The sequence below is a fragment of the Microcaecilia unicolor genome, chromosome 4 (genome assembly GCF_901765095.1).
Source record: "Microcaecilia unicolor chromosome 4, aMicUni1.1, whole genome shotgun sequence".
Classification (NCBI taxonomy): Eukaryota; Metazoa; Chordata; class Amphibia; order Gymnophiona; family Siphonopidae; genus Microcaecilia; species Microcaecilia unicolor.
The window spans coordinates 361,468,264-361,730,974 of NC_044034.1; the positions used below are offsets into that span (position 1 = coordinate 361,468,264).

Here is a 262,711-nt window from a genome sequence, read left to right on the forward strand (position 1 = left end):
CAAATAAATGTATTGAAAAATTACCTGACTCAGTCAAGCTTCGTCACTCATTTGTTCGTCAGGGCTCTGTAAACATACATAAAACAAGAAATGATCACAATGAGGGCGTACAGAGTTTTAACAAATTTAAAACATAGCAAAACATAAAACAGAACATCACCAATACAGACAAATCTACATTGACACATAAAAAGCATAAATATATGTGCTTCCTAAAAATAAACTTAATGGCTGTATATATATATTAGAAAATGTATAAAAACATTAATATACAAATATGCTAAACAGGTAGGAGCAAAACATATAAAACGCATATGTATAAAAATTAACTGGATGGCATTTAAAAATCCTCACATATGTAAATACCAAAAACACATACAAAAAAAGAATGAATAAAACTATAAAAATCAAAAACCATATTAATGAAAAATTTTAAAATAGGATTTTCCTAAGGTTATAAGAAGAGACAGTGGGGAAAGCAGGATTTCTCTGGTTCACAGCCTGCTGCTCCAGACCACTCCTTTCGACGTCCTACTTTTAAATATATGTATCATGAGGCCAATTTTCAAACACCATTTACCCAGGCATATGGGCTAACTGAAAAGTGCCCACCCCCTGCATGTGAAAGTACACATTGATAGCTCTCTGACTTTGCACAGCTGTCAAGACCTATTATTTTACTTTGAATGCAGCTGTTCTTTGCTGCCCTAGGCAACCGCTTAGTGTTTCTAATGGTTCGACAAGCCCTGCCTGTGATCCAGGGAGAGATGCAGGTATCTAATTTCCTCCCCACTCCCCCATGTCAAAAAATGTTGGTCTCAGACCTTACTGCCACCTATTGACCTAGTGGTAAAGTCTCACGTGTTAACCGGGTGGTAATCGTCAGTGTGCGTACAATGCTGATTACTGCCTGGTTAGCTCTGCGCACCAGAAATTTTCTGGGGCGCGTAGTGGCCACACATAGAAAATGAAATTACCACCTGGGCCATGTGGTAGCCGGGTGGTAGTTCAAAATTGATGCATGTAGGATGCACGTACTTGCCTATGCGACTTAGTAGAAGAGCCCCCAAAAGAAAAGTCCATGAGCCGTTATTAAGATGGACTTGGGGAAAATCCACTGCTTATTCCTGGGATAAGCAGCATAAAATGTATTGTACTGTTTTGGGATCTTGCCAGGTACGTTTGACCTGGATTGGCCACTGTTGGAAACAGGATGCTGGGCTTGATAGACCTTCGGTCTGTCCCAGTATGGCAACACTTATGTACTTGGGATTCTGAATGAAATATTGCTACTCTTTAGGGTTCTACATGGAATGTTGCTACACTTTGAAATTCTGCATGGAATCTTGTTATTCTTTAGAATTCTAGAATCTTGCTACTCTTTGGGGTTCTGCATGGAATGTTGCTACTCTTTGGGGTTCTACATGGAATGCTGCTGCACTTTGAAATTCTGCATGGAATCTTGTTATTCTTTAGAATTCTAGAATCTTGCTACTTTTTGGGGTTCTATATAGAATGTTGCTACTCTTTGGGTTTCTGTCAGGTACCTGTGACCTGGATTGGCCACTGTTGGAAACAGGATGCTGGGCTTGATGGACCTTCAGTCTATTGTAGTATGGCAACGCTTATATAGTAACATAGTAGATGACGGCAGAAAAAGACCTGCACGGTCCATCCAGTCTGCCCAACAAGACTGCTTATGTTCTTATACAGAAGCCAGTGATCAGTGCATGAATGCCAGTCCACTGGGACCTGGGTGGAGACTGTCAGCTTGTTTCACATAGTCTGATTAATTTACAGCTATGATCTTGTCTGTTCTTTTTCTCAAGGCAATATATAACAGCTTGAAATTTATACTAGCATTAATAATTATTACAAAACAGATTGAAAAGACCCTAGAGTCCAGCTTGTTACCGCTATCCACTGCTATGTAATTTATTTCATTATTGATCCTGTCCTTCCATAAAATCATTAATAGAACATAAATAAAAGCATCGAGATGCATCCTATGCAATTGGAATGCGGAAATTGAAAATGAATTGAGGTCTCTACAGAAGAGATACATTAGGATAAGTGGTGTCCCTGCAAAGGGGATGAGCAGACGCTATGACAAAGTGTTTCCTTGTGGTTGGGAAACAAGCGGAGTAAGTGCACCTAACGTTTTGTTATGCCAGTAGATGGCAAAGCCCGTGGCTATTAAAGAGTCTGCACAGGTTTTCAGGACTCAGCAGTGTTGGTTCAACTAGTTGAGTACAAATAAAAATAAAAGTATGTTTTAATACTCAAGTAAAAGTAAAATTACAGTGAAGAACACATTTAAAAATGTAGCTAAGTGAAAGGGAAAAAGTTATTGCCTAATAGAGGGACCCTTTTACAAAGCAGCGGTAAGCCACTCATTAAAAGGGAAGTACCACCGGGCTACCCTCCCTCACCTGCAAAAATATGTACATTTTTATAGCACCGGTGTGTACCCAGCAGTAATGTTACCGCTGGGTTATCACGGGAGCCCTTACTACCACCTCAGTGGGTGGTCGTAAGTGCTTCCCCCCAAAGAAATGGCCATGCTTGCCGCATGAAAACAGCACCACGGGCCTTTAAAAATGGCTCATCCATTTGGATACAGAAAGTGAAAGTGCCTTGGTGCTTTGTAGCTTTTACTATATGAGACGTGGGGTAAGGAATAATATATTGTAGAGGAATATATTCGAGTTATTCCCCAAGTTTTCCACGTCATCACTGTGACCCCTGACGCAGGTGCTAGTCACCGAAACACGGCCCGTGTCGGGTCTTTTTGTCAAGGCTCATTCATTAAAGAACTGTGTTCCATTTTTAAAGGCCCGGGGTGCTGTTTTTTTGTTTGGACTTTAGTTTGTACTTCGTTCCCTCTCTTTTGTTATATCCATGCTTGCTGCATGGCCATTTCTTTACCAAAAAAAAAGACCAAAGACCTGCCTTTTACCCGCTGCGGTAAAAGGGGGCCTCAGCATGCATCAAAAACGTTCCAGTGGCAGCGCAGGCCCCCTTTCGCCACAGCTTCGTAAAAGGACCCCGTAATACTTTTTGAGTAAACCGTAAAAGTATGACAACTACAATTAACTCAACTCTTAACATTTTTATCCCAACAATATAGAATTGGACTCAACCACTAAATTAGATATAAGTGTAACTTCGATACAAAAAGTGGCTACTGTTATCTTATTTCTAATGGAGGAAAAGCCTCTGTGTACCCGATCTAGAAGACTTTATTCTATCCCCCCCCCCCCCCAAAAAAAAAAAAACAGAAGAAAAAAAAAGTCTTCTAGATCGGGTACACAGAGGCTTTTCCTCCATTAGAAATAAGATAACAGTAGCCATTCTATTCATAGCAACATTTTTATCCCAACAACTTTGTTGCTCTACAATTCAGTTTACTTTGATTGTAGTAAAACTACATTTTTTTAAATAATGGTCACTCATGCGACTGCGCTTGTGAGTCATTAATCCACCACAGCTTAAAAGGTTCAACAACTGCAATGGTACAAAGTGGATTGTTCAGTCTGATCAAAAAAAAGTTCCAAAGAAATCTCTGAAACACTCGACTTCCATATAGCATCACTTTGCATCTTCATCTTCGTTATCATCGTCATGCTGTCCAATTACAACGAAGGCTTTCACAACGTTGGAATCGTTGTCTGTTGTTCTAATTTTTGTCTGATGGCAAAACTGTTTGAATATCTTTGAAAATTGATGCAAGAACGTGAAATGTGTGGGAACCCTTAAGGCCAAACAAGCAGATTTCCTTCCTAAAGACTTATCAATCCAGTGGACAGTTACCCCGATGTAAAATTTTCCATGGGATTTATTTATTTATTTGTTGCATTTGTATCCCACCTTATCCCACCTCTTTGCAGGCTCAAAGTGGCTTACAATACATCATGAATAGTGGAAGAATGTTAGTAGATAAATATTTGGTATTGCAGGATCTTGGTCAGCATGATGTTAATAAAACAAACAGAATAAATTAAGTCATAGTATACAAGCAGATATTATGAAACAGTTCTCAATATGGATGTGCACGTTGTACATGTTTACATTTGTTGATCTTTGCAGATCACCTCAGACACAGAAACAGGAGCCTGTGTGGCCACGTTGCTGATCTGCAAGGGCAGGCTTCTACATGGAATGTTGTTAGTGGAATAGCAACATTCCATCTAGAATCTCCAATAGTAGCAACAGAATCTCAATAGTAGCAACATTCCACCTAGAATCTCCAATAGTAGCAACAGAATCTCAATAGTAGCAACATTCCACCTAGAATCTCCAATAGTAGCAACAGCAATATTCCATGTAGAATCTCAAATAGGGAAAGGGAAATGGGACTTGATATACCGCCTTTCTGAGGTTTTTGCAACTACATTCAAAGCGGTTTACATATATTCAGGTACTTATTTGTACCAGGGGCAATGGAGGGTTAAGTGACTTGCCCAGAGTCACAAGGAGCTGCAGTGGGAATCGAACTCAGTTCCCCAGGATCAAAGTCCACTGCACTAACCACTAGGCTGCTACTCCTCCACTCATTCCACCAATAAGAGCCAACTTCATCAGTGATGTCACAATGGCTTGATTGCCCAATACTTGGCTCACTTCTGATATTGTGATGTCATAAGGGAAAGGGTGGAAAGGGAAATGGGACTTGATATACCGTCTTTCTGAGGTTTTTGCAACTACATTCAAAGCGGTTTCCATATATTTAGGTACTTATTTGTACCTGGGGTAATGGAGGGTTAAGTGACTTGCCCAGAGTCACAAGGAGCTGCAGTGGGAATCAAACCCAGATCCCCAGGATCAAAGTCCGCTGCGCTAACCACTAGGCTACTCCTCCACACAGGAACACAATTTTACTCCTCTGTTCTCATAGGCTATATTCACTGAACAGCAAAATGTAGGATGAGATGATCCACTGTTTGTGTGACAAGGTTTGCAATAGCAAAACCCTGTTGCCAGTTTTGCTGTTTCATTTGGTTTACTGAGGAATCGTCATGTACATCTCCCTTCTGTTTTGACTTTTAACTGCAAGCGTCAGACATAACTGAGTAAAAGTAGTAAAAATTGGCAAAATTATGACTTCAGTAAAAGTAGCAAATGTTATCCTGTACTTCTTTACAAGCAAAAGTGACAACATTTTAAAGTACAGTAACTAGCTACATTTACTTAGTTACTATAGAACTCTGGGACACAGTTGTATACGGAAAGCAGAGTAAGAGAGAAAACAAAGGCTCGGAGAAAAAAAATCCTGTATAAGGGAATGAGGAAATCCTAATGCATCAAGACTTACTCATCTTCCGTTGCACCTAGCAACAGAATTTGCAAAGCAAGAGAAAAAAAACCCTTGAAAGCATTCGATTAGCAAACAAGGCTTCGACTGAGTGTTGGCAGGGATGCGGACTCAAGGGGACGTTCATGCATATCTGGTTGGACTGCCCAAGGACACAGGACTGCTGGAGATCAGTGACAGGTCAAATCCTCCAACAGCCTTTTCCCTGCAAAGCGGAACATTGTTTACTTAACTTCAAGCCGGGGGACACTAGCGGTGGAGCTGTATAGACTTGCATGTCAATACCTTACAGCTGCAAAAATAGCGATAGCAAGAGAGTGGAAACAGCAAAAGCCGCCAGATATGCAGAGGATCATGCATAAAGTGGACTATCTTTACTTAAATTCAAAACTAACAGCAATGATCAAAAGACTTGGCAGCCATATGAACAATTCCAGTCTCAAAGTATAGCCAAACCATGATATGGTCAAGGGAGGGAGGGGGTACTAGGTTAACAAGGGGGGCGGGGTTTGGATAGGGTATGGAGCAAGGGGATGCTATGGTGGCGGGGGGAATTTGGTACATTTGTACCCCGAGCTTTCCCACTCATGGCAGGCTGAATACTGCTTACGTGGGGCAATGGAGGGTTAAGTGACTTGTCCAGAGTCACAAGGAGCTGCCTGTGCCTGAAGTGGGAATCCAACTCAGTTCCTCAGGACCAAAGTCCACCACCCTAACCACTAGGCCACTCCTCCACTGTTGCTACTATTTGAGATTCTACATGGAATGTTGCTATTCCACTAGAAGTCGGCCCTTGCAGATCACCAATGTGGCCGCGCAGGCTTCTACATGGAATGTTGCTAGTGGAATAGCAACATTCCATGTAGAATCTCCAATAGTAGCAACATTCCATGTAGAATCTCCAATAGTATCTATTTTATTTTTGTTACATTTGTACCCTGCGCTTCCCCACTCATGGCAGGCTCAATGCGGCTTACATGGGGCAATGGAGGGTTAAGTGACTTGCCCAGAGTCACAAGGAGCTGCCTGTGCCTGAAGTGGGAATCCAACTCAGTTCCTCAAGTCCAACCACTAGGCCACTCCTCCATTATGTTGTGCTTGGTATTTCTAAAATTGCAATAAACAAAATAAAAAAAAAAAAAGATTTGTAAACAAGGAAAAGCAAATGGTAAATGTATAATGCAGTAGGAAATATAAGTGCATTGATCAGAACTGGACACACGTATGGTTAAAGAGAGGTAAACTGAAACCCAGGGCCGCCAAGAGACACAGCCTGGCCCGGGGCAGGACTGCAGACCGCCCCACCCCCACCCTCAACCTGGGTCACTGCACCGTGCCCCCCTAGGGCCACCCCCACCACATTCAGGTCGCTGTCCCTCCCTTGGTCTGTTGCCGCCTGATCCAGTGTGCCAGCCGGGACCCGGATGATTGCATTAACGCGCTAGCCCATCCTGGCACACAGGGGCATGAGAGAGACAGACCTGGAAGCAGGCCGGAAGACGTTCGCTGGTGCCGGGCTCCCCCTTGGAGGCCTGGCCCAGGGAATTTTGCCTCCCCTGCCCCCCCCCCTCTCAACGGCCCTGCTGAAACCTGAGGCCGAGAGATTGAGAGTTGCAGCCCACCTAGTACAGTGGATTTCAGATGAGATGGTTCACAACAAATATAGGGGAAAATATGGTTAATCAAGACATGTAGATTCTGGATGAAAGAGCTGGAAATGGTTACTCATTTCACAGCTGGCTGTGAAGTTCTGATGGCAGAACATTTTCTATACAGAAAGGCACATTAAAGTGTCACGTCTCATCCAATGGAAACTTGGTAAACTCTACAACGATGCCCTACCATGACCCGGCATAAAAGTGTGAGGGGTATAATTCCCCCTCTTGTAAGCCGGGAGATTTTTATGTATTTATTTTATTTATTTATTTATTGCATTTGTATCCCACATTTTCCCACCTATTTGCGGGCTCAGTGTGGCTTACAATACATTGTGAGTCATGGAATTACATTGGTTACAGAATGGTTATGGGTTATATTGAGAAGAGTTATGGGAAGACAGTCGAAGTCAAACATAGTTTGGGAATGGAACAGTAGAATGTAACAATGGGGAAGTGATCGGCGATAGAACAATGGCGAGAGAACATTAGGGTATAACAGTTCCATCTGTGGGTAGAGTTTTAAGTGTGGTGAGAATAAGGGGAAGAGAGATCAGAAGAGAGTGCATTGCCCTATCTCTGTTAGTGTGTAAGGACTTCATATGTTTTGGTTCTTGCCATAGCTTTTCTCGAAGAGGTGAGTTTTCAATAGTTTGCGGAAGTGGGTTAATTCATAAATCATTTTCAGGTTGCGTGGTAGTGTATTCCAGAATTTCGTGCTTGTGTAAGAGAAGGTTGAGGCATGCAGGGCTTTGTATTTTATGCCTTTGCACTTAGGGAAGTGGAGATTGAGGAAAGTTCGGGATGATCTTTTGGCATTTCTGGGTGGCAGGTCTATTAAGTCAGACATGTATGCAGGGGCCTCACCATGAATGATCTTGTGGACCAAGGTACATACTTTAAAGGTGATACGTTCCCTAAGTGGGAGCCAGTGCAGTTTCTCACGTAAGAGATTTTCATTCCAGTTGTACTATTTAAACATCTGTGCTCTAGATCAGCTTCTGTGGGGTTTGCTCTTTGCAGGGATTTATTCCGTCAGGGATGCTGCTATCTCAAGAACAGATTCAAACCCTTGCAGATGGCAAAATTCCTTTGTATCAGTATTTGCAATTAAGAACATGCATCAGTGTAAACCAAATCCGAGTACAACATCAGACAAATCCATAAACATCAGGAAAACACAGGAACAAAAGATCCCCAACCCCCACCCCCATCCCAATCTCCCCATACTCCCTCTCATTCTACAGTCAGAGCAACACAGTACTGAAGGCAGCCACCCCCCTAGAAACTGTGGGGAGAGGGGGGTGGAAGGTTATTCCCAGTAAACCAGGGCAAATACTCCAAGCCAGGAACAATAAAACATGTCAGAGACAGTTCTCAAAATCTATAAAGTGTTACAGACTGGAAGACCCAGAATGCCCTGACAATAACTAGAGGGCCTGGAACGACTGGCTTGGAGAGGAATTAGCTGTGGAAGATGGGACTAGTATATACTCTTGTAAACATACTTTCTCCCCTATCACAAATTTTAAACAGGTTCAATTCAATTTAGTCCATAGTCTCTACTGGACACCTGATAGGGTTGTAGAGTGGATTTCACAGTCACTCTGTTTAAGACAATGTGGGTGATGATAGGTATCACGGAACACATGAGGTAGGATTGCCCAGTCGTAAAACACTTTTGGTACCAGATCTGTTTGAAAATAGAACAGTGGACGGGTGTCAACTGGAGTTCAGCTTCTTTGACCTTATCTTCAAAGAGATTGTCTTTCTTGCAGTGCGTTCCAGCGAGCTTGTCCTACACATTGTATCTCAGGTCAGTTGCCCATAGCCATGAAAGTTTGTGGTCACTACCTACAGTATGGCAAACCCTTGATGCCATCACAAAAATATTATAGGTTGACACCATTGTATGGTTTTCATATTCTTACCCTTGTCCACCAGTGCCCTACATAAGTACTACTACTACTATTTAACATTTCTAAAGCGCTACCAGGGTTGCGCAGCGCTGTACAATTAACAAAGAAGGACAGTCCCTGCTCAAAGGAGCTTACAATCTAAAGGACAAAAAGTGCAGTCAATCAAGATTGAGGCAGTCTAGATTTCCATCAAGCCCAGCATCCTGTCTCTGACAGCGGCCAATCCAGGCTTCAAGAACCCGGCAACCCCCCACCCCCCCCTCAAAAATAAATTAATAATGTTCAATGGACTTTTCCCTCAGGAATCTGTCCAAACCCCCTTTAAATTCCGTAAGGCCAACTGCTGTCACTACATTCTCCGGCAACGAGTTCCAGAGTCTAACTACACGCTGAGTAAAGAAAATCTTTCTCCTATTTGTCTTAAATCTACCATATTCTAGCTTCATCTTGTGTCCCCTGGTTTTGTTGTTGTTTGAAAGTGTAAACAAACGCTTCACATCTGTCCGCTGTATTCCACTCCTTATCTTGTAGACTTCTATCATGTCACCCCTCGGCCACCTTTTCTCCCTAAGACCATTATTTTATTTATTTATTTATTTATTGTATTTGTACCCCACATTATCCCACCTTTTTGCAGGCTCAATGTGGCTTACAGAGTATTGTTATGCAGTCATTACATGATCTTAAATACAATCGATAATATGCTGGAGGTAGGTGATTGAGAGGTGTTTGATGCACCTGAGTACTTTGAGGACTGATTTATTAAGGATGCTTTAGTAGGCTTTGTTGAAGAGATGTGTCTTCAAAGATTTGCGAAAGCTGGTAAGATTGTCCATATTTTTCAGGGCCGTGGGTAATGCGCTCCAGATCTGTCTGCTTTTATACGCAAAAGTAGTAGCGTATGCCTGTTTGTATTTAATTCCTTTGCAGCTGGGGAAGTTCAGATTGAGGAATTTGCGGGCCGATCTTCTGGCGTTTCTAGGTGGTAGGTCCACTAGGTTTAACATATAGAGTGGGGCGTCTGCGTGGATGATTTTGTGGACGGTTGTGCATATTTTGAACTCAATTCGTTCCTCAAGTGGTAGCCAATGTAGTTTCTCTCTTTCTCCTGAGAAAGAAACTGTGCCAAGACTTCTATGTGTTGAATGTATTGACTCGTGAATGGCTGGTTCAAAGCTATTGAGGATGTGAGTTTAGTATTCTAGTAAATCGTCCTCCCAAGATCATCCAGAATATGAGCTCCTACCCCCCCCCCCCCCCAGGATACTGAGGAGTAAGTAGTTGAGAGTGGATTCAACTAACACTGGCTGGTGCTGTAAAGGTGCCTCTCAAATCCAGGAGCCTTCTGGATTCTGGACACTGTTTTTTTGTTTGTTTGTTCATAAGAGGTGCAGAGATGGAGTTTCTGCCACATTCTCATCTCTGCCTCTTGAATGATATTGTGTGTGGATAGTCTGGGTACTATTATAGCTTCCTTAGGAGGTTTGAGAAGTTTAATTATGGCCACAATATGCGCCCTAGGCTCATCCTTCGTCTGTAATGGAAATTGAATGGTCTCTGTGATTTCCCTAATCAAATCTGTGTAGACATCAAAGGGACCTGAGGGGACACCTGCCTATTCCTCCTAAGCAGAACAGTCTTCACATCCATAATCATACTCCCAAAATTGCTCAGACTCTCCCAGTCAGACAAATATTTGGTTGAGATAACCAAGTATGGGCCTGGCTAGCAGTCAAGGCCTCAGTGAGAGCTCCTCTTGTCTGTTGAGGCCTAGACGCCAATGCAGACTGAGATCTCAGTGGAAATGTGCTCCCTGATATACCGAAGATGGCCATTGGAACTACTTGTACCAATATTGTTGTTCTTCAATGCACTGACATGGACGCAAATATGACCATGGTTTCAGGGTTGGTTGAGCCTTATCCTGCATCAGTATCAACTTAGTGATGTTTGCTAAATAATGGTCCACCATTTCCTGGATTCTCCTATCGGGCTCCTCCTCAAACACTATTGCTGAAGTTGTTTGAGGTGCAGGAAGTGAGGTGACATTTTCAACTAAGATATATCGGTGACTAGGACCTGGGGCCCACACACTATTGCAGTCCCTCACATGTTGTGAAGATGGACAATCCACTCTTTTGGGATGGTTGGGAAGTAGTCATCTGCCCGTGAGATATTCCAGCGCCCAGCATAATACCCTGAAAAGGACAAAGCTGGTCCTGTCACAAGGTGAACCAGGCATCCACCTAGAACAGAAGCATTTGGGGGGACAGCAGCATAGCAGGAAATCATCGTAAGTACATAAGTAATGCCACACTGGGAAAAGACCAAAGGTCCATTGAGCCCAGCATCCTGTCCATGACAGCGGCCAATCCAGGCCAAGGGCACCTGGCAAGCTTTCCAAACGTACAAACATTCTATACATGTTATTCCTGGAATTGTGGATTTTTCCCAAGTCCATTTAGTAGCGGTTTATGGACTTTCCTTTAGGAAACCGTCTAACCCCTTTTTAAACTCTGCCAAGCTAACCGCCTTCACCACGTTCTCCGGCAACGAATTCCAGAGTTTAATTACGCGTTGGGTGAAGAAAACCTTTCTCTGATTTGTTTTAAATTGACCACACTGTAGTTTCATCGCATGCCCCCTAGTCCTAGTATTTTTGGAAAGCGTGAACAGATGCTTCACATCCACCTGTTCCACTCCACTCATTATTTTATATACCTCTATCATGTTTCCCCTCAGCCGTCTCTTCTCCAAGCTGAAAAGCCCTAGCCTCCTTAGTCTGTCTTAATAGGGAAGTCGTCCCATCCCCGCTATCATTTTAGTCGCCCTTCGCTGCACCTTTCCAATTCTACTACATCTTTCTTGAGATGCGGCGACCAGAATTGAACACAATACTCAAGGAGCGGTCGCACCACGGAGCGATACAATGGCATTATAACATCCTCACGCCTGTTTTCCATACCTTTCCTAATAATACCCAACATTCTATTCGCTTTCCTAGCTGCAGCAGCACACTCAGGCCCGTGCCAAGGGTCTGTGCCGCCCCCCCCGCAGATGAACAGTTGGCGCGCGCGCGCGCGCCCCCTCCCCCCCATGAAGATGATCACGGCGCGCCCTGAGGGCTTTAAATCTTTTACTTGCAGTCGCAGCAGCGTCTGTGAAAGCGGAGCGCTGCCGACGTCTCCCTTCCCTTCGCGCTGTTGGTTCCCTCAGTGTCCCGCCTTCTGACGTCAGAAGAAGGCGGGACACTGAGGGAACCAACAGTGCGAAGGGAAGGGAGACGTCAGCAGCGCTCCGCTTTCACAGACGCTGCTGCGACTGCAAGTAAAAGATTTAAAGGCCTCGACGGCGCGAGGCGAGGGTAAGCACCGCGGCGGCGCCCTCCAGAGGTGGGCGCCCTCCTGCGGTGCTTACCCCGCTTACCGCATCGGCACGGCCCTGAGCACACTGAGCAGAAGGTTTCAGTGTATTATCGACGACAACACCCAGATCCCTTTCTTGGTTTGTAACTCCTAATGCGGAACCTTGCATGACATAGCTATAATTTGGGTTCTTTTTTTCCCACATGCATCACCTTGCACTTGCTCACATTAAATGTCATCTGCCATTTAGCTGCCCAGTCTCCCAGTCTCGTAAGATCCTTCTGTAATTTTTCACAATCCTCTCGCGAGTTAACGACTTTGAATAACTTTGTGTCATCAGCAAATTTAATTACCTCACTAGTTACTCCCATCTCTAAATCATTTATAAATATATTAAAAAGCAGCGGTCCTAGCACAGACCCCTGAGGAACCTCACTAACCACTCTTCTCCATTGTGAATACTGTCCATTTAACCCCACTCTCTGTTTCCTATCCTTCAACCAGTTTTTAATCCACAATAGGACATTTCCTCCTATCCCATGACCCTCCAATTTCCTCTATAGCCTTTCATGAGGTACCTTGTCAAACACCTTTTGAAAATCCAGATACACAATATCAACTGGCTCCCCTTTGTCCACATGTTTGTTTACTCCTTCAAAGAATTGAAGTAAATTGGTCAGGCAAGATTTCCCCACACAAAAGCCGTGCTGGCTTGGTCTCAGTAATCCATGTCCTCGGATGTGCTCTGTAATTTTGTTTTTAATAATAGCCTCTACCATTTTCCCCGGCACCGACGTCAGACTCACCGGTCTATAATTTCCCGGATCTCCCCTGGAACCTTTTAAAAAAATTGGCATTACATTGGCCACCCTCCAATATTCCGGTACCACGCTCGATTTTAAGGATAAATTGCATATCACTAGCAGTAGCTCCGCAAGCTCATTTTTCAGTTCTATCAGTACTCTAGGATGAATACCATCCGGTCCAGGAGATTTGCTACTCTTCAGTTTGCTGAACTGCCTCATTACGTCCTCCAGGTTTACCGTGAAGTCAGTACGTTTCTCCGACTCGTCCGCTTGAAATACCATTTCCGACACCGGTATCCCACCCAAATCTTCCTCGGCGAAGACTGAAGCAAAGAATTCATTCAGTCTCTCCGCTACGTCTTTATCTTCCTTGATCGCCCCTTTTACCCCTTTTATCATCTCATCTTTCCTTCCCTACTCCATACTCTTTTCACTAACAAGCGTTATTTTATTATTAATTCTACTACTACTACTAGTACTTATATGGCAGTACCAGATGTACTCAGCGCTGTACATAAAACACATTTGAGACAGTCCCTGCTCGGAAACGTTTTCTCTATGTTTGTCTTAACCTTGGAAGCAGATAGCAGAGTTGCTAAATGTAGTTTCTACAAGTCTTAAGAGTACATCAGATCTCTTTATTCCATTTCCTTTGAGCATTCTTCTCTTGTCTGACCTATTGCCCAGGTCCAGGGCTCCTTAAATGCAGGTACAATAAAGTGACAAATGCATCATTTTCTGCCCCCCCCCCCCCCACCTCCTTTTCCTATGTTCCTACTGCTATTTTCTTTATTTGGAAGCCATACCCTTTGTGCACTGGATCAGGCTCCAGCCTGTCTATCCCTCCTCAAGCCAAAGAGACAGGCACTGGGACTTCCAGCCATGAGGAGTCAGATGGAGCAATTCTAGCCCCATAGCAAAGTAACTGGAGAATTTCTACAAGAAAGAGATTTCATTTAATCCCTCACCCACTCAATTTTTAGGACGGTTTTTCTTGGATTTAGCTGTTTTTTTTTGTGGCAGATATTGTACACTCCTGTCACTGACATCTGAGACTCCTACACCCCTCATCTTGCTCTTCAGCAAACTCTTCATCCTGTTATGGGCTCTCTGTCCCATTTCCTCTGCAAAATTAATGTTCAAATGATAACTACTCTCCAGTGAGAAGCTTATGGGGGGCAGTTGCAAAAATACTTGCAAAATCTGGATACTTCGACCTGCAGACTTTGCACCCGCTGTCAATGAGAGCATGTGCCCATACTTTCCCTTTGAGAATCACTTAAAAGAAAAAGCACTGAAAGACATTGGCACTGCTTTTTGTAAGGATATTTTCCTCCCTTTCCAAGAAAATGTAGCATCTGCTGCCCCCCCCCCCCCCCCCCCAGGAGCACTTCCGCAGAATGTAGGTTGGAAGAACGCTGTTGTGGATGATGCACTGTCACTCTCAGAAAGGGTGGGCAATTCTTTTCCTGTGATTTAGGCAAGTACAATTCCATTTGCCCATGTAAATGGCTTTTGCAAATTCCCCTAACAATTTGCAAGCAGAAATGATCAGCAGGGCAGCTCACTCCCACAATATTCAATTATTCATTCTCTTGCAGAAATGCTTCCAAGAAAAAAAAAGCATGGAAAAGTCAAGCTGCTGAAGACTCCGTTTAGTTTTTCACAGTATCTATTAAAGATAAGAGATAACAACCAAAATAGTTTATCCTGTAATTTACCAAAATGTGTCCTGTTCACACTAGGGTCTAAAAAACTTCCTGGCGCCCTAGTTGCAAGCATTCTCCAGTGAGAACCAGTAAAGCACCAGTACTGCGAAACCGATTTGCAGGCTTGTCTATAATAGGAAAGTAAGCAGCAGGCAGAGCAAACGGTTAAAGAAGGGTCTTAATTAGTCCTGGCAAAGGATGACAGGCTTGTAGCTTTTAGTTTTCATTCAAGCAGGATGTTTCTGTGCCAGGATGAGGCCCCTGAGCAGTGCTTGGTTATCTGCCATGCTTCCAGGGAACAGACAAGCAGCAGATCCAGCTTCAGGGTCAAAACCAGACTGAGCTTTCTTGTGGAAGAGGAGAATTAACCCCAGGTGGTCCTGACACTAGGGTACCCTAAGGCAAACAGACTGAAGCAGAGGCGGACAGAAGATCCTGTAGGGCTGGTGTCAGCAGTTGTTCTCATGTTTACCATGTCTTTGCGCCTTATTTGTGAAATTGCTTACCAATGGCTACCACAGGTCTGCAGCACCCACCCCTGCCCCCACCCGCAATGGCCCAATGCTAACTAAGAGCAAGGGAGTGCAACGGGCACTTTTACAGGCCCAGGACTTCTCTAACCAACTCTATCTGTCCATGAGGTTCACCGCTCAGATCATCTGTTTGAACTGTGCAGCGTTTTAATAGATTTCAATATAAACATATCATACTGGGTCAGATCAATGGTCCATCTAGCCCAGTGGTGTAGCTACCAGGCAGGCCCACCCATTCTTGGCTCAGACCCACCCAGCGGCAGCCCCCCCACATCAACATCTGTCCTCCTCCGTGGTGTCCTGGCATCTGCCCGTCGCTGAACCCCCATCCCTCCCTGGTATACCGTAAAGGCATCCCCGGCACCTGCAGTGGTTCAATTATTGCTGCCTGTGCCGGCCCTACAGGCTTCCATCAGCCAGGTCCCGCCCTCGCTTTCATCATTTCCTGTCTGGCGGGACCTGGCCTCAATTGGCCTAATGGTAGGGCCACCACTGGTCACATCTAAAGTTGAGCACATTCTGTGGACTTACGCTAGTGTTCTAGAACAGATTTGGTGCACCAATCTGCCACTATAGAATACTAGCTCAGTGCACAGTTTTCGGGGTATAACTTTTAGCACCTTTTGTTGAATTGAGCCCCATATGCTCAAATGGCTGTAAAGCAATGCAGGAGAAGCAGCCTATTGGGTGGGCTTTGGGACCCCTCCCAGATTTCTGTCCTGGGCCCTAGTGTGTTAATACCAGCTCTGGGTGTGGGGGGTGCACAATTTGGGTGTGCAGATTTGACCACAAAGAGAATAGACTTATATGGAGAACAATATCCCCAGCTCAGAGCTATGTACAGATTTTTAACATTGCTTGTTTCAGTCAGGGGTTTAAAAGAGGGATTAAGGGATTGTTTATTTCAGTCTTAAAAATTAAACGACATTAAAACTGCGTACCTCACTTCTTCATTGGCAGTCCTTACATGTGTAGGTTTGTCAAATACACTCATTCTGCACCTGGACTAGCTTGCTACATACACTGTAAGTTATCAGTTCCTTTTCTCTTGCTTAACTCTCAGTGGCGTACCAAGGGGGGGGGGGGGTGGGGGCGGTCCGCCCCGGGTGCACGCCGCTAGGGGTTGCCGCGGCGCGTGCCTGTTGGCTCTGAGTTCGCTAACTTCGCTCGTTCGCTGCAGCTCCCTCTGCCCCGGAACAGGTTACTTCCTGTTCCGGGGCAGAGGGAGCTGCAGCGAACGAGCGAAGTTAGCGAACTTGGAGCTGACAGGCACGCGCCGCGGCCCCCCCCCAGCGGCGTGCACCCAGGGGGGGTGTCATTTCACCAGGGGGGGCGCTGCACCCGGGGGGGGGGCGCATCGGCGATCCGCCCCAGGTGCCATCCAGGCTAGGAATGCCGTTAACTATACAGTGCAAGAAACTTGCCTTGAGTTTAACTAACCATCAAATTATCCCAACTGACTCTGTACCGGGCATCTTGTTCCCATCATACATCTGCTCTTGGTCCCTCAGCTATATGGTAAGCTGTATTGCAGAAAATCTTTACACGTCCTTCTAATGCATGCTTATTAGGTGTATCATTAGCATTATGCTAACTACTACTACTACTTGACATTTCTAAAGCGCTATTAGGGTTACGCAGTGCTGTACAATCAATATATATAAATGGCGAGTGTCATACTCACTCGCAAATGCGCAGTAGAGACCCTCTCTGCCCCGCCCCGCGTCAATACGTGATGACAAGGGCGGAACAGAGAGGGTCTCTACTGCGCATTTGCGAGGGACACCGCCGTCGCTAACGCTCCCCCCACCCGGAGTCGCCGCCGCCGCCACCCACCTTCCACCCGGTCGGGCCCTCGCTCCGCTATTGAAACAGTGAGGGCACGCAGCACACAGCTCTGCTGAGCTGCCGTCGGCCTTCCTGCTTCTTCTCTGCCTGTGTCCCGCCCTCGACGACGTTATGTCACACGAGGGCGGGACACAGGCAGAGAAGAAGAAGGAAGGCCACGGCAGCTCAGCAGTACAGTTGTGTGCTGCGTGCCCTCGCTGTTTCAATAGCGGAGCGATGGCCCGACCGGGTGGAAGGTGGGTGGCAACGGCTCCGGGGGGGGGGGGGGACAAACTCGGAGGGGGAGCAGCAGCGGCGAACTCGGCGGCGGGGTGGGGGGCCTTTCAACCCCCCCCCCCCATATTAGCCCATTTTTACGGGCTGAACGGCTAGTTTAACATAGAAGGACAGTCCCTGCTCAAAGGAGCTTACAACACTGTATTATATCTCTGGTATTTGAATTCCAGTGCTGTTAAATATGTATATTTTTAAATACTGTTTCACTGTAGTTCTATTATTAGGTTTCAATTTACTGTTTTCAAGTTTATCTCATTTATTGTAGTTATTCTTGGTTATTTTACGCTTCACATCTACCCGTTCCACTCCACTCATTATTTTATAGACCTCTATCATATCTCCCCTCAGCCGCCTTTTCTCCAAGCTGAAGAGCCTGAATATCCGCTGTTAAGCGCTTAAATGCTACTTAAACGGCCAGGAGCCATTCCTGGCCGGTTATATAGTTTTGAATATCGGGGGGGGGGGGGGGGGGGGGGGCTCTAACCACATTGTTTCTGCACTGACCTGATGCAGAGAGAATAACTCTTGAAAGCATACCACAGAAAATATTTAGCCCAATAAAAAGGTATCGCCTACCACTACCTTTTAGATGCCTGTTTCAGTTTCACCAAAGAGCACTCAGAGGACCTACTGGCTTCTGGAATAATGTTCTTTAGACAGATGAATACCAAATTGAAATATTGGTCACAATAACTGATGTCTTGCGTGTACAAACCCAAACACTGTCTTGCAAAATAAGCACCTCAGCCTGCGTGTCGAGCACGATGGTGAATGTATCATGACGTGGAGCTGCCTCATTGCATTAGGACCTGGACCACCTACCAGCATAAATGGTGCTATGAATTCTGCTTCCTACCAGAAAATTCGGAACGTCAGGCCATCTGTCTGTGAGCTGAAAGCGGGTTATGCAGCAAGACAATGACCTTAAACATTCAAGTAAATCTGCTACAGAAGAGAATTTGTGTTTTGTATTGTCTAAGTCAAACTTCTAATCTAAACCCTATTGAAATGTCATGCAAGACCTGAAGCTAGCTGTTCATGCAAAGATGCCCTGAAATGCCACAGAATTAAAAGCAGCTCGGTGAGAAAGAATGAGCCAAAATGCCTCAAGGGCAGCGTGAGAGAGTGATCACCAGTTCATGGATATGTTTAGTTGAAGTTACTGCAGCTCAAGGGGATAACATCTGCTGCTGAATGAAGAGCTCACTTACTTTTTGCACAAAGGGAAACCTATTGCTGAATCTTTTCGTTGAATAATCAAAATATATCCTTTGGGGCTGATATTTAGCTTCTGGTTGCCAGTGGTTTTTAAGGTGCTGACAACCGTGGGCAGGATTAATCCCAGATATTCAGTGCCAGATCATGTCTGGACAGGGCCGGTCTTAGGCAGAGGCGACCAAGGCGACCGCATAGGGCCCCGCGCCTAAGGGGGCCCCGCGCAGCACCTCAACTCTGCCTCGCTCGTGCCTCCACTCCGACCTCCGCCGCTGCTCGCCTTAGTCACCTCAGATGATCCCCATTCCCGCGGCTTGGCCACTCCGCTCCCGCCACCACCGGCGCGGCATCCACCCCACGGCTTGGGCCCGCTACTAATTGTAGTGGACTTGAACTGAATAATTTCTGGGGAGGTGAGGTTTCATGATAGCATTGTGCTTATTATTTCAGTTTTTTTTGTACAAGTTTAGCTTCATTTGTCTTTATTTGAAATTTCGTAAAAAAAATGTTCTAAAAATGGAATAATCTTATCAATGGGGTGGAGCTAGGGTGGGGGCGGAGCTAGGGTAGGCGGGGCTAGGATGGGGCCCCACCAAATTGGTCTGCATAGGGCCCCGCACTTGCTAAGACCGGCCCTGTGTCTGGACACAGGTACTGATTATCTGGGGTCAGTCACTGACCTGGAAGTAATGTGGGATGCTGGCTGATATTCAGCAGTTCACTCACCCCCCCCCTGTTTACTATGCACACGATGTCACTGAGAATGAGACCAATTGTGGAGGAGTGGCCTAGTGGTTAGGGTGGTGGACTTTGGTCCTGGGGAACTGAGTATGATTCCCACTTCAGGCACAGGCAGCTCCTTGTGACTCTGGGCAAGTCACTTAACCCTCCATGTAAGCCGCATTGAGCCTGCCATGAGTGGGAAAGCGCAGGGTACAATTGTAACAAAAATAATAGATACTATTGGAGATTCTACATGGAATGTTGCTATTCCACTAGCAACATTCCATGTAGAAGGCTGCGCAGGCTTCTGTTTCTGTGAGTCTGACTGCGCAGGCTTCTGCTTCTGTGAGTCTGACGTCCTGCACGATCTGCAAGGGCCGACTTCTACATGGAATGTTGCTAGTGGAATAGCAACATTCCATGTAGAATCTCAAATAGTAGCAACAGTGGAGGAGTGGCCTAGTGGTTAGGGTGGTGGACTTTGGTCCTGAGGAACTGAGTTCCATTCCCACTTCAGGCACAGGCATGACTCTGGGCAAGTCACTTAACCCTCCATTGCCCCATATAAGCCGCATTGAGCCTGCCATGAGTGGGAAAGCGCGGGGTACAAACATAACAAAAATAAAATTGAGGACTTCCCCTGAAGAAGTGGATATGAAACGGGCTCTCGTTGGGATAGTCCGTTAACAAGAAAAGTCTCTCTCATGCTCACATTCACTTTCATTAGACCTACTCTATTTGAATGTAACTCATCTCCAGTTACTAATGAAAAGGCATAACATAAAATAAATCTGTTCTATTACCATCTAACCTCAGTCTGTCTGGTTGGCTCCTACATGCCACGGGCATATTTTGGCACAGTTTTCTGGCAGGCTTGTGTCAATTGCATTTCTTGTCCTCCAACTGAAGACTATTACATGTGGACACAGTGAAATCACTTGAATTTGATGCTGTGCTATAGTTAGAAATCTTGGGGGGGCTCCTCAGTTCAGATGCTGATTCTATCCCAACAGTCAACAGAAATGGACTCCAAACAATTTAGGCACACTCTTATCAGGACAGTATGTACATGTTCACTTCTCAATTAATGTCTACTTTATTTGAATTCCTGAAAGCATCAGAATTAAATACATTATATAAATGTTATTTATAGCTTTACACTGGCATCAAGCTGTAGCTCCTGCTGAGAATCACTTAGAAATGGCAGAATGTTTCAATCCGTATGTTCACATAAAAAAATATATTTTGTACACTATTACAACACTGAACAGTTAAGACCACAACACTCAAGAGTTTATTCAATATACAGGCTGCTCTCACGTACTAAACTTACCAATAGGAATAAAATGCAAATATAATTTTACAATTGCAAAAACCAAAGGAAAAGGTCATTGACTTTTAAGAGTCCAGAAACGCATTTCTGAAATAATTGTCTTAAGTATAAAGTGCAAAGTCAGTTTTGCATGTTACGATATATGTACACCCTCTCTCAAAGCAGGACACACGTTGTGGACTTTGATTTTCTGGCCTCGTTAGATTGCTCCACTGCCGTGACCTGCTCCTTAGTTGGTGAGATTTCTTTACAGTTTCCCCTCGAGTGGTTTTGGTTTTCATCTTTATTCTCTTTGCTGGCACGATCTCTATCTCCTTTGTCACCCGCAGCTTTCCTTTCTGGTTTTGTATCTTCACCAGTAGTTTTAGGGCTTGTCAATGACTTTTTCTTAAACAGTGAAATCTAGATGTCCAAAGAAAGAAAAGAAGCTTTGATGATAAAATAGATGCAAGACTTCACCCCTGTATGATTATGTCGCCGAGAATTTGACAGCTTGCTTTTTTGAACTCTACATCATATGAACAGTGTTTCTTCGTTAAAGCAGAAACACACCCTAAGGTGCTTATATTAAATTCCACTGTATGAACTCCAGAAGCAAGTTCTCTGACACAATGCAACTATTAAGGCAAGCACTAGAAATAAATCTGAGACATTGAAATCATAGCCAACACAGCCCAGGGCTTCAGAGATTCATTACCATCATTGTGTGAGCAATATTAACCCATTTGGAGATAGTGTCCCTGACAGAAATATAGATTGTAGGCGATATTCTTTATTGACTAGTGATGGATTTTCAAGTGTGAGACATCTTTCATCAGTATAAAAATGACACATAAGCAATGCTCATTCCACACTAACTCCATAAAACAAGGCCTGCAGGTCAATGGCCCTCCCCCCCCCCCATCATTCTTTTTTTTTGTTGCCTTTTTGCCACTGGATGCAGGCCGCAAGCTTTGCACTGGAGAACACGGTCAGTTAATTTCTTCCACTGAATGGCATGCTGCAGGAACAAGTGTAGCTGCAGGCCAGTCCCGTTCTCTGCTCCACCTGCAAAAATCATGCGTTGCTGCTTTGCAGAGACAGTACCTGCCTGGTATGAGTATGTGCACTGCATGCTGGGCCTGAAAGTCCTCCTGTGAAGCATTCTTTCTCCCTGCTCTTCTTTTCCCCTCCTTCCTACTACAGGTCTGACATCTTTCCCTACTGCTCCCCTCAGGTCCTCCAAACTTCCATGTCTTTGCTAGCAGCAATTAACTCAGGCTACCTCTGGCTGAAACAAGGGTCTTCCCTCTGGCATGTCCCACCTTCACCTTTATTCATTTCTTGACTGACGTTTTGAGAGCTACCCTCCCCTCATCAGTCCTCTTGTGTCAAATCAAATGAAGGAGGAGTGGCCTAGTGGTTAGGGTGGTGGACTTTGGTCCTGAGGAACTGAGTTAGATTCCCACTTCAGGCACAGGCAGCTCCTTGTGACTCTGGGCAAGTCACTTAATCCTCCATTGCCCCATGTAAGCTGCATTGAGCCTGCCATGAGTGGGAAAGCGCAGGGTACAAATGTAACAAAAATAAAATAGATACTATTGGAGATTCTACATGGAATGTTGCTACTATTGGAGATTCTACATGGAATGTTGCTATTCCACTAGCAACATTCCATGTAGAAGGCTGCGCAGGCTTCTGTTTCTGTGAGTCTGACGTCCTGCACATAGACTTACAGAAGCCGAAGCCTGCCCGGCCACATTGGTGATCTGCAAGGGCCGACTTCTACATGGAATGTTGCTAGTGGAATAGCAACATTCCATGTAGAATCTCAAATAGTAGCAACAGTGGAGGAGTGGCCTAGTGGTTAGGGTGGTGGACTTTGGTCCTGAGGAACTGAGTTCGATTCCCACTTCAGGCACAGGCAGCTCCTTGTGACTCTGGGCAAGTCACTTAACCCTCCATTGCCCCATGTAAGCCGCATTGAGCCTGCCATGAGTGGGAAAGCGCGGGGTACAAATGTAACAAAAAAAAAAATCTACCCTCCCCCCCCCCCCCCCCCCCCCCATCTTTTGACCTATGATTTACACAAAGGGAAAGTCAGTATAGAAAATCAAGAAAGAAAAAACATTTGTTTTTTTCTAGAATGACAATGCTGTCTCACTTCCTACTCTGGAAAGAGGGCGGGGAGATAGTTTGACCCATATAGAACAACTATGAAATCCAATATGCTTACTCTGTAGATAGAAACATGGGAGGGGGGGGGGGAGGGTGCTTCAATATTCAGCCACAGCAATCAGCATTAAGCTGCTGCGGTTATTTTGTACCTGGATAGTTAGGGCCTGTGAGGTCCAAACGAGAGACCCAAGAGTCCAACAGCTGAACACCTGGAATAGTCGATTTTATTGATTAAAAATCCAAGGTTAAAACACTTATGCCGAAACACAGCTGTGTAGAGTCGTGCTTCTCCAACTTCACTAGGGGATGTTTTAACCCTGGATTCTGAATAAATAGAATTGACTAGTTCAACTCTTGGCTCTCTGTTTCGGACCTTACTTTACTCTTGCTGTTTGGTGCCTGCGAGGATCTCGTTTTCCTTGGTCTTTCCTTTATTCAGTGCCGGTATATCAGGATACCCACTGGTGCTGAATATTCAGGTATACCTTGGGCACTAGCGCTTATCCGGGTAGTGGCCTGAATATCACCAATCCCAGGATAAGTAACTGGATAAAGCCTTTATCTGGAAGGTTACCCAGTTAGAGCAGTAAAAAAAAAAAGCACTGGAACCCAGGTAAGTGGAAACCACCCAGACTCTGTTCCGGCACTACACTAGCCTAATGGTTAGCACAGTGGCCTGCAAACCTGGGTTCAGTTCCCACTGCAACTCCTTGTGACTTTGGGCAAGTCACTTAACCTTCTGTTGCCTCAGGTACAAAACTAAGTACCTGTATGTAACATGTAAACCACTTTGATTGTAATCACAGATCAATTGCCATCCCCTACCCTCCTAGAGCAGAGGTAGTCGTTTGCAGTTATCTGAATAATAGGAACCACTGCTACCCGGATAGTCCCACTGAATATCAGCCCCAAGGGTTTTCTTAATTTTTTTTAAAAATAATGATAAACTTGTAATATCTAGTAGTGCTGGAAATAATTACTACTACTACTTATCATTTCTATAGCGCTACTAGACGTATGCAGCGCTGTACATTAGTGAGTTGAATGTACTATTATAAATTTCTAGATTTTTTCTAGCTTTTGTGATCTGCACTGGACTTTGTAGGAGAGTAGTGGAATATATATTGTGAACTTAAGAATCCTTCTTAGGTTGCTTTTTGTTTTGACAGGGCAGTTTCTTATTATTTCCAGCTTAGTCAAAGCCTTGAGCCCTAGGGCTTGTCCATTTACGTTTCTTATTGTTTGCAGGGTGAAGAGGACCATCATATGCACTCATTCTTACCAAAAGTCCAGCAGGATCTTATACCATTTGTTATCACATCTGAAATGACGCATGCCCTCGACTACATCGTTCTATTTGCAATTCACTTGGGGTATGAAACTAGAAAATAGTTGTTTAATTTTATTTTTTAGCACGCACTGTTACAAAACAATGCAAAACTACACATCTCTACAATTCAATATCTATGACTGAACCTGCGTAAAATTTTTTAGTTCTGTCCCCCAAACCCAAACAACCTCCAGGAGCTGCTTCTATCATCTATGACAATTACAAAGTCTCTCTCCATAAGCAAGTCTTGCCATAATAACGTCAAGATTGGATTACTGTAATGCACTCTATACTGGTCTGAATACCAAAGACTTGCACCAGCTCCAATTGATTCAGGATGCTGCAAACAAGACTGATAGGTCGTAAGAAATTTCACTGGCTGATAGTATAATACAGGACTATACTTAAAACTCTGTGTGTGATCTTCAAGGCCATTAAATGGGTAAGGGTACTTTAAGAACAGGATCTCCCCCTACACACCTTTGAGGACTCTAAGGTCCTCCCAAGGTATATACCTAACCACACCCTCTCCAAAGGATATCACACGAGCACGATGTGACACTCACCAACGAGCTTTCTCTAGAGTAGCTCCCATCTTCCGGAACACACTCCCTGAAAGGGTTCACTCAACGCCAAGACTACCTCTACATAGTAACATAGTAAATGAGGGCAGATAAAGACCTGAACGGTCCATCGAATCTGCCCAACAAGATAAATTAATTTTACACGGTATGTAATACTTTATATGTATAACCGAGTTTGATTTGTCCCTGCCTTTCTCAGGGCACAGACCGTATAAGTCCAATCTGCACCGGTTTTGTTCTCCAAATACCGGCGTCGCCACCCAATGTCCGCTAAGATTCCATAGATCCATTCCGTCTAACCAGGATTCCTTTATCTTTATCCCACGCATGTTTGAATTCCATTATCTTTTTCATCTCCAGAAAAGGGTCCAATGGGAAGTTAAAGTCACCTGCTATCAAGTTAGTGGTATGATGACAACTAGAATCCAATAAATTGAGATTATTGAAAACATCTGTGTCATTATTTGACTTGCCATTCCTTTTTCAGTCATCAGGGAGCAGATGAAAATTTGGCTCTTCTTCCAAGTGTTTAGTGGAAGAAGCAACTAACTAGCTAGTCACACACACACACAAGGACTAAAACCAGCTGCACATCCTGTAGCAGGACTTGCTTATCAGCTCCTACCCTAGCTGAGATCAATCTCATGCACCTTTCTGACTTTATATGCAATTTTCTTAAGTTTCCTTATCTATCTATGTTCCACCTCTTTTAACACTCCTATGCTGTCTATTAAGATGTTGTTATTGTCTATTCTGTTAACATTGGGCCCTTTTACTACATTGCGTAAGCGCCTATGCGCATCCAACGTGTATCAGTTCTGAGTTACCGCCCGACTACCGTGTGGCCCGTGCGGTATTTTCATTTTTTACGCGCGCCCACTATGCACACCGGAAAATATGTGTAGTTTCTGGCGTGCGGGTGGTAATCAGCATTTGAATGCACGTTGACCATTACTGCCCGGTTAACGTGCATGAGACCTTACCACTAAGTCAATGGCTGGCGGTAAGGTCTCGGACCCAAAATGGACGCGTGCCAATTTTCATTTGGCCGCATGTCCATTTTTGCACCCCCCCCCCCCCCAAAAAAGGAATTTTTTACAGGTGAAATGAAAAATGATTCTGCGTGCGGCTAAAACACACGCCTACACTACCACAGGCCATTTTTCAGTGCACCTTAGTAAAAGGACCCCATTGTAAGCAGTGGCGTAGCTACGTGGGGCCTGGGGGGGCCTGGGCTCCCGTAGATTTGGCCCTGGACCCCCCTGCCAACGACCCGCCTGACCCCCCCTCCCGCCACCAACCCACCATCGCAGTCGCCAGCCTTTGCTGGCGGGGGACCCCAACCCCAGCCAGCCGAGGTCCTCTTCTTCTTGCAAAAGGCGAGAACAAGAGGACGTCTGGCGGGGGTTGGGGTCCCCCGCCAGCAAAGGTGGGCAATGGCGGGTTGGCGGCGGGAGGGGGGGGTCGAGAGGGGTGGTGCTGGGGGGGGGGGGGGCTAAAATGTGCCCTCTCACCTCGGGCTCTGGACCCCCCTCCCACCGAAGTCTGGATACGCCCCTGATTGTAAGTAGAATACTATGCCATGTGTACTGTTACTTGAAATTCGTTTTTTTCCTGCTGAAATTATGTTGCCCATGTCCAGATCGTTTTTGCTGTACACTGTCTTTGGGTGAATTTCTTAAAACAATAAAAAAAAGGTAAAGAAATCCTAATAAATAAAAATGCATATATATATGTCAGTGCTAGCAGAGTGCAATAAAAATAGCAGTATCTTAATGTCCACTTCCAGAAAAGATTCCATTCCCAACATTTACCTAATGGAAGTAATTTATTAAGCATTAGAACAAACCACGTGTAATCTGAAGACCAGGAACACTTAATTCTGCTCACCCTTTTGGTCCTCTCAAGTATGCTCCCTGTAGATCTGATGGCATTCTCGGCACTTTCCTCTGGAGAATGTGTCTCTGCAGGGGGTTTTGAGAATTCTTTCTCTAAAGCACAATGGAAAGAACATACTGGCTACTGAAGATTTAAAAATACATAGAAAATCAGCCCACACAATCTTCCCACTGCAAAGGTAGTGGTGAATGCAGTATTTAACCCAGTTATTGAGGTTGGTTGGAGCCATTTCAATTTGGATTTAGGCAAAACCCTAGCACCAAGACTTTGTTAATATCAAGTCTTAATGTAATCTACCAGGAGTAGCCTAGTGGTTAGTGCAGCGGACTCTGATTCTGGGGAACTGGGTTCAATTTCCACTGCAGCTCCTTGTGACTCTGGGCAAGTCACTTAACCCTCCATTGCCCCAGGTAGAAAATAAGTGCCTGAATATATGTAAACCGCTTCGAATGTAGTTGCAAAAACCTCAGAAAGGTGGTATATCAAGTCCCATTTCCCTTTCCCCCTTTCCCTTATGACATCACAATATCAGAAGTGAGCGAAGTATAGGGCAATCAAGCCATTGTGACATCACTGATGAGATTGGCTCTTATTGGTGGAATGAGTGGAGGAGTAGCCTAGTGGTTAGTGCAGTGGACTTTGATCCTGGGGAACTGGGTTTGATTCCCACTGCAGCTCCTTGTGACTCTGGGCAAGTCACTTAACCCTCCATTGCCCCTGGTACAAAATAAGTACCTGAATATATGTAAACCGCTTCGAATGTAGTTGCAAAAACCTCAGAAAGGTGGTATATCAAGTCCCATTTCCCTTTCCCCTTCACTTAAAAAAATGTCATATGGTAGAAAATAAGGATATGCAAAGAGCAAAATTTTCAGTTTGGCTGGCCTTTTTTCCCCCCATTTTTTTTGTTTGTTTCACACGGTTGTTTTATGTTTCAACAATTTTTATTGATGACTTGTACAACATACAATATGCTGCCATTTTCACTTCTTACAAAACAGATAGTGCATCTATAACCTTGGCAAACCCAATAACGATTTTTAAGAGTAAACGTCATCAGTGTTTTGTTCAACTACCCTCCTACTTCCCCCCCCCCCCCCCACCTTATCCCTTTTCACCCTGAAAAAACCCCAACAACAAACAAAAAAAGGGGGAGGGGGGGAGGGGATCCCACCCGGCCAGCATTTCCACTGCTATAATTCGTTACCTTATTCCATCCTCTGTCTGCAACGGAGCACCCCCACCCCCAACTTTCCATGTCTTAAAGAGAATTCAAAAGGAGACTCCTGGCCCATGCGGAAGAGAGTCGATATACCTGTCCCACACTGCCCGAAATTGTTTTAATCTCTTGGGATTTGACGTAGCATGTTGTCGTTCCAACAACATCAGCGCATGTAATCTATTTCTCCACGTCCAAAAAGAAGGCGCCTCTTCCCCCACCCAAAACACCCAGGATCACTTTTTTCCCCAATATGCTAGCCTTCCTAATAAACAAGGCATGTGAACCCCTTGGCCTCAGGAAAGCTTCATACTTGTCCTGTAACAACGCTGTCGGGACAAGCGGGATCACACGGTTGTTTTAATACAGATTTAATGTGTCTTAAAACTTTTTAACACGTGCTAATTAATTTACAAATTAACAAGCATTAAGTTAATATGTGTTAAATCAATTTTGTGTGCATTAATGAGCTGAATGCATATTCCTACAGGTAGTGGAAATCTATGCTCACATTCCCTCACTGGCCAAGCCAGCTGAACGGAATAAGCTGCTACAGGAATTGAGAATGATGGAAAATATTATAGGATTCAGGAAATGCACAAATAAAAGAACTGTTTCCAGTTGGATATATAAAAACAGGCACAGGCAGCTCCTTGTGACTCTGGGCAAGTCACTTAACCCTCCATTGCCCCATGTAAGCCGCATTGAGCCTGCCATGAGTGGGAAAGCGCAGGGTACAAATGTAACAAAAATAAAATAGATACTATTGGAGATTCTGCATGGAATGTTGCTACTATTGGAGATTCTACATGGAATGTTGCTATTCCACTAGCAACATTCCATGTAGAAGGCTGCGCAGGCTTCTGTTTCTGTGAGTCTGACATCCTGCACATATGTGCAGGACGTCAGACTCACAGAAGCAGAAGCCTGTGCGGCCACATTGGTGATCTGCAAGGGCCGACTTCTACATGGAATGTTGCTAGTGGAATAGCAACATTCCATGTAGAATCTCAAATAGTAGCAACAGCGCAGGGTACAAATGTAACAGGAATAAAATAGATACTATTGGAGATTCTACATGGAATGTTGCTAGTGGAATCTCAAATAGTAGCAACAGTGAAGGAGTGGCCTAGTGATTAGGGTGGTGGACTTTGGTCCTGGGGAACTGAGTTCGATTCCCACTTCAGGCACAGGCAGCTCTTTGTGACTCTGGGCAAGTCACTTAACCCTCCATTGCCCCATGTAAGCTGCATTGAGCTTGCCATGAGTGGGAAAGCGCAGGGTACAAATGTAACAAAAATAAAATAGATACTATTGGAGATTCTACATGGAATGTTGCTACTATTGCAGATTCTACATGGAATGTTGCTATTCCACTAGCAACATTCCATGTAGAAGGTTGCGCAGGCCTCTGTTTCTGTGCAGGACGTCAGACTCACAGAAGCAGAAGCCTGCGCGGCCACATTGGTGATCTGCAAGGGCTGACTTCTACATGGAATGTTGCTAGTGGAATAGCAACATTCCATGTAGAATCTGCAATAGTAGCAACATTCCATGTAGAATCTCAAATAGTAGCAACGGTGGAGGAGTGGCCTAGTGGTTAGGGTGGTGGACTTTGGTTCTGGGGAACTGAGTTCGATTCCCACTTCAGGCACAGGCAGCTCTTTGTGACTCTGGGCAAGTCACTTAACCCTCCATTGCCCCATGTAAGCTGCATTGAGCCTGCCATGAGTGGGAAAGCGCAGGGTACAAATGTAACAAAAATAAAATAGATACTATTGGAGATTCTACATGGAATGTTGGAGATTCTACATGGAATGTTGCTACTATTTGAGATTCTACATGGAATGTTGCTATTCCACGTCAGACTCACAGAAGCAGAAGCCTGCGCGGCCACATTGGTGATCTGCAAGGGCCGACTTCTACATGGAATGTTGCTAGTGGAATAGCAACATTCCATGTAGAATCTCAAATAGTAGCAACAGCGCAGGGTACAAATGTAACAAAAATAAAATAGATACTATTGGAGATTCTACATGGAATGTTGCTACTATTGGAGATTCTACATGGAATGTTGCTATTCCACTAGCAACATTCCATGTAGAAGGTTGCGCAGGCTTCTGTTTCTGTGCAGGACGTCAGACTCACAGAAGCAGAAGCCTGCGCGGCCACATTGGTGATCTGCAAGGGCCGACTTCTACATGGAATGTTGCTAGTGGAATGGCAACATTCCATGTAGAATCTCAAATAGTAGCAACAGTGGAGGAGTGGCCTAGTGGTTAGGGTGGTGGACTTTGGTTCTGAGGAACTGAGGAACCGAGTTCAATTCCCACTTCAGGCACAGGCAGCTCCTTGTGACTCTGGGCAAGTCACTTAACCCTCCATTGCCCCATGTAAGCCGCATTGAGCCTGCCACGAGTGGGAAAGCGCAGGGTACAAATGTAACAAAAATAAAATAGATACTATTGGAGATTCTACATGGAATGTTGCTACTATTGCAGATTCTACACGGAATGTTGCTATTCCACTAGCAGCATTCCATGTAGAAGGCTGCGCAGGCTTCTGTTTCTGTGAGTCTGACGTCCTGCACGTACGTGCAGGACGTCAGACTCACAGAAGCAGAAGCCTGCGCGGCCATGAGGAACTGAGTTTGATTCCCACTTCAGGCACAGGCAGCTCCTTGTGACTCTGGGCAAGTCACTTAACCCTCCATTGCCCCGTGTAAGCTGCATTGAGCCTGCCATGAGTGGGAAAGCGCGGGGTACAAATGTAACAAAAAAAATAAAATAAGGTGCAAATTGGATAATGATGTCAGATTTCAATCAGCCTCAAACTGGGGGATCAGCACTAAAAACAAAAATATGGCTAAGTGGGAGGCCAGTAAGGAGTAGGTTGCAGTAGTCAAGGCGAGAGGTAATGAGAGCGTGGACGAGAGTACGGGTGGTGTGCTCAGAGAGGAAAGGGCGGGTTTTGCTGATGTTAAAGAGAAAGAAGCAACATTTTCCCACCTCTTTGCAGGATGTGGCTTACAATACATCATGAGTAGTGGAAATACATGAGAAAGTATACATTTAGTGATAATAGAAGTCACATGCTCCTTCTCTTTCAACCTTCCTCAAGTCCCCCAGGAATCACATACACATTCTTTCCTCATCATCATTCCCAGCAGTTGCATGATCTCTCCCTCTTTCTTAATCCACCTCCCTACTACCACCTCCTCCTCCTCCTCCTCCTCTTTACCCTTCACTGGCTCCCTATCCGTTTTCGCATCCTGTTCAAACTTCTTCTACTAACCTATAAATGTATTCACTCTGCTGCTCCCCAGTATCTCTCCACACTCGTCCTTCCCTACACCCCTTCTCGTGCACTCCGCTCCATGGATAAATCCTTCTTATCTGTTCCCTTCTCCACTACTGCCAACTCCAGACTTCGCGCCTTCTGTCTCGCTGCACCCTACGCCTGGAATAAACTTTCTGAGCCCCTACGTCTTGCCCCATCCTTGGCCACCTTTAAATCTAGACTGAAAGCCCACCTCTTTAACATTGCTTTAGACTCGTAACCACTCGCCTCCACCTACCCTCCTCTCTTCCTTCCCGTTCACATTAATTGATTTGATTTGCTTACTTTATTTATTTTTTGTCTATTAGATTGTAAGCTCTTTGAGCAGGGACTGTCTTTCTTCTATGTTTGTACAGCGCTGCGTATGCCTTGTAGCGCTATAGAAATGCTAAATAGTAGTAGTAGTAGTAGTGTGCAGTTGAGGAAGAGAGGTTATAGGTGAGGAAGGAGGGAAGGTCAACTCAGTCTCACACAAATTCTCTCCTAATGCCACGACACTTATCCCCTTGCCTGAGCTGTACCCAGCAATTTCCAATCTCTGTTCCCAGTACACATTGCCTAATGCATGCACCCTTTCCCTAGCATTCTTCCCTTTCACCTTCCTGACCTCAGCACAGTTTCTCGCTCCCATTCTAGACTCCAGCATGCTCTTTCTTCCCCTCTTTGATCCCAGTATACTCTTCCTTCTCCCATTATGGCAGTATACCCTTTGCCTTCCCCCATTTTCCCTTCAAAGCCGTCTCAGTCTCTTTTCTACCTGTACAGACTATTACCTCCGCCTATCATGTCCTACTATCCGTACGAAGCATAACAGGAAGGGAGGAGAGACGCGGAATGAGAAGGTGCCAGTGGCCGCCTCTCTGGTTGGAACAATACAGGAACGTAAGACCTTTGAAATAAGAATGACTGAATATTTTGACACCCAACAAACAGGACTTAATAAGGATCTGGGTTTTCTGTACTTCTCTGTTTATTTCTCTGTTTATTACCCTCCTCTCACCTACCAACACCCATCCTGTTAGAATATCAATGAAATGCTTTGATGTCCCCATGCATACCCCCACCCTCCCACTCTGTCAGACTGTCAAAGTAATGCTTTGATGTTTCTCTTATATATACTACCTGCTACCACATTTGCTTATTTCCAATCTGACGAAGAAGGGCAACCTTCGAAAGCTAATCAAGAAATGTATTGTTATGTCCAATAAAAAAGGTATCATCTTATTTTCTTTTCCATGTTTTATTTTGTTTGATTTCTATTGATAACCTTTAAGAGTGGACTAACACGGCTACCACACCTCTCTACTGGTTGGAACAAGAAATGCCACGGAGGTGGGGATATAAGTAACATAGTAACATAGTAGATGACGGCAGAAAAAGACCTGCATGGTCCATCTAGTCTGCCCAAGATAAACTCATATCTTGAATTTGTACCTGTCTTTTTCAGGGCACAGACCGTATAAGTCTGCCCAGCAGTATTTCCCGCCTCCCAACCACCAGTCCCGTCTCCCATCACCGGCTCTGGTACAGACTGTATAAGTCTGCCCTCCCCTATCCTAGCCTCCCAACCACCAACCCCTCTTCCCCCCACCTGCTCCGCCACCCAATTTCAGCTAAGCTTCTGAGGATCCATTCCTGCTGCACAGGATTCCTTTATGCATATCCCACGCATGTTTGAATTCCGTTACCGTTTTCATCTCCACCACCTCCCGCGGGAGGGCATTCCAAGCATCCACCACCCTCTCCGTGAAAAAATATTTCCTGACATCTTTTTTGAGTCTGCCCCCCTTCAATCTCATTTCATGTCCTCTCGTTCTACCGCCTTCCCATCTCCGGAAAAGATTTTTTTGCGGATTAATACCTTTCAAGTATTTGAACGTCTGTATCATATCACCCCTGTTCCTCCTTTCCTCCAGGGTATACATGTTCAGGTCAGCAAGTCTTTGGTCATACGTCTTGGAACGCAAATCCCATACCATTCTCGTAGCTTTTCTTTGCACCGCTTCCATTTTTTTAACATCCTTCGCAAGGTACGGCCTCCAAAACTGAACACAATACTCCAGGTGGGGCCTCACCAACGACTTGTACAGGGGCATCAACACTTCCTTTCTTCTGCTGATCACACATCTCTCTATACGGCCTAGCAACCTTCTCGCTACGACCACCGCCTTGTCATACTGTTTTGTCGCCTTCAGATCTTCGGATACTATCACCCCAAGATCCCTCTCCCCCTCAGTACCTATCAGACTTTCCCCGCCTAACACATACGTCTCTCGTGGGTTTCTACTCCACTGCTGCCATCTTCCTCCTCCCAGGGCCTTGGCAGTCAAGGATAATGTCTCCTCCTTCCCTGACCCTTCAACTCTCCCCAGCAGGAAAAGAAGATCTTGCCCCCAATGATGTCATCCAGCCACAACAGGGGCAGCCGAATGTCATAATTGGATTACGGCAATAAGAATGAATCTGTTATTTAGTCATAACTAAATATCAAAAGCCCTAGATATAAAGTATCCCCCCCCCTCCAATATGACTAATCTGAATTCCATGAAGTGGAGGAAGGAAGCAGATGCCTCATAGAGGTACTGATGATGCTTTAAAAGTTTAACGTTTTAGTGGTTCCACTTCATTAAGCTTATCTTCCTCTCACAATTTTTTTTGGCATATCTGACATTAGAATTCCATTTACTACTTTTAATATACTGTTGAAATCACACGAGAAAACAGTAATTAAAACAAAAAAGGATCGTTACCTTGTTGCACGTTCCTCTTTTCTTCAGTAACCGTTTTCTCCTGAAAATTAGAAGGATGTCGTAATTAGATATAGTACGAAATCACAAGCTATTTCAGAATCACCTTGAAACAATAAATGACCCTATACTGAACAAAGGGTATATAATCTGATGAATTCTGTGGCAGAGAAGTTACATAGTATATGAGGGCAGATAAGGACCTGTACGTGAAAACTATTCCCAAATTACACCCTAATAAACACTCCAATCAGGCTGCGTTTCATTTACAGCTCTGAGGATATCATATACCCTGTGGCGTTCCTAGGGGGGCTGACACCCGGGGCGGATCGCCTATGCGCCCCGCCGGGTGCGGCGCCCCCCCCCAGAACAACGCGACACCCCCCAATCCCCGGCGAAAGACCCCCCCCGGTGCACGCCGCTGGGGGGGGGGGGGGGGGTGCCGCGCGCCTGCCGGCTCTTTGTTTTCATGCTCCCTCTGCCCCGGAACAGGAAGTAACCTGTTCCGGGGAAAAGGGAGCATGAAAACAAAGAGCCGACAGGCGCACGGCACCCCCCCAGCAGCGTGCACCCGGGGCGGACCGCCCCCACCGCCCCCCCCCTTGGTACGCCACTGCATATATACCTTCTCTCATATGTGATGCAAACAGGTAGAATTTAATTATATCAAGTGCCTTAAATATAAAATGGGTAAAACGGGGGCAAAATAATACAGTTAAATGCATGTTAGAAATATATTTTGAGAAAGGAGAAGGGGACTAAAGGGGGTGGGAATTGTAGGGAAGGGTTAGGGGTGATTTGTTTTTGTATTCTATGGTCACGTAGCCATGTGCTGAATAGGGGGGGGGGGTGGTTGGATACAGTGGCGTACCTAGGGTAGCTGACACCCGGGCCTGGTCATTTTCTAACACCACCCTCCAAAATCCAGTACTAGGCATACCGAGAATACAAAACATTCAGGACCTATAGAGCAATTCTACCATACCATAAGCAGTCATTTCTACGAAACACAAAGAAAAGGAAAACATCTTAAACACTACAGTGAGCACTAGAACATCAATTCACCTATTGTAAAACGAAACCAGACAGAATAGTACAGATCGTCGATCCTGCACAGTCAATGCCAACTGAAAGCCATGTCTTTTTCAGAAACACAGATACACCCTAATCCACTATAGGATAAGTAATCATAAACTTTCTATTTAGACAAAAATTAAACTGAACCCCCAAGATGCCAGACTCTGCATACAATTCAACACCACAGAAACAGAAAATGACCCCTAGTACTGTGCAAAATATAAAGACAGCAGATGTAAATTTGAAAAAACTAACAAATACCAATCACCACTTTACAAATTAACAAATAGAAATAAAACAAATAATATCATTTTATTGGACTAATACATTTAGCTTTCAGAGGCCAAAACCTCCTTCCTCAGGTCAGGATAGGATACTGTAACAGCACTATACTGTATTGACCCGAGGAAGGGGGTTTTGTTCTCTAAATGTTAAGTCAAAATGTATTAAAATTAGTCCAATAAAAAGATTACCGTATTTACATGTTCTATTTATAGACATTTATTAACATGTACAATACTACTTTATCCTAAAGCAAAAAAAAAAAAAATATATATATATATTTTATTTACAGTTTGTTGTCTCAGGTTTCTCCTTTCCTCATCTTCTTTTCACTGTCTTCCTTCCATCCAGCATCTGTCTTCACTCTCTCTCTGCCATCCAGTGTCTGCCCTCTCTGCTGTCCCCTCCATCCAATGTCTGCCCTCTCTTCCTTGTCCTTTCCATCCAAATCTGCCCTCTATCTCTGCCCCTTCCATCCACTGTCTGCCCTTTCTCTCTACCCCTTCAATCCACCATTTGCCCTTCCTTTCCCTTCCATCCAGGATCTGTCCCCTCTCTTTCTGCCCCCTTTTTTCGGTCCCCAGTTCCAGCCCCATTATCCCACTTGCCCCTAGTTCCAATCCCAGCCTACATCTCCCACCTGCCCCCCCCTTTTTAGCCCCTAGTTTCAGCCCCAGCCCTTTTCTCCCTCCAGTCCTGAGCTTCAGCCCCCAGCCACTTCTCCGTCTCCTTTTCAGCCCCCAGTTTCAACCCCAGCCCTTTTTGCCCACCAGTCCCGAGTTTCAGCCCCTGCCCCTTTTCAGCCCCCAGTTCCAGTCCCCTTCATCCACATGCCTTGCATTAGGGCCCCCCTTTTCAGCCCCAGACCCATTCTCCCACCTGCCCCCTTCTTAGACTCCAGTTCCAGCTCCAGGCCCCTTCTCCCATCTGAGCCCCCCCTAGTCCCCTTCTCCCCGACCCAGTCCCCACCTGCCTACCAGCTCCGTCGACAGATGACCCTCTTCTCCTGCCACCCGGCACCCAGCCTTAAAAAAAAAATCTGTGAAGCGGCGGCCCAGCGCAGCACCTCACGTCTGCTCTGCATGTAAAAGAAGCAAATCACCTCGTCGCATCGGCTGTTCCCTCACTGTGTCCCGCCCTCAGAGGGCAAGACACAGTGAGGGAAGGGCCGACACGGTACTATGTAAGCTACATTGAGCCTGCAAATAGGTGGGAAAATGTGGGGTACAAATGTAACAAATAAATAAATAAATAAAATGAAAGCATGCAAAGGTATTTGTTTGTGAGGGGAAGCGGCGAGGTGAGGCGGGCTCTGGCCCCCCTCCCACTGTGAGGTCTGGCTACGCCCCTGCTTTGTACTGATGTTTGGTAAAAGGGCCTGATAGTGCGCATTTGTAAGGAGAGAGTACAAAGGGAGAGAGTACAAAGGGAGAGAGTACAAAGGGGCAGAGTATGGGTAGGACATTGGCAGGGCTCCCACTTATATGTGTAACTCACAGAATATTGTAAGTTACATGTGTTCCTGCCACACACGCTTACACCAGTTCTATGACTGGTGTAAGTGCATATGTTTACATTTTAGGTGTGCAGATAGCGAGTTATGCTTCTGTAACTAAACCTATGCACTTAGGAAAAGGTGCAGCGAAGGGCGACTAAAATGATAGCGGGGATGGGATGACTTCCCTACGAAGAAAGACTAAGGCTAGGGCTTTTCAGCTTGGAGAAGAGGCGGCTGAGGGGAGACATGATAGAGGTATATAAAATAATGAGTGGAGTGGAACAGGTGGATGTGAAGCGTCTGTTCACGCTTTCCAAAAATACTAGGACTAGGGGGCATGCGATGAAACTACAGTGTAGTAAATTTAAAACAAATCGGAGAAAAGTTTTCTTCACCCAACGCATAATTAAACTCTGGAATTTGTTGCCGGAGAACGTGGTGAAGGTGGTTATCTTGGCAGAGTTTAAAAAGGGGTTAAACGGTTTCCTAAAGGACAAGTCCATAAACCGCTACTAAATGGACTTAGGAAAAATCCACAATTCCAGGAAAAACGTGTATAGAATGTTTGTATGTTTGGGAAGCTTGCCAGGTGCCCTTGGTCTGGATTGGCCGCTGTCATGGACAGGATGCTGGGCTCGATGGACCCTTGGTCTTTTCCCAGTGTGGCATTACTTATGTACTTATGTAATAGGCTCCTACCATGCACATTCCAGGTACCTCACCGGAGGTGCCAAGATATAAAACCGCTCCCTTTATGTGGTGTAGGACTTCTGGAGCACTGAGGAATGAAGTGTAGTAACAGGCAACGCCTGCTCTTACCTTGTTTATGTTATCCGTAGTACAGTTACTGTTTTCTTCTCCAGTGTTACATTGTGTTACAGTGTCCTGTTTTTCTCTCTCTTCTTCCTGAATACTACTATCTCCCTCTTCTTGTTCATCTTCCTCCTCTTCACTTTCCGTCTCCTCCTCTTCCTCCTCTTCCTCCTCCTCCTCCTCCTCCTCAGATTGTTCTTCAGTCTCTGAGAGCTTTGGTTCCTGTGAGACAATTGAAGGAATAAACACACGTCCTTTTAGCTCTGAATTTTAACACAGTGGCTTATCAATGAAACTTCCTAATGTAACTGCTGTAAACTATGAATCTGGAATTATGCTCCTAGCAAGCAATAATAGTTTATTCAACAAAACACAAGGGGTACGAAGAAAACATCACATGAAGAACTGAATCTGTTGTAGAAGTTTGGGGAAAGAGATGACACTTATTTTCATGCCAAAGGCTAGTGCTGGTCCTGCACACGTTAACATTAATTCTGGTCGTTAACATTAAGGACTTGATTTACGAAGGCCTTCTGAACTGATTCAGTCAATGGATAGATATTCAGGTTTACATTTGTGTGGATGATGTGCAACTACTTATAACCACTGTATTTACAGCACTGAATAAACTGACTAGGCCATGGGCGTAGTTTGACTGTTTCATTTGGGGGGGGGGGGGGGGATGGGGCGGAGCATATTAGCATATTCATTTGCATATATATATATATATATATATATATATATATATATATGCAAATGAATATGCTAATATGTTTCTATCCATCCCCTTCCCCAGTGGAGGAGTGGCCTAGTGGTTAGGGTGGTGGTCTTTGGTCCTGGGGAACTGAGGAACTGAGTTCAATTCCCACTTCAGGCACAGGCAGCTCCTTGTGACTCTGGGCAAGTCACTTAATCCTCCATTGCCCCATGTAAGCCGCATTGAGCCTGCCATGAGTGGGAAAGCGCGGGGTACAAATGTAACAAAAATAAAATAGATACTATTGGAGATTCTACATGGAATGTTGCTACTTTTGGAGATTCTGCATGGAATGTTGCTATTCCACTAACAACATTCCATGTAGAAGGCTGCGCAGGCTTCTGATTCTGTGAGTCTGACGTCCTGCAGAGGAGAAGCAGAAGCCTGTGCGGCCACATTGGTGATCTGCAAGGGCCGACTTCTACATGGAATGTTGCTAGTGGAATCTCAAATAGTAGCAACAGTGGAGGAGTGGCCTAGTGGTTAGGGTGGTGGACTTTGGTCCTGAGGAACTGAGTTCAATTCCCACTTCAGGCACAGGCAGCTGCCTGTGACTCTGAGCAAGTCACTTAACCCTCCATTGCCCCTTGGTAAGCCACATTGAGCCTGCCATGAGTGGGAAAGCGCGGGGTACAAATGAGACAAAAAAAAAATTCTATCCAGCGTCTCTCCCCCCCCTTCCCAGCAACTGTCTCCCATAAAGAACACGTGGATGCAGCAGCTCACAGGTTTGAGTGAATGGCGACGGCTGCGGGGGGGAGTGGAAGCAGAGATTTACCAAATGGCTTCCTACCTTCCAGTGGACTAGGCAGGAGCGAGGAGCCAGCATTTCCCAGCGGCGAACAGGTGGGTCGGCGAGCGAGCGAGCGAGCGGAGGTTGTAAAAGCAGCAAGCAGGCATGCTCGTCTCCGTCCGCTTCCTTGCCCTCTCTGAGTCTGTGTCCCGCCTTCCTCTGAGGTCATTTCCTTTCGGGTGGGACGCTGAGCGGGCAGGGAAGCGGACAGAGACAAGTGTGCTTGCTTGTTGCTTTTACTCAGTGGTGCCCCGCCCGCCAGTTCGCCGAAGCGACGTCAGGTAAGTCGCTCATCGTTTGGGGGGGCACTGCCCCCCCCCCCCCAGTCTACGCCCATGGACTAGGCTAAAAACAGCAAACCTTGCCTCAGCTCAAGCAAAACAGAGCTCCTCCGGGTTCCTAACCCAAGTAGTCAAAATCTCTTCTGGGACATACTGACTCCCACTTAAATCACAAGTCAGGAACCCTGGGGTACAGCTAGACTCAACACCGATCCTCCAAATCCAAGCAGTCTTCAGGAGCTGCTTCTATCATCTATGACAACTATGCTGTCTCTCTCCATACATCTATTTTTTTGCCACAGTGGTGCACACCATGATAAGTTTGGATTACTGTAATGCACTCTACAGTGGTCTGACTACAAAGAGTTTGCGATGTGTACACAGAAAAATAAAAACCCTTGCAATGACACAGGGAACAACAAAGGTGACTCAAAGAGGAGTGGTGAATGCTCTTGAATATAGAGTTTACTGATCAATCTACAGACTCGACACAGCCGTGTTTCGGCCAAGGGGCCTGCATCAGGAGTCTTTAATTGCTGTAAGTGTAGCCTATGTTACATAGAGGCTTATTTTCAAAGCACTTAGCCTCCCAAAGTTCCATAGAAACCTATGGAACTTAGCCTCCCAAAGTGCTTTGAAAATATGCCTCATTGTAACATAGTAGATGACGGCAGAAAAAGACCTGCACGGTCCATCCAGTCTGCCCAACAAGATAAACTCACATGTGCCACTTTTTGTGTATACCTTACCTTGATTTGTACCTGTCCTTTTCAGGGCACAGACAGTATAAGTCTGCCCAGCACTATCCCCGCCCCCCAACCACCAGCCCCGCCTCCCACCACCGGCTCTGGCACAGACTGTATAAGTCTGCCCAGCACTATCCCCGCCTCCCAACCACCAGCCCCGCCTCCCACCACCGGCTCTGGCACAGACCGTATAAGTCTGCCCAGCACTATCCCCGCCCCCCAACCACCCGCCCTGCCTCCCACCACCGGCTCTGGCACAGACCGTATAAGTCTGCCCAGCACTATCCCCGCCTCCCACCACCGGCTCTGGCACAGACCGTATAAGTCTGCCCAGCACTATCCCCGCCCCCCAACCACCATCCCCGCCTCCCACCACCGGCTCTGGCACAGACCGTATAAGTCTGCCCAGCACTATCCCCGCCTCCCAACCACCAGCCCTGCCTCCCACCACCAGCTCTGGCACAGACCATATATATCTGCCCACACCAGCCCTGCCTCCCAACCACCAGCTCTGCCACCCATTCTAGGCTAAGCTCCTGAGGATCCCTTTCTTCTGCACAGGATTCCTTTATGTTTATCCCACACATGTTTGAATTCCGTTACCGTTTTCCTCTCCACCATCTCCCGCGGGAGGGCATTCCAAGCATCCACCACTCTCTCCGTGAAAAAATGTCATCTCTGGCTAGTTATGTTGGAATCAGTTAGTGCTGGTAGCGGGTCTTGGCAGGAAGATTAGAAAGCTGCCATTACTAATTGGACTGTAGTACTCAGAAGTAACTGACTAACAAATCGCTGGACTGGTGCTAATAGCGTTTCTGCTTCAGGAAGCAGGTGAAATCTTGACTCTTCTCCCAGGTCTTTAATGGAAGAAGCAACTAACTAGCTAGTCACACAGACATCAGCAATAATACCAGCTGCACACACCAGGCCTTGCTTATCCACTCCTACCCTGAGATCATTTTCATGACCCGACTACATTTGCAATTTTCTTAGTCCCGACTTCACGTGCAACTTTCTTTATGCTAAATCTGTTTTATTGATGACAAATATACAACAATCAAATATAAACAAAGAATTCCAGTCGTCCCAGTTCTCCAATTTTCTCCTCAAACCCAAGTACTCAACCTCTATCCCAACCCAAAAATCACTGTCCCAGATTCCACGGGATCTAACACGTGAACACCCCTGCCCACTCCCACCTACCTTAACCAACACCTAGTAACCATAAAAACAATATAATAAGCCATATAGTAACATAGTAACATAGTAGATGATGACACAGAAAGACCTGCACGGTCCATCCAGTCTGTCCAACAAGATAAACTCATATGTGCTACTTTATGTGTATACCTGACCTTGATTTGTATCTGCCATTTCAGGGCACAGACCGTAGAAGTCTGCCCAGCACTATCCCCGCCTCCCACCACCGGCTCTGGCACCCAATCTCTGCTAAGCTTCTGAGGATCCATTCCTTCTCAACAGGATTCCTTTATGTTTATCCCACGCATTTTTGAATTCCATTACCGTTTTCATCTCCACCACCTCCCGCGGGAGGGCATTCCAAGTATCCGCCACTCCGTGAAAAAATACTTCCTGACATTTTTCTTGAGTCTGCCCCCCTTCAATCTCATTTCATGTCCTGTAGTTCTACCGCCTTCCCATCTCCGGAAAAGGTTAATTTGCGGACTAATACCTTTCAAATATTTGAACGTCTGTATCATATCACCCCTGTTTCTCCTTTCCTCCAGGGTATACATGTTCAGGTCAGCAAGCCTCTCCTCATATGTGTTGTAACGCAAATCCCATACCATTCTCGTAGCTTTTCTTTGCACCGCTTCAATTCTTTTTACATTCAAAAGATGTCAAATTCAAAGGTTGTGGAATCCAAGTCTCTAAAATCTTCACCAGATCTGCATCCTTCAGGGACTGCGCGAATTACTGCGTCGGGCTCTGCTCTCCATAGCTTCCACTTTGCGTTCCATCTGCTGGAGGTGAAGGTGAAGTTGATCCATAGCACATGATGCATTCTGTGCCCAAGCCTCCAGTACTCCCCACATGATGTTGCTGAGCATCAAACTCCAGATCAATTTTATCCGAGCGTTCATGATCGGCCTCAAATCGGTAATGCATTTGCTGTAATTTAACATCCAGGGCAGCTTTCCCTTCCATCACAATTTCCTTAGTCCATTCGGAACAAACCAAAGGACTCAGAGAGGGTGATTGAGCCGCCAGCTTGGTTTCAACTCCCCTCGTTTTCTCCAAGGCCCTATGGGTCAGTCTCAACACGATAATAAGATCAAATGCTTCAAACTCTGCACCACTCCAATCCAGCTAGTACAACTAAAGCAGAAAAACATTATTACCCGTTTCTTGCCAAAAAAAAAAAACTATACAGTATATATGGCCGATTTGGTTTGGAGACGGAGGAGCCGAGCAGGCAGTCTCTGCTCCAGCTCTAGGCATCATGTACTCTGTCAAGTGCAACTTTCTTTAAATTAATCCCTTTATTTTCTAACTCCTGTTACTCTGTCTATCTGTGTTCCACCTTTGCTCATACACCCTGTGCTGTTTATTAAAATCTTTTATTGCGTATTGTCTTGACATTGTAATGCAGCACACTGCCATACTGGGGGGGGGGGGGGGGGGGGGGAGGGGGGGTTGGCACCACATATAGAATTTTGTCCTCTGTATGTCTGAATAATATCAGACTCATAGCTGTGGAAATTCTACTTTTATTTCTAACATAGGTAGAGCACTACAGCAAGTCACCCCACACTGCCATCAGAAAGCGTTACTACTTTGTTTTAAAGAGAGTAAAGGGTAGGTTCAATCCACAGATTATAATGTCTCAATGAATTAGTTTTTTTTTTTTTTTTTTTAGCAATATGGGTATCTGTCAACCTATGCACTTGAGATTTTTCATGAGAGACAGGTGGGAGACAGTAAGGAAGGATTTATAGGGAAAATAGGAAACATTCAAAGTAACCAAAGAAAATGGAACATTGTACAATGCAAATTCTTTTGTAATAAGCATATTATCTAAGGCTTATATTGAGACATTTCAACTAAATAGTTTTAGTCTTATCTTTGTTAATTATATGAGAAACAAAATGTTTTCAAACCTTTTGCTGTGCACACATACACTATGTTAGTAGTATATCTCACTGGCATTTGTCAAACTAATTGACTTTGACAGGTGACGCCCACTTATGCGGCCTCAGCCAATCAGATGCAAGGACATACCCAAATCATGCCCACCAGATATGTCATAGCTCCCTTTGCATAACCACACCCTTGCCCCGCCTTAATTGCAAAGCTCTGCCCAAAACCCTGACCCTTTTTGCATAACCCTGCCCAAAACCCCACCACTTTTGGTGATGACACAGTGATTTCACAGCGAGAATACTGAAAGGTAACTTTAAAACCATACAAGAACGTAAGACCTTTGAAGTCAGAATGATTGAATATTTTAACACCCAACAGAAAGGACTTAACAAGGACATGGGGTTCCTAGCCCATTATAAACCATAAAGCTGTATGTCTCTGTTGATCACCCCACCCCTCACCTATCCACAGCCATCCTGTTAGAATATCAATGATATGCTTTGATGTCCCCATACATACCTCCGACCCACCCCCATCCTCCCACCCTGTCAGACTGTCATAGTAATGCTTGAATGTTTTCACTTATATACACTGTCAGCTAGCACATTTGCTTATTTCCGATCTGACGAAGAAGGGCAACCTTCGAAAGCTAATCAAGAAATGTATTAAGTTATGTCCAATAAAAAAGGTATCGTCTTATTTTCTTTTCCATGTTTTATTTTGTTTGATTTCTGGTGATGACACAGAAAGTGGCATCATAGCCACCCCGCTTGGGGTGTCACAGTCTCCCTCTTAAACATTCGACCATATGCATTTTGAAAGTAAGACTGCACAAAATATCTTCACAATTATCCTCATAAATACCAATACAAACTTCCCGTGGCAGGTGGTAGAGATGAAAACCGTAGCAAAATTCAAAAATGCATTGGATAAACTTGTAGGGATCCTGTTTAGAAGGAATCGATTCAAAGAAACTTAGCTGAGACTGGGTGGCAACACTGGTAATTGGGAAGCAAAGACAGTACTGGGCGGACTTCTATGGTCCGTGCCTTGATCATGGCTAGATAGATTTTGATGGGCTGGAATGGAGCTTTTCAAAGGCTTTGATAACAACTTTAAAGTTTTAGAACAAGGACAGTGCCAGGCACACTTCTATGTTCTATGCCCTGAAAATAGAATGGACCAATCAATATCAGGTATAAATATGTTGTATCACCTCATAATTTATGTAATGAGTTTATGTTCTTGGGCAGACTGGATGGACCATACAGGTCTTTATCTGCCGTCATCTATTATGTTACTATATAAAGGGTTTCTAAAGCTTTTCAAAGGACTCCATTCTCTTGTGTGCAACCAGTTTACAAAGATAAAATTCTTGCCATAATTTATGCTGTAAATCCATTGATTTTAGAATGTAAGCACTCTTCCAACATCTACAGAGTTCCCTGCACAAGACTGCAATGTAGTGAAAGACAGCTTGTACTTGAGAGAGGGTTGTTCCCACAGGTTGCTTTTGCATGAGAGAGGGTTGTTCCCACAGGTTGTGTTTGCAATAGTAAGACCAAAGGGTCCGCTGGTATTGGTATTCCAAACATAATGATGAGAGTCTTTGTCCAATCTGTTCTAAACACTCTAATCTTCGGACACTCCCACTATGTGTGATAGTAGGTCCCAACCATTCCACATCCTCTCTAACATAAATTGGTGAGTCTCTTGCCAAATTTTGACACTTGTATCAGGTGACATGCACCAACGGATACAGCAACTTGACATCTTGCTCTATTAAATTTGCTGAAATTGATAGTTTGCATGTATTTTGATGCACGGGGGACCACTCTTGTTCAGATCATTGTAACCCTATATCCTGCTCCCACCTTGTTTGATATTTAAGTTCTTTGTCATCTGCCCCTATCAATAAATCATATAATTTGGAAATTGGCGTTCTCTGAGTTACACCTGCTTGCAAGAGTTCCTCAAATGGGGTAAGGGGGCTACACAAGTGGGGGTGCTATCATTGTATCCATTAGCATGAGTCTCATCTGTAAATATAAACAGAAATCAGAGTCTGGTATTCCATACAATTCCCTTAATTTCTGAAATGTGTATAGAGTTTCACTTGAAAAAATTGCCCTACTTTGTTTATTCCATAGGACTCCCATCTGCTAATAACTGAATATTCCCAACTTGGGGAGAACAGAATTAAGGATCCGATTGTGTTTCCACTGAAATGGGCTTTCCTCCCAGATATGTCTCCAAACGTTTGCCAATATCAAAAGCATATGCTCCAAAAAAGACCCACAGGGTGGGTCCTAGAGCAAGTTAGATCAGTGGTGTTGCTTAATACATGTCCTCTCAATTCTTACCTACACGTTAGACTTGATTTCATACCATTCAAAAAGAGGTCTAACCTGCCCCAACCAATAATACCTTTTTAAATTGGACACTTCCAATCCTCCTGCAGATCTCCTGCATCTCAAGGTATTCTGTGCCACCCAAGGAGAGCATCTCTTTCAGATAAAGTAAAAGATCTTCCATAGAAGCCAGAATACCAATAAGCAGTGTTTGACATAAATATAAAAATGTAGTAAGTACTGTATCATCATTTTGCATATGGCAATCCCACCCCATCGATGTAGGATTCAGCTGATGCCATCTATCTAAATCAGTTATCATTTGTGACAGTAACTTCCCATAGTTAAGTAAAAAAAAGTTTCCTCAATTCTTTAGGTAAGTTCACTCCCAAATACTGGATATAATTTGAAGCCCAAAAAAAGGGAAATGAGATTTCAATTCACGTGCTAGCTCTTGGTCTAAGTTGAAACTCAGAAGTTTGGATTTGAAAGCAATCATTCGAAAACCTAATAGTTGTCCATAAATGTTCAATAGTGTCATAATAGCTGTTAAAGATGTTTGTGGGCTACTAATTGTGAATACAATACCATCTGCAAATAGGGAGGTATATTTAAATTCCTCTTTCGTTACTTGTACACCATAGGTCTCCTTATGGAGTCTGATACAGGCAACTAATGGGTCCACTACTGAAGAAATCACATACTTTTTTCATAGGCAAAGTTACTGTTGAATATTTTGTTGCTGTTGTTGCACAAATAACCTTTATCCTTTTTGTCAGAGTTATTTATTCAATGATTACCCTTCTCTGTTATCAGGGTTTAGATTACACAGCTGTAGCAAATATTCTTTATAGACAGCAGGATATAAGTCCTGACTGATGGGACGGCTGAGAAGCAGGAATGCATATACATGCAGTTTCCCACCCCAATCCTGATGCTCAGGACTTCCTTCAGTCTCTAATAAGCTTAAAGAAAATAGCTCCTCGGTGAGGTGGGTGGGTAGGTAAATGAGGGGTTGTATCCTGCTGTCTAAAGAGAACATCTGCTACAGGTAAGTTATCTTGGTTTTCTCTGAAGACAAGGAGAATAGCAAGTCCTCACAGATGAACTCCCTCATTGTGCTAGTATTTTTTTTTATGTATACTGTATATACTCCTGCCATTTTCCACCAATGAAACCACGTTACACAGTTATGAAAAAGTATTTGTCTCCCTCCTGCTCTCCATTATCCTATATAATAATTTGCACCTCCGTCTGGATGCCTGGGTTCGTAACACAGTTCCCATTGGTCCGCCCTGGGGATGATGTCACAGGGCGGACCAATGGGAAGTGAGAGGGAAGGGAACCCAGCACCAGCCACCGGAGGTGAGTAAAGAATCTCCCCCCCCCCACCGAGTTCCATGACCCCCTCCCTCCCTCCTTCCACTCCCGACAGTCCGAGTTCCACGGGCCCACTCCCGTTCCACGCCCCCCTATCCTCCGATTTCCACCGCCTCCCTCCCTCTCTCTCTGTGGCCTCCGAGTGCAAGCAGGACGTGTACTGCTGACCCTGCCCTTCGTAAGTGCTGGTTGTTCTTTAAAACTTTTTACCTCCTGCTCGGCTGGCAACAGTGAAGTCCAGCACGCATGGATGCCGCTTCAGATTGCCTTCGCTTTCGTTTCTGTTTCAGCTGTGCCTCAGGTCCTGCCCTCATTTCCTGTTTGCTGAAAGGCGGGACCAGAAGTCATTACAAAATATGAATCAAATCACGTTTTTCCAAATATAAGCCTGGCTGCCGTGTTTTGAGCAGTCTGAAGTTTCTTCATAATTTGTTCTTTGCATCCCGCATAAATTCCGTTCCAGTAGTCTACATGGCTTAGTACCATTGATTGTATCAAGTTGCGAAATGTTTCCCTCGGGAAGAATGGTTTCACATGTTTGAGTTTCCACATTAAGTGGAACATTTTCTTTGTTGTAGATTTAACTTGGTTCTCTAGTGTGAGGTTACGGTCGATTGTAACACCGAGAATTTTCAGGCTGTCTGAGATAGGGAGGGTATAATCTGGGGTGTTTATGTTTGTGGGTTTGTCCGTATTGTATTGGGATGAGAGGATGAGCCAGTGTGTTTTTTCTGTATTGAGTTTTAGTTGAAATGCATTTGCCCATGATATTCCAGCTGAGCTTGATTTCGTTGGTGATTTCTGTCAGATCACGTTTGTAAGGAATGTATATTGTGACATCGTCTGCATAGATGAAAGGGTTAAGGCCTTGGTTGGATAAGGATTTGGCTAGTGGGCTTATCATTAGGTTGAAAAGGATCAGTGATAGTGGTGATCCTTGAGGTACTCCGCATTCTGCTTTCCATGGTGGTGATATATTTGAGCTTGATTTCACGATATGTTTTAGTGGTTAGGAAACCCTTGATCCAACTAAGCATGTGTGTGTCCGCCAATCCCGAAGTAATCTAGGAGTCTTAGTAGTATTTTATGGTTTACCATGTCGAATTGGAGGAGAAGTATGCTTTTGCCTGTTGCTAATTCCTGCTTGAATTTGGCTAGGAGGGTAATTAGTATTGTTTCAGTGCTAAGGAGGGGGCGAAATCCTGAATGTGATTCATGTAATATTGTGAATTTGTTTATATAATCAGTAAGTTGTTTGGTTACCATGCTTTCCATCAGTTTGACCACCAGTGGGATTGATGCTACTGGGCAATAGTTAGTGATTTCGTTTGATATTTTCTTGGGATCTTTTGGTATTGGGGTGAGTAGGATGTTGCCATTTTCCTTAGGGAAGAGACCTTGTTGAAGCATGTAGTTTAAGTGGGATGTAAGGTCTGCTATGAAGTGGAGATACAGTCAGCCAGTCAAGTTGAGATAGTATGTTTGGTGATGGGAATTTCCAATCTGTTAGAATCAAAAGATACAAAAAGCTGGCAGGATTTCCTATGAGGTTAGTACACTCCAGATAAGCTGCTAGAGCATGCTTGCAGTCTAAGGTATGCAGTGGTGGGAGGCGGGGCTGGTGGTTGGGAGGCGGGGATAGTGCTGGGCAGACTTATACGGTCTGTGCCAGAGCCGGTGGTGGGAGGCGGGGCTGGTGGTTGGGAGACGGGGATAGTGCTGGGCAGACTTATATGGTCTGTGCCCTGAAGAGGACAGGTACAAATCAAAGTAGGGTATACACAAAAAGTAGCACATATGAGTTTATCTTGTTGGGCAGACTGGATGGACCGTGTGGGTCTTCTGCCGTCATCTACTATGTTTCTATGAGTGTGGCTTAGGGAAGAAGACAGGAAGACTTAGGTGGAACTCCGATACCACTTCAGGGAGGAATTTGGGGTGGGTTCAGAGAACAATTCTGTTGTAGAAGAACCTGTTGTAAGGCAGGTCTGCCACAAGAGCTTGAAGCTCAGTACTCATCTGGCAGAAATGAGTGCTTTTAAGAATAGTACTTTCCGAGTGAGGAATTTCAGAGAATATGAACGAAGTGGTTCAAACAGAGGTTTCCTGAGAGCTGTGAGAATGACATTAAGTTCACATGCTACTGGAGGAGGTTTGATAGGATGTTTGGTATGAATTAAACCATTCATGAATTGACTATCCAAGGATGAACAGAAACTGGCTTATTATCAACCATAGAGTGGAAAGCGCTAATATCACTCAAATGTACTCTATCACCCATTAGAAAAAATAATTGTCCCCTTAGTTACTCAATCAACTGACCAAATTTAATTGATATTTAGAGTCAGCTGATTGAACAGAGCCAGGCTTGATTTCCTCCAGCCCTGTTGAATCACTATATATTGAACCTTCAACACAAAGTTTCAACAAAAACACTATGCCACGATCAAAGGAAGTTCCAGAAAAGAGAACAAAGTTGCTGAAATATATCAGTCTGGAAAGGGTTAGACAGCCATTTCTAAAGCTCCGGGACTCCACTGAACCACAGTGAGAACCACTATCCCCAAATGGAGAAGATTTGAAATAATGATGAATCTTCCCAGTAGTGGCTGGCCTTCCAAAATTACTGCAAGAGCACAGCGACAACTCATCCAGGAGGCCATACCACATTCAAGAACATCCAAAGAACTGCAGGTCTCTCTAGCCTCAGCTAAGATCAGTGTTCATGACTCCACAAATAAGAAAGAGATTGATGAGACAGTAGCAAGGTGGAAACTGTTGCTGTCCAAGAGTAGAATCAATGTTCATCTCACAGTTGCAAACACAACTATGGTGGTGGTAGTGTGATGCGGTGGGTACATGGAAAACTTGCCATTATTGAAGGAATCATGAATCTCTTTGAAAAAATCTATCGAAAGGATCAAAACACATGAAGTACACACGCTGTTAGCAATGCATCAATACATTCTCTTCTATACTCTCATTCCCCGCAATTTTATCACATTTAAACCTAATTAACAGAAAAAATGTTAAACCCGAATGTTCTCTTGCTATTGTTCTGTTACCCTATTAGCATCCGTTGTTGTTCCACTGTTCCATCGTTCTTTTTCCTGTTCTATTCCCTTAACGACACTTTGACTTTGTCTTAACTTAACTCCTCACAATGTAACCCATAATCGAGTTGTAACAAATTGTATTTCCATCATTACAATGTACTGTAAGCCACACTGAGCCCGCAAATAGGTGGGAAAATGTGGGACACAAATGCAATAAATAAATTCTGCACTGTACCAGAAATATTTTAAGGTGAATGTCCATTCATCTGGACGTGAGCTGAAGTATCACTGGGTTATACAGCAAGACAATGATCCAAAAACACAAAAGTCAGTCTGAAATCTGAATGACTGAGGAGAAATAAGATTGTTTTGGACTGGTTTAGTCAACGTTTTGACTTGAACCCATTAGAGATGCTGCGGCAGGACCTGAAACAAGCAGTTCATACATGAAAACCTATGAATGTGTCTGAATTAGAGCAGTTCTGCAAAGAAGAGTGGGCTGAGATTCTTCAACAGCAATGTGAAAGACTGATACCAAATTACAGGAAGCAATTATTGCTAAAAGTGATGCAACCAATTATTAATTTTAGGGGCAGTTCTTTTCCACATGGGTGATATGGGTGTTAGATAACTTTGTTCCTTTAATAAATGAAGTAATAATTGAAAAACGTATTTGTTTAAAGATCAGAAACCATTCAGAGAGTCATATATGCAAAAGTAGGGGAAATCTGGAGGGGGTACATACTTTTACACATCACTGTACCTACCTGTACCAGAGAGTGGAGCAGCCGCCCAATGATTTATGCAATGAGCTGAGTTACTGGGAAGCTGAGTTCGATTCCCACTGCAGACGTTTATGTATGTAATTCATCTGCAGTGCGTCCAAATTACAAGTGGCGTTTCATGGGCGGGCTTAGGGCATTCTTAGCACTTGGATGTTTTAACAACTGTAATGGAACAAAACCAGAACATCTAGGGCTGAAACTTCAGCGTTTTGGTCTAGACCTGTTTTCAGAATGAATAAGGCACAAAAAGGTGCCCTAAATGACCAGATGACCACTGGAAGGAAGCAGGGTGACCCTCCTAACACATCCCCAGTGTCACTGATCTCCTCTCACCCTCTAAAGATGTGAATAAAAAATATGACTTACCAGCGTCTATGACAGCCTTAGATGTCATAGCCAAGACTATTAGAGCAGCATGCAGGTCCCTGGAGTAGTGTAGTGGTCGGTGCAGTGCACTATGAAGTTCTGTACTCAGGTCTCTATCTCCCTCTACCTGTCACACTTGTGGTGGAAAGTGACCCCTCTCAAAGTTGCCAAAACCCTAATGTACCCACATATAGGTGTCCCCTTCACCCATAAGGGCTACTGTAGTGGTGTACTGTGTGTGTGTGTGGGGGGGGGAGGCGGGGAGGTTGGTGGCTTTTGGTTGGATCAGGGAACAACATAGAGGGCAAAGGTGAGATGTGTACCTGGGAGCATTTTTATGAAGTGCACAGCTGTGCACCCTAGGATGTCCCATTGCTCTCCTGGGATGTCTGGAGGACCAGTTTATTGAAAATGTTGGCCCCTCCTACATCCCAATAGCTTGATTTTCTAAAATTTGCACTTATTCATTTTTTTTCCGAAAATGGACCAAAATACAAAATGTCCTATGTACAAACCTTTGTTTGAACTGGTATTTTCGAAAAGAAAGAATTTTTGCTTTTTTTGAAAATGGGCTTATTTCTTGTTCAGATTTTGGACATTTAGCGCAAAACTCTGACTCAGGCTGCATATACTGCAGTAGGACATGTTTATCCACTCCTACCCTAGCTGAGATAATATTTAACCGTTTCTCTGACCTCATGTGCAACTTTCTTTAAATCAATCACCTTACTTTCTAACTCTTCCTACTTTCTTACCTATCTATATGTTACATCTTTGCTTTACCCTTCACTATCAATTATAATGTTCTATTACGTATTGCGTTGACATTGTAAATAGTACACCATGCCACACTTTGTATTATTTTTGAATATTTTTACTGCTGTAATTGTCTATTGCTCATGTTTGATCTATTCTTACTGTACACTGCCTTGAGTGAATTCCTTCAAAAAGGCGGTAAATAAATCCTAATAAACATCCAAAATCTGACTTAAGATGCCAAATAGAAAATGCCCCTCCAAGTAACTTTGTAAGGGTAAGTGCTTTGAAAATATGCATATCTGTAACTTATGATTGATTTTTTTCCTTGAATATCAGTTTTTCTGTATGTGCTGTTCATTTTTGCTTGTTATTTGAATTACTGATAAACAAAATATTAAGTGCGTAACAGTGTATTGCATATTTAAGTTCTTATACAGCATTCTTTGTTAGGTTCTTTGTTCAAACTTCAAATAAATATATATTGTGGTGTATTAGTCCTAATTTTGTACATTAAAAAAGAATTGGAGTTGGACAGTAGTAAAACAGAGGAGTTGCAGTCAAAGGTGTGGTGTACTGACATCAAAGCCCTGCATGGAACCCTGATCTGGAACAGAACTGAGATACCTTCATGATCTGGGGAGAGGCGAAGAGATCTCTTACAGGTGTGCCCCACTTGCAAAAGATCGCCTGAGTCACTTCAGTCCAGAGAACATTCATATGGTTGGAGTACCTGACTGAATTTGTCCACTAGGATGTAGCTCTGAGCACCATCCTGTGAGATGATCCAGTTCCACATTCTGACAATTCCCCAACACAGGAGATAGGATCCTGCTCCTCCTTGCTTGTTGACAGAGTGGGCATAATTGAACAAAAACGTCTATCTCCATGGGCGTTTATCTCCAAGAACGGGTCCGTGAAGGGGCGGACCGAACCGTATTTTTGAAAAAAATAGACGTCCATGTTTTATTCGACAATTTGTGAGCTGGGCGGTTTTGTTTTTCAGTGATAATGGAAAATGAAAGCGCCCAGCTCAAAAACGAATACATCCAAGGCATTTGTTCGTGGGAGGGGCCAGGATTCGTAGTGCACTGGTCCCCCTCACATGCCAGGACACCAACCGGGCACCCTAGGGGGCACTTTTACAAAAACAAAACAAAAAAAAGGTAAAAGAGCTCCCAGGTGCATAGCACCCTTCCATTGTGTGTTGAGCCCCCCAAATCCCCCTCAAAACCCACTGCCCACAAGTCTACACCATTACTATAGCCCTAAGGGGTGAAGGGGGGCACCTACATTGGGTACAGTGGGTTTGGAGGGCGGTTTGGAGGGCTCCCATTTACCAGCACAAGTGTAACAGGTGGGGGTGGGGGGGTGGGCCTGGGTCCACCTGCCTGAAGTCCACTGCACCCCCTAATAACTGCTCCAGTGACCTGCATACTGCTGCCAGGGAGGTGGGTATGACATTTGAGGGTGAACATAAAAAGTTGTGAAACGGCATTTTTTTGTGGTGGGAGGGGGTTAGTGACCACTGGGGGAGTCAGGGGAGGTCATCCCCAACTCCCTCCAGTGGTCATCTGGTCATTTAGGGCACTTTTTGGGGCCCTATTCGTGGAAAAACAGGGTCCAAGAAAAGTGCCCTAAATTCTCGCTAAAAACGCATATTTTTTTTCCATTATCGGCGAAAGGCGCCTATCTCTGATCGGCCGATAACCACGCCCCAGTTCCGCCTTCGACACGCCCCCATCAACTTTGTCCGCATCCGCGACGGAGTGCAGTTGAAAACGTCCAAATTCGGCTTTCGATTATACCACTTTATTCGTTTTTGTGAGATAAACGTCTATCTCCCGATTTGGGTCACAATATAGGCGTTTTACTATTTTGATTATAAGCTGGATAGTGTATGTCCACCATCCCTGAAAGCCTTTAGAGCAGGGGTGTCCAACCTCAGACCTCACCAGGTTAAGTTTTCAGGATTTCCCCAATGAATATGAATGAGATCTATTTGCATACAATGGAGGCAGAACATGCAAATAAACTGGATTGTGGCCCTCCAGGACCAAGGCTGGACAACCCTGCTTTAGAGCCATACTTCCCATAACTCCAGGAAGTTTATCTGAAAAGAATATAAGCTCCAAATGTGAAAATCTACATGGACTCTCCAGCCCACTTTGGATGCATCTATGGTGAGGATTATCTGCACTAGTGGAATTTGGAACAGATTCCTTTTGCCAAATTGGATTGATTGATCCACCAGACAGTGTGTCCCACAGAGGTTTGGTGGTGCAACCTATGTCCTGCAATTCCCAAGTGGCCTAGTCCTTGAAATGCTCATTTTGATGTCAGGGGAGTTACATTCACTATTGAAGACATGGGGTCCTATATCCTCAACACACCCCATGCTGACATCTGCTGACTCATTTGTATCTCCTGCACCACACACAAGGTGGTAATCCTTGTCCATGGGGAGAAGGACTTTGCCTGAGTTATGTCTAGCTCCTATGAATTCCAGTTGAGATGACAGGCTTAACTGAGGCTCTCAATAATTTGGATTCCTCCCTGAGATGTGCTCTATCAGCCAATCATCCAATAGGGAAACACATGTACTCCCAGATTCTGATGGAACACAGGCACCATGGCTAGGCCCTGGGCACTCCTATCTTTATTATATCTTTGACATTTTTTCCCACTATATACAATTGTAAATTTGTTAGTAATTTTCTTTGAAAAATGGTTAATCAAAAATTAATCAACTAAACTACTCTAGGAGCTGATTCAAGGACAAAAGGCAGAATGCAGAACTAGGAATGGTATTTCCCAATTACAAATCTGACATACTCCTGGTGATTTGAATCTCTCTGTTTGGGTGTATACAGCCTGTAAGTCCAAAGAACATAACCAATTTCCTTTCTTGGAGTTAAGGAATGATGGCACCCAGGGAAATCATTGTGAACATTTCTGAAAAAAAGAAAGGCCCTTAGGTTTAGACCAGGAACTACCTGGAGCAGAACTCCTGCTCTTTCCCCTGGAGAAACACGTTTGACCTCATTGGTCAACTTAGTTAATATTTCCTGATGCTAAGAGTTTGGACAGCTTGGACAACAGGCTCTGTGGGCAATGTGGCGGTATTTTGAATAGATAACTGGCCAATAGATAACTGCCAGACAATTTTTATAACCCAATGTTTGGGTTGGTCAGTAAAGACACTAACACTGGTTATAGTCTCCTGGATCCAGTCAAACTCCATTCTGGGTTTTGGCTGGGAAACAGGTTATGGGCTTTTGGGCTCTCTGTTGTCTGGTATGACATAGAAGAGGAAATAACCTATTTCTGTGACAGTAATAGGTTCTCTTTTACCCTGCACCTGTAGAGAAAGTGGAGGTTGGGTCAGAAGCAGACCAGGAGAGACTTAAGGATCTTGCAGTGTTCTCTAATGAGGGAAGCTACCTCTGTACCTCATTTCCAAAGAGTTCTCTATGGCAAGACACATCAATAACTTCACCCATGAGAGACTTCAGGCTCCAATACTTAGTACATGAGCTTGATGCTCTCTCAAAAACATCACAGATCACCCTGAACATATGCTTTCCACACCCTCTCTCTTGCCCACTAGTGTGAAGCCCTACAGTGAGAAAGATATTCTGCAGGTTCTTCAATCTTGCATACAGTATTTCACCTCTAATGGCTCATGAAGAGCAGGTAAGAAGCAATGTGGGAAGCAAAGAGAGCGTTCTGAAATATATCTTTCTCCCACAAGAATCCAATATCCGGGCTAACCTTCCCTAAGACACCAAGGAATGAGACTCGGAGCACCTGGTTCTTTTGGGAGTAAATCTGACCACCACAGACGGGTAAGGAAGCTGTTGCTTTTAAAATCCATGGGCCTTCTGGTGCTATACATATAACCCATATTCTTGTTGAAAGGCATAGGTGTGTTTGTGGTGGGAAGTTGAGTTTTCCATATTCTCATTTGTACTTATATTTGAGAGGTCTGAACAGGTACTGTTACAGCTTCCTTTGGAGGACCAGGGAATTGAAGAATATTCAATATATCTTCTGTGGATTCCTTCTCTAAAATGGAATGTTTTTCATCATTTCCCTAACAAAACAAATAAAGACAAGGTCTTCTGGTGGAGGTTTCCTCCTTTCATGGTGAGGTGCTGGACCTGAGGGTAAGCCAGCAGAATAGTCCTCTCTTCAGAAAGTTATGCAGGCTCATACTCAAAGGATCCAGGCACCATCTTGGACAATACATTGAAATGGTCTGCCCAGTGCACAACAGCAATCAAAAAAACAAATGTAATAAATAATTAGGAAAGGAATAGAGAATAAAACTAATAACATATTGCCTCTGTATAAATCCATAGTGCACCTGCAGCTTGAGTATTGGGTGCAATTCTGGTTGCCATTTCTGAAAAAATAAATAAATACAATAAAAAAAAAGAAATATACACACCAGAATTAGAAAAGGTACAGAGAAGACCAAACAAAATGACAAAAGGGATGGAATGACTTCTATAAGGAAAGGCTAAAGAGGTTTGGGCTGTTCACCTTGGAGAAGAGAAGGCTATGGGTAAATATGATAGACGTCTATAAAATCTGGGTAACTCACACAGATTGTTTACTTTTTCAAAGACTAGGAGGCAAACCATGACGTTACAATATAGAATAGTTAAAAACAGGTAGAATTATTATTATTTTTTTTTACTATCAAGTTTATTGAGACAGAATGTGCGTCTGGGCGGCTTACAACCTAAAAAATAGGAGGTAGAAACCACAATCACAAACCAGGACAGAGATTGTTTACTCTTTCAAAGACTAGGAGGCAAACCATGAAGTTACAATATAGAACAGTTAAAAACAGGTAGAATTTTTTTTTTACTATCAAGTTCATTGAGAGAATTTTCTATTCCACCCATCAGAATATGCGTCTGGGCGGCTTACAACCTAAAAAATAGAAAGGAGGTAGAAACCACAATCACAAACCAGGACAGACTGATACAATAGGAGCAAGGGAAGAATTACAATGCAGGCAGGAAAGAAAAAAAAAGGGGGAGGGGGAGGAGAAGGTATGTACACTAGGATAGCAGCTAATCTTCTAGCACATTAAATAAACATCCAGCATTCTGGCCTGTCCTAACTATTGACTGTAAGCATCTAAGAAGAGATGAGCCTTTAGGTCTTGCTTTAAACTGAGCTAGAGTGGGGAGTCTTTAGGTAAAATGGCAGTTGATTCCACAACTGGGGGGGGGGGGGGACCTGAAGAGAAAACAGCACGCCAAGTGGCGGCTGACGGAAAGTCGTGAAAAGAACGGACCGTAAGAAGGTCTTGCTGGGAGGAACGCAATGGGTGAGGTGGACAGTATGGGATGAGAAGATCTGAGAGAACGGAGGGTTCCCCAGTGTGGCAAATCATATAAATCAGGAAAAGCAACTTAAAGATGACACGGTGAGAAAGCGGGAGCCAGTGGGCGTCTTTCAAAAGTGGTGTAACATGATCATACTTTTTATGTCCTGTGACAAGTTTGATGACAGTATTTTTGAATAAGTTGGAGTATTTTGAGTTTGCAATGAGCGATGCCTATGTAAAGAGCATTGCAGTAGTCTAACTGAGATATAATATGATAAAGTAATGCACAAGAATGTTCAGAGCAGCAGGGAGCAAGAACGGCCTAATAGAGCGAATATGTCCGAGCTGAAAAAAAATTACGACACACTAAAGAGGACACTTGGGGAGTAAAGGACAGGGCATTTTTGGTAAGAATATCTAGTATCTTTATGGTGTCAACTAGAGGAACAGGGACAAAACTAAGAAAAAAACTGGGGTAGCCAGGGCAGTGCCAAACAGTGCTGCCCGAGATTTGGCAGTATTCAGAAGAAGTTTGTGCTATGCGAGCCAGGAGCTCAAAATGACAAGCTTTTGGTTAATGACATTTATTTGGGAGCAGTTTGAGGGATCAATAGTACCAAGAACCTGTATATTAACTGCCTATACAAACAAAACTATTCTAATGACTGCAGGAAGAACAACAGAGGTGCCAAAAGGATATTAAAAGAAACAGGCGATAGGATTGAGCCTTGGGGTACAATGAAAGGTAAGGAAAAAGGGTTAGAACAGGAATCTTGATTGAGGACAGTATACAGTGGGGGAAATAAGTATTTGATCCCTTGCTGATTTTGTAAGTTTGCCCACTGACAAAGACATGAGCAGCCCATAATTGAAGGGTAGGTTATTGGTAACAGTGAGAGATAGCACATCACAAATTAAATCCGGAAAATCACATTGTGGAAAGTATATGAATTTATTTGCATTCTGCAGAGGGAAATAAGTATTTAATCCCTCTGGCAAACAAGACCTAATACTTGGTGGCAAAACCCTTGTTGGCAAGCACAGCGGTCAGACGTCTTCTGTAGTTGATGATGAGGTTTGCACACATGTCAGGAGGAATTTTGGTCCACTCCTCTTTGCAGATCATCTCTAAATCATTAAGAGTTCTGGGCTGTCGCTTGGCAACTCGCAGCTTCAGCTCCCTCCATAAGTTTTCAATGGGATTAAGGTCTGGTGACTGGCTAGGCCACTCCATGACCCTAATGTGCTTCTTCCTGAGCCACTCCTTTGTTGCCTTGGCTGTATGTTTTGGGTCATTGTCGTGCTGGAAGACCCAGCCACGACCCATTTTTAAGGCCCTGGCGGAGGGAAGGAGGTTGTCACTCAGAATTGTACGGTACATGGCCCCATCCATTCTCCCATTGATGCGGTGAAGTAGTCCTGTGCCCTTAGCAGAGAAACACCCCCAAAACATAACATTTCCACCTCCATGCTTGACAGTGGGGACGGTGTTCTTTGGGTCATAGGCAGCATTTCTCTTCCTCCAAACACGGCGAGTTGAGTTCATGCCAAAGAGCTCAATTTTTGTCTCATCTGACCACAGCACCTTCTCCCAATCACTCTCGGCATCATCCAGGTGTTCACTGGCAAACTTCAGACGGGCCGTCACATGTGCCTTCCGGAGCAGGGGGACCTTGCGGGCACTGCAGGATTGCAATCCGTTATGTCGTAATGTGTTACCAATGGTTTTCGTGGTGACAGTGGTCCCAGCTGCCTTGAGATCATTGACAAGTTCCCCCCTTGTAGTTGTAGGCTGATTTCTAACCTTCCTCATGATCAAGGATACCCCACGAGGTGAGATTTTGCGTGGAGCCCCAGATCTTTGTCGATTGACAGTCATTTTGTACTTCTTCCATTTTCTTACTATGGCACCAACAGTTGTCTCCTTCTCGCCCAGCGTCTTACTGATGGTTTTGTAGCCCATTCCAGCCTTGTGCAGGTGTATGATCTTGTCCCTGACATCCTTAGACAGCTTCTTGCTCTTGGCCATTTTGTAGAGGTTAGAGTCTGACTGATTCACTGAGTCTGTGGACAGGTGTCTTTCATACAGGTGACCATTGCCGACAGCTGTCTGTCATGCAGGTAACGAGTTGATTTGGAGCATCTACCTGGTCTGTAGGGGCCAGATCTCTTACTGGTTGGTGGGGGATCAAATACTTATTTCCCTCTGCAGAATGCAAATAAATTCATATACTTTCCACAATGTGATTTTCCGGATTTAATTTGTGATGTGCTATCTCTCACTGTTACCAATAACCTACCCTTCAATTATGGGCTGCTCATGTCTTTGTCAGTGGGCAAACTTACAAAATCAGCAAGGGATCAAATACTTATTTCCCCCACTGTAGGTACAGTTAATGAGATAAGAAGAGAACCAAAGAAAGGGCAATGCCCTCTAGGCTGATCTAGGAGAGTCTGTAAAGTAACAACTCAACATAATTCCTTTGCAACTCGTTGCCAGAGGATGTGGTGAAAGCAGTTGGCATAACTAAGTTTTAAAAGGTTAGGACAAATTCATGGAGTAAAGTCAATGGACTGTTATGAAAGCATGCCTGGGAAAGCCAGTCGCTTATCTCTGGGGGTAATAGAATCTAGCCACTTTTTGGGATCCTTCAAGGTACTTGTGACCTGGATAGGCCATTGCTGGAAACAGGATACTGGGTTCGATGAACCTTTGGTCTGACCCACTGCGATGATTCTTATGTAATGTCCCAGAAACGGTCCAAACAACTTCCACAGAAGTAACAAAAATACAAAGAAAGGGTGGAAGGAAAAAATGTTCCAAAACTCACAGGGAAATTGGAAGTATCCAAAATAGTTTATTAGCCAATATACACACACAGAAGTCCACAGCTGTTATCTATGATTTTTGGAACATATTGTGGTATATATTTATTCATTCTCAGATATTTTCATTTATTCTATCCAGAGGTTTTAAAGCTTATTTCTTTAGCCCAGACCCCTGATGAAGGCTTAGTGTTGAAACACGGCCTGTGTAGGGTCCTTTGGTTTATCTTTTCAGCACTTTGTGGACCTTTGTGTGTGTGTTTTGGCTAATAAACTATTCTGGATACTTCCAATTTCCCTGTGAGTTTGTATTATGTCCCAGAAGTGCGCAGATTCAGACCCTGTAAAGAATTCCAAAGGAAAGTCTGTTTCAGAACCTGGCTAGAGCTTTGACACTCAGAGGATGCAATCTCAACTAAGGGTACCTAGACACCAAAGTCCTTCTGTATCTCAGTGAAGCCTTCCCCCCTGACATACTAAAGATAGACAGTAATGCAGCAAGCATTGACTCTGAGACCATTCGGGTCTCAACGCTGGTGAATCTGAGCAAGGAGTCATTACAAATGGTTAGTGATCTTTTTATTGAGCTCCTCCACCTCCTCGAAAACTATTGATGACAAGAATGCAAGAGGTCCAGTAGGAAAGGCTACATCCTCAATCCTCTTGAGTCATCTGCAGAGTATTAGAGGCCTGATCTTAGGACCTTGAAGGCTTGTGTGACTCCACTGGCATTGAAGAGAATAAGCAGTCCTTCATGCATAATTGCTTCTATGGTACTGTAGAGTAGCTGGTACCTCACTGCTCTCAATGCCATGCACCAACAGGGTACGATATCAATGCTTACTGGCTTCCATCCAACATTTGTGGGTCCTCGGCACTGATAAAGAAGAGGACGACAAATTCCTCTTTTTCAAGTGGGATTCAATCGACATCCAGTCCTGGTGAGTTCTATCAGCGTTCAACACAGGTGACATGCATTTCTGCGATTGATGTATCTCCAGCATTCAGTGCAGATCCTGGAACCCTTAAGACCAATGCCTCCAATGCAAATGGACTAGACTTCAAAGTAGCGAAGATTTTCTCATGCTGCTCTTCAAGACCACAAATCCATCTTTTTTTCACCTGGGAGCACAGATGGTATTGAGAAGGTTTGTGATCCTGTTCCAGTCATAGCAAGCACCAACTATAGGCATCTGCTCTAGATTTGGTCTTGCTGCACTGCTCACATTTTTTTTTAAAGCTGCTGGGGGCTTTTTTTTTTGGAAGGGGGGGGGAACATATAAAAATAAAAATACAGCTGCAGTAAAATCAAATGACTCGATTGTAAAGTATGCCCATCCAGGACACTCAAGGCCCAAAAAAGATCTGACTGGGCTTTTACATTTAAGTTGAACATGATTGAAAACGCTAATTAGAGCAACAGGAGAAGACATCTGTGGAATTTTAAAGTTTAAAAAGGTCAATATGACAGCAATTTTTTTTTTGAGTCTGAAAAGTTTCTAAGAGAGCACAGCAGAAGACATCGATTTGGCTCTGTGGATAAACAATGACTGAAGGAAGTTCCACACGACTGTGATGAGCAGAAAATGCATGCAAGTGTGGTCCTGCGTTTCAAAAATTTCTAGATCTAAACTGGGGTAGCTTCTCTAGATGGGTGCTGGTGCTGTGAGGACTCGCTATTCTACTTGCCCTTGGAAAACCTGTGCTTAAATTACAGATCATCCTGGAAGTCCAAGTTTTTCTCAGCAATTATGTATCTAACCTGTTCTCAGTTTTCACCAGTAATGTAGGTAGACATTAACCATGGGATTCTATTGCATGTGCAAATCCAGTCATATTCTGCGTCTTCAATATTTGTGAAACTGTACCATGCTGCAACACAATCTTAAAGACCCAAGTAAATTACTCCAAACCTGTGGACCAGCAAAGGAAAAGACTGCATTCCGAGTACAGGCATATTTCACAGAATACAGATGCCCAGTTGCCAATATCATCACATTTGTTTTGACTGTAAGGACCTTGAAAACCGACACACAGAAATAACTTTTTTAAGATACCGTGGAGCACATCCGGAATGCAAAACCTGATGAATCAAACATGCAATCTTATAGAACACTCTAAATCAAATTGGTAACCAGTGCAATGAGCGAAATACAGGTGGAACGTGCCCAAAATGAGATGTTCCACCCCAACAACTGGGCTGCAGCAGGATCATCTACAAAGCCTGTATCCTGGATTTCGAAATACGCAGACACAGTATTCTGTAATTTACACGCATAACTGGGAATCTCATTCATGTGTATGTCCCCTTATATTTATGCACTATTCTACGCTACTGTAAAACAGCACTTAGTTGCCCTGTTGAAACTTTCACAGATAAATATAAACTTATGGGTTACAGTATTCTTTATATTAATACGCACAAGGGGTGTGTAGATGTGGTGCCCAGTCATAGCACTGCCTAGTTTTAGGTGGCAAGAACATGCGTGAACGGTGGCATTTTAGGCACTTGCATACAGTGGCGTAGCCAGACTTCGGCGGGAGCGGGGTCCAGAGCCCGTAGTGAGAGGGCACATTTTAGCCCCCCCCCCCCCAGCGCTTCCGCCACCAACTTTGACCCCCTCCTGCAGATGACCTTCTCGACCCCCCCCTCCCGCAGCCAACCCTCCCCCGCCGCCGCCTACCTTTGCTGGCTGAGGACCCCAATCCCTGCCAGCCGAGGTCCTCGTCTTCCCGCGCAAGGCTTCGTTCTGTTTGACTCGCAGAAACAGAACGAAGCCTTGCAGATCAGCCAGCAACGGACGTCAGACTCGCAGAAACAGAACGAAGCCTTGCAGATCAGCCAGCAACGGACGTCAGACTCGCAGAAACAGAACGAAGCCTGGCTGATCTGCCAGCAACGGACGTCAGACTCGCAGAAACAGAACGAAGCCTTGCAGATCAGCCAGCAACGGACGTCAGACTCGTAGAAACAGAACGAAGCCTTGCAGATCAGCCAGCAACGGACGTCAGACTCGCAGAAACAGAACGAAGCCTGGCTGATCTGCCAGCAACGGACGTCAGACTCGCAGAAACAGAACGAAGCCTGGCTGATCTGCCAGCAACGGACGTCAGACTCGCAGAAACAGAACGAAGCCTGGCTGATCTGCCAGCAACGGACGTCAGACTCGCAGAAACAGAACGAAGCCTGGCTGATCTGCCAGCAACGGACGTCAGACTCCCAGAAACAGAACGAAGCCTGGCTGATCTGCCAGCAACGGACTTCAGACTCACAGAAACAGAACGAAGCCTTGCAGATCAGCCAGCAACGGACGTCAGACTCGCAGAAACAGAACGAAGCCTTGCAGATCAGCCAGCAACGGACGTCAGACTCGCAGAAACAGAACGAAGCCTTGCAGATCAGCCAGCAACGGACGTCAGACTCACAGAAACAGGCTTCGCTCTGTTTCTGTGAGTCTGACGTCCTGCACATTCAGAAACATAACGAAGCCTGGACCTCGGCTGGCGGGGGTTTGGGTCCCCCGCCAGCAAAGGTAGCCCACGGTGTTGGCGGGGGAGGGTGGGCGGCGGGAGGTCGAGAGGGTCGTTGGCAGGGGAGGTCCAGGGCCAAATCTACAGGGGCCCAGGCCCCACGTAGCTACGCCACTGCTTGCATGTGCAAATGACCAGCATAAAAATATGGAATGTCGCATACTTTTACTGTGGGTGGAGTTTGGGAGGAATATACACATGTACACAAATGATAAACTACTATAAATTTACACCAACTTTAAGGCTGATATAAGTGATCACATGTTAAACCAAGATGCGTTTTATTCATAAAATACTAGCATAAAGTAGCTGAAAAGTAGGATTTTTAGAACATTACTTATCTACCACCTACAAACCTGAAAACTATCAGTGGTGTACATTCATGTACAGTAGATAATTCGGTCCCTGGAGGGCTCACAATCTGAGTTTGGTTCTCGGCCCACTGCTGTAACCATTAGGCTAACTCCTCCATTTCATTTTTGGCACCTTAAATTAGGCACCCAGTTATAAAATTACCCTCCACACTTCTAAACATAATTTGGAGACCTATGAATACACTGGTTCAACACATTTTCTCAAACCAGGCCTGCTTTTAAGAAAAGCAGAGGAGCCAAGTTCTTTACCCATACTTTCAAATGTTTTTCAAATAGCAGGAGAGGATGAAATTATGATGATATGACAGCTATCCTCTTGACAAAAAGTAAATTACTGCTTCAGACAAGACCGAGCCACGGATGTTATTTTACCCTTTGAAAAACAGCAAAATGTTGGACAGTATTTAAAAGAATTCTGGACACTTTTGCCAAAAAAAAGTTGAACAGTTTGCCTTTAGAAAGTTTAAAACATACTCCTTCCCATTAAGAACCTCTCATTTCTCTTGTTTAATGCAAATTAAAAGAAAGAAGTTTCTAGCACTTTGCTCACAAATATCCTGTAAATTGCTGGTATAGATTATATATTTTGAGTCCAACAAATTATCTAATTATACAACCCAGGGGCGTATCTGTGTGGGGCCATGGGGGCCTGCGCCCCCGCAGATTTTGCCCTGGACCCCCCTACCGCCGTCAACCCTCCCCCGCCGTGGGCTACCTCCCCCGCCAGCTGAAGGAATATTTTTAAAGGCAGCGGCAGGAGGAAGCGGACCTCGGCTGGCGGGGGTTGGGGTCCCCCGCCAGCAAAGGTAGGTGACAGCGGCGGGGGGGGGGGGGGGGGGTGACTGCAATGGTGGCGGCGGCGGGGGGGAGGGGCTATAATGTGCCCCCCTCACTCTGGCTCTGGCCCCCCCTACCGCCGAACTTCAGATACACCTTTGATATAACCTTGTCTTTTATTGTAAATTTAATTATCTGGTTCTTTTTACTCTCATTTTTTTGGGGACTGTGTGTGTGATTCTTCTTCTCTGAGCTTTGAGATATTCATAAATTTACCTATCTAAGATTGCCTTGTTAGCTACTGCTTATATTCACAAATAATGTCTGAACATTGAATAAAGAATTGTTAAAATATATTCTTCATTAAAGATAACACAGTGGAGAGGTATTAACATAGTAACATAGTAGATGACGGCAGAAAAAGACCTGCATGGTCCATCCAGTCTGCCCAACAAGATAAACTCATATGTGCTACTTTTTGTGTATAACTTACCTTGATTTGTACCTGTCCTTTTCAGGGCACAGACCGTATAAGTCTGCCCAGCACTATCCCCCCCTCCCAACCACCAGTCCCGCCTCCCACCATCAGCTCTGGCACAGACCGTGTAAGTCTGCCCAGCACTATCCCCCCCTCCCAACCACCAGTCCCGCCTCCCACCATCGGCTCTGGCACAGACCGTATAAGTCTGCCCAGCACTATCCCCGCCTCCCAACCACCAGCCCCGCCTCCCACCACCGGTTCTGGCACAGACCGTATAAGTCTGCCCAGCACTATCCCAAAAGGTGACAGTACTTTAATACTGTCACCTTTTGGGGTGGGGGGGAGGGGGGGGAGTTCTACTATTTTCATTACCATCAGCATCGGGGGCCAGGTGAATTTTTAAGTGTAAAAACGGGGAGATACTGGATAACAATACAAATACAATACAATATTGGGTACTTATAATCCACAATTTACCTGAAGTTTTGGTGCGGATTACAAAAAAGGAAAAAAAAAATCAAAATAAGAGGAATACATCTGACATACACAATATAAACAATATTAAAAAAAACAAACCTCAAGAAATAAAAACCTTTTAGTTTACGAAATTTTTGAACAACCTCATAAAACAAAGGTAGGAAAATTCAATCCTTATTTCAGGAGGTAAAGAGTTCCAGTGTTTAATAGCCCAAAACAAAAAAAAGAGCCAGTGAAACTTTTCTGATTTCAACATACGTTGCTGGAGGAAAACGTAAAAACAAAGCATTATTTGTGCAGGAATGCCTGACTGAAAGGTGAAAAGAGCCCGCATATGTAGCTCAGACCTAGTCAATGGAGTGATCTAAAAACCACGGTGCAAATTTGTTCAAAAAGCAGCATGACTGGACAGATAGCCAATGAAGTTTAATTAACAGTTTGGAAAGTCCTGCCCTAATGGTATTCATGTGGGAAATGCCATTCAGGGTCTTCATCTGCTCTTGTTACTCCTAGACCTTGTGTTGGCCACTTTTAATTTTGTCTCCTATTAAAGCTTTCGCTCCTGGATTCCTTCTCAGCGCTGTGCTCGACTGTGGAAAGCTTCTCTTTTGCATCCTTCAGTTTTCTTTTGTGGTGTACCACGGATGTTGCCACAGATCTTTCGTGTGGGCAGCTGCTGTGAAAGAAAATATTTAACTTTGGCCAGCAGAACCTCAACACACGAGGCTGTCAACTCCACTGCTGAACTTCTTTGGTGTTCAGCTGACTCGCCTCTGGATTTCTGTAGCTGTTGGGGCTTGAGGATCTCTGTCAGCTACTGCAATGATTCAACGGACTGCTGGTGAGGGAGGCCAGAGGCAAAAGTGGAGGGGCCCAGGCCTACTCAGGCCCACCTGTGATTGTGCCCTGATGGTAAGAGGATGTAATCAAAGTATAGAGCATTTCCCTTCGAATCAAAACGAGGACTTTCATGCTTCAAAAAAGCAGAGAGGTAGTAACCTGCATGAAGTGGCAGTTACAACCCCAACCACCGAAGGGAGGCGATCTGCAGACTGCCGCTGCTGCGCTTCTTTCACACGGAGCGCAGTCGAGGTGAGGCGCTATGATTTGAATTCAGGGGGGCCCGGTCCGGTGGTGGACGGAGGGGGGGGAAGCGGGTGGAGGGGACTGCAGCTCCGGGCCCCCCTTGCAGGCCCGGGGAATTTTGTCCCCCCTCTCGGCAGCCCTGACTCTAAAAGCAAATGGTTCCTAATCATTACCACCCTTTTTTAATGCCAAGAGGCATGAAGACTTGTGCAAACAAGATTTTTTTTTGGTTTGTGTTCTTAGTTACTTTTTGAATAGTCCCATAATTGTTCTTTTACATTACTACTACTTAACATTTCTAGAGCGCTACAAGGGTTACGCAGCGCTGTACAAATTAACGAATAAGGACGGTCCCTGCTCAGAAGAGCTTACAATCTAAAAGACGAAATGTCAAGTTGGGGTAGATGAGATTTCCTGAGAAGAGATGAAGTGATTAGGTGCCGAAGGCGACATTGAAGAGGTGGGCTTTGAGCAATGATTTGAAGATGGGTAGGGAGGGGGCCCGGCGTATGGGCTCAGGGAGTTTGTTCCAAGCATGGGATGAGGTGAGGCAGAAAGGGCGAAGCCTAGAGTTGGCAGTGGTTGAGAAGGGTACTGAAAGGAGGGATTTGTCTTGAGAGCGGAGGTTACGGGTAGGGACGTAAGGGGAGATGAGGGTAGAGAGGTAGGAAGGGGCTGCAGATCGAGTGCATTTGTAGGTGAGTAGGAGAAGCTTGAACTGTATTCGGTATCTGATCGGAAGCCAGTGAAATGACTTGAGGAGAGGGGTGATATGAGTATATCGGTCCAGGCGGAAGATAAGACGAGCAGCAGAGTTCTGAACGGACTGAAGGGGGAATAGATGGCAAAGTGGGAGGCCGGTGAGGAGTAGGTTGCAGTAGTCAAGGCGAGAGGTAATGAGAGAGTGGATGAGAGTTCGGGTGGTGTGCTCGGAGAGGAGGGGGCGAATTTTGCTAATGTTATAGAGGAAGAAGCGACAGGTCTTGGCTATCTGCTGGATATGCGCAGAGAAGGAGAGGGAGGAGTCGAAGATGACATTGAAAGTACAGAGTATTTTGTGAATCAACTCCTACTTTAATACATTTTGAACTATATTTTTTGGATAGTAAAATGTAAAAGAAAGTGTACAATGGTGTGAAGACTTGCATAAGGCAAATTTGCATGGAATTATTAGACAAGCAGTTTGCAAAGTTTGACAATGATCCTGAAACACAGGACCCAGGTCTGCTTTCAGTCGTTATGAGCAGATATGGTCAGGGCCGGTGTTAGGGGGTGGCAAAGAGGGCAACTGCTCTGGACCCCTATACCATAGGGGGCCCCAAACCTGCCTCAAGCTACGCTGGGCTCATGAATGTCTAACATCAGCCTTGGGTGTGGTGCCATATAAAGAACCACAGAATGCTACAGAGCTTCTATCTTGTCCCACGACAAAAGCATTAGCTGAAACAAAAGATGCAGCTCTGGTGAAATGAGATTGAAGGGGGGCAGACTCAGGAAAGATGTCAAGAAGTATTTCTTCACGGAGAGGGTGGTGAACGCTTGGAATGCCCTCCCGCGGGAGGTGGTGGACATGAAAACGGTAACGGAATTCAAACATGCGTGGGATAGGCATAAAGGAATCCTGTGCAGAAGGAATGGATCCACAGAAGCTTAGCTGAAATTGGGTGGTGGGGGGAAGAGGGGTTGGTGGTTGAGAGGCTAGGATAGGGGAGGGCAGACTTATACGGGGTCTGTGCCAGAGCCGGTGATGGGAGGCGGGACTGGTGGTTGGGAGGCGGGAAATACTGCTGGACAGACTTATACGGTCTGTGCCCTGATAAAGACAGGTACAAATCAAGGTAAGGTATACACATATGAGTTTATCGTGGGCAGACTAGATGGACCGTGCAGGTCTTTTTCTGCCGTCATCTACTATGTTACTATGTGTACTTGGTACTCCTGGGGGGAATTCTATGCTACAGCTAAATGTGGAATTTGCACAGAATTTCCCATCGCCGCAGACTGCAGAATTCTGCCTCCTCCCCCCCCCCCCCCCCGAATTCTGTGCAGTCTGCTTTTACAGGCACAGATACTATCAGCCAGAAAGTGACTCCCACCCTCCCTACACACTTGTCGGTCTAGTGCATAGGAGGAGCACCTGCATAGCCATAGATCAGGCTGCTTCCTCCTCTGCTACCTTGGTGCTTGGCAGTTCTTTTAAGGCGCACAGCTGTACAAAGGCCTGGGTGGCTCAAAGCAGCAGTTGGGCCTGGGACGGCAGAAGAGCAGAGAGCAGTTCAATGTGTAGCTCTGCAGCTCCTCCTACTGCGCTGGACCTGCAAGTGTGCAGGGAAGGGGAATCTGGAAAAAAATGTGGAGTTTGGGTGAACAAAGGAAAAGGGTGGATAGAGTGTGGGAACTGGGGGGGGGGGGGGGGGGGCTGGAAAAATATGGATGGTGTTATGTGTGCAGTGAAAGGGGGCTGGAAAAAAGATGGATGGTGTGTGCGCAAGTGGGGGACTGGAAAAAAGATGGAATGTTGGTACAGGGAAAGTGCTGAAAACAGTGGATGATGTTTGGTGGGGGGGGGGGGGGACTGGAAAAAGGTGAATGAGGTATGTGGGTGTGTACATGTGCCATGGGAATGGGGAGGTGGTCTGCATGAAAGTGCCTGAGAAACTGCGGTGGGGGTGGGAGAGATGCCAACCTTTATTTCTGTACAAAAAAAAGTTACAAATAATGTGTACAGAATTTTGCAAAATTTCAATTTTTGTGCGCAGAATTCCCCCTGGAGTAACTTACTACTACTACTTGACATTTCTAAAGCGCTACTAGGGTTATGCAGTGCTGTACAATTTAACATAGAAGGACAGTCCCTGCTCAAAGGAGCTTACAATCTAAAGGACAAATGTACAGTCAGTCAAATAGGGGCAGTCTAGATTTCCTGAAAGGTATAAAGGTTAGGTGCCGAAAGCAACACTGAAGAGGTGGGCTTTGAGCAAGGATTTGAAGATGGGTAGGGAGGGGGCTTGGCGTAAGGGCTCAGGAAGTTTATTCCAAGCATAGGGTACCTAGGACAATAGAGGGTTAAGTGACTTTCCCAGGGTCACAAGGAGCCAAAGTGAGAATTGAACTCTATTCCCCTGGTTCTTAGCCCACCGCTCTAACCTTTAGGCTACTACTCCAGTACATAGGAGAGCTAGTAATCTTTTTCACAGCTGAGAGTCAAGCCCCGAAAGAGTTTGATCCCTAACTGAGACCAATTTCACTTCCTTAGCAAAACCATACAGTGCAGAAAAATCAATCTAAATTTGACTTGGTTATTTTTACATTAGAGAATAAGTTCTTAAAACTTGTGTGAATCTTTTTGTTTATATCTATTGAGTTTAGCATAATTGGAAGAAAAATAGCACAACATTTAAATCCCCCATCCAAGGGAACTTGTTGTTTTATCTGGTTTAGCCTTCAAACTCTGTAAACAGTATCCGTCTGTGGTGTGTTCTGCAATATAAAGCAGCCGTTTACTGGAGCCGCAAAACTAGCTGAGCTAACAGAAACTTTCTGATTCAGCAACTAATGCACTTTTCTGTTCTAGTTGTGTGGTTGCAACGTGGGTTAGTAGGTTACTGCATTTTTCCTTTTGTTAACAAAGCCAGAGGAACGCAATATGCTTGAGTATAATGTGCCATCTATTCCATTAAGCTACCATTTAATCCATGGTGCTGTTGTAGTTCGTTTCAAGTGCTGACGTTTAGTAGGAGTCCATCAGCTGTGTTACCTGTAATCATTTATTCTCTTGGGTCCCAAATCCACCACCAAGTGTTTCAACTGAACTTCTACTGACCTGTGAGATGATCTGTTCTTGTGTTTCATCAGTGAGTTGTATTTAGAAGCAGATTCCACAAGCATCACAGTGTATGTGCGTTGGCACCTGAGGGAAAGCCCTCAAGTTACGCCAAGCCCCCTCCCTACCCACCTTCAAATCCTTGCTCAAAGCCCACCTCTTCAATGTTGCTTTCGGCACCTAACCTTTATACCTTTCAGGAAATCTAGACTGCCCCAATTTGACTGCCCCTACTTGACTGACTGTACACTTGTCCTTTAGATTGTAAGCTCCTTTGAGCAGGGACTGTCCTTCTATGTTAAATTGTACAGCGCTGCATAACCCTAGTAGCGCTTTAGAAATGTCAAGTAGTAGTAGCAGTATAAAACTTAGATTGTGAGCTCACTAGGGACAGAGACAGTACCTGTACACCCTATGTAAACTGCTTTGGTTGTGCCACAGAAAGGCAGTATTTCAAATATATAGCCTTATTCTTGCTATTCAGAAAAGAATTTAAAGTATGGCTTCATTGGCAGCTCATTAGCCTGCATCTTATTTACTTGTGAATAGTAAGAAAAACAAATTTCAGTTTAATTTTTTAGTTGCTTGATTGTATGACTGTTTTTATGCATTTTTGGTATTTTGCAGGTTCATAATATAATTTGCTTTTTATAATTTTACTCAGGGTAATGTCTCCAAATGAGTTAGTTTTGCCCATGCCATGACAGTAATAAACTTCATTCCTAAGCCAGGGTAAGTGGAATATAATTTGTTTCTCAAATTTACTGCTAACATTCGCCACAGGACTTGCGTTGTGCCAAAGAGAGCCTCACTCTGGAGTAGCCTAGTGGTTAGTGCAGTGGACTTTGATCCTGGGGAACTGAGTTTGATTCCTACTGCAGCTCCTTGTGACTCTGGGCAAGTCACTTAACCCTCCATTGCCCCTGGTACAAAATAAGTACCTGAATATATGTAAACCGCTTTGAATGTAGTTGTAAAAACCTCATAAAGGCAGTATATCAAGTCCCATTTCCCCTTTCCCTATTTGAGATTCTGGAATGTTGCTACTATTGAGATTCTATTACTACTATTTGAGATTCTACATGGAATGTTGCTATTCCACTAGCAACATTCCATGTAGAAGCCCGCCCTTGCAGATCAGCAACGCGGCCGCGCAGGCTTCTGTTTCTGTGAGTCTGACGTCCTGCACATACGTGCAGGACGTCAGACTCAGAAACAGAAGCCTGTGCGGCCACGTTGCTGATCTGCAAGGGCAGGCTTCCACATGGAATGTTGCTAGTGGAGGAGTAGCCTACTGGTTAGTGCAGCGGACTCTGATTCTGGGGAACAGGGTTCGATTCCCACTGCAGCTCCTTGTGACTCTGGGCAAGTCACTTAACCCTCCATTGCCCCTGGTACAAAATAAGTACCTGAATATATGTAAACCGCTTTGAATGTTGTTGCAAAAACCTCAGAAAGGCTGTATATTAAGTCCCATTTCCCTTTCATAAGATGCAAGATATATACAAGCAATCTACCAGGTGTGCTTGAAAATTTCCTTTTAAATCAAGGCTGAGGTACCCAAAACGAAAGGAAACAGTGCTGTATCTTTCTGATATATTTTCTTGCTCTTGGACTGCATTTGTTTCTTAAGAATCTTTTCTCTCTCTACACAATTTATACAGTAATCATCATTTGGCATTGCTGTACTAGTGTTTTTCTCTTACCACTATGGCCGGTTTCCTTACAAATAGCTTTTTATCAGTCAGAAAAGGGATATCCCGTGTGATCACAATCTCTTCAATCTCCATTGTTTTATTAGGGTCAGAATCAGTGATTGTCCAGTATGGCAATGTTGTAATATTTCCAAATTTGTGGTATGGATATATGACAATATTCAAGAACAATAAATTCCACACGTTTCAAAATGACTAAATTATCAGGGAAAAAGCCTCAAAGAGCTCCGAGATCAGAAATTGGTCACGTGGAGCTTAAACAGACCCAATGGTCTTCTCTTCATCATAGGCAAACCCCCCCCCCCCCCCCCCCCCCCCCCCAATATTGCAGTTTTAAATAAGTTTATTTAAAACTGCGATATCGGGTTTTTTTTGCCTATGATGAAGAGAAGACCATTGGGTCTGTTTAAGCTCCATGAGACCAATTTTTGATCTCGGAGCTCTTTGAGGCTTTTTCCCCTGATAATTTAGTCATTTTGAAACGTGTGGAATTTATTGTTCTTGAATAATGTTGTAATATTTACAAAGTTTCCAATGGATGAGACATGCCACTTTGTTGTGCCTTTCTGTATACCCTGGAGGAAAGAAGAAACAGGGGTGATATGATACAGACGTTCAAATATTTGAAAGATATTAATCCGCAAACGAACCTTTTCCGGAGGTGCAAAGGCGGTAGAACGAGAGGACATGAAATGAGATTGAAGGGGGGCAGACTCAAGAAGAATGTCAGGAAGTATTTTTTCACGGAGAGAGTGGTGGATGCTTGGAATCCCCTCCCGCAGGAGGTGGTGGAGATGAAAACAGTAATGGAATTCAAACATGCATGGGATAAACATAAAGGAATCCTGTGCAGAAGGAAGGGATCCTCAGAAGCTTAGCCTAGAATGGGTGGCAGAGCTGGTGGTTGGGAGGCAGGGCTAGTGCTGGGCAGACATATACAGTCTGTGCCGGGGCTGGTGGTTGGGCGGCAGTGATAGTGCTGGGCAGACTTATACGGTCTGTGCCGGGGCTGGTGGTTGGGCGGCGGGACTAGTGCTGGGCAGACTTATACGGTCTGTGCCAGAGCTGGTGTTGGGAGGTAGGGATAGTGCTGGGCAGACTTATACGGTCTGTGCCCTGAAGAGGACAGTACAAATAAAAAAAAGTAGCACATATGAATTTATCTTCTTGGGCAGACTGGATGGACCATGCAGGTCTTTTTCTGCCGTCATCTACTATGTTATTATGTATAGAAATATCCTGCCATCAGAACTTTGCAGCCGGTTATGAGATGAGTGATTATTTCCAGCTCTTTCTCACAGAATCTACAGGTATCGGTTGTACCTATACGCTTTAATTGTTTTTTTTCTCATTTGCTCATCTAGTTTCTTGAAGAATAATTTTTATTTTCCTTCCCTTTCGGTACTGGTGGATTTCTCAGTCAGTCAGTCCTGCTCACCACAGCACTTGTCCAAGTTTAATGATGGAAATAGATTCTGCGTATTTACGTTCATATTTTAGCAGCTTTTGTGCTTAGGCCTGGAGGCCTATGGTAGTAGGCTGACAGGTATAATTTATTTCTATGAAACTCATTTCTCGTTCAGTTCAAGGAATGTAGTCTTGGCATACACTGATTCTTATAAATGAGGTGGACATAGAAGAGTTTTCTAGTTCATACATCCTGTTTTTCAAGGTCTTTAAGAGGCCTGTCTATAATTCCAAAAATGTATGAGTGTGCAGGAACTGCCAGCTGATTAATGGCCTCTACCTTATTCCTTGATGTTAAAGCGCTCATCAATATCAGTTTTAGTCTCCTATAATATTTTTGCTGATCTTTTCTCTCAGTACTTTATACTTGGTTGCCCTTTCCTCTTCCATCTCTACATATTTACATACACTCTTCTGTTCAAAGTTTATTTATTTGTTGCATTTGTATCCCACCTTATCCCACCTCGTTGCAGGCTCAAAGTGGCTTACGATACATCATGAGTAGTGGAAGAGTGTTAGTAATATAAACATTTAGTATTGCATGATCTTGGTCAGCATGATGATAATACAAAGTAGTAGTATACGAGCAGATTTTAGGAAACAGTTCTGAGATTAAATAGGCGAGTTGTGTAGTGTATATTCACTTGGGTTGGTCTTTTTGGTAAGCTCTTTCAAAGAGATGGGTCTTCAGTAATATGCGGAAGTTCATTCTTTCATAGATCGATTTCAAGTTGCGCGGCAGTGCGCTCCATAACTGTGTGCTCAAGTAGGTGAAGTTTGATGCGTGCATTCATTTGTATTTCATTCCTTTACAACTGGGGAACTGCAGATCAAGGAAGGTGCGGGATGATCTTCTGGCATTCCTAGGTGGTAAATCTATTAGGTCAGACATGTAAGCTGGTGCGTCTCCATGGATAATTTTGTGAACTAGTGAACTACCGTATTTTTCGGACTATAAGACGCACCGGACCATAAGACGCACCTAGGTTTTAGAGGAGGGAAATAGGGAAAAAAAATTTGCTTTTTCCCTCCTCTAAAACCTAGGTGCTCCGGTGCGTCTTGTCCGAATCCCTCCCTCCGCGTTCGGGATCGCCCTCCCCCCGGCCCTGTCACCACTTCTCCCTACTCACGCGATCTTCCCTGGTGGTCTAGTGACGTCGGGGCAGGAAAGAGCCCCCTCTTGCCCAGCGCGCTGCTCTCCATCCTCCTGTATGCATTGCTGCCTGATGGTCTCGGCGAGATTCAAAATGGCCGCCGAGAATTGAAGTCTCGGCGGCCATTTTGAATCTCGCCGAGACCGTCAGGCTGCATACAGGAGGATGGAGAGCAGCGCGCTGGGCAGGAAAGAGGGGGCTCTTTCCTGCCCCGACGTCACTACACCACCAGGGAAGATCGCGTGACGTGAGTAGGGAAAAGTGGTGACAGGGCCGGGGGGGGGGGGGGAGGGGGAGGGCGATCCCGAACTCGGAGGGAGGGAGGGAAATCTCTACCTTCGGACTATAAGACGCACCCCCCATTTTCCTCCCAAATTTGGGGGGGGGGGGGGGGGGGGTAAAAGTGCATCTTATAGTCTGAAAAATACGGTAGTTCCTTTGTCTCACAGTCATCAGTCAAAGGGATGTTTTGGGTTTTGCTCAACTTTCTTCTAAGGAAACTTACCTTAGCTCATCTGCTCTTTGAGGGCCCAAAGTTTGTAAATGGTGATTCTGTAGCATCCTCTATTGCCAAAGGAATAAGCCCCAGCTAAACAACAGTGATTGAACGCCAGCAGCCAGACTATGAGAGCACGTGTGTCAGATTCAGGAGACAGCAGTATTCTACAGTCCCTGGCCAAGCACTGTTGCAGTATACGTGAACTAGAATGGGTGAGGGAGGGCAGACGGGAGGGGAAAAAAGTCTTCTGAGGGCCTTTGCACTGAGGACTCTTCAAGAAGGTACTATCGAGTGCCATGACTCAGCTGGGAAAAGTGACTTTTCGTATATTTGGGCCTAAAGGGTGTATCAATTGCCTTTAAAAATTAGGAAACTGAAGCATTATGGATTATTACAGAAATTGCTAAAATTACTTATTACAAATTTAGTAAATATAAACAATCATAAGGTCTCACTCTGTATAGAATTAATTATTTTTAAGTTTCAACTATTTTTATTGACAACTCAATGATAATCAGTACAACTGGTTCAATGTTTCCCAACATACAATCAATAAAATATCATGCATGAAACATACAGCTGTTAAGTTTTGTCAATCACTTCTCCCCCCCCCCCTCCAACCCAACCCCCCTCCCCATATATTCCAAAGTCTAGGGAGCCTACTTGTTCCTATCTGAGTGGATTTAAGAAAGTACATCAGGTCCAATAACTCAGTACATCTGGGCGGCCATCAGTTTACGCGATTACCAGTCCTTTACATAGGAAATGTGTTCTGGACTAGTATCAAGTATCAGCTTCCCCATCCGTTCCTTTTTAATGAGTATTAATAAGCAAACTACGTCCCCTAGGGCTGAGCACTTGAAGGTAAGGCATCCAAATCTGGAGGAATTGCTTCCTACGTTTGGGCGATGATTTTGAGTCTCGAGCCTCCCAGGAGGCCAAAAGGTGTACCTGATTTCGCCAATGCCAGTAGGCGGGCGCATCCGGAGAGGTCCAATATTGCATTATACACTTTCAAGCTACTACTCAGCTTTCTACATAACATAGCTGCGGGAGAGCGCAGAGGGGCAAAAGCCCTAGGTTGGTCCAGTAAAAACTCTCTCTCCGTTCCTTGAATTTTATTCACCAGCCGGATCAAAAACCCTCTTACCCGCTGCCAAAATGCTCGCACCTTTAAGCATTGCCATAATGCATGGTAGAATGAGCCGGGACCCCCCCCCCCCCCACACACACACACACTTAGAACAACCTGAACTATCCGGCCCCAACACGAGCCAGCTGCGCTTTGGACATGTAGCCCCGAAGGGCTATTCTGTACCCGCATTCTCTCAACCATTCATCCGTTACTAATATGCGAATTCATTCAAAGTAGCCTCCACATCCCAAGATGTTAATGAGGACCCTAGATCCCATTTATTGTATCCTCTCTTGGGTCTACGCCTAACCAGGGCCCCATATAGATCCGAGACCGAACGCCTGTCTGTCACCATCTCATCGAAAAAGCCCCGGATCCTTTCCCCCAGTCGGCCCTGCAAAGAGACCTGATTCAAGGACTTCATATAGTGTTTGACTTGCGTATATGTAAACCTATTACCCCAGGCTACTCCCACCTTGTCCTGTATAGCTTCAAAGGGCTAGAATTAATTATTTGAAGTATATTCTTGGGTTTGCCCAGTCTCTTACCTTTGTGACCTGCATCGAATCCCTCACTGGGAAAATTTGCGAGATATAAGAAACGATGTATGAAATGAGGAAATGCCTACTATACCCGAATGTAACTTGCCTTGAGCCACTATAGAAAAGTGACAGCTAAATCTAAATACATTTTAAACATTTCTTTAACCATCATCATTTTGTTATGTTTCTCCGTGATGCTGTATAACACCAAATTAAAGTAAGCATAGGAAAATTACAGTTTACAAAAGAAAAAGGAGCTAAAGAAGCGAGCTGACTAGTTAAAGAGAAAAAAGGAAGACATTTTTAAATGAGTTATTAAAATAGGGACTTTCATTTTCTAGTCATTGGCTACTTTACGAAAATACAGTCCAATCAGTGAGGCTTTATTGACAACATATGAAACTTATTGGTCAGAGAAACAGTAGCAGAATGGCAGTCACCAGCTGAATTGCATTATTAAAAAGGTATAAATCAAAATAGTTTGGAGAACTCACAAAAATGAAGGTGTGTCACCCCCTTTTGACTCTGGAATCACCAATGAGGATTGATAATCTATAAATACAAAAAGAACCTCAAACCACCTCCTGGAAACCAATTGCTCAAAGAGCTTGATTCACCATTCAAATGAGGAGTAAGTTATTAAAAAGGTAAAAATAAACAAAATCACAATAAAAGCATGAATAATGCCAACACAGAGTGGACCAGTAGTGGAAGAATGTGTCATAAAACACAGAACCCAGATGTACAAACATTTCCTTTCTATTGAAAAATGTACAAAATTCAGATGTGTAGAACCCATGTAACATGCACAAGGGCTCCTATTTGCTATCACTAAGGACAAAATACTCCAACTGACAAAGTACATTATGCACTCTGCAAAGAAGGAATCTTACTGTATATTATTATTTATTGCATTTGTATCCCACATTTTCCCACCTTTTTGCGGGTTCAGTGTGGCTTACAATACGAGATGAATGATGGAAATACAGTTTGTTACAAATTGGTTATGGATTACATTGTGCAGAGTTATGCGAGACAATCGAGGTGTCGTTAAGGAATGTAACAATGGAACACAAACATTGAAACGTTGGAAGGAGACAATGGGAGCTTAAAGGGCGATAATAAGGCATAAAGACATATGGTATACATATTTCTGTGAGTAAAGGTATGAGTGATGTGAGATTACGGGGGATGAGAGTTCAGAAGTGGATGTATGATGCATTAGTGAACAGTGAGTGTGGACTTTATGTGTTTTGGCTCTTTCCGTAAATTTTTTCAAAAAGATGGGTCTTCAATAATCTGTGGAAGGAAGCTTGCTCGTGGATCGTTCTTTTACAAAGGTGCTCTGAAAAATGGCCCGCGGAAATGCAGACTCGTGTTTTGGCCACGCTCAGAATCATTTTTCAGCGCACCTGTAAAAAAATGCCTTTTTTTTATTTTCCTGAAAATGGACCTGCAGCAAAATGAAAACTGCTGCACGTCCATCTTGGGTCTGCGCCCTTACCACCAGCCACTGACCTAGCGGTAAAGTCTCACGCAGTAACTGGGTGATAATGACCTATGTGCGTCAAATGCCACTTGGCACACGTCCAATATGTATGTCCAAAAATAAAAATTATTTTTCGGAAGCGCGTATCGGACGCACGCCAAAAATGAAATTACCACAAGAGACATGTGGTGGCCGGGCAGTAATTCCATTTTGGCACGCGTAGACACTTAACCGGCTTAGTCAAAGGGCCCCACAGATTTGTAAGCCTTTTAGAGATGAATCAATCTATCATCTTCCAAAAAAACTAGATCAAGTTTTAGTAAAGGTCACCGCCTCCTTTTTGACTGCATCCATTATCTTCTTGAAGAACACAAAATGTCTACCTTGAAAAAGTTGAAATGCCTCAACCATAATTAAAAAGAAGAAATGTATACTAGAAATCGCATGTAAAACCTAAGTCATGGTTGCAATAAACTGAATATAACAAAAGAGAGGGAACGAAGTACAAACTAAAGTCCAAACAAAAAAAACAGCACCACGGGCCTTTAAAAATGGAACACAGTTCTTTAATGAATGAGCCTTGACAAAAAGACCCGACACGGGCCGTGTTTCGGTGACAAATGGATACAGAAAGTGAAAGTGCCTTGGTGCTTTGTAGCTTTTACTCTACGAGACGTAGGGTAAGGAATAATATATTGTAGAGGAATATATTCGAGTTATTCCCCAAGTTTTCCACGTCATCACTGTGACCCCTGATGCAGGTGCTAGTCACCGAAACACGGCCCGTGTCGGGTCTTTTTGTCAAGGCTCATTCATTAAAGAACTGTATTCCATTTTTAAAGGCCCGTGGTGCTGTTTTTTTTGTTTGGACTTTAGTTTGTACTTCGTTCCCTCTCTTTTGTTATATAGCTATTCCACTAGCAACATTCCATGTAGAAGGCTGCGCAGGCTTCTGTTTCTGTGAGTCTGACGTCCTGCACGTATGTGCAGGACGTCAGACTCACAGAAGCAGAAGCCTGCGCGGCCACATTGGTGATCTGCAAGGGCCGACTTCTACATGGAATGTTGCTAGTGGGACTCTGGGCAAATCACTTAACCCTCCATTGCCCCATGTAAGCCGCATTGAGCCTGCCATGAGAGGGAAAGTGCAGGGTACAAATGTAACAAAAATAAAATAGATACTATTGGAGATTCTGCATGGAATGTTGCTATTCCACTAGCTTTTCATCCATTTGGATACAGAAAGTGAAAGTGCCTTGGTGCTTTGTAGCTTTTACTCTACGAGACGTAGGGTAAGGAATAATATATTGTAGAGGAATATATTCGAGTTATTCCCCAAGTTTTCCACGTCATCACTGTGACCCCTGACGCAGGTGCTAGTCACCGAAACACGGCCCGTGTCAGGTCTTTTTGTCAAGGCTCATTCATTAAAGAACTGTGTTCCATTTTTAAAGGCCCGGGGTGCTGTTTTTTTTGTTTGCAATAAACTGAAGGAATAAATGAATGCACTGATCTGTAGTACAGCTCATTGTCAAGTTTTGGTCTGCATCTGCTCTCCATTCTTTTCTTCCTATTTTATAACTGGTCAGAATGTCAACCTGCGTTCATGCAATCACATTTTCAATTAAAAAAAAAAAGTGTATGCAATCATTCAGAGAGAACACAAGTGCTTTTTTACTAAAGCGCGTTAAGCACTTAATGTGTGTTAACCGTTATCACACAAGCGCACCAACTGTTACCATGGTGGGTTTGCAATTTGCATATGTTAATTCACACATAAAGTGTTTTTTTGTGTTAGGGAGCGCATGTGCAGAGAATGGCCATGAATATTAGTTAGCATGGAGTACACACCGTGTGCTCTCAGTTTCGCAGCCTCTTTAATTGCAACTGGGTTCTATGCACATTAACGTGAATGTCCTTATATTAATTGCACATAACTTGATGGGCATGCCTACCAACAATTGCTGTTAGGGCAAAAAACTTGATATACTTTAATAAAATAATAAAAGACATCCCTCAGAGAAATGTAACCCTTGTGAAAACCCCCTCCTCCGAAAAAAACAAACAGAAAACAAAAATCAACTTTATTCAAAAGATAATCTCTTGATTTATTTACTTGCAATTTTGTTTGAGGTATATAGCTCTATCACTAAAATTACTGTTAACTTCCCCCTCCCCCCAAAAACATGCCTCTTCATTAAACAGATAGAAAAATCAAATCTGTCAAGGAGATTACTGGGAAGAAATCATATTATATAAACAACCAATAGGAAACCATCTGCATTGTACTATGAAGGCAATTAAAAATAGTCCTGGCATAGTTTACATCCGTAGTAAGCGAAGAACAATGAAGTTATTTGTGCCAATCACAGTTTTGTTTTGTTTTTTTTGGTCCAAGTTATAGCACGCATTTCCGTCCTTGTGTTATTTTATGCTATGGAGATCATGGTGTAACTATTGTTATCAAACTAGTACGCCAAATATCAAATTCCCAGACGTTTTCTTCGTTTCTACATGGGACTCAAGATCACTTTTACAGTAAAATCATAAAAATATCAACCGGAATGAGCGTATGACTTTTCTATTTTCAGCTGGAGTTACATTCCTTCTGTATTAATGTTTTTTGTAAACCACTTTGATCTGTTCTAGCTAAGAGGTATATTAAGTATTTTAACAAACAAACATTTGAAGTAACTTTGCATACACTGCGCAAAGATGACAGTAGAATTTCATGAAAGACTGTTTGGAAGAAACTGGATTATTATTTCAGTGTCAAGTAATGGGGTAGTATATTATTCCAAAACTGCTCTGAATTTGGAATTCCATTTTTAAAATGCCGTTTTGAATGCAGTTTGTGTCTAGATTTCTGACTATCTGTATTCACTCTCTCACTTTTCCTAACAGTTTTAATTTGTTTTTCTGCTTGCTCTTTTCGACTTTTGCTTTCACCATTATCACCATCTTCTTCTGTTTTCCCTTCGCCTTCCGTTTCCCCTTCACTGTCTTCGTCTTCTTCCTCACCTTCCGTTTCCCCTTCACCGTCATCTTCGTCTTCTTCCTCACCTTCCGTTTCCCCTTCACAGTCGTCTTCCGTTTCCCCTTCACACTCATCTTCGTCTTCTTCCTCACCTTCCGTTTCCCCTTCACAGTCGTCTTCTTCCTCGCCTTCCGTTTCCCCTTCACAGTCGTCTTCTTCCTCGCCTTCCGTTTCCCCTTCACAGTCGTCGTCTTCCTCACCTTCCATTTCCCCTTCACAGTCGTCTTCGTCGTCTTCCTCACCTTCCATTTCCCCTTCAGAGTCGTCTTCGTCATCTTCCTCACCTTCCGTTTCCCCGTCGTCTTCCTCACCTTCCATTTCCCCTTCAGAGTCGTCTTCGTCATCTTCCTCACCTTCCGTTTCCCCTTCAGAGTCGTCTTCCTCACCTTCCATTTCCCCTTCACAGTTGTCTTTGTCTTCCTCACCTTCACAGTCGCTTTCTTCATCTTCATCTTCCGTTTCCCCTTCATAGTCGTCTTCTTCACCTTCCCTTTCCCCTTCACAGTCGTCTTCTTCACCTTCTGTTTCCGTCTCACCATTTCTTTCCTCTGCTTCATCCTCCAATTCCTTTACACAATTTCTTTCCTCTGCTTCGTCATCTTGCATTTCTTCATCTACTTTATCTACCTCAGCTTCACCTTCTGTTTCCCCCTCCCCCTCCCTTGCATCTTCTATTTCTCCTTCTTCATCTACATCATCAGCTCTCTCATCACTCTGATTTTCACTTTCTTTTGTTCTGCAGTCTTCTACATCAGCATCTATTTCTGCTTCAACCTCTTCGTCTTCTTCTCTTTCTTGGTTTTCATCTCTGATCTCTTTAAAATTTTCTTTTTTGCTCTTATTCAATGAGCCATCTATTTCATCATCTCCAATTATTCTACCTTCATTTGCATATTCTACTGCTGACTCATCTTCCCTACTGCATGTACCTAATTCATTTGTCTCACTTTCCATCACCTCTTCAGATTCAATTTTACTTGCTCTGTTTCGGAGTTCCTCTTCACTTCCACTTTCTTCCTGCTTCTCCTCTATCACAACAGAACTTATACCCTTTCCTAATTTACTCTGAGGTACGCATTCTTTTAAATCCTTTTTTGATTTTTCGTTTGAAGATGTCATGGATCTTACCATTTGCTTTATGGGTGTCTCCATTTTGTTTACCTTGTGTTTTTCATACTTTTCGTTAGTTTCTTGAGTTTTGACAAAGATTGTCTTATTGATCCTCGTTTTGTTTTCACATTCTCTTTTTGGTGTATTCATGTCTTTATGTTGCTGGAAATCATTTTTGGTAGTTACTAAAGAAAGCTTTTTTGATGTAATATTTAAACTACGGTTTACATTTCCTTTTGATTTAAGCTTCACATCTGGTCTTTCATCCTTATCAAAATGGGTATGAAAGTTATCTCGCCTGATTTCTGGACAAATTTCCAGATCTCCTTTGGTTTTCTTTATGGATTTGTACTGTTGCTCAATAGTTTGTCTAGCAGCAAACTTTAACCTACCCGCAGCAGTTGCCTGTTCCAGTTTGGCTTTTACATACGTTTTAGTAGCTTCAAGCCTCTCTATGGAAATACTTAGATTAGAGTTCTTGGGATTGATTTCTCTTCCTAATTCTGAAGCAGCTCTGACAGAACCAATAGAATGTTTTTCAAAAGACATTTCAATTAATTTTGAATCCTTTTGACTATCATGCGTGTCATTTTTCTTCAACCCACCCTTACCATCACATCTCAGGCTCACACGTTTACTGTTCTTCTACTCCAAAATGAGAAGCGCAGATAAAAAGGAAAAGAAGGAAAGAATTAAGGTCAAGTGAAATGAAATTAAATAAAAAAAAATTAGAGATGATTAAAAACAGAAGATGCAAGAAATAATTAAATAACTTCAGAGGACAACAAATGATAAGTGCAGGATGGCTGAAATAAAAATGATTTGTAGAAACTTAAATTTCATAGCAAGTAGCAACAAAAGAATCCATCATCTCCTAAGAGGGTTAAGTATACACAGAAACAAAAAGGGATCAACAGATTTCTACAATTCAAGAAAAGAAAAACATTGAATAAAGGACAAGAATCACACTGGAAAAATTTTACACCTGAATGCAAAATGCAATGCCAATAAAACTAATCCAAAAAAACTCATTCAAACAAATATTTACAAAGTGGAGGAGTGGCCTAGTGGTTAGGGTGGTGGACTTTGGTCCTGGGGAGCTGAGGAACAGAGTTCAATTCCCACTTCAGGCACAGGCAGCTCCTTGTGACTCTGGGCAAGTCACTTAACCTTCCATTGCCTCATGTAAGCCGCATTGAGCCTGCCATGAGTGGGAAAGCGCGGTAACATAGTAGATGACGGCAGAAAAAGACCTGCATGGTCCATCCAGTCTGCCGAACAAGATAACTCATATGTGCTACTTTTTGTGTATACCCTACTTTATTTGCACCTGTGTTCTTCAGGGCACAGACCGTATAAGTCTGCCCAGCACTATCCCCGCCTCCCAGCTACCAGCCCCGCCTTCCAACCACCGGCTCTGGCACAGACCGTATAAGTCTGCCCAGCACTATCCTCACCTCCCAACCACCAGCCCCTCCTCCCAACCACCGGCTCTGGCAAAGACCGTATAAGTCTGCCCAGCACTATCCCCGCCTTCCAACCACCAGTCCCGCTTCCCACCACCGGCTCTGGCACAGACCACATAAGTCTGCCCAGCACTATCCCCGCCTCCCAACCACCAGTAACAAATATAAAATAGATACTATTGGAGATTCTACATGGAATGTTGATACTATTGGAGATTCTACATGGAATGTTGCTATTCCACTAGCAACATTCCATGGTGATCTGCAAGGGCCAACTTCTACATGGAATGTTGCTAGTGGAATAGCAACATTCCATGTAGAATCTCAAATAGTAGCAACAGTGGAGGAGTGGCCTAGTGGTTGGGGTGGTGGACTTTGGTCCTGAGGAACTGAGTTCAATTCCCATTTCAGGCACAGGCAGCTCCTTGTGACTCTGGGCAAGTCACTTAACCCTCCATTGCCCCATGTAAGCCGCATTGAGCCTGCCATGAGTGGGAAAGCACGGGGTACAAATATAACCAAAAAAAAAAAAAAAAAAAGATTCCATTAAATATATAATATAAAAACAGAATTTTATAAAGTCCATGCATCTAAATACCAAAATATAAAAAGTACTTATGTTTGAGTAATATGTCTTTTGGTCTGTTTCAAAGTAATAGTATTTACAAAGGATTACTAATTTCACTGCCAAACTTCAGTGAATTTGTTAAGTCAACAGGGAAGACCCTGTAGCCTAATAAAGCAGAAAGTCAGCTGTTATTTTCAAAAAGCCCAAAACTACACTCAAGAACGTCTGAGATAGGGTATAAAGCGAATGCTACATACCTGTAGAAGGTATTCTCCGAGGACAGCAGGCTGATTGTTCTCACTGATGGGTGACGTCCACGGCAGCCCCTCCAATCGGAAACTTCACTAGCAAAGTCCTTTGCTAGCCCTCGCGCGCCCGCGCGCACCGCGCATGCGCGGCCGTCTTCCCGCCCGAAACCGGCTCGAGCCGGCCAGTCCAGTATGTAGCAAGACAATACACTTCAAGGGAAGACACAACTCCAAAGGGGAGGCGGGCGGGTTTGTGAGAACAATCAGCCTGCTGTCCTCGGAGAATACCTTCTACAGGTATGTAGCATTCGCTTTCTCCGAGGACAAGCAGGCTGCTTGTTCTCACTGATGGGGTATCCCTAGCCCCCAGGCTCACTCAAAACAACAACATTGGTCAATTGGGCCTCGCAACGGCGAGGACATAACTGAGATTGACCTAAAAAATTTACCAACTAACTGAGAGTGTAGCCTGGAACAGAACAAACAGGGCCCTCGGGGGGTGGAGTTGGATCCTAAAGCCCAAACAGGTTCTGAAGAACTGACTGCCCGAACCGACTGTCACGTCGGGTATCCTGCTGCAGGCAGTAATGAGATGTTAATGTGTGGACAGATGACCACGTCGCAGCTTTGCAAATTTCCTCCATGGTGGCTGACTTCAAGTGGGCTACCGACGCAGCCATGGCTCTAACATTATGAGCCGTGACATGACCCTCAAGAGCCAGCCCAGCCTGGGCGTAAGTGAAGGAAATGCAATCTGCTAGCCAATTGGATATGGTGCGTTTCCCTACAGCCACTCCCCTCTTGTTGGGATCAAAAGAAACAAACAATTGGGCGGACTGTCTGTGGGGCTGTGTCCGCTCCAGATAGAAGGCCAATGCTCTCTTGCAGTCCAATGTGTGCAGCTGACGTTCAGCAGGGCAGGAATGAGGACGGGGAAAGAATGTTGGCAAGACAATTGACTGGTTCAGATGGAACTCCGACACAACCTTTGGCAGAAACTTAGGGTGAGTGCGGAGGACTACTCTGTTGTGATGAAATTTGGTGTAAGGGCCTGGGCTACCAGGGCCTGAAGCTCACTGACTCTACGAGCCGAAGTAACTGCCACCAAGAAAATGACCTTCCAGGTCAAGTACTTCGGATGGCAGGAATTCAGTGGCTCGAAAGGAGGTTTCATCAGCTGGGTGAGAACGACATTGAGATCCCATGACACTGTAGGAGGCTTGACAGGGGGCTTTGACAAAAGCAAACCTCTCATGAAGCGAACAACTAAAGGCTGTCCTGAGATCGGCTTACCTTCCACTTGGTAATGGTATGCACTGATTGCACTAAGGTGAACCCTTACGGAGTTGGTCTTCAGACCAGACTCAGACAAGTGGAGAAGGTATTCAAGCAGGGTCTGTGTAGGACAAGAGCGAGGATCTAGGGCCTTGCTGTCACACCAGACGGCAAACCTCCTCCAATGAAAGAAGTAGCTTCTCTTAGTGGAGTCTTTCCTGGAAGCAAGCAAGATGCGGGAGACACCCTCTGGCAGACCCAAAGAGGCAAAGTCTACGCCCTCAACATCCAGGCCGTGAGAGCCAGGGACTGGAGGTTGGGATGCAGAAGAGCCCCTTCGTCCTGCGTGATGAGGGTCGGAAAACACTCCAATCTCCACGGTTCTTCGGAGGATAACTCCAGAAGAAGAGGGAACCAGATCTGACGCGGCCAAAAGGGAGCAATCAGAATCATGGTGCCTCGGTCTTGCTTGAGTTTCAACAAAGTCTTCCCCACCAGAGGGATGGGAGGATAAGCATACAGCAGACCTTCCCCCCAATCCAGGAGGAAGGCATCCGACGCCAGTCTGCCGTGGGCCTGAAGCCTGGAACAGAACTGAGGGACCTTGTGGTTCACTTGAGATGCGAAGAGATCCACCAGGGGGGTGCCCCACGCCTGGAAGATCTGTCGCACCACACGGGAATTGAGCGACCACTCGTGAGGTTGCATAATCCTGCTCAACCTGTCGGCCAGACTGTTGTTTACGCCTGCCAGATATGTGGCTTGGAGCACCATGCCTTGACGGCGAGCCCAGAGCCACATGCTGACGGCTTCCTGACACAGGGGGCGAGATCCGGTGCCCCCCTGCTTGTTGACATAGTACATGGCAACCTGATTGTCTGTCTGAATTTGGATAATTTGGTGGGGACAGCCGATCTCTGAAAGCCTTCAGAGCGTTCCAGATCGCTCGCAACTCCAGAAGATTGATCTGTAGATCGCTTTCTTGGAGGGACCACCTTCCTTGGGTGTGAAGCCCATCGACATGAGCTCCCCATCCCAGGAGAGACGCATCCGTGGTCAGCACTTTTTGAGGCTGAGGAATTTGGAAGGGACGTCCCAGAGTCAAATTGGAGCAAATCGTCCACCAATACAGGGATTCGAGAAAACTCGTGGACAGGTGGATCACGTCCTCTAGACTCCCGGCGGCCTGATACCACTGGGAGGCTAGGGTCCATTGAGCAGATCTCATGTGAAGGCGGGCCATGGGAGTCACATGAACTGTGGAGGCCATGTGGCCCAGCAATCTCAACATCTGCCGAGCTGTGATCTGCTGGGACGCTCGCACCCGCGAGACGAGGGACAACAAGTTGTTGGCCCTCGCCTCTGGGAGATAGGCGCGAGCCGTCCGAGAATCCAGCAGGGCTCCGATGAATTCGAGTTTCTGCACTGGGAGAAGATGGACTTTGGGTAATTTATCACAAACCCCAGTAGCTCCAGGAGGCGAATAGTCATCTGCATGGACTGCAGGGCTCCTGCCTCGGATGTGTTCTTCACCAGCCAATCGTCGAGATATGGGAACACGTGCACCCCCAGCCTGCGAAGCGCCGCTGCTACCACAGCTAGGCACTTTGTGAACACCCTGGGCGCAGAGGCGAGCCCAAAGGGTAGCACACAGTACTGGAAGTGGCGTGTGCCCAGCTGAAATCGCAGATACTGTCTGTGAGCTGGCAGTATCGGGATGTGTGTGTAGGCATCCTTCAAGTCCAGAGAGCATAGCCAATCGTTTTGCTGAATCATGGGGAGAAGGGTGCCCAGGGAAAGCATCCTGAACTTTTCTTTTACGAGATATTTGTTCAGGGCCCTTAGGTCTAGGATGGGACGCATCCCCCCTGTTTTCTTTTCCACAAGGAAGTACCTGGAATAGAACCCCAGCCCTTCTTGCCCGGATGGCACGGGCTCGACCGCATTGGCGCTGGAGAAGGGCGGAGAGTTCCTCTGCAAGTACCTGCTTGTGCTGGAAGCTGTAGGACTGAGCTCCCGGTGGACAATTTGGAGGTTTTGAAGCCAAATTGAGAGTGTATCCTTGCCGGACTATTTGGAGAACCCACTGATCGGAGGTTATGAGAGGCCACCTTTGGTGAAAAGCTTTCAACCTCCCTCCGACAGGCAGGTCGCCCGGCACTGACACTTGGATGTCGGCTATGCTCTGCTGGAGCCAGTCAAAAGCTCGCCCCTTGCTTTTGCTGGGGAGCCGCGGGGCCTTGCTGAGTCGCACGCTGCTGACGAGAGCGAGCGCGCTGGGGCTTAGCCTGGGCCGCAGGCTGTCGGGAAGGAGGATTGTACCTACGCTTGCCAGAAGTATAGGGAACAGTCTTCCTTCCCCCGAAAAATCGTCTACCTGTAGAGGTAGAAGCTGAAGGCTGCCGGCGGGCGAACTTGTCGAATGCGGTGTCCCGCTGGTGGAGAGACTCTACCACCTGCTCGACCTTTTCGCCAAAAATGTTATCCGCACGGCAAGGCGAGTCCGCAATCCGCTGCTGGATTCTATTCTCCAGGTCGGCGGCACGCAGCCATGAGAGCCTGCGCATCACCACACCTTGAGCAGCGGCCCTGGACGCAACATCAAAAGTGTCATAAACTCCTCTGGCCAGGAATTTTCCTGCACGCCTTCAGCTGCCTGACCACCTCCTGAAAAGGCTTGGCTTGCTCAGGGGGAAGAGCATCAACCAAGCCCGCCAACTGCCGCACATTATTCCGCATGTGTATGCTCGTGTAGAGCTGGTAAGACTGGATCTTGGACACGAGCATAGAGGAATGGTAGGCCTTCCTCCCAAAGGAGTCTAAGGTTCTAGCGTCCTTGCCCGGGGGCGCCGAAGCATGTTCCCTAGAACTCTTAGCCTTCTTTAGGGCCAAATCCACAACTCCAGAGTCATGAGGCAACTGAGTGCGCATCAGCTCTGGGTCCCCATGGATCCGGTACTGGGACTCGATCTTCTTGGGAATGTGGGGATTAGTTAATGGCTTGGTCCAGTTCGCAAGCAATGTCTTCTTCAGGACATGGTGCAAGGGAACAGTGGACGCTTCCTTAGGTGGAGAAGGATAGTCCAGGAGCTCAAACATTTCAGCCCTGGGCTCGTCCTCCACAACCACCGGGAAGGGGATGGCCGTAGACATCTCCCGGACAAAGGAGGCAAAAGACAGACTCTCGGGAGGAGAAAGCTGTCTCTCAGGAGAGGGAGTGGGATCAGACGGAAGACCCTCAGACTCCTCGTCAGAGAAATATCTGGGATCTTCCTCTTCCTCCCACGAGGCCTCACCCTCGGTGTCAGACACAAGTTCACGGACCTGTGTCTGCAACCTCGCCCTGCTCGACTCCGTGGAACCCCGTCCACGATGGGGGCGTCGAGAGGTAGACTCCCTCGCCCGCATCGGCGAAGCTCCCTCCGCCGACGTAGTCGGGGAGCCTTCCTGGGAGGTGGCCGCGGTCGGTACCGCACGCGGTACCGACGTCGGGGACCTCAACCTGGGCGATGGGCCAGCCGGCGCCACGCTCGACGGTACCGGTGGCGCAAGCACCGCCGGTACCGGAGGGGTAGGGCGCAACAGCTCTCCCAGAATCTCTGGGAGAACGGCCCGGAGGCTCTCGTTTAGAGCGGCTGCAGAGAAAGGCTGAGAGGTCGATGCAGGCGTCGACGTCAGTACCTGTTCCGGGCGTGGAGGCTGTTCCGGGCTGTCCAGAGCGGAGCGCATCGACACCTCCTGAACAGAGGGTGAGCGGTCCTCTCGGTGCCGATGCCTGCTGGGTGCCGAATCCCTCGGCGACCCAGAGCTCTCGGTGCCGACACGGGGAGGAGACCGGTGTCGATGCTTCTTCGATTTCTTCCGAAGCATGTCACCAGAGCTCCCCGGCACCGACGAGGAGGACGTCGAATCCATCCGTCGCTTCCTCGGGGCCGAGACTGAAGAAGGTCGATCTCGGGGGGGCTGTACCGCAGGAGCCCTCAGGGTAGGAGGAGACCCACCAGAGGGCTCACCGCCACCAGCAGGGGAATGGACAGCCCTCACCTGCACTCCACCCGATGCACCACCGTCCGACGACATCAGCAGACGAGGTCCTGGTACCACCGACGTCGATGCAGCTATCCGATGTCTCGGCGCCGATGCAGAGGCCCGATGCCTCGATGCACTCGATGCAGGGGCGGCCGAGGAAGATGGTCTGGACGCTGACGACGTCGATGCACTCGAAGATCCCGGTGCCGATGCCGACGAAGAGCCCGAGAACAACACGTTCCACTGGGCTAGTCTCGCTACCTGAGTCCGCCTTTGAAGCAGGGAACACAGACTGCAGTTCTGAGGGCGGTGCTCGGCCCCCAGACACTGAAGACACGACGAGTGTCGATCAGTGAGCGAGATAACCCGGGCGCACTGGGTGCACTTCTTGAAGCCGCTGGAAGGCTTCGATGTCATGGCGGAAAAATCACGCCGGCGAAATCAAAAGCCGAAATGGCGAAATTTGAAGCACCAAATTTAGAGGGAGAAAAAAATCTCGACCGAGGCCGAAAAGAGGCCTACCCCGACGACGAAAGAAAACTTACCGGGGCAAAAAAGCTGGAAGTACGGGGAGGATTTACACGAAACCCGGCGGGGGGTTTCCGGAGCACTTCCCGACTAGGACAAAAGCTTTCCCGAAGGAAAAAAACACGTTCAAAACAAATTGGACGCGCGAGGTCGACTTTCCGGGGCTCGACACGGCGAAAACACGACCGTACCGAGTGCGGACAAAAGAAGACTGGCCGGCTCGAGCCGGTTTCGGGCGGGAAGACGGCCGCGCATGCGCGGTGCGCGCGGGCGCGCGAGGGCTAGCAAAGGACTTTGCTAGTGAAGTTTCCGATTGGAGGGGCTGCCGTGGACGTCACCCATCAGTGAGAACAAGCAGCCTGCTTGTCCTCGGAGAAAAATCAATTAACAGTACTACAAGACTTATCCTGCCATCTTTCTCAAAGTGAACTCTGGAAAAATTCTTTTGATTACCCCTGTGTCTTGTGCACAATTCCTGAATCTCTTATCATTGTTTTAAAACTTGATATACCGCCAAGTCTACAAGCGGTCTAGATGGCTCACAGCAACATAAATAAGACAATAAGGTAGAAAAGAACTCCAAAGTCAACAGGAAAGCACCGATGAGCCAATGCACAAAAGTCACTGTAAAAGCACCGTTTGCTATTTCCACCCCGGTAAAAATTACTGAGGTGGAAATAGCAAGCGATGCTCAAAACAAATCGCATGCAAATGAGCTGCTCGCTATTTCCGCGAGCAGCTTGGCAGGGAGCGTGCCTAGCACATGCATGGAGAAGTAACCTGGTAAGCCTCGATGCCTCATGTATGGCCAGAAGTTCCCCCTCCCCCCCCCCCAAGACATACAAGCATGTTGAGTGGAGGAGTAGCCTAGTGGTTAGTGCAGCGGACTTTGATCCTGGGGAACTGGGTTCGATTCCCACTGCAGCTCCTTGGGACTCTGGGCAAGTCACTTAACCCTCCATTGCCCCTGGTACAAAATAAGTACCTGAATATATGTAAACCGCTTTGAATGTAGTTGCAAAATACCACAGAAAGGCGGTATATCAAGTCCCATTTCCCTTCTATTCTGGAGGTCCCAGGGGAAACCCTAGCTGTGCCACTATCCTCCCTAACTACTTCAGAAAGTAACTTTACAAGCTGCTGCCTCCTCACAGCCCCTGATCTCTAAGTGCATAGCATCTCTCTGTTGTCCTGCAGCACCAGGCGGGTGGGTGGGCATCCTCCAGGAGGGATGAGAACTGAGAAAGAGCCACCTCAAAGTGACGTTTGTGCAAGTGCGGCTCCAATATTATCCCTGGGCTGCACCAAACTGTGATTCACCTGCTGCTGCCTCCCCCCCCCAATAGATATACAATTCCTGGCTCGCTCTCCTGTTTTGGAATAGCAACTTCCAGCTAGGGGAGGCTCGAGCCTGGCTCTGCTTCCAGTTGCAATTCGGTTCCTGCTCTTTTCCATGCTGCATGCTCTTCCTGCCATCATGTTACGACAGCTCCTGACCTCACGTAAAAATCTGCTCATAAAAGGTAGGGGCTGCCTCTGTGCATAGCTTGGAAAATGACTGTGCATCACTCGGAATGCACATTTAAATAGTAATCAGCTACTTTGCATACAATTCACATAGTCTGCTGCTGTGAACAGAAACCTGCCCACAAAACTCCTTTGTGCATCGCCTGCTGAATACCATGCTCACTAAACCATCTGGAGCTGGTCAAAAATGCACGGTGCTGGCTCGGTAAGTTTTGTGCATCTTCCCCTGAGATACAAACATTCAGGACACATCACATCCACATCTCTGGCATTGCCAAGCGAAACAGATACCTCCTTATTAGGTTATAAGTTCTCCCTATTGATTTAGGACTATACCTAATACACTGAGGTTAAGTATTACAGAACTATGTAACTCCTCCTTTCTTCCTTGAAATAAGCCTTGACATTTCAGAAAATATTTTTTAAATCCATATATGTATTTTTAAATATTTGAATAAATATTAGTGGAAGAGTGGCCTAGTGGCTAGGGTGGTGGACTTTGGTCCTGGGGAACAGAGGAACTGAGTGAGTTCGATTCCCACTTCAGGCACAGGCAGCTCCTTGTGACTCTGGGCAAGTCACTTGACCCTCCATTGCCCCATGGAAGCCGCATTGAGCCTGCCATGAGTGGGAAAGCGCAGGGTACAAATGTAACAAAAATAAAATAGATACTATTGGAGATTCTACATGGAATGTTGCTACTATTGGAGATTCTACATGGAATGTTGCTATTCCACTAGCAACATTCCATGTAGAAGGCTGCGCAGGCTTCTGTTTCTGTGAGTCTGACGGACGTCAGACTCGCAGAAGCCTACGCGGCCACATTGGTAATCTGCAAGGGCCGACTTCTACATGGAATGTTGCTAGTGGAATAGCAACATTCCATGTAGAATCTCAAATAGTAGCAACAGTGGAGGAGTGGCCTAGTGGTTAGGGTGGTGGACTTTGGTCCTGGGGAACAGGAACTGAGTTCGATTCCCACTTCAGGCACAGGCAGCTCCTTGTGACTCTGGGCAAGTCACTTGACCCTCCATTGCCCCATGGAAGCCGCATTGAGCCTGCCATGAGTGGGAAAGCGCAGGGTACAAATGTAACAAAAATAAAATAGATACTATTGGAGATTCTACATGGAATGTTGCTACTATTGGACATTCTACATGGAATGTTGCTATTCCACTAGCAACATTCCATGTAGAAGCCTGCGCGGCCACATTGGTGATCTGCAAGGGCCGACTTCTACATGGAATGTTGCTAGTGGAATCTCAAATAGTAGCAACAGTGGAGGAGTGGCCTAGTGCTTAGGGTGGTGGACTTTGGTCCTGGGGAACAGAGGAACTGAGTTTGATTCCCACTTCAGGCACAGGCAGCTCCTTGTGACTCTGGGCAAGTCACTTGACCCTCCATTGCCCCATGGAAGCCGCATTGAGCCTGCCATGAGTGGGAAAGCGTGAGGTACAAATGTAACAAAACAAAACCAAAACAAAAAGATTCTGTGAACATCTACTTTGGAATCAGTTTTACAACACAATGTATTTTGCATTCATATACACTTTTTCAACACTTTGATTAGCTTTCCCTTCTCTTTGGATCTTCCTTTCTTCGCTTAAGTATGTGGCACATTAATTTAGCTAATCATAAAACCTTTGGGGTTTCATCTGGCCTTTAACCTTATTGCATACAAGTTCTTTCCACCATAAAAGAGCTACACTCGCCTATACAAATTGAATTGGTGAAGTTAGGCTTTCTGATGCATAAGAGTATACAGTAAGAGGTATATTGGTCCAGTCTAAAGGTCCATCAAGCCCAGCAACCAGGTCCTGACAAGAAACTGAGTCACTGGAAGTACGCGGTGGATCCTTTCCCTATCATTCACTCCTGAAAGACATGACAATCCCTACGTCTACTTGGCTAATAACTGTCAAGGAACTGGTCCTCTAGAATCTGTCCAAACCTTTTGAACCCAGTTATACTGTTACCCTTGACTACATCATCTTAGAATAAATTTCAGTATTTCAGTTTTCTTGAACATGTTTGAATTCTGAATTAAACTAACTGAAAAGGTAAATTACAGTTTCTTATTAGCTAAGGCCCATTCCACACATTTTCTTTTTTTAAATTTTTTAACATATTTTATTTATCCAGGTTACCAAAAACAAGCATGTACACAATGATACAATAAATGTGTTGTTTTGGTGTTGTCACAGTTTCCATCCTCCTCATAAGATCCCTACCCCCTCCCTAACCCAACTCGTATAGGAAATGCAAGGATTCCAATCATGGTGACCCATCAAGCAATAAACTGTTAAGGTAACAAAATCTTTCATACAGAAATATCTCCTTCACACATCTTCTAAAACTCTATTATAGCCCTTTTCTCAACTGACTCTTCAAACTGATGTGTTTTAACCTATTTAACCTTTCTTCATAAAAGAGCCATTTTATCCCTTTTATCATTTCTATTGCCCTTCTTTATACTTTTTCTGGTTACGTAATATTATTTTTGAGAACTGCACATGATACTCAAGTTGCGGTCGCACTGCAGATAGAGAATAAAACCGAGTATCATAATCCCTCTTTTTCTTTTCAAATAATTCCTAACGCTCTATTTAGACTGAACTCATCAGCTCAATATGAAACTCTGGTCAAAAATAAAAGCATTGTCCATAACGATTCCAAGATCCTTTTCCTGGGTGGTAAATTATAATTTGGAACCCAACAGTGTGAACCTACAGCTAGGAGTATGTCCCCCAATGTGAATAAGAACATAAAAATAGCTATACTGGGTCAGACCAATGGTCCATCTAGCCCAGTATCCTGCTTCCAGCAGTGGCCAATTCAGGTCACAAGTACCTGGCAGCAATCCCAATCAGTAGCAACATTCCAGAATCGCAAAGAGTAGCAAGATTCTAGAATGCCAATTAGTAGCAACATTCCATGCTACCAATCCCAGGGCAAGCAGTGGCTTCCCCCATGTCCATCTCAATAACAGACTATGGACTTTTCCTCCAGGAACTTGTCCAAACTTTTTAAAACCCAGATACGCTAACTGCTGTTACCACATCCTGCAGCAATGAGTTCCAGACCTTAGCTATTCGTTGAGTGAAAAAATATTTCCTCCTATTTGTTTTAAAAGGATTTCCATGTAACTTCCTCAAGTGTCCCCTAGTCTTTGTACTTTTGGAACGAGTAAAAAGTTGATTTACTTCTACTCATTCCACATCACTCATGATTTTGTAGACCTCAATCATACCCCCCCCCCCCTCATCTATCTCTTTTCCAAGCTGAAGAGCTCTAACCTCTTTAGCCTTTCCTCATATGGGAGCAGTTCCACCCCCTTTATCATTTTGGTTGCTCTTCTTTGAACCTTTTCTAATTACATAGTAACATAGTAGATGACGGCAGAAAAAGACCTGCACGGTCCATCCAGTCTGCCCAACAAGATAAACTCGTATGTGCTACTTTTTGTGTATACCTCACCTTGATTTGTATCTGTCATTTTCAGGGCACAATTCTGCTATATGTTTTTAAAGATATGGTGACTAGCACTGAATTGACCTCAAGGTGAAGTCGCACCATGGAGCGATACAGAGACTTTATAATATTTTAAGTTTTATTTTGCATCCCTCTCCTAATTATTCCTAGCATTGTTTGCTTTTTTTGTCTGCCATTGCACACTTGGCAGCAGATTTCAGCATACTGTCTACAATGACACCTAGGCCTTTTTCTCGAGTGCTGACTCCTAAAGTGGATCCTAGCATCGGGTAACTATGATTTGGATTATTCTTCCCAATGTGTATCACTTTGCATTTGTCCACATTAAATTTCATCTGCCATTCGGATGTCCAGTCTTCCAGTTTACTAAGGTCTTCCTGTAATTTTTCACAACCTGAATGTGTTTTGAAAACTGACTAGTTTTGTGTCATCCACAAATTTAATCACCTCACTCGTCGTTCCGATTTGGAGATCATTTATAAATATGTTAAATAGCACCAGTCTCAGTATAGACCCCTGCGGCACTCCACTTTCACCCTCCTCCATTGAGAAAAATGGCCATTTAACCCTACCCTCTTTTCTGTGCAGTAACCAATTCTTAATCCACAGAAAGACAAATGTCTCCCATCCTATGACTCCTTACTTTTCTCAGGAGTCTCTCATGAGGTACTTTGTCACTTAGCATCGCCCCTCCATTAAATTTTATTGCCTCTTATGCTCCCCTTTCCCAGTCTTGCAAGGCCCTTCTGCAATTCCTCACAGACTACCCTTTGTATAGCTACTTTCAGTTATTTTCTGCTATCTGGAAATTTGATTACCTCAGCACTACACCCTTTTCCAGGTCACTAACGATTAAGTTACACAACACTTTTCCCAGTGATCAGAAAAATGGTCTGAAGCATGTCTCTTCCAAGATAAAACTACAACCTTATACACAGGCAACCTCATAGATTTCTGAGGGCCAAATAAAGTCACAGGCAAGTGCCAAGTCTAAGCCAGCAGAACTACAGAACACACAGCAATGGCAAAAAAAAAAACCTTGGTTTAATCATTTTGCTGAGAAAGAATCCAATAAAGAATAGCTTTCAAATTTTACCCTATGCAGTATGCTGCAAGTCCAACTTAATCACTTTAATAGTGGGGGGTCCTTAAAATGTATAATATATTGTCACCCCACACTAAAAATGTTTTATCACAGCAGCATGTCAGTAACATTCTTCTAGAATTCAGCGGCAACTTTTTTCATAAGGACCACTCAATCCGCAGTTTGTCTGCTTCCTCTTCAGTCGTCATTTATTAATTTTCATTTATAACCCCTTCATCATCATCAATTCAATTTTAAAACTGTCTCTTAAGTTCTCACGCTATATAAACTCAATGCCACTTATCTTAATTATCTGACTGACCTCGGTGCGAACATGGACCCATGTTTCATCTTTGACTGTGTCACGGTGTTCAACTTCTGGTTCAGGTTCTTCTGCAACCATAAGTATGTAAGTATTGCCACACTGAGACAGACCAAAAGTCCATCAAGCCCAGTGTCCTGTGTCCAACAGTGGCCAATCCAGGTCACAAATACCTGGCAAGATCCCCAGAAGTTGAGGACTGCGCCCTGATGTAGTCAAAGGCAAAACATGGCCTTAAGAGACAGCTTTAAATTTGAATTGATGATAATGAAGGGATTATAAATGAAAATGAATAGTGACCGATGAGGCAGGCAAACTGCGGATTGAGTGATCCATGTGAAAAAAGTTGCCGCTGAGGTCTAGAAGAATGTTACTGACATGCTGCTGTGATAGGCATTTTTTTTGTTGGGTGACAAACATCATGTATGCCATATCAAAAGCATAATCCCTCTACTGTACATAATCGAAACAAACTATATAGTCATGTCAAATACGGCAGTGAAAGCAATATTCTGAACTCTTAGTCATTCTCAATGAGTTTACATATTGAATTGCATTTTCTCTTATAGAAGACGACACAGGGTGAAATGGAGGATTCCATCTTACTTACAAAATTCTATTATTTGGAACCAATTCTTATTTTTTTATTAGGCAGACCCTTTAGCAGTGCCATAGCGAGGGCTAACGGCACCCGGGGCGGGTCGCCGCTGCGCACCCCCCCCCCGGGTGCAGCACGGCGCGACCCCCCCCCCCGCGGCGCACCCCCCCCCCCGGACCACATTGTTACCTGCGGGAGGGCCGATCCGCCCTGAGTGCACATCACTCGGATCTGTGTCGGCCCCGCTGGTTCCCTGCTCTCTCTGCACCGGAACAGGAAGTAACCTGTTCCGGGGCAGAGAGAGCAGGGAACCAGCGGGGCCGGCACCCCCCCGAGCGCGTGCACCTGGGGCGGACCGCCCCTCCTGCCCCCCCCCCTTCCTACGCCACTGCCCTTTAGCATGAGTGTCATTTTGTAGTCAAAACAAATAATACACAATATATCTCACTTTTCTCTTGCAGTGGTAAACATGTCCTACCTTTTGCTTTTGAACTGGTGACAATGTTAAAGACTTGTTACTAGGATTCAGGCTCATTGCATGTGTCTGCAAAGAAGACAGAAAAAACCCCCAAAATGGCTAATTATAAATTGGAAAGATTGTTATTTAAGAACAAAAGGTAACACCTGAACAACAGAAAGACACAAATCCAAAGGGGATTTCTATTTAGCTCACGCTTTTCTCAGTAGTTCATGGCCAATTACATTCAGGTACAGGTAGGTATTTCAGTGCATTTTTACCATGAGATGAGAATGAGCCAATATGCAAAGCATAACTGGACCGATACTTACTCTAACAGAAAGAATGAAATGCACAGAATAGCAGCAACGTTTGACTTGGACATGTTCCATTCAAAAAGGCTTATTCAGTATAACCTTTTTTTTTACATGTACTACAATGTGCTTTGGATCACTGATTTCATAATGAATAATGGTTTAAAAAAGGGGGGGGGGGGGGGGGAACAAAGTTCACTGGGCCGTATCGGAGGCGTGGTGAAGGCGGGACTGGGGCGTGTTTATCGGCAGAGCAGAGATGGGCGCCTTCGGCCGATAATCGAAAAAAAATGGCTGTTTTTAGTGAGAATTTAGGTCACTTTTTTGGACCCTTTTTTTTCCATGAACAAGTCCCAAAAAAGTGCCCTAAATGACCAGATGACCACCGGAGGGAATCGGGGATGACCCAGTGATCACTAACCCCCTCCCACCAAAAAAAAAACAAAACAACAACTTTAACAACTTTTTTTTCCAGCCTGTATGCCAGCCTCAAATGCCATACCCAGCTCCATGACAGCAGTATGCAGGTCCCTGGAGCAGTTGTTAGTGGGTGCAGTGGACTTCAGGCAGGTGGACCCAGGCCCATCCCCCTCTACCTGTTACACTTGTGGAGGGTTAATGTTGAGCCCTCCAAAACTCCCCAAAACCCACTGTACCCACATCTAGGTGCCCCCCTTCAGCCATAAGTGCTATGGTAATGGTGTAGAGTTGTGGGCAGTGGGTTTTGGGGGGCTCAGCACCCAAGGGAAGGGAGCTATAGACTTGGGAGGTATTTAACTTTTTTTTTTTTTTAACTTGTTCCAAGTGCCCCTAGGGTGCCCGGTTGGTGTCCTGGCATGTGAGGGGGACCAGTGCACTACGAATCCTGGCCCCTCCCATGACCCAATGCCTTGGATTTGTTCGTTTTTGAGCTGGGCGCCTTCGGTTTCCATTATTGCTGAAAAACAACACCGCCAAGCTCAAATCCGCACATATCCGATGCATTTGCCCGGCACAAACCGTATTATCGAAAAAAAAAAAGATGGGCGCCCATTTTTTTCAAAAATACGGTCTGTCCCCGCCCCTTCACGTACCTGTTCTTGGACATAGACGCCCATGGAGATGGGCGTTCGCGTTCGATTATGCCCCTCCACGGCACCTTAGTAAACAGGGCCCTAGATTCTGTAAAGGGTGCCCAAATTTGGGTGCCAAAAACCAAAACCAAGTGCTATTCTATAAACAGTGCTCCAAATTGAGCACTGTTTTAGAACAGCACTTAGCGCTGTGCCCAGCTGAAACCCGGTGTAAATCCTCATGTCTAAATTAGGTACAGATCTACCATATTCTATACACGGCGTGCCAATTATAGGAATTCCCATGGTCTGCCAATACCCCTTTTTCAGATCTGTGCAGAAAAATTTACACATGTATCTTTACAGAATCCCACGTAGGAAGACGTGCACATAAATTCTAACCGTCGCCAATTAGCGACGATAATCGTTAGTGCCCAATTATTGGAGCTAATTGGCTCACTGTTCAATTAAAATGTGTGCGCAAATTGAGAACGGGCCCAAATTTGTGCACATAATTTTGAGCACCGTATATGGAATTTGGGGGTAAATGTAGAACTTCGCCACCTAAGTGCTGCTAGGTAAACAGCAGACAGAATTTCAGGACAGACAACTTATCTGTTTAAAATTATGCAAGTATTTTCAAATAGATACATACATTTTAAGTTTAAACACTTTTTTATTGAACACCAATAAAATAATAATCCAAATATCACTTGTAAGTTCAACTTTTTCAGTACGTACCCTCCCCACCCCCTCTCTTACCTCCCCCCCCCCCCCCCCCCCCCCAATGAATAGAAACAAACTTGTTCCCAAGGAAAAACATTGAGGTTAGGACTTCAATATAACAATTACATAAGAGAAAGGAGGGAGACCTGTGCTCTGACAGCCTTCCTCAACTAGCCCCAACGTTCCATTATGTTAAGTTCCAACCATTCCCCCCCCCCCCAAGAACCAAACAATTAACCATTCACCAACCTCTATATGATTTAGCTTAAATAAGCTTCATGAGAAACATTGCAATACAGAGTAATAAACTCTCTTTAAGAATTTAAGATTTTCCCCCTCCCTTATTACACCACCCCATTCCCTAGTCCTCCCCTCTTCCCCCCTCCAATCTCACCCCCAACCCCAAGAACATAGTAACATAGTAGATGACGGCAGAAAAGACCTGCATGGTCCATCTAGTCTGCCCAAGATAAACTCATATCTTGAATTTGTACCTGTCTTTTTCAGGGCACAGACCATATAAGTCTGCCCAGCAGTATTTCCCGCCTCCCATCACCGGCTCTGGTACAGACCGTATAAGTCTGCCCTCCCCTATCCTAGCCTCCCAACCACCAACCCCTCTTCCCCCCCCCCCCACCTGCTCCGCCACCCAATTTCAGCTAAGCTTCTGAGGATCCATTCCTACTGCACAGGATTCCTTTATGCATATCCCACGCATGTTTGAATTCCGTTACCGTTTTCATCTCCACCACCTCCCGCGGGAGGGCATTCCAAGCATCCACCACCCTCTCCGTGAAAAAATACTTCCTGACATCTTTTTTGAGTCTGCCCCCCTTCAATCTTCTACTTCCCGAACTACTAAACATACCGGACAGCTACCAACTCCTAAAACTTCTATACCTTGTTCACTATTAAGCTTCGACCCCGGGGACTGAGAGACTGCAAGAAAGGATCCCAAATCTGAAAAAAAAATCTTCTCCTACGACCCAAATGAATAGTTATAGGACAGTGCACTACAGCTATAACTAGAATAAATGTTAACAATTTAGTCAACTGTTTATTGAATCTCTGCCTCAACCAATGATACTTCATGCTTTGAACATTTAAGATTTTGCATCCAGACATGTTGGCTCTGTTAAAAATCTTTTTTTTTGGCATTTGAAAGGTTTTCATTGAAAATTTAGTGCACTTTGGATACCTTCACTATAATTCTCTATTTGCTTTTTCTGAAGTTTTGCAATTTAAAAAAAAAATTTGTTTTTGGATGATTTCAAATAGTTCGGTGCAGCAATTAAAACCAATGGCACCGTTAGTGCTGATTTCCTCTCACTAACTATAAGCACGTAAAAATCCCATTTCAAATTATATTGGATTACTTCACATTCATGGGGAGGTATTTTCTTCGAAGACAATTGTGTGATTTTGACCTCTAGTCATAGTTTACTATTATCCCCTATTTTTTGTGGTTCAACCAATGATTTAGCGGTGGTCTTTAAACAAAATTTTGCTGTATAGCTGAAGAATCTTGCTGCGCCTTTCCAACTGCGCCCTATGCTGGGCACTGCAAATTAATATGCCTCGATTTTAAACAGTAATAAATCTTAATACGTCTCTATGTCCCAAGTATTTCTAAACTGAATAATATTTATTGCCTCAAATATTTCAGGGCACTCAGGTCTTCCCCCCTCAGGCTGAAGTTTGGCTCCCTTGCTAAATGCAAGTTTTTACAAGTACAGCACAGCAGGGAATAAGACAAACCAGTGGAGTGGAGGAGTGGCCTAGTGGTTAGGGTGGTGGACTTTGGTCCTGGGGAACTGAGTTTGATTCCCACTTCAGGCACAGGCAGCTCCTTGTGACTCTGGGCAAGTCACTTAACCCTCCATTGCCCCCATGAAAGCCGCATTGAGCCTGCCATGAGTGGGAAAGCGCAGGGTACAAATGTAACAAAAATAAAATAGATACTATTGGAGATTCTACATGGAATGTTGCTACTATTGGAGATTCTACATGGAATGTTGCTATTCCACTAGCAACATTCCATGTACAAGGCTGCGCAGGCTTCTGTTTCTGTGAGTCTGATGTCCTGTGTAGGACGTCAGACTCACAGAAGCAGAAGCCTGCGCGGCCACATTGGTGATCTGCAAGGGCCGACTTCTACATGGAATGTTGCTAGTGGAATAGCAACATTCCATGTAGAATCTCAAATAGTAGCAACAGTGGAGAGTGGCCTAGTGGTTAGGGTGGTGGACTCTGGTCCTGAGGAACTGAGTTCGATTCCCACAAATGTAACAAAAATAAAATGGATACTATTGGAGATTCTACATGGAATGTTGCTACTATTGGAGATTCTACATGGAATGTTGCTATTCCACTAGCAACATTCCATGTAGAAGGCTGCGCAGGCTTCTGTTTCTGTGAGTCTGACGTCCTGCACAGACTCACAGAAGCAGAAGTCTGCGCGGCCACATTGGTGATCTGCAAGGGCCGACTTCTACATGGAATGTTGGAATAGCAACATTCCATGTAGAATCTCAAATAGTAGCAACAGTGGAGGAGTGGCCTAGTGGTTAGGGTGGTGGACTTTGGTCCTGAGGAACTGAGTTTGATTCCCACTTCAGGCACAGGCAGCTCCTTGTGACTCTGGGCAAGTCACTTAACCCTCCATTGCCCCATGTAAGCCGCATTGAGCCTGCCATGAGTGGGAAAGCGCGGGGTACAAATGTAACAAAAAAAACAAAACAGTTTTAATCATAGAGACTGCAAAGATGGTATGTTTTTCCAGAAGTGTGCTCCTGAAGGCATGGTTAGCATTCTACTTGCTAGACAAAACCGGACTAATTTGACTTGAATTTACAGTTTTGACATGCCAGTCGGTTGCTTAAACCAGGGACTGGCCACTAGACAGATGCAGAGACTGAAGAGATGCTCTTGTGTCTAGCACCTAATGCCAAAAATCAGGCTTCCAAATACACCAAAATCTTCACTTTTCTTCCATGAAGAATGCAACAATTGCATTTTCTTCATTCCAATGTATAGAGAATAACTAGCTTTATGTGCTTCCTGAGCCCTTACGCCAAGCCCCCGCCCTGCCCGTCTTCAAGTCTTTGCTTAAAGCCCACCCCTTCAATGCTGCGTTCGGCACCTAACCCTTGCCGTTCAGTGAATCCAGACTGCCCCAATTTGACTGCCCCTATCGGACCGACCGTTCACTTGTCTATTAGATTGTAAGCTCTTTGAGCAGGGACTGTCTCTCTTTGTTAAATTGTACAGCGCTGCGTAACCCTAGTAGCGCTCTAGAAATGTTAACTAGTAGTAGTAAGTAGCTGGATTGCAGATCTTATATTTTCCACAATTTTAAGTTGTTCTTTTTGAATTAAAAAAAAAAAAAAAAAAGCGTTTAATTCTTAAATCACCAATATAGGCAACATTAGCTCTGAGAAAGCAAGAAATGAAGAAAAATCAGTAAAATATGATTTTAATTAACTTTGTGGTCTCCACACCCAAACAGGGAATGGCATAAGAGCCACAGAGAATGATCCAAAAGCAGAAACTTAATGGAACCTTCACAGATCGAGTGGCAGCACAAGACTTAGAGAGACCAATAAGGCTGATATTTGAAAGATGAAATCTAACCCACAATATCTGGCCCCTCTAACCAGCTAAATGTGTATGTAAAACCAAAAGCCAGGGGCTGAGTTTTTTTAATTTTAGCTAGCACTAACTTCACTGGCTCATCCATCTGCACAAATAGTTGTCCTAAATTTGCCCGTAGATTCAGCTGGATATTGCTATAAAATGAGCAGAGTAAATGCAGTTGAACAGACATCTTTACCCACTCAGCAAGCTTTAAATATCAATCCTTATGTTGCTGGAGTTTTCTTTTTTAATCTTTTAAGCTTTATTTCCTAAAAATCATAGCTACCTAGGGGAAGGAATCTACCACCAATGTAGCTGTCCTTAACCTTGTCAGGTGACCTAATTCCAGCATGGCTTATCAGCTTCCCTATCACTGGAACCATCCCTTCGCTAAGACGAACAGTCTTGATAAACCATCTTACAGGGACATTTAGAAATTTACTTCTGATGTTCAGATTACAATTTCTAAGAATGCACTACCATATTTAAGACGTCTGTGGTGTCTCCAAGGCCACTGTGCTGGCTTTCATTTTCAGATTCTTCTTCTGTAGAGCAGCTTTCCACTGTTTCTAGCTTCTGCTGTGCAACACCTGCAAGAGAGAAATATCTGTCATTAGAAAACTAACATTTCTTACAAAATGTAAACAGAAAGTAGTTAATCTCAGCAAATTTCAGTGTGTAGTGGTATTTGGGGAAAATACTTTACTTTTCTTTTTATGATAGAGAGGCTTGAGCCATCTTTAATAATCTTACAGTGGTCACACACAAATAATAATGTCTGTATATTGTAATCTTTGGAAGGAACTCAAACCTAGAAACAAAAATTCAATGCAGTTTCTTAAAATTGATCCACATGCTTTGAGCCCCAACCTAAAAAAAAATGAGATTATGTGAGACCCAGAGACACCAGCAAAAGAGCCTCACAACTTTCCTTAGAACTAAGATCATATCAATTTATTTATTTTGTTACATTTGTACCCCGCGCTTTCCCACTCATGGCAGGCTCAATGCGGCTTACATGGGGCAATGGAGGGTTAAGTGACTTGCCCAGAGTCACAAGGAGCTGCCTGTGCCTGAAGTGGGAATCGAACTCAGTTCCTCAGTTCCCCAGGACCAAAGTCCACCACCCTAACCACTAGGCCACTCCTCCACTCCAAAAAGTAATTTAAGATTTACCATGCCCTGCCAATACAAAAATTAACATCTTAAAGACAATGAAACCACTGGAAGACCTGTGTACGGCCACCGTGTTATCATTTTAATATCTACAACTACTTCCTTAAAGCTTCAGTTGTCCTGTCACTGCAGCAGGAAAGAAATTATAAAAGTTTGATTTCTTTCCTAAAGGAGTTACCTTCCAGCAACAGAAAGCGAGGGTTTTTACTAAAATCCCTCACTGGCTTTCTTTACTGAAATGGATTCAATTTAAAGTTACTTAGGTACTTTTTTCAGTAATTAACCAAAAGCCAAAACATTTTGGGATGAAATTTTGGATCTCCGCTTATTACTTTCATTTGGTTTCTACTGCAGAACAGCCCTTTGTGGGAATGGCACCCACTTTTTTTTTTTTTTTTAATACTCTACGGTTCGACATGAAGTTCTTCACAGATTGTCTTTTCAGTAACTCAGTAAATGACGGCAGATAAAGACTTGTACAGTCCAAAGACTTGTACAGTCCATCGAGTCTGCCCAACAAGGTGGCCAGAGCCACGCCCACAACTCTGTGTGAGCCCCAGTCACCCATGCTCAAATTCTGGTTGTCAAGTTTCTACCATACCAATCATATAGGCAGACAAACATGATGGGAGTCTTGATTATAACCACATACCATCCCCAAGTAATACTGACAGTATTCAACTTACCAGTCAAGATGTCTTCCCCTCCTCCCTGAGCTGCACAGCACCCTCATTTCTTAAACATGACAACGTGGAGGGGCATAATTGAACGGGGCGCCCAAGTTTTCCTGATGGCGTCCTCGCGAAGGGGTGGGGAAACCCGTATTATCGAAACAAGATGGGTGGCCATCTTTCGTTTCGATAATACGGTCGGGGATGCCCAAATCTCAACATTTAGGTCAACCTTAGAGATGGTCATCCCTAGAGATGGTTGTCCCCAATTTTCAGCAATAATGGAAACCGAGGATGCCCATCTCAGAAACGACCAAATCCAAGCCATTTGGTCGTGGAAGGAGCTAGCATTCGTAGTGCACTGGTCCTCCTGACATGCCAGGACACCAACCGGGCACCCTAGGGGGCACTGCAGGGGAAGTCAGAAAAAGCTCCCAGGTGTATAGCTCCCTTACCTTGTGTGCTGAGCCTCCCAACCCTCCCACCCCAAAACCCACTCCCAACAACTGTACACCACTACCATAGCCCTTACGGATGAAGGGGGGCACCTAGATGTGGGTAAAGTGGGTTTCTGGTGGGCTCACATTTACCACCATAAGTATAACAGGTAGAGGGGGGGATGGGCCTGGGTCCGCCTGCCTGAAGTGCACTGCAGTTCCCACTAAAACTGCTCCAGGGACCTGCATACTGCTGTCATGGAGCTGGGTATGATATTTGAGGCTGGAAAAAATATTAAAAATTTTTTTTTAGGGTGGGAGGGGGTTAGTGACCACTGGTTGAGTAAGGGGAGGTCATCCCCGATTCCCTCCGGTGGTCATCTGGTCATTTAGAGCACATTTTTGTGGCTTGGTCGTAAAACATTTAAAAAATGGCCAAGTCAAGTCAACCAAATGTTCGTCAGGGACGCCATTCTTTTTTTTCCATTTTCGGCCAAGGACGCCAATGTGTTAAGCACGCCCCAGTCCCGCCTTCGCTATGCTACCGACAAGCCCCCGTGAACTTTGGTCGTTCCTGCGACGGAAAATAGTTGAGGATGCTCAAAATCGGCTTTCGATTATGCCGATTTGGGCGGCCCTGGGAGAAGGACGCCCATCTCCCGATTTGTGTCGAAAGATGGGCGCCCTTCTCTTTCGAAAATAAGCCTGAAAGTGAGCTACCAGGACACAGATCATAGAAGTCTGTCCACCATTAGCATCGGTTCCCCCATGCTGGATTTGGCTAATCTTCTGTGGGAGACAGACCGTAGAAGTCTGACATCGGTTCCCACTACTCTTGCTCAACATAATACCTCAACGCATTACTCACCGCTGCTCCTTCTCTTTTACTTTACCTCGCTTTGCCTTTTCCCTATTATACTTCTAGGACGTTAATTGTTTGACCCCTGACATGCTGTGTTTTTATGTAGATTGTTGTAAGCCACATTGGGCCCGCCCTTGGGTGGGACATTGTGGGATATAAATGCTGTAAATAAATAAACTTCACTTTCTACAGACAATTATCTGGGAATAGGCACAATATATATTTTACATTACGTTTTCTTGCTGTATGTCATCAGCTGCTTTACATTCCACCGTGGTAGTTTATCATCAGTGGCCAAAGCATGTTAAACTTTTGATAAAACTAAAAGCACAATGAGGGTGTCTTCCACTTCCTAACATCTCTTTTGTCTTTCTGCAAGTTATTTTTACCTTCTAGAGCAGGGATAATGCACAACAGTGGGAGGAGGCAGAACAAATTGCAAAGTCCAAGTGACTATGGGACTTGTCTTTTAGTAATAGTAAGGGAGGAAAAGACCATGCTGCAATACCATCAAACACTAGAGAGATTCTGTTGGACATTACCTGTTTCCAAAGCTCCGGCTGCAGATCCAGGGGTGCAGCTCGAATTAGCTACCTTTGAATCGAGATGGTTCATACTGGGTAATCTCGGAGGGACTGTAGCACTGACTGGTAAAGTAGCGTTTAGGATGTTAGCTTCCAATGGAGGTAGTGTTCGTATCAATCGATGGGGCTGCTCGGGTGAAATTTCCTGCAATTCCAGAAGAAATCATCCAGTGTGCATTCTACAGTACCACAGGCCAGAGATTATATAATATCAGTGGCTACTTTGTACATTCACGATATGAAGGAAAGCACATCTTGAAAGGATTTTCCCCGACCTGGAGTAAATGCCTTCCTAACTTACTTTTCTTAAGTTTGTGCAGTAACTGAAGAGAGAGAGAGAGACCGATTTGATTTACATTTTAATGGTTTTAGTTTTCTGGTGATTACACCATGATTACATATGGGTAGGCAGTAATAAGTTTTGCCATTCGTCCCAACTGTGCATTCCTTTTGATAAAAGCAGATGATTCAGAATTTACCTTCTCTCTCCGTCGATGCCGTGCTGATAGCGATCTCTGTAAGGAGGTCATTGTTGAAGTATTATTAGCAATATCAATACAATTATCTTTCAAATCATCTTCAAATTCTTCCACTCCTTTCAACCTTGGAATGGCAAAAACCAGCATGTGACAGCCACCGCAGGCAACCTAGAGTAAAGCAAGGATTCCCATAAGCTTGCATTTACATCAAAACAGTTCATTTTGTACAAGCTTTCGTAAAACATTTTGAGAATATTGTTATCTTATATAGCAACTAGTAAAAAAGGCCCGTTTCTGACACAAATGAAACGGGCGCTAGCAAGGTTTTCCTCAGAGTGTGTATGTTTGAGAGAGTGTATGTGAGAGTGTGTGTGAGCGAGAGAGTGAATGTGCGAGTGTGTATGTGCGAGAGAGAGTGTGTGTGTGTGTGAGAATGAGAGTGTGTGCAAATGCGGATGTGAGACACAGTGTGAGGGAGAGTGTGTTTCACACAGATACAGTGTGTGCAAGAGAGAGAGTGTGTGTGAGACACAGAATCTCTGTGAGACTGAGTGTATGAGACCAAGAGAGTGTGTGAGTGATTGTGTGACACATAGAGAGTGAATGTGATACAGTGTGATACATAGAGTGTGTGAGAGACAGTGTGTGAGAATGAGAGAGAGAAAGACGTTGACTGTGAGGAGTGTGTGAGAGAGAGTGTGTGTGTGACAGAGATACCTCCCCCCCCCCTCTGGTGTCAGGCCCCCCTCCCTCCCTCTCTCTGGTGTCAGGCCCCCCCATCTCTCTCTCTGGTGTCTGAGCGTTACTGTGCAGGACGCTGAGCTCTGGCTGTGCTTCAAGGAACTGACCAATCCTATTTAATAGAATGCACCTCCAACATTCTGAAGCCGAGAAACCTCGTGTGGTTGGTCACTTCTGCTTGTGACGAACCCGGAATTACGTGATGTCAATTCAGGAGATGGATACAGAGAGCAGGAATGCCTCAGCCATGCAGTCAGCTTCAGAACGTTGGAGGTGCGTTTTATTATATAGGATTAAGGAGAAATTAGTTCTTACTTTCTAATTTGCTTTCCTTTAGTCCCTCTGGATCAGCTCAGAATGTGAGTGATGGGTTGTGCACGCCTTACAGCAGGTGGAGACTGAGAATTCTGACTCTCAAGAGTGAGCCAATAAGAGACCTTGCTAGCTAGAGAAAGATTCAGTATATTGTAACAAAACAGAAGAAGAAGAACACATTCTGTGCATCTGTGAACCTGAGCAGCCACCGGCACCAGACTAACAAACAGCATGTGCCTCATTCTACATCTGCCTCATTCTACATCTGCCTCTATCATCATTTGTGCTATAAGTACTGCGCATTTGGTATTAGCATTATCTTTTTTTTTTTTTTTTTAATGGATTGAAAACAACAATGTAACAGCAAACGGACAACACAGCTCTCCATGACAAACACTAACTAACTTGCAGAGAATGAATCAACGGACAGAACAATCTAAGGGAGGGACCTGGGCTGGTCCGGAGGGACTAAAGGAAAGCAAATTAGCAGGTAAGAACTAATTTCTTCTTCCTTAGCGTCCCTCTGGACCGACCCAGAATGTGAATGATGGGAAATGTCAAAGCAATACCTTCATGGGCGGGACCCCAGCAAAACCAGTAGTGAAAACATGCGCCCCAAAAACTGCATCCTGACGACTCTGCGCATCTAGTCTGTAATGCTTCAAAAAAGAATGCAAAGAGGACCAAGTCAACACTTTACAGATCTCGAAAGGCAGGACTAGAAAATGCTCAGCCCAAGAAGCCGCCTGATCTCTGGTAGAGTGAGCTTTCACCCTTCCAGGTACTGGTCTGCCAGCCAGGAGGTAAGCGGATGCCATCATCTCTTTAACCACCTAGAAAGAGTGCGCTTAGAAACTGCTAACCCCCCCTCAGAGATCCCATGATTAAGATAAACAGGCGATCCGTCTGCCAAAATTCTTCCATAGCTTTCAAATAAGGCTTCAGAACCCTCTTGATATCAAGACACTTCAAATGACACTGCTCCTCCAAACTGGAAGAAGAGCCAAGTACAGGCAAAATCACGGATTGAGACAAATGAAAAGTGACAAGACCTAACAGAGAAAGGAAGGAACTGGTAGCAACACCACCTGGTCCTTAGCAAATTCCAAAAACGGAGAACGAGAAGATAGAGCCTGCAACTCCAACAGTCTCATAGCTGAGGAAACAGCCACCAGAAATACCACCTTGAGCATCAAATTCTTCAGAGTACAGGACGCCCCAAAGGCTCAAAGGGAGACTTTAAGAGATTAAGGTCCCATAAAGGAAAAATTATCCGAGAGGGAGGATGCAGACCTGCTCCGCATAAAAACCTAACATCTGGATGAGGAGCTAGAGACTTCCACTGAACGCGACCCCTAAAAACAGGACAAGGCCGCAATCTGGACCTTAAGGGAAGACAGTGCCAAGCCTTTTTCAAACCCACTGAAGTGTGAAAAGGAGAGATACTCGAGATACTCAACTCATCACACCATGACTCGAACACTTCCCACATCCTGAGGCCGAAGGTCAATGCCCAAAATTGAAAATGCTTGCCGAGAACCGCAAAGCGCAGAAAACGTTGATGCATTGAATGAATGGGAATGTGTAGATAGTTAGGCCTTAGAGCTACTAAAACCAAGCGAAGAGTCTCCATATGAAAAGTGGAGATCCTAAGAGACCGACTGACCAATCTGAGGTCCAGAACTGGTCTGAAAGAACCCTCTTTCTTTGGGATGATGAAGTAGATGGAATACCGACCCTGTCTGAGCTCTGCAGAGGGAACTGGACAAATAGCCTGGAGATCGAGTAGCCTTTCCAGAGTACCCCTGACGATACCCTCCTTGATGCAAGACCGACAAGGAGACTCTAGAAACGCATCTGGAAGAGGACATGCAAATTCTAAGGCATACCCTTCTCGAATAACCTCCAGTACCCAATGACCAAAGGTAATCTAGGCCCACCTCCAGTAAAACTGCACATGACGCACTCCCACAGGGACTAGAGGCTGGGCCCTGAAACCTTCACTGTGATGGACGAGTGGGGGGACTGGAAAGAGGCTCCCAGGTCCCTGCCCCCTCTGCGAGCTCCTTGAAAGAACAGATTCCTCTGGAAAAAAAATGGGACCATTGAACCGGAGTCGTTTTACCAGGTCTAAAGCAACAAAAATTGCGACCCCGACCACAGACTGAAAATAAACCGTGCCCAGATGCTCTAGGCCAGTCCTCAGAAATACACGGGACCTTAGTATCTCCCAAACAGCACACTAACTTCTCCAAGTACTCACCAAACAAAAGTGAACCCAGACAGGAAAATCTACTGAGTTTAGACTTAAAAGCCACTTCCGCTGACCATTCTCATAGCCAGAGACCTTCTAGCAGCTACTCCCAAAGGCATCAACTTAGCTGATGCTCTCAGCAAATCACACAAAGCAGCTGCCAAAAAGGCAGAACCCATCTCAAGCTTAGCCACCTCAGCATCTACTGTTGACAAATCATCCGAAGATCTATCAAGTACCTTCTCTCACCAGGGAAAGCAAGCTCTAGCCACTAAAGAACCGTATATGGCTGCCAAGGCATCAAAGCTACTCTTCAACAATGCCTCCATACAGTGATCCTGAACATCCTTAAGCGCAGTGCTACCATCTACGGGCACTGTATTCCGCTTCGTAACAGCTGAGACCACTGCATCCACAACTGGGGGTTTTAGAAGTGATCCGTCAGCCTCAGGAACCGGATAGAGATGCACCACAGACTTAGTGGGTCTAAATTCCAAGTCCGGTACATCCCACTGCGCCTGAATCATGTCCCTGATATCCTGGTGCGTAAGAAAGGTCTTGCCTGGTTTGCGAATTCCCTTTAACAGGAGATCCACCTTGTGTGCCTCTACGGCAGGAGGCTCCTCTGCCTCAAAACGTAAAGTAGTGGAAACCAAAGAAATTAATTCCTGTAAGTCCTCTTTATGAAAAATTCTAACCATGGAAGGATCCTCCCTGGGAGAAGAGGCTCAGCCCCTGAATCTGACCATCCACATGACCCCCAAGAGAAAAATCAGGTTCCTCAAGAGAGGGCATCTCCAGATCTGGGTCAGAACCTAGGTCCTCATCCAGATCCCAGGACTCGCTGGGTCTCAGTTGCCACTAACTGTCCTTCCACAGACCATCTCCCTGAAGACAATAAAGAAGGGTTTGCTTTTTGCAACAAAGGCTTTGTACATTTGGAGCACAAACTCTGGAGGAAAAACCCCTTCTGAACTTGCAGGGAGAAGAGGAAGACTTTCTGCTTGTGTGAGAGAGACCGCTCTGCCGACCCACAGAAGGAAACCAAAATGACCACGGTTCCCGTCAAAACCGGAGCTGCCACCTTTTCCTTCCCCACGGTCGTGTCCTTACCCCTCGAAGGTCATAACTGGCAAAACCAAAAGGGAATGACCTGCTTCTGATGAACCCTATACAGCAATGCAATATTTACAACAGCTGCTTGCACCTAAACCTCACCACTGGCACACAGCGTGGCGTCAGTTGCTCTGCTATGCCAGCAGGCAAATGGTGACACGGCTTTTTTTCTTACTCTTCAGCAACAGAGCTGCAACTGAGATGGAAGCAGAGGCCATCCACTAACAGATGAAACCAGGAGAGCAGGTTTGCTCGTTCACCTCACAGCTGTGTGAAACCTTTTTGTTTTCCTCTATTAAATGCAGCTGCCTCTCCCTGCCTTAGCAGCTCTTCCCTCAAAGAGACTGAGGCAAATGTACATAAGTACATAAGTATTGCCATACTGGGACAGACCAAAGGTCCATCGAGCCCAGCATCCTGTTTCCAACAGTGGCCAATCCAGGGCACACATACCTGGCAAGATCCCCAAAAAGTATAAAACATTTTATACTGATCCCAGAAACAGTGGCTTTTACATAAGTAATGCCACACTGGGAAAAGACCAAGGGTCCATCGAGCCCAGCATCCTGTCCACGACAGCGGCCAATCCAGGCCAAGGGCACCTGGCGAGCTTCCCAAACGTACAAACATTCTATACATTTTATTCCTGGAACTGTGGATTTTTCCCAAGTCCATTTAGTAGCAGTTTATGGACTTGTCCTTTAGGAAACCGTCTAACCCCCTTTTAAACTCTGCCAAGCTAACCGCCTTCACCACGTTCTCCGGCAACGAATTCCAGAGTTTAATTACGCGTTGGGTAAAGAAAGATTTTCTCCGATTTGTTTTAAATTTACTACACTGTAGTTTCATCGCATGCCCCCTAGTCCTAGTATTTTTGGAAAGCATGAACAGACGCTTCACATCCACCTGTTCCACTTCACTCATTTTATATACCTCTATCGTGTCTCCCCTCAGCCGTCTCTTCTCCAAGCTGAAAAGCCCTAGCCTCCTTAGTCTTTATTCATAGGGAAGTCGTCCCATCCCCGCTATCATTTTAGTCGTCCTTCGCTGCACCTTTTCCAATTCTACTATATCTTTCTTGAGATGCGGCGACCAGAATTGAACATCCAAACAATAGCATAAGACACTGTAATAGGGAGGACTTGAAGAGGGGGAGGGACCCGGGCACCCGGGTGTGACATCCCTCGAGGCTGATAGAGATCCCTGCGGACCTCAGCCTCTACAAACAGGTTCCAAGCGCCCCAGATACACAGAAAAGAAAACGACACAACAAACTATAATATTTAAAATACCAGCAGAAAATCCAGAGAAGAAAAACAGGGTAGGGTAAAGAGACTGAAGGGCTTACCACCTTCCACCTGCTGGAGACAGATTACTGGATCTTTCTCTCTCTAGCAAGGGCTCTTATTGGCTCATTCTCTAGAGTCAGAAATTCTCAGTCTCCACCTGCTGGAAGGCGTGCACAACTTATCAGTCACATTCTGGGTCAGTCCGGAGGGTCGCTAAGGAATTTATTGTTTTAAATGTTTGTTTTTATAGTTAGTGTCATGTTTAATATTTCTTATGTATGTTTTTTACCACCTAGAACTGTTAATGATTTGTGGGATATCACCTAGAACTATTAATGATTTGTGCGATATAAATATTTTTAAATAAATAGTTCATGAGTAAGAAAAACATTATTTAAATAAAGATTTAAAAATATCGTTGTAGCAGCTAGATTTAGGGATCCTAAAGTTATGAATTACTGCCTTGAAGCCTGCACCTAGGCCCAGATGCTCAAAACTCCGGTGCTGTTCTGAAGCGCACTGTAAAAGTACTGCCGGAACAGCGCCGAAGAACGCCGTCCTAATGCTCAACGCCAATAAGATCCAAATATAGGTGTGCTCATAGCATTGAGCATTAGGGAGTTCGGCATGAGGACTGTGCTTGGCACATGCACAGAAGAGTTCTGCGGTAAGCTTGGCTCCATAAAGCACATATTGGCGTCTATTTTCTGCGGCCTAAACATCAATTTTTTTTAGCTTGGACACTTATATTTAGACACAGGAAATGGATGCCAATGTGTGCTTTCATTTGGGGTTGCTGTTTCTCACAACAAGTGCTTAAGGGCTTTGAGCAGGCTTCCTTCTGCTTCCAAAAGCAATCAAAACCAGCAGATTTTGCAGAAAGAATCGTGAGAAATCCTCTCTTCCAACACCCTAATGCCCGCTCCGATCCCGCATTATTTTTTGCGGCGGTTAAGGCAGTTTTGCTTCAGGCGCTCTTTTCTGAGCGTTGGGAAGGAATGCGAAATGATCTTATTAACATGAGACTGACATTAGCATTAGTAGTCCGTCTGCACGCTCATTTGTTCCTGCACCCCGGGCCTCTGAACATTCTGCGCAGGTAAATGCGGGCGCCAGTACGGCGCTAATGGCCTCTAGTGCCCGTGTTTACTTTTGAGCATTGGGGCCCAGGATAAGGCACGTGAAGACAGAGTTAGCCAATTCTCATCGCCATAACACAATAAGACTGAATCAAAATGTCAACAGACCAGCCTGGAGGAGCAGCACCGAACATGACACCCCTAAAGCACCCCAGGATTACATTTTCCATTTCTTTATCTTGCAAAAGGAAAGCTAATTTTGGAGGGTGTCATGCATTAAGGTACTTGCTTCACACGGACAATTCGTATTAAATAATTAATGAAGTCTAGGAGAGCAGCAGAATTCCAACAGCCTTTAGGTAAGAAGTTCAGCTCAACCTGAAAGGTAAAATTGTTAACAGGGTGCCTATAAAAATTCTCAAGTACATACATACTATATAAAGGCAACGCAGATGTCTAAGTGCCTTTATAAAATAGGCTCCTACAGCAGCTCCCTGTAGTGTATAAGTGCTCACATAAATTCATGTATATTTTCTGATGTATACACACAACTGCGTCTCACGCTGCCTTAACTACACCTCAAAGAATGCTTGCATATGCATCATATGTTGTGTCCACTTTTTACCTATATATACCCCTGCACAATTTTATAACAGCTATTTCCAGCATGTCAAGCCAAGACACCTACCTGTAACAGGTGTTCTCTATGGACAGCAGGATTCAAGCCCTCACAAGTAAACGATATCATCCAAAAGTGCCCAGCAAAACCTTTAGCCACCCTCCTACTGGTAGAGTGTGAAGCACAGATATTAGGACACGTTTGAGGAGGAAGTCAAAACCCTGCCCCCAGTTTTGGTAATGGCGCCGATTGGGTCTTTTGGGCCCTCTACTGTCTGAGAAGAGAGGGAGGATGGAGGATGACACCTATAAGTGTAGGATCTCTTTTGCCCTCCACTCTGGTACCTCCTAGAAGAAGAAGTTGGGTCAGAAGTGGGCCTAGAAAGTCTTAAAATTGTCAGTATGCTGTTTGATCATGGTAAGTCTCCTGCTCTAGCAATTGCTGGGGGTCCTCACAGTATGGCAAGTTTGGCATTGTGAGCATCATAATGGAGCCTTTTCTGTTGCCTCACCTATTTATAGAACGCATTAACCATTGAACTTTGGTCAAAGATACATCATCTTTTCAAAAACAGCTAAAGGCATATGTACTCAGGCAAGCACTTCCAAAAACTTAGCAGGTATCTGTAATCATTCAGTATTTTGTTACTTTATTATGTTTGCTTTCTTATCGTTTTAATTTTATGGAGGGAACTCTTTTGGAGATTTTTATTTATTTTATAAATTATTGGCCCGCTATTTCCCAGTGATCAATGCGTGTATAACTGGAACATACACAATAAAAATATACAAGACATGAGTCCAACTAAATTGCAATAAAACTGACGTACAATACTGAAACCATAAACTATGTAAAATACAAATGACAAAAATTAAAATACAATATTCAGCATACAAGCTACATAGAGGCATATTTTCAAAGCACTTAGCCTCCCAAAGTTCCATAGAAACCTATGGAACTTAGCCTCCCAAAGTGCTTTGAAAATATGCCTCATAGTAACATAGTAGATGAAGGCAGAAAAAGACCTGCATGGTCCATCCAGTCTGCCCAACAAGATAACTCATATTTGCTGCTTTTTGTGTATACCCTATTTTGATTTGTACCTATGCTCTTCAGGGCACAGACCGTATAAGTCTGCCCAGCACTATCCCCGCCTCCCAACCACCAGCCCCACCTCCCACACCAGCTCTGGCACAGACCGTATAAGTCTGCCCAGCACTATCCCCGCCTCCAAACCACCAGCCCCGCCTCCCAACCACCAGCCCCGCCTCCCGATCTTGACTAAGGAATGGATCAGTCAAGATCGGGAGGCGGGGCTGGTGGTTGGGAGGCGGGGATAGTGCTGGGCAGACTTATACGGTCTGGGCCAGAGCTGGTGGTGGGAGGCGGGGCTGGTGTGGAAGGCGGGGATAGTGCTGGGCAGTCTTATACGGTCTGTGCCAGAGCCGGTGGTGGGAGGCGGGGCTGGTGTGGGAGGCGGGGATAGTGCTGGGCAGACTTATACGGTCTGTGCCAGAGCTGGTGGTGGGAGGCGGGGCTGGTGTGGGAGGTGGGGCTGGTGGTTGGGAGGCGGGGATAGTGCTGGGCAGTCTTATACGGTCTGTGCCAGAGCCGGTGGTGGGAGGCGGGGCTGGTGTGGGAGGCGGCGATAGTGCTGGGCAGACTTACACGGTCTGTGCCAGAGCCGGTGGTGGGAGGCGGGGCTGGTGTGGGAGGTGGGGCTGGTGGTTGGGAGGCGGGGATAGTGCTGGGCAGACATACGGTCTGTGCCCTGAAGAGCATAGGTACAAATCAAAATAGGGTATACACAAAAAGCAGCAAATATAAGTTATCTTGTTGGGCAGACTGGATGGATCATGCAGGTCTTTTTCTGCCGTCATCTACTATGTTACTATGTAGCTTGTATGCTGAATATTGTATTTTAATTTTTGTCATTTGTATTTTACATAGTTTATGGTTTTAGTATTGTACTTCAGTTTTATTGCATTATAGTTGGACTCATGTATATTTTTATTGTGTATGTTCCAGTTATACACGCATTGATCGCTGGGAAATAGCGGGCCAATAATTTATAAAATAAATAAAAATCTCCAAAAGAGTTCCCTCCATAACTTGGCACATCAGCAAGCTTTTGGTGCATATATCATCTCAGGTCTCAAGCACAAAGCCAGGCAATTTTCCATGAGCTAATACACATCACAGTAATTTGTAATGAGATGGAATACTCTACAATGCACTAAGCTGCATTATCTGGAACTTGGGACAAGCTCTGCTGTGAGGCCTTGGTTCCAGGCACATGTCCACTGAGGCTGAACATGAAGCATTGAGCATACATAAGAGGGCCAGTGACTTGTCCCGCTCAGTCTTGGATTGTGCATACATGGATGATGTGGCATCTTTGGCTTGGAGTAGAGGAAAATCACGTTTAACTGTAGGGTAAATCCTGCTGTCAGGCAAGCAAGACTAAAGAATGTAGCCTCCTACAAAGTCTTCAAACAGCAAACAAAGGCAAAATTACTCAGGACAATCAAGCCGGGGGAAATTGCGTGCAGGAAAAAGTAAAGTGAGGTGATCAAATCTGCAAATAACACAAAAATATTTAAAGTTGTGGAGGACATTGGGAGACTGGGCATCCAAATGGCAGATTAAATTTAATCTAGACAACTGCAAAGTGATGCGTATAGGGAAGAATAATCCAAATTATAGCTACATGGTGCTAGATTCCATATTCGGCATCTCCACCTAGGAAAAGGATCTACAATCATGGCCAATTATTTGCGACCACCACCACTTTCATTATTTATGATTGATATTTTAACCACACACATGAAACAAATCGGATTTTAAAGCTACAACTTTTCTATGTTGTATTTAGCATCTAAAGTCATGGTCTGCAGACACTTTCTGCTAGATACCAGTATTTATATTACAGCGACCTCCTTTGTTCTTAACTGTCTGCATGTGTTCTGGCATTGCTTTGCCAGTTTTCTGTAGAATTCTGGAGGTTTTTTTTCCTGAATCCACACAGCTTTGATACAGGATATAAAATCTGCTTTAGACGTTGGCTTGTGTACTGCCACTTTCGGCTTCATCAGGGTCCATACATTTTCAATAATGTTCAAATCTTGGCTATTACCCAGTCAAAGTTCTGTCAGTTGTATCTGTTCACAAGACAGTCGTGCCTTAAACATGCCTTGGCCACCCTTCAATCTTCCAGTACCACGCTTGATTTTATGGATAAATTACATATTACTAACAATAACTCCGCAAGTTCATTTTTCAGTTCTATCAGTACTCTGGGATGAATATCATCTGGTCCAGGAGATTTGCTACTCTTCAGTTTGTAGAACTGCCCCATTACATCCTCCAGGTTTACAGAGAATTAAGTTTTTCCGAATCATCGGCTTCAAATACCATTTCCGGCACCGGTATCCCACCCAAATCTTCCTCGGTGAAGACCGAAGCAAAGAATTCATTTAATCTCTCCGCTACGGCTTTGTCTTCCCTGATCGCCCCTTATACTCCTCGGTCATCTAGCGGTCCAACCGATTCTTTTGTCAGCTTCCTGCTTTTAATATACCTAAAAAAAAAAAATTTACCATGTGTTTTGGCCTCCAACGCAATCTTTTTTTCAAAGTCCCTCTTAGCCTTCCTTATCAGCGCTTTGCATTTGACTTGACATTCATTATGCTGTGCCTGCTAGAGTCTATCTATCTGTTAATACTGTGATACAAAGTTTTTAAAACTAAGGGGAAAAGACTATGGAGATTAGTTGATAGAATCTGCTTTTTTATATTTTTATTTTGCCTATCACTAACCTACAATTCCTCCTTTAATTTAGACCCCAATCTTTAAGTTCCCAAAGCACAAAGCAAAATAGTGTTCACTTACCAGAGAAATGTCCTCTTCTCTCAGAACTTCTCAGAAAGAAAGTTCAGTGGGACCTTTCCTCTTTATACAGTTTTGAATCTAAGGGGCCTTTTTTAAACAGGCTCCTTGAAGCTAACTCAGCAACCTATGCAAATTTTCTACTTCTCCACACCTTAGTTAGCACCTAATTGAGGTCACTGGACTTGCTACCTCTCCAGCAGCCAAAGAACAGAAAACAACTGCCAGAGAAATGTCCTCTTCTTCTCAAGAACCCAGTGTGGTACAGTTAAAACAGCTTGGTCACAACCTTTTGGCAATGACTAAGTCTCACTGTGGACATGTTGAAATCTGTTCGTTGTGTGGCAGTAGCCAAAAAATCAAACAGAATATTATTATTAGGAGAGGAAGAGAGAATTCCATAATGCTTCTGTATCTCTCCATGGTGAAACAGCATCTTACTGTAAGTATTCTGTGAAATTCTAATCCTTGCATATCAAAAAAAGATATAGGAAAATTAGAAAAGGTAATGAGAACGGTGACCAAAATGACAGAATAAGTCTTGTATGAGAAAAGGCTAGGGAGGTTGGGCTCTTCAATTTGGAGAACAGATGGCTAAGGGAAGATACCTTGAGGTCTATAAAATCCTGAATGGAAAGGAACAGGTAAACACGTATTGATTATTTACTTTTTCAAAAAGTACAAAGACTAGGGGACATACCATGAAGTTACTAATTAGTACATTTAAAACAAATCTGAGAAAATATTTTCACTCATACACATAGTTAAGCTCTGAAACGTGATGCTGGAGAATGTGGTAAAGTCAATTGGTATAGCTGGGTTTAAAAAAAGGTTTGGACAAATTCCTGGAGGAAAAGCCTATAAACAATTATTAAGGCAGAGTTGGGAAAAACCACTGCTTATCCCTGGGGAAAAATAACATGGAATCTTGCTATTTTTTGGGATCCTGTCAAGAATTTAGGGCCTGGATTGGCCACAGAAACAGGATGCTGGGTTAGATGGACCTTTGGAGGGGCATAATCGAACGCGAACGCCCATTTGTAAAAACGTCCATCTCCGAGAACGGGTCCGTGAAGGGGCGGGCCAAATTGTATTTTCGAAAAAGATGGACGTTTATCTTTAGTTTCGAAAATACGGTTTGTGCCGGGCAAATGCACAGGATTTGGGCGTTTTTTGAGCTAGGCGTTTTCGTTTTTCAGCGATAATCGAAACCAAAGCGCCCCAGCTCAAAACGAACAAATCCAAGGCATTTGGTCATGGGAGGGGCCAGCATTGGTAGTGTACTGGTCCCCCTGAGATGCCAGCTTCAAATATCATCCCAAGCTCCATGACAGCAGTATGCAGGTCCCCCGAGCAAATTTAGTTTAGTTGGTGCTGCCCGGACCCATGCAGAGAGCAAACATCGGAAGAAAAAAAAAACATGCAAGTGCAGTTGGGGACGTCCAAATTAAAAAAATAGTAAAAGGGATATTCGAACCAGCCACCTTCCGATTCCCAGGCCAGTGCTCTAAGCACTGCACCACATGAATCAGCTGTTTAGACATCCTTCCCTTTCCATTAAGTCCCTCCAAGTTTCTGTCAGCCAATCACAGCTGTTTAGCTGACATGATGTCACTTCTTGTACATTAATGCCCCCGAGACATATAAACATCTCTATCACATCTCCTCTCTCCCTCCTCTCTTCCAGTGTATACATGCTGAGGTTCATAATGTATATTCCTTCCTATGCTAGGCCTGTTACTAAAGCCTACGCCTGACATTGCTCTGTTTGGTTCTCACATGTTAGCCTAATAACTCAGCATCTTTGTAACAATCAGTGCTTTCTCAGGAGCTGAGAACAGACACTTCAAAGATGCACATTTGGCTGGAGCTGAGTATGCCTTTCATATAATGTGGATATAACCTTGGGACGTGCTGAGAGACTGAGGATACAGTGAGCCTAATGTTTCAGTCTTGGGGTGAGAGGACACAAGGGTATTGTTATATGTATTTTTTGTTCTGTGACTACAGACACACAGAACTGATAGCTAATTAACCAATGGCCACTGAGTGTTCACGTAAACACACATCAGGAGAGATTGGTATAATACAGGAACAATCCATATATGGCACAGGCTACTTTTTGGTTTGCTGCTTCTAGTTTAGGGGAAATCACATGATTTAGGAGAAACAAAACTTACAAAGGGTATATATGTGATAGCTGGGACACTGTTAGCTGATCAGTCTTTGTTATTCAGGACTAGTAAAAAAAAGCCCATTTCTCAAGGTAATCACCTTCTGCCATTAATGTTTTTAAGGGAAGTTCCAGCGTTCCCCCTCTCTCCCTCCCTATTCCAGGGTCTCCCCCCCTCTCAGTTCCAGGATACTCCCTCCCTCCCAGTTCCAGGGTCCCCCGTCCCTTCTTCCCAGTTCCAGGGTCGTCGTCCCTCCCTCCCTCCCTCCCTTCCAGTTCCAAGCCTCCTCCCTCCAAATTTTAAGTCATCCTGACTTATCTTGCGCGGTAAAAAGCGTGCAGGCTCGGCACTTACTTCAGTTTTCCCTTCTCTGTCTCTCAGCTCTGGTCCCGCCCTCATTTCCTGTTTCTGCAAGGGCGGGACCAGAGCTGAGAGACAGAGAAGGGAAAATGACCCTGCATTTTTTAGCATTAAATCTTAGCTGCCAAATATTGGATTATTCCTCAAATGAGTGTAGCAGATCCAATCTTGCTCAAGTGGACACACATTTACAACACTTAAACAAAACGTGTAGCTTTCTGGATGAGTGTAAAAGCTGAACAGCCCCCTCCAAAAGACAACTGAAATGCATTAGCAGGATCACTGTTTGGAATCTAGGTACTTGTGCTCTGTGGATAAACCGACACCTTCAGGGCAGTGAACCTGACACTTTGATGCATCAGTTGCCATAAATTTGAATTTGAAAATACAGCAGCATATTAAAAGAGTGGAGGAGTGGCCTAGTGGTTAGGGTGGTGGACTTTGGTCCTGAGGAACTGAGTTCGATTCCCACTTCAGGCACAGGCAGCTCCTTGTGACTCCGGGCAAGTCACTTAACCCTCCATTGCCCCATGTAAGCCGCATTGAGCCTGCCATGAGTGGGAAAGTGCAGGGTACAAATGTAACAAAAATAAAATAGATACTATTGGAGATTCTACATGGAATGTTGCTATTCCACTAGCAACATTCCATGTAGAAGGCTGCGCAGGCTTCTGTTTCTGTGAGTCTGACGTCCTGCACATACGTGGACGTCAGACTCACAGAAGCAGAAGCCTGCGCGGCCACATTGGTGATCTGCAAGGGCCGACTTCTACATGGAATGTTGCTAGTGGAATAGCAACATTCCATGTAGAATCTCAAATAGTAGCAACAGTGGAGGATTGGCCTAGTGGTTAGGGTGGTGGACTTTGGTCCTGGGGAACTGAGTTCGATTCCTGGCACAGGCAGCTCCTTGTGACTCTGGGCAAGTCACTTAACCCTCCATTGCCCCATGTAAGCCGCATTGAGCCTGCCATGAGTGGGAAAGCGCAGGGTACAAATGTAACAAAAATAAAATAGATACTATTGGAGATTCTACATGGAATGTTGCTATTCCACTAGCAACATTCCATGTAGAAGGCTGCGCAGGCTTCTGTTTCTGTGAGCCTGACGTCCTGCACATACGTGCAGGACGTCAGACTCACAGAAGCAGAAGCCTGCGCGGCCACATTGGTGATCTGCAAGGGCCGACTTCTACATGGAATGTTGCTAGTGGAATAGCAACATTCCATGTAGAATCTCAAATAGTAGCAACAGTGGAGGAGTGGCCTAGTGGTTAGGGTGGTGGACTTTGGTCCTGAGGAACTGAGTTGGATTCCCACTTCAGGCACAGGCAGCTCCTTGTGACTCTGGGCAAGTCACTTAACCCTCCATTGCCCCATGTAAGCCGCATTGAGCCTGCCATGAGTGGGAAAGCACGGGGTACAAATGTAACAAAAAAAAAAAAAAAAAGTACATTTTAGGCCCTCATACTTTACCCTTTTACCCAGGTCTACCACATTACTTCCCTCCATTACCTCTGTTTTAGAAAAAAAGTAAGCTCAAAAGTGCTTAAACAGAGCCAATGTTATTTTTTTTATAAGATTTCTGGAAAAAAATATGTTCTTCAACTTTGTTTTGTAGAATGTTTACATAAAGAATTCCAAAATGTAGCATTGAGAATAGCCAAACAAAGCATAACACTTACAAAAAAAAAAAAAATTAGTCACATGGTAGCACGTTCTGTACTGCGCAGGAAAATGTGTCCAAGTTAGCGTTGACTGCATATGTCTGGCAGTGGACAAACAACTTCCAAACCCAGATTCATATTATTCACCCTAAAACAGTTTTTTGAACTGGCAGGGGGCAAAAAGTGTTTCAGATGTTATGGCTCTCTCTCTCTGAAGTACGATCCCATTCTACGTAGTACAGAAAGAGGAACCACACATCGTGACCTGCTATAAATTACCTTTCCACTAAAAACCTCCCAATACCTTCCTAACAACAAGTTGTGCTTAGGACTTCTTCTTCCCCTTTTTGAAATGTATCATTGTTCCCCTTACTCCTCCAGTTGGTTGGTCTTTTCACATTTCTCAATCATGCATGGCACATGCTCTACAGTCAGTACGTGTCCAAAGAACCAGAGAGTCATAAAAACGGAGTAAGATATAGACAGAAAAGAAGATTTATTTATTATTTTATTGCATTTGTATCCCACATTTTCCCACCTCTTTGCAGGCTCAATGTGGCCAATACATCATGAATAGTGGAAGCATGTAAGAACATATATCTGACACTCTCAACCAGACACTCTCAAAATTTATAACGAAAGAAATTTTTTGTGTAGATGGAGAGTTCTCCGAGTATAAACTCACCCAAACGAGACTACACCGAAGTGATTTATGTCTCTAAGGGTGGACAAGCTTCTCGATCATAGAACTTCTCCGTCCAACACTGCAATGTGGCAGAGGCAACTTTTCTTTACTTTATTCTTGTTTATATCATATTTGAGTTCCGGAGGAAGTTTTCATGAAACCCTGCAGTGTCGGACTCTGTATGATTTATTAAGAACGCAAGCGGCGCTTTGATATGAGGACAACTAAACTGTTGGGGGAGTCCTCACAAGGAATTAAAGTATTTGGAAAGGACAAGGATTAAGCAACTGTTACATCTTGCCCCGCTGGAGTGTAATATTGAAGACTAGTAAAAAAGCCCCATTTCTGATGCAAATGAAACGGGGGCTAGCAAGGTTTTCTTCTGTGTGCACGTGGGAGTGTGTGTGTCCCTGCCCTCTCTCCCTTCCCCTCTGCTCTCTGTCCCCTCCCCCCTCGGAGTCGAGTCCTTCAGTGTTAAGTTTCCTGCTCTGCTGTGTTTCTGTTACAGAGATAGTGAGGGCTTCTGCCCTCTCTTCCCTCCCCCCTCAGAGAGCGATTTGATTTCGTGCTTTGCTGTGTTTTTCTTCACTGTTTGTGTTACAGAGAGAGCGAGGGCGGGGCAAACACTCATGGGGAAACCGGATATCTCTCCCCCTTCACACTTCTGGCTGGAGGCTTCATTTAGAACGTTGGTGGTGCCTTTTATATACCCTGTTTCCCTGAAAGTAAGACATCCCCCGAAAATAAGACCTAGTAGAGATTTTCCTGAATTGGTAGATATAAGGCCTCCCCCGAAAGTAAGACCTAGCAAATTTTTGTTAGAAAACAGGGCCGCTGAGAGCCGGACAAGGCCGCCCCCGGGCTGCCCCCCCCCCACCCGAGGTCACTGGGCCCCCCCCTCCACCCATCCTCCGTCGCTTCCGGAACTAACCTTAAATGCCTTCTTTCACCTTCGCAGCAAGCAGCAGCAGGGCAGACCTCTCCTTCCTTCCGTGCCCCGCCCTCGCGGACGTTACATCAGGCGAGGGCGGGACACGGAAGGAATGAGTGGCCTGCCCTGCTGCTGCTTGCTGCGAAGGTGAAAGGAGGCGTTTAAGGTTAGTTCCGGGAGCGACGGAGGGCGGGCGAGCCAACCCCGATCCAACCCCGATGTTTCCACGAAAAATAAGACAGCCCCTGAAAATAAGACCTAGCGCATTTTGGGGGGCAAAAATTAATATAAGACAGTGTCTTATTTTCGGGGAAATACGGTATAGAGATTATATTGGATTTATTGAACACCCAGAAGGGGAACGGTTTGCTACAAAACGATAAGTGACTTATTGCTATTATAAACATTGAAGGCTTAAAAGGTGGCCTCAAATGTTTGAAAAAAAATGTATGAGGAGAAATGGAGTTATAGATAGAATTGATCAACTCAGACACTTTTGGATAATTTTTAGAATTTTCAAATTAAGTTATTCACTTTTTGGTGAAGAGAGCACAGTTATGTGGTTTTGTTTACACAAAAAATTAAACCACGGAGAAGTTCTATGATCGAGAAGCTTGTCCACCCTTAAGAGACATAAATCACTTCAGTGTAGTCTCGTTTGGGTGAGTTTATACTCTGAGAACTCTCCATCTACACAAAACTTTTCTTTTGATAGAGGTGTCTGTCTCTAACCCCTGGGTCCGAGCAGATACGGTGGTATCTTGTGGCTTGGCTGTAAATAATGGATCTTTTTGTATGTGAAGGATGGAAGCTGGAGTTGTGGAGGTAGCTGCATCTGTCTGTGGGTTTCTTGTATATAGATGTTTGTATACAGCCATCACTGATTGAGACTGTGGTGTCCAAAAAATTGACTTTTTCTAGGGAGTAGTCAATTTTGAATCCGATGGTAGAATGGTATGTATTGAAGGAATAGTAAAATTGTTTCAGAGTTTCTTCCCCCTCCGTCCAAATCATAAAAATGTGATCGATGTACCGGTAGTATTTTAGAGGTTTGGTCTGGTGTGTATTCAGAAATGTCTCTTCCAGCTCAGCCATAAAAAGGTTGGCATACTGGGGTGCTGTTCTGGTGTCCATCGCAGTGCCCATTATTTGTAGATAGATATCATTGTTAAAGCGGAAGTAGTTGTGAGTTAAAATAAATTTGATTAATTTTGTAACAGTTTCTGGTGAGTATTGATGGTCCAGTGTGGATCTTTTTTTTTTTGAGAGTGTCGGGTTGATCTTCTTTTCTATCTATATCTTACTCTGTTTTTATGACTCTCTGGTTCTTTGGACATTTGATATTGTGATTTTTACCAGGGATTGATTGCGGGATCATAATTTTTGTTCTACAGTCAGTACATGGCACTGTAAAGCATTTACAGAGGCACTTCTACAGAAAATCATCCATTAGTATAGCATCTACTCCGTTCCACAACTGGAACTCCCTACTAGAAAATCGCACCCAACAGCTGCAGTGCTGAAACAAATGAAAATGTTGCATCTGATGAGAAAAAAAATATATATATACACAGAACAGAGTCATAGCATCAGGCAGAGAACATGTCAAACCAACAAACAAAAAGTTTACAAAGAAAACAAAACCCAAGAAAAAAAAAATACTTTACCAAATGGACGGTAAACTTCAAAAAATTAGAACATAATGTAGGTGTGAACTGATTGGTGAAAATCTCGTCTCCTAGTCCTAATTTGCCATGTCGTCCATCTCCAAATGTAAACAGCAGGCCATTGCCTAACAATTAAAGAGAAGTTACTTGTCTAAACCAGAACTGTATCTGTAAGCAAAGATCAAGAGAAGAAGAGAGATCACAACAAAACGTGAAGATAATATATTTCCACAACACTCTCTCTATAAGTCACTGCATTCTCTAATTAACTGAGGTAAAAGTATCTTTCTCTTTCAAAAGCTTTACTTGAATATATACAATATAGAATATTTATAATAAATCGTCTTTTATCAAGTTTGATTCAGGCCACAAAAACGTGCATTATGTGGTGAAAAAGGTGTTAACGTGGTATTGTGATTTCCTGAGACCTGTGTCTTCCTCTACCTTCTTGTAAATGTCTGTTACTTCATGGGAATTATCCTGATTAGGATGAGTGAATATCTGCACTGTTCTGAAGCCTTTTTGTGACAGCCAGGCCTGAAGGAGTTAACCAGGCTGCATGCTCCTTCAGCTGTCTACAGAAAGTTTTAAGGTTGCTCTTTATGAAACTAATATCAAATAGTTATTAGCGTGCCAGTGCTCTGTGCTATAATTGGTTTTACAAAACACAGACCCTGAGGGCACTGGCTACAAAATGGCTTGAACTCTGTACAGTCTTGACTATAAGTACAGAAAAGCAAACATAACCAAAGGCCAGTCACATGTCCACACAGCCTCCTCTGGACTTGATGTCATTGAACTTTCTTCGGCATTAATTACTGAATAAATTCTTATTTCCTTGCTCTTTTTAGATATGTGAAAGCCTAGAAAAGATTTTTTTTGAGGTTGAAAAGTTTTCTAAAATGTCCATTTTTTCCCAGTTTTGGTCTCAGATAAAAAAAAAAAAAACCTCAAAACTATGGGCAGGATTTTTTCAAACAGCAATCGGCCTTCTATTTCAGTGTTTAAATTGAATTTATTCAGCTGCAGTGAATATACGTACTTTGCCACTGACCACCACCCCCTGCTAGTGATTTGTAGGTCAATATTCAAAAGCACTTACCCCTTAGAGCAGCAGACAGTATTAGCACCCTAGCACTGATTTCCAGCAGCAATATCTGGATAGGACCAAGGAGGAGAGAGAGGCGAAGCACGGCACTCCACCAAACTGTACCGATTGTGAGCAATATCCAGCCGCCATTTGTATAGTTACACAAATAAATTTAGACCGGCAAATAGGCAAACAAGCTTTCTTAATTTAAAGAACATAGCTAGACAGATAGCAGCAGAACATTGCTATTCCTAGAGCCATCACCAGTCACCACTGTCCACATATATTCAGCATAGAGTCGCTGAATATACAGAATATTTAAATGTATAGCTGGTGTTAGTATGTTGACCATAGCGTTTGAATATTGACCTGCTAAGTTTATAAACTACTAGCCGTTCAGCCCGTAAAAACGGGCTAGTATAGGAAGGGGGGGGGGGGGGTTGAAAGGCCCCCCACCCCACCGCCGAGTTCGCCGCTGCCGCTCCCCCTCCGAGTTCGTCCCCCCCACCCCACCGGAGCCGTCGCCACCCACCTTCCACCCGGTCGGGCCCTCGCTCCGCTATTGAAACAGCGAGGGCATGCAGCACACAGCTCTACTGCTGAGCTGCCGTGGCCTTCCTTCTTCTCTGCCTGTGTCCCGCCCTCGTGTGATGTAACGTCATTGAGGGCGGGACACAGGCAGAGAAGAAGAAGGAAAGCCGACGGCAGCTCAGCAGAGCTGTGTGCTGCGTGCCCTCGCTGTTTCAATAGCGGAGTGCGGGCCCGACCGGGTGGAAGGTGGTGGGTGGTGGCAGCGGCGACTCCGGGTGTGGGGGGAGCTTTAGCGACGGTGGTGTCCCTCGCAAATGCGCAGTAGAGACCCTCTCTGTTCCGCCTTTGACATCACATATTGACGCGGGGGCGGGGCAGAGAGGGTCTCTACTGTGCATTTGCGAGTGAGTACGACACTCGCCATTTATATATATTGATACCATGTTCTGTTCTATATATATCATATTCCATGTATGTTATTATGTATGTATCCACCTTAACGTACGACCATTTGTAAATCTGTTACCCGGAAATGGCAACCGCCATTACGGCAAATGTAAGCCACATCGAGCCTGCAAATTGGTGGGAAAATGTGGGATACGAATGCTACAAATAAATAAATAAATAAATAAAATATGAGCTAGCATGGGGGTTTCCCCCCGCCCCCCAATTTTTTTATTTATTAAGGGGGAAAAGTGAACATGTAAATTACTTAATTTGTTAGCTCTATGTATGATCAATGACTCATAGAAATTACTGAGCAATGCCAGTATGTTTGTGTGCTTGGGTCTGTGGGTGTCATCTCTTGAAACTATGTGTATCTAAAACCCACTAAGCAAAGGTTTGAGGGTACATGCCCAGAGACAAATGGAAACCCAGCGAGTGGACGGGAGATGCCTGAACAGGGCCACATATGCAAATGCAAGCAGACTTGAGTACAGTTTGGCAGCACTAAGTGGGTAACCAAGCATTCTATGATATCTTCCCAATTTTATTCATATTGATTTATAAGCCACTATCAGAAAACTCAAAAGTGATTAATAATAAGCATAATCAAGAAACAACTTCATCAGTTTAGAATCCTAGGGCCTGATTTTATAAGCAGATGCCTATTTCAAAGAGGTAACATAGGAGGCACCCAGAACTAGCCCCTCCATTGCAAATGTCAACACACACATTTTACACCTGCTGCGAAGTTGGTGTAAATGTGTACATACATTTTACACAGTCTGGGTGTACATAGCACATCTGTCCCTGGGAACATTATACAAAATATAAATAGAGGGTTCTCTTTTGCAACATGCGCATGCAAAGACGTTACAGGAGGAAAAGCCTCGAGAAGCTCCTACACTTATTCAACAGCCTTACAGGAGCGGGACTTCATCATCATAGAAAAAGCGACGGCCAAAGCCAGAAGGATGCTTGGGTGCATAAAGAGAGGCATGACCAGCAGGAAAAAGGAGGTGATAGTGCCGTTGTATAAGTCTCTAGTGAGGTCTCATTTGGAGTACTGTGTGCAGTTCTGGAGACCGCACCTACGGAAAGATATAAACAGGATGGAGTCGGTCCAGAGGGCGGCTACGAAATTAGTAAGTGGTCTTGAATGCAAAAATTATAGGGACAGGCTTATGAACCTCAACATGTATACGCTGGAAGAGAGGAGGGAGAGAGGAGACATGATAGAAACGTTTAAATATCTCAAGGGCATTTATGTACAGGAAGAGTCCCTTTTTCAAATGAAGGAGAGCTGTGGAATGAGGGGGCATATGACAAAGTTAAGAGGAAATAGGCTTAGGAGTAACCTAAGGAAGTATTATTTCACAGAAAGGGTGGTGGAGGCATGGAATGGCCTCCCGGTGGAGGTGTTGGACTCGAGGACTGTTCCAGAATTTTAAAAGGCTTGGGATAAGCATGTGGGATGGCTTAGGAACAGAAAGAATTAGGGGTTACAGAGGATGGGCAGACTTGGTGGATCATATGGCCTTTATCTGCCATCATGTTTCTATGTTTCTATCATCTGCAAAAACTTCCTTAGTTTATTAGACCAGTCCATGAATCTTTCTAACAGAATTTAGCTTTGGCTGTCAGGTCTCTACTGTTCTCAAAAATCAAAACAGCCCAGTAATCAATAAAGCAAAACTTAGCTTTGGATGTCAGGTGTCTCCTTTTCTCTGGATTTCGTCAACCGACCGCATCAACGATGGCCAGCGTTTCGATTAAGTGCTTCAGGATCACAGGCCAGAAAAATTTCTTTTCCGTTCAAGCGACTGTTCTAATAAACTAAGGAGGTTTTTGCTGATGATGATGAAGTCCCGCTCCTGTAAGGCTGTTGAATAAGTCTAGGAGCTTCTCGAGGCTTTTCCTCCTGTAACGTCTGTGCGTGCGCAAGTTGCAAACGAGAACCCTCTATTTATATTTTGTACATTTTTATGAATTTGGGTATCTCTCCCTCTACAAGTACTATTTAGTGCATATAAACATATGCAATCTCGTTGCCAATGTACCTACACCACAATTTTGTAATAGGTCTTTTCTGTGTCTTTATAAAACTACCCCTTAGGGAGCAATTCTGTAACTGGGCACCTAGTAGGAGCCTACTGGAATGTAGGTCTCTACTTTCCTTTACAGGAGAAATAGACACCTATAATTTAGGAACGAGCTCTTATGACAGCCATAGAGCTGGTGTAATCATGTGAATCTAAGTATCATAAGTATGCACTTAACATAGTATTCTGTTAAGTATGATTCACCGCCCATGTGTATGTCTGTTTCTTACATCAGTACTGGTGCAGATCATAAGTACATAAGTAATGCCACACTGGGAAAAGACCAAGGGTCCATCGAGCCCAGCATCCTGTCCACGACAGCGGCCAATCCAGGCCAAGGGCACCTGGCAAGCTTCCCAAATGTACAAACATTCTATACATGTTATTCCTGGAATTGTGGATTTTTCCCAAGTCCATTTAGTAGTGGTTTATGGACTTGTCCTTTAGGAAACTGTCTAACCCCTTTTTAAACTCTGCCAAGCTAACCGCCTTCACCACGTTCTCCGGCAACGAATTCCAGAGTTTAAATTATGCATTGGGTGAAGAAACATTTTCTCTGATTTGTTTTAAATTTACTACACTGTAGTTTCATCGCATGCCCCCTAGTCCTAGTATTTTTGGAAAGCGTGAACAGACGCTTCACATCCACCTGTTCCATTCCACTCATTATTTTATATACCTCTATCATGTCTCCCCCTCAGCCGTCTCTTCTCCAAGCTGAAAAGCCCTAGCCTCCTTAGTCTTTCTTCATAGGGATCTGAAGTACCTATTAATTATTCTGACGACATATGCACAGATTTGGCGCATAAACGTTTGCATGTACTTTATACAATTGCCCTTAATGTCCATCTATCCCTCTCCTCACAATTTCCTCTATATGACCGCTAAACCCCGAAAGACTATTTTCTAAAGAGGGGTGACTTCCAAAATTCTTTCCTCTGATACAACTGTCAGTCTATTGTTCCATGAGTATTTACATACCTCCTAATCTCAGGCCAACATTTTTAAGGATGGCATCTCACAACCTGCTCAGACTTCTAAATTTAACTGTTAGTGATTTATTAAAACGAAGACAAGTCCTACCCATCAGGGAGTCAGACTGCATAATTTCAAACACAGTAACTAGTGACCCACAGCCTTTAGCTTTTGATTCCAAGATAATTTGGGTAATGCTACTGCTGTAAGCAGATGGGATTTGGAAGAATGGATTTTTAAAGTAACACGATAAGGACGAGTCTCGAGCTACCCACAATGCACGTGTACATTGGTTAGCAAGGAGCAGGCATATCAAAAGTGGGAGGGCATATCTAGTTTCTGAGGTGAGAGTGAAGTTCCCCCAGCTGGCAACAGAGCAAAGCCATCCACTACCAACGACCATGGTCGGCCATCCAATTATACCTTGAGGAGCAAGGATCCAGCACTAAAGTGAAGGTGACTTCTCTGGTGCTGTAGCATTCTCACCACCACTTTTGGACCAGCTACAGACATTTATTTTTTATTAACTTCCTCACATTTTTAATAAGCAGAAACATGATACCAGAAGCTCACATGATGAATGCAAACTACGTAAGTCAGTTTTCCTTCCCCACCCCTCATCAACACATAAGTACATAAGTAATGCCATACTGGGAAAAGACCAAGGGTCCATCGAGCCCATGATCCTGTCCACGACAGCGGCCAATCCAGGCCAAGGGCACCTGGCAAGCTTCCCAAACGTACAAACATTCTATACATGTTATTCCTGGGATTTTGGATTTTTCCAAGTCCATTTAGTAGCGGTTTATGGACTTGTCCTTTAGGAAACCGTCCAACCCCTTTTTAAACTCTGCTAAGCTAACCGCCTTCACCACTTTCTCCGGCAACAAATTCCAGAGTTTAATTATACGTTGGGTGAAGAAAATGTTTCTCCGATTTGTTTTAAATTTACTACACTGTAGTTTCATCGCATGCCCCCTAGTCCTAGTATTTTTGGAAAGCGTGAACAGATGCTTCACATCCACCTGTTCCATTCCACTCATTATTTTATATACCTCTATCATGTCTCCCCTCAGCCGTCTCTTCTCCAAGCTGAAAAGCCCTAGCCTCCTTAGTCTTTCTTCATAGGGAAGTCGTCCCATCCCCGCTATCATTTTAGTCACCCTTCGCTGCACCTTTTCCAATTCTACTATATCTTTCTTGAGATGCGGCGACCAGAATTGAACACAGTAATCATAACCTGATATAATAAAAAGATAAATTATTGGACCCATTCAGCATATTCTAGGTACAGACCTGTTATAACCGCTGTATGATTTTCTCCACAGGCAACAAATTGGACCTTCTGCTTTCTTAGTTGCTCCACAGCTTTTGGTACAGACGCTTCAAATGTAAATGTGCCATGTCCCAGCTGTCCAAACTGACCAAGGCCAAAAGTGTACATATCACCCTCTGAAAGAGGAAAGTAGAAATTTAAAACAAAAAGTAAAAAGTAACAAAAAAATAAAAATTAAAAAAATATAAAATAATTAAAAAATAAAAAATAAAAAATTTAAAAAAAGATGGGTGGCTGTCACATGGGTCCACTTGGGAATACAACTGAATTGATTTAATTGAAGTAATTCTTAACAGTTAACTTCTTGTGTTGTAATCCGCTTTGAATCAATCTTGAGATAGGGCAGAAACATTGAATGATGATAACTATATGTAGGCTGATTACAATTTATGAAAGGAGTCCAGTTAAAAAGTGTGATCTACTGCTGTTTGATGTCTTATTCCTACATCAAATAGAATTCAAAAGGATCTAAGACAGTGCAGCTTCCATTCACCTAATGTAAGATTCCTCTACTTTGGGAAGCAGGTGAAACCTGGCTCTTCTCTCAAGTTTCAATGAGTAAAAAGGGACTAACTTGCTAGTCACTCACACCCAGATTGTCATCCACTGCACATATCTTATCACTGTCACTCTGAGATCAACTGAATGTACCTTTTCAGACTTCGTATGTCATTTTCTTTCAAGTTAGTAACTCAACTACTTTATTTATTACATTTTCTTGCCATCCACCTGTAGCTATCAAAGGCATAGCATAGTGGTTTAAATCACTAAGAGGCATATTTTCAAGGCACTTAGCCTTCCAAAGTTCCATCGGTTTCTATGGAAGTTTGGAAGGGTAAGTGCTTTGAAAATATGCCTCTAAGGGATCCTTTTACTACACTGCAGTAAAAATTGACCTCAGTGTGCCCCCTTATATTGGGTCTTTCCCATGTGCTAAGGTCATTTTTACTGCAGCAATAAAACGGCTGATTTTCCACTGTCTGAATTAACGGCCATGCGCTAATGTGAGAATCATGTGACTTGCTTGTCCTTGGAGAATATTTCAATATGAATGATGTGGACCCAGGGGTGAATTCCTTTATACATGGCATGATTGCTCCAGATTTCCTATAGGTCGGAAGGGGATGGGGAGAGAAGGTGGAGGACACTGGGGGAGAGGGGTTCCTGGTTCTAGATTTGTTGGTGATTAAAAGTGGTAAAGAGAGGGGTGGTGGAGCTTAAGACAGCATGAGGGGAGGGTTGGTAGTTGCATCAGAGGGGGGGGGGGGGGGGAGGAGAACACTTGGTGCCCACCTACTTCTCGACTAGGCCCACCCAAAATCTGCTGTCTGGCTACGCCCCTGCTGTCACATAGCCTGATTGTCCCTTGGCAGTTTCACATTTGGGGGAGGAAGGGTAGACAAATCACTCGGGGGGGATTAAGGAGGTGATGTGCCTTAATCCCTCCAGTGGACAGCTGCTGAATCAGAGCACCTTTCTGTATCCCTGATGTGACAAGTGCCAGGTCTATATAACAACGTCCGTCATTTTAGACTGACGTCCCTTCCCTTTCTGAAATTAGAGATGGACATCTATATTTTGGCCCCTCCCAAAACATGCTTAGACCATACCCCTTGCCATATTGATGTACTGCAGCTTTAGACATCCATAAGCTGGCTTTATTAAAATACTGGGATTTAGATGTCTAAATGCTGTTTTTTTAAACATCCAAAGCAAGAACAGAGCTTCTAAAATAAACACCATACTCTCACATACACACACGTGTCAGAGTAAAACTCTCTTGCTAATTCTTCCCTACGTTGCTTCTCATTTGCCATTTAGGCTCTATATAAGAAAATATCAGGATTGCTTCAAAAGCCTATCAATAGAAATCAAACAAAATAAAACATGGAAAAGAAAATAAGATGATACCTTTTTTATTGGACATAACTTAATACATTTCTTGATTAGCTTTCGAAGGTTGCCCTTCTTCCTCAGATCGGAAATAGTAATGCTTGAATGTTTTCACTTATATACACTGTCAGCTAGCACATTTGCTTATTTCCGATCTGACGAAGAAGGGCAACCTTCGAAAGCTAATCAAGAAATGTATTAAGTTATGTCCAATAAAAAAGGTATCATCTTATTTTCTTTTCCATGTTTTATTTTGTTTGATTTCTATTGATAACCTTAAGAGTGGACTAACACGGCTACCACACCTCTCTACATGTAGAACCCCAAAGAATAGCAAGATTCTGGAACCCTAAAGAGTAACAAGATTCCAGGCAGAATCTCAAAGAGTAGCAACGTTCCACGCAGAACCCCAAAGAACAGCAAGATTCCGGAATGCTAAAGAGTGACAAGATTCCAGGCAGAATCTCAAAGAGTAGCAGCATTCCATGTAGAACCCGATCTGACGAAGAAGGGCAACCTTCGAAAGCTAATCAAGAAACGTATTGTTATGTCCAATAAAAAAGGTATCATCTTATTTTATTTTCCATGGTTTATTTTGTTTGATTTCTATAGATTCTACATGGAATGTTGCTATTCCAGTAGCAACATTCCATGTAGAAGTCGGCCCTTGTAGATCACCAATGTGGCCGCGCAGGCTTCTGCTTCTGTGAGTCTGACGTCCTGCACGCAGACTCACAGAAACAGAAGCCTGCGCAGCCTTCTACATGGAATGTTGCTAGTGGAATAGCAACATTCCATGTAGAATCTCCAATAGTAGCAACATTCCATGTAGAATCTCCAATGGTATCTATTTTACTGTCATAGTAATGCTTGAATGTTTTCACTTATATACACTGTCAGCTAGCACATTTGCTTATTTCCGATCTGACGAAGAAGGGCAACCTTCGAAAGCTAATCAGGAAACGTATTAAGTTATGTCCAATAAAAAAGGTATCATCTTATTTTCTTTTCCATGTTTTATTTTGTTTGATTTCTATTGATAACCTTAAGAGTGGACTAACACGGCTACCACACCTCTCTACATGTAGAACCCCAAAGAATAGCAAGATTCTGGAACCCTAAAGAGTAACAAGATTCCAGGCAGAATCTCAAAGAGTAGCAACGTTCCACACAGAACCCCAAAGAACAGCAAGATTCCGGAATGCTAAAGAGTGACAAGATTCCAGGCAGAATCTCAAAGAGTAGCAGCATTCCATGTAGAACCCGATCTGACGAAGAAGGGCAACCTTCGAAAGCTAATCAAGAAATGTATTAAGTTATGTCCAATAAAAAAGGTATCATCTTATTTTCTTTTCCATGTTTTATTTTGTTTGATTTCTATTGATAACCTTAAGAGTGTACTAACACATAGTAACATAGTAGATGACGGCAGAAAAAGACCTGCACGGTCCATCCAGTCTGCCCAACAAGATAACTCATATGTGCTACTTTTTGTGTATACCCTACTTTGATTTGTTCCTGTGCTCTTCAGGGCACAGACCGTATAAGTCTGCCCAGCACTATCCCCGCCTCCCAACCACTGGCTCTGGCACAGACCGTATAAGTCTGCCCAGCTCTACCCTCGCCTCCCACCCACTGGCTCTGGCACAGACCGTACAAGTCTGCCCAGCACTATCCCCGCCTCCCAACCACCAGTCCCGCCTCCCACCACCGGCTCTGGCACAGACCGTATAAGTCTGCCCAGCACTATCCCCGCCTCCCGCATGCAAATGTAATCAAATGGTTGTTAATGAGGTTTTTTCCTATTCCCTCCCAATGCTCAGAGAACAGTACACAAAACAGTTTCTTGCCTCTGCTATTCCTAATATAACTGTTCCACGTTATCTACCACACTTTCTGGGGAGAGATATTTCCTTATTTTGCACCTGATGCCTTGATCACCTTGTTCTAGAACTTCCTTTTACTGGAAGATGCCTGCCAGTTGGTACATTTATATTTTTGAGGTTATTTGAGTGCTCTCCCTCTTCTCTCTTCTAAAGTGTGCTTCTTTAGATCTTTAATTCTCACCCAGTAAATATTAAAGTACTAATTCTGCACCATTTTAGTAGGTCCCCAATCCATCCCCTCCTACCCTGGCTCTATTCTGTCCACACTCCTCTACTTCAAAAGCCTGAAGACAAAAGTTTAGCTACCCATGAAGAACTTAAGTGTGGCTACAGCAACAGAACTGTTAATTCTATAATTAAAGAGAACTCTAGATTTTTTTCCCATGATAAGCACACAAATTCAGAACACAATTTTTTAAGAAGTCACATTTTCTCTCTTCAATATTAAAGCTCCCTCTACTGGAACATGCACTCCTAGAAGAAACTATAAAATATTGTTCCAATACTAAGGATCAGAGCCAAAATATTTATTTGTTGCATTTGTATCCCACATTTCCCCACCCACTTGCAGGCTCAATGTGGCTTACAACGTTCCATCATGGCAATCGCAATACAAGAGTAAAGAAACAATTGTTATTACATAAAGAACAAGTGTAACATAATAGATATAAGCAAATCGGTATATAACAGAGTATCAGGAAGTAGTGATGTGCTAAAATTCCTATTATAGATCATTATGGTATGCCTTGTTGAAAAGAAAAGCCTTTAGTGATTTTCGAAAGTTGAGTAGGTTGTGAATAGATTTCAGGTGAAGAGGCAATGCATACCACAGCTGCGTACTCATGTAGGAAAAGCTGGACGCATGTGTTAGTTTGTATTTTAGACCTTTACAGCTTGGGAAGTGAAGATTTAGAAATGTGTATGCTGAACTATTAGCATTCCTAGGTGGCAAGTCAATAAGGTCTGACATGTAGGCTGGTGCATCTCCATGAATGATTTTATGAACCAGTGTGCAGACCTTGAACACAGTACGTTAACTGGAAGCCAGTGTAGCCTCTCTCTCAGGGGTTTAGCACTTTCATATTTTCTCTTTCCGAATACGAGTCTGGCTGCGGTGTTCTGGGCTGTCTGAAGTTTCTTGACGATATGCTCCTTACAGCCAGCATATAGTGCATTGCAATAGTCTAGATGACTAAGCACCATTGACTGTACCAGGTTGCGAAAAATGCCTCTTGGGAAGAAAGGTTTTAATCTTTTAAGTTTCCACATTGACTGGAACATCTTCTTGGTTACGTTCTTCATATGGCTTTCAAATGTGAGATTTCGATCAATGGTGACTCCAAGGATTTTCAGGGTGTCTAAAACAGGAAGGTGTGTTTATGGTGGTGAATTCGCTTGTGTTATATTGTGAAGTATAAGACATTGTGTTTTTTCAGCATTAAGTTTTAATTGAAAAGCATCCGCCCAAGAATGCACGATTTGGAAGCTGTGGCTGATGTCGTCCATAATTTCCATTAGATTATACCTGAACTGGATGTAAATCGTGATGTAATCTGCATATATGTATGGATTGAGGCCTTGACTGAATAACGACTTGGCTAAGAATATGGCAAGAAAAATGCAGAAACCTGCATTGTTTGCTTACGTTGCATTGCTTGGCCAGGATTGTAACTTTTTACAGTTTTCTAAAGGGAAAACAAATTGCTCAGAAGAACCTGCTCAGCAAATACTTGTGCAAAGGGTACAACATCCAAGCAAAACTCAAGTCCCACAGGGCGTTTGTGCATGAGAGTTTATTTGCACAAATTTTCCATGGCCACTTTTTCCCTTCCAAAAGGTTGCAGCAAATTAAATTCTTGGATAAATAAAAACGACTTATACGGTGTTGCGTTACTTGGAGTAGTTAATGGGACAGCAGCTCCCACTGTCGCCAGCTGGCTGGCGACCGGATAAGTTTGAATCACTTAAGAGTGCAGGAAGGAGGTACTCGACAATTCGGAAAACGGGGCGGGTAGTACAAAAAATGTTGTCAGCAACTGGATAAATGTGGATTCGAACACTTTTTGGAGTTGGCGAAACATATTCTACGCATTAATGTTGCTGGCACAAAGTGCACTGAACTCTTTGAAAATGAAAAAGAACGTTTTTGGACACCTGGGAGGACTGTCATTGAGGGCATGAAGTTTGACACTTAACCAGTGGTGTAGCAGGGGGGGCTGCCACCCGGGGCGGGGCGATTCACCGTTGCACCCCCCCCCCGGGTGCAGCACGATGATACCCCCCTCCCCGACCAGCTCCCGCACCCTACCTTTAAAAAGAATATATCGGGAGGCGAGGCGCACGTAAAAGAAATGTGGACCGGCGGGCCTTCTCTCGCTCTGTCTGTCCCGCCCTTGCGGAAATAGGAAGTTGCGTCAGCGAAGGGCGGGACAGATAGAGCGAGGGAAGACCAGACGGTCCACATTTCTTTTATGTGCAGGGCAGGCGCGAGGCGCTGCGCCTCGCGATATTCTTTTTAAAGGTAGGGTGCGGGAGCACCCCCTCCCTGAGCTGACACCCGGGGCAGACCGCAGGTCTTAAAGCCTAACTCATTTCCTGAATCTGGCCGTAATAGTTAACCATATGATGGACCATCTGTTTGAACTGGGACAGAACTGAATCTGCTTCTAATATATCAAAAGGAAATTGAGAATGAAAAATGTCATTTCCTTTTTTCTTTCTATACAGATGGGCCCAAAGATGACCAACTGATCTGTCAGTGCAGTGGCACCAAAGGGGAAGAAAAAAAAAAGAATTATTTTAGCACAGTGAGAAAACAAAAAACTCTGAAATTACCAAAATAAAAACTCATTATGTTAACCTACAAGGGTTTTAGTAAGAAAACCTGAAGAAAAACAAGAGGTCATTGAGATTTAAGATGCCATAAAATAAAACGCAAACACGGCGGTCTGGGCAGATAAAAACAGACAGATATTATTAGGCAGCACAGGAATTACTGAGTATGGGAACTGAAAAGGTTTTACATTTTTTCAAAAAGCTCTGGAAGAGTTTGTTCAATGTAAGACCCAGTCATACAACCACACACGAGACTCTCTGAATTGCTTGTTTTCATAGAAAAAGATCCTACCCATAGCTTATCTACTATTACTTCCACGAAGCTAAAATAAAAATAAAATGAAAACGGTAACGGAATTCAAACATGCGTGGGATAAGCATAAAGGAATCCTGTGCCGAAGGAATGGATCCTCAGGAGCTTAGTCAAGATCGGGAGGCGGGGCTGGTGGTTGGGAGGCAGGGATAGTGCTGGGCAGACTTATACGGTCTGTGCCAGAGCCGGTGGTGGGAGGCAGGGCTGGTGGTTGGGAGGCAGGGATAGTGCTGGGAAGACTTATATGGTCTGTGCCAGAGCCGGTGGTGGGCAGCGGGACTGGTGGTTGGGAGGCAGGGATAGTGCTGGGCAGACTTATACGGTCTGTGCCAGAGCCGGTGGTGGGAGGCAGGGCTGGTAGTTGGGAGGCGGGGATAGGGCTGGCCAAACTTATACGGTCTGTGCCAGAGCTGGTGGTGGGAGGCGGGGTTTGTGGTTGGGAGGCGGGGATAGGGCTGGCCAGACTTATACGGTCTGTGCCAGAGCTGGTGGTTGGGAGGCGGGGTTTGTGGTTGGGAGGCGGGGATAGTGCTGGGCAGACTTATACGGTCTGTGCCAGAGCCGGTGGTGGGAGGCAGGGCTGGTAGTTGGGAGGCGGGGATAGTGCTGGGCAGACTTACAGTGGTGGAAATAAGTATTTGATCCCTTGCTGATTTTGTAAGTTTGCCCACTGACAAAGACATGAGCAGCCCATAATTGAAGGGTAGGTTATTGGTAACAGTGAGAGATAGCACATCACAAATTAAATCCGGAAAATCACATTGTGGAAAGTATATGAATTTATTTGCATTCTGCAGAGGGAAATAAGTATTTGATCCCCCACCAACCAGTAAGAGATCTGGCCCCTACAGACCAGGTAGATGCTCCAAATCAACTCGTTACCTGCATGACAGACAGCTGTCGGCAATGGTCACCTGTATGAAAGACACCTGTCCACAGACTCAGTGAATCAGTCAGACTCTAACCTCTACAAAATGGCCAAGAGCAAGGAGCTGTCTAAGGATGTCAGGGACAAGATCATACACCTGCACAAGGCTGGAATGGGCTACAAAACCATCAGTAAGACGCTGGGCGAGAAGGAGACAACTGTTGGTGCCATAGTAAGAAAATGGAAGAAGTACAAAATGACTGTCAATCGCCAAAGATCTGGGGCTCCACGCAAAATCTCACCTCGTGGGGTATCCTTGATCATGAGGAAGGTTAGAAATCAGCCTACAACTACAAGGGGGGAACTTGTCAATGATCTCAAGGCAGCTGGGACCACTGTCACCACGAAAACCATTGGTAACACATTACGACATAACGGATTGCAATCCTGCAGTGCCCGCAAGGTCCCCCTGCTCCGGAAGGCACATGTGACGGCCCGTCTGAAGTTTGCCAGTGAACACCTGGATGATGCCGAGAGTGATTGGGAGAAGGTGCTGTGGTCAGATGAGACAAAAATTGAGCTCTTTGGCATGAACTCAACTCGCCGTGTTTGGAGGAAGAGAAATGCTGCCTATGACCCAAAGAACACCGTCCCCACTGTCAAGCATGGAGGTGGAAATGTTATGTTTTGGGGGTGTTTCTCTGCTAAGGGCACAGGACTACTTCACCGCATCAATGGGAGAATGGATGGGGCCATGTACCGTACAATTCTGAGTGACAACCTCCTTCCCTCCGCCAGGGCCTTAAAAATGAGTCGTGGCTGGGTCTTCCAGCACGACAATGACCCAAAACATACAGCCAAGGCAACAAAGGAGTGGCTCAGGAAGAAGCACATTAGGGTCATGGAGTGGCCTAGCCAGTCACCAGACCTTAATCCCATTGAAAACTTATGGAGGGAGCTGAAGCTGCGAGTTGCCAAGCGACAGCCCAGAACTCTTAATGATTTAGAGATGATCTGCAAAGAGGAGTGGACCAAAATTCCTCCTGACATGTGTGCAAACCTCATCATCAACTACAGAAGACGTCTGACCGCTGTGCTTGCCAACAAGGGTTTTGCCACCAAGTATTAGGTCTTGTTTGCCAGAGGGATTAAATACTTATTTCCCTCTGCAGAATGCAAATAAATTCATATACTTTCCACAATGTGATTTTCCGGATTTAATTTGTGATGTGCTATCTCTCACTGTTACCAATAACCTACCCTTCAATTATGGGCTGCTCATGTCTTTGTCAGTGGGCAAACTTACAAAATCAGCAAGGGATCAAATACTTATTTCCACCACTGTATACGGTCTGTGCCAGAGCCGGTGGTTGGGAGGCGGGGCTGGTGGTTGAGAGGCGTGGATAGTGCTGGGCAGACTTATACTGTCTGTGCCAGCCGGTGGTGGGAAGTGGGACTGGTGGTTGGGAGGTAGGGATAGTGCTGGACAGACTTGTACGGTCTGTGCCAGAGTCGGTGGTGGGAAGCAGGACTGGTGGTTGGGAGGCGGGGATAGTGCTGGGCAGACTTGTACGGTCTGTGCCAGAGCCGGTGGTTGGGAGGCGGGGCTGGTGGTTGGGAGGCGAGGATAGAGCTGGGCAGACTTATACGGTCTGTGCCAGAGCCAGTGGTTGGGAGGCGGGGCTGGTGGTTGGGAAGCTGGGATAGTGCTGGGCAGACTTGTACGGTCTGTGCCAGAGCCGGTGGTTGGGAGGCAAGGATAGAGCTGGGCAAACTTATACGGTCTGTGCCATAGCCAGTGGTTGGAAGGCGGGGCTGGTGGTTGAGAGGCGGGGATAGTGCTGGGCAGACTTATACGGTCTGTGCCAGAGCCAGTGGTTGGGAGGCGGGGCTGGTAGTTGGGAGGCGGGGATAGTGCTGGGCAGACTTATACGGTCTGTGCCAGAGCCAGTGGTTGGGAGGCGGGGCTGGTGGTTGAGAGGCGGGGATAGTGCTGGGCAGACTTATACGGTCTGTGCCCTGAAGAGCACAGGTATAAATCAAAGTAGGGTATACACAAAAAGTAGCTCATATGAGTTATCTTGTTGGGCAGACTGGATGGACCGTGCAGGTCTTTTTCTGCCGTCATCTACTATGTTACTATGTAGCATTGTACGTTTCATAAAAGCCAAAAAAAATGACAAAAAATACTGTAAAACACACCAACTTTGTAGAATCAATTGCTGCTCAGGTTAGATACAGATACATAAACATTCCTAGCGATGAAAGCTCTGAATAAGCATACCTGTCAGAGCCACCGTATGCCCTCCACCACAGCTAACCATAACCACCTTGCCAGAAATTCCAGGAACAAGCTGTGGAACCCTGTGGTTCTTCAGGTATTCAGTTGGTAAACCCAGCTTCCCATTCTCAGGTTCTCCAAATGTGTAGAGTTCACCAGTACCTGGCAAAAATGAACATTTAGAAGTGAAAGAGCGAAAATCACAAACAGCCCAGAAAGACAGGTACAAATCAAGGTAAGGTATACACATATGAGTTTATTGTGGGCAGACTAGATGGACCGTGCAGGTCTTTTTTTGCCGTCATTTACTATGTTACTATGTAACAGCACATAGTAGGAAGGAAGGGCGATTTTCAAAACTATCTGTGTAGGTAACACAGCACTTTGAGGGAACTAGCTTTTTTGAAAACTGCCCCAGCTTACATGCGTGTAAAAGTAAACAATGGGCAAATAATTTTACCCTCACTAGGGGACAAGCACTCCTGAAGGCAGGGTGGGCTAGAGTTTGATAATGTGCATGTACTTTGGGATTTTCCAAAACTGCCTGTGCTATTTTACTCGGGGTGGGGGGAGGGGGATAACTTGTGCAAAAAAGGTGAGGAGATGTGCGTGTACTTTGTCTCTGAGAACTGGTGGAAGGTCCACAGGTAAAAATTCCATGGACTTTACAGAAATGTGGGCAGTTCAGATACTTCGTCATATTTACACTTTTTCCCTGTCTTATTCTCAAGCTTGACAAGGAGGACTAACTCTTTATTCTCATGGTCCCATGTATGAACCAGCCATCGATGACATGCCCTACCTACTCTAGAAGTTGTTCAACGAACGTTTATACACGAAAAACACACCAAAAGTGAATTTCATCACCATATTTCATTTATAAGCAAACTGCTAACAGCACAAAACCTTTGAGGAAATTAGAAAAAAAAAAAAAAGACTCCAGCTGTATTTTTTTTTATACATTAATAGGCATGATCTCTGCTATGCCTATCAAATATACACATAAAATAGCAACCAATAAAAGCAGTTTCAGCTCAATGTGTACCATCAATGACAGTACCAGAATTAAAGCCCTAATGTCAGGAGCTTAGCCTAGAATGGGTGGCAGAGCTGGTGGTTGGGAGGCGGGGCTAGTGCTGGGCAGACTTATACGGTCTGTGCCAGAACCGGTGGTGGGAGGTGGGGCTGGTGGTTGGGAGGCGGGGCTAGTGCTGGGCAGACTTATACGGTCTGTGCCGGGGCTGGTGGTGGGAGGCAGGGATAGTGCTGGGCAGACTTATACGGTCTGTGCCAGAGCCTGTGGTGGGAGGCAGGGTTGGTGGTTGGGAGGCGGGGCTAGTGCTGGGCAGACTTATACGGTCTGTGCCAGAGCCGGTGGTGGGAGGCAGGGTTGGTGGTTGGGAGGCGGGGATAGTGCTGGGCAGGCTTATACGGTCTGTGCCAGAGCTGGTGGTGGGAGGCAGGGTTGGTGGTTGGGAGGCGGGGATAGTGCTGGGCAGACTTATACGGTCTGTGCCAGAGCCAGTGGTGGGAGGCAGGGATAGTGCTGGGCAGACTTATACAGTCTGTGCCAGAGCCGGTAGTTGGGAGGCGGGGCTGGTGGTTGGGAGGAGGGGATAGTGCTGGGCAGACTTATACGGTCTGTGCCAGAACCGGTGGTGGGAGGCAGGGTTGGTGGTTGGGAGGCGGGGATAGTGCTGGGCAGGCTTATACGGTCTGTGCCAGAGCTGGTGGTGGGAGGCAGGGTTGGTGGTTGGGAGACGGGGATAGTGCTGGGCAGACTTATACGGTCTGTGCCAGAGCCAGTGGTGGGAGGCAGGGATAGTGCTGGGCAGACTTATACAGTCTGTGCCAGAGCCGGTGGTTGGGAGGCGGGGCTGGTGGTTGGGAGGAGGGGATAGTGCTGGGCAGACTTATATGGTCTGTGCCAGAGCCGGTGGTTGGGAGGCAGGGATAGTGCTGGGCAGACTTATACGGTCTGTGCCCTGAAGAGAACAGTACAAATAAAAAAGTAGCACATATGAATTTATCTTCTTGGGCAGACTGAATGGACCGTGCAGGTCTTTTTCTGCCGTCATCTACTATGTTACTATGTCACACTGGGGGTAATATTCAGCCTGTGGCGTTAAGTGGTTTATAAGTCACTCACAGCCTTTTTGCTGTCTTAACTTTATGACCTTACTTAGACGGTTAACAGGCCAATTATCGCCACTAACCAGCTAAGTCACGGCTCTGGCCAAACTCCACCACCAGACTGCACCTAACCTAGCCGGTTAGGGAATGGTCAATTAGTGGTAATATTCAGCAGTCCTACTGGGTTAAGTGTCGCTGAATATCAGTGACCTGTCAGTTCAGAGGGGTTTAACTAGGCAGGACCCTCTCCTGCCCCGTTAAACCCCTTGAATACCTACCTCAGTGAATTCTCCTAATGGTAGTATGTACTACATTTTAGCCTTGCCATTGTGGCTTCACCTGTTGGAATATGGCTAAAAACATAGACGGTATCGTCTCTCGGATCCCTAACACACCTGCTCTAACTTGTACAGCATTTCCAAATCCATTCAGGCAGATATTTTTATGCGTGTAACTATGCAATCTGAAAGCAGACCTCCCTGGGTGAGACTATAAACTACTACTATTACTTAACATTTCTAGAGCGCTACTAGGGTTACGCAGCGCTGTACAGTTTAACAAAGAAGGACAGTCCCTGCTCAAAGGAGCTTACAATCTAATGGACAAAATGTGCGGTCAATGTGTAGTTCCACAATCAACCAATTTTTAGTCACATTTAGAGGTGGCATTCCAGGAGCATTTAGGTCAGGGCAGAAGATGTACTGACCAGTGGCATAGCTATGGGGGGCCACGGGGGCCCGGGCCCCCCCCCCCCCCTCAAATTTGCTCTAAGCTCTGGTTTGGCTGGCAGGGGTCTCCAACCGCTGCCAACTGAAGCCTTTCATCCAGGGCTGGTCTCTGGCCCCGCAGCATAGCCTGCCCTGATCTTTGCTCTTCCTTCCCCTCACGTCCGGCACACTCGTTTTAAAGCGCGCCAGACTATGAGGGGAAGAGAAAGCAAAGAGCAGGGCAGGCAATGCGGCGGTGCCGGAGACCAGCACTGGATGAAGGGTTCAACTGGTGGGGGTTGGGGACCCCCGCCAGCAAAGTTATGTACAGCAGCGGGGAGCAGAAGGGTGGCGGGGAGGGGGGGGTGGCGGTGGTGAGGCGGTGGACCAAAATGTGCCCCCCCCCCCATCTCGAGATCTGGCTACATTTTTAAAACTGTGTGTATTATTTTCCATTAAAAAAGGACCCCACCTCAAAATAAAAAACAAATGGGCACAAAAGTGAATGTACTTCAGCTTTCATGACTAGGTAAAAAGTGCCTGTCAAATCATAAGTACATACAGTGGTGGAAATAAGTATTTGATCCCTTGCTGATTTTGTAAGTTTGCCCACTGACAAAGACATGAGCAGCCCATAATTGAAGGGTAGGTTATTGGTAACAGTGAGAGATAGCACATCACAAATTAAATCCGGAAAATCACATTGTGGAAAGTATATGAATTTATTTGCATTCTGCAGAGGGAAATAAGTATTTGATCCCCCACCAACCAGTAAGAGATCTGGCCCCTACAGACCAGGTAGATGCTCCAAATCAACTCGTTACCTGCATGACAGACAGCTGTCGGCAATGGTCACCTGTATGAAAGACACCTGTCCACAGACTCAGTGAATCAGTCAGACTCTAACCTCTACAAAATGGCCAAGAGCAAGGAGCTGTCTAAGGATGTCAGGGACAAGATCATACACCTGCACAAGGCTGGAATGGGCTACAAAACCATCAGTAAGACGCTGGGCGAGAAGGAGACAACTGTTGGTGCCATAGTAAGAAAATGGAAGAAGTACAAAATGACTGTCAATCGCCAAAGATCTGGGGCTCCACGCAAAATCTCACCTCGTGGGGTATCCTTGATCATGAGGAAGGTTAGAAATCAGCCTACAACTACAAGGGGGGAACTTGTCAATGATCTCAAGGCAGCTGGGACCACTGTCACCACGAAAACCATTGGTAACACATTACGACATAACGGATTGCAATCCTGCAGTGCCCGCAAGGTCCCCCTGCTCCGGAAGGCACATGTGACGGCCCGTCTGAAGTTTGCCAGTGAACACCTGGATGATGCCGAGAGTGATTGGGAGAAGGTGCTGTGGTCAGATGAGACAAAAATTGAGCTCTTTGGCATGAACTCAACTCGCCGTGTTTGGAGGAAGAGAAATGCTGCCTATGACCCAAAGAACACCGTCCCCACTGTCAAGCATGGAGGTGGAAATGTTATGTTTTGGGGGTGTTTCTCTGCTAAGGGCACAGGACTACTTCACCGCATCAATGGGAGAATGGATGGGGCCATGTACCGTACAATTCTGAGTGACAACCTCCTTCCCTCCGCCAGGGCCTTAAAAATGGGTCGTGGCTGGGTCTTCCAGCACGACAATGACCCAAAACATACAGCCAAGGCAACAAAGGAGTGGCTCAGGAAGAAGCACATTAGGGTCATGGAGTGGCCTAGCCAGTCACCAGACCTTAATCCCATTGAAAACTTATGGAGGGAGCTGAAGCTGCGAGTTGCCAAGCGACAGCCCAGAACTCTTAATGATTTAGAGATGATCTGCAAAGAGGAGTGGACCAAAATTCCTTCTGACATGTGTGCAAACCTCATCATCAACTACAGAAGACGTCTGACCGCTGTGCTTGCCAACAAGGGTTTTGCCACCAAGTATTAGGTCTTGTTTGCCAGAGGGATTAAATACTTATTTCCCTCTGCAGAATGCAAATAAATTCATATACTTTCCACAATGTGATTTTCCGGATTTAATTTGTGATGTGCTATCTCTCACTGTTACCAATAACCTACCCTTCAATTATGGGCTGCTCATGTCTTTGTCAGTGGGCAAACTTACAAAATCAGCAAGGGATCAAATACTTATTTCCACCACTGTAAGTACATAAGTAATGCCATACTGGGAAAAGACCAAGGGTCCATCGAGCCCAGCATCCTGTCCACGACAGCAGCCAATCCAGGCCAAGGGCACCTGGCAAGCTTCCCAAACGTACAAACATTCTATACATGTTATTGCTGGAATTTTGGATTTTTCCAAGTCCGTTTAGTAGCGGTTTATGGACTTGTCCTTTAGGAATCCGTCCAACCCCTTTTTAAACTCTACTAAGCTAACCGCCTTCACCACTTTCTCCGGCAACGAATTCCAGAGTTTAATTACACGTTGGGTGAAGAAAACTTTTCTCCGATTTGTTTTAAATTTACTATACTGTAGTTTCATCGCATGCCCCCTAGTCCTAGTATTTTTGGAAAGCGTGAACAGACGCTTCACATCCACCTGTTCCACTCCACTCATTATTTTATATACCTCTATCATGTCTCCCCTCAGCCGTCTCTTCTCCAAGCTGTATAGCCCTAGCCTCCTTAGTCTTTCTTCATAGGGAAGTCGTCCCATCCCTGCTATCATTTTAGTCGCCCTTCGCTGCACCTTTTCCAATTCTACTATATCTTTCTTGAGATGCGGCGACCAGAATTGAACACAATACTCAAGGTGCGGTCGCACCATGGAGCGATACAACGGCATTATAACATCCTCACACCTGTTTTCCATACCTTTCCTAATAATACCCAACATTCTATTCGCTTTCTTAGCCGCAGCAGCACACTGAGCAGAAGGTTTCAGTGTGTTATCGACGACGACACCCAGATCCCTTTCTTGGTCCGTAACTCCTAACGTGGAACCTTGCATGACGTAGCTATAATTCGGGTTCTTTTTTCCCACATGCATCACCTTGCACTTGCTCACATTAAACATCATCTGCCATTTAGCCGCCCAGTCTCCCAGTCTCGTAAGGTCCTCTTGTAATTTTTCACAATCCTGTCGCGATTTAACGACTTTGAATAACTTTGTGTCATCAGCAAATTTAATTACCTCGCTAGTTACTCCCATCTCTAAATTATTTATAAATATATTAAAAAGCAGCGGTCCTAGCACGGACCCCTGAGGAACCCCACTAACTACCCTTCTCCATTGTGAATACTGCCCATTTAACCCCACTCTCTGTTTCCTATCCTTCAACCAGTTTTTAATCCACAATAGGACATTTCCTCCTATCCCATGACCCTCCAATTTCCTCTGTAGCCTTTCATGAGGTACCTTGTCAAACGCCTTTTGAAAATCCAGATACACAATATCAACCGACTCCCCTTTGTCCACATGTTTGTTCACTCCTTCAAAGAATTGAAGTAAATTGGTCAGGCAATCTGACCCAGTATGAACAAATCTGAAAACTGCCCCATAATTGTAACTATTTAAGAAGGGAGCGGGCACCGATACGGCCTTACTTTGCTTGGATAAGGAACAAAAGCTTACCCCACTCTGAACTACACCTCAGTTTAGCAGGCTCAAAAGCTAAATCCCACCTCTCCGTTAAGCAAGCTGCTTCCTGGCACCTTTCCTCAGGTCTGAGGTGCTTAAAGACAAAGGCCATTGAAACCTTCCTATTGATCTCACACAGCTCAGAGAAAAAAGTGACAGCATGATATAATGACCGTCTTAGAACCACTCGCACTTACCTTTATGTTAAATTTTCAAAGGCCTGACAAACAAAACAAGACTGTAAGGGGACCAACTGCAGCTCTAAAAGTTCTGTGACAGACATCATGCTGCCATAGATTGCATTATGACATTTATCAAATTCTACTCTAAATATGTGCATTGCTTTTAAATATGGACAGAATTTTAAAATCAAATCTTATTAGGAAAAAGTGTATCTTTACTAGTCAACTAATTTGTTGGGTTTTCTTTGATTAATAACACTAGTAAAAAAAGGCCCGTTTCTGGAGCCAATGAAACGGGCGCTAGCAAGGCTTTTCTCTGGCCCCCCCACCCAACGCACCTTCGTTGTTAGTGACGGCATTGGGAGCGTGGTCGCCGTCGATGTGTGACTCTGCCCCCCCCCCACGTAACGCACCTTCATCGTCAGTGACGCAATTGCGCCGCCCTGGCCGCTGTCAATGTGAGTGAATTGCTCCGCCCTCAGCGTCATAACGTTTGACGCGAGGGCGGTGCCCCGAGACTGTTTTTCGTGGCTTCAGAGCTTCGAACTTACGAACCTTGGCTTCAGTGACGTCAGACAATAGAACGTTGAGGGTGAGTTTTATATATATACCCTAGTAAAAGAGGCCCGTTTCTGGAGCAAATGAAACGGGCGCTAGCAAGGTTTTCCTCCCCAACACCCCCCTTCTCCCTCCCTCCCTCCCTTCTTCCCTACCTACCTACCTGCCGACCTCTTCGTCGTTCTGACGCCATTGCTCCGCACCTCCTGAACGCACCGTATGCCATTGCTCTGCCCTCGACGTCATCACGTTTGACGCGAGGGCGGGGCCCCGAGACTTGGCGATTTCGGTGGCTTCACCACCACGAACCCTTCGAACCCGTCTTGAAGGAAGTGACGTCAGTGGCTTGGCTTCACTGACGTCAGTGTCTTCAGAACGTTGAGGGTGAGTTTTATTATATAGGATATAGATACCATGCTAAAATCCTGTACTTCAGTGCTGGCCATAACGAACATGAAGTATATCTGTTTGTGCTCGTAACAATAAAATCATGATTTCATGGGGTACCACAACATTTATACTGAACAAAGCACAGTGAACTTACCCTTAACAGTAGCAGAAACAAACTTTATAAAGGACTCAGCATGAGTCTCCACTGCTTGATTCACATCAATATGATGACGATTTTGTATACAACCACCCTTCCCTTCTCTCCCCTGGTTTCCCTGAGCCTTTCGTCCCTTCCCCATCCTCTCCTTTATTTCTAACATAGGTTTATTGTTGTACTAGTAAAAAAGCCCCGTTTCTGATGCAAATGAAACGGGGGCTAGCAAGGTTTTCTTCTGTGTGCATGTGGGAGTGTGTGTGTCCCTGCCCTCTGCCCTCTCTCCCTTCCCCTGTGCTGTCTGTCCCCTCCCCCCTCGGAGTCGAGTCCTTCAGTGTTAAGTTTCCTGCTGTGCTGTGTTACAGAGATAGTGAGGGCTGCTGCCCTCTCTCCCCTCCCCCCCTCTGAGTCCTTCACTGTTACAGAGACAGCGATTTGATTTCGTGGTTTGCTGTGTTTTCCTTCACTGTTTGTGTTACAGAGAGAGCGAGGGTGGGGCAGACACTCATGGGGAAACCGGATATCTCTCCCCCTTCACACTTCCAGCTGGAGGCTTCATTTAGAACGTTGGTGGTGCCTTTTATATATAGAGATTAGCTTAATTTACTGCTTTGACCTCCGCTTTTGCGGTGCGATGTAAGCCACATTCAGCCTGACACAGTTGGGAAAATGTGGGGTATAAATGAGGTAATAAATAAATAAAATTGTAGACGATATAAAGGCAGTTCTATAACTGAGACCATGCAGTTGCTTGTGCCTTGCACACATAAGTGCATAGAAAAGGGTCACACAAATAAGTGAATACTTAAGTGCTACAGAACGTAACTGCCAGGGGGTGTACACCAGTGGCGTAGCTACATGGGGCCAGTGGGGTCTGGGCCCCCATAGATTTGGCCCTGGACCCCCCACCCCCACCGCCAACCCTCCCCCGCCGTCACCGTGGGCTACCTTTGCTGGCGGGGGACCCCAATCCCCGCCAGCCGAGGAGGTCCTCTTCTTCCTCCATAGGCTTCATCTGTTTCTGACGTCCTGCACGTTGTACGTGCAGGACGTCAGACTCGCAGAAACAGAACGAAGCGTTGCAGATCAGCCAGCAACGGACGTCAGACTCGCAGAAACAGAACGAAGCGTTGCAAATCAGCCAGCAACGGACGTCAGACTCGCAGAAACAGAACGAAGCGTTGCAGATCAGCCAGCAACGGACGTCAGACTCGCAGAAACAGAACGAAGCCTTCGCGGGAAGAAGAGGACCTCCTCGGCTGGCGGGGATTGGTAGCCCATGGCGACGGCGGGTTGGCAGCAGGAGGGGGGGGTCGGTGGCAGCGGGGGGGGGGGGCCTAAAATGTGCCCCCTCACCTCGGGCTCTGGCCCCACCCCCTCCCGCCGAAGTCTGGCTACGTCCCTGGTGCACACAACTTACAGAATACTGTAAATTACACGTGTTGCATACTGTACAGCCATGCCCAATTTACATCTGGCGTAAATGGGGGCCTACACCGAGGCATGCCAATGGGGGTTTACGCTATTATTCTAGAATGGAATCTGGGCATCCAGACACTGGTATAGAATATGTGCCCTTTGTGCAGCACCCAATTATTGAACTGCCCCCCCCTCCATCAGACACAAATTTCCAGTAACACATCCTATAACAGACATTCTCCTCTATGGTTTTTTTTTGTTTCTTTGTGTTGGCACCGAAACAGAATGCATTTGAAAAATATTCCCAATCTTACATGTTACAAACGCTGAATGGTAATAGCCACAGGAGACCCAAGAGACCTGCTTGCCAATATTCACTTGTTGAGGAGTGCAGACGTTGGTGTCATTGGCCTGGCCGATCTGGCCTTCACAATTGTCGCCCCACATGAAAAGCTTCCCATCCACTAGAATGAAAAGTCAGGAGACATTTGTGATTGCACCATCACTACTGAGAGACAGCAGACTGATCAATGAAAAATGAAAGGTATTTAAACTCTGGGCAAATAAAACAGTTTTAAGCAAATAGGCAGGTGCTGTTTTAAAACAAAATCAACAATAAAGTTAAGCTAGCATTTAGCAGGCTCTCAAGTTCAAAGTACTAGGCACAGATTGGAGCAGGAGAAACAAGGTAAAGGTTTTAAATTGGAGCATTCGTTAGGCTGGCCACTGCACAATGCAGCACAGGATAGCAGAGCCTGCATGTAGACAGATGAACTTGCACTACAGAAGGAAGGGGGAGGAAAAGGTAACATGATTCTTGCAGTCATATGAATAGTGAACAGCCTTCCCCCTTTGGCTGAAAAGCAATCAGGGCCGCCGAGGGGGGGGGGGGCAGAGGGGACAAAATTCCCAGCGCCACAGTCCCCTCTACCCGCCCACCACCGGGCTGGGCCACCCTGAATTCAAATCATAGCGCCTCACCTCGACCTGTGTGAAAGAAGTGCAGCAGCGGCAGTCTGCAGATCGCCTCCCTTCGGGCCTTCCCTCCCTGTGTCCCGCCCTCGTCTGCCGTAACTTGCATGACGGCGGGACACAGGAAGGGAAGGCCCGAAGGGAGGCGATCTGCAGACTGCCACGCTTCTTTCACACGGAGTGAGGTCGAGGTGAGGCGCTATGATTTGAATTCAGGGGGGCCTGGCCCAGTCTCTTGGCTGCCCTGAAAGCAATTAATCCCAAACAATGGGGATACAACAAACACAAACTCATTCTAGGCTCACTGATGTGGGAGGATACAATTCCGAGTTCAAAAATACTGTCAGTGCTTGGGTATGTTTAACATCACAGAGGGATCCTCAATATCTCAGTGAATTAATGTTCAACAATTCTCTAACCCACTTTGTGAGTGTTTGTTTAGAGGAGGAAAAAGACCTCATAAAAATGTGGCAAAAATCGCACTAGACCTACTTAATCACAGTGTCGATAAACAACTTACACACAGTTAAAACAGTAATCATCAGTCAAAAAAAACCCCTCCATGCTGTATAAAGTGCCCAAAATCCAAAAATCATTCAACCGCAGTGTCACTTCTTCCTGCTAAGACCGCACGATCATGTTCCGGGACGTTGTAGTCACTAAGATAAGTGTCTATTATCAATTTTGTATTGCACTTTGCCAAATATAATATTTTCAAGATTTGTTACATTTGTACCCCACGTTTTCCCACCTATTTCCAGGCTCAATGTGGCTTACATAATACCGTAAAGGCGTTCGCCAGTCGGTTGATAACAAATACAAGGTTGTATTGTGGTCGAATGAGGTAGGTGTGTGTCAGGCACCGTGAAGGTCGAAGGGAATAAAGATTGCATATTTTCCAGTACGATCATTGGTTGTGCTGTGTTGCTGGGTGTGGGGATTTACGTTGGATTGGTGGGATAGGGCTTTTTGAAGAGGTGAGTTTTTAGTGATTTCCTGAAGTTTAGGTGGTCATGGATTGTTTTCACAGCTTTTGGGCGTCCATTCCATAGTTGTGCGCTTATGTAGGAGAAGCTAGATGCGTAAGTTGTTTTGTGCTTTAGTTCTTTGCAGTTTGGGTAATGTAGGTTTAGGTATGATCATGATGATCCGATTCTGTTTCTGGTTGGTAGATCTATGAGGTCTGTCATGTATCCTGGGACTACGCCGTAGATAATTTTGTGGACAAAGGTGCAGATTTTGAAGATGATCCATTCTTTGATTGGAAGCAAGTGCAGCTTTTCTCGGAGGGGTTTAGCACTTTCGAAGCGTGATTTACCAAATATCAGCCTGGCAGCTGTGTTTGTTGAATGATTCAGTTGAATGATTTTTGGACTTTGGACACTTTATACAGCACGGAGATTTGTTGACTGATGATTACTGTTTTAATCGTGTGCAAGTTGTTAATTGACACTGTGACTAATACCGTGTTTCCCCGAAAATAAGACAGTGTCTTATATTAATTTTTGCTCCCAAAGATGCGCTAGGTCTTATTTTCAGGGGATGTCTTATTCGGGAGTAGTAGGGGGACTGTGGCGGTCGGGAACAGTATTGAAGTGGGGGGCGGTATCCTGCAGGAGTAGGCCGTGGCTCGCCTATCTGCCCACAGTGACCGCAGGACTCGTGTGGAGCAGAGCCGCCCTGGCCGGGCTGGGAATGGAGGAGGGGTATGAACTAGGGAAGGTAATGGAATGTGGGGCCGGGCTGCTCTGGCTGGGGGTCTCGGGAGGTTGTGAGAGGGCTTAGGGCACAGGATCATCCCTACCGTATTACAAACATTAAAAAAAAATTCTACGGTAGCTCCGTTCCCCCGTTGGTGGTGCTTTATGCGCTCCTCCTGTACATTCGCAACACTTTCCATCCTTCTAGTCTGACTTAGCCCTTGGGCGATGGAGCAGCGCCGAAAGGGCTCGGTTACTCATCTTCTTTTCTTTTATTATTTCTGCAAGGGGGATGTTTCTTTTCTTTCCGGGCTCACTTACCGGTAGTTGATCTTCACAAAAGCGTGAAGGAGGATGGTAGGAGTCCACTGGACGATAGATTTTCCACCTCAGTCTTGTTTCTTGCATTTCTTTTATGTTATTTCGTCTTTGGGTTGCAGCAAAAAAAATTAAGGTTTCTGTGTCCATGTCCCATCGGGGCCAAACAAAAACTTTGCTAGGTCTTACTTTCGGGGGATGTCTTATTTTTGGGGAAACAGGGTAGGTCTATTGTGATTTTTGCCACTGTTTTATGAGGTCTTTTTCCTCCTTTAAACAAACACTCACGAAGTGGGTTAGAGAGTTGTTGAGATATTGAGGATGCTTCACCTATTCTTTTAATAGTGAACTGGATCGGAGTTTGGGTATTAACTTCAGAGAGGGTCCAAGCTACACTTTATAATTATGATTCAGTCAGAATATCTGAGCAATATGGGAAGACATAGGAAAAGGGAAGAGAGGAGAAACAGGTCTATGGACTCAAGTACCCATTTAGCCTATAAGCTCTTTGGTGTTGGAACTTCTTTTCTTGCGCAAGTATATAAACATAGTAAACATAGTAGATGACGGCAGAAAAAGACCTGCACGGTCCATCCAGTCTGCCCAAGAAGATAAATTCCTATGTGCTACTTTTTTATTTGTACTGTCCTCTTCAGTGCACAGACTGTATAAAAGTCTGGCCAGCCCTATCCCCGCCTCCCAACCACCAGCTCTGGCACAGACCGTATAAGTCTGCCCAGCACTATCCCCGCCTCCCAACTACCAGTCCCGCCTCCCACCACCAGCTCTGGCACAGACCGTATAAGTCTGCCCAGCACTATCCCCGCCTCCCAACCACCAGCCCCGCCTCCCACCACTGGTTCTGGCACAGACCGTATAAGTCTGCCCAGCACTATCCCCGCCTCCCACCACCAGCTCTGGCACAGACCGTATAAGTCTGCCCAGCACTATCCCCACCTGCCAACCACCAGCCCCGCCTCCCAACCACCGGCTCTGGCACAGACCGTATAAGTCTGCCCAGCACTATCCCCGCCTCCCAACCACCAACCCCGCCTCCCAACCACCAGCTCTGGCACAGACCGTATAAGTCTGCCCAGCACTATCCCCACCTCCCAACCACCAGCCCCAGCACAGACCGTATAAGTCTGCCCAGATCCAGATGTGCCTTCAAGTCAGGCACAGAGTGAGGGTTCCCTTGGCATGATACGGGAGTGGTTTGCCATTGCCTTCTCCTGAGGCAAGGAAGGTTAGGTGACTTGTTCAAGGCTATAAGGAGATGCCATGGGATTTGAACTTGGGCCCTTCCAGTTCCCAGCCAGCTGCTCTAAGCATTAGGCTACTCCTCCGCTCCATATTTAAACTGCTACAAAACCACTATAAAAAGTCAATCAAAAGCATTTCCATGGATAAACAGCATCTTGGCCACAAAAATGGGCTCTTCAATGATTGCTCACCCTCTGTACAGATAAAAACCATGCATGTTTCTTTCTCTGGTTAGGGGTGGAGGGGTTAGGTAGATGGGGAAGAGGTCGGTTAGGGGAAGGAGGCGGTCGGAGGGGGGGGGATTCTTTGGAGAGGGAGGGTTTTGCGGAATGGTCTCTTTTTTGGGGCTCATTATTGATGTATGATCACAGTGAGTATGCGGTTCGCTTCCTGGAGAAACATTTCAAGTACTGTTGCACATAAGTCGGGTCTGGCTGGAGCACCGGAAGCTATATGAACCAAGGCTTGCTGCTGGGCCATACATTTATCTAAACCACAGACTTGTGCTGGACAGAGGTGGTCGAGCGGACTATGTTTTCCTGGTTAGTGAGCTTCGAGACCGTACAATCAGTCTGAATATGTTGAAAGTGCTGCTCCAAGTATATTTCAATTGGATGTTTGGAGGGTGGGAGGGGTGGGGGTGTAGGATATGGTGGGGGATGAAATTGTAAAATGTTGATGATGTGCTATTTTTGTTGTATTGATCTAGTAGGTTTGAGCTTGTACTATGTTTCTCCTGTTCACGAGGAAGCATTGGTATATCTTTTGATATGTCATCAATAAAAAATGTTGAAACATTAAAAAAAAAAACCATGCATGTTTCTTAACAACGTGTATACTTTTACCCATGTACTACACCGATGTTATCAGGGGAGTAAGAGGGAAGGTGGAAAGTAGCAAAAATGTGTGTTTTCATTACACAAGCCTGTACATGGGTCGCTTTACTCATACTACCCCTCTCCTCAAGACCCTTCACTGGCTCCCTATCCGTTTTCGCATCCTGTTCAAACTTCTTCTACTAACCTATAAATGTACTCACTCTGCTGCTCCCCAGTATCTCTCCACATTCGTCCTTCCCTATACCCCTTCCCGTGCACTCCGCTCCATGGATAAATCCTTCTTATCTGTTCCCTTCTCCACTACTGCCAACTCCAGACTTCGCGCCTTTTGTCTCGCTGCACCCTACGCCTGGAATAAACTTCCTGAGCCCCTACGTCTTGCCCCATCCTTGGCCACCTTTAAATCTAGACTGAAAGCCCAACTCTTTAACATTGCTTTTGACTCGTAACCACTTGTAACCACTCGCCTCCACCTACCCTCCTCTCTTCCTTCCCGTTCACATTAATTGATTTGATTTGCTTACTTTATTGTAAGCTCTTTGAGCAGGGACTGTCTTTCTTCTATGTTTGTGCAGCGCTGCGTATGCCTTGTAGCGCTATAGAAATGCTAAATAGTAGTAGTAGTAGTAGTGTTCTGAAAAATTACTTGCAGAGAAAGCAGGAACATATCTCTATGGATAATCAATCGTTCAGTAAAAATCAAAGCAAAACTGCCAGCATACTTTTGCTTTGATTACCCGTAAAAACCCACTGGGTGAAAATAGCCACAAGGTTCACACCAACAAATATCCAAGGTGTTATTCTACGAATGTCCCGCCTCCACAACAAGTTGACCCGTTTGACTGCTTTTCAAGCTATTCTGCTATTTTCATGGCACTTTGTAGGACTAGTGAAAAGTTTTATCTAATCTGGTCAACCCCAATCAACTGCACAGATACCAAACAAGCAGAGGAATCTTCTAACAGTTAGAGCAGCCGGCTGAGAACTATGGAAGCTTGCTTCAAATCCCACTGTGGCTTTCGGCAAGACGTTTAACCCTCCACTGCCTCGGGTATAAATTTAGAGAGCAAGCACTCTGGAGACAAGAAACTCTGGAGATGGGAAGGAGGCAGAACTAGAGGGCATGAAATGAGATTGAAGGGGGGCAGACTCAAGAAAAATGTCAGGAAGTATTTTTTCATGGAGAGAGTGGTGGATACTTGGAATGGTGGAGAGGAAAATGGTAACGGCATTCAAACATGCGTGGGATACACATAAAGGAATCCTGCTGAGAAGGAATGGATCCTCAGAAGCTTAGCCGAGATTGGGTGGCATAACCGGTGGTGTGAGGCGGGGATAGTGTTGGGCAGACATACGTTCTGTGCCAGCGCTGAAGGTGGGAAGTGGGGCTGGTGGTTGGGAGGCAGGGATAGTGCTGGGCAGACTTATACGGTCTGTGCCCTGAAGAGGACAGTACAAATAAAAAAGTAGCACATGTGAATTTATCTTGTTGGGCAGACTGGATGGACCGTGCGGGTTTTTTTCTGCCGTCATCTACTATGTTTATGTTTAAATCCAAAATCCAAACCAATGGCACACTTCTCATCAGAAGTGAACAGGGGCTGCTTAAAGGAGGCGAAGCACAAGATTACATCTCCCCTGTGTGATCTTGAACAAGTTATCTCCAAAGTACCTCATATAACAACAGTCATTTGGTAATCATCAAAATTACCAAATGGCTGTAAAAAAATCAGCACACACATTCCTGAATCTTCACTTCCCCAGCTGTGTTGGACTAAAATATAGATTAACACATGCATCCAGCTTTTCCTACATGAGCACGCAGCTGTGGAAAGCATTGCCACTTGACCTGAAAACAATTTACGACCTAATCAACTTTCGTAAATCACTGAAGACTTCTTTCTTCAACAAGGCATACCACAACGATCCATATCAAGAACTGTAACACATCACCACCTACCTGATATTCTGAATGTTTTTTCTCTATACCCGATTGCTTTACCCTATTATGTTACCCATGTTCTTTATGTAATACCAATTGTATCTTAATCTGGAATGGCGAATGCCATGACGGCACATTGTAAGCCACATTGAGCCTGCAAATAGGTGGGGAAATGTGGGATACAAATGCAAAGTAACACACAAAATGGGAACAGACACCACTTAACTTGTAAAAATACAACAACAACAACAACGACGGGCCTAATCAGGCAAATTGCACCATAGTGGAAAAAAAACGGAAGGGGGGGAAGAAAGACCTCAGACTGGTGACACTTATCCAAATTAATGGAAATAATACATTTGTACACAGTCACCATACGTCAATCACTGGTCTTCAACTGTAACGGTATCAGTTTATTACTGAAATATGTAGCATATTTGCTGGATATATATACAGCGATATATTTGTGTATCTTTTAAAAATATATATTTGACACTGCAGCAGAGAAAATAGTCTCATTCCAAAAGCCCTCTTCCCTCCCCCTTTGGGGCCTCATCTTGCCTTTTCTCATTCCTCAAACAAAAGACTTAAGACTGCTTTAAAGTTTTAAATTGACTCTATTCCTCTGTCCTCCCACCTAACAAAAGATGGACTAAGGTGGGCACCTGAATAAAACAAAGGAAGCATAAACAGGACATTTGCTTGTCAAAGGTATACCTGCCCCTCCCATCAGCTTCCAGACATGTGCAGAAAGGAATGTGTATCTGCCCCAGAGACTGAACAGGACATCAAAAGACATTTGCCAGCAAAATCCAGACCGTGATGTCATAAGACATGAGACCAACTCAGGGGTCGTGTGCAGACATGAGACTACATTAACCATAATGCCTTGCAAAATATCCAAGACATGCACACACCATGCTTCTCTGCTAACATTATAAAAGGCCTGGAAACAGCCCAGCTCTCTCTCTTGGGACCTGCCGCTCTTGGAACCTGCCTCTCTTGGGACCTGCCGCTCTTGGAACCTGCCTCTCTTGGGACCTGCCTCCTCTGGAAACCTGCCTCTCTTGGAAACTGCTGCTCTCTTTGGGGTCCGCTCCGCTGAAGCCTTGTTCCTAAAACATGTGCTTACCTAATGCTGTTCATACTGTGTAACAAGGACTTGTGAGTAACAACTTTTGATCTACCTGCTATTTTGTTCTATTTTAAGCACAGATTACCTGTAAAAGATCTTGAAACCTACCTCTCGTGTGCAAGTGTATATTAAATCAATCTTTTTGAAGCTAAAAATACGGTCTCTTTGTGTTCTGAATATATATATATTTAATTTATTTAATTTATTGCAATTATCACCTTTGGTGATTGGTGGAGAAATTAATATCCTAAAACTTATAAATACAGCGCTTGCTCTTAAATTATAAACAGTAGCGAGTTGCTCTCGAGCTAATTTTCCCCAAAATAACTCATTTCTTCCAACATATTAATTCGTGGCGAATGTGGGCAGAAAGTCTAACATATTAATTGCTGGAGAAGTGAATAGAATTTCTTGTAACATATTAATTTGTGGAGAATGTGGGCAGAAAGTCTAACATATTAATTGCTGGAGAAGTGAATAGAATTTCTTGTAACATATTAATTGGTGGAGAATGTGGGCAGGTATTCTGTGCAAATAGAATGAGATAGCACTGTTCTTAAAGGATATTTTTGTATTTTGCTGCTTTATAGAGAACTGAGTATCAGGTTTCATTAATTAAATTTCCGATTGATAAATTGATAAGGTTTTCAGGGCATTTAGAATATTTAGAATGCTGTGCTGGATGGATGTTTGGTCTTATTTAGGTACTTATGCACTCATGCACATTATGTATTTCATAATCAAATCTTTAGGCATGATCTGGCATAAAATAAAAAACAATTTTGCAGTTTCTTTTGAGGAGGACATAGATAACCCCACTTTGCCTAAGCAATACGTGGAATCCTCTGGCCCTAATCCTCGGACCCATAATGTAACTGAAACAAAATGTGATTTATATTCAATTAAGGAAGGGAGCAAGAGAATTTCTGCATGCACTTGGTTAATGTGGGCCATGTGTGAGAAAGCCTTAAAAGAGCATGCAGAATTGAATGAGAAGTTACTAGCCAAAGAGAGAGAATGTATGCAGATAGAGAATGAAAAGGAGTTCTTAATCACAATGACTAGTTGCTTAAGTTATCAAGTAGATTCTCTTAAACAGCAAGTCCAACAGCAGGTAGTCCAAGAAAATCAGATGCAGACCCAAATTTCAGCCTTAGAAATACAAGCCAACCAGGTTCCTGGTTTGAAGCATTTAGTCAGAGAGTTATCACTGCAGACTCCCACTCTAGGTGAAGAGCATGCACATTGTCACAAGGAGATAGAAACCTTAAGACAAAAATTACAGGATGCTCGTATGCAGGTCTCAACCATTACGGGTCTCCCATGTGCTCCTCCAGACCCAAATACAGCTACAGCCATGCATGTTTCAGCTGTGGTAACAGTATCACAGTCCACACCCATAGCAGGAGGTTCAACTAGACCCATTAGTTCTCAGACCCCCTCACAGCATCCAAAACCTCAGCACATATATGCACAACCTGTTCTGCAGTCTGATTTAAATGCTCATGATTCAGCTCCTCAGCACACAGATGCACCACCTGGGCTGCTTCCTGATCTAAGCTCCCATAGAAGGGAACCTCTAATAAAGAAATCAGCTCCTCAGTATGTAGCTACTGAAAACCACAAGCAAGCATGTGACATTTTAAAACCTCATGGAGCCTTGCAGATATTGCAGATAGCTAACAATAAAAAGAGAAATTTGCCACCAGATAAACAGAAACCTATAACTGCAGGTCCTACTGGACCAGAAACTGACATTATTCTGTCAGCCCTTCCTGCAATTTAATTTCAATTAAACATGAGGAGATGCATCCAGCCTGGACTGGACTTCTCCACAGCATGACCCACTCTGCAGATGGCAGGGAAATCCAGGTGCTAATTTTTAAAAATAGGTTGGACAGGAAAATGGAAAAAGTTTTTGCAATGGCCCTTTGTAACACTGATAAGAATTTTAAAATGTAGCTTCTATTGTTCTTTTAATTAAAAATATAGCTTCTATTGTTCTTTTGAACATTTAAGATTTAGTAATGTCTCTTTGCAATAAGTCAGATTTAAAATGTCTCTCTGTGATAGCTTCTGTTGTAATTTGTTTTTGATATAATATTGTTTAAGGATTTAGAAATGTCTTTTTTCTGATGAGTGACTCCCACTGGAGTTGAAACTAAAATACTGGGTAAGAAGTTTTAAAAATGACTCCTTATAATAGGTAACTCCCGCTGGAGCTGAAACTTAATATTGTGCTTTAATGTGAATTAACAAGATATGCTATTTTTATAGAAAAGAAACGAAAGCTTAAGAAAGTAAAGCCTGTCTGCACTGCACGCTGCTGCTCGCATACAATGATATAAGATTATGGGAAGGAACTGTGAACAAGAGAGGGATCCCCCCCCCCCCCCCCCCCCACCAGAACCGGAGAGCCATGTGACCTGCTAAATTAATGTATAATGTGTTTTTCTGTCTTTTTCAGAGTTCGAGTGTAAATCTAAGATTAAATCTAAGATTTAATGGTGCTAGTAATTAATATATATATGGCTATCTCAGATACCTGTTCTACATTTTAAAATAGATCTATGCCTCTTCTACATTTTTAAATGAATAGATCTATGCTGTTCTACTTATGAGATAGTAAATGAAACTGCTGTGGTAATCCAAGATGGATGCCACAGATGATGCTTTTTGTGCTTTAATAATTTTGCTAATTGTTGCTTGGTTCTAAATAAATGAAACTGCGGTGGTAATCCAGATGGATGCCGCAGGTGCTGCTCTTGGTGCTCTTTGTGCTTTATTAATTTTAAATAGATCTGATTCTGTTCTACTTACGAGATTAATATTTTTATGGTGCTAGGATATTTTAAAAATAAACAGATCTATGTTGTTCTACTTATGAGATAGTAAATGAAACTGCTGTGGTAATCCAAGATGGATGCCACAGATGATGCTTTTGTGTTCTAAATGAATGAAAATGCTTTGGCAAATCCAAGATGGATGCCGCGTACGTTGCTTTCGTGCTCTTATGTTCTATTTGCAGGTTAAGCTCAATCCTGGATCTGGAATGGACGATCGGAGACCTAAAGGCCTAATAGAGTTCTTTGTTTGTTTGTCATGTGGTCTCCATGTTACATGTTTGTTTTATGTTATGGGGTACCATGAAAATAGACACAGACATTCATAGACCCTCCCTACTAACAGTCCCTCCATTAGTTCACATTGTCCAAGAAAGAAAAAAAAAAAAAAAAAAAAAAAGAGAGACCATTTTCACTGGCAGGCAAGCTATAGAAAAGAATCATTCAAGCTATGGCTCACGTATATTAAGTTCTACCAATTGCTATCTAAGGTTATATATTCACATGTATATATTTGAAAATATGAGCGAAGGTTTCTCTTTACATGATCTATTAGGTACAATCAGTACAGGGAATGTTTCTGACCTTTTTAGTTTATTCTACATTACAGCCAGAACGCACACAATGTCTCTCCCTGGAATGAAATATTGGCTGTGTGCAAAGCAAAATTAACATATCTTTTCTAAATTCTTTACAACATTAAACACATGAGTATTGTCTATTAAAGTGCAACATTAAACACTGCTAAAGCAGATAAATATGGTAACCTTTTACCACACTCATTACCCATAAAAGGTTTCTCTCTGAAAAATAAAAGGTTTCTCTCTGAAAGGTAGTTCATGGCACTATACCATGACTCTGTTTTTTTTTAATTTGGTCAATGATTAAGTAAATATTATTGAATAGGAATGATAGAATAATTGTTTTGTGTGTAATAGTAGCCTAGGAAATTATTATAATTGCATACATATGTCTTTCTTGTTTCTAATGAAACAGTAGTATAATAGCTCCACATTTACACTCTTGCTTATCACTGCTGTGAATACCTCAGTTAGCCTCTGAAATAGAGAATATAGGGAAACATTCACAGTGTTAGGAAACATTCATAGAATATTTTTCCTTGGAATGTCAAACGCTGAAAATATGACTGAATAGATTGTTCCACCCCATTGCGGTGGTAAATTGGTCAATTGTGCACTCTCATGCTATTGATTTGGCTAGCATACTGGGTAAGATATCCTGTGGCACAAACTTGGGAGCAGCCTATGCCCCTGAGCAGGTGACACAAAAGGAGATGGTCTCTGGAAATAGAGCAAAATGACGCTTGTGTGGCTGAAGTCATATAAAGTGTACTTGCAATCCTATTTTAAACCAGAGCAAAGCCATACTCTGCCACCTGACTGAATGGAAGCCTAATGAAACTGACCACAGAAAACTTAACCCTAGCTACCTAAATGTAAGTCATGAGCAAACAAAAGTAATAATGATGAGTCTTTTTGCTTATAACAGTCATATTCCAGCTAAGGACATATTCCAAGATTCATAGTGATGTGACATAGTAGATGACGGCAGGAAAATACCTGCACGGTCCAGTCTGTACTAGGTTAGAGTTGTTTTTTTAATTTTAGCTTTTATAGTTCATTTTATGGCTCCTCATTCCAATATATTAAAAATTTATTTTCACTCGGAGCCAAGAGAGGGAATGTAACGGTATCAGTTTATTACTGAAATATGTAGCATATTTGCTGGATATATATACAGCGATATATTTGTGTATCTTTTAAAAATATATATTTGACACTGCAGCAGAGAAAATAGTCTCATTCCAAAAGCCCTCTTCCCTCCCCCTTTGGGGCCTCATCTTGCCTTTTCTCATTCCTCAAACAAAAGACTTAAGACTGCTTTAAAGTTTTAAATTGACTCTATTCCTCTGTCCTCCCACCTAACAAAAGATGGACTAAGGTGGGCACCCTGAATAAAACAAAGGAAGCATAAACAGGACATTTGCTTGTCAAGGTATACCTGCCCCTCCCATCAGCTTCCAGACATGTGCAGAAAGGAATGTGTATCTGCCCCAGAGACTGAACAGGACATCAAAGACATTTGCCAGCAAAATCCAGGACCGTGATGTCATAAGACATGAGACCAACTCAGGGGTCGTGTGCAGACATGAGACTACATTAACCATAATGCCTTGCAAAATATCCAAGACATGCACACACCATGCTTCTCTGCTAACATTATAAAAGGCCTGGAAACAGCCCAGCTCTCTCTCTTGGGACCTGCCGCTCTTGGAACCTGCCTCTCTTGGGACCTGCCGCTCTTGGAACCTGCCTCTCTTGGGACCTGCCTCCTCTGGAAACCTGCCTCTCTTGGAAACTGCTGCTCTCTTTGGGGTCCGCTCCGCTGAAGCCTTGTTCCTAAAACATGTGCTTACCTAATGCTGTTCATACTGTGTAACAAGGACTTGTGAGTAACAACTTTTGATCTACCTGCTATTTTGTTCTATTTTAAGCACAGATTACCTGTAAAAGATCTTGAAACCTACCTCTCGTGTGCAAGTGTATATTAAATCAATCTTTTTGAAGCTAAAAATACGGTCTCTTTGTGTTCTGAATATATATATATTTAATTTATTTAATTTATTGCAATTATCACCTTTGGTGATTGGTGGAGAAATTAATATCCTAAAACTTATAAATACAGCGCTTGCTCTTAAATTATAAACAGTAGCGAGTTGCTCTCGAGCTAATTTTCCCCAAAATAACTCATTTCTTCCAACATATTAATTCGTGGCGAATGTGGGCAGAAAGTCTAACATATTAATTGCTGGAGAAGTGAATAGAATTTCTTGTAACACAACCAACCACCTCCCCTAAATGTTCAACAATGTCCGTTTTTTTTATTATTTTATAATGCAAAAAAATATCAATACTCTCATTCAGGACATGAGAAGCAAAAGCCACTTATCTTATGGCAGCATCAAACTCGAGCATCCCCAACGGTCCGTTTCGCCAATCAAAGGCTTCGTCAGGGGAAAGACGCCCTGCTGTAGAATAATGCTCAGGAGGCAAGTGGCATTGTCCTGTCCTGCCGTAAGCTCAACAGCGGTGCCCGCCATTGTTGTTGTTGGATACAAATGCAACAAATAAATCACAGTAAGCAACTCCATTCCTGTTCCTTGAACACTGCGCAGTTCTAATTGCCAAAAAACAAAATACTGCCAGGTCTCTACACCAGGCTTCAGCTACATTTCTAACCATATTCATTCTAAGCTGGTTGTTGGGATCCTCAGCATCACTCTAGACTGCGGTGGAGATTCTCACCTGTCAGTGCAGCCGACGTGTTGGATCCTGCTGCCAGCTGTTTGATCTTGTGCTGGTTGGTAAAAAAACAAACCTCTTGAAAACTGTTTCGCTCTGTCATGTCACCGAGCCCCAGCTGCCCTTCATTGTTACCTCCTGCAGCGTACAGTTTTCCTTGTGCTACACATTGGGGGAAAAAGCACATGTCGACATCCAGACACATTCCTACATACAAGATTTGCAAGGCATGCTAACTTAAAGTAGGTCAACTGTGGCTTTGCAAATTAAGGGGGTCTTTTAAAAAAAAGCACGCGCTAAATGATAAGACACACCCATGGGAATACATGGATCTCTCTAGCATTTAGTGCACGCTAAAAACACTAGCACACCTTTGTAAAAGGCCAACTATGTCACCAAAAACAAATAAGGGGAAAAACAATATCTGTAAACCAAAAAAATCTAGTAAAAAAAAAAAAACAACTCCACAAAATAAAAAAAAAATATACACACACCAAATGATATAAAAACTCTCTTATAAGTAATTTATACATTAAGACTGAATTTGCTTATAACCACTATTTTGTGAAGAAAAACAAAACATATGCCCAGTACTCAACGTAGACCGAAAAGCTGTAACTAGCCCACAAAGAATATTATTCCCCTGTGAAAAAGGGGAAAGACCAGAAGACAAAGCTCAAGTGGACAGGGTGAACTATGCATGACAGTAAGAGATCTTTGTAACATTAGCCACCATGGGATTCATAAAGGGAAACTGCAAGTTCTTGCAAAAACGCCCCATTTTTACTTAAAGAGAGTAAATTCCAAAACCATTTTGTCACCAAAAGTAGTGCTTTACACAAAGAAAACGGCCTTTTCAAAACTGCCCACTTGAGAGGTAGGCAAAAGTATGTACATACAGCCTATAGGGGCTTATTTTCAAAGCACTTAGCCTTCCAAAGTTCCATAGGTTTCTATGGAACTTTGAAGGCTAAGTGCTTTGATAATATGCCTGTGCATGTACAAGCCTACCTGCAGGTGCAGAGAGGCTCTGGGGGGGGGGGGGGGGGGGGGGGGGGGGGGGGGGGGTAGGGTTAGGGCAAGCTTTTCACTTATGTACATACTTTTCAAATTTAAAATGTAAGGAGTTGATATTCATAGCCATTTAACCGTGGTTCCTGGCCACTTATATCGCTTGTTTCGTGCTATCCGCTGATATTCGGTGGCAATTAATCAGTCAGTGTCGCTGAACATCACCACAGATCGCTTATCTCAAAGCCGGCTAGCCTGTGGGTGGCCTGGAGGTGGAGTCAGCACTTATGCAGTTATTTCGATATTCAGCACTTAACTGCCTGAGTTAGCAGATAGACCACATAAAAGTCAGTTCTATTTTTATGCAGTTTCGCTTGTGTGGTTAAGTGCTGAATATCGGCATTTAACCACACAAGAGAGAGCCAGCTACACAAACCCTCATATTCAATGCCGGTGCCCGGACACGACCTGGCATCAAATATCTGGGAACAATGCCAGCGGCAGCGAAAAACAAAAAAAAGACTCAACCACCACCAGCTGAATATCGACCACTAAGGGCCGGATTCCATAAACGGCGTCTAAAAAGTAGGCGCATCGGAATAATGCGCATAGCACTATTCTATGAACCGCATCTAAGACGCGGTTTACAGAATAACGCATAGGCCAGGAGAACGCGCATACGTTTACACCACTGAAAGCCCGGTGTAAATACCCACACGCTACCCTGAATTCTATAATAACGCGCGTGAATTTGACACCCCCGACACGCCTCCCCATGGCCATGATCCCTTTTCAGCTATACACGTTGGAATTTACACGCACCTCTTTATAGAATTCCACTTAAAATAAGAACAAGTAAATTCCAATTATTCCCAACTAGTGATAACTGGTTATCAGTCAAATCATCACTAATTGGCGGGGATAGTGCTGGGAAGACTTATACGGTCTGTGCCGGAGCCGGTGGTGGGAAGCGGGACTGGTGGTTGGGAGGCGGGGATAGTGCTGGGCAGACTTACACGGTCTGTGCCGGAGCTGGTGGTGGGAGGCAGGACTGGTGGTTGGTAGGGGGGGATAGTGCTGGGCAGACTTATACGGTCTATGCCGGAGCCGGTGGTGGGAGGCGGGGCTGGTGGTTGGGAGGTGGGGATAGTGCTGGGCAGACTTATATGGTCTGTGCCAGAGCCGGTGGTGGGAAGCGGGACTGGTGGTTGGGAGGCGGGGATAGTGCTGGGCAGACTTACACGGTCTGTGCCGGAGCTGGTGGTGGGAGGCAGGACCGGTGGTTGGGAGGCGGGGATAGTGCTGGGCAGACTTATACGGTCTGTGCCAGAGCCGGTGGTGGGAGGCGGGGCTGGTGGTTGGGAGGCGGGGATAGTGCTGGGCAGACTTATACGGTCTGTGCCAGAGCTGGTGGTGGACAGCGGGACTGGTGGTTGGGAGGCGGGGATAGTGCTGGGCAGACTTATACGGTCTGTGCCCTGAAGAGCACAGGTACAAATCAAAGTAGGGTATACACAAAAAGTAGCACATATGAGTTATCTTGTTGGGCAGACTGGATGGACCGTGCAGGTCTTTTTCTGCCGTTATCTACTATGTAATTGGCTCATTACTCAATTGAGTAAATTGGCCGAGTGCGCTACTCGCTGCACCTTATATAGCGGCCCTAGATGTTTAAATTAACCCATTAAGGGGGCAATTCTATAAATGACTATCCTCTTTTAGGGCTCCCCAATGCCACATGATGAAAGCCTGTTCTATAACATCATCATCTGAGGGGGACACCCTGGAGGGTGTGAATGACATGAGGAAGGACCTAGCGAAGCTAGAGGAATGGACCGATATTTGGCAACTAAGGTTTAATCCCAAAAAATGCAGGGTCATGTACTTGGGTCACAAAAATCCGAGGGAACGGTAGAGTATAGGGGGTGTAGCGCTTCAGTGTGCGAAAGAAGAGCGGGACTTGGGGGTGATTGTGTTTAACGACCTTAAAGCTTTCAAACAGGTAGAAAAGCGACGGCCAAAGCCAGAAGGATGTTTGGGTGCATAAAGAGAGGCATGACCAGCAGGAAAAAGGAGGTGATAGTGCCGTTGTACAAGTCTCTGGTGAGGTCTCATTTGGAGTACTACGTGCAGTTCTGGAGACCACACCTACGGAAAGATATAAACAGGATGGAGTCGGTCCAGAGGGCGGCGACGAAATTAGTAAGCAGTCTTGAATGCAAAAATTACAGGGACAGGCTTATGAACCTCAACATGTATACGCTGGAAGAGAGGAGGGTAAGAGGAGACATGATACAAACGTTTAAATATCTCAGGGGGAGGAACCCAAGATGGCTGCCTGAACTGGTCGCGAGTCTCCATGCTTTAATTCAGTGCTTGACATGCCTAAACAATGAGGAAAATCGGCAGCCGCGACTCCCTTAGACCGACGTACCTCTTCGTTAGCAGGCTCGATTGATCCCTTTTTGCGGAGACCCGGAGATGTGCCTGGAGGGTCGGCGAGTGGCGGATTGGCGGCGCCGACGGTGGGTGGAGGACCGGAAACGCTGCCCCTGCTTGAAGTGACTCTTAGCCCCGACCAACGAGCTCCTCCCCCGCAGCTTCAGAGTGTTACCTCTCCTGTAATGGCGTCGTCCCCGAAACAGCTAGAAAATAGTGCTGTTAGTGGGCTGATGGGAGCTGGGGAAAATCTGTCAGAGAGAAGAGGAGGGCGGTATTAACCCTCAAACTACTCTGGAGAATGTGAACCAAACTGCGGGAGGGCTGATGACTGTGACTGAAAGTTCAAAAATGGAGGTTACACAGACCGCAGGACTACAAAAACAAGGTACTGTTTCCTTATCTTTTTTGGAAGAAAAACCAACAGAAATTACCCTGGAAAGTCTTTGGGCCTTAGTAGCTAACTTGGGGAAAGTTTTGTGCCCCCAAATTCAAGAACTAGAGTCTCGGGTTAAAAAACTGGAGCAAAGTGTCGATGTAGTGGAGTCTAATAGGAAAGAGACATTGGTAAAAATGAAATCCTTGACAGTTCAGGAAGAAAAAATACATGAACTACAGATGATAACAATAAAAGATGTTTCTATCATGAAAAGGAAGATTGAAAACTTGGAGAACGTGCAAAGATCAAATAATTTGAGATTTTTGAATTTTCCACGGGTGATTACTGTTACTCCAAGAGAGATGATAAATAGATATATGAAAGAAATTCTAGGATTTACCGATGAAATTTTACCTCCCTTGACTCAAATCTATTATTTACCTAAAATGAAGGTTGATGAACAAAGGGAACAATCCTTGGATGTTTCTGCAATCTTAGAAACTCCTACAGAAGACTTAACGACACCGGCAACACTGCTAATAACTTTAGCTCTATCAATGGATAAAACATTAATCATGAAGAAATTCTTCAAAAATAGAGAAAAAGAATTCCTGGGACTTAAAGTTCGTATATTTCCTGACGTATCAAAAGATACTCAAAAAAAAAACCGAAGACAATTTCTTCTATTAAAACCAGGGGTGCTTCAGTTGGGAGCAACTTTTTATTTACGATATCCCTGTAAATGTATAGTATACTATCAGGCGGTAAAATATGTTTTCTTTGAATCTATACAACTTTCTGAATTTATAACAGCCAGAACCCCTTAGAGGTTAAAGCTCTAAAAAGAAAATAGACACAGACAAATGAGCAGTTTAATTTCTTTGAAGTTTAATTTAATGTTATAAATCTCCAAATTGTTAATCTTGGATCCAAACTGTGGACTTGAGTGTACTTAATCAAATATTTATTTTTCTATTTTGATATCTATTTTCTTTAAAATTGTATTGATGAATGTACCTTTGCTTTTCAAATATGCTTGTTTTAATATTTGAAATTAATAAATATATTTAAAATAAATATCTCAGGGGCATTTATGTACAGGAAGAGAGCCTTTTTCAAATGAAGGAGAGCTCTGGAATGAGGGGGCTTATGACAAAGTTAAGAGGAAACAGGCTGAGGAGTAACCTAAGGAAGTATTATTTCACAGAAAGGGTGGTGGAGGTGGTGGAGTCGAAGACTGTTCCAGAATGTAAAAAGGCATGTGGGATAGCTTAGGAACAAGAAGAATTAGGGTTTACAGAGGATGGGCAGACTGGATGGGTCATATGGCCTTTATCTGCCGTCATGTTTCTGTGTTTCTAGGGTTGTCTCTTTGATTTGGGGGGGGGGGTCAGGAAGAAGGGAACCACATGACTTGTCAGGCCACTACCCAGCAGTAATGTGTGTGCTGGCCAATATTCAGTACTGGAGCCTGCAAAGTTAAGTACTTAAAGATAACACAGCCTTTTAAGTGGTCCTATCTGGTTGTTTCGCCACTGAATCACCAGTCCCCACAGACCTTCTGGCTGCTCTCTAACTCTGCCCTGGACCACCCCCGTACTGGCCACTTTAGGTTTAAGTGGTTACGGCCTATATTCTGCAGTACTACCTGTTAAGAACAACCGAGTATGAGCGGCAGGCCAGGTCACTGTGGTTTAAGCAGGCAGAATCCTCTCCTGCCCAAATAAACTACACTGAATATATCGACCCCCCTGTGTCATTGGAATAAAAAGACTTCTGTATCCTGAAAAATTAAAAACAGAAACCTTGGAAACCTATTACTTGTAGTGCAAGCAGCAAATGTTAATGTTATGGGTTCTTTACTCAAGGCTGTTTTTATTTCTGAGTATTATTCTGACACATAAATATATTATATACCTGTATAAGCCAATGTGTGATTTCTTCCACATGCAACAAGTACCACCTTTTCAGATTTTAAAGCTGAGAATGTAAGAAAACAAAAAATACAAGCAGATCAGTAACAGAAAAACATTACTTGTCCTTCTTCCATCCTCAATATGGAAAAATTTGATCTTGCCTGCTAATTTTCTTTCATTGAGTCCAACCTGACTAATCCAGAATGCATGGGTTCTATTCATCAGCCAGCAGATGGAGACAGAGACTTAACAGCTGTGAGCTCTGTGCTATAAAAGGTTCTGCACAGGCACAGCCCACCAGAATGTCTCTAACAAAGCAGATGATACCCACCAACCATGAAGAAAACTACAATAGCAGTTCAGAAATTAGGGTTCTGCTTCAGAAAACTACTCTCAACAAAATCCTTTAGAACCTTTACCCTCTTCTTGAAGACAGAATCAAAAAAATGACCAAATGAAAATGAAAAGAACGCCAAGCTCAGGCCACAGGGTGGGTTCTCTGGACTGGTCTGGTTGGAGTCAAGGAAAGAAAATTAGCAGGTAAGGCTAAATTTTTCCTTCCTTTTTGTCCCAGGAAAGGAAAAGATTACCCAAATTGAATTAACACTTAGAGCAGGGTGTTCTGAACCCCAGTCCTTAAGACTAGTTTTCATAAAATCTACATGCACTGCCCTCCACAGTATGCAAATCTCATTCATTGTGGGTATCTTTGGACTGGGTTGAGAATCACTGACCTAGAGTGGGGTAAATAGTATAACACAAGAATTAATCAAATACTATACTGTGCAGCAAAAATTATTACTGAACGAATTCTATGCACAAGGATGTGAGGGCAGAGGACGAAAAATAATAAAACTCCTCCTCCTTGGGAAAAAAAACATATTGAAGGAAAAAAGCAAAGGTGTCCTTGATAGACGGGTATCTAAATGGATCAAGATCATTGAAGATAATGAGAAAGATCCAAAAAAATCAAATTGAAACATGTTGCATTAACAGAGAAAGACCTTAAATTCATATGTTCCAAAATAAAAGTAGCTGTTAAAAACACAAACACTGTACAGATGTGAAAAGAAAACAGACAGCAATATTTGTTCAGAGATAAACTACAAAAGTTCTATAAAGAATCAGAGATAATATATACAGTGAAAATACCACCAACTAAAGCTGAGAACAGAAATATTTTATTTAAAGAAAAAATTACACCCTGTAGATTACAATTAAGCAGAATGGCTACCCTGCATACAAGAGAATTTGGAAATGGTAAATATCAAAATTATGGCATGGCCTGAAGAAACAGTTGAGCAAGTTAGAAAAAGACCCAAACTGGAAGAGCCTGGCCCAAATGGAATGACCAATTTTTTCCTCAAATATACATTCCGTCCTGGGAACTCCGTTCACTGGGTAAATCTCTCTTGCCTACACCCTTCTCCTCCACCGCTAACTCCAGACTCCGTTCCTTTTATCTTGCATGCCTGGAATAGACTTCCTGATCCGCTATGTCAAGCTCCATCTCTGGCCGTCTTCCAATCTAAGCTAAAAGCCCACCTTTTTGATGCTGCTTTTAACTCCTAACCCTTATTCACTTTGTTCAGAACCCTTATTTTATCATCCTCACTTTACTATTCCCTTATCTCTTGTTTGTCCTGTTTGTCTGTCCTAATTAGATTGTAAGCCCTGTCGAGCAGGGACTGTCTCTTCACGTTCAAGTGTACAGCGCTGCGTACGTCTAGTAGCACTATAGAAATGATAAGTAGTAGTAGTTAACATCAATCCACCAAAGCCTGGCAGAGAGCAAAAATCAGTCAAGCAGCTAGACTTACCACCACAATGGCCCAAAACAGAAGAACTTCTTTCAAAGGGAGATCCATGTGACATTCCCAAAAGCTACAGACCCATAACTTGTCCACCTACAGTCTATAAGCTATTTAGTAAAATAGATACCAAGAGGACACACGATCACATCAACTCCAATGACATCATGGCTACAGAGCAAAAGGAGAAGGGAGCACATGGAACCAAGGACCAGTTAATGCTGAATAAAGCCACTACAAAACAGTGCCAAGAAAAGCAGAAATCTCAGTATATCATGGATTAACTAGAAGAAAGCCTTTAGCATCCCACATTCCTGGATAACAGATTGTCTTCAAATGTATAAAACAAATCCTGGATTGATTTTCGGCATCAAGTTCATTGTGAAAATGTGGCAAACCACACACACTCCATGAAGTAACCAGATGAAGTAAACAGTTTGTCATATCCTATCATCGATATCATTAAACTTTGAGTAGAGGGGTGTGGTAGCCGTGTTAGTCCACTCTTAAAGGTTATCAATAGAAATCAAACAAAATAAAACATGGAAAAGAAAATAAGATGATACCTTTTTTTTCCCCCTCTAAGCTGGCTTTTTCCAGGGATCTGTTTTTCTTCTCTCTTCCGATTTTCCTCCATCTTTGGTTTTCCGGGGTCTGCTGTCTTTGTTGTTGCCTTTGTACTCCTTCCTTATCCTGTGGAATGTCCGTGCAACCCATGTCTCTCAAGCTTTTCCAGGCTCCTTCCACCGTCTGAATTCGCCTCGACTTGGCACCCACTGTTACCAGAATTCCTCTTGGGTACAGCCACCTGTATCTCAATCCTGCTTTTTGCAAATATACTGTAATGTCTTTAAATTCTCTCCGTGCTTGCAGGGTTTTTTTTGCCAAGTCTTGGAATATTTGTATTTTATTGTTTTCCCAGGTAATCTCTCCCATGGCCCGAGCTTTGCGCCACACAGCTTCCTTGGTATTATAATCGTGGAAGCAGGCTACTATGTCTCTAGGCCCCTCCGCTCTCTGTGGCCCTAAAGTCCGGTGTGCTCTATCAATTCTGTGTTTGTCTGGGTTTGGTGGGTCATCACTTTCACTATCCAAATCCAGAATGAATGCACAGATTGCTTGTATTACTTTTGATGCATCTTTATATGACTCCTCTTCTGGTACTCCTTTGAATCGCAGATTACATCGTCTAGACCTGTTTTCCAGGTCTTCTAGGTGCATTTCCAGTGCTTCTCTGCTTTGGTTCTCTTTTTGTATAGCTTGCTGCAGTTCTTTTACCTCCTCCTCCATGCCGTCCACTCTCTCCTCAGTTTCTGCAACTCGTTTCCCCATGTCTCTCAATTCCTCCCGCAGCTCTCCTATTGCCGCCTGTATTCCTTTTCTGGTGTTCACCATTTCCGCTTTAAGCTCCTGAAACCAGCGTGAAACATCCAGTTTATCCGTCTCTGAATTTTCTTCCATCAATTCCTCGTGCTCAGGGTCTGATTCGGAAACTCCGTCCGCCATTTTGAAACTTCGCGACGCTACTTTCGCGCCCGCGCTTCTCCCCGTTCCGGGGTTCTCTGCGGAGTATTTGAATTTAGCGAGTTTCTTCCGAGCTGCCATTGCTTCTGGTGTTTAGATTTCTGCTTGGTGAGGTTTTTCGCCGCGTTTTCGGGGTGGTGGGGACTGCTTTTTATTCTGGCTCTTCAGAGCTCGTTCTTTAGGCAGCCATTCGGCAGCGCTGACGTCACTTCCTCCTTCAAGATGATACCTTTTTTATTGGACATAACTTAATACATTTCTTGATTAGCTTTCGAAGGTTCCTTTTATCTTGCTGCATCATAACACCTGGAATAGCTAATCAAGAAATATTAAGTTATGTCCAATAAAAAGGGTATCATCTTATTAAAACTTTGACAAACTTTCCAAGTAGAAGGAAATTCTTTGCATGGTGAGTTTTATGGGGAAACGTCCTTGCTGTGCTCTGTATCCATTGTTGATGGAGGGCCAGGAGATTCTCTAGATGCAGAATGTGTTTGGCTTCAATACCACATGTTGGGAGGACCATGGCTCAATGGGGCTGACGTGCAGTCTTTTATTGTACTTCCCTTAGCTCTCAATTGGGCAACCACTGAAGCTTGCACTGCAACCCTCATTGAAGTTTTGGGGAGTGAGGTAGAGGTTGAGCATGGAGTGGGGGGGGTGGGGTAGGGACAGAGCATGGGTGCATTAGGTTGCTGGGTTTTTTTTCTCTTTCAAAAAAAGTTGTAGTGCCCACCCATCCAACCTGTTGGCCCACCCAAAAATTGCCTTCTGGCTACGCCACTGCTTTGACAAACTTTTCAAGTAGAAGGAATGAGCGAGAATCTACTACTTCTTAACATTTCTATAGCACTACTATTGTAAACAACACTGTACACCAAACATGTAAGAAAGAGTCCCTGCTCGACAGAGCTTACAATCTAATCAAGACAAACAGGACAAAGAGTAGCAAGGTTCTGTGCAGAATCCCAAAGACTACTACTAATCATCATTTCTATAGCGCTACTAGACGTATGCAGCGCTGTACACTTGAACATGAAGAGACAGTCCCTGCTCGACAGAGCTTACAATCTAATCCAAGACAGACAAACAGGACAAATAAGGGATAAGGACAAATAATAACAAGAGTCCGTGCAGAACTCCAAAGAGCAGCAAGATTCCGGAATCCCAAAGACTACGACTTATTTCTATAGTGCTACTAGACGTACGCAGCGCTGTACACTGAACATGTAAGAGACAGTCCCTGCTCGACAGAGCTTACAATCTAATTAGGACAGACAAACAGGACAAATAAGGGCATTACTTAAGGTGGGAATGATAAAACAGATATAGGGTACTGTGAATAGGGGTTAGGAGTTAAAAACAGCCTCAGAAAGGTGGGCTTTTAGCCTAGATTTGAAAATGGCCAGAACTGGAGCTTGACGTACTGACTCAGGAAATCTATTCCAGGTGTATGATGCAGCAAGATAAAAGGAACAAAGACTGGAGCTTGCAGAGGAGAAGAAAGGTACAGATAAGAGAGATTTACCTGATGAACAGAGTTTCCAGGGAGGAGTGTAGGGAGAGATAAGAATGGAGAGGTACTGTGGAGCTGCAGAGTGAATGCACTTGTAAGTCAATAACAGAAGTTTTAACAGTATGCTTTGGGAAGGAAACAGAAATTTACAAAAGAAAAAAAAATCCTCTTCAAAGAAGAGTGGAGGAGTGGCCTAGTGGTTACGGTGGTGAACTTTGGTCCTGGGGAACTGAGGAACTGAGTTCGATTCCCACTTCAGGGACAGGCAGCTCCTTGTGACTCTGGGCAAGTCACTTAACCCTCCATTGCCCCATGTAAGCCGCATTGAGCCTGCAATGAGTGGAAAGCGCAGGGTACAAATGTAACAAAAATAAAATAGATACTATTGGAGATTCTACATGGAATGTTGCTACTATTGGACATTCTACATGGAATGTTGCTACTATTGGAGATTCTGCATGGAATGTTGCTATTCCACTAGCAACATTCCATGTAGAAGGCTGCGCAGGCTTCTGTTTCTGTGAGTCTGACGTCCTGCACGTATGTGCAGGACGTCAGACTCACAGAAGCAGAAGACTGCGCGGCCACATTGGTGATCTGCAAGGGCCGACTTCTACATGGAATGTTGCTAGTGGAATAGCAACATTCCATGTAGAATCTCAAATAGTAGCAACAGTGGAGGAGTGGCCTAGTGGTTAGGGTGGTGGACTTTGGTCCTGGGGAACTGAGTTTGATTCCCACTTCAGGCACAGGCAGCTCCTTGTGACTCTGGGCAAGTCACTTAATCCTCCATTGAGCCGTAAGCCGTATTGAGCCTGCCATGAGTGGGAAAGCGCAGGGTACAAATGTAACAAACAAACAAACAAAAAAAAGATCAGCAAATGAGGAAAAACAAGTGGCAAATACATAAGTACAGTGGAAAATGCAAAGTGTTGTGATAAGGAAGGCAAAGAGAGACTTTGAAAAAAAGACTGCATTCATCTCCCCTCCAGCCCTAGGTGCCCTCCCCACACATACCTGAAATCACCCTGGTTGACCTCCTATTGACCTTCAAGTGCACTCAATCTGCAGCCCCCCATTACCTCTCTACCCTCCTCTCCCCGTATGTTCCCACCCGTAACCTCCGCTCCCAGGACAAATCACTCCTAATCTGTACCCTTCTCCACCACCGCTAACTCCAGACTCCGCCCCTTCTGCCTCGCATCACCATTTGCCTGGAACAGCCTTCCCGAGCCCATACGCCATGCGTCCTCCCTGCCCATTTTCAAGTCCTTACTCAAAGCCCATCTCTTCTCCCTTGCTTTTGGCGCCTAACCACCTTCCCCATTCATGATACCTACACTGACTACATAGTTTGTAACCTTTAGATTGTAAGCTCTCTTGAGCATGGACTGTCCTTCCCCATGTTTAAACTTGTACAGCGCTGCGTAACCCTGGCAGCGCTATAGAAATGCTAAGTAGTAGTAGTAGTAGTGGCTTGCTTTGGGGTAGGAAAGATCCCCACTCCGTCCTGCCCGCTGCCGCTGATCCGTCTCATTGCCACTGCTTGTTTAAAATGGCTGTTGAGACTTCAAGCGGTGGCCTTGCAAGACTTCCACGGATATGGGTATTCTTATGAGATCTCTTTCTAATGTCTTTGTCGCTGAGAATGCATAGTTGGTTGTGAAGCCTCTCGACCAGGGATTTTCAACCCAGTCCTCGGCACATACCCACCAGCCCTGTTAGGTTTTCAGGATATCCACAATGAGTATGCATGAAATACATTCTCCTACAGTGGAGGAAATGCATGCAAATTTATGTTATGAATATTAATTGTGGATATCCTGCAAACTTGACTAGTTGGGTGTGTCCCGAGGACTGGGTTGAGAACCCCTGCTCTCAACACCTGATCTGAGGGAAGGGGTGAATCTTAAAAGTTACAAAATGATATAGAACAGCATAGATGATGGAAAAGACATTATGATACTCTGAGCCACAATCAAAATATGACAATGTGGAGGAGTGGCCTAGTGGTTAGGGTGGTGGACTTTGGTCCTGAGGAACTGAGTTCAATTCCCACTTCAGGCACAGGCAGCTCCTTGTGACTCTGGGCAAGTCACTTAACCCTCCATTGCCCCCATGTAAGTCGCATTGAGCCTGCCATGAGTGGGAAAGCGCAGGGTACAAATGTAACAAAAATAAAATAGATACTATTGGAGATTCTACATGGAATGTTGCTATTCCACTAACTACACCTATAGCAGAGATTTTGTTGCAAATGAGGGAAAAGTCTCAACTGCTGCGGCTATTTTCACACATAGGTGTTCATTGTATAGCTCGTAGAAAAAGTCATCACTGACTCAAAAACCCTCAATTTTTGTATTTTCTTTTTTTGTTTCAATTTTAATTACAACATATAAACGTCTTTTTAAGACTTAAAAAACTGTTAAACGTATCAAAAAGCATGGAACTAATTCACTTATCTTGTCCAGTATTGCCGAATGTTTTTTTTCAATGCTGTGCCAATTTGTTCTTGATGAGGCGCTAGATCCAATTTAAGCTGGGTAATGCACTGGTTCCTACGGTCCCGTTTCGAATGTCTTCATCAGGGAACCTGCTCACACCTAGAACACTGCGCCGTGACCACTTTATCATCAATCTGAATCTTCTATCTTCTGAAGAAATCGTATCTTCTGAAAAAATTCTCGGCACGGAGAACAAAAGTACTTTACAGCTGGTAAGCTGATGCAGAGAGCATTATGCAAATTAGTCCAACTTTACAGGCCCCCAAAGTCCACCACCCTAACCACTAGGCCACTCCTCCACTGTTGCTACTATTGGAGATTCTACATGGAATGTTGCTACTATTGGAGATTCTACACGGAATGTTGCTATTCCACTAGCAACATTCCATGTACAAGGCTGCGCAGGCTTCTGTTTCTGTGAGTCAGACATCGTGCAGGACGTCAGACTCACAGAAGCAGAAGCCTGCGCGGCCACATTGGTGATCTGCAAGGGCCGACTTCTACATGGAATGTTGCTAGTGGAATAGCAACATTCCATGTAGAATCTCCAATAGTAGCAACAGTGGAGGAGTGGCCTAGTGGTTAGGGTGGTGGACTTTGGGGGCCTGTAAAGTTGGACTAATTTGCATAATGCTCTCTGCATCAGCTTACCAGCTGTAAAGTACTTTTGTTCTTCGTGCTTGCCTTCTGAAGCTTTCTGTGTTCATTTGTCAGAAAGATGGTGAATGAGAAACAGTATTTTAGCTCACAATCTTGTAGCCCGATATTTAAAAGCATTTATCTGGGTAGCAGAACGTACCACTTGGATAAATGCCACTCACTGGGCCTAGTCACTGGTTTTTAACAGCATTATCCAAATGCTGCTGAAAACCATTACAGACTACCTAGTGCTATCTGGGGGGGGGGGGAAGGGGGCAGAGACAGAAAATATCTGGATAATGGTGATATTCAGTATCAGTATCTACACAACATTACAGCAAAAGACTGCTGTCTGGATTAGGGGCGTAGCCAGACCTCGCCAGGAGGGGGGGGCCAAAGCCCGAGGTGGGGGGGGGCTGTTTAGCCGCCCCCCCCCCCGAGCCACCACCACCACCTTGGACCCCCTTGCCGGCCTGCTGACGATCCCTTTGAACCCCCCCTCCCGCCACCAACTCTCCCTCGCCTTCGCCGCCGCCACCACCGCATCAGATACCTTTTTTGCTGGCAGGGGTCCCCAAACCCCACCAGCTGAAGAGAGTCTTCTTCAGCGCCGGAGTAGCGCCTTCGTTCAACGAAGTTCCTGGTGCGATCAGCTGTTTCGACGCCTTACATCCTGAACAGGGCTACATGCACGGTGCAGGATGTAAGGCGTCGAAACAGCTGATCGCACCAGGAACTTCGATGAACGAAGGCGCTACTCCGGCGCTGAAGAAGACTCTCTTCGGCTGGCGGGGTTCGGGGACCCCCGCCAGCAAAAAAGGTATCTGATGCGGTGGCGGGGCGGGTTCAAGGGGATCGTCGGCAGGGGGCCAGGGCCCCCTCAGGCCCCACGTAGCTACGCCACTGGTCTGGATAATGGCGGTGACTGGCAGAATACTTGGATGTTCCATGCCGAATATCTGGGTATGTCTTTTTAAATGCTGGCCCTTTCTTTTAGAAGAATAAAGATAACGCAAATTATTTCTGATCAATGCAGAAACCAAGACAAACCTTTTACACAAGTCGGCTTGTTTACGGTATTCACAGCTCCTAAGCCCAGCTGCCCCCAGTTATTGCTGCCAAACACATAGAGTTTACCATTTCCTGTTAGAAAACAAACAAAAAAAAAGATACAAACAGTAGTTAATTTACATGCTTTATACATAGAGAAAACCTTTTATTCAAGCCATTTCTCTGACCCTCCTTGGGAAGTCTTTATTTAACACATCAATATTCAGATCAGAAAACCAGATGTGTCAGAGGATTACTACAGTACATCCACAAAGATATTTCCCTTTCTCTTCTAATACTAATACAATGCTTATATCCTGCATGTACCTAAACTAGTTCGATGCGGTTAATAAATTACAAGAACCCAAGCGTACCCAGGGAATACACAACCAGAAGATTAGCACAATTGGTCTATAGCAATTTATCATTCATATTACAAAACTGTTCAGCAGCACTGTACAAGCAAATACTGAAAAAAAACAAACACAATGGGGCTCATTTTCAAAGCACTTAGACACACAAAGTACCATAGTTACTATGGTACTTTGTGTGTCTAAGTGCTTTGAAAATGAGCCCCAGTCTGGCTCGTTTTCGAAAGAAATCGCCGGCCATCTTCCGACACAAATTGGGAGATGGCCGGCGATCTCCTGATCCCGGCCAAATTGGCATAATCGAAAGCCGATTTTGGCCGGCGCCAACTGCTTTTCGTCACGGAGCCGGCCAACCTTCAAGGCAGGGTACAGAAGGCAGGACGGGGGCGTGGTTATGAGATGGCCGGCTTCACCCCATAATGGAAAAAAGATGGCTGGCTCAGACGAGCATTTCGCCAGCTGCACTTGGTCCATTTATTTTTAGGACCAAGTCACAAAAAAGTGCCCCAAGTGACCAGATGACCACTGGAGGGAATTGGAGATCACCTCCCCTTATTCCCCCAGTGGTCACCAACCCCCTCCCACCCAAAAAACATTAAAAAATAAATTTTTTGCCAGCCTGTATGCCAGCCTGAAATGTCATACCCAGCTCCCTGACAACAGTATGCAGGTCCCTGGAGCAGTATTTAGTGGGTGCAGTGCACTTCAGGCAGGTGGACCCAGGCCCACCCCCCCCCCCCCCCCCCCCCACCTGTTACACTTGTGGTGATATATGTTGAGCCCTCCAAAACCCACTGTACCCACATGTAGGTGCGCACGTCAGTGCGTCCCAGCGCTATGCAGGAGTAGAGCTGGAAAATAGGAAAAGCGGGGCTGATGTGAACAGGACCAGGAGAGGGGCCTTAGAGTCTTTAAAACATTTAGAATACGAGCACTTACCTGCTTATGCGTACACATAACTATGCAAGGGCTAGCAAGGTGCCTAAGCACTATTGTGCAAATAACTTCCATAGCATGTATTTGCAAGGAGGGCGTACACGTGTGGAACAAGTTACACGTAACCCTGCCACACTTAGGCGCCAGCACTTACATCAGCTCTGTGGTTGGTGTAACAGAAGGTTACGCTACAATTCTACCTACCATCATATTCCGTGTTTCGATTATTTTAATGTCCTTATCATATTCCCCATCTATTCTAAGATACGTGTGCAAGTCTACTACTACTACTTAACACTTCTAAAGCGCTACTAGGGTTACGCAGCGCTGTACAGTTTAACAAAGAAGGACAGTCCCTGCTCAAAGGAGCTTACAATCTAAAGGACAAAATGTGCAAGCAATCAAATTGGGGCAGTCTAGATATCCTGAATAGAGGTATAATGGCGGTTAGGTGCCGAAGGCGACATTGAAGAGGTGGGCTTTGAGCAAGGATTGAAGATGGGCAGGGAGGGGGCTCGGCGTATGGGCTCAGGGAGTTTATTCCAAGCATGGGGTGAGGCGAGGCAGAAAGGGCGGAGCAGGGTACTGAGAGGAGGGATTTGTCCTGTGACCGGAGGACAAGTCCAAGGAAAACGCCATTTACCAGTATCCTTGTTGCTCATCAGTAAAATAACATCCAATCCTGGGGCTGGTACAGTAAGTCTGAATTATAGCCAGGCAGTGAGATGGCTTTTTTTTTTTCTAATAATCTCCCTTCCTGTCAACACACACTTGATAAGAAGGGAGACAATGCAGCCAACAGCTGCATATTATTGGAGCACGTGCACAGTTTTCCAGACAGTGCACACTTTTTAACACAGCGGTACTCTGCATATTATTTGCTTACTACATTGCGGAGGTAAACATTTTGCATTAAGAAGCTGTGCACTGAATAAAAGCATAACACTAATGAAAGCTTTCTGCACCCCAGTTTGACGTGATCTTCTTCCGATACGATGAATCCTGTATGCTATCAGATTCAAAATACTCCATTCTTCTTCCTTTTAGTGGGCAGGCTACTAATTTATTCACTAAACACAATAAGTAGTGGTGGTGGGAGTAGGCACTAATATCGTATACAAAATACATCAACTCCCACCGCTTTATGTAAAAAAAAAAAGGGGAAGTTTTCAAAAGTCCACTAAATGTGGCTAAACATTTAACACTGAAAATTTAAGGGGGAGGGGGGAAGCCTCAAGGTGCTTAGGATCATTACGATCTTACGAGCATCCGTCGATCCTGGTGACCGATCACTCGGTCTTAAGAGGATCCGTTCCTCATCGCAGGCTGAAAAAATCCCCACTTAAAACGAGCTGGAGAAGCCATCATTCATCTACGCTTGCTTCCTTCCTAAGTGGACCCTGACGCAGCTAGAAGAGCGAAACGCTGGCCATCGTCGGCCGATGAAGAAGAGGCTGTGGCAATCACTACGATGACCGATCTATTAACAAGCTATTAACTTATCAAGAAAAATGTCAGGAAATATTTTTTCACGGAGAGAGTAGTGGATGCTTGGAATGCCCTCCCGCGGTAGGTGGTGGAACTGAAAACGGTAACAGAATTCAAACACGCGTGTGATAAACATAAAGGAATCCTGTTCAGAAGGAATGGATCCTAAGGAGCTTAGCCGAGATTGGGTGGCAGACCCGGTGGCAGGAGGCGGGGATAGTGCTGGGCAGACTTACACGGTCTGTGCCCTGAAAAGGACAGGTACAAATAAAGGTATACACAAAAAGTAGCACATATGAGTTTATCTTGTAGAGCAGACTGGATGGACCATGCAGGTCTTTTTCTGCCGTCATTTACTATTTATGATTAGATAACGCAGCAACAACCTACAGCGGGACATGGAACGTAACAATTGAGGATTAAGAGTTAAGACAAACCAGTAAAGTTCAGAGGACTTTACCTTTCCTATGCTCTAATTTTCTTCAGCTTCACATGGAGAACTTTGAGGTGGGTTTTTTTCAGTCTACGATGAGGAACGGATCCTCTTAAGACCGAGTGATCGGTCACCAGGATCGACGGATGCTTGTAAGATCGTAATGATCTTAAGCACCTTGAGGCTTTCCCCCCCCCCCCCTTAAATTTTCAATGTTAGATGTTTAGCCACCATTTAGTGGCCTTTTGAAAACTGCCCCTTTTTTACATAAAGCGGTGGGAGTTGATGTATTTTGTATATGGTACTAATTTATTCAACCATCGAGGTCAGCCTATGGTTTTCAGCCTCCTCCTCATTCATATTTTTGTGGAGAGAGATGAGGTATGCCTGTAATCACTCATCAAGAGCAAAAGAACAGAACCATCAGTAGAGGTGTCAGAACCTCTCTCGACTCCCTTGGCAATCTGGAAGGAAATTCCATCTGGATCTACTGCTTTATCTACTCATCTGACTTGCTCAATGATCAGATACGTATTTGAACATATTCTGCTATATTTATATTACCACAATGCAATATGTTTCTGCACGTTCAGCTTTAATACCAACCTGTTATCAGAGCTGTGTGTTCATCGCCACATGACATACAGACAGGTTTGTCATTTTTCAACCAGAATTTGCTCGGGATATTTTCTGCAAACTTGCTTTTTCCAAACGTGAACACAGCACCTGAATCTTTAGATAAAAGATTTAAATGGTTCATAATTAGCACATTAGGACAGTATCAGCAACAATAACCAGTTTGCTTTAATTCATTCTAGACTTAAAGGGCAATTCTATAACCTATCCCCACCCCCACTTTATTTCTCCCTTCCCAGCACACACCACAGCTCTCTTGCTCCCCCCCCCCCCCCCCAGCTCTCTTTCTTCTGGAGCAAAAACTGATCATGCTCCGTTACATATGGGGAAGTAGAAGACGGCAACACTACTCAGCTGCTGGCTACCACATGCCCTGCATCTCCTCCCCCTGACATTACTGAACTGCACTGTGGAAAGAATCACATCACCCCCACCCCCGCTTCCAGGCCCAATGCCAAAAACTCACCTTGCCGGGGAAAATATAAACCTGCTGCTCTGCCCCACTGGAACTGTTCAGGCCCCCATCCGACTCCTGCCTCTGCTTGCTTTTTCTTTGCAACTTTTTTTTCTTTAATTCAGCTTTATTACCTTACCAAACAACCAGTCAAATAAAGCCCCTGCCAGTATACCTCACTTAGAAAGAGCCCAAGCAAGAGCATTGCTTCTGGGGTTTGGGCCACAGTCCTTACCCCTATGGGCTCAGCCAGGTAAGGACTGTGGCCCAAACCCCAGAAGCAATGCTGGCTAAAGGGTGCACGCTGTGGACTTCCCCAGGGAGGCAGGACTTGCAGAAAAAAACCCTGCTGTACCAGTCCAACCCACACCATCTGCTGGAGGTAGAGAAATACTGAAAAGAATTACAGGACCCCGAGTGTATTCAGTTTCTCTTATCTCCACCTGCTGGTAGGAGGAAACAACTACTACTACTACTACTAATCATTTCTATAGCGCTACTAGACGTACGCAGCACTGCACACTTGAACATGAAGAGACAGTCCCTGCTCGACAGAGCTTACAATCTAATTTTGACAGACAAACAGGACAAACAAGAGATAAGGAAATATTAAAATGAGGATGATAAAATATGGGTACTGAACAAGTGAATAAAGGTTAGGAGTTAAAAGCAGCATCAAAAAGGTGGGCTTTTAGCTTAGATTTGAAGACGGCCAGAGATGGAACTTGACGTACTGGCTCAGGAAGTCTATTCCAGGCATAAGGTGCAGCAAGATAAAAGGAACGGAGTCTGGAGTTAGCAGTGGAGGAGAAGGGTGCAGATAAGAGAGATTTACCCAGTGAACGGAGTTCCTGGGGAGGAATGTAAGGAGAGATGAGAGTGGAGAGGTACTGAGGAGCTGCAGAGTGAATGCACTTATAGGTCAATAAGAGGAGTTTGAACTGTATGCGGAAACTGATAGGAAGCCAGTGAAGTGACTTGAGGAGAGGGCTAATATGAGCATATCGACCCTGGCGGAATATTAGTCGTGCAGCAGAATTTTGAACAGATTGAAGAGGAGAGAGATGGCTAAGTAGGAGACCTGTGAGAAACAAGTTGCAATAGTCTAAGCGAGAGGTGTTAAGAGTGTGGATTGGTCTGGACTGGTCTAGCAGGATGGAAAGGAAAGAGCCTTTTTATACTATCACCATGAAACTATCTGGCACGGAGCCAACATCATCATTGCTTTTCTGCATTTCCATGCACTACATAATATCAGACTGAAGCTATTTATTCTTTTAATGATGCACCATAATGATGCATTCAATTATATATTATTTACAATGTGTAATTCAATTGTATGTTTATGTACATCTCTTTATGCATAATATTGCATCATTATGAAAGTGAATCATTGAGAGAATCAGATATAGCATATTTCTGTGTGTATATATATATATATATACACACACACACACATATATATATACATATATACATACACACACATACAATTTTTGGTTTTTATTGTGGTTCCTTTTCTGTTTTATTTTTTTCATACATATGTTTGTATTTATATGTACCAGTAAGTTGATTATGTTTGCATTTTCAATCTAATTTTGAATGTTTATTATATTGTGTCCTATGTAGACCCCCGACGCAGGTGCGGAGGCACCGAAACACGGCCCGTGTTGGGTCTTCCTTCAATCAAATTTGGATTATGAAAGGTTTTAACATAAGCACTGTTTCCCTTGTGTTTTTAAAGGCCCTTTGTGCCGTTTTTTTTGCTTGGACAATACAGCTCTCTAACATGGTAACCTTTTATGAGGGACGAAAGCACGATAAATCTGGCATACATAAGTTTCCCATAAACCAACAGAGGTAAGATCACTAAGCTGGGAATGTGTCTCTCTCTCTGTATGTATATAGAACAGACTTCAAGCTTCACTTGCTGATTCTCTTAACTATGAGAACCAGTTCCACACAGCAAATCCCGGATCGGAGCCCCAGAATAACCAGCCCCTCTTCATTAGGAAGGACATAGAATCCAGTGGTTAGAACAAGGAGCCTGTAACCAGGAGACCTGGGTTTGAATCTCACTCTGCCACTTTTTATTTTTGTTACATTTGTACCCTGCGCTTTCCCACTCATGGCAGGCTGAATGCGGCTTACATGGGGGCAATGAAGGGTTAAGTGACTTGCCCAGAGTCACAAGGAGCTGCCTGTGCCTGAAGTGGGAATCGAACTCAGTTCCTCAGGACCAAAGTCCACCACCCTAACCACTAGGCCACTCCTCCACTGTTGCTACTATTTGAGATTCTACATGGAATGTTGCTATTCCACTAGCAACATTCCATGTAGATTCTCCAATAGTAGCAACATTCCATGTAGAATATCCAATAGTATCTATTTTATTTTTGTTACATTTGTACCCCGCGCTTTCCCACTCATGGCAGGCTGAATGCAGCTTACATGGGGGCAATGAAGGGTTAAGTGACTTGCCCAGAGTCACAAGGAGCTGCCTGTGCCTGAAGTGGGAATCGAACTCAGTTCCTCAGGACCAAAGTCCACCACCCTAACCACTAGGCCACTCCTCCACTGTTGCTACTATTTGAGATTCTACATGGAATGTTGCTATTCCACTAGCAACATTCCATGTAGAAGTCGGCCCTTGCAGATCACCAATGTGGCCGCGCAGGCTTCTGCTTCTGTGAGTCTGACGTCCTGCACATACGTGCAGGACGTCAGACTCACAGAAACAGAAGCCTGTGCAGCCTTCTAGTACTCTATCTTTTAAAAAAAGGATTATTTTAAATTATATTTTTTAACTGTCACTTACGGTATTGATTTTTGTTGTTGTTGCTTTTACAGAAGGGAATTTAATATGAACCTCTGTTGGCTGTTCAACTTTTTTCCCCACAGTTCGAAAGGAGAGAAAAACTAATAATACTGTTTGAAGTCACAGAACTTCAGAAGTACTATTTCCCTCCCCACTCTCCTACTCACCCCATGAGTTTGTTACATAAACCCACTCACTAATTAGGGGGCTGGACTGGACAGAATTGCTTGGAACTGGATGGAAGAGAAACAAGGAAATAAATTCATATGGTGTTGCAGTGATTGATTCCTGGCCAAACTGATTATCACACTTCTCTTTTACATGGGCCTTCCTACAGCTTCTACTACTACTTATCACTTCTATAGCGCTACAAGGCATACACAGCGCTGTGCACCATACATGAAAAGACAGTCCCTGCTCAAAGAGCTCACAATCTAAATATGGAATGTTGAGTAGCAACATTCCATGTAGAATCTCAATAGCAACATTCCAGAATCTCAAATAGTAACAACATTCCATGTTCCACTACACTAACCACTAGGCTACTCCTCCACTAGCAACATTCCATATAGGACCCTGCCCTTACAGATCAGCAATGCAGCTGCGCAGGCTCCTGTTTCTGTGAGTCTGATGTCCTGCACATGTCAGACTCACAGAAACAGAAGCCTGCACAGCCGCATTGCTGATCTGCAAGGGCAGGGTTCTACATTACTACTACTACTACTTATCACTTCTATAGCGCTACAAGGCATACGCAGCGCTGTACACCACACACAAAAAGACAGTCCCTGCTCAAAGAGCTTACAATCTAAACAAGACAGGTAAACAGACAGAACAATTAAGAGGGAAGGGAATAAAGAGGTGGGGATAAAACGACAGGGTTAGGAGTCAAAAGCAGTGGCAAAGAGGTGGGCTTTTAGTCTGGACTTGAATGTGCAGGACGTCAGACTCACAGAAACAGAAGCTTGCGCGGCCGCGTTGCTGATCTGCAAGGGAAGGCTCCTACCTGGAATGTTGTCTGTCTCCTTCTCCTCTACTGCTAATTCCACACTCCGTTCCTTTTATCTCGCTGCACCTCACGCCTGGAATAGACTTCCCGAGCTTGTACGTCTAGCCCCGTCCTTGGCTGTTTCCAAATCCAGGCTAAAAGCCCACCTCTTTAACGCTGCTTTTGACTCCTAACCACTACTCACTTGCCCTGTACCCTTTTATCCCCCACCTCTTTAATTCCCTTACCTCTTAGTTGCAGTGGTGTTGCTAGGGGCGCTGACACCCGGGGTGGATCGCCGATGTGCCACGCTCCCCGGGTGCAGCGTCCCCCCCCCCCCGGCGAAAGGACACCCCCCCACCCTGGCGAAAGAACCCCCTCCCCCCGGGTGCATGCCCCCCCCCCTTGTTACGCCACTGCTTAGTTGTTCTGTTTGCCTGTCCTATTTAGATTGTGAGCTCTTTGAGCAGGGACTGTCTTTTCATGTATGGTGTACAGCGCTGCGTATGCCTTGTAGCACTATAGAAGTGATAAGTAGTAGTAGTAGACTTGCCCAAGTTCTTAAGAAGTAGCAATAGGATTTGAACTGGGCCTTCCCTGGTTGTCAAACCAGTGCTCTAACCACCAGGCTACTCCACTACTTTTAAATTTTAACGTATGGCTACTACCATTTTATTTATCTTTTAATTGCTTTTATTACAATGTTTTAGGATGGTGTGCTCTGATTTATGTCAAGCAGAACAGAAATGGGAATAAACAAACACTTAGGTCAACATTGAAGTAAACTTCGGGGGGGGGGGGGGGGTCTTTATTAGTAACAAGCTGTTAGACCTTTGAAGTACTTCTTCAAAAGGGAAGCACACTAGACTACACACACCTTTTAGATAAACAGATTTTTAATACAAAGGCTTATATAAGATACATTGCTCCATACACCAACAGGTAAGCAAGGAAACCAGACTAGAGGCAGGGAATCGTGAATGGTTAAAATCTCACAGAAAAAAAAAGGCTAGTTAATTATACTTGGGAGGACAACTGAGGAATAGGTAGGACTGTGACTTTGGTAGGTCTCTGTTCTTTTCAATAGACAGCAGAGCTCAAGATGGATGGGAAAACATTGTGTTACCAAAGCTATCACTACTATATCCTGCCTCTGTCCAAAGATATTGTGTTCAATTGAGTATTGAGTATTGTGTTCAATTCTGGTCGCCGCATCTCAAGAAAGATATAGTAGAATTGGAAAAGGTGCAGCGAAGGGCGACTAAAATGATAGCGGGGATGGGACGACTTCCCTATGAAGAAAGACTAAGGAGGCTAGGGCTATACAGCTTGGAGAAGAGACGGCTGAGGGGAGACATGATAGAGGTATATAAAATAATGAGTGGAGTGGAACAGGTGGATGTGAAGCGTCTGTTCACGCTTTCCAAAAATACTAGGACTAGGGGGCATGCGATGAAACTACAGTGTAGTAAATTTAAAACAAATCGGAGAAAGTTTTTCTTCACCCAACGTGTAATTAAACTCTGGAATTCGTTGCCGGAGAAAGTGGTGAAGGCGGTTAGCTTAGCAGAGTTTAAAAAGGGGTTGGACGGTTTCCTAAAGGACAAGTCCATAAACCGCTACTAAACGGACTTGGAAAAATCCAAAATTCCGGGAATAACATGTATAGAATGTTTGTACGTTTGGGAAGCTCACCAGGTGCCCTTGGCCTGGATTGGCCGCTGTCGTGGACAGGATGCTGGGCTCGATGGACCCTTGGTCTTTTCCCAGTGTGGCATTACTTATGTACTTATGTATTGTGATCCACTATGAAGAACCAGTTTCAATGTGAAAAATGCCCGAAGTTCAGCTTTCCCAGAATGATAGAACAGGAGATGGTGAGGCTGAAAAGCATCTATAATGATGAGAACTCTTATCAAAGTAATAATTCTTGAGTCCAAGATCTCCAGCAGAGAGGAAGATGAAACTAGACTGGGAAATGAAACATGGACACAAATCATTAAAGCCAGCAAAATCGTCACCTCAACGCTACCTTCAATCGAACTGAGGAATTGGTATCCTGACCTGGAGGCAGACGAGAAGAAACTATCTCAGGATGAGAAAGACCTGGGAATTGTAACCCGTTCTCAAAGATGTAGGATCAACAACCACTTTGCCTAGAAAGCAAAGGGTTGACATCCTTCCAAGATGTATGGAAGCATCCATCTGCTGACTAGAAATGATGTTCTGGGAGGTGTGCCATCTTCCCGGTGCCAAGATTAGAGAGAGACTGATTAAACTCATCACTTCTGACTATTGCCCAATGATGCTCATCCATGTTGGCATGCATCATACTGCTAGGGATCCCACTGAATATATTACATCCAACTTCACAGCTGCAAAACAGACGGATGCGCAGGTGGTGGTACTGCCCACACTACTTGCTATTTCTATTCACGCCTACCAAGGAGCTGGAGGCAGTGAACACCCTAAGACAGTGTTTGTACAACAAAGACTTAGTACCCAATCCCTGAGCACAACAGTAGTAATAGTATCAAAGAATAAACATAGACAACACAAACATCAACTCTTGTATGTTTCCATTTAGGAAATATTTACATAAAAAAAAGAACTTACCTCCCACATCAAACAATTCTAAAATCATATTTTAAGTTCTGAAAGAATATACAAAAATATTGTCTTCTCAATCAATTCTCATTCGGCTAAATCATACAGTCTCAAATCAGTAGCTGATTGTTCCATAGCGGCTGACATCACAGCCTGACCGAGCTGCATGGAAACAGCAGCAGAAACCAAACTGTGATGTCAGTGGCCGTCGAGGGAGACAAAGCTTGGACCATTACTGAGAATCTAGTTAGGACAGACAAACAGGACAAACAAGAGATAAGGGAATATTAAAGTGAGGATGATAAAATAAGGGTTCTGAACAAGTGAATAAGGGTTAGGAGTTAAAAGCAGCATCAAAAAGGTGGGCTTTTAGCCTAGATTTGAAGATGGCCAGAGATGGAGCTTGACGGACCTGCTCAGGAAGTCTATTCCAGGAATATGGTGCAGCAAGATAAAAGGAAAAGAGTCTGGAGTTAGCAGTGGAGGAGAAGGGTGCAGAAAAGAGTTATGCTACTCTTTGGGATTCTGCCAGGTACTTGTGACCTGATAGAACTGAAAAATACTGATAGAACTGAAAAACGAGCTTTTAGCTTAGATTTGAAGACGGCCAGAGATGGAGCTTGATGTACCGGCTCAGGAAGTTTATTCCAGGCATATGGTACAGAAAGATAAAAGGAACGGAGTCTGGACTTAAAGGTGGAGGAGAAGGGTGCAGATAAGAGAGATTTACCCAGTGAATGGAGTTCCCGGGGAGGAATGTAGGGAGAGATGAGAGTGGAGAGGTAGTGAGGAGCTGCAGAGTGAATGCACTATAGGTCAATAAAAGGAATTTGAACTGTATGCGGAAATGGATAGGAAGCCAGTGAAGTGACTTGAGGAGAGCGCTAACATGAGCATAACGACACTGGCGGAATATTAGTCGTGCAGCAGAATTTTAAACAGATTGAAGAGGAGAGAGATGGCTAAGTGGGAGACCTGTGAGAAGCAAGTTGCAATAGTCTAAGCGAGAGGTGATAAGAGTGTGGATAAGGATTCTTTACCCTGCACCAAATCACACGCAGGGTTATAAAAAAGGGTACGAGGATAGTTAAGAGGTACTGAGGAGGGCGGGGTACATAGGCAACTACTAAAGTACAAAGGTTCTCCCAAACAGACCTCCGCATCTGTCACCGAGAAATGTGAAGTATCTCTAAACCAGTCTGTAATATGTCGCATCTCGCAAACCACCTTTGGTTTTGAGGAGAAACAGCGTGCAGAGTGGCAATCGTGCCCGCTTACCACTCCACAAATATTTAGCAAGCTTTCTATTGAAAAGCCGACCATGATAAGAATTAAAGTGAATAGGTAACATCTGTAGCATATATAGCCACTTTGGCAAAAAGCATCATATTGTAAATAGCTATATGGCCTGTTAGTGAAATAGGGAAATGTTGCCTGGATTGAAATTTTTGAATACTGAACCTAAGAAGGGGTTGTACATTTAAAATAAAAAGATGGGTAAGATCTTGAGGAATCCACAGACCCAAATAATGTAACGAGCATGCTGCCCAAGGGGGAAAACTCTTTCCCAAGCATGCCAAACATCCTCCTACAGTGGGAAAACTTATGAAGATTAAGCGAAAGACATATAGAAACATGACGGCAGATAAAGGGCATATGGCCCATCCAGTCTGCCCATCCTCTGTAACTCCTTTTCTTAAGTGATCCCACATGCTTATCCTATGCTTTTTAAATTCTGACACAGTCTTCGACTCCACTACCTCCACCGGGAGGCCATTCCATGCCTCCACCACCTTTTCTGTGAAATAATACTTTCTTAGATTACTCCTAAGCCTATTCCCTCTTAACTTCATCATATCCCCCCCTCTCGTTCCAGCGCTGTCCGTCAGTTGAAAAAGGCTCACTTCCTGTACATAAATACCCTTGAGATAGTTAAACATCTCTATCATGTCTCCTCTCTCTCGAGAAAAAAAAACGAACTTGTCTACTGCGCTGAACACAAGAGAAAGCAAGGTCTACAGGGCCGACAGTTAAGAGCATGTCATCTGCATAAGCAAGTATCTTCAGAAAAGAGGAGCCAAGCTGAAGCCCTGCAATATCAGGATCTTGTTGTATCATCTGCAAGAGGGGTTCCAAATAGAGACCAAAGGAGACAAGGGACAACCCTGTCGAGTACCACGCTGTATCGGAAAAGGCTCCATGCGGATACCATTAACCAAAATCACAGCCCACAGAGTGGTGTACAAACTGACTAAAGCTTGATAAAACCAAACTGAAATGCCCAAGCAGCAAACAGTATGAAACAAATTAAGACCAACAAACCGGATCAAAAGCCTTCTTGGCATCCAATCCAACCACTACTTTCGGCACCTGGTCCCGTTGCACTTTCGACATCGCTAATAGTACTTTGCAAACAATCACACAGAATGTCTACCCTTAATAAAACCAACCTGATGGTCTCCAATCAACAACGATAAGAGCACAAGACAGTTCACCATGACTCAAGCCAAAATCTTTAGATCTCTGTCCGAGACTGGCCAATAAGAATTACATCTCATAATCGGTTTACCGGGCTTAGGAATGAGTGAGATAAGCGAATCATTCGTATACAATGGAAATGAACCCTGATCTATACCTGCCTAGTAATAAGCAAGCAAGGGCCTAGTCAAGTAGGTTCATAATAGTTTGGAAAACCCTGAAGAAAGCCATCGAGTCCTGGAGCCATTTGACTCTTCAATTGTTTAGTATCCTGTTGTATTTCTTTTATTTGTAAATGTGCAGCCAAATGATCTCAATCAACCGGAGATAAAGTTGGCAATCCTGAATCTTCCAAATAGCCAATAGTTGTGGACCAATAGCTCCAGCAGGGGCTAAATATAATGCTAGAAAATAATTATACAATTAAGACGCTATCTCCTGTGGCTTAGTCACTATCCTTCCTGTAGAAGTAGACAAGCTGCTGACATAACGGAAACCATGACAATGTTTGACCACTTGTGTTAGACACCCAGGCCGATTCCCATAGCGATAACAATGAAATTTCTGATAGAAAAGCATATTTCACGTCCTCTCATGGATAAGCACATTGAGTGCCGACCGAGTAGCCAAAAAAGCTTCCTCAGAGTCCCTGGTAGGATTATGAATTAATGCCTTTTTCAATAAAGCAAGATTCTTTTCAAGCTGGACAATGCCCTGAGCTATGCGTTTTGTGCGAGTCGCCACATAAGCAATTATATCCCGACGGAGGACTGCTTTTGCTGTTTCCCAAAATAATAATGAGTTATCCAAAAGTTGGCCATTAAACCAGAGAAAGTCCTGCCATTTTTGTGAAAAATAAATCTGAAAATCTCTCATGAAATAAGTAGATAGGGAATCACCATCCAATAGGAGCTCAACCCATCTCCCCCATAGCCAGCTGCACCCAAATGCGAGCGTTTTGGGTTTGTTTGTTTTTTAAAGCGTCCTCCTGGAGCTCCAGGTAAGGCAAGGAGTTCCTGAAAAGCTAAATGTAACCTGACCTCTGCTACACTTGTAGCCAGAAGAGTATGAGGAAATGGTTTGACTGACTGACCACTCCTATCGACAAGCTTTTATAAAATGCAGAAGTGGAAACAAGCCAACTAAAACACAGAAACCAGAGAGAAACTTATGTCAGCCTCACAAACAATACATATCAGCCCATGGTTACCATTTCAGCATCAGCCAATATAGACTTCACGTTGTCTTTTGAATTTCACGTTAATACTTTCATTCATAAAACCTTTCATTATGCGCAACCTTAGTCGGGTACGCAAATATTTTGACCAAGATCATTTTCAACTCATTGTACAATCTCTAATTTGAGTACGTTAGATTATTGTATCATCATTTACTTAGGACTTTCCATGTACTAACTAGGCTGCAATCTATTCAAAATACTGTGCTTTATTTGATACTAGTAAAAAAAAGGCCCGTTTCTGAAGGCAAGGAAACAGGCCCTAGGCAGGCAATTCCTCCCCCCCCCCCGTGCCAAGGGCCCCTCGTCCCCCCTTTGGCGAACCTGTCGCCCCCCCCCCCTCCCCGTTGTGTACTACCTGTGCTGACGGGGGACCCAAACCCCCATCAGCCGAAGTGTTGTTGTGCCCTTCGCGTTCCTTCCTCATCTTCTCTGGAAGTTCCTCTGGCGTGCGTCTGGCGTTAATTAACATTAACAATGTTAATTAGGGGTTGGATGCTTGTACTTCCTGGAAATGTATATATTACATCTTTGCTTCACTATCAATTAAAATGTGGAGGAGTGGCCTAGTGGTTAGGGTGGTGGACTTTGGTCCTGGGAAACTGAGGAACGGAGTTCGATTCCCACTTCAGGCACAGGCAGCTCCTTGTGACTCTGGGCAAGTCACTTAACCCTCCATTGCCCCATGTAAGCCGCATTGAGCCTGCCATGAGTGGGAAAGCTCGGGGTACAAATGTAACAAAAATAAAATAGATACTATTGGAGATTCTATATGGAATGTTGCTATTCCACTTCTGTTTCTGTGAGTCTGACGTCCTGCACATACGTGCAGGACGTCAGACTCGCAGAAGCCTGCGCGGCCACATTGGTGATCTGCAAGGGCCGACTTCTACATGGAATGTTGCTAGTGGAATAGCAACATTCCATGTAGAATCTCAAACAGTAGCAACAGTGGAGGAGTGGCCTAGTGGTTAGGGTGGTGGACTTTGGTCCTGAGGAACTGAGTTCGATTCCCACTTCAGGCACAGGCAGCTCCTTGTGACTCTGGGCAAGTCACTTAACCCTCCATTGCCCCATGTGAGCCGCATTGAGCCTGCCATGAGTGGGAAAGCGCAGGGTACAAATGTAACAAAAAATAAAATAAAATAAAAAAATAAAATATTGTGTTGACATTGTAAGTAGTATACCATGACATACTTTGTATTGTTATTTGAATATTTTTACTGCTGTAATTGCCTATTGCTCATGTTTGATCTATTCTTACTGTACACCGCCTTCAGTGAATTCCATCAAAAAGGCGGTAAATAAAGCTAATAAATGTGATCCACTTTGAGCCGCAAGGTATACGGTGGGATATAAAGCTATATGGTTATTATTATTATTGTCTATTTTGTTTGCACACACCTTCATGTTATTTTATTGTAACCTGCTTTGTGCTTAGCTGTAAAACGAGGAATTCAGGGCCTACTAACTAAATAACACAGTAAAAACCAGAACAAATTCCAGCATTATATTTGACTTTTTTTCTGGTCTAATAAATATCTACCTTGCCTCTCAGAGTTAAGAAACAACTGTAGCAGAGGTCGTAAATACTTAAGTGCAAATGGAGTCTGTACATCTCCATAGTGGTGTGGAACAGCAAGGAGATGGGTATGAAAAAACTTGGTTTACATAGTAACATAGTAGATGACGGCAGAAAAAGACCTGCACGGTCCATTCAGTCTGCCCAACAAGTAGATGACGGCAGAAAAAGACCTGCACGGTCCATTCAGGCTGCCCAACAAGTAGATGAGGGCAGAAAAAGACCTGCACGGTCCATTCAGTCTGCCCAACATAGTAACATAGTAGATGACGGCAGATAAAGACCTGCATGGTCCATCCAGTCTGCCCATGACAAACTCATATGTGTATACCTTACCTTGAATTTGTACCTGTCCTTTTCAGGGCACAGACCATATAAGTCTGCCCAGCAGTATTTCCCGCCTCCCAACCACCAGTCCCGCCTCCCATCACCGGCTCTGGTACAGACCGTATAAGTCTGCCCTCCCCTATCCTCGCCTCCCAACCACCACCCCCTCTTCCCCCCAACTGCTCCGCCACCCAATTTCAGCTAAGCTTCTGAGGATCCATTCCTTCTGCAACAAGTAGATGAGGGCAGAAAAAGACCTGCACGGTCCATTCAGTCTGCCCAACATAGTAACATAGTAGATGACGGCAGATAAAGACCTGCATGGTCCATCCAGTCTGCCCATGACAAACTCATATGTGTATACCTTATCTTGAATTTGTACCTGTCCTTTTCAGGGCACAGACCATATAAGTCTGCCCAGCAGTATTTCCCGCCTCCCAACCACCAGTCCCGCCTCCCATCACCGGCTCTGGTACAGACCGTATAAGTCTGCCCTCCCCTATCCTCGCCTCCCAACCACCACCCCCTCTTCCCCCCAACTGCTCCGCCACCCAATTTCAGCTAAGCTTCTGAGGATCCATTCCTTCTGCAACAAGTAGATGAGGGCAGAAAAAGACCTGCACGGTCCATTCAGTCTGCCCAACAAGTAGATGAGGGCAGAAAAAGACCTGCACGGTCCATTCAGTCTGCCCAACAAGTAGATGACGGCAGAAAAAGACCCGCATGGTCCATCCAATCTGCCCATGACAAACTCATATGTGTATACCTTATCTTGAATTTGTACCTGTCCTTTTCAGGGCACAGACCATATAAGTCTGCCCAGCAGTATTTCCCGCCTCCCAACCACCAGTCCCGCCTCCCATCACCGGCTCTGGTACAGACCGTATAAGTCTGCCCTCCCCTATCCTCGCCTCCCAACCACCACCCCCTCTTCCCCCCAACTGCTCCGCCACCCAATTTCAGCTAAGCTTCTGAGGATCCATTCCTTCTGCAACAAGTAGATGAGGGCAGAAAAAGACCTGCACGGTCCATTCAGTCTGCCCAACAAGTAGATGAGGGCAGAAAAAGACCTGCACGGTCCATTCAGTCTGCCCAACAAGTAGATGACGGCAGAAAAAGACCCGCATGGTCCATCCAGTCTGCCCATGACAAACTCATATGTGTATACCTTACCTTGAATTTGTACCTGTCCTTTTCAGGGCACAGACCATATAAGTCTGCCCAGCAGTATTTCCCGCCTCCCAACCACCAGTCCCCGCCTCCCATCACCGGCTCTGGTACAGACCGTATAAGTCTGCCCTCCCCTATCCTCGCCTCCCAACCACCACCCCCTCTTCCCCCCAACTGCTCCGCCACCCAATTTCAGCTAAGCTTCTGAGGATCCATTCCTTCTGCAACAAGTAGATGAGGGCAGAAAAAGACCTGCACGGTCCATTCAGTCTGCCCAACAAGTAGATGAGGGCAGAAAAAGACCTGCACGGTCCATTCAGTCTGCCCAACAAGTAGATGACGGCAGAAAAAGACCCGCATGGTCCATCCAGTCTGCCCATGACAAACTCATATGTGTATACCTTACCTTGAATTTGTACCTGTCCTTTTCAGGGCACAGACCATATAAGTCTGCCCAGCAGTATTTCCCGCCTCCCAACCACCAGTCCCCGCCTCCCATCACCGGCTCTGGTACAGACCGTATAAGTCTGCCCTCCCCTATCCTCGCCTCCCAACCACCACCCCCTCTTCCCCCCAACTGAAGTTCTACTAGCACAGAAAGGGAAGCCAGACATTAGATTCAGAATGCTTAGTGGGCTGAGAACCAGGGAAGCTAAGGTTCAAATGAAACTTCCTCGCTAGTGATCTTGGGCAAGCCATTTAACCTTCCATTACCTCAGGTACAACCTTACTGTGAACACTCTCAGCACAAGGAAATACCTACTGTAGCTGAACGTAAAGTGACTTCAATTACTGAAAATGGGATTTAGCTTTAGCCTAAATACCAACCTCTCCAATTGAAAGAACAGGATGTAGCACTATGAGAACTTTATCAGGCGGTTGAATCTGCGCCTATTGAACTTCCCCAAAATACCTGGGTCATTACCAATTCATTTATTTAAACTACTACTACTACTATTTAGCATTTCTATAGCGCTACAAGGCGTACGCAGCGCTGCACAAACATAGAAGAAAGACAGTCCCTGCTCAAAGAGCTATGTAATAAAAGTGAGCCAAGTATAGGACAATCAAGTCATTGTGACATCACTGATGAGGTTGGCTCTTATTGGTGGCCTGAGGCATTATGACATCACAATATTAGCTCTGGTTACAAGAGACTACTACTACTACTACTTATCACTTCTATAGCGCTACAAGGCATACGCAGCGCTGCACAAACATAGAAGAAAGACAGTCCCTGCTCAAAGAGCTTACAATCTAATAGACAAAAAATAAAGTAAGCAAATCAAATCAATTAATGTGAACGGGAAGGAAGAGAGGAGGGTAGGTGGAGGCGAGTGGTTACGAGTCAAAAGCAATGTTAAAGAGGTGGGCTTTCAGTCTAGATTTAAAGGTGGCCAAGGATGGGGCAAGACGTAGGGGCTCAGGAAGTTTATTCCAGGCGTAGGGTGCAGCGAGACAGAAGGTGCGAAGTCTGGAGTTGGCAGAAGTGGAGAAGGGAACAGATAAGAAGGATTTATCCATGGAGCGGAGTGCACGGGAAGGGGTGTAGGGAAGGACGAGTGTGGAGAGATACTGGGGAGCAGCAGAGTGAATACATTTATAGGTTAGTAGAAGAAGTTTGAACAGGATGCGAAAACGGATAGGGAGCCAGTGAAGGGTCTTGAGGAGAGGGGTAGTATGAGTAAAGCGACCCTGGCGGAAGACGAGACGGGCAGCAGAGTTTTGAACTGATTGGAGAGGGGAGAAGTGAGTAAGTGGGAGGCCAGCAAGAAGCAGATTGCAGTAGTCTAAACGAGAGGTCACAAGGGTGTGGATGAGGGTTTTGGTAGAGTGCTCGGAAACAAAGGGGCGGATTTTACGGATGTTGTAAAGAAAGAAACGACAGGTCTTGGCGATCTGCTGGATATGAGCAGAGAAGGAGAGAGAAGAGTCAAAGATGACCCCAAACGATTCTTAATGGAGAATCTAAAAATGCCCCAAGAAGCTATTCCTCTGATAACTAAGATATTTTATATACCGAAGAGACCAGGTATAAAGGAGGGAGAAGTTCAGGGTGGAGAACAATTTAACATCGATGTGAATAATGTATCCGCCATCCTAGAACAATCGTATCTGAAAGAGCCACTTTAGTTGTTACGTTTGTTTTTCAACCAGATTTAGATGCAGTCTTGAGACTATATTTTAAATTGCCAGAGACTCCCTTTTGTGGGGGGAAAATCTGGATTTACCCGGATGGAACTCGACAGACTCAGGATCGGAGAAAAGATTTCCTGAAAATGAAACAAGAAGTTTTGAAAATGGGACTTTTTTTTCTTACTTACCCATGCAAATGCTTAGTCCGTTTTGCAGAGACTAAATATTCCTTTTTTGTTCCCGAACAGTTAAAACGTTTTCTAGATTCTAAACTGAGATGATGTTGGATTATAAGATTATTAGAAGTCCACACGCGTAGCCTTTAAGCATTGTTGTATACCATATTCCGCTGATAATCTTCTATAATTTGGTCATGCCCCCCACGTATTGTGATCTAAGAAGGCGATAATTGAATTATGTTATATTTCCTTTAGTTTTTCTTCTGTTATATATTATTACTAGTAAAAAAGGCCCGTTTCTGACACAAATGAAACGGGCGCTAGCAAGGTTTTCCTCGGAGTGTGTATGTTTGGGAGAGTGTATGTGAGAGTGGCTGTTTGAGAGTCAGAGTGAAAGTGTGAGTGTGTGTGTGTGAGAGAGAGAGTGAGTCTCGGTGTGAGTGTGTTGGTGAGAGAGTGTGTGTGTGAGAATGAGAGTGTGTGCAAGTGTGTATGTGAGACACAGTGTGAGAGAGAGTGTGTGTGTGTGGGCGAGAGAGAGAGTATGTGAGAGACACAGATTCTCTGTGAGAGTGAGAGTATGAGACTAAGCGAGTGTGTGAGTGACTGTGTGGCAGATAGAGAGTGAATGTGATACAGTGTGAGACAGAGTGTGTGAGAGTGAGAGTCAGAAAGACATTGTATATGAGAGAGAGTGTGAGCCCTGCCCTCCCAATCCATGCCCATCTGTCCCCTGCCCCCTCCATTCATCCTTTTCCAGCAATTCCCCTCTCTCCCTGAGCCCTGCCCTCCCAATCCATGCCCATCCATGCTCCTGTCACCTGTCCCCTCCATTCATCCCTATCCAGCAATTCCCCTCTCTCCCTGAGCCCTGTCCTGCAATCCATATCCATCCATGCCCATCTGTCGCCTCCATTCATCCCTTTCCAGCAATTCCCCTCTCCCTGAGCCCTGCCCTCCCAATCCATGCTCCTCTGTCACCTGCCCCCTCCATTCATCCCTATCCAGCAATTCCCCTCTCTCCCTGAGCCCTGCCCTGCAATCCATATCCATCCATGCCCATCTGTCCCCTCCATTCATCCCTATCCAGCAATTCCCCTCTCTCCTTGAGCCCTGCCCTCCCAATCCATGCTCCTCTGTCCCCTGCCCCTTCCATTCATCTCTTTCCAGCAATTCCCCTCTCTCCCTGAGCCCTGCCCTCCCAATCCATGCCCATCCATGCTCCTCTGTCCCCTGCCGCCTCCATTCAACCTTTTCCAGCAAGTCCCCTCTCTCCCTGAGCCCTGCCCTCCCAATCCATGCCCCTCTGTCCCCTGCCGCCTCCATTCAACCTTTTCCAGCAAGTCCCCTCTCTCCCTTTCATGACCCCCCTCGCATCCATGCTCCTCTCTCTCCCATGTCCCAGCTTGGCCCGCCCTCTTCTCCCCCCCCCCCCTTCTCATCCATGCCGTCGTTTCTCCCCTGCCCTCCCGCTCCCATTGTTCAACTTTACTGGCCACCCTCTTCTCTCCCCCCAACTTCCTTTTTTTTTTTTTTTCTTCTTTCTAAATTTACCTCCGTGGCGGTTCCGGCAGCGAAGCGTCAGGGAAGGAGGCGGCGCTCCCGACGTCTAGCCTTCCCTTCGCTGTGTTCCGCCTTCTGACGTCATCCTTGACGTCAGAAGAAAGCGGAACACAGCAAAGGGAAGGCTAGAGACGTCGGGAGCGCCGCCTCCTTCCCTGACGCTTCGCTGCCGGAATTGTTTGTTTTTTTTTCCGCCCTCGACGTCATGACGTTTGACGCGAGGGCGGGGCAGAGAAGGCTGGCTGACTTGAAGGCTTCACACCACGAATCCACGAACCCTTCAGCCTGGGAGTGACGTCAGATGGCTTCAGAACGTTGTCCTCAGAACGTTGAGGGTGCGTTTTATTATATTAGATTCTTTTATCAATGCTGTGTTACTTTTACAAGTGTATGCTTGTTAAAATTTAAAATTACAATAAATATAAATAAATTTAAAAAAGGATGTAGCGCTGCAGCGTACAAAGTACACAAGTGGGAACTTTGACATACGGTGACTGTAACATAGCAGATGACAGCGGATAAGGACATGAAGGACAGACTAGATGAGCCAAACAGTTGCACTCACTATCAATTCACAATTAAGCCAACAATTAATAGTTGCCACGATTAAACCAACAATACTTGATCCTGATCTTTCTTGGCCATTGCTAGGACACAGACTGTGGAAGTCCGCCCGGCATTGTCCTTAGGTTCCAACCGTTGGAGTAGCCATCAAAGCCCACTCCAGCTTTTATCCCAATCTGTCTTGAAATATACGACTCACAAACTGTCGAAGTCCGCCCAGCACTGTCCTCACATTCCAACTACTAGAGTTGCCGTCGAAGCCATCTCTAGCCCACCCTAAACTGTCTTGCCGTACGCAGATCGTAGAAGTCTGTCCAGGACTGGCCTTAGTTCTTCACAGCTGAAGTCGTCATCTAAGCACCACTCGACACATCAACACACATGTAGTCATTTAAGTTTTGGCTTTTTAATATTGCGTTTACTACAAATTGTATATTCTTTTTTTTTTTACGACGTTGTAATTCTTCATATTGTTACTATGTAAGCTGCATTGAGCCTGCCATGTGTGGGAAAGTGCGGGATACAAATGTAATAATAAATAAATAAAAATAAATACCATCCAATTTCTAATTTTCTAACGTATTGCGTTCAAATTATGTACTCTAGTTCATAAAATCATTCACAGAGATGCCCCAGCCTACGTAGACTTGCCACCCAGAAACGCTGAAAGATTATCCCGCACATTCCTTAATCTTCATTTCCCCAGCTGTAAAGGTCGAAAATACAGACTAACGCATGCGTCAAGCTTTTCTTACCCGAGTACGCAGTTATGGAACGCACTGCCGCTTAACCTAAAAACTATTTACGAACTAACTTTCATAAATCTCTGAAGACCTACCTCTTCAACAAGGCATACCACAATGCTCAATAATTGTAACATCTCCACAGCAGCACAATGAAACCAAATCTTGCAATGAACAATATATTACTCTTCTTCTCTTGATTCTCTAATGTGTCTGTAACAACATCACTCTGTATTTGTTTCATCACCAGAAGTGGATAACACCTCACGGTACTATGTAAGCCACATTGAGCCTGCAAATAAGTGGGAAAATGTGGGGTACAAATGCAACAAATAAAATAAATAATTAGGGATCCTCTGTGATCAGCCTTTTTGAATTCTGTCACTGTTTTTGTCTCCACCGTCCCTTGAGAGGGCATTCCAGGCATCAACCACCCTCTCCATGAAAAAGAATTTTCTAACATTACTGTTAGAAGGGCAACCTTCGAAAGCTAATCAAGAAACGTATTAAGTTATGTCCAATAAAAAAAAGGTATCATCTTATTTTCTTTTCCATGTTTTATTTTGTTTGATTTCTATTGCTAACATTACTGCTAAGGCTACCACCCCGCAACCTCAATTCATGTACTCTAATTTTAACATTTCCCCTTCTCTGGAAAATATTTTTTTCTATATTCATGTCTTGAGTATTTAAATGCCTGTATCATATCTTCCCTATCCCTCCTTTCCTCTAGGGTATACCTATTTAGGTCTTCTAATCTCTTCTCATGTATCTTTTGGCACAAGCCCCATACTATTTTTGTCACCTTCCTCTGAACTATTTCAAGTCTTTTTACATCTTCAATAGGATCCCAACCCTGAACATACAGTCAGGTGAATATTCTACAGTAAAGCTGTTTCCTTGGGCTAGAAGGTATGTGACTGAGTAGAATGAGGTAAAATGTGCAAATTAAGTAGGATTTTCTCATGGCAATGTCTGCAAATTAATTCATTTTGCACATACCATGACCAGAATGAACCTCACTCCTAAATCAAGATATGCTAAAGATGATGTCAACCTCCCCTATTAATGGCCTCTTCCTAGTACAACTAGATGAGCTGCTCCCTTAGCTCAGCAGTCAAATTTGTGGTTACGAACCAGAAGACTGTATGCTCCAATCCCAAGATCTGGGAATTCTGCCAGGCACTTGTGATCTGGATTGGCTACTGCTGGAAGCAGGATTCTAGGCTAAATGAACCATCAGTCTGCCCCAGTACGGCTATTCTTATGTTCTTACGATCATCAGTTGGAAAAATAGGCTGTACAACGTGTGGAACCCTTTCTAATTTTTTTCTATCGTATATTCAGAGAGAATGAATCCCTGCGTGCAATTCTGGAGACCACACCTACAGAAAGCTATAAACAGGATGGAGTCGCTCTAGAGGGCAGCTACTAAACTGGTAAGCGGTCTCTGTCACAAACCATATAGGGACAGGCTCATGAACCTCAACATGTATACGCTGGAAGAGAAGTGGGAGACGGGGGATACGATAGAGACGTTTAAATACTTCAGTGGCGTTAATGTATAGGAGGTGACCCTTTTTCAAATGAAGGAAAACTCTGGAATGAGAAGGCATAGGATGAAGTTAAGAGGAAACAAGCTCAGGAGTAACCTAAGAAAATACTCTTTCGGCCTCCCAGTGGAGGTTGTGGAGACGAAGACTGTGTCAGAATTTAAGAAAGCATGGGACAGGCACATGGGATCCCTAGGAAAAGGAGGAGTTAGTGGTTACTGAGGATGGGCAGACTGGATGGGCCATTTGGCCAGTATTCACAATGGAAAAGGGTAGTTAGTGGGGTTCCTCAGGGGTCTGTGCTAGGACCGCTGCTTTTTAATATATTTATAAATGATTTAGAGATGGGAGTAACTAGCGAGGTAATTAAATTTGCTGATGACACAAAGTTATTCAAAGTCGTTAAATCGCGGGAGGATTGTGAACAATTACAAGAGGACCTTACAAGACTGGGAGACTGGGCGTCTAAATGGCAGATGACGTTTAATGTGAGCAAGTGCAAGGTGATGCATGTGGGGAAAAAAGAACCCGAATTATAGCTACGTCATGCAAGGTTCCACGTTAGGAGTTACGGACCAAGAAAGGGATCTGGGTGTCGTCGTCGATAATACACTGAAACCTTCTGCTCAGTGTACTGCTGCGGCTAGGAAAGCGAATAGAATGTTGGGTATTATTAGGAAAGGTACGGAAAACAGGTGTGAGGATGTTATAATGCCATTGTATCGCTCCATGGTGCGACCGCACCTTGAGTATTGTGTTCAATTCTGGTCGCTGCATCTCAAGAAAGATATAGTAGAATTGGAAAAGGTGCAGCGAAGGGTGACAAATGATAGCAGGGATGGGACGACTTCCCTATGAAGAAAGACTAAGGAGGCTAGGGCTTTTCGGCTTGGAGAAGAGACGGCTAAGGGGAGACATGATTGAGGTCTATAAAATAATGAGTGGAATGGAACAGGTGGATGTGAAGCGTCTGTTCACGCTTTCCAAAAATACTAGGACTAGGGGGCATGCAATGAAACTACAGTGTAGTAAATTTAAAACAAATCTGAGAAAAATTTTCTTCACCCAACGCGTAATTAAACTCTGGAATTCGTTGCCAGAGAACATGGTGAAGGCGGTTAGCTTAGCAGAGTTTGAAAAGGGGTTAGACGGTTTCCTAAAGGACAAGTCCATAAACCACTACTAAATGGACTTAGGAAAAATCCACAATTCCAGGAATAACATGTATAGAATGTTTGTACGTTTGGGAAGCTTGCCAGGCGCCCTTGACCTGGATTGGCCGCTGTCGTGGACAGGATGCTGGGCTCGATGGACCCTTGGTCTTTTCCCAGTGTGGCATTACTTATGTACTTATCTTGTTTCTATGTTTCTAAGTTCATTGTTGCCCATATATGGTCTCACTCAAGAGAACTTTAGTTAGTTATTGCTCAGCTGCAATAGTTAATTTGTTATTTAACAACAGATTGAAAATGAAGTAATACCATCTAGCTGTATCTACTCAAGAGGGAATTCTGTGCAACGATGCACATATTTACACAGAATTCCTCTCTGATTTAGGCAATCAGCCACATCAAAGGGGAAAAAAAGCTGCGAGTACTCACCAGTTAGTCACATTCGCCTTGTAGGAAGGTTGCAAACAGCAGTGTAAAGCATACACACCGGAAGAGGAGATAAAGTCTGGCACTTTCAGCTCTCTGCTTGCTAGACCTATGCAGTGCCTGTGCTCTTGCATACATTTTATTTGCGATACCAAAAGCTCAGTGCCAGAGTGCAGGCACTATGTGCCCCAAACAAGTTGGGCGCCACTTGGTGCCAGAAGAATTACCTGCTCTTCCAGGGCAGTACGGCAAAAAGCAAGGTGGGAACTGTGGGAGCAAACTGGCTGCTTGGGGTGCCAGGCTGGCTAACTGGTTGGGGGCACAGCTGGCTGCTATTTTAGAAAAGTTGGCTTATTGGGGCAAGCTAGCAAAGCAAACATGTGTGATGGAAGGAATTATTTTTCCTCATAGGCCTAAAGCTATTTATTTAGCGTCTTTTTTAAGGAATCTATGTTTTTACATGATTTCTCTTGTAGTTTTCTTGCTCATTTTGAGATATTTGTATGGCTAGCTATATGACTTGCTACCATGGGGTACCATGCAACAAAACATGGGAATGAAGCCCGAGATAAGTTAGGGATTGTGATTTTTGTAGATTCTAAATCTAGCAATTCATGAAGCCTGATGGAGCGCACCACTGATTTACTACTTGTAGTAGCAGCTCAGCAGTCTCAAAAGTAAAATTGCAAACAGCCAGCACTTCCCGTTAGGATGCATTTTACTCCTGCATTTCCGAGACGTCAAGTAACATTTTTCTGCAGGCTCAGACTGCGATGATACCCGTTATTAGTTGCCTTCTGAGCAACCCGGACCAGGCATTTAAGGAAGAAGAACTGATGCCAGATGCTTCTTAGCTCGTCTTTGCTCGCGCGCTTTCGCCCATTCAGTTGGCTTATTGGGGCAAGCTAGCAAAGCAAACGTGTGTGATGGAAGGAATTATTTTTCCTCATAGGCCTAAAGCTATTTATTTAGTGTCTTTTTTTTAAGGAATCTATGTTTTTACATGATTTCTCTTGTAGTTTTCTTGCTCATTTTGAGATATTTGTATGGCTAGCTATACGACTTGCTACCATGGGGTACCATGCAACAAAACATGGGAATGAAGCCCGAGATAAGTTAGGGATTGTGATTTTTGTAGATTCTAAATCTAGCAATTCATGAAGCCTGATGGAGCGCACCACTGATTTACTACTTGTAGTAGCAGCTCAGCAGTCTCAAAAGTAAAATTGCAAACAGCCAGCACTTCCCGTTAGGATGCATTTTACTCCTGCATTTCCGAGACGTCAAGTAACAGCGATGATACCCGTTATTAGTTGCCTTCTGAGCAACCCGGACCAGGCATTTAAGGAAGAAGAACTGATGCCAGACGCTTCTTAGCTCGTCTTTGCTCGTGCGCTTTCGCCCATTCAGTTGACTTATTGGGGCAAGCTAGCAAAGCAAACGTGTGTGATGGAAGGAATTATTTTTCCTCATAGGCCTAAAGCTATTTATTTAGTGTCTTTTTTTTAAGGAATCTATGTTTTTACATGATTTCTCTTGTAGTTTTCTTGCTCATTTTGAGATATTTGTATGGCTAGCTATACGACTTGCTACCATGGGGTACCATGCAACAAAACATGGGAATGAAGCCCGAGATAAGTTAGGGATTGTGATTTTTGTAGATTCTAAATCTAGCAAATCATGAAGCCTGATGGAGCGCACCACTGATTTACTACTTGTAGTAGCAGCTCAGCAGTCTCAAAAGTAAAATTGCAAACAGCCAGCACTTCCCGTTAGGATGCATTTTACTCCTGCATTTCCGAGACGTCAAGTAACAGCGATGATACCCGTTATTAGTTGCCTTCTGAGCAACCCGGACCAGGCATTTAAGGAAGAAGAACTGATGCCAGACGCTTCTTAGCTCGTCTTTGCTCGTGCGCTTTCGCCCATTCAGTTGACTTATTGGGGCAAGCTAGCAAAGCAAACGTGTGTGATGGAAGGAATTATTTTTCCTCATAGGCCTAAAGCTATTTATTTAGTGTCTTTTTTTTAAGGAATCTATGTTTTTACATGATTTCTCTTGTAGTTTTCTTGCTCATTTTGAGATATTTGTATGGCTAGCTATACGACTTGCTACCATGGGGTACCATGCAACAAAACATGGGAATGAAGCCCGAGATAAGTTAGGGATTGTGATTTTTGTAGATTCTAAATCTAGCAATTCATGAAGCCTGATGGAGCGCACCACTGATTTACTACTTGTAGTAGCAGCTCAGCAGTCTCAAAAGTAAAATTGCAAACAGCCAGCACTTCCCGTTAGGATGCATTTTACTCCCGCATTTCCGAGACGTCAAGTAACATTTTTCTGCAGGCTCAGACTGCGATGATACCCGTTATTAGTTGCCTTCTGAGCAACCCGGACCAGGCATTTAAGGAAGAAGAACTGATGCCAGATGCTTCTTAGCTCGTCTTTGCTCGCGCGCTTTCACCCATTCAGTTGGCTTATTGGGGCAAGCTAGCAAAGCAAACGTGTGTGATGGAAGGAATTATTTTTCCTCATAGGCCTAAAGCTATTTATTTAGTGTCTTTTTTTTAAGGAATCTATGTTTTTACATGATTTCTCTTGTAGTTTTCTTGCTCATTTTGAGATATTTGTATGGCTAGCTATACGACTTGCTACCATGGGGTACCATGCAACAAAACATGGGAATGAAGCCCGAGATAAGTTAGGGATTGTGATTTTTGTAGATTCTAAATCTAGCAAATCATGAAGCCTGATGGAGCGCACCACTGATTTACTACTTGTAGTAGCAGCTCAGCAGTCTCAAAAGTAAAATTGCAAACAGCCAGCACTTCCCGTTAGGATGCATTTTACTCCTGCATTTCCGAGACGTCAAGTAACAGCGATGATACCCGTTATTAGTTGCCTTCTGAGCAACCCGGACCAGGCATTTAAGGAAGAAGAACTGATGCCAGACGCTTCTTAGCTCGTCTTTGCTCGTGCGCTTTCGCCCATTCAGTTGACTTATTGGGGCAAGCTAGCAAAGCAAACGTGTGTGATGGAAGGAATTATTTTTCCTCATAGGCCTAAAGCTATTTATTTAGTGTCTTTTTTTTAAGGAATCTATGTTTTTACATGATTTCTCTTGTAGTTTTCTTGCTCATTTTGAGATATTTGTATGGCTAGCTATACGACTTGCTACCATGGGGTACCATGCAACAAAACATGGGAATGAAGCCCGAGATAAGTTAGGGATTGTGATTTTTGTAGATTCTAAATCTAGCAATTCATGAAGCCTGATGGAGCGCACCACTGATTTACTACTTGTAGTAGCAGCTCAGCAGTCTCAAAAGTAAAATTGCAAACAGCCAGCACTTCCCGTTAGGATGCATTTTACTCCTGCATTTCCGAGACGTCAAGTAACAGCGATGATACCCGTTATTAGTTGCCTTCTGAGCAACCCGGACCAGGCATTTAAGGAAGAAGAACTGATGCCAGACGCTTCTTAGCTCGTCTTTGCTCGCGCGCTTTCGCCCATTCAGCGCTTGCAAAGGAAACCGGGAACCTCCCGAGCTGTCTATTGCCGGCCTCTGACATGATTCTTTATGGGGGGGGGAGGGGGGGGTCCCAGACCCACTCACCGGGCACCTGCTGCTCCTCGCTGTCCTCTGCTGCCATTGGGTGTCCGGCTGAGGCGCTGCCCTTTATGCAGCCCCTGCTGATTGCGGCATTGCTGGCGAGGGGGGAGGGGAAGAGAGCGAGGACGCAACGCCGCTCGCGCCCCTTCACGCTCTTCTTTCCCCAGAGGTGGTCGATAACCCGGAGCGCGGGGGGCGCGGCCAAGGAGGGGAGGGGTAGGGGAGCCGGAAGTAAACAAACTGCCCGTCTATAGCAACGGAGGCGAGCGGGACCATAGAGGCGCGCCGCTCCCTCTCGGCAGGAGCGCGGCTGGCGGCACCTACAGGAGGGAGAAGGATACTGCGGCGGGGCGGGGCCTACAGGGGGAGGGGAGGGAGGGGCTGTAAATGAGAGGAGGACAGCGACGCCTGCGAGTGGAGGACGGTACTGCAGCGGGAGAAGAAAGGCAAGGGCAACAACATGGCGGAGGAGGAGCTGAGGGAGAGGACAGCGACGCCTGCCTGTGGGGAGGAGGGACTAGTCAGCCAGCGACGCCTGCAGGTAGGAAACGGGCACTGCAGGATTGTGCAAGCAGACGACCCAGTTTGGGTGGGCCTAGGAAAGAAGTGGGTGGGCACCAAATGTTCTCCCCCACCAAAAAAATAGCTCAGCTGGCAGGAAAATGCTTCTTTCCACCTTGGCAGTCTGAAAACTGAGCATGCGCAGGTGCCACTATTGTGGAGAGTAGAATTTTGTTCCTATCTTGGGTAGGGTTACCATTTTGTGTTCTCTGAAAAAGAGGACACATGTCACGCCCCCCCTACCCCGCCCCCGCCCCGCCTCATGCCCCGCCCCTGCCACGCCCCCTTCAGGTCCGGGTTCCGCCCCTATTTCCCCCCCCCCCCCGTCACATAGTCCCCTCCCCCCCATCACATACCCCCCCCTCACTTACTGTCTAGCCCTGGTGGTCTAGTAGCGTCTTCTCTTCGGGGCAGGAAAGAGCCCCCTCTTTCCTGCCCGGAGCGCTGCCTGCCCTTGCCTGCTGCATCCTCCTCGGTATGGCTGGGGATTCAAAATGGCCACCGAGAGTTGAAGCGGCCTCGCGAGAGTTCAACTCTCGGCGGCCATTTTGAATCCCCAGCCAGACCGAGAAGGATGATAGACAGGGGAGGCAGCGCTCCGGGCAGGAAAGAGGGGGCTCTTTCCTGCCCCGAAGACGTCACTAGACCACCAGGGAACATGGTAAGGAAGGGGAGGGGACGGGAGACCAGACCCACGGCGCCGATCGCCCGCCCACACGCCCCACGCGCCTGCCCGCACCCGCGCCCACGTTTGTCCAGAAATCCAGACAAACGTGGGCGGGGGCAAAATCCGCCGGACGCCCCGGACATGCCCTCAAAAAGAGGACATGTCCGGGGAAATCCGGACGTATGGTAACCCTAATCTTGGGGGATGTAAAGAACAAATCATCAAGAAGCTCCAAACAGCCCAAAACACAGCAGCCAGACTCATATTTAGAAAAACGAAATACGAAAGTGCCACACCCCTAAGTGAAAAATTACACTGGTTCCCAATAAAAGAACGTATTACGTTCAAAATCTGCACCCTGGTTCATAAAATCATTTACGGAGAGGCTCCAGTCTACACATCAGACCTCATAGACTTACCACCCAGGAACACTAATAGATCAGCATGCACATTCCTGAATCTCCACTATCATAACTGCAAAGGTCTAAAATATAAACTAACACATGCATCCAGCTTCCCCTACATGAGCACGCAGCTATGGAATGCCTTACCACTAGCCGTGAGAAAAATCCACGACCTAACTAACTTTCAGAGACTACTGAAGACCAACCTATTCAAAAAGGCATACCACAACGATACAGCCTAACTACCAGTCAACGAAACTCAAGCCTGAACTAGATAAAACCCAACTCACTATACTGGACTACTATAGACTACTCTACTACGAATGAACCACGCAATACCACCTTATCTCTAATTCCGATAATGAACTCTTTATAACGGACTGTTTAATCTACAATGCCGATCATGTTCTAATGTAATACCACGTGTATCTCTCACTCCTGAAATGGCGATCGCCAGGACGGAGTAATGTAAGCCACATTGAGCCTGCAATTAGGTGGGAAAATGTGGGATACAAATGCAATAAATTTAAAAAAAATTAAAAAAAGTCTTCAGCTGGCAGAGTTTAGCATCTCCACCAGCTACCGACATTTATAATTTCTGCGGCCACCACCATAATCATAGTGGTAGCAATTTTTGTGTTAGTAGGATGCTGTATAATCCCTTGTGCTAGAGGCTTAGTAGAACGCTTAATTGAAACCGCAATAACAAAAAAGACACATGTGATACTGTTGGGTGGGCCTGAGCCCTAAGTGGGTGGGCGGTTTTTTTTAAAGGCGGTCCATAGAAGTGTCGGCAGGGAGAAAAACAATCAGCTGCTGGCTGGAGGAACAACTTTTCAGGAAGGGGAATGGCAGAGGGAAGACTCAGGGGCTGATGCGGGCTACCCGCATCAGCCCCTGAGTCTTCCCTCTGCCATTCCCCTTCCTGAAAAGTTGTTCCTCCAGCCAGCATTTCACCTAACGCTACGTTAGGTGAAATGCTTTTTTTATAGCTCTTATCCTGAGTTCCATCCAGATTGGTTTATTACATAAGCACTTTTGATTGGATTATCTGTGTTTGCCAATTTGAAGACCCCTGAAGAAGGCCTCTTGGCCGAAACACGGACCGTGTAGGGTCTTAACAAACCATCGTTTTTGACTGTCAACATCTGTGACTTCAGTCTGGTCCTTCTGAATATCTTCCGCTTGACTTGTTGTTCCACCTGTGGCTACGCCACTGGGATAGGCATTGTTCCTTTCATTCAGATTTGTACCTCTGCACCCCCAAATGTTTCATTTGCCTCTTCAGAATGCTAGGCTATTTTGTAAAATAGTGTGATTGCCATGGAAGCCTCCTTGATTCTATAGAAATAAAGGTTAATAGAGGAAAGCAAACATCAAAATGTATCATTTTATATATTTTGGGGATTAACTGTAGGTCCTAAAGGCTTGTCAAAATGAAAAGGTATCTCTATATTTTTCTGGTTTGTTTTCATTTATTAGCCTTTATTTCTACACCTTGTATAGAAAAGCAAACAAAAAAGAAGCAGAAACTGGGCCTTCAGGATTTGAAAAAAACTTTTTAAAAAAACGTATACTTTTTAAAAGTTTTTTTCAAATGTTTTTTAATGCTTTTTAATGTTCTTTTAAACGTTTTCTTTTATATATATACATATATTTGTGCGTGGTGTGTATATAGTATAGTAAATATAAGTGTATATGTATATGGTTTGAAGATATGACAATGATGTGCAATTATGGTTTATTGATATTGTTGAACCAATTTATGGTTTTTATTTTGATTTATTTTTATGTATCTTTATGTCAGACCCCTGATGCAGGCGTTTGTACGCCAAAACACGGCCCGTGTCGGGTATTTGTGAAATTAAAGGACTGCATTTTTTCTCAATCCTGAAGGCCCAGTTTCTGCTTCTTTTTTGTTTGCTTTGTTGTACTTGTATGCTGTTTTCCCTCTCTTTTGTGACTGTGGCTACACCTTGTATAGACACATGTTAAATTGCCAAATAAGAATCCACTTAAAAATAGATTTCAATAGAGAGTGCCCATTAACTCAGATCTCCTGTCTGTTGGACATACTGGAGGAGCCAGTGGGAAGGGGAGTAATAGCAATTCCTGCTTTTGGGAGGAGAATACTGCAGAGCTAGCTCCGTAGGGGAAGGGGAGGCATCATAGGGATGTTGCAGCAGCCACCAGAACGTTTCAGGGCTCAGGGTACCATTAACTCAGGCCAAGGGAGAAAGGGAACATTAAGACCCTGACAACTAATAAGTGACATTGAGGTAAGGTTACCAGATCAGGGATTGGCCACGGTTTCGGACTTGTGTCCCCAACTCCTTCCTATTTTTGGCAACCTCGCGCGATTCCACTAATGGGGATAGACATGCTGTATTGACTTTCAGCATGGGCGTAGAATTGGCCCACCCTCTCCCTAAAAGCTCCCTTCATGGCTCCTCAGTATTTGCTCTGGTGTCAGCATTAAAAAGAACAGCAACATGCCACACAGAGCCTCCACTCAGGTGTGCTAAAAGTCAGTTGCTTATGTTGATGCCACCTATTGTTACATCTCATTCTTTTCGAACTTCCTCTTTGTCAGCTTGATCCTTTAGTTGTAATAAAGCATGGGTTCCTGTGCACAGTTGCATTTAGTGTGTCTTTTTATTTTTGACTCTGAAACGTGTCAGACGTTTCTGAACCTGTGCTGTTTTCATGCCTTTAATCTGAAAGTAAGAGATGGATGTGCTGGACTGGGTCAGAGGGAAGTAGAGAGAGGTGGAGATGCTGGACTGAAAGGGAATGTCACAAACCTGGAACAGGCGCGGAGCCAGATATACGCGCCTACGACACACTTAATCCCTCTCTCCAGAGCATCTACAGTTTGGGCGTGCCTTGGGCACGCCTATATCTGGGTGCGTCTACAGTTTAGCGTGCCTACGTCTGGGTTCGCCTACTCTGACATCAGATGCTTTCACTTTATAACCAGGAACTTCTCATCACTTCTCTGCCTCAGCTACTACCTTCTAGGTGTCTGGTGTGTGTTTTCCTGTTGCTCTTCATCCTTGCTAACTTCTGCCTGGACCTGACGTGCTGGATTGCCGCCTGACCTGACTACTGTCTGTACCGGACCTCTGCTGGATCACTGCCTGACCTGACTAGTCTCTGGACCTGACCTCTGCTGGATCGCCACCTGACCTGACTACTGCCTAGACCTGACCTCTGCTGGATCGCCGCCTGACCTGAATACTGTCTGTACCAGATCTCTGCTGGATTGGTGCCTGCCCCGACCACTGCCTGGACCTGACCTCTGCTGGATCGCCACCTGCCCCAACCACTTCCTGGAACTGACCTCTGCTGCATTGCCACCTGTCCTGACCACTGCCTGGACCTGACCTCTGCTGGATCACCGTCTGCCCTGACCACTGTCTGGACCTGACCTCTGCTGGATCGCCACCTGCCCTGACCACTGTCTGGACCTGACCTCTACTGGATCGCCGCCTGCCCTGACCATTACCTGGACCTGACTTCTTCTTAGCTCTGACCTCGCCTCCTCCTCCTTCTGAGCCTGAGTCCTTCTCGCTCACCCGACTCCTTAAGTCCTGTTGGCCACCCGAACCCAGTGGCTCAACCGCTGGGGAACGGTGGTTGCTGCAGGTGAAGCATTGGGTTTCTGACTGCTGGGCTCATTTACTATTCCTGATATCTGTGATGGGGAAGAAGAGAGAGATGTGGAGATGGTGCGCTACAAGAGAGAGGAATCATAGGGGAGAGAGAGGGAGTTCCCCATTAGCGCATGGCCATCACCTATTTTGTAGGGAGCAGGGGCTCCCATGCTAATCCTGCGCTAATCCATCAGCATGACCCAATGCCCATGTGTTAACCAATGAGCTCAGGGCAAACCTACTCTCCAAACCAAGTTTCAGCAGTTATATGAAGGAGTTTCAAAACTCTATGGTTATCAATAGAAATCAAACAAAATAAAACATGGAAAAGACAATAAGATGATACCTTTTTTATTGGACATAACTTAATACATTTCTTGATTAGCTTTCGAAGGTTGCCCTTCTTCGTCAGATCCAAAACTCTATGGAAACTGAGAAGGATTAGAGATTATTTTCCCAGACAATCATTTCGTCTTATAGTGCAATCGTTGATATTGTCCCAATTAGATTATTGCAATGCAGTATATCTAGGATGCAAAGAAAACATACTCAAATTGCTGCAGACCTTTCAAAACACGGCAGCAAGACTGATACTCAAAAAGTCGAAATATGAAAGAGTAACCCCCATTGCTTGTAATGCCACATTGACTCCCAATTAAAGCCAGATTATTTTTTAAAACTAGCACTCTTGTTTTCAAAATATTGTTCGGTATGTCTCCTGATTCCACGCTAGACTTGATTGAACTATCACCAAGAAATGGAAGTTCAGGAACCAGAGATCACTTATCACTTCATTTACCCAACTGCAGAAACATCATTTACAAATCCATCTATACGGCTGGGTTCTAAACAGTGGCGTAGGAAGGGGGGGGGGGGGGGGGTGGTCCGCCTCGGGTGCACGCCGCTGGGGGGTGTCGGCGCCTCACTGGTTCCTTGCTCTCTCTGCCCCAGAACAGGTTACTTCCTGTTCCGGGTGAGAGCAAGGAACCAGCGAGGCGCCGACACCCCCCAGCGGCGTGCTCTCGGCAGATTGGTCCTCCCACCCGCCCCTCACCGCCTTCCAGGTATGTTCTCACGGGTGGGGCGGGGCGGGGCGGGGCTGGGGGGTGTTGCGCTACGGAGGGGCGAGGGTGCATCGCGCTGCACCCGGGGGGGGGGGTGCACAGCGGCGACCCGCCCCGGGTGTCAGCTGCCCTCGAGACGCCACTGGTTCTAAACGATGGAATTCAATTCCCAAGGACACAAAAAGCATTACAAACTAACTTCAGTTCAGAAAAGAATTTAAAGCCTACCTTTTCAAGAAATGTTATGGTTAATCAGTGCAGTTTTTCTAGCGAAAAAGGTGCCGGTACTCAAATGCCAGGCCACCCTTCAGGGTTGGGGTGATCACTAAGGGACCCACCCCACAATAGCCAGGCCCCCTGCAACTAGTCACAGAATCAATGACAAGGCAGAATTGGTGTGTAGAGCCTGAGCTCTTTCATTAAAACTTGGGGACCCTGGGTCAATTTTAGCAGACAATGGAAAAGGTGCCGGTACTCAGTACCCCCAAGTACCCCCTCAAAAAAAGCCCTGTGGTTAATTATACATGTTACTGATGTTCTATACTGTGTTGTAATTGTAAAACATTACTGTAATTTCTCCTGTTAACTGTAAGGGCACGTTGAACCGAAACTTCTTTTTGGATAATTGTGGGATATAAGAATGAATAAAGAAATAAACACGCTCCCTGTGTTAAAAAAAATAATATCTATTTTTTTTAGTACATGGAAGCACATGGCCACTTCCAAAACTACCATGAACTAGGGCTTACCACAGCTTAATAAAAAGGACCGCTATCATTTTTATGTTGGAAAATGTCTTTGGAGATGCCCTGCTTGACATTGCCTGGGCGTCTCAGATCTGCAAACCAAAAATCTGGTAACAGTCCATGAGTGCCATGGTGGGAGGAAGGCAAAACAAACAAGCATATTTGAGTGGCATGCAGGACTGGATTTAACCTTTTGGCTCCCATAGGTAGGACCAGAGAATGAATACAGGGGTTCTCTTGAGCTTGGACAATCAAGGAAGGCCCCTTGGAGACTAGAACATAGGGGTGTAAATGTTGGGCCAGAGTGCCACAGTGGAGTCTCTTTGAAGCGGCACTGGCAGACAGTGCTAAAGTGGGTAGGAGAAGGCTCTTTTATAGCCTGGGTACTCAGCACCTTCGGCATTTAGTGCCCTAGGCAGTTGCCTATGTTGCTTGTGCCTAAATGCAGGCCTGGCAGCATATTATCAAGTTGAAATAAATAAAATGAGCTGAGTTCAGTTCTGAATTCATTATGTAACGTTGGTAGCTAGGCTTCTAAGCTTTGAGCCTACTGAAAGACTCCTAGGAGGACTTTAAATTAGTCACCTTACTTTCTAACTCTTCTTAATCTCTTTCCTAACTATTGGGCTCATTTTCGAAAGAGAAGGACATCCATCTTTCGACATAAATCGGAAGATGGACGTCCTTCTCCCAGGGACGTCCAAATCGGTATAATTGAAACCCGATTCAGGACATCTCCAATTGCACTCCATTGCAAGGATGGCCAAAGTTCACGGAGGCGTATCGAAGGCGGGACTTGGGCGTGCCTAACAGTTGGACGTCCTTAACCCATAATTGAAAAAAACAAGGATGTCCCTGACGAACACTTGGACGTTTTCACCCGGACCTGTTTTTCTTACGACGCACAAAAAGGTGCCCGAAATGACCAGATGACCACCGGAGGGAATTGGGGATGACCTCCCCTTACTCCCCTAGTGGTCACTAACCCCCTCTCACCCTCAAAAAACATTTTTTTTTTACTTTAATTTCTTTATTGTTATTGTTGTCAGCGCGTGGGTTTTCTGCGTGCTGCGGCCACTTTTATCACAGCAGTAGAATGGCCGCATTTCCATATCTTTCTTTAATGGCCTTGCGCTAATTTCCCAATCAGTGCATGGCTCTTACCACAGGAGCTCTTACTGACACCTGTTTTTGTTGACGCTAAGGGCTCCTGTGCTAACCCCGCAGTAATTGGGCAGCGTGCAGAAAATCACGCTTCCTGTGCTGAAAAATTACAAAATTAGCGCACACTGATGGGAACACTACCGCAGAATGCTTTAGCACGTCCCACGGTAGTCTTTTTGCCACGTGATAGGCATGTGTTAATGGCCATCACAACTTAATAAATAGGACCCCCGGTAAATTTGCAAAGAAGCCAATTTACAAGAGTTCGAATATTGATTTCTTAGCGCGGACAACCCCACAACTATCGACACCCCAGACTGCACCCTTCCTAATTCAGACAGCCTGAAAATCCTCAGCGTTACAATAGACCGTAGCTTAACGCTAGAGAGCCAGGTGGCATCCACAACAAATAAAATGTTCCACTCAATGTGGAAACTCAAACGCTTGAAACAATTCTTCCCGAGGGATACATTTCGCAACCTGGTACAATCAATGGTACTAAGCCACTTAGACTACTGCAATGGAATTTACGCAGGATGCAAGGAACTAACCTTAAAGAAGCTTCAGACCGCTCAGAACATGGCAGCTAGGCTTATATTTGGAAAAACGCGATATGAAAGCGCAAACCCCTCCGCAAAAAACTACACTGGCTCCCAATCAAAGAATGCATTGCCTTCAAAATCTGCACCCTGGTTCACAAAATAATCTACGTTGAAGCCCCTGGATACATGACAGACTTGATCGACCTACCAACCAGAAACACATCCGAATCAACACAAACATATCTAAATCTGCGCTACCCAAGCTGCAAAGGACTCAAATACAAATCAACTTACGGCATCCAGCTTTTCCTACATAAGCACACAACTCTGGAACACATTACCAAAAGCCTTGGAAACGAAGCACGACCACCTAAACTTCCGGAAATCACTAAAAACTAACCTATTCAAAAAGGCATACCCTGCCGATCCAACCTAAATGCCTGATCTCTGCGACACAACAAAATTAAAGTACGTAATGGACATAACACAACTCTTCCTCTGTATGTTTCCCTAAATGTGACTGTGCCACATGAACGTTATCCTATCACAACATCACTTTGTATTTGCCCTCCGGTACTATGTAAGCCACATTGAGCCTACAAATATGTGGGAAAATGTGGGATACAAATGTAACAAAGCTGTAAGTTGCGGGTCTGATCTTACAGAGTGTGGGGTGTGAAACAATTTATGGAAGGAGGGAAGAGACCTCAGACGGGTGAAATTACAGCACGATTGCTGACAATACTCACGTTAGAGTGTCACCATAAATCAATCATTGGTCTCAGCCCCACCTCCTCCCTTCAAGTGGACATATATTTGTTATAAATGTTTTTTAAGAAGTATGCTATATCCAATGTGAGTCACAAAACTTAGAGGACAATGAAAGAACCACTTAGCTCAATGCAGCTTTGGAAATGGAGTTCCCCGCCCCACGGACCTGTTTCGCCGGAGGGGCTTCTTCAGGGGAAAATGAACACCCAATTTAACCGCACTGCTAGAGCGGCAATAGAGAAGTCATTTGAACAGTCAGACTCAAAGTTCAAAGTCCATAGCGGAGTGTACCCTTTTGTTGCATTGGATGCATTGGAGTGGCTGAGTGGCCTAGTGGTTAGGGTGGTGGACTTTGGTCCTGGGGAACGGAGGAACTGAGTTCGATTCCCGGCCCAGGCAGCTCCTTGTGACCTTGGGCAAGTCACTTAACCCTCCATTGCCTGCCGCATTGAGCCTGCCATGAGTGGGAAAAAGTGTGGGGTACAAAAAAAAAAAAAGTAATAAATAAATATTTTAATGCAGAGTAAGACCATTGGCCCACAAACCTACAGCACTGTTAATTTGACCTTGATGGTCCTTCATTCTTGCAGTGGCAACACAAGCTGAACTTACAGGTGGTGGGGACACTGATGCAGGCTGTCCCTATTGATAAGAGGTTGTGCAATCAATAAGGTCAGCAATCGCACACGCCTGCCAAATTCTGGAACAGGGGGAGAATGTGCAGCCTTTGTTCTGAGCAGCTTAGACCTGCCACTGATGAACTAGTGCCATCCCTGTTTGCAGCTCGAAGGTCAGGGATTCTCTGTTTTGCACGGCTCTCGCTGGTCTTCTTCATTTGAGGGACTTAAACGGGGAGAATTTTGGAGCAGGGAGAAGAATGTTCTTTCGGCTGAGGAACCTGCTGGGTGCTGCAGCATGGAGAAGCAGCAACGTGTGCTGTGTACGAAAGTTTCAGTAAGTTTTGAATTTCAGTTTGATACATCCTACACTTGACTGGAAAGAAATGGAGTCACAGTAACAGTAGGTCATCTACCGATGTATGACATTAATAGGTTAGTGTATCTTGTGCATTTTTTTTTTTTTATTACATTTGTACCCCGCGCTTTCCCACTCATGGCAGGCTCAATGCGGCTTACATGGGGCAATGGAGGGTTAAGTGACTTGCCCAGAGTCACAAGGAGCTGCCTGTGCCTGAAGTGGGAATCAAACTCGGTTCCTCATGGTCGCGCAGGCTTCTGCTTCGTCAAACTCACAGAAACAGAAGCCTGCGCAGCCTTCTACATGGAATGTTGCTAGTGGAATAGCAACATTCCATGTAGAATCTCCAATAGTATCTATTTTATTTTTGTTACATTTGTACCCTGCGTTTTCCCACTCATGGCAGGCTCAATGCGGCTTACATGGGGCATTGGAGGGTTAAGTGACTTGCCCAGAGTCACAAGGAGCTGCCTGTGCCTGAAGTGGGAATCCAACTCAGTTCCCCAGGACCAAAGTCCACCACCCTAACCACTAGGCCACTCCTCCACTGTTGCTACTATTTGAGATTCTACATGGAATGTTGCTATTCCACTAGCAACATTCCATGTAGAAGTCGGCCCTTGCAGATCACCAATGTGGCCGCGCAGGCTTCTGCTTCTGTGAGTCTGACGTCCTGCACGTACGTGCAGGACGTCAGACTCACAGAAACAGAAGCCTGCGCAGCCTTGTACATGGGATGCTGCTAGTGGAATAGCAACATTCCATGTAGAATCTCCAATAGCAGCAACATTCCATGTAGAATCTCCAATAGTATCTATTTTATTTTTGTTACATTTGTACCCTGCGCTTTCCCACTCATGGCAGGCTCAATGCGGCTTACATGGGGCAATGGAGGGTTAAGTGACTTGCCCAGAGTCACAAGGAGCTGCCTGTGCCTGAAGTGGGAATCAAACTCGGTTCCTCATGGTCGCGCAGGCTTCTGCTTCGTCAAACTCACAGAAACAGAAGCCTGCGCAGCCTTCTACATGGAATGTTGCTAGTGGAATAGCAACATTCCATGTAGAATCTCCAATAGTATCTATTTTATTTTTGTTACATTTGTACCCTGCGTTTTCCCACTCATGGCAGGCTCAATGCGGCTTACATGGGGCATTGGAGGGTTAAGTGACTTGCCCAGAGTCACAAGGAGCTGCCTGTGCCTGAAGTGGGAATCCAACTCAGTTCCCCAGGACCAAAGTCCACCACCCTAACCACTAGGCCACTCCTCCACTGTTGCTACTATTTGAGATTCTACATGGAATGTTGCTATTCCACTAGCAACATTCCATGTAGAAGTCGGCCCTTGCAGATCACCAATGTGGCCGCGCAGGCTTCTGCTTCTGTGAGTCTGACGTCCTGCACGTACGTGCAGGACGTCAGACTCACAGAAACAGAAGCCTGCGCAGCCTTGTACATGGGATGCTGCTAGTGGAATAGCAACATTCCATGTAGAATCTCCAATAGCAGCAACATTCCATGTAGAATCTCCAATAGTATCTATTTTATTTTTGTTACATTTGTACCCTGCGCTTTCCCACTCATGGCAGGCTCAATGCGGCTTACATGGGGCAATGGAGGGTTAAGTGACTTGCCCAGAGTCACAAGGAGCTGCCTGTGCCTGAAGTGGGAATCAAACTCGGTTCCTCATGGTCGCGCAGGCTTCTGCTTCGTCAAACTCACAGAAACAGAAGCCTGCGCAGCCTTCTACATGGAATGTTGCTAGTGGAATAGCAACATTCCATGTAGAATCTCCAATAGTATCTATTTTATTTTTGTTACATTTGTACCCTGCGTTTTCCCACTCATGGCAGGCTCAATGCGGCTTACATGGGGCATTGGAGGGTTAAGTGACTTGCCCAGAGTCACAAGGAGCTGCCTGTGCCTGAAGTGGGAATCCAACTCAGTTCCCCAGGACCAAAGTCCACCACCCTAACCACTAGGCCACTCCTCCACTGTTGCTACTATTTGAGATTCTACATGGAATGTTGCTATTCCACTAGCAACATTCCATGTAGAAGTCGGCCCTTGCAGATCACCAATGTGGCCGCGCAGGCTTCTGCTTCTGTGAGTCTGACGTCCTGCACGTACGTGCAGGACGTCAGACTCACAGAAACAGAAGCCTGCGCAGCCTTGTACATGGGATGCTGCTAGTGGAATAGCAACATTCCATGTAGAATCTCCAATAGCAGCAACATTCCATGTAGAATCTCCAATAGTATCTATTTTATTTTTGTTACATTTGTACCCTGCGCTTTCCCACTCATGGCAGGCTCAATGCGGCTTACATGGGGCAATGGAGGGTTAAGTGACTTGCCCAGAGTCACAAGGAGCTGCCTGTGCCTGAAGTGGGAATCAAACTCAGTTCCCCAGGACCAAAGTCCACCACCCTAACCACTAGGCCACTCCTCCACTGTTGCTACTATTTGAGATTCTACATGGAATGTTGCTATTCCACTAGCAACATTCCATGTAGAAGTCGGCCCTTGCAGATCACCAATGTGGCCGCGCAGGCTTCTGCTTCTGTGAGTCTGACGTCCTGCACGTACGTGCAGGACGTCAGACTCACAGAAACAGAAGCCTGCGCAGCCTTGTACATGGGATGCTGCTAGTGGAATAGCAACATTCCATGTAGAATCTCCAATAGCAGCAACATTCCATGTAGAATCTCCAATAGTATCTATTTTATTTTTGTTACATTTGTACCCTGCGCTTTCCCACTCATGGCAGGCTCAATGCGGCTTACATGGGGCAATGGAGGGTTAAGTGACTTGCCCAGAGTCACAAGGAGCTGCCTGTGCCTGAAGTGGGAATCAAACTCAGTTCCCCAGGACCAAAGTCCACCACCCTAACCACTAGGCCACTCCTCCACTGTTGCTACTATTTGAGATTCTACATGGAATGTTGCTATTCCACTAGCAACATTCCATGTAGAAGTCGGCCCTTGCAGATCACCAATGTGGCCGCGCAGGCTTCTGCTTCTGTGAGTCTGACGTCCTGCACGTACGTGCAGGACGTCAGACTCACAGAAACAGAAGCCTGCGCAGCCTTGTACATGGGATGCTGCTAGTGGAATAGCAACATTCCATGTAGAATCTCCAATAGCAGCAACATTCCATGTAGAATCTCCAATAGTATCTATTTTATTTTTGTTACATTTGTACCCTGCGCTTTCCCACTCATGGCAGGCTCAATGCGGCTTACATGGGGCAATGGAGGGTTAAGTGACTTGCCCAGAGTCACAAGGAGCTGCCTGTGCCTGAAGTGGGAATCAAACTCAGTTCCCCAGGACCAAAGTCCACCACCCTAACCACTAGGCCACTCCTTATAACAAACATACCTGTTAGATGCTTTGTGGACATCAGCCACAGCCACAGCTGCCTATGCTATTTGTAGTCATGATCTGTGGTTGTTTCCAGCACATGGAAGGTAATAAGAGAAATGAAACAGAACTAAAAGAAAATAAGACGATACCTTTCTTATTGGACTAACTTAATGCATTTTTTGATTAGCTTTCGAAGGTAACCCTTCTTCAGATCAGAAACGAGCAAATGTTGACAAATATCAGAATATAGAAGTGAAACACAAAAGCATCACAATAACACAGGAAGAGGGTGGGATGGGTTAGGTGAGAAACATGGAGAGATGGGTGGGTCAGAGATAGGGAGAGATGGAAGAGTGACAAAACCTCCACACGGAGGTGAGAGGCGCTGTCAGGTCAGTGCAGGGGGCTCGGCACGGAGGTGGGCGGGAGGGGAGGGGAGGGGGGGAGGGTAGAGGTTGGTGCACGCAATGTTCGTTTCCAGGCTCCAGCGGCAGCGTCCGACTCCGTTTCCCTCTCTGTTCTGCCCTCTGATGTCATCACGTCTTGACACGAGGGCGGGACAGAGAGGGAAGTCTCTACTGCGCATTTGCAGGTGAGTTGGTCACTTGCCATTTATATGTTTGATAAGAAAGCCCAGATCTTTGTTGAGTCCTGTCTGGTGGGTGTCAACATATTTCATCATTTTTTACTTCAAAGGTCCTACGTTCCTGGATTGTCTTAAAATTTCCTTTTAGTATCCTTACCATAAAATCACTGATGCAGTGTTCTGGTTTTGTAACGTGCTGCCCCACAGAGGTGACATCCTTTTGTGCCAATTAGAGACTAAATATTTCATTTATTAGTGTTATACAGTAAAACTGTAGGCGACAGGTAGTAGCAGACAGTCGGTTGTCTCTCTGTTCCCCTGCCCCTTTTTCCTTAATCTATCTCCCTTTTTCTCCCTACCCTATTTCCTTTATTTCCTCTGTCCTATCGCTTTCATTTTTTTATATCGTACACCACTTTGATTTGTTGTGAAAGGCGGCGGTATATCAAGTTCCAAAGAAACATAAAGCACAAGGAAAGAAAACAACAAGGGAAACCTAAATCAACCCCCCAACAAGCCAACCACAGTCCCTTCAGTACAATAAATGCTGACTGATTCAAAATGATTTAACTGGCCAGAAATGGCCACTGACCAGTTAAATTGCTTGGTTGGGGCTATCTGCTAATTTTTACTGGCACTTAAGTGGTTAGTCCCTAAGTGAAAGCCGGCTATTTTGAGGGCATTCTGGGAGCGGAGTCGGCATAAATGGGGCATTCTTGGGAGGGTGGTTAACTGCATAAATAGGACCGCATAAAACACACTCGTATCTATATGCCAGAACCCATGGCCGGTTAAGTGTGGCAACCCGTGGCCAGCATTGAATAACATCAGCAGCGGTCAGCAGAGCGCTCAACGTCACAGGCTGAATATTGACCCATAAGCGGCCCTTTTACTGAAGCTTAGCATGAACTAACAGACATTAGCTTAAGAACATAATAAGAATAGCCATACTGGGTCAGACCAATGGTCCATCTAGCCCAGTATCCTACTTCCAACAGTGGCCTATCCAAGTCACAAGTACCTGGCAGAAACCCAATAAGTAGCAGCATTCCAGAATCCCAAAGAATAGTCAGATTCCAGAATCCCAAAGAATAGATTCCAGAACAGTGGTGATGATACCCGGGGCGGATCACCGATGCGCCCCCCCCCCCCCGGGTGCAGCGCGCCCCCCCCCCCTGTGAAATGACACCTCCCCCCCCCCCGGCGAAATGACACCCCCCCGGGCGCACGCCACTGGGGGGGAGTGCCACGGCACGCGCCTGTTGGCTCCGAGTTCGCTAACTTCGCTCGTTCGCTGCAGCTCCCTCTGCCCCGGAACAGGAAGTAACCTGTTCCGGGGCAGAGGGAGCTGCAGCAAACGAGCGAAGTTAGCGAACTCGGAGCCGACAGGCGCGCACCGCGGCACCCCCCAGCGGCGTGCACCCGGGACGGACCGCCCCCCCTTGGTACGCCACTGTTCCAGAATCCCAAAGAGGAGCAAGATTCCGAAATCCCAAAGAACTTAGCCCATCGGCAAAAAATGGGCTACACAGCATTTAGTGCATGCTGTCTGTTAGAAAACAAATAGAGAACTCCACTCTGCTCTGGCCCTCCCTGACACAGACCAGTGGTGTGCTGGAGCAGGCTCTCACAGGCTCGCAAGAGCCGGTTGTTAAGTTTTTAAGAATTTTGGGAGCCGGTTGTTAATGTAGGGCCCTCCATGGCTACTTTAACAACTGGCTCCCAAAATGTGGGCTTGGGCCCCCTGCTGAATTCTCTTTTACTTTACTGGTGGGGATGCTGAGCCCTGCCAGCCAAGTAAATAGACTACTGCTGCTCCCCGCTCTTTGTTTCCAGCTCTGAGCAGCAGGCTGGGACTTCTTCTCCAGCATCGTGAAAGAAGTTCCAGCATGCTGCTCAGAGCAAGATGTTGGGAGTGGTGGCAGTCCATTTTATTGGCTGCCAGCAAAGGTATGCTTAGCGTGCCCGCATCAGGGTTGCCAGGTGGAAAAATTTTTTCCCACCCAATCGAGCCCAAATCCAGCCCAAAACCCGCCCCTGACACCCCCACCCCCGCGTCATCACCCCGCCCCCGCCGTCATCAACCCCGCCCCCGCCTTCATCGGCCCTGCCCAAAACGTCACTAACCCCGCCCAAAACGTCACTAACCCCGCCCCCCCGCGGCCGAAAAAAACACTTTTAAAACCGCCCAAAAGACCCAAAAAAAAGCCCAAAAAACCGCAACCCGCCGCGGGCAAAAATTTCCCGCGGCGGGTCGCGGAAAACCGCCCGATTGGGCGGTAAAACCGCCCACCTGGCAACACTGGCCCACATGAAGGGAGGGAGGAGAGAGAGGCAAGTTTTGCTCTCCACCCCCCACCCCCACCCCTTCCAACTGCAGAGCTGGCTACGTCCAGAGAAAGAGCCTGTTGTTAAAAATTTACCAGCACACCCCTGACACAGACCATCTCAGAAATAAAGGCAGAGTTTTTGGAAAGCCCACTTGGGGTGCTTTGAAATGTTATATTTTAACTCTTCTTATCATGTTGCCTCAGCATTATTTGTTTGGGAATTCTCTCTTTTTTTTGATTTGGTTAGATAAATGCACAAGGTTAAATGATTTCAAAATCCTGCTTTGGTGACTTAGAAATGAAGAATTTGAGGTTGGGTACAAGGGTGAAAGATCGGTAGACCCAGCCACAGAAAGTGCAGCCTTACAAGGTATCATCTTATTTTCTTTTCCATGTTTTATTTTGTTTGATTTTTATTGAAGTGCTCTTTTAAAATTGTATTCATGGAGTTTTCTCATCCCTTGGCAGTAGTAGTACATGGCATGTTATATACTGATACAATAGACATTCTCTTGTCCCTGGAGAGCTTCCAGTTTAAGAATCCTAAGGGGTCCTTTTACTAAGCTACAGTGAGAACCCATTGCTTACCTTAAAAGGGCATACAGCAGGGCATGGGAAGACTGACCATTTGGACAGAGGGCCCAGAGGCTCTGCCCGGTTGACCGACACCACCACAGCACATTACAGCCCTCTCCAGTCCTACCTTGAAGGGCATGGGGGTCTAGTGCCCACTGAGGTGGCAGGAAAGAATCCCACTCTGTCCTGCCCGCTGCCACTATGCTGCATGGCAGCTCCGTGTTTTAAAAATGGCTGTCAAAGCTTCCCGCGGAAGTCTCGCGAGTCTGCTGAGGCCCATGAGGCTACCACGGTGCAGAGTAGCGGCAGTGGGCAGGAAAGAGTGGGATTGTTTCCTGCCCCCGAAGAAGCCACTAGACCCCCAGGCCCTTCAAGGTAGGACCAGGGAGGGCGAGGGCTGTGCGGGAGGGGGGGCAGAGGTGGGGCGGTGAGCAATGGCCAGGGTGGCCTCCCCAATGGCCTTTACTGCCCGGGAGCCCGACCACTGCCAGTCCACCCCTACTACTACTACTTATCATTTCTATAGCGCTACTAGATGTACACAGCGCTGTACACTTGAACATGAAGAGACAGTCCCTGCTCCACAGAGCTTACAATCTAATTAGGACAACAAACAGAACAAATAAGGGATAAGGACAAAGAGTAGCAAGATTCCGTGCAGAATCCTAAAGAGTAGCAAGATTCCGGAATCCCATAGTAGCAAGATTCTGTGCAGAATCCCAAAGAGTAGCAAGATTCCGGAATCCCAAAGACTACTACTACTACTTATCATTTCTATAGCGCTACTAGATGTACGCAGCGCTGTACACTTGAACATGAAGAGACAGTCCCTGCTCCACAGAGCTTACAGTCTAATTAGGACAGACAAACAGAACAAATAAGGGATAAGGACAAAGAGTAGCAAGATTCCGTGCAGAATCCTAAAGAGTAGCAAGATTCCGGAATCCCATAGTAGCAAGATTCTGTGCAGAATCCCAAAGAGTAGCAAGATTCCGGAATCCCAAAGACTACTACTACTACTTATCATTTCTATAGCGCTACTAGACGTACGCAGCGCTGTACACTTGAACATGAAGAGACAGTCCCTGCTCGACAGAGCTTACAATCTAATTAGGACAGACAAATAGGACAAACAAGAGATAAGGGAATATTAAAGTGAGGATGATAAAAAAAAGGGTACTGAACAAGTGAGTAAGGGTTAGGAGTTAAAAGCAGCATCAAAAAGGTGGGCTTTTAGCTTAGATTTGAAGACGGCCAGAGATGGAGCTTGATGTACCGGCTCAGCAAGTCTATTCCAGGCATGTGGTGCAGCAAGATAAAAGGAACAGAGTCTGGAGTTAGCGGTGGAGGAGAAGGGTGCAGATAAGAGAGATTTACCCAGTGAACGGAATTCCCGGGGAGGAATGTAGGGAGAGATGAGAGTGGAGAGGTACTGAGGAGCTGCAGAGTGAATGCACTTATAAGTCAATAAGAGGAGTTTGAACTGTATGCGGAAATGGATAGGGAGCTAGTGAAGTGACTGAGGAGAGGTCTAATATGAGCATAACGACACTGGCAGAATATTAGTTGTGCAGCAGAATTTTGAACAGATTGAAGAGGAGAGAGATGGCTAAGTGAGAAGCATGTTGCAATAGTCTATGCGAGAGGTGATAAGAGTGTGGATAAGGGTTCTGGTAGTGTGCTCAGAAAGGAAAGAGCGAATTTTGGTGATATTATAGAGAAAGAAACGACAGGTTTTAGCAGTCTGCTGAATATGTGCAGAGAAGGAGAGAAGATGACCCCAAGGTTAAGAGCTGATGAGACAGAGAGGATGAGAGTGTTATCCACAGAAATAGAGAATGGGGGAAAAGGAGAGGTTGGTTTAGGGGGAAAGATACAGTCTTGGTCATGTTTAGTTTCAGATGGCGGTGAGACATCCTGGCGGCAATGTCCTGATCTTCCCAGGTACCATTTAGACAGTATTCAGATGCTTAGTTAGTTTTCTAATTGATCCATTTTTCACTTACTTGGTACTGTTTGCTATTTGCACATTTTTGTTCCACTATTCAATATTTTTTGAGAATAAACACAATTGTTTGTTCGTTTTGCCTGTCTGGACTGATAAAGAATACTGGCGGTTTGTGTGTTGGGTCTGTGAGTGCTCACTGAAGCTGCTTTTTACCACAGCTTTGTAAAAGGACTCCTAAATGTATGGCAACCCCTACTAATGTAGATAATCTCCCCAGTTAACTATTTACATTTAGGAGTCCTTTTACAAAGCTGTGGTTTCCCCGGCCATGTCCTCTGTTCAGGTGTCCGGGCGTTTTTCTTAAATTGGGGGGATTTGTGACCATTTGGCCAAGTTTAAAAAACCTGTCATACTCGTTCCCTACAGTGGCATCATAACCACAGGACCACCTACCCACTCTGGGCTCAGCTTATCCACCCACCCTCCCCCTGACGACTGGCATGTTTTCCTCCTCTTTCTCATCTCTCCTCCTGGCAGACGGGCACCTCCTCTCTAGTCTCTACCTTCTCCTCCCCCTCCCCTGGCAGTCCTTTAATCCTTGGATACATGACTGACAGCCTGATGATCATAGTAACATAGTAGATGATGGCAGATCTTAAAGACCTGTACAGTCCATCCAGTCTGCCCAACACGTTACATATGGTATGTGATACTTCACATGTAAACCTGATCTCAATTTGTCCTTGACATTTTCAGGGCATAGACCGTAGAAGTCTGCCCAGCACTCTCCTTGTTCTAAAATTTCTGACGTTTATGTCAAAGCCCCTGAACAGCTCCTCTCTATCCCATCCAAATCTATTCGGCCACAATCAGGGCCCAGACCTTAGAAGTTTGCCCAGTACTGGCTTTGCTTCCCAATTACCTGTTTTGCTTTACTGATCTCCACTAAGCTTCTTTGGATCCATTCCTTCTAAACAGGATTCCTTTATGGTTTTTTAATTCCGTTACCCTTTTCATCTCCACTACCTCCTACAGGAGGGTATTCCAGGTGTCTACCACCCTCTCCGTAAACAAATGTTTGCTGACATTATTCCTGCCCCCCTTCAACCTCAATTCATGCCCTCTCGTTCTAGCACCTTCCCATCTCTGGAAAAGGTTTGCAGATTATTTGCTCACCCTTTTTCAGTGGTAGCTCAAGGTGAGTTACATTCAGGTACTCTAGATATTTCTCTGTCCCTGGTGGGCTCACAATCTAAGTTTGTACCTGAGGCAATGGAGGGTTAAGTGACTTGCCCAAGATCACAAGGAGCAGCAGTGGGATTTGAACTGGCCACCTCTGGATTGCAAGACCGGTGATCTAACCACTAGGCCACTCCTCCACTTAAGCAATACCTTTCAAATATTTAAATGTCTTTATCATATCATTTGTTTCTCTTTTCCTCCAGTCTATACGTGTTCAGGTCAGTAAGTCTCTCCTCATACGTCCTGCAATGCAAATTCCATACCATTTTTGTCACGTTTCTCTTTACCGCTCCAAGTCTTTTTACATCCTTAATAAGATACGGCCTCCAAAACTGAACAGAAGGGGATGCACAGAGCAGTCGTGTAGCTGTCAGCTCCGCCGGTCCCCTGCCCCTCTGACGTTATTTCCTCTTCCAGGGCAGGGGACCGGCGGAGCCGACAGCCGCATGGGTGCTCCGTGCACCCCCTTGCTAGGAGGAAGGGTGGTGGGGTGATGTGCTTTGGAGGGGGGGGGGGGTGATGCGCCTTGGGGGTGGGGTGCAGCGCGACTCACCTTGGGTGGCAAGAAGCCAGGTACGCCACTGTGTGCATGCCTCCAAAATGACTGTAATTCCATCAAGTCTTTTTACCTTTACTATTAAGTCTCTACAACTCACCTTTACTATAAATCCTCTACTACGTTTGCTGTTCGCCTTTGCTGTTTAGCATTATCTCTCAGCTCTCCCAGTTCGCCTACGTTTAGGGCATATTGGTTGAAAGTGGTTGCAGAAGCTACACTGCCTGTCAGGGTCGCCGAGAGGGGGGACAGGGGGGAACAAAGTTCCCCAGGCCCGGGCCTCCGGGGGGGCGCCGCCGCTGCTGCAGTCCAGCCCGCCTACCTTCCATCGCTCCCTGGCATTGAACTTAAGCACCTCACCTTCGAAAGCACAGCAAGCAGCGGCAGACCACTCCTTCCTTCCGTGTCCCACCCTCGCCTGACATAACGTTCGCGAGGGCGGGACACGGAAGGAAGGAGTGGTCTGCCGCTGCTTGCTGCGCTTTCCAAGGGGACGGTGAGGCGCTTAAGGTCAGTGCAGAGGGCCCGGGGGTGGAGAGAGCGCCCGGCCCGGTGGCGGGGGGGGGGGGGGGGGCCCGGGCCTGGCCCAGTCTCTCTGCGGCCCCGCTGCCTGTCAAGCAGCAAAGCTGTAAGTTGTTTTTTTCCTTGTTCAAGTTCCTACGTTAAAGAAGATTTGTTTAAGAACTGAGACTGCATCAGGGTGATGTTGTTTGCTTACAGTGTTGGGTTTAAACGGCATATTAATCTTTCTGGGAGTGATGAGGCTTGCTTGAAATTTCACAGGCTCACAATAAAAATAAAAAATAAGAGTTAAAGTGTGATTGCAACCCGGGACCCTTAGTTTAAAGTCCATTGCACTAACCACCAGTGGCGTACCGAGGGTGGGGCAGTGCGCCCTGGGTGCACGCTGCTGGAGGGGTGAAGAGCAGCCACGCGCCTGTCAGCTGCGCTGGTTCCCTGCTCCCTCTCTGCCCCGGAGCAGGTTACTTCCTGCAGGGCCGTGCCTAGGGTCTCTGGCGCCCCCCTGCGGACTATCAGTTGGTGTGCGCGCGGGTGCATGCGCGCCCCAATTCGCCGGCGCTTTAAATTTACCTCTCTCCGCCTCCGACGTCTGCGCAGCGTCAGTGAAAGCGCTGCCTGTCTGACGTCTCTCCGCCAGCCTTCCCTTCGCTCGTTCGTTCCCTCTGTGTCCCGCCCTCAAGGAAATGACGTCAGAAGAAGGCGGGACACAGAGGGAATGAACGAGCAAAGGGAAGGCTGGTGGAGAGACGTCAGACAGGCAGCGCTTTCACTGACGCTGCGCAGACGGAGGCGGAGCGAGGTAAATTTAAAGCGCCGGGGAATCGGGGATGAAGCAGAGGAGTAAGGGTTTTTTTTTTTAAATACAACTACGGCGCGGCGCCCTTGAAGGCAGGCGCCCCCCTGCGGCGCTTACCGCTCTTACCGTGTTGGCACGGCCCTGACTTCCTGTTCCGGGGCAGGGGGAGCAGGGAACCAGAGGAGCTGCGCGGCTGCTCCCAGCAGGTAAGAATGCACCCAGGGGGTGTCATTGCGCCGGGGGGGGGGGTGTCGTGCTGCACTCTGCGGGGATGGACGCCGCTGCATCCGGAGGGGGGTGCGCAGCGACGATCCGCCCCGGGTGGCAGCCAACCAAGGATCGTCACTGCTAACCACTCAGCTGTTCCTCAGACCTGCTTCTTGCTACAATACCTGACTGAAACTGTCACAGAGCCTGGTATTCCCTTTCAGTTTCACTTTTAGGGGAGAGGAAGGGGGAGGCAGCAACCACTGGGGGACAGCGTTGCCAGATGGGTGGGTTTCCCACCCAATTGGGCTGGTTTTTAAGCCAGGATGCTGGAAATTTTCGAAGGCTGCGGGCTGCGGGAAATTGGGCTTCTTTTTCATTGCAGCTGTGCGGGGTTTGTGCTTTTTTCGGGTCTTCTATTGGTCCAATTTGGTCCAATAGAAGCTTTTCCGGGGTAGGGTTGACATCAGGGGCGGGGCTAACGACGGCAGAGGTGACGGCGGGGGCGGGGGCGGTGACGTTGGGGGCGGGGTCGGTGACGTTGGGGGGTGGCGTTTGACTTTGGGTGGGTTTTGGGCTGGTTTAGGGCCGATTTTGGGTGGGGAAAATTTTTCCCATCTGGCCACGCTGCTGGGGGATAAAGGAAGGTTCATGCCTTATGGCCCGATGATCAGAAGCAAACCAGGCGCTAGAGGCTGTTAGCGCCCTACTAGCGCCTGTTTGGTACCGTCCCATGATCAGAGCCCCGAAGTGCGTGAAACAACGCACTCGCGGGCTCTGAACGCAACTAGCATGCAAATGCATGCAAAACAGGGCTCTTAGCGTAAGTAGCATACAAATGCATGCTAAACCTATTCCTCCCCAATGATCAGCAAGCAGCGCACCAAACATTGGCCTGCTGGCCGCAGCAAACCTTACACTAGCTCGGAGCTGGCGTTAGGGTTTGCAGACCTTTGAGGAGGAATGATGAGCCTTGCCCATCATGCATTTTCATGCTAGCAGGCCCCACATTCCCCCCAGTGCAGCAGCCCGCCCCCCCCCCCCCCCCCCCGCAGGAGCAGTTTCTCCCTTGTATGATGTGAAGCCCCCTAGGATGTGCTGGGCAGGGCCGGACACCGCCATTTTTGAGACCACGGCAGCCGGAATTAAAAAAAAAACACTGACCTTTGCGGGCTGAATATTAGGGGGTGGGGGTGGGATTTAAATGTTTACAAAAATATTTTAAACCTCTGTGACCTTGTGAATTCTTTGTTTTCCTAGGTCACCTCAGGACCGGATTCAACTGAAAGGTCGTGACCTTCTAACTCTGAAGAATTATTCTGCTGAAGAAATAAAGCACATTCTATGGGTGTCGGCGGACCTGAAACACAGAATAAAGCAAAAAGGAGAGGTAGGAAAAATGGACAGTGTGTAGCCCACAGGCTGTAAGAAGTTGTGTCTTGTATATACAATCGAGGTCTATAAATTCTGAGTGGTGTAGAAAGAGTAGAAGTGAATCGATTTTTTACTCTTTCAGAAAGTACACAGACCATGGGGCAGTGACGTTCCTAGGGTGGCTGACACCCAGGGCGGATCGCTGATGCGACCCCCCCCCCGGGTGCAGCGCGACCCCCCCCCCACCCCGGTGAAAGGACACCCCCCCCCCCGGGTACATTTTTACCTGCTGGGGGGGTGCCGTGCGCCTGTCGGCTTCGCCCATTCCATGCTCCCTCTGCCCCGGAACAGGACGTAACCTATTCCGGGGCAGAGGGAGCACGGAACGAGCGGAGCCGACAGGCGCGCAGCACCCCCCCAGCGGCGTGCACCCAGGGCGGACCAAACCCATCCCCCACCCCCTTGGTACGCCACTGCCATGGGGCACTCAATGAAGTTACATTGAAATACTTTTAAAACAAATAGGAGGAAATATTTTTTTCACTGAAACAAGAGTTAAGCTCTGGAACTCCCTGCTGGAGGATGTGGTAACAGCAGTTAGCGTAGCTGGGTTTAAAAAAGGTTTATAAGTACATAAATATTGCCATACTGGGACAGACCAAAGGTCCATCAAGCCCAGCATCCTGTATCTAACAGTGACCAATCCAGGTCGCAAGTACCTGGCAAGATCCCAAAAAAGTACAAAACATTTTATGCTGCTTATCCCAGAAATAAGCAGTGGATTTTTCCCAAGACCATTTTAATAACGGTCTATGGACTTTTCCTGTAGGAAGTCATCCAAACCTTTTTTAAACCCCACTGGAGTGGAGGAGTGGCCTAGTGGTTAGGGTGGTGGACTTTGGTCCTGAGGAACTGAGTTCGATTCCCACTTCAGGCACAGGCAGCTCCTTGTGACTCTGGGCAAGTCACTTAACCCTCTATTGCCCCATGTAAGCCGCATTGAGCCTGCCATGAGTGGGAAAGCGCGGGGTACAAATGTAACAAAAAAAATAGATCTTCTACAAAAAAAATTTTTAAATGTCAGTGGCAAGGCCCACAAAATGTCAAATTATACATCTCTGAAGGGGCATTATAACATGGAAGAATTACTCCTATGTCTAGCCTGTCTCAGCTGACAGATGGTAGGTGGTAACTGCAATACGCATTGTGGCCCTCATGCTTCTGACACTCCCGCTCTACTTGATTTCCAGCACTTGCCTCTGCTCCAAGGGAAATCTCTAGCCATGATTTTTGAGAAAAGGAGCACTAGAACAAGACTGTCCACGGAAACAGGTGAGGCTCACCATTAAAAGGGAGAGCAGGAGAAGAAGGTTGTCTGCAGACCTGGTTCGAGGGTATCCTACACCCTGGGCGACCTTTCAACCGTGCGCCTCTCCCCTTCCCAGGGAGATGGAAGGCCTTAATCTCCCCATAGTCTAGCATCTCTCCTTTGCCTCTTTACCCTCCACCCCCAGCATCTCCCTTATTCTCTTCAAATGGCCAGTAAATCTCTTTCTACTCCCTCCCCTCCCCCTTAGGTGGCCAGTGTCCCCCCTTCTCCTTTGTACCCGGCTGTGACATAGGTGTTCATATCAGAGGGAGGGTGGGATGTGGAAGCACTTGAGTGTGGATCTGTGTTTCAAGGCCTCATGTGAGCACTGAGTCTGTGTGATACTTTGGCATGGGTCCTGGAAATAGTAGGGCAGTGGCTGCAGGAAAGAGGGGGAAGATGCTGGACATGGTATGGGTGTGTTATGTTACTGTGTTGATCTCTCATGAGAAACTATAATTGTATAATTATTTGGTAAGTGAATAAAATGACTTTCTCATATGCCCTTAGCATTGGTTTCTTTTACTCCTCCCAGTTGAGAATGACTGGTTCATGCTAATTTGGGAGGGGATACAAGCAGCCTAAAAACAGTATGGAAGGTGGTCTCAGAAATTCTCCAGGGTGCTTTTTTCTGTAACCAGCATTGTGACCTCTCCAGATTTACTGTCATTTGCCTTTTGTCCCTCGTAGGATTTGCTCTGCTTGGGGGACATCCTTGCTTCCTTACCTTACACGATATACATTTGGGAGTCAATGAGAGTCTCCAAGATTCAGCACGGTTTGTAAAGCAACTGTTTAATATCTTACCTCTGCTTTCTGACCCTATCTGCTGGGTGATAGTGAAACCTGGGGGTGTAAGTGCTGTGCAGACGCTGGAATGGGGATTGCAGAATTCCCGCGGTTATGGAAGAAGTTGCCACAGAATTCCCACAGGGATGGAAGAAGTTGTTGTGGGATTCCCGCTGGAGTATAGACAAAATCTCTGGTGATTCCAGAATGAGCTTTGGAATGCAATGAGAGAGGCATTTGGAGCACTAAAATGAGACTTGGAGGAACAGAGAGAGGCAGCTGGAACACCAGACTGTGGCTTGGAAAACTCATTGGTTGAATAATGAATATCATCCAAAAAAAACACGGAAGACTGATGTGGTTGGAGGGCTGCGAGCATGTAAATAATAGCATTGACTCCTGCAGGTACGGTGGGGTGGGGGGTGGAAGAGATTAATTCTGAGGATGGAATGGATCTTAGCAGATAGAGGTGGGTATGGGCTAGATTCCATTGAGGATGGGTGAAATTTCTGTCCCCATGCAACTCTCTAGTGCACACATTGGTCAGCAAGGATTTGCATTCATTGGGGATTTGCTACGGTTTCCTAGGACAGAGCTGCTGCACTTTCTGGAAGGGGTCAGTGATGTCCAGTAAAAGCAACATATTCTGGGGGCATGTGGTGATGCTTATACTGGGGCACTTGGCAATGTTTACATCAGGAATATGTGGTGATGTGTTGTAATGCTATGGATTTACAGCCTGTCTCACTAACACAGACTGCTCAATAATTACCATGGATTCTTTTAGATTCGTAATAAGTAAATGAAACCTTTATTAAGGAAGCTAAATTCTACAATGATTATGATATATATATATATATATATATATATATATATATATATATATATATATATATATATATATATATATATATATATATATATATACAATGGTTAGCACATATACCATGATTAGCTATATAAAAACAATCATTACATCACTGGTCTCTGCATCTCTTAGACCAGGAAAAGAAGCAATACAGTATATACATACAATCATCACTGGTCTACATCATCCAGGCTCTTATCATCAGCTGGGGGGGCCCGGTTCACAGCGAGAGCTAGGAGCTTTGGACCAGGAACAAACCTTCTGCGCAGTCCGTACGTTACTCGCAGATGAACCCCACCTTACTGTGACAAGCCCTCCCTTTTTATTAGGCTCTGAGCCCATGTCCAGAGCTAAGGAAAGTTACAGAAAGCTTCTATGGAAAATCACAGAATGCTTATGTCTGTAGGAACATGGTCACATACTTTCCCAAGTCCAGGTGGCCAAGCTGGGCCTGGGAAATAAGAACCATCCTCCCCTTTGCATACCAAATTAGTTAGAGCTGTGTCTTATCTTCTGCATCCCAACTTGTTTTTACACAATCAAAGTTAAACAAGCATTTTTAAACAGAATTACTTCTAATCAACAATACAGACCCTGAGTGCACTGGTCGGTCCAGATAGGGTTGAAAAACAATCTTTAACATTCACTTCAATTACATGTGTGCACTGGGGACAAACATGGCAAACTGGGGCACTCAGCAGTTTGGAGGGGTGACAACCTATGTACATAAATTAAGGAGTTATACTAGTAGATGGGATTACCTTGAATTTTAGTTGCCTCAAAATATGTTGAGGTCATTACAGTAAAAAATAGGCATTCTGGAGGAATGAAACTAAGCGTGCAGTTTAAATGGAATAGATATTCAAAACAGTTTAACAGGACAGGAAAGGCTTCTGCCTGGTTAAATCATGCCCTAGCCAGGTCATCCCCAGATTTTCAGCGGCAGTTAACAGCACAGTGCTTCTGAAAATCTGATGTAACCACCGTGGCACTATCCAGGTAGTGGCTAGGGGTGGACTCAGGGCAGTGTCGGGATTTACACAGTTAGTCTCAATCACCAATGCTGACCCCTGGACAAGTCCTGGGGGACAGGGCAGGGGATGGGTTGTTAAAGTCCAAGGGCTGTGGTTTGGCAAAGGGGGAGGGCTGGTTGTGCTAGGGGATGTTGGGGCTGTCATGGGGGGGGGGGGGGGGAGGAGGTCAGAAAGTGCTGGGGTGTGGATTGGGGGGGGAGTCCGGGTGTGCCATTGGGTTTCTAGGATGGTTTAGGGAGCCTGATTGGAGGATGTCAGCCTTCGTTGGGAGAGCGGGTGCCTGATTGGAGGGTCAGGTCTATATCAGGGCAGGTGCGTGGAGTTGGGTCGGGTCTGTGTTACGGCAGGTGCCTGATCGGAGGTGCCAGGCCTGATAGGGGACATTGGGGGATGCACCACCACTGACAGTGCGCTGCCTAATGGACCGCTGATAGCGCAGCCACATTTACCACCTCCTCTTCAGTAAGTTTGGCTGCGCTATCAGCAGTTGACAGGTAGTGTGCGGTAACAACCTGTACACCAGCTGTGACAGCCACTACTCCGCGGCCCACCCATATCACTCGCAGGTCCCGGCGCCAAGTCCCGGGTTAGTCAGCTAATGTGGGATTCTAAACACAAAGAGGCATATTTTCAAAGCACTTAGCCTCCCAAAGTTCCATAGAAACCTATGGAACTTAGCCTCCCAAAGTGCTTTGAAAATATGCCTCAAAGCCTCACTTTTTAGGGCATTAATAGCTTGTTAATGCAGCTTAGTAAAAGCGCCCCTATCAAGCTTGTGTCTATGAAATTACTTCTCCTCACTGATCCCCAACGGCTTGTGCTTTGCAAAATATTGTATTCATTAGTAAATCTGGTTCCCGTAAATTCTCTGTGTGAACTGTTTGCAGGGTGTTGGCCAGTATGACAGATGGAATATTGGCACGAGTTTATAAACAGTCGGATCTGGAGCAGCTGGCGCAGGAAGCCTCCATCCCTGTAGTGAACGGCTTGTCTGATTCGTATCATCCTATTCAGATTCTGGCAGACTACCTCACTATGCAGGTACTCCGACCCTACAGCACTATCCCCCTGATATTCAGCAGGCAGTGTGGTGAGCTGATTCCGACGTCGCTGACCCGGTATAGTCAATGCTGGGCCATATCTAGCGAACGGCATTGAATATCCGGTCGGTGTCAGTTTTGTCTGCAGCAACTTAACTGGTTAATTGCTAACCAGTTAAGTGCTTAGTGGTTAAAGACAAGCCACATAAACAGCAGGCCTATCTTAACCACTAAACTTAGCCAGTTAGTGCTGAATATTCGTGCTTAACCAGCTAAGTTGTACGATATAGCCAGGTAACGTCTAGCTGTTGTTTATATTCAGCGGAGATAACCGACTCATTCTGAATGTTAGTGGATAACCGGCTTCAAAGTCTTCTAAGAACACATTTCTATATACTAGGGGGCTCACATTTCTCCACTTATGGCAGGTGTAAATGTTTAGAATACTAACAGATACATGCATGTGTGCAGGGGCAGCCCAAGAAAATCTGCTGCCCACCCTTTCCTCCCCAATTCCCTTCCCTGAAATTACCGTTTCGATTCTTTTTTTGTCTTTTAAAAGAAGACAGAGGCAGCTACTCCCATAGGCTGCCCTGCTCCTCCTCTGTACTGCGGGCGGCCCGCCTCTGTGATGTAATTTCCTGTTTCCTCGGAGGCGGGGCCACCCACAGTAGAAAGAAGGAGCAGGGCAGCCTATGGGAGTCACTGCCGCCACCTTCTTTTGAAGAACAAGAAAAGAAATGAAAAAGGTAATTTCGGGGAACGGGGTTGGGGAAGGAAGGGCGGGGGATGATGCTGTCTCACAAGAGTACCACCTGAGGCCCCTGCTTCAGGTGGCCTAATGGTAGGGCCATCACTGAATGTGTGTATGCTTGCAGACATACATGCCCATATGCCACCCAGGCGCGATTGCAAGGGGGGCTTACAGAGGAGAAGGGCAGGGGCAGGATATGGGGGTGGGGGGCTCCCACTTCCATGTGTAAAGTACAGAATACTGCACTTACGCTAGCTCTATGGCAGGTATAAGCAGGGCCGCCGAGAGGGGGGGCAGGGGTGACAAAATTCCCCGGGCCTCCAAGGGGGGCCGGTGCTGCAGTCCCCGATCTCACCCGCCCACCCTCGGCTCCATCGATCGTCCGACACAGGGCCGGGCCCCCTGCATTCAAATCACAGCACCTCACCTCCGTGTGAAAGCGCAGCAGCGGCAGATCGCCTCCCTTCGGACCTTCCCTCCCTGTGTCCCGCCCTCGCGGAAGTTATATCAGACAAGGGCGGGACACAGGGAGGGAAGGCCTGAAGGGAGGCGATCTGCCGCTGCTGCGCTTGCACACGGAGGTGAGGCACTGTGATTTGAATGCAGGGGGTCCAGCCCGGTGGCGGATGGAGGGGGGCTGTCGACGGGGCCGGGGGTGGGCGGGTGGAGACTGGAGACTGTGGCGCGGCAGCCTCAGGGGGGCAGCAGCGGTGACCTCGGGGGGTGGGGGCAGGTCCTCGGGGGCGGCCTTGCCCCGGGTACGGCCCAGTCTCTCGGCAGCCCTGGGTATAAGTGTGAACACCTAAAAGCTAGAGTGTCCTAGGCATCTAGATTCCACTATAGATTAGGTCCAATTATGAGCTCTCGAAGTGCCTAATTGTAGATGTCTAAGTTATAGAATTGCCCCCAGACTCAAGGTGTACATTAGCCAGGTTCTGGACTGAGGATTTCTACTGCCACGGAGCGACTACTTTGAGAAACTGATATAAAAACTGAGGGCTCATGGTTCAATAGCCTTCCAGAGACCAGTTCCAGTTGAGCTGGAAACCCAAAGAATGGGGGAATGCTCACATTTTATCATTATTTACACTATAAACCTTGACTCTACCTCCCCCCCTTCCACTTAGGCCCCCGATGGTCTAGCACCACCCCTAAAAATAGGCAATGGCTCTGCATATCCCCTGCTCATTCCTATTATCACATTCTTCTACAGTGTAGAGCTTTCTCACTGTCATCTCAAGAACAGGTTCAGAATGGTGATATAAAAGTATGATAAATTATACTGTATCTTATTGTGAGCACAAATATTAATCAAATGTCTTGTTTTGTGACTCAACTGCTAGGAGCATTTTGGCCGCCTGAATGGACTTACCATATCATGGATCGGCGATGGGAACAATGTGCTTCATTCCATCATGTTGAGTGCTGCCAAATTTGGGATGAATCTGCGTATTGCGACTCCAAAGGTGAAAGCGAGAGATAATTGTCCATTATGAACGTTGCCAGCTGGTGCCATGGTAGATAGGATTTACAGCCATTCTCGTGGGCAAGTTCTGGCTCTTCCCGTGTAAACGTCTCTTCTGTGTAGGAGAGGTTTACGTCATTGATAAATTCATTTTTGGGAGAGAGTCGGAGAAGGTTTCTTATGGAGGCAGCAATTCACGTTACTTGTGCCAGTTATTAGGGGCTAATCTGAATGTACACAGTGCAGGCCTCATACCGCAAATCATAAGGAGGCTCAGTGGCGTAGCCAAGGGTGGGCCTGGGTGGGCCCAGGCCCACCCACTTTAGGCTCAGGCCCACCCAGTAGCAGCACACCTATGATGTGGCTGGAAGGGATCCCCAAGCCCCACCAGCCGAAAACTCCCAACTGTCTCTCCTGCATACCTTGTAAATAACAGATCTTCGCCTGCAGCGAGCAGCGACTGACACATACTGCTTCCCTCTGATGTAGTCCCGCCTATGCAGAAACAGGAAGGCTATGGGGCTAACATGAGCAGTGTGTATTAGCTGCTGCTCGCTGCCGATGAAAATCTGCTATTTAGAAGGTATATGAGGGAGGGGGGATGTTTGAGAGACCTTAAGGCATGCAGGTGGGAGATGGAGAGACCAAATCACTTGTGGGACACGGCAGAGTTCTTCTGCTTACCCACCTTGGGCCCAGGCCCACCCAAAATTGGGTTTCTGGCTACGCCCCTGAGGAGGCTTATTGCCCTATTACTTGTCATATGAAGGACCCCCACTGGCGTAACAAGGGGTTTAAATATAACGTAGAAACAGAGTAAATATTGGCAGAAAAAGATTAAATCAGCCCATCCAGTCTGCCCAGTTGTGATGTTTTCATATTTAATAGACTGGTGCATAAATTCCTATACTCAGCTCAACTCATCCTCAATTCTCCACCCTCCATGTCTTTTATTTGAACTTCCAAACCTTTTCCTACCGCTGCCCTCCAAACCAGTCCTAAGCGTGTCCAGAATCTGTTAATGTTCTGGTCTCCACCGCCTCTGCTGGGAGGCCACTTCAGGTCTTGTCATCTTCCTCCGTGACACTGAACTAAATCCAACAACCAAGTTGCCCTTGAAGTGGAGGAGTAGCCTAGTGGTTAGTGCAGTGGATTTTGATCCTGTGGAACCGGGTTCGATTCCCATTGCAGCTCCTTCTGACTCTGAACAAGTCACTTAACCCTCCATTGCCCCCCAGGTACCAATAGGTACCTCTATATACATTGATACTACTACTACTTATCATTTCTAAAGTGCTACTAGACGTACGCAGCGCTGTACACTTGAACATAAAGAGACAGTCCCTGCTTGACAGAGCTTACAATCTAATTAGGACGGACAAACAAGAGATAAGGGAATATTTTTATTTTTGTTACATTTGTACCCTGTGCTTTCCCACTCATGGTAGGCTCAATGCGGCTTACATGGGGCAATGGAGGGTTAAGTGACTTGCCCAGAGTCACAAGGAGCTGCCTGTGCCTGAAGTGGGAATTGAACTCAGTTCCTCAGGACCAAAGTCCACCACCCTAACCACTAGGCCACTCCTAGTGGTGAGGATGATAAAATAAGGGTTCTGAACAAAGTGAATAAGGGTTAGGCGTTGAAAGCAGCATCAAAAAGATGGGCTTTTAGCTTAGATTTGAAGATGGCCAGAGATGGCCAGTATTGCCCCCCCCTCTCTCTACCCCCCCCCCCCATCTTGCCCACTGCCAATAAATATCTCGGTCTTTTGGGGTCATGCCCATGGAAGTTAATCCTTTCTCTCCCCAGACATATACACTTACTGCAAGGTACCTCAGTTTTTGTCCATAATCCGTCCGAATACAATCAGTGAAATCCAAAACCGACAAAAACCGAGGCAATTATTTCCTGAGCAGGAGAACGCGTGACTCGCCATTTGTTTTTGCAAAATTAGCAGCGAGGTCATGTGGGCACACCGGCAAAATGCGAGGCAACCAACGAAATCTGAGACAAATTTTTCACGGAAAAAATCGACGAAAACCGAAACCGATGATAACCGAAGTCAATGAAAACCGAGGTATTACTGTACTATGTAAACCACTTTGAATGTAGTTGCAAAAGCCACAGAAAGGCAGTATATCGAGTCCTATTCCCTTTCCCTTTATTACCATGTTGTCTAGTAATCCACACCAAAACTAGTGAACCCATTCTCCAAAACATCTAGTCTCTCATACTCAATCAGTTGTGGATTTTAATCATGGTTACTCCCGTGCCTTGTTGGAAGCCAAGGTGTCTGTATCGAGACCTGTGCTCCTGAAGCCTCTGTATCAGAGCCTCTCTGCTTGCGAGGTTGCTCTTGCCAAGGTCTCTCTATCAGGACATTGCTCCTCCTGGGGCCTTTCCCCTTTTGCTCTGTCCTGAGGTTTTTAACTTCCTGTCAGGGGCGTAGCCAGACAGCAGATTTTGGGTGGGCCTAGACAAGAAGTGGGTGGGCACATGTTCTCCACCCTCCCCCACCAACTTAAAAAAATATCTCAGCTGGCAGGAAAACACTGCGCACTACCTTGGCAGCCTGCAGCAGGCATGCGCTGAAAACTGAGCATGCGCAGTTGCCAGTATCGGCAGCTTAGGAAGTTCAGACTTATGAAGTGGAGAGCAATGTTTTCAGCACCATCAGGAGGAGGTCTTCAGCTGGTGGAGCTTGGGATCCCCACTAGCTACCACTAAATGTGTGCTGCTGTTGGGTGGGCCTGAGCCCTAAGTGGGTGGGCCCCAGCCCACCCCGGCCCACCTGTGGCTATGCCACTGCTTCCTGTATTCTAAAGCCACTCCCTTGGGACCAGCCAGCCTCACTTTCCCACAATGCACTGAATCCTGCCGCAGTTCAGCCACAGACACAGCAGGTCCCTCAATGCTTCACACGGCCAAAGATGGACCTGTTATTTACGTGGGCCTATCTGGCTGCTAAACCTAGCCCGTTGGCCAAGGAATATTAGCGCTTAGCCGGCTTAAGTCTATTTAACCAGCCAGGAGCTGTTCCTTGCCAGTTAAATAGTCTTGAATATCGGCTGCTATGTTTATAGAATAGCGTCTAAGTGCAATTACTCGCGTAGCTATAAATTAATGGCAATTAATGACACTTAAGACCTATATTTGGTACAAGTAAGTTCTGTGCACAACCGGCTCTACTTTATAACATCGCACAGAAATTTGCACATTTGTCAGAAATTTGGGCACCCAGCTTTATAGAATCCGGGAGTTTTAGCTTCCTCGGCCCTTTCCATGAGATACTTCCTTGGCCACATTCGTGAATCTACCCCTTTACCCCAAGATCTACCCTGAAAAATGTTTCCTTCTCATGCATTTTTGATGTGATATATCTTGTACTACTACTACTACTTAACATTTCTAGAGCGCTACTAGGGTTACGCAGCGCTGTACAATTTAACAAAGAGAGACAGTCCCTGCTCAAAGAGCTTACAATCTAATAGACAAGTGAACGGTCGGTCCGATAGGGGCAGTCAAATTGGGGCAGTCTGGATTCACTGAACGGTAAGGGTTAGGTGCCGAACGCAGCATTGAAGAGGTGGGCTTTAAGCAAAGACTTGAAGACGGGCAGGGAGGGGGCTTGGCGTAAGGGTTCAGGAAGGTTGTTCCAAGCATAGGGTGAGGCGAGGCAGAATGAGCGGAGTCTGGAGTTGGGGGTGGTGGAGAAGGGTACAGAGAGGAGGGATTTGTCCTGTGAACGGAGAGGCGGGAACGTAAGGGGAGAAGAGGGTAGAGAGGTAATGAGGGGCAGCAGACTGAGTGCATTTGTAGGTGAGAAGGAGAAGCTTGAACTGAATGCGGTATCTGATCGGAAGCCAGTGAAGTGACCTGAGGAGAGGGGTGATATAAGTATATCAGTTCGGGCGGAATATAAGACGTGCAGCAGAGTTCTGAACAGATTGAAGGGGGGATAGATGGCTAAATGGGAGGCCGGTGAGGAGTAAGTTGCAGTAGTCCAGGCGAGAGGTAATGAGAGCGTGGACGAGAGTTCGGGTGGTGTGTTCAGAGAGGAAAGGGCGAATTTTGCTGATGTTAAAGAGGAAGAAGCGACAGGTCTTGGCTATCTGCTGGATATGTCTTGTACAGCTGATTGCGGCAGGATCTAGTTATTTGGGGACTTTTAGGAGTAGGTTTATAAACCATTTCCCGCTACTTTAGTAGTAAAACATATGGGGAAAGTATGTGCATCGAATGTGCATGTGTAAGTTTTCGCGGACCATCTAGCTTATTTTCGAAAGAGAAAGACGCCCATATTTCGACCCAAATCGGGAGATAGGCATCTTTCTCCCGTGGCCGCCCAAATCGATATAATCGAATGCCGATTTTGGGCGTCTTCAACTGCAATCTGTCACGGAAACGGCCAAAGTTGACGGGGGCGTGTCGGAGGTGTGGTGAAGGCTGGGGCGTGTCTATCGGCCGAGGAGAGATGGGCGTCCTCGGCCAATAATCGAAAAAAGAAAGGCGTTTTTAGCGCGAATTTGGGTCACTTTTTTTGGACCCTTTTTTGTCACGAACAAGCCCCCCAAAAGTGCCCCAACTGCCCAGATGACCACCGAAGGGAATCGGGGATGACCTCCCCTGACTCCCCCAGTGGTCACTAACCCCATCCCACCAAAAAAATAAATAAATTTAAAAACATTTGTTTCCAGCCTGTATGCCAGCCTCAAATGTCATACCCAGCTCCATCACAGCAGTATGCAGGTCCCTGGAACAGTTGTTAGTGGGTGCAGTGCACTTCAGCCAGGTGGACCCAGGCCCATCCCCCCCCCCCACCTGTTACACTTGTGGTGGTAAATGGGAGCGCTCCAAACCGCCCCAAAACCCACTGTACCCATATCTAGGTGCCCCCCTTCAGCCATAAGTGCTATGGTAATGGTGTAGAGTTGTGGGGAGTGGGTTTTGGGGGGATTTGGGGGTCTCAGCACCCAAGGGAAGGGAGCTATGGACTTCAAAGGTAGTTAACTTTTTTTTTAATTGTTACAAGTGCCTCCTAGGGTGCCTGGTTGGTGTCCTGGCATGTGAGGGGGACCAGTGCAATACGAATCCTGGCCCCTCCCACGACCAAATGCCTTAGATTTGTTCGTTTTTGAACTGGGCGCCTTCGGTTTCCATTATCGCTGAAAAACGATAACGCCCAGCTCAAATCCGCGCAAATCTGATGCATTTGCCTGGCACAAACCGTATTATCGGAAAAAGATGGACGCCCATTTTTTTTCGAAAATACGGTTTGTCCCGCCCCTTCACGTACCCGTTCTCGGAGATAGACGCCCATGGAGATGGGCGTTCGCGTTCGATTATGCCCCTCCATGTGTACAACAGAGCAGAGGTGGAGTCTCCAGGTGCATGTGGATTTTATAAGATACAGACGCATTTCTGTGTAGGAATTGGGGAGCTGTTGGGGCTGATTCTAGGTGCCTGGGCTGCTTAAAAAAAAAGTGCATTTTTTTATTTTTTATTTTTCACAGGTGTCCCCTTATAAAATGACCTCCTTTAGGCTTAGAAATATTCACAGAACGTACACCCAGCCTTGTTGCATTAAGGAGACCCTGGAAATTGTAAGCTAATTAATTAATCTAATCTGTTTTGACAGGGGTATGAGCCAGATCCCAGCGTGACCAAAACTGCTGAGCAGTTTTCAAAGGAGGTGAGAAGCAGGATGTGCTCAATATCTAACTCTGCTTTCTTAATTGCCGGTGTCTTGGAGATGTGGGAGTTACCTCTTCTGCTCTCTATTTCCCGTGTCAGTACAACACTCAGCTGATTCTTACAAATGATCCCCTGGAAGCTGCACGTGGAAGCAATGTGTTGGTCACTGACACATGGGTGAGCATGGGACAGGAGGAGGAGAAGAAGAAACGTCTGCAAGCATTCCATGGCTACCAGATCACAAACCAGGTACCAGGCACACTATTTATTTGTTGCATTTGTATCCCACATTTTCCCACCTATTTGCAGGCTCAATGTGGCTTACAATGCTCCGTCATGGCTATTGCCATTCCAAAGTAAAAGATACGATTGGTATTACATAAAGAACATGGATGTCAGGCTTAGTGGTCTATAATTTCCTGGATCATCTCTAGAACCTTTTTAAAACATCGATGTATCATTGGCCAACCTCCAATCTTCTAGTACAATGATTGATTTTAAAGATAAATTAAATATTACTAACAATCTTTATTTATTTATTTAGATTTTGCTCACACCTTTTTCAGTAGTTGTTCAAGGTGATTTACATTCAGGTACACTGGGTATTTCTCTGTCCCTGGTGGGCTCACAATCTAAGTTTGTACCTGAGGCAATGGAGGGTTAAGTGACTTGCCCAAGATCACAAGGAGCAGCAGTGGGATTTCAACCGGCCACCTCTGGATTGCAAGACCGGTGCTCAATAGTTATGCAAGTTCATTTTTCAATTCTACCAGTACTCTGGGATGAATACCATCTGGTCCAGGTGATTTGCTACTTTTCAATTTGGCAGATTGCGCCATTACATATTCCAGGTTTACAGAGATTTTATTCAGTTTCTCTGACTTGTCAGCTGTGAATACCATTTCTGGCATCGGTATCTCTCCCAAATCTTCCTTGGTGAAGACCAAAGTAAAAATTTCATTTAATCTCTCCGCTATGGCTTTGTATTCTCTGAGTGCCCCATTTACCCATCGGTCATCTAGCGTTCCAGCTGTTTCTTTTGCCAGCTTCTTGCTTCTAATATACCTAAAAAAAAAAGTTTTTTTACTATGTATTTTTGCCTCCAACACAATCTTTTTTTCAAACTCTCTCTTTGCCTTCCTTATCAGCACTTTGCATTTGACTTGCCATTCCTTATGCTGTTTCTTATTATTTTCAGTCTGATTCTTCTCCCACTTTCTGAAAGATTTTCTTTTAGCTCTAATAGCTTCCTTCACCTCACTTTTTAACCATGCCAGCTGTCGTTTGACCTTCCTTCCTCCTTTTTTAATATATGTAATTTAACTGGCCTGGGCTTCCAGGAAGGTATTTTTGAACAGCATCCATGTCTGATGTAAATTTTTGACCTTCGCAGCTGCTCCTCTAAGTTTTTTTTTTTTCACCGTTTTTCTCATTTTATCATAGTCTGATATCAAATCTGATCATATTATGATCACTGTTATCCAGCGGCCCCATTACCATTTCCTCCCGCACCAGATCATACGCTCCACTAAGGACTAGGTCTAGGATTTTTCCTCCTCTTGTTGGCTTCTGTACCAAGTGCTCCAAAAAGCTGTCCTTGGAGCAGTGCCTATCAAATTTCCCTCTCCCAAAACATTAGTCAATAGGCTTCCATCATCTATCTTACCCGGAGTGGAACAAAGCTTACTCACTTTCTCACAAAAATAAATCCCTAACTGATCGCAAAAGAGACTTAAAAAAAAACATCCCCATCATCCCCCCCCCCCCCCCCAAAATACATCTTTACCAGCCAGCCTTTTAACAAGGGAGAAACGGGAGCAAGTTTTATTCTCGGTTTTCAGTACTAACTCAGAAAGGTATTCTCACTTCACCTGTTTGACTTGCTGTTTATAAAAAATGTTATAATTGTTTAGAAATGGTTCTACAACTCCGTCCGTCTGGATGGGGCATCAATTTCTCTGTTTTCGTAGGTTCTAACCTAGGTAAGGAAGCTGTCTAATGTCATAGGCCAAAATTCCAATATCTTAAGGACAGGACACAACCAGCCAGTCTGGTTAGAGGATATTTATTTTTGTTACATTTGTACCCCGCGCTTTCCCACTCATGGCAAGCTCAATGCGGCAGGCAATGGAGGGTTAAGTGACTTGCCCAGAGTCACAAGGAGCTGTCTGTGCCGGGAATAGAACTCAGTTCCTCAGGACCAAAGTCCACCACCCTAACCACTAGGCCACTCCTCCACTGTTGCTACTATTTGAGATTCTACATGGAATGTTGCTATTCCACTAGCAACATTCCATGTAGAAGTTGGCCCTTGCAGATCACCAATGTGGCCACGCAGGCTTCTGCTTCTGTGAGTCTGACGTCCTGCACGTACGTGCAGGACGTCAGACTCACAGAAACAGAAGCCTGCGCAGCCTTCTACATGGAATGTTGCTAGTGGAATAGCAACATTCCATGTAGAATCTCCAATAGTAGCAACATTCCATGTAGAATCTCCAATAGTATCTATTTTATTTTTGTTACATTTGTACCCTGCGCTTTCCCACTCATGGCAGGCTCAATGCGGCTTACATGGGGCAATGGAGGGTTAAGTGACTTGCCCAGAGTCACAAGGAGCTGCCTGTGCCTGAAGTGGGAATCAAACTCAGTTCCTCAGGACCAAAGTCCACCACCCTAACCACTAGGCCACTCCTCCACAATGACTATGCATAAGATAATTCTGCATATAATGGAGGCAATACATAAGAGATCTGTTTCAAGCATATTGATGGTGGATATCTAGAACAGCTGACTGACTAGATGTGTCCTGAGCATCACTGTTAAAGAGCAATGAGAGAAACACTTACAGGAAACATTAAGTCAAAGTTATTGCCTGCTGCTTTTATTCAATGGGGTTATCTTTCTCCCTTGTAAGAGTTTAGAATAGGATCTAATTGTGTCTGATTATAAATTGCGGTAAAACACAACCATCCTGAGAGCTTCACAGACCTTTTCTCAGCACTGGATTAGATCCCCACATTAGTACATAAGTATTGCCATACTGGGAAAGACCAAAGGTCCATCAAGCCCAGCATCCTGTTTCCAACAGTGGCCAATCCGGGTCACAAGTACCTGGCAGAAACCCAAAGAGTAGCAAGATTCTAGAATTCTAAAGAATAACAAGATTCCATGCAGAATTTAAAAGTATAGCAACATTCCATGTAGAATTCCAAAGAGTAGCAAGATTCCATTCAGAATCCCAAGTACATAAGTGTTGCCATACTGGGACAGACCAAAGGTCCATCAAGCCCAGCATCCTGTTTCCAACAGTGGCCAATCCAAGTCACAAATACCCGGCAAGATCCCAAAAATGTACAAAACATTTTATACTGCTTACCCCAGAAATAGTGAATTTTCCCAAAGTCCATTTAATAACGGTCTACGGACTTTTCCTTTAGGAAGTCGTCCAACCTTTTTAAAACTCCGCTAAGCTAAGAACCTTTACCACATTCTCTGGCAACGAATTCCACAGTTTAATTACACATTGAGTGAAGAAAAATTTTCTCTGATTCGTTTTAAATTTATTACATTGTAGCTTCAACGCATGCCCCCTAGTCATAGTATTTTTGGAAAGCGTGAACAGACGCTTCACATCTACCGTTCAATTCCACTCATTATTTTATAGACCTCTATCATATCTCCCCTCAGCCATCTCTTCTCCAAGCTAAAGAGCCCTAGCCGCTTTAGCCTTTCCTCATAGGGTCCCATCCCCTTTATCATTTTCGTCGCCCTTCTCTGCACCTTTTCTAATTCCACTATATCTTTTTTGAGATACGGCGACCAGAATTGAACACAATATTCGAGGTGACATTGTTCCCTGACTGCTCAAGCAGCTCCGTCAACATGAGCAGAGATGGATTTATAGATTTCAAACAGTTACTCCTTATGGATCAAATGGTCCTATTGAATGGGAAGCATTTTACTCATTTTGGACTAATCTTGTTTCTTTCTTTACTTTAGAGGGTTTTTTTTCTGTTTGATTCTATTTGGCTCTTTTCCTATTGGTTCTTCCAATCGGGGGAGGATCCTATGTTGGCTTTTTTTTATTTTCCAGTCACCATGTTGTATTAGGGTTCTCACAAGCTTCTTTGTCCTCCTGACACAGCGACGTAAAACAAGGGGACCCTTGTCAAGGATTTCAAGTCTGTGCCACAGTGGATTGAAAGACTGAAGAATTTTGGTGTAATTTAGGCTGATTTAGCATCCATGATTTAGCATCCAGTAAAGGCGCTATTTTTCAATTCAGATAAGTGACCTTTAATCAGGGGCGTAGCCAGACAGCAGATTTTGGGTGGGCCTAGGCAAGAAGTGGGTGGGCACCAAATGTTCTCTCCCCCACCTCCAGATCAAAAAAATATCTCAGCTGGTGGGAAAATGCTTCTCTCCAGTCTCCACCTTGTTAGTCTGCAGCAGGCATGCGCTGAAAACTGAGCATGAGAAAGTGCCAGTATTGTGGAGAGCAGCATTTTCATTACCATGTGCTACTGTTGGATGGGCCTGAGCCCTAAGTGGGTGGGCCACGGCCCACCCAGGCCCACCTGTGGCTATGCCACTGCCTTTAATTTTTTACACTGTTCACAACTTGTGAGTTAAGATGAGGTACTAAGATAACTACCTTTTTCTATTTTTTTTCCAATTTTTTGGTCTTCGAGAGTGAATTTACCAGATGCATGATTTTACATTATTCACAACTCCGGGTTTTTTGAAGCAGCAATCTTTTTTTCCTCCTACAGGGAGTTGTTTTCTGTTTCTTCTTTCTTCCGGGTTCTGGAAACAGGTGATAGAGCCCACTTGGGACAGGCAGTTCTCTGTTTGCCGGTCCTTGGGCAGTTGAGGTCTCATTTTAATTAAGTTTTGGCCTATTGTGTGAATGCAGACTCCTGAATCTCCAGCCATCTGCACCCCTCAGCCTTACCATTAGCCTTCTCTGTCCCAAGCAGTGTTGGGTATGATTTCAAATCAAGTAAATGGAGATGACGATTTGAAATCATCTTGCGTGATTTTTTTAAAATCTTGATTTGAAATCACTCTTTTACCCTGATTTTGATTTTTAGATTTGAAATCACATATTCAAGCGATTTTGTATCTTTCGCAGTTATGAAATCAAAAATCATTTGCTGATGGATGCTGATTTAATTTTAGGATACATGGATTTATTACTGCGATGGTCAGTAACACCAGGGCCGCCGAGAGACTGGGCCAGGCCCAAGACAAGGCCACCCCCGAGGCCCCCCCACCCGAGGTCGCCGGGCCCCCTTCCACCCGCCACCAGGCCCTCTCTCCACCCCTGGGCCCTCTGCACTGACGTTAAACGCCTCACCTTCGAAAGTGCAGCAACAAGCAGCGGCAGACCACTCCTTCCTTCCGTGTCCCGCCCTCGCGGAAGTTACGTCAGGCGAGGGCAGGACACGGAAGGAAGGAGTGGTCTGACGCTGCTTGCTGCACTTTCAAAGGTGAGGCGCTTAAGTTCAATGCCAGGGAGCGACGGAGGGTGGGCGGGCCAGACTGCGCAGCGGCGCTGCCCCCCCCCCCCCCCCGGAGGCCCAGGCCCGGGGAATTTTGTCCCCCCTGTCCCCCCCTCTTGGTGGCCCTGAATAACACCGGCAAGGTCTAAACTTGAGGCTAAGTTAGCAAAGTCTGTAAACCCTATTTGTATATTAATTCTTGCCATATATGGACTTGTAATGCATACATCTGTGCTTATTAATATTGATGAATTAGTCTATAATCCCATAGGCCCCGGAACATAGAGCCCCAGGTGACATGGCACCCCCAAAGTTTTGCTACCCTTCTTATCTCCTTGTGAGGTTTTTCTTCTCTTACCTTGCATCTGTGCATACTCAAGGCTGGCCGCCCTGCTTCCAGGTTGGGGAGAGATGCTGGAGACCATGGGGACTGAGAGGGAGGGAAGGAAAGAGATGCTAGAGACCATGGAGGGTGGTGAAATTCTGCACACCATAGGCTGGGGGGGGGGGAGGTGGAGAAAGGAAAGAGAGATGTTGGAGACCATGGGAGATAGAATTTGGACATCACAGGTGGGAGGGGAGGAGAAGTGAAGGAGACAGATGCTGAATGGGGAGGGAAGGTGAGAGATGTTGGAGAGGAGGGGAATAGAGAGATGCTGGAGACCATGGGGGGTTGAGAGGGAGGGAAGTGATGCTGGAGACCATGAAGGGCGGTGGAATGCTGTACACCACAGGCCAAAGTGTGGGGGGGGGGGGGGGGGGAGAAGGGAAAGAGAGATGTTGGACACCATGGGAGGTGGAATTTGGACATCACAGGTGGGGGGGGGGGAGAAGTGAAGGAGACAGATGCTGAACGGGGAGGGAAGGTGAGAGATGTTGGAGAGGAGGAGAATAGAGAGATGCTGGAGACTATGGGTCCCACCCTCGCTTTAATCATTTCCTGGCTGGTGGGACCCAGCAGATGGAAGCCTGCAGGGCCGGTACAGGCAGCAATAATTGAATTACTGCAGACACCGTGGACGCCTGTAAGGTACATCAGGGAGGGATGAGGTTCAGCGACGGGTGGTCAGATGCCGGGACGCCACAGAGGAGGAGAGGTGTTGATGTGGGGTAGGTGAATAAAAATCTATAATTTTCAAAATATCTCCGGTGGGGGGCTGTGCCATGGAAGGGCCCATCTAAGTTAGCTCTGGGCCTGTCCAAAATACTGGGTCTGGCTACGCCACCGCCTTGGACATTAGCAATTTGTCACCCTTGTCAACAAGGGATGTGAAAGGAGCTTCCTGCGGAAATCCAGGGCTGTGTGTGAAGAGGACGGTGTGGAAGTAGAATTATACTTTAATGTGTGTAGTACCTTGATCAGATCCAAAGATTGTTCTGCTGTGTCCAATGTAAACACATAAACTCTCTGCATCACCAAAGGGTTCTAAGGAAAGGTTGTCTCACGATCAATTTCTTTTCATTCGTAGACCGGGAAAGTCGCTTCTCCCGACTGGATCTTCTTGCACTGTTTGCCCAGAAAGCCAGAGGAAGTGGATGATGAAGTATTTTACTCGCCGAGGTCATTGGTTTTCCAGGAGGCTGAAAACAGAAAATGGACAATCATGGTATGAAAGACCTCAATACACTGGTACCTGGGCATAAAGTGTGAGGCGAGCAGGGGCGTATCTGCGTGGGGCCTCAGGGGCCTGGGCCCCCGCAGATTTTGCCCTGGACCCCCCTACCGCCATCAACCCTCCCCTGCTGCCGCTGTTGAATCCACTTCGGAGTCTGACGTTGCAGCACGTACAAAGTACAACGACGTCAGACTCCGAAGTGGATTCAACAGCTCCTATCAACAGCAGCACGGCCACGGAGGCCGAAGATGAACTTTAAACACCTCGGGGCGGCTGGCGGGGGTTTGGGGTCCCCCGCCGGCTGAAGAAGTAGTTTTTAAGGCAGCGGCAGGTGGAAGCAGACCTCGGCTGGCGGGGGTTTGGGCCCCCCGCCAGCAAAGGTAAGCAACGGCAGCGGGGGAGGGTTGGCGGCGGGAGGGGGGTGGAGAGAGTCATTGGTGGCGGTGGGGGCTCTGAGAATGGCGGGGGGGGGGGTCGGTGGCAGCAGGGGGGGGGCTAAAATGTGCCCCCTCCCTCTGGCTCTGGCCCCCCCTACCCTGGAGGCGAGTGACATTTGTCTGAGTTACAAGTAATCAGGGTAGATATAGAAGAGCCTTCTTGACACAATTCATCCATAGCATAGAGAAATCTATTATGGTTTGCATGGATTATTCATCATCATGGAAACGGAAAGATATTTCTGCAATATACCTATTAATAAATCCTAGTACTAGATAAACACATACAGCCAGCTTTCCTAGACATTTCAACATAGTCTCATAATAACATACTATAACATTTTTACTGCACAAAATTAAAAACAGCCTATAAGCAAGTGGGAAAAGAACTGTAGAGCAATTTTTTCCCTAAGTTTTTTTTCCCTAAGTTTAATGGGAAAACGTTATGTTTTCAATTCGGGGCTACATCCACAAGTTTTCAGAGAAAATATTATTTCATTTTCAACTTTAATATCAGTACACCTATCTTGAAAGTGTAGATTCTGTAGGCTGAATGATTATAGAGATTATTTGTATGCAGAGAAAATTACTATAACAAGTAATCTTTTTTTTTAATTTTTTTATTTATAACCATTTAAATTTTTTACAAGCGATAAAACAACTTGCCAAAAATACAGAGAAAGTAATATATAGGAATTATTTCAGTCAGATAATTCTATTCTCTTCCTTAGACCACTAAATAGGGAGAGTGAAACAAGATAAGGAGATCAATTAAATAGTAAACAGAAAAAAAACTCCGTGGTATTAACCTGATTATCCCCAGATATTACTCGTCTAATTCATTATTCCACATTGATCATCTGGTTGGCTTCTTCAAGGCCAATACGGTGTATAGTCAAATCATTTCATTGAAAAACATACTTATTGTTCAATATTAGTTAGAAATAATACATCTGATTACATTCTTTCTCTTTAAAAAAACAGAAATTATTTTTTGTTTGTTACATTTGTACCCCGCGCTTTCCCACTCATGGCAGGCTCAATGCGGCTTACATGGGGCAATGGAGGGTTGTGACTTGCCCAGAGTAACAAGGAGCTGCCTGTGCCTGAAGTGGGAATCAAACTCAGTTCCCCAGGACCAAAGTCCACCACCCTAACCACTAGGCCACTCCTCCACTGTTGCTACTATTTGAGCTATTCCACTAGCAACATTCCATGTAGAAGTTGGCCCTTGCAGATCACCAATGTGGCTGCGCAGGCTTCTGCTTCTGTGAGTCTGACGTCCTGCACGTATGTGCAGGACTTCAGACTCACAGAAGCAGAAGCCTGCGCAGTCAGACTCACAGAAACAGAAGCCTGCGCAGCCTTCTACATGGAATGTTGCTAGTGGAATAGCAACATTCCATGTAGAATCTCCAATAGTAGCAACAGAATCTCAATAGTAGCAACATTCCATGTAGAATCTCCAATAGAATCTATTTTATTTTTGTTACATTTGTACCCTGCGCTTTCCCACTCATGGCAGGCTCAATGCGGATTACATGGGGCAATGGAGGGTTAAGTGACTTGCCCAGAGTCACAAGGAGCTGCCTGTGCCTGAAGTGGGAATCGAACTCAGTTCCTCAGGACCAAAGTCCACCACCCTAACCTCTAGGCCACTCCTCCACTCAAGGAGGAGTATATGTATTTAACAATACATATACTTAATTCAAATCCCACTGATTAAAGTAATCCCAGTTTTCACAGGCTTCACTCCTAACAAGTAATCTTTATAGACCATTTTGCTAAAAAGATAACATGGCAAGTATTTTTTTTTAAATATGGCAAATAAACTCTAGAACAAGGGGACAATGGATGAGACCAGGAAGGAACAGACTCGGAAGTAAGATGCAAACGTGCTTTGCTATCAAAAGGGTAGTGGACCCATGGATCAGGCTCCCAGGGGGCGATGGAGGCAAAATCAGTTTGAGACTTCACGGAAGCTTGTGATGGGCATAACTACTACTACTACTACTTATCATTTCTATAGCGCTACTAGACGTACGCAGCGCTGTACACTTGAACATGAAGAGACAGTCCCTGCTCGACAGAGCTTACAATCTAATCAGAACAGACAAACAGGCCAGATAAGGACAAAGAGTAGCAAGATTCTGGAATCCCAAAGAGTAGCAAGATTCCAGAATCCCAAAGAGATTCCAGAATCCCAAAGAGTAGCAAGATTCCAGAATCCCAAAGAGTAGCAAGATTCCGGAATCCTAAAGACTACTACTACTTATCATTTCTATAGCGCTACTAGACGTACGCAGCACTGTACACTTGAACATGAAGAGACAGTCCCTGTTCGACAGAGCTTACAATCTAATTAGGACAGACAAACAGGACAAACAAGAGATAAGGGAATATTAAAGTGAGGATGATAAAATAAGGGTTCTGAACAAGTGAATAAGGGTTAGGAGTTAAAAGCAGCATCAAAAAGGTGGGCTTTTAGCTTAGATTTGAAGACGGCCAGAGATGGAGCTTGACCGACCGGCTCAGGAAGTCTATTCCAGGCATATGGTGCAGCAAGATAAAAGGAACGGAGTCTGGAGTTAGCAGTGGAGGAGAAGGGTGCAGAAAAGAGTTATGCTACTCTTTGGGATTCTGTCAGGTTACTTGTGACCTGGATTGGCCACTGTTGGGAAACAGTATACTGGGCTTGATGGACCTTCAGTCTGTCCAGTGTTGCCAGGTGGGCGGTTTTACCGCCCAATTGGGCAGTTTTCTGTGACCCACCGCAGGAAATTTTTGCCCGCGGTGGGTTGCGGTTTTTTTGGGCTTCTTTTTTAGTTTTTGGGCGGTTTTTTGGGCGGTTTTTTCGGCCGCGGGGGGCGGGGTTAGTGACATTTTGGGCGGGGCCGATGACGGCGGGGGCGGGGGTGATGATGCGGGGGTGGGGTGTCGGGGGCGGGGTTTGAGTTTGGGCGGGTTTTGGGCTGGATTTAGGCTGTATTGGGTGGGAAAAAAATTTTCCACCTGGCAACCTTGAGTCTGTCCCAGTATGGCAAAGCTTATGATCTTATGTTTTATGTAAATTTAGGCCTCCTTTTCATTTGTTTAGAAAGGGATCTGGGTGTCGTCGTCGTCGATAACACACTGAAACCTTCTGCTCAGTGTGCTGCTGCGGCTAAGAAAGCGAATAGAATGTTGGGTATTATTAGGAAAGGTATGGAAAACAGGTGTGAGGATGTTATAATGCCGTTGTATCGCTCCATGGTACAACCGCACCTTGAGTATTGTGTTCAATTCTGGTCGCCGCATCTCAAGAAAGATATAGTAGAATTGGAAAAGGTGCAGCGAAGGGCGACTAAAATGATAGCGGGGATGGGACGACTTCCCTATGAAGAAAGACTAAGGAGGCTAGGGCTATACAGCTTGGAGAAGAGACGGCTGAGGGGAGACATGATAGAGGTATATAAAATAATGAGTGGAGTGGAACAGGTGGATGTGAAGCGTCTGTTCACGCTTTCCAAAAATACTAGGACTAGGGGGCATGCGATGAAACTACAGTGTAGTAAATTTAAAACAAATCGGAGAAAATTCTTCTTCACCCAACGTGTAATTAAACTCTGGAATTCGTTGCCGGAGAAAGTGGTGAAGGCGGTTAGCTTAGCAGAGTTTAAAAAGGGGTTGGACGGTTTCCTAAAGGACAAGTCCATAAACCGCTACTAAACGGACTTGGAAAAATCCAAAATCCCAGGAATAACATGTATAGAATGTTTGTACGTTTGGGAAACTCGCCAGGTGCCCTTGGCCTGGATTGGCCGCTGTCGTGGACAGGATGCTGGGCTCGATGGACCCTTGGTCTTTTCCCAGTGTGGCATTACTTATGTACTTATGTACTTATGAGCCTAATGCTGAAAATTGGTGCTAAGCTCCTACCATTTTTCCCCACCCTAAATCTGCCTTTGCTGCCATCCAAATGTTATGCTCCTAAATTTAGGAGTGTAGTGAACTTTTGAATAAAAAAAGTTATGCAATCAACCCTAGTACATTTTCAAAGAGGCCAATTTATGACCTATAACTCTCAAAGTTCGGAGCATAAATCCTTTGCATACTGAGCCCAATATTCTTCATGTGCCAGTCTCACCCCTAATATGTCTCTTTTCTCCCCCCACCCCCACTTTCTCCTCAGGCTGTCTTTGTGTCTCTGATGACGGATTACTCACCCCAGCTGCTAAGACCTACGTTCTGATTTCCGGCCACCCAACAAGGAAGCGCAGTCCCCACAAGCTGAAGATGTTGTCCATTAATAGACAGCTCGACTGTGGACTGCTTGGCAGCTTGAGTGATGCCCCTTGAGAGGGTACCACACGGGTTATTGTGTTGCTTTATGCTTGAGACTCAAACCTCACACAGGTCAACTCAAACAGGCTAAAGCAGTCCTAGTTTTGACATGTTGCACGCAGGAAAATGTTCATATTTATCCTTTAAAAAAAAAAAAAAGAGGACCACATCTCCCTACAGGCGTTGGCCTTTTGAGTTGACCTGGTCGAGGAGTGTTTATTTTATTAGCTCTGCCATCTGCATTTGGGCAGCGGAAGCCATGGGCTTTCTACTATCCTGACAAGGGCTGCATATCCCCTCTAAGTACTTAATCACCCCATCCCTGTATCTGCTCATGACGGTTCTGCACAGACTAAAGCTGTAGCTATGTCTGTAATTAGAAAGGAACCCAGTATTCAATAGATTTAATAAGATAGTTTATTACAATCTTACCAATAGCAGTACAAATAAATCAGGCAGTCACATGGTGGAACAGCGTTACATGACACGTCCTTTCTCTCTGGCCTTCTGGAGTCTTCCCTTGTAGCCTTCCTTCTCCCTTCTGATTTAACTAGTAAAAAAGGCCCTTTTCTTAACGCAATGAAATGGGTGCTAGCAATGTAATGAGTTCCTGCCATTAATGTTTCCACAGTTGTATTCTGAATATTATTGTTGTTTACATGTGTAAGATTTCTTTATATACAATATGTTTTGTGTAAACTGTGTTACAATGTGGTAAAAGTTTTCCTTGTTCAGGCCCTTCAATCAGTTTAACAATCACATCAGAAGAGCTCCTTACTCGTGAGAATGCAACATACAGTTGCCCATGTGAGAGACTGAGAGTGACAGTGTGTTTTACAGACAGTGTAAGAGAGAGATACACAGAGTGATTGTGTGACAAAGTGATTGTTTGTCTTCCCTTCTGTTCTGTGCACTTGCCTCCACTGATGTTCGTACCTCCCTGTATATGATTGTTTGTTAGAGATTCAATCCACTCCACTTCCCTCCTCCAAGTTCCGTCTGATTGGTTCTTCGTTGACAGTGAGAGCCAATGAAATGCTGAACTACAGACTTACAAACCCCACACTGCCACAGAGTCAGCTTCAGAATGTTGGAGGTGCTTTTTATTATATAGATACCTCTCAGACTGCTGCTTATATACAATTTTGGCCCCATTGATTCCAATAGACCCTAGCTTCCTCACCAGGGCTCTTGGCCCTTATCAGTTGATCAGAATGACTTCACATATTCTCAAGCTCTAAGTATAAACAAGATAAATTCAGAGTGCATCTTGTTAGATGACTCCACATGTTCCCCAAACCTTCCCTTAGCCCACTCCTTTGGATGTTCTCACCCGGGGTGCAGCTGACCCAGTACTATCTCTACATAACCAAAACAATCTTGCTCATGACGTCTTGTAGGTGCCAGTCTCCTTACTATCTACAGATATGTGCTTAACTTTATTACAGGAGGTAGACATCCCAAGCTTTATGCTTTATTGTTTTATGGCAACAAAATGTGAACAGCACCACCTACTGGCAGAACTGTACTTGGAGGACTCCTGCTGATCTTAGAGGGAACAGTGGATGGTAGCTGTGCCTCGATGCCTTTTCCTGGAAACAGTTATGCAGCTGCCTCCCCAGAAATCATCACAGGGTTTGTGTGAGCTGCCGCATAGGCTGGCAGCTTCTGTGTTAGCCCTGCCACTTTTTTTGCACGTGAGCTTCCTGTTACTAAGGAAACAAGTGTGAGGGTGATAGCCACCACAGGCCTTTGTGCTTTTTTTTTGGGGGGGGGGGGGAGGGGGTGTTTGCTGCCACCGCTGGCTGAAGATCACCTGAGCAGCAGTTCTGAGGTGGTTAGATGGGATTGATGATTCCTAAGAACTTGAACTGAAACTCGTTTTTGGATAATTGTGGGATACAAGTATGAACAAATAAATAAATAAGTAAGTAAATAAACTACAACCAAACCCACACTGGGCTAAAATCATGACTGTCTCAATCCCTTTTGATAAGCAGCCCCCCCCCCCCCCCCCCAGTCTCTTGTAATTCTGTGGTGACAGAATCTGATATTTTCACACATTTAGATTCTTGCAGCAGGAGACCGGGGGTCACATCAATTGGCAGCAGCACTGGCATTGGCCAGTTCATCTGGGTCCTTCTCCACAGGCTCCCTGTAATATAAAAACAGCAGCAGTGTAACATAGTAACATAGTAGATGACGGCAGAAAAAGACCTGCATGGTCCAGCTAGTCTGCCCAAGATAAACTCATATCTTGAATTTGTACCTG

The 262,711-nt window shown here is 45.2% G+C and overlaps 2 protein-coding genes across 2 annotated transcripts; one reads left to right on the forward strand and one right to left on the reverse strand.

Moving 5' to 3' along the window:
- Positions 1–20,466: 20,466 nt before the first annotated feature.
- On the reverse strand, positions 20,467–211,757 carry RPGR (retinitis pigmentosa GTPase regulator). The gene is made up of 17 exons (XM_030202330.1): positions 211,498–211,757; positions 185,850–185,975; positions 182,016–182,108; positions 172,973–173,035; positions 167,230–167,388; positions 153,206–153,355; positions 143,760–143,918; positions 133,641–133,796; positions 127,203–127,327; positions 108,419–108,586; positions 107,898–108,084; positions 104,690–104,799; positions 98,503–98,568; positions 37,648–37,863; positions 33,975–34,014; positions 26,658–26,758; positions 20,467–21,098 (listed from the first exon to the last, which is right to left on the reverse strand). Exons 1-17 carry the CDS (start codon positions 211,532–211,534, stop codon positions 20,853–20,855), a joined length of 2,202 nt encoding a protein of 733 aa, XP_030058190.1. The 5' UTR covers positions 211,535–211,757; the 3' UTR covers positions 20,467–20,852.
- Positions 211,758–221,797: 10,040 nt separating this feature from the next.
- Positions 221,798–260,870, forward strand: OTC (ornithine carbamoyltransferase). The gene is made up of 10 exons (XM_030202331.1): positions 221,798–222,023; positions 235,432–235,561; positions 236,796–236,877; positions 237,605–237,692; positions 240,493–240,646; positions 242,743–242,865; positions 248,504–248,557; positions 248,659–248,808; positions 255,533–255,670; positions 260,288–260,870. Exons 1-10 carry the CDS (start codon positions 221,947–221,949, stop codon positions 260,345–260,347), a joined length of 1,056 nt encoding a protein of 351 aa, XP_030058191.1. The 5' UTR covers positions 221,798–221,946; the 3' UTR covers positions 260,348–260,870.
- The last annotated feature ends 1,841 nt before the right edge of the window (positions 260,871–262,711 follow it).

Coding starts and splice junctions, on each gene's coding strand:
- RPGR (XM_030202330.1), bottom strand. CDS start 211,534: ATGGCAGCAGAGGACAGCGAGGAGCAGCAGGTGCCCG. Junction 173,036..182,015: donor CAAGCCGACTTGTGTAAAAG/GTTTGTCTTGGT, acceptor TTACATTCTCAG/CTTTAAAATCTGAAAAGGTG. Junction 108,587..127,202: donor TGAAGTTTACCGTCCATTTG/GTAAAGTATTTT, acceptor GCTTTACTCTAG/GTTGCCTGCGGTGGCTGTCA.
- OTC (XM_030202331.1), top strand. CDS start 221,947: ATGTTCTTTCGGCTGAGGAACCTGCTGGGTGCTGCAGCATGGAGAAGC. Junction 237,693..240,492: donor AGTCTCCAAGATTCAGCACG/GTTTGTAAAGCA, acceptor AACTGTTTGCAG/GGTGTTGGCCAGTATGACAG. Junction 255,671..260,287: donor ACAGAAAATGGACAATCATG/GTATGAAAGACC, acceptor CTTTCTCCTCAG/GCTGTCTTTGTGTCTCTGAT.